Source organism: Danio rerio, chromosome 6, assembly GCF_049306965.1.
Source record: "Danio rerio strain Tuebingen ecotype United States chromosome 6, GRCz12tu, whole genome shotgun sequence".
In the NCBI taxonomy this organism is placed as follows: Eukaryota; Metazoa; Chordata; class Actinopteri; order Cypriniformes; family Danionidae; genus Danio; species Danio rerio.
Window position 1 is genome coordinate 43,317,501 of NC_133181.1, and position 240,000 is coordinate 43,557,500.

Here is a 240,000-nt window from a genome sequence, read left to right on the forward strand (position 1 = left end):
CTTCTTAACATTTTTAATTTGACTAACCTACTTGAAGTCACAGTCAATAGATTTGCACTCAACTTCGTTTTATACAGCATGATGTGTTTAGCCAGTAAAACTCTCCGTCTCTCCCTGTTGGATGCTTGGACTGCCCTCGATTCAGACTTCTCTCTCTGGAATATTATTTTAGTCGGATGATGAATCTAGTCAATCTGGACAGAGCAGTTTTGCTCTGCTCCAATTTTTCCACTTTTCCAGAAAACTGAGGAGCTTTGACATGCACTGAAGTCTCACACAAAGTAAACATGGATATTCTGATTTTGTGATCAAACTAATGGAATACTTGAAATAATACCATCAAAATCAAGCCAAAACCTTCATTCTCTTTCAGAATAAATGTATGCAGTATAATGAAATGTATCACACTGCAATGGTGTAATTCTGTCAGATCTATCCTAAGGATGTTTCTTGGCACTGTTAAGCTTCTCTCTTTAGCAGAGTTGGGCCTGCAAATGTCACTTGTATACTGTTGCAAATTCCTTTCAAAGATGGATTTGACAAAAGACATTATTAATTAATTATAAAAGTAGATGCATTACCACAGAGACAGGTGTAAAACTAACAGCATGTTGCCAACTTTACAATCAGGTGATTCTGTTCTCATTCTATTTAATATTCTCAAACATTTCCAAGTGGCTTTGTTCACTGTAAATAAAACTTCCCATTCTTATTCCCTATCATTTCTCGAAACAACAGATCAAATGATTTATACCAATCACATTCAGTTGCGTTGGGATGAGAAAAAAGATAAGGGCTCAGTAAGAGTGGAAAGTGCTGTAAAAATTCTGAAGAGGTTACCCACAAGAGTGAGCTCATCTCCTGAAAAAGATGGATATACGATATTTTAGATTTCACATTATTTTCTTATGAGGACGCAGCACTATTATAGACACACGCACGCAGCTGTCCTTCAAAATCAACACAAAACATACAAGAGGCTGAAGGGAAAAAGAGATAGGTGAGCACTTCGTTTTGATCTAATTTTATTGTAAAAAGAAGTAAAGGTTGTATAAACATAAGCTCCATTGCTTTATCTTATGCTAAAACATATATTGGTAATAGGGAATACTTAACTGCAACGCTAACCATTTTAAAATGTCAAAAGTAAACCGTATAATAGGATTGGACTCTTTAACTCTGGAATAAATGATAGATCTAGATTATTTGTGAAAACTTTGTTCTACATTTTAAAATAGGTGAAAAACATTACAGTTTCTACATATGTGAAAGAAAAAAGTTCCCAGCAAACAGTTTTGTTTAATAGACGCCTAATAGATATCTAAACGTAGACAGCTTGACTAAAACAAAGGCTAACTTGGGCTGTCAGTGAAAATCTGTCCAATAGATGTCTAAAAATGGTCGTCTTGGCTTAAACAAGAATAAATTTGCCTAAAACTAGACTAGTCGTCAAATAGAGACACTTTATATGTGAAGTCATTCATTTCTGTTTATTTGATGACTAGTCTAGTTTTGGCTTATTCTTAGACACCTATTAGATTTTCACCGACAGCCCAAATTTAGCCTTGTTTTAGGCAAGACGACCATGTTTAGACGTCTATTAGACATCTTTTAAAACAGAAAATGCTAGCTGGGGTGATATTTGCCTACCATTTAAGTTTGTATTGGTCTGACCACTTGCTTTAAAAAATGTCTGAGCATCAGAAGAAATCAATACAAAAAAAAAAAAGTGTAGGCAAACTGCAGGTAACCTTACCATAAAAATCAACCGATCCACAAGCTTTCATTCCCACAGTACACCACACAATATAAGCAATAAAGGGATTTATTTAGCATCATCATCATGATATGGTTTGTAAGATCCATGTGCACCAGCGTGAGGATTTTTATATCAAAACTCAACATGAAAAAATGGTCGTCAGAACACAGTATACATATTTATAAAAAACACTGACAAAATAATCTGTTAAATTATTGGAACACCATTTCCTTTGTGCTCGTGAACATAGATGCGCATTCATCCAATAGACCCGCCCTGATTTAAAGTTAGTTAAAAAGGCAGAAGTAAAATGAGTCTATCCTTTTTAATATGTACAGTACCTGCTCATTAATATTCATGAGCACAAGGGAACGCTGAGGCATATTCAGAATATTGCAAAGTTGTAAGCACTTTACTACTGCTACTACTGCATAATAACGAAGGTATGTGGGATAAGATGAAAAGAGACGGAATGCAAAGAAATTTGCTGAATGTGAAGAAACAAATACTTTAAAAAAATTAGGCAATTAGCAAAAGTTAAAAAAACAGGGCAAAAAAAAAAGGAGTAGAACAGACAACAAATGGAGTACCGTGCCTGTCTGTTAAATCCGTCACTTTGCTCTCAAGTTACAATAATGCAATACTCTGAAATCATTCCTGTGACCCTTCTGGATCCAGCTGTGGTGATGGTCCAGGAATCAAACACACCTTAGCTCCTTCCCCAATGGCCCCAAAGCTCTCCGTAGGTGTTTTACGGTGATAGGGTATTGCAGCCAGCAGAAGGTGTGCTGATCGTTTCTTAAAACTGTTAAGCACCGAAAAGAATGCATAGTGAGGGGTTTGTTGGAGTAACAGTGTTAAATCATGGTGTTAAATCATGTTCAATAGAGACTCACGTTTTTGAGGAACTCCTCTGCAACTATGCGAGCCCTGGCGTTGACTGACAGTTTCATCTCACTGATTTCCTTGTCGATCTCCTCCATGAAATGGATGACAAAGTCCACTAACTTATGCTTGTACATTTGTTCTGTGTGGAAGTTGGTAATGAGGAAACTGATGTCATATCCCTGATAAAAAGAAAGAAGTGTTATTTATATTTGTTAAAATGTTATGCACATGAATATTTCACAACAGAAAGCACACAATTTTAGTATTATGACATGTTTTACATGTGATCTGATTACATGTGATGGATGTTACTGAAAGTATGAGGTCGTCCACTTTCGACGACTTTATAAAAGCATTAGAAAACATGTTTAATTAGATTGCTTTCGTAGTTTCATAAGATGAAGTTAACTGCATTCAAACATTAACAAAAGACATCAAAAGACCTAATTCTTGAACATTAAAGGACATGTTGTTGAAGTGCAGGATTTTAGCTTCAGTTTGAAAGTAAAATTGAAAGTAAAAAAAAACTTGATTAGTGTAAAAACAAACTGCTTAAACCTGATTTAAAAATAAACAACATCTTTGCTTTCTGTATCGTTTGTCATGTTAAAAAAACGTGGTTTAGCTCAAAATAAAAGTGCTTAAACAAGATACAATTAAAAAAAACTTAGCTTTCTGTATCATTTGTAATTTCCATTATCTCCTTTCAGGTTCATATTATTATTTTACAAGCTTATTTTGCAATGTTTTCCATCAAATTTGTAATATTTTATTTTGAAATGATGTGACGAGCAGCACCACACAGTGAGCATAAAAAACATGTAATAAACTAAATACTGGAATACAGGAGGTTGTTAAATATTATTGTTATTCATAACAATAATACCAAGAACAACAAAAGGAAAAATAAAAAGGAAAAACTAAAGCATAAATGAGAGATATACTCATTTTGCAATATTAGCTTCAAAGATCAGATGCCAATACATACACCTGCCACTGACTCTCTACTCAATAAATAAATTAATTAAATCAAGACAGTAATCAAAAGTAGTAAGAAATATTGGCAAAAATGGCACATACATTTGAAGTCAGAATTATTAGCCCCCTGTTTATTTTTCCCCAATTTCTGTTTGATGGAGAGCAGATTTCTTCAACACATTTCTAAATATAATAGTTTTAATAACTCATTTCTAATAACTTTAAAAATAAAATGTATTTTATCTTTGTTATGACGACAGAAAATAATTTTGACTAGATATTTTTTCAAGACTTAAAGGGACATTTAAAGGCTTAACTAGGCAGGTTAGGGTAATTAGGCAAGTTATTGTATAACAATGGTTTGTTCTGTAGACTATAAAATAAAAATTTAGCTTATAGGAGCTACAAACTTTGACCTTAAAATGGTTTTTAAAAAAATGTGTGAAGTAAAACTGAAAATTTCTTGCTTTGTTAAACATCATTTGGACAATATTTTAAAAAATAATTCTGGCTTCAACTGTATGTCTTTCTCATCTAATTGTGTTATGGTCAACTAAAAAACATCTTAATACCAGGTATAAACAGGGAATTAGTTTGCAAATAAATATTTTAGATAAACTGCAAAAGAACAGTTTTTTTTTTTATATATGAATGGAAAAGTGAACAGTATAGTGTTTTGTAAGCTTCTTTACTCTCCTCACCTCCACAGGTTTTCTCCTAAGGATGAAGAAGTTCTCGGCTCTCATCATCATGAAGCGCATAAACTTGTGACACAGGATCTTTTCGATCTCATCAGCCTTCAAGAAGCATCATCCAATCACAGACGGTAAAGACAGAAACAACATCAAACACATGACAGTTTTATGCACATATTTCATTTTACAAAACATCATTGTATTGTGTGGTGTCATATATATTTATTTTGTTTAGCCTTTATAGGTTTATTTGACACAATAGTTACTGTAACCATTGACTTGCATTATATGGATAACCAAGTACCATGCTTTCAATTAATAATGCTCCACTGAAGTCTATAACTAGATCTTACCATAACATTTTTAGGTTGACTGTCCCTTTATTTGAAGTCAAAAGGCCCTCTACAAAGTAACTGTTTAAAGACCAGTCTGTCTTAACCACATTTAGTGAATAGCAAATAGTTAGCGTCAGAGTGAAACCAGCCTCCCTCCCTCATCTCACCATACCACACCACAAGACTTCTCTTTTATACTATTAGTAGCATTTTCAGTATTCTATAATGACATTTGAAGACACAACCATATAGAGGCAAGAGTGAGTGTCTCGAGTAAAACGGCAGCATTTACCTGTTTGACAGCAATGCTGACCCGCACAGAGTTGATGGAACCTTCTATTAGGACCTTTTCTTTATCATTCCTACTGATCACAACAGGCTGAAGCAACAGCTCTTTACTGCTCCTGGTGAGACAATTAAACAAAAACGTTACAGCTACTAAGATAAGATCTTTGAATTTAAGTTAATTACGATAATCATACAATCACATTCCACTTTAATGCATATTGTGATTTTAAAGGGCACCTATTTTACCCCTTTTTTTAAATTTAAGATGAGTCTTTTGTGTCTCCAGAATGTGTCTGTAAGGTTTCAGCTCAAAAAACCCATCAGATGATTTTGTTATAGCTTTCAGAATATTGGATTTTTTGCCCTGAACAACCATGTAGCTGTTTTTGTTGCCTGTGGCTTTAATGCTAGTTCTCCTAGCTCACCGTTCGCGTGTGCCTGTTAAGAGTGTGACTCAATCTTTGCCTCGGCTGTGTCCGATTAACAGTACAGTGACCGACATGAAGGAAGCAGATCTCATGTAACGTTTGTGAGAAATACTACAGTCAAAACTTTCCCAATGATTATTTAATGTATTTGTTGGGGAGGTGTAATGACACGCACTTGGGGTGATAAAGATGGTAAAATCATTGTAATTCATTACATTAAAATGTTTTAAATGTGTAAACCTCATTCTTGATCACATTTGATGATGATTGATAATGACAGTGAGTTGATCAGACCTTTTAACACCAACTGCCTTGCGCACATCCTGTCTTATTGATATGATTTTATGTATTACATGTTAATACGTGGCTGTCAATCAATTCGGTGGGTGGGAAAACCGCACTTCTATCTCACTTGATGTTAGCCTCAAAATAGGAGGGATTTGGATCCTATTTTAACGTCGGGAACGTTAAAAATAGAGACTTATTGTTTTATATTGCCCCAATATGGCTGTGGACACACTTTACCTAGTTTTGTTCAAATAGCTCTCAAAAGATGATTTTCATCACAGGTGCCCTTTAAGTAGCTGACACAATGCACATTCTAGACTTTTTCATCACAAATCACACATTAAAATTATATTTTATTAATATAGTAGTTTGCGACGCGGTGAAGAAGTGGGTAGCATGATCCTCTCACAGCAAGAAGGTGTCTGGTTTGAGCCTCAGCTGGGTCAGTTGGCATTTCCATGTGGAGTTTGCACGTTCTCCCTGTGTTCACGTGGGTTTCCTCCGGGTTCTCCAGTTTCCCCCACAAGTCCAAAGTGGTATAGGAAAATTGGATACGCTAAAATTGACCAGTGTATGTGTGTGAATGAATATGTATGGATGTTTCCCAGTGATGGGTTGCAGCTGGAAGGTCATCCGCTGCGTAAAACATATGTTGGATAAGTTGGCGGTTCATTCCGCTGTGAAAACCCCTGATTAATAAAGGGACTAAGCCGAAAATAAAATAAATGAATGAATGTAGTAGTTGTAGTTTTAATTTGGTAATGTTATTTTATTATTATTATTATTATTATTATTATTATCATTAGCACTATTTGTTTGATTCCCATTTAGCATAGTTTTTTGTAATGTAACAACTGTTTTTTTTAAATGATCTAAATTAATTTTTATTGCACATTAATACTGTATTTTACTTGTGATTAAGCTTTAGGTAAACTGACAGAAGTTCCATTATGCCTCATTTCACCTTAAAAGAGAATCAAAAACTACAAAACGTAAACAAAACAAAAGCCCAGACACTCATGAGTAAAAACATAACCTGAAATTCCCTCAAATTTCTTTAAAAGCCAAAAAAGATCATTTGAACAACTTGAGTTAGTAAATTTAGTTGCAAGTTACCCCATAATGCACTTTCAAAACTAATAATGACCATTAGGCTACAGATAAAACACAAAGCACTTAGATCAGATGTATGCATGCATTTAAATGCATGCAAGAATCAAGTAACTTCACACACAAATATCAAATACTCAAAAAATGCAGTCTTTTTACACATACCGGACTTCAACCTCAGGTTTGTTGTGTCTTTCCACCACCTGTGAGGAGAAGTTCTCCAGACAGAGAGCTGCCTGCAGTGTAGCACGCACCGCATTCAGGTACGGACGCAGAGTCGCCGTCTGACAAAAAGCAAAGCAATATAATCAGTCCTCATGATTATAAATCACATTCAAAACCTATAAGCAGGTAAGCGAGCACATAGCAAACAGCTCACTACTCTGTTCCACACACGCCTGAACCTGCAGGGGAATTCTTGGGATACTGTACTCAAGCCCTCCAAACGATAACAAACCATTATATGGTTCAGTCGGCCTAAAACGCCACAAATCTTTTCATAGACTGCATTTGAAGAAGTCTGTCACTTCCTGAAGTTTAATGCAAGTCATGGAGGAAGTGCAAAAGCTACTGCAAGAAAGATGATGCATTATTAAAGCTGAAGTGACCTTGTTTAGTGTTATGTGGGCTTCCTTTCATTTAGAAATAGCTCACTGTATAAACATGTCATAAGTCTGTATGCATAATTAATATTTTCTATCATGAAGCAATTATGCATCAGAAGTTGCAAAACCGAGCATCTGGGATGAGCAGATATATTGTAGTTTGTGCTGTGCATGCACAAGAGGAAAAAATAACATACGAGTAACCATAACCACTGGACACAAGTCGACCAGATGTGCATTTGTTCATCCATTTAGAGTAAAGGATTTATATAAAGCATGTAAGTTAGAATACATTGATGTTTCATAATAACAGACTGGCTATTAATAACTTGAGATTAAATTGGGTCAAACTGCCAGTTTATCCATAATACACAACTCATAGACTACAAGACGCTGGCAATATTACCACTTCTAAAACGAGACGTGTAAATTCAATATCAGTCTACTCGAAACTGGGGAATATGGGTGGGGATGTTAGCTAGTAATTTAGCGCTACCCGACGATTGAGCAACTTCACATCATCCCACAAATAAATAGCAGCAGAAAGACTGCATCACGACGTTGTTAACGTTTTTACTATAATAAGTGTAAATACAAAAGAAAAGGTTCATATTTTTCGGAAGTGCTGAAAGGAAATCCTACCATTTCTGTGTACCCGCTGGAGCAGAAGACGGAAGTGCTACAAACACCGGGCGACTTCCGCAAGTAACGCCACTCATAGGAAGATACCAACTTTGTCGTAGCGGGGGGCGACGGCAGTACAAATGTAATGCGATTTATTTTTTGGCCTTTTGATTTGGATACTGAAATGTGATTATTTGATTGTTCATCACTCATAATGCATCATTAATATGACACGGAGATCCAGGCTTTAAAATCTGTTTATTGTGCGAAATAGACCTTTGTTCTCATGCAGTTCAGACAACCTAATAGTGATTATAATTCACTTAATACTGAATTTTATTTCATTAATTGTATGAAACAAGTAGTGGCTGCACCTTTTATTTGTTTGTAGATCGTTTTTTTTTCAAGCATCAAAATAAAAGTTCAATTTGTCATTTATTTCTAAATTTACATAGCAAAAAATATAAAATATTTAGAATAAAAATTGTTTTATAATGTAATTGAGGATCAAACAGCATCCCCATTTGTTTATTTTTCTTCGGCTCAGTCCCTTTTTCATCAGGGATCCCCACTGTGGAATGAATCGACTCATTCATCAGCATATATTTTTTTACACAGCAGACTGGTCAACTGGTCCAGCCAGGACTCGAACTAGTGACCTTCCTGCTGTGAGGTGACAGTGCTAATCACTAAGCCACCATGTTGCCAAAACCCCATTAATTTCTTTAAAATATTTATATTTTGTGACCATCCTTCAGTTCACTAGGCTTTAATAATTGTAGTCCTCCGAAATCTAGTACACTTTAGTTTGAGTGCTTATACATGTTTAACAAGTACAGGCCAAAATAACTATTTTGTTTAATTTTTACACAGATATATTATATAGAATGATGGAGGAACATTATTTAATCTGTATTTTATTTTTTTCACAAAATCACATTTATAAATTCACATTGAGCTGGACACCAAAAATTGGAGATGTCTTTAGCTAATGTGCAGTAACGTTCTTCCTATTATTATTTATACATGGGTAGTGTTTTACAACTTAATTTCTGTACTCCACCATTAGATTTGGATATTTAAAAAAAATCACATATTTGACATTTTCCAAGTGTCAGCAGTATATAACCATTTAATTCATCATTATTTCACATTTTGTGTTGTTTTCTAAACTTTGCAGTATCCTCAAAGTTATTAGTTATAAGCTTATCCTGCTTACCAAGGCTGCATTTATTTAATCAAAAATACAGTACAAATTGTAAAATGTTATTGCACTAAAGAATAAAAGTTCAAATGTAGTTTAGAATTTAATTTAATTATTAATTCCAGTGATTTTAAAAAGGAATTTTCTGCTTCTTTACTACAGTCAAATGATCCTCCAGAATTCACTCTAACATAAAGTATTATTGTTGTTTTTTAATATTATTATAATTAATGGTAATAGTAATAGAAGCAATAATGACTGGAGTAATAATCTCATTTGAAACTACACTAACAAAGCAGTCATTAAAAATTTTAGTAAATATATATTTTTAAATGTACATTATGTTTACTTGATGAACAGAATAATTTTCTTAAAAAAAACAAAACATGAAAGTATTTTATTTTTCCGCAAACTCACATTTATAAATTCATGTTGAGCTGAACACCAAAAATTAGCATGCCTTGTCTTTAGCTGATGTGCAGTACTTTATTTTACTTGGAAAGTGTTTTAGTACTTAATTTCTGTACTCCACCAGATTTGGATATATAAAAATCACATACTTGACATTTCCAGGTGTCAACAGTGTGAAAAACAAATCTTTAATTCATCATTAATTCACATTGTTTTTGCCATATAGGTTATTAGTTTGGAGGACAAAATAGTTAAGCAGTTCTGCAACAACTATTAGATCCCAAATCAAACTATATCATATAAAACTGGTAAAACATGGTATTAAAGTTACATTTAATCATAAATCTGAGATAAATAAGCAGGCCAGATATCTGTTTTACATACATAAAGAAGGATCCAAATACACATAAGACATTTAGTATTTCAGTAATATTGTATTTGCAGAAATGTTTTGTAAATGAAATAAGCAAAAACCCTGTTAATGTTAAGTTAAATAGCCTACTATCAGCTGCACTTAGATTGTAGCCAGTAACTATTCTGTTCAGTGCAACAAAACAAATACTAACATGCATTTCAGAAAAGCATCAATGCAGTTTATAAAATGTATATCGACGATACATCAGTCCCCAAATATCAACAAGAATATCAAAAATAAAAATCGTCTGGTTTGTCTGGCTAAGACACTAAATAGGCTATAAAAATATAACTCCTCTTCGTCAGAAAGTCTATTTTGATTTAGTTTTCTTCTTTGCGGCAGCTTTTGGCTTTTTTGCAGCTGTTTTCTTGGGTTTGGCGGTCGCCTTCTTCACACTCGTCTTCTTCGGGGTTTTCTTCTTAACAGGGCTCTTTTTGGCGCTCTTCTTTGCACTCACTTTCTTGGTCACGGCTTTTTTGGAGGTCGGCTTCTCCGTCTTCTTGGTCGCCTTTTTTGACGCAGCTTTCTTTGGCTTTTTCTCAAGTTTCTTCTTATTGAGCTTGAATGACCCGTTGGCTCCGAATCCCTTCACCTGCACGAGCGTGTCGTTGAGCACGAGCGCGCGGATGGAGGCGCGCAGATACATGCGTCCGTTCTTCTGGTCAAACCAGCTCACTTTCTTCGCTTCGTTGTAGATTTTGAAAAGCGACGAGCCGTTTTTCTCTCCCAGAGTACGGATAGCATCAGTTACAAGCTTGCTGTACTTCCCGGGGCCCTTGCTCTTCTTTTTCTTCTTTTTAGCTGGAGAAGCAGCCACGGCAGGTTTAGCTTTTTTCTCCGCTGGAGCAGGGGCTGGGGCGGGCGCTGACTCTTCGACGACAGCAGGCATGATCAAGCTTATGCGTATAAGAGTGTATTTCCCAAGATCAGATCAGGTCAGATATGCGAGCATCATCACGAAGTTTGTATCAACAGATTTAACGGCGGAACGCGGACGTGATTGAGAACAACAACATCGTCAGCGGAGGCACTTGTGGAGTTGTGTTTTCTTTCACGTCTTTTGGAACTGTTTTCTTATTATCTTGACATACTTTACTCTTTCAGATTATTTATATGGAAAGTCCAGACGGTAGTCTTTCCGATGGAGTGCAAAAGTGGTCAAATAAAAGCAACAATGTGGCAAGAGAAAGCAAAGAAAAGACCATGCCCACATAATGTCCAGCGATTTGCGGTAGGGGCACAGACTTTGAGAACGAAATTCTTTTCGTGGACATGCAGACAGTTTGTGCTCTAAATCTGCAATGAAAGTTTAGAAATGACAGATTATGGAATTATATTAATCTGTCGCCGCTAATTCAATCCCTTCGAAATAAAAGCAGTTTCATTTCGTCAAACTAACACATCAAACGCCCTCGCGTGGCTGGGCATTGGCAAGCATTTTTCATTGCATATATCTTGTGTTCCTGATTACTCGCTGTATTTCCTGCCAAGGTGGTACTAAATTTGTGCACAAGGCACGAAATGTGTATTTGTCGTTTTATGCTACAATAAAGTAATCATTCAAGGTTTTTAAATCATTTATTATATCAAAAGTACACTACTATACACCATTTTACTTATATGTCAAAAAAGAGGTAACTTTTCAAAAAATGCTGATGGAACTCCGCCCCCATCGAGGCATGAGCTTTTTACAACTTCAGGGTCTGCCCTACTAAGTTATTTCACTTGAGTTTAAATTTCCTAAGCTGTAAGTCATACCTAGAATTACAATTAAAACAGAAAGCCTTAACCAAATAGCCTGCAAGTTAGATTTTTTTTTATTTTTTATTTTAATAACAAATAGTCCATGACTTAAGATGCACTTGTCTGTCTGTGTCTGTCAATATCGGAGATGCCCAAACTTGGGCCAAAGTTGGTAAACTTTGATTTGGCCCGCCTTCCTATCTGAGAAGATGTGTGAGAAGGTTGGGGGGAATGCCTTTAACAGAGGTCCTCATTTCTAATTTAACATAACCTTTTGTTTATTTCTGTCATTCATTGTTGAGCTACAAAAAAAGCAAACTAATTAAATGTTTGAATTAAATGTTGTGCATATATCAGAGTTTTAAAACTGTAAATGCTGTCGCTCGAAGATAGAGGACAATGCACAAGACATTGACAAGCAAATAAAAAAAAGTTTATTGTAGAATGTAAAAATTATATATTTAATTATTAATATGAATAAAGTATTTTTTAAGTATTGTTTATTTTAAAATCTTAATAAAGTAGGAAACTATATTTATTATTTATGAAAGCAATTCAAGACTCATGGATGTGACATTTGCAGTAAAAACTCTAAACACAAGTTCATAAAGTATATGTTAAGATTATATTAAAACATCTGTTTATATTTTCCAAAACTACTAAACACAGAGGTATTGGAGCAGAAACATATCAATCTGTAAAAGAAATTCTGTGAATTAAGCCACACAACACAAAACAGTCTTCGTTAAGAATGTGACAGATGTTAAGATTAATGAACAATTATTATATTTTTTGTCCTCATAGTTCACTGACAGGTTTAGGATAGTAAATATGCTCACTAATGACAAGTGAGAGATTTTTGAGTGGAGGTGCATTACTTGATTTTAAAATGATTGAAGGAAACACACACTACCTATATGATTATTTATTGAACATCAACGTTGAACAACTGAAAATAAAACACACATTGCCTAAAACAAAGTCACTTTTTTTCTGATAAAAAAGTAATAATAAATAACCTGCACTTTTGGAAACAACATTAACTATTTTTAATGTTTTTCAAATGAAAAGTAGAAAATAAGCTGCATCTCTTCTAAATAAAATAACTCTTGTATATCCTGTAAACATTATTTCAAACACTGCATTTTTTTGCATCTTTTGCAAACAAATATTTTATTGTAAATAATAAATTTAATGTAATAGATAATATGCCGTCTCAAGGCAACTCCCAATCATTGTCAAAGTATGGCTAAACAATGGATCCTAATTGACCAGAGATTAGATGTGGCTGCAAAGGGGCCTCAGAAGAATAAATCAGCCACAGCCTTTAACAGAGCGGGCTCATGTGACACGTAGGGAAAGTAATTTAAGTAAATAAAATCATCCTGAAAAAATGTAACCGATTATAGGTTCTGATTGTCAATTACTTTTCAATTAATCTCCCAGCCCTAGACTTTGGTAAATCAGATAAAGTTGTTTGAAAACACTGACAAAGACAGTTTTAAGTATTTTCAGTACTGTAAAATTCAAGCCTACACAAAAATAAATAAATAAATAAAATTCTGAAGGGTTTCTATTTTTTTACTATTTTGTTGAAAACTTTTTCATTGCAAGGCTCAAATTGGCATGGAATTGCTCATATATAATTTAAGCTTCAAAACGTTTTTTTCAAATGCAATGCTGAATCTCAACGCTATCTTTAGATGATGATAAAAAAATAATTAATGCTTTCATTTTCTCTCTGCTTGATTAGTATGCTATTTATACCAACGCAATCTCATGGCAATTCGTAACTTTTTGATTTAGTGGCTAATTGGTATGAATTCGTACGATCTAATTCGACCAATTTTGTACGATTTGCTTATCACCCAATAACGGTTGGGGTTAGGTGCCACGCCTCCTTTTTAAAATCGTATACATTTTTGTACGATTAAACTTGTACGATTTTGTACGAATTAACCACTAAACTGGCAAAACGTACTGGTTGGGTTTCTTTAAGGAAGTTGCAACTAATACAAAATGCAGCAGCCGGAGTTTCAATAAAATTGAAGAAACGAGAACGTATCACACCAGCATTAATAGAATTACATTGGTTACCAGTGCACCTAAGGATATATTTTAAGATTCTTTTATTAGTTTATAAGGCACTACACAACATCACACCTGCTTACATTTCTGACTGCTTATCAAAATATAATCCAAACCGTTTGCAATTTTTACAATTTCTTTTACAATTTCACTCTGTAAACCTGATGCAATCTTGCGCCACTTCTTTTAGTCACTATGCTCCAAAATCTGGAATTGTCTCCCATTTAAAGTGAAAGAATCCCCCAGCATTCATGCTTTTAAAAAGCGTGTTGAGACACATCTTTTTAAAATTGCGTATGAATACAACAGTTTGTAAAGTGTATGCATTTTGTGTATTTTGTGTAGGTGTATGCATGTACGGTGTGTGCATGCATATGTGAGGACTATTGTGTAGATATATGCATATATGTGTGTACATATGTGCTGTTATCTGAGTATTTGTTATTATGCTGTATTTGTTTATGCATTTTGGATTTTAGTTTATTTTAATTCTTGTTTGTGAAGCGATTTGAGTTGCATGTATAGGAAAAGTGCTAAACAAATAAAATGTGTTATTATTATTATAAAATAAGCAGTCATTTTTGAACAAAGTGAAATATACATTAAAAAGGAAAACTTCCAAGAAACAAAACAAAAGGACATTTTTTAGAAGGACGGGAGGGATATCAGTTCCCTGCTGCCATCACCTAAATGCCATCTTTGGACATTCAGCACTAGATGGCAGCCTCTCTACAGATAACAGTCTGTGTTTTGATTATATGTACATGAAGTTCACGTCATCTAACTTTTGCATTCATAACAAATAGTGAATGAGTGTTATCTTGCAACACCCCAGTGGGCAGTAACAAACTAAAGAACATAAAAGGCCCATAAAAAACAGCTTTTAAGACAAAATGCACAAATGAATTTGAATGAGCCTCTACTTTGCCCAAATGTAACACTTACAAACTGCCCTGAGATTGTGTTGTCATTTAGTCACATAGTGATTCTTGAATCATTCATTACCTTCCTGTGACTGTACAATGCATTCTAGCACATTTACACGTTATAACCACTTCCTGTAGCACACATGCACACAAAAAGCAAACACCTCTCAATAAAATAAGTCTGTTTGAGACAGAGAAAGGTTAAAGGTCAAAGTGTAGCACAGGTCATCCTATTCAAACAAGTTTCCTCCATCCCGGTCCCTGTCTCAGTGTGTATATTAGTGTGTGCAACAGTCTGAATTTAATATGAGTGTTAAAAAAGGAATTCCAAGTTTTTATGACCCTTAACAAACTCAATAAACTTTACACACACACACACACTTCAAAACAGGACACACAAGGAGTGAAGAGGTTGAGCTAAACCCTGATTTTATCTTAGTTTTTGAATGCGCCTGTATGACAGTGTGTGATTATTTGTAGATTCGAGATGGATTTGATGGTGGAAAAACATGCCTTCAGGTAGACGGTGAGTGTTTGTGTGTATAGGTATGAGTGTGCGTTTGTGTGTGTTAGGGGGTGGGTGAACCGGTGCATGTCAGACAGCAAAGAGCCACAGTTATCTAGGAATCTGAGCCAAAAGAGCCTCACAAACAGACGGGAGCGCGCAGGAGAGCGAGAGGGAGGGAAAGAGGAGAGAAGATCAAATAAAAGAGGACAGTAGGACAGGAGACTCGCTGGAGGATAATCTGTAGGACCTGATGACATAGCTACGAATCTGAAGAGAGAAACAACATCAGTGATACAGGAGTTTTCAGGCAGTGTACAGGTGTCTCTATCTCTCTGGACTCTTCTGGTGGCCTGAGCAGCATGTGTGTGCGTGTCGTGCTGGTGTTTTTGCTGGGAGTGTATATGATGTGTGTTCGTGTGTGGTGTCAGAGGGACATTCTGGTGGCCGGACCCCCAAACAGTGCAACGTCAGCCCCCAAAATACATCAGCCACACTCTCAGGACTCGAGGCTCAGAAAGACTCCAGAGAACCGTAAACATGCACAGGTAAGCATTAGCTATAGGAAAACATGATCTCTGAGAGATATTTACGAGTGTATCGCTTAACAATAACATCTTTATCGTTAGTATTAGTTAATGCAGTGGTTCCAAACTGGAGGTAGCAGGACAATGAGTCGCTTGGTGAGTTCCAAGAGTCAAATAAATGTTATTAAACTATTGAAATGACCATATTTTATTCATAACCCACAGAAGAGAAATAGTAACATAAAAAAGCAACAACATAAAGGTATCAGTCGTTTGTTTTATTTGTGTTTACGTTAGATAAAAAACAGCAATAGCGTCAGCTGCAGCAGATTGATTTTATAGCACCAGATTAAACTTTCTGACACCTTTATGACAATAAAATACATTACAAATAAATACAGGCCACAACTGAACTTTGAGGATGATCTCTGAGTGGCGGTCTCCAAAATTAAACCAAGAATAGACTTGTGCTGAAAACATTGTGCCTCGTTAACTGAGGTTAATATTAAATCAATTAATAAATGGCTACATAAACTATAGCCTATGGTTGTTAGACTGTTGCACTTTTTTATGTTGTCAACATGCTCGTGTTCATATAGGTCTATTGTTGTGTGTGCAACATTTGTATATTTATAGCCACCTCTGAGGAATGTGAGGGTCGCTAGTCACTGGCTTTGTTATTTTGGGGGTTGCGGACTGAAATGTTTGGGGACCCCTGAGTTAATCCATTAGCGAATAAAAATGTGCACTGACAATATATATTTTAGATAATTTGTCAAACATTGTTAATTCATGGACAGTTCAACATTAACAGACTCATTTTCTGATTTGATTAGTTTTTACCTAAAATTCTAAATTAAAATTGTCAAAAATGCCACAGGGTTGTCGTTTATTGATCATCTCTTAGCGTATGATAACTAATGATACCCTATTGTAAAATGTCACTCACATTTGGTTTACAACAGATATCATTTATTAATGTTCCTCATGTGCACTATAGTATTACCTAACATTAAAATGTACTTCATAATATTAGTCATATTAATGTAAATTAATAATAATCTCAACATTTACTAATGAACAATTAAAATTCATATACATGCGTTACATAAGCTTCACATGTGAAATACGAAACATGTAATTTCGAAACATTTTCATGTGGGGAAAAAATTTGATCACCTGATGTGTTTTTACTAAATATTTCAAAAACACATTTTATTTGATTTGTTTTCTATGATTTTTCTAAACATACATATTTTTACGTGAGGCAAAGTAAGTATATTTTGTAAACAACACAATCATAAGAGCAAGGCACTCAAAAAAGTAAATAAAATTACAAAGCCTTTATTGACATTGTTAATATTATAAAACATGATGTAAACAAATGCTTTTTAAATATTTCACTTACACTTTGAGTGCCTTGGACTTATGATTTTGCTGTTTACAGTATCTTATCCCTAAACCCTTATCCAAGGAGCAACATCGCATTAAATACTCCTGAAGCACTTTTTGTTTGATTTTAGATTTTAGTATATTTCGGATTTGCTTTTTATTCTTTTTTTTTATTGATATATATATTTAGGCAAAAATGTATTATCTATTTGCATGTTTGTCATATCTCAATAACTCCTATAAGCTTGGTGTTGTGGTGTTAAAACATTTTAAGAAATGAAATTCAGTTTAGGATGTTTAATCCACCCCTGTGTTTAATATCGCCTATTGAATAATTTATGCATTCTCTATTCAACAGCTTGCGTCCACACATACTTTAATTAGCAGAGGTGCTCAAACTTTTCTTATGAAGGGCCAAAAAGCAAACTTGATTGAGGCTAGTGGGCCGAAGGTAAATATAGTTACCATGGGTAATTTCCTAATTTATTTAAAAATAACTAGAAAACATTGCTTTTTATTAACTAATACTGCATAATTATACATTTTATAATGAATTTATTACAGTACAAACAAAAATAATTTCATTTATTATGGAATGGAGTTACACTAGATTTTGCCTTGATTTACTCGCCGATGTCTTCTGCATAGTTTCTATTCGTCAAGTGACAGTATTTACATTTTTAAAAATCAGATTCATTTACAACATTTAATTAAAACATTAAATTCAGTTTGCTTTTTTGTAGCTCAGCAATAAACAAACAACCAAAAAAAAGAAAAGAAAAGTTAATGTCAGATGGGATGGTGAACCAAATGAAAGGTTACAATGGGACAACTTTGGCCCTACTTTGGGCATCTCTGTTATAGAGAATATTCACTACTGAAAATATTACATATGTCAATACTGACATTAATAAAAGGTGTTAGCATATGAAGAACTGGTATACAACTGAGACTGAATAGACATTTCCTTTGTGTTTCATTTGTGTCCCGCAGGTGACTGACACCTCTGAGCGGCTCATCCAGCTGCAGCGCTGTATGCTTCAACATGAATCAGTGGCTATGAGTCGGGGAGATGGATCAGACTCACTGGTCGCCTTTCTGGCTCTAATGGCAGCGGTGCTGACCGAATGTAACCTCCACTGCCATAGTCAAAGACTCCGAGAGATGGCCACCAGACTCGGTCATTAACTAACACAACATACAACCACTTACATTTCCTTTATAAATGATGTGGAACAGGCTAACATTAGATAATTTTTCAATTTGTTTGTCAGACTAACCACTCTTTATCATTTGTTATTTCATTCCTGCTATTCTCTCAATTAAGCTAACACGCTTGGCAAACAGAGGTGCTGTTAGGAATGCAAGAAAATGAACCCGTGACAGTCTCCATCTGACCCTTTCATTACCTTTCTCTAACCTTTGTATAACCTTACAACAAACCCAACAACGCTGAAATAGTCAACAAGCAAATAATTGAATAATTTACTCTTTAAACACGCTATATTGCATTAAAAGCAATCTCTTCCCAACAATTGACCTCTATTTGATTTATGTTTTGGTTCTTTATATCATATTGCTTAGTTGCTATAGCATGTTTGATAAAATTAAATTCAAAGAGGGACTTCCCAAATCAAAAATAATCTCTAGGCCCTGTGGTTGGAAAATAGCTATCAAGTATATTAAAAATAGTTATAACTGTGTGTTCCAAATATCTTCTACATTGTGCTAGAATGCTAAGAGAACATTTCTATTTACATTTATGGATAGAAAATCCAATATGAGTGTTAAAAATATCAATGAACTCTCCTGAGTGTTGCTTTGACTCTCTCTCTTTCTGTCTTAGAAAGTGTGGTGGGCAAAAACGGGGAGAAAGATTTGCTGCTGTTACTGAAGAGTATCACACATTCTAAACCTAATAGCCTCAAACCAAGGACTCCTACAGGTGAGCCACACACACACAGAAAGATAGCCAGGCAGATACACAGAACAAACACCCTGTTAAGACCAGCAGAGTATTTATTGCACAAATGTTCACAGATGGTTTGTTTGCATCTGTACGGCAGTGCCTCCATCTGCAGGGCTTTACCCTCAAGACTGTCATGAAATCTACCAATTAGGAATCAAAGAGAACGGAATCTACACCATACAGCCTGATCCAAAGCAGCCAGCGCTGGAGGTACAAACATCACAGGCAGTGTGGAGAAACACACATATATTCAATATATTACAATAAATCTTTAAAAATATTTAGATTTAAAATGCATTGAAAAAATGATTCAAAGTTGATTTCTTGGATTTACAATCTTTGTTTACTTTAAGTGGTTATAAACTATTTATTTGGGCTTAATTTAAACAAAATAATTCAGTTGAACATTGCTAAATTTGATTTGTTTGTTTAAATTGAACACACATAAACTGTTTTTAACAATTTAGCAGAAATAATTTTTTTCAGTGTGGCAAAGCAAACAGCTACTTTTATTATGATAAACTCCACTGTGATCACTAGACTGAAATTGAACGTAAATCAAATGTGACTTAAAGGCATAGTTCAGCCAAAACTGAAAATTTACTTCTGATTTTCTTTCTTCTGTTGAATACAAAAGAAGATATTTTGAAGAAAGCTAGAAACCTGTAACTATTAAATTCCACCTTATTTGGAAGTCAATGGTTACAGGTTTCTAACATTTTAAAAAATATCTTCTCATGTGTTCACACTCATAAAGGTGAAGAACTATTTGAGGGTAAGCTAATAGTGTGTAAATTTTCAGTTTTGGGTGAACCATCCCTTTAATGGGGATAATTGTATTTTGTTTGTATTGCATTTTTGTCATTATGTGGGCAGTTTGATTTAAAAACAATAAAATAAAGAGAGAGACCTTTCCTGACTTTCAATGTTGCAAAGCATGTAAGATCAAATAATGAGTACACTGTAAAAAAAATATTGTTTCCTATTTTGTGATTCACAAACGTTTTCCGTTTATTTACAGTTGTGAAGTGCATTATGGGAGCTTGATTGCTGCTCTGTTGAATTTCGATGTTGAAAATTGAACTTTACAGTTTAACAAAGTGACTTTTATTTACATTTTAGCAGTTTGAAATAATAAAATCTATAAGAAATTATAGGCGGCACAGTGGCTCAGCGGTTAGCACCGTCGCCTCACAGCAAAAAAGTCACTAGGTCGAGTTTGCACATTTTCCCTGTGTTGGCGTGACTTTCCTCCAGGTGCTCCGGTTTCCCCTACAGTCCAAAGACATGAATTGGATGAACTAAACTGACCATAGTGTATGAGTGAATGTGAGAGTGTATGGGTGTTTCCCAATACTGGGTTGCAGCTAGAAGGGCATCCGCTGTGTTAAACATATGCTGGATAAGTTGGCAGTTCATTTCACTGTGGCGACTCCTGATAAATAAGGGACTAAGCCGAAGAAAAGCTAATGAATGAATAAGAAATTATATATAGAGAAAAAAGTCTGTAAAATAACAGAAATGGTACAGCTAGCCTGCAGCTAGCTCTCTTTAACTCTTAGGGTCGCCCACTGAAGCTAAGCAGGGCTGCGCCCGGTCAGTACTTGGACGGGAGGCCACATGGGAAAGCTAGGTAGCTGCCGGAAGTGGTGTTAGTGAGGTGGTGAGCGCTCAACCTGTTGTCTGTGTGGCTCTTTATGCCCCAGTATAGTGAAGGGGACTCTATACTGCTCACTGAGCACCATCTATCGAATAAGACATTAAACCAGTTGTTAAAAATCCCAGGATGTCCTTTGAAAAAAAAAAAAAAAAAGAGTAGGAGTTTAACCCTGACCTCTATCCATTATGGCCTCCTAACCTTTCCCATATCATTTTCGGCTTCATCTCCTCTCCAGCAATTAGCTGGTGTGTGGTGTAAGGTCCGGCGCAATATGGCTGCCATCGCATCATTCAGGTGGATGCCGCACACTTGTGGTGGGTGAGGTCATGAGGAGATTCCACCCAATGTATAAAGCCCTTTTGAGTGTCCAGAAAAGCGCTATATAAATGTAAGGAATTATTATTACTATTATTATTATTACTATTATTATTATTACAGAAACAGGCTTTTGTACCATAATATACAACACCAATTCAAACAATACATCACTTTAAAATATTAATATTAAAAAAAGTATCTTTTTTTTACTTTTAAAGGTAAAAAGTTGTTGAAAAAAGATCAAGGTACTGTATCAATGTAATCCAAAAGCATAAATACATGAGAAAAAAAAACAAATAAAAACATAAATCACAAAATTCATGGATGGTGCGGCCTCATAGCAAGAAGGTTGTTGGCTGGAGCCTCGGCTGCCCTGTGTACTCCAGTTTCCCCACAATCAAAAGATATGAATTGGATGAAATAAATTGACCAGTGTATGAGTGTGCATGTGAATGTGAGCATGTATGGGTGTAGCTGGAAGGATATCCACTGAATAAATCATATGCTGGATAAGCTGGTGGTTCATTCCGCTGTGGCGGGAAAAGAAAATGAATGAATGAATAAATCACAAAATACGGAAAACTGTTAATTTCCAGATTATTTTTTTACAGTGCAGCCCGACATGATGCAGAAAAAATTTAAGTGTACTTTGTGAGAGATGTGTTGATGATGGTTTGTCCATTTCAGGCTGTGTGTGACATGGTTTCAGCTGGAGGAGGATGGACGGTTTTCCAGCGCCGTTTTGATGGAAAAACTGACTTTAACCGAACCTGGCAAGAGTACCGTGATGGATTTGGCTCCCCGCAGACAGAACACTGGCTAGGGAACGCAGTTCTGTATGCATTAACAGCCAACGGGCAACACACACTCCGCATCACTCTACAAGATTGGCACGAACAGACACGCCATGCTAATTATAACAACTTTAAAGTGGCTGGAGAAAACCAGAGGTATATGCACACATTCATCCAATATCCAGAGTTTCTGTTACAGTATTAAATAGATGTAAATGTGAATTATTTATGAACGCATATGTGATATTTTCTCTTTGAGGTTCCGTCTGACTGCTCGAGAGTACCACGGTGATGCTGGCAATGCATTCAGCTACAGCAAACAGTACAATCATGATGGCAGAGCGTTCAGCACATATGACCGGGATCATGACCGCTACGCTGCTGGTAACTGTGCCCGCTACTATGGTGCAGGCTGGTGGTTTGATTCCTGTTTGGCTGCAAACCTCAATGGACGCTTCTACCATGGTCGTTACAGCGGCATCACAGACGGCATCTACTGGGGCACCTGGTATATACTGACTGAGTATCGCACTGGGGAAAGATATTCATTTAAGAGTGTTGAAATGAAAACGAGACCCAGGCGAAGCTAAGAAAAAAGTCTTTTTTAATGAGAATTTCTTGATATGTTATCAAACTCTTGCACTGCATTTCATCTCAATTGACATATTTTAAACAATCTTGTTTTTCTCAGAGTACACTATCCATTTTTAGTTACACCGTCTGAAAAAAAAAAAAACTGTGGACTTTATCTACCATAAACTGTAAAGAGTGATAGAAGTAAACTGAGAGTAAACCCACTGTAACTCGGAACAGTTAAGTTGACCTAATTTTAATAATTATGCACATAGTTCATTTACTTAATCATTTAAAGGCAACAGGTTTACTCACTTTAATTTACTTTAAAATCAATGGGTATACTCAATTTAAAAGTAAATTAAACTAATAGCTTTTTACAGCGTAGATATACAGTACAGATGCCACATTCAACCACATTAAACACTTACCCATTGAAGTGTCTAATGTGGTTGAATGTGGGACTATCTTGTAATGGTCAACGTCTTTCACTTACAATATTAATGGCTGAGTTTTCCCCGATGGTGCAACATTTAACAGCCTCTAAAATCTCCCAAGACTAATATTTCTGAAGTAATGGGGAAATCATTCATCAGTAGAAATGTCTGAGTTTTTCTATTATACATATTACCTCGGAATAAAACTATATATACAGTATTTTTTTTTGTCATATCAGCTATTGCCTACTTGTTTCTGTTTTCTGTTAGTTTAGCTAAATCACCTTCCAAAGTCACGATATAGATATTCATACTTGCTCTCAATGAGGCTAATAAAAGTACAAGATGTCCCTTTGTGGGTTCTGGACCACTGACAACCTGTTGTAATGTTGTGACCCGTTATTCTAACGGTATAATTTGTGTTATTTTTTTTAAAGACAGTAGCAGCTTCATGAGATGCAAATATACTAATAAAGCATCATGCTGTAAATACAGGAATTTATTTTACCATAAATAAAACATTATTTAAAGTCAGCATGAAATGAAAATCATCTTTAAATGCACTTTTTATGAAGTGATTAGTAATTTACATAAACCCATTGTAACTTTGTAACAGTTGACTTAATTTTTATAATTATGCAAATAGTTATAGAAATACTTATTAATTTGAAGGTAACAGGTTTACTCACTTTTTTTTAAAAGTGGAATCAACTAATCATTTTAAAGTAACGGGTTTGCCAGCACCACATTTTTTACTATGTAATAACTTGACTCTGATAAAACAACAAACTTCTCAATTTAGTCTATGAAAATCCCACCTCTTCATTTAAATCATATTCAAGCTTTCAGTAAACAGATCAGCTTTTCCCCAGTCAGCAGGACAGAACCAAGTAACAGCGCAATATTTTGTATTTATTTGATGATCCACTTCTCTCAGATGTACATCATAAAATGGGAACGGCTTCCTCTATTTGAATACTTTCACTCCTGTCCATTGCTCCAGTCAACCAACTTCCTATAAAGCAAGTGTCAGGTCTTTACATCAGGGTCCTGATCACCCTGTAGCCTTGCAGAGAGGTCAAAGTTCAACAGATCTAGTGAGGCCAATTGATTTCATTGCACTGTCAACGGAACCTCATCTCAACTATTTTACGTAAATCTCTCATTTTTTCATTCATTTTCTTTTCAGCTTAGTCCCTTTATTAATCAGGTGTCACCACAGCAGAACCAACCGCCAACTTATCGAGCATAAGTTTTACACAGCACATGCCAGCGCTTACAGCAACCCAACTCTGGGAAACATTCATACACATTCTCTTACACACATACACTACGGCCAATTTAGCATATTCAATTCATCTATATTGCATGTTGTTGGATTGTGGGGGAAACCAGAGGAAACCCACACAAACAAGGGGAGAACATGCAAACTCCACATAGGAAAGCCAATTGACCCAGCCGGGAATCAAACAAGCGACCTTCTTACTGTGAGGCGATCGTGCTACCCACTGCGCCACTGTGACGCCTCCATACGGTTTTATTTGTTTTTTTTAATTATGACATTTTAAAAAAAAGAAAGCGTGCCCCTAAACTCCACCCCCAAACCCAACCGTCTTTAAGGAGATGAAAAATTCAAACTAAAATGTATGAATGAGATTATACTAATTCATACGAATCAGCCACTAAACCAAAATTTACATCAGATTGTAATCCAAAATTATACACGCCTCTCAAATAAAAGCAATACAAGCTGACCTGAAATAAATGGATATCAAAAGGCTGTTCAAAGGCTTTGGTTTAAATCTGTATGCTCAGCTTGTTTCTACTCATACACTTTCTCTGTTTAGCCCTAAAAATATCCCGTCACCAACACATTCTAACCCATAAATCCTTGTTGCATCTTTGACTAAATAAAATAACAGTAAACTGTGGAGTGGACTCACTGGGTTTGGAGCTGTAAAAGCAAAGGGTATCTTGTAAGCCGTGACAGTCAAGGTGTTGAGATTTTTGTGCAATGGCATCATAGTTAATAAAATATACACAAACAAACTCACATGCACATGACATTCAAAAGATGGACCATGCATCTGAACCCTGTGTGTGTTGCAGAGCGTGAACAGAGAGAGTGGGAATCTGTTGAATCTGCCCCTTTTAACTGTGTTCACAAAGAGATGCCAGTCTGTTCTACACGTTCTCTGTATCTATTAATAATCTTTTCGCCTATGATCTGCTGAATACCAACCAGAGGTGATATTTCACAGACGCTCACTAACATACAGTACACATTCAAACCCACTCATACACACAAAGTCATGTTGTAGTACAGGGATTCTCAACCGGTGGGTCGTGGCTCACTAGTTGGCCTCAGCGATTCTGCAGGTGGTCTGCGAGATAGCTTAAAATTAACTTAAATATTCTATTTTAATTATTAGATTTATCATTAAATATATCATATTAAAATGACCAAAGTAATGACATTTCCCATTTTCTGTGATTGATTACTTCATACTCTGTCTCACTGTTAAATACAGACATAACTGTGGCTTAAACTTCCAACTGCTGCACGCCAACTAGGACTGCATTCTCAGTTGTATAAAGCAACCTGTCACGCAAATGTAAAGGTAACAATGATTAGCGTTATAATAACCAGCCTCCGCATACTTCACATCTATGATGTCAGAGTCGCACAGGTCAGTTGATTCACAAACTATCAATAAGACTAAACAATAAATAAGACATTTATTGAATAAAAGGCTCAAATACTCTGCAATTGTAAAGACTAAAGTAAAGAATTGAGGAGCTTTGAATCTTCGTGCGTTTTAAAAACATTAAATGTATATTATTATGGTGTAGAAAAAAATTGAAGTAGAAGGCAAAATAAATGTTTTGATAACAAATAAAAATTTAAAATAAGCATTTTCTCTAGACGATCAGTTTAGTAGGTAAAGTCAGACAAGTGGGCCTTTAAAAAGTTTTCAGAGAAAAAGGTAGGCATTAAGGCAGCACGGTGGTGCAGTGGGTGGCACAATCACCTCACAGCAAGAAGGTCGATGGTTAGAGCCCCAGCTGGGTCAGCTGGCATTTCTGTGTGGAGTTTGCATGTTCTCCCTGTGTTTGTGTGGGTTTCCTCCAGGTGCTCCGTTTCCCCACAGTACAAAGACATGCGCTATAGGTGAATTAGATTAACTAAATTGGCCGTAGTGTGTATGAGTATTCTGCTGTGGTGACTCCTGATTAATAAAAGGACTAAACCGAAAAGAAAATGAATGAATGAATGAATGAATGAATGAATGAATGAGGTGGGCCTTGAAGAGAAAAAGGTTGAGAGCCCCTGCTATAGTACACTGCAGTTTTCATACATTCAGTTGCATACAAAATATTGGATATATGGGATATCAGAAAACCCTCTATTCTCACTCCATTTTATAAAGCAGAAATAGAGCTCTACTTTGACATATTTTAAATCCTGTAACCTTTTTTCAAGATAAACTGGACCATAAATTACTCTTACTCTGAATAAGCCTTTAATTTTAAAGGTTCCTTTTAATTTATGTATTTTTTTGATGGGAAATCAATTACATGAATCCTTCACCATTCAAAAGTTGCTTTGTATGGCACATGTATGATGTAGGAGTAGCATGAAGCTAAATGTTTGTCAAGAAAAAAGAAATGTTGCGCAAACCATGCAAAATGGCAAATCACCAGTTGTAAAAAGAGTCTACAAACGAAATCGGAGGTATTTTGTAATAACACCTGAATCAACATTGCCATGACATTGGCATTTTTAGAGGATTTCGGTTTGCAAATCAATGCCACATTCATCCACGCAGATCCAGAGCACAACTAAATCAATGTTCTTCCATGCAGTTTTATTGATGCACCACCAAAGGGCCATGCAGTGTAACTTTAAGTTATGACAATGAGGATTTGATGCTTACAATTAACGACACTGGTAAGACAGGCTTCCCTTCTGTGAATTTTTTTGACAGTTCATCTTTTTTATGATTCATGAATGAATAAAAAAAGATCAAAATAACAAAAAACAGAAATATAAACTCTCAATAAAGGCCTCTCGTTTACCATCTAGATCATGGTGAGGCAGAAGCCTGCTCGCCTGTTACCACAGTATCCTGGCTGAGTGCCTGGCTGGTATGATAAGGAGATAATAGGAGTGATGGAGAGAGAGATAAAGAGAGAGGGAGAGGGGGAACTGACAGTCTGCAGGCACCCAGTCCGGAAACCCAAAGCGGGCAACAGTTACCCAGCACATCCCCTTAAAGCTGAAAACATTGTGCACGTATACACTTACTCTCTTACCACACATTTTTGCTTACTGCACAAACTGGAGATAAGCGTTTGTGCGTTGGCCTCCAAGAAACTGTCAAAATCGAGATATTTATGTCATCACAGGCCTTGATTTAGCTGGAAAGTGTCTTAATGTTATGTAATCTATGATAAATGGTAGCTTTTTCATCTTAATAATGTTATATGTAGATGTGTGTTTGCCATTATTCATGTTTAGTCAGGCAGGTAAATTGTAAAGCAGGGCCTGAGGTGTCACTTACTGATGTTCAAGTGAAGTGCCATGATTCTGAATGCCAAGAATGGCCAGGAGATGGCAGCTTTGTGTTAAAAATGATCAAGAAACAGATCTCCAGTGTTTTGATTGAAGCTTGCTAAAGATGCTGATTGCCAGTAGATTCTTAATAAGCCTTGTAAAATTGAAACTAGGGAACTTCACCTAGTATTAACCTAAATTATGAGTAAATAAACAGCCAGAAATCCACGATCTGAGAGGCTAAGGATTTAAGACATCAATCTATGTGATTATTTATCTTATCCCCATCATTTATTAATATACTGTTTTTAGCTTCATTTGTGTTCATATAAATTTAGTTTTTATGTCTTTCTGTCATTATTGCAAAACCAAAACACACTGAAACAGTTATTTAATATGGTACTACACATAACTTCACTCTTGTTTATTGTCATAATCGAAAAAGCTTTAAAATCTACGGGACTTTACCATAGCACAAAAGGTTTTTTAGATTATCAAAATATTCTTTACACTAACTTTTATAATATTAAGTCACTTTTAAGGGCAGTTTACTGAAATAGTCTTTGTGGAGCTAATATATGTATAAAATAAATGGTTCTTCCCATTTATGCCATTACAAAATACCCTACTTTTAAAATAAAAATTGCTAATAATCTTGCAGACTAGCATTCATTTATTTATTTATTTTTATTTATTTATTTATTTATTTATTTGTGTGTATTTTTATTTATGTATTTTTATTTGTGTATTTTATTCATGTATTTTTTTTCATTAATCTATTTATTTATTCATGTATTTATTTATTTATTTATGTATATATGTATTTATTTATGTATGTGTGTATTTTTTTATTTATGTATTTATTTATTCATGTATTTATTTATTCACTTATGTATGTATGTATTTATTCATCTATTTATTTATTTATTTATTTATTTATGTATGTATGTATGTATGTATGTATGTATGTATGTATGTATGTATGTATGTATGTATGTATGTATGTATGTATGTATGTATTTATATATTTATTTATTTATTCATCTATTTATGTGTCTATGTATCTATGTATGTATGTATCTATGTATTTATATATTTATTTATTTATTCATCTATTTATTTATGTATGTATTTATTTATTTATCTATCAATTCATGTATGTATGTACATATTTATTTATTTATTTATTTATTTATGTACATATTAATTTATTAATTAATTTATTTATGTATTTAAATATTTATTTATTACATTTAACCAACAAGATACACATTTTGTCATTTCAAGCAAAACAAAATATCACGTTAAATATTTTTAAATGCTCATGATCGCATGATTTGAACTAGTAACTCCCTGCTATAACTTCAAATCCATCAATAAAAAGATGCTGGACTGGCTAATTTACTTTCAGGCCTCTAAAGAGAACTGCTAAACTTCATGGCATCACACACACACATACACACACAAAGTCCCTCCATCCCTAAAGATTTTACACAGGAAAACGTTAGCAGATTCACAATTAAGGGCTGAGAAATCACGTCTAAAATGTCCTGGCTAAAATCATATCATATCAACTCCAATATGTGTGATGTTGCTCTTCTACACAATAGTGGATCAGTGTCTATAATGTTAGTGTGTGCAACATGAAATGAACTGGTCGAACTGGGAGTGGTTGCACCTAATGACTGTAAGGCGTGAATAAAAGCAAGTGTCCGTTACAGCACCTGTCCATCTGTGTGAAGAGGGATGTGCATGTGTATGACACACACATTGCGGTGCACCAGCGCTCCGTTTCATACCGGAATTCAGCCAGCAGCCCTGTATCCTGATGTGGTGAAAACCAGGCCTGCAAGGCATTCTGGGTATAGGAGGGGGAGATGGGTTATTCACACTACAACATCTTCACACACTTTCACTGACATTCACAAATGGATGCACCAAATTTACACACACACACACACACACACACACACACACACACACACACACACACACACACACACACACACACACACACACACACACACACACACACACACACACACACACACAGATTCCCTCATAATTAGGGTTAATATCAAGACAACAGTTTGCTTTTATGGAGCGAGATCAGTCTCAAAAATAATACATTTACAAACTAAAAATCATTCATGCACAACACAATTCACATTAACAACACTGAATTTTTAAATACACAATTTGTGAATTCACTATTTAAAAGCATGCATTTTTCTGCAAATAAATTGTATTTCTGTTTTTGAATAATGTTTTAAACTTATGAATTGGATGTGTATTTTTCAAAATCGTGTTTTGAACTTACGAATTGGATTTGTGTAGTTTTGAATCGTATTTTAAACTAACGAATTTAATTTGTGCAGTTTTAAAATCATATTTTGAACTTACAAATTCATTCATTCATTTTCTTGTTGGCTTAGTCCCGTTATTAATCTGGGGTCGCCACAGCGGAATGAACCGCCAACTTATCCAGCACGTTTTTTTTAAGCTGCAGATATCCTTCCAGCCGCAACCTCTCCCTGGGAAACATCCACACCCTCATTCATTCACACACTCATACACTACGGACAATTTAGCCTACCAATTCACCTGTACCGCATGTGTTTGGACTGTGGGGGAAACCGGAGCACCCGGAGGAAACCCACGCGAACGCAGGGAGAACATGCAAACTCCACACAGAAACGCCAACTGAGTCGAGCCGAGGTTCGAACCAGCGACCTTCTTGCTGTGATGCAACAGCACTACCTACTGCGCCACTGTGACCCGAACTTACGAATTGTATTTTGTAAATGTAACATTTTTGAGACTGATCTGGCTCCATATGCTTTCAGATATAAACTTCATTCTCATACGGAATTGCCAATAATTCAATAGTAATGTAATTGAAATGTAACTGAATAACATTTCATAATTGAAGTCTTTATTTTGTGATATTTATGTTTAAATATGGTTTCATAAAATATCGACAACATATGTGGTCTTCTAATTAATATCAAAGGGAAAAAACATTAGGTTTGTGTAAAATTCAAAGAACTAAAATGCAGGTCCGCTCTATAAAATACGTACTCATAACTTTCAGTGATAGTTAGCTGATGCCTGGTAACTGTTGTTGGGTGGTTTACTGTATTGTAGTTAAAGTTTGATATTTTCTTCTGGTCATGTGCCCAAGAAAAGGAAAATATGACTGACAGGTTGTTACTGCAGTATGCTGTTAATACTGCCTTCCTGATTCTCTTTTGCGGAGGAAATGAACAGCAATTAAGGAATCTGGGCAGCATTGTTGAGCTCATGCTGTTACACTGAGAGAGAGAGAGAGAGAGAGAAGGGGAGAGAGAAAGAGAGAGAGAGAGAGAGAGAGAGAGTGAGAGAGAGAGAGAGAGAGTGAGAGAGAGAGAGAGGGAGGGAGGGAATAAGAGAAAAAGTTTTAATGTGCCCATCTCTTTTTTTTTAAATTAAATCTTAATATTTGTTTCAAGCATATGCATCACCAGTTCCTTGTTTTATTTAAGGGACCCAGATTGCACAACGACCTGCCATTCCATATAAATGTATACTGGTTAACCTAAAAAAACTTTTTTTTCAATTTAGCTCTTCCATATATTCACGTAGTATATATAAATGAATGTAAAATAAATAGATGAGCAAAGTTTTTTTATTTTAAACATTGTCTAAACTTTGTCAAACAGCTTTAAAGACAAAGGTTAAGATAGGCAAAGTTGCTAGATGTAATTATGCACATTTAAAAATAAAGGTTCCAAAGAGGGAGCGGGGTGGTGGGTCCAAAGAACTATTTTTGATTCCCTAAACCAAAACGTTCAGTACTTATAACTTCATTAACAGTGATTACAATATAAAAGTTCAAATGTCTTGTATTAACTCTAAATACCACCTCAGGGGTTTTCCATTGAGCATTTCAATGAGTGCCCAAAGGTTAAAATGACTTATTTTTCTACAGGGTTAAGAATATTTGAATATTGCAAAGAACCTTTTGGGCTAAAGAACCTTTTGTCCAATGAAATTTTTTTTTTTTTAATGTTAAAGGTGTTTCATGGAACCATTACGAAGACGAATCAAGAATGTTTACTTGTTACTATGAACTTTTTATAAAAGAAAAGTTTACTATTTAAGCTACCATTTGATTTAAGCAAAACCAGAAAAAAAGACAATTCTGAATGGCGATGACAAGCAGTCTTGTGTAAGATACTTAAAAAAACATTATTAAAATTAGATTTAAATTGCATTTCTAATTACTTAAATTAATTAATTACTCAAAGGAATTTAATTATTTGACTCAAAACTAAAAAACGCTGTAAATCTCAACAAATATAAGATAGAATTTAAATTATTTTAATTCTTTAACCCATTATTGGGCGAAGAACTATGGTGCCTGCATTGACATTGATCACAATATACAGTTGAAGTCAGAATTATTAGCCGCCTGAATAAAACATTTTTTTTAATATATATTTCCCAAATGATGTTTAACAGAGCAAGGAAATTTTTACAGTATGTCTGATAATATTTTTTCTTCTGGAGAAAGTCTTATTTGTTTTTAGATATTATTATAATATAGGCAGCCTCGGCTCAGTTGGCGTTTCTGTGTGGAGTTTGCATGTTCTCCCTGCGTTTGCGTGGGTTTCCTCCGTGTGCTCCGGTTTACCCCACAGTCCAGACATGCAGTACAGGTGAATTGGTAGGCTAAATTGTCCTTAGTGTGTGAATGTGTGTGTATGGATGTTTCCCAGAGATGGGTTATGGCTAGAAAGACATCCGCTGCGTAAAAAAAAAACTTGCTGGATAAGTTGGCGGTTCATTCCACTGTGGCGACCCCGGATTAATAAAGGGACTAAGCCGACAAGAAAATGAATGAATTATATAGGCCTATTTACAACGCTCCAATGATTATTTTAATGAGTGCGAAAAGGGTAAAATTTCAGTCAAACATGGCGTTATAAAAACATTTTGATATAAGCATTTTAATAAAAAAGCTGCTGCTCTGGATTGACTTAAACAGATTTGATGAATCTAGGCCTATTTACAGTATTTAAGGAAATATAGGCTACCGCATTACACCTTAAAATGAAGAGTATCGCTTCCTTTACGCTTAAGTAGGATAATTTAATTGCAGTAATATTTACTTTGTAACTAGTTGCAACCAACACTGGTGGCAAGCGATGTGGAGGAATGTCATCTCTCGCTCCCTCTCTCTCTCTCTTTCACTCATCAAAGTGATGGACAGATCTTATGAGAGTCAGGGTAGGTGGTCAGCGGTTTCGTGTTGTCATTGACCGCGCACGAGACGGATCTGCCGAGACAGACAATACGCGCGCGCTGGCCAGAAACTTATTCCCTGAATAATTAAAGCTCAGTAGAAGTCGATGGAGGACGTTGTATTGCTTCGTTTAAGCAAAGGAGAAAAAAAAAATACTCACCTCACCTTGAGCAAATGTTTTGCCACTTTCTCTAGGAGCTACTTTGTCTTTAATCTTATCAACTCCGATCATTTTTTCTCAAGATGCGAGTTCACTGCCAGTGCAATACAATACAATTATTGTCTGAGATAAAGTTCAATAAATGAGTTTGTCTATATGTCGTATAGCATCTTTTAAGTGCTAAACATTTTCAGAATGCCTTAACAATTACTAATATCCATTTAAACAAGCATTATTTTAAGCGAAATGTGAATTAATCAAGCATAAACATGAAACCAATTAATAAATATAGACGCGTGGTGTAAATTAGGTTTCAGGTGTCAAGCTGGAAAAACGGTGAATTCTTATTGGCTGAAGACTCATTTATCCTGCCGGGAGGAGTCTGCCCTCTGCCTCTGCTTCATATACAACTCTTTTGCACGCTGGTTTTGACAGATCTCTCGTGTGACCACCTGTGCCTGTCATCCTGATGCGGATCCCTGTACCTTTTGAACTGTAGGCGTGTGCCATGAAGTTGGAGTGACGAGATAGATAAGGTCGGTAACTGTTCTTGGATTATTTTCAACGCACGTTTTTGTTTGCTTTCCATGATTTTGGTTTCAATCATGATTTAAAGATGTACATTAGTTCACACCAAGACAGCGGTGGTGATCAGCTGTGGTATCTCTAGGTCATCGACGCGTGCATCCACTTAAAAGTGGGGAAGTGATAAAAACCGTATTGCGTTTAAGGAGACACGCGAACTCCTGGTTTCACATATTCTTGTTAGCCTATAGCGTTTACGCAGTCGTATTATATAACTTAATCTAAAGTATTCAAGAGAACAAAACACGCCGGATGAACTTGGAATAACTTGTCAAGCTTTTTAATCGCACAGGAACATCGGCATCCCTGTCCTACTGAAAAGAGAGATGATGGATGCCCCAGCGGAACCCCGGTGGATGATGCATGCTCATCATTCAGCCATGATGGGCACCTCTGATTCGGTGTCTCCTCATGCAGGTCTGGGACATCATAGTTCGGGCTATATGGAGCCAGGTGCCCCATTATTACAACCAGACGAGGTGGATGTATTTCTCAGCCATTTGGACTCTCAGGGAAACCCCTACTATCATACACACGGGTCCCGTGCACGGATGTCTTACAGCCAGACGCATGGTGAGTAGGCCTGCGTGGAGATCTAACCTTTTTGTCAGTGTCGCTTTTTATATTTTAGAAGAATTTTGAATCAACGGATTGTTTTTTTTTTTTTTTTGATTTCCACAATACTAAAAATTGCGCCTGCATTTTTTTACACGATTGTCAGACTTGAAAGCAAATATTTCATCTGCGAGAGAATTTTCTTATATTACTCTTAATAGTAAATGATTAGTATTTATTTAGCCTACAAATAAATAATTATATGGCAGTCTAGTTCTCACCTGGTGTCAATTTCAATGAAAAGATCAGATTATACGCAAATTGTTTTCTCACCGCAATTATTGTGTTAAAATATTACAAATGAAATATACTATTTTACATGTTTTAAACTTTAATACCAATTAGCCTACACTATTATGATATACCGTATATCATACGAACTAACTTGCTTTTTTGGTAAAGGCTAGATTTTTTAAATAAATACATTAATGAAATACAAAATATCGTTCAGAGGTAAAGAAAAACAACCAAAAAATAAATAAATCGGAATTGAGGGTATTAATTTTTAGGTAATGTTCTCTTTTGGTTTCAATCCTATATAGCTATAAAGATTATGCTAGGCCTATTTCAAATGGCATCAAATGTTTCACAGAGAACATTTAATAAAAGTTTAATTACTCCACAGGGCAAAATACCTTTATGATAGATTTTTGATATTTTAGGATTCTTTTTTATTTATTATTTTATTAAATTTTATAGACCAAGACAATTTTCTTTACATGGAAAATAGCCTAAATGTTCTCATAGTACTACACATTCTGGTAAAACAATTCACACAATTGTTCCAAATCAGTCAACTTGTCAATCACTTTTAATTTTTGCGATTTAAAACATTTTTGAGCTTCCTCAGTGGACTGCGTGTAGACAAGCCTATTTATCCAGCCTAGTTTAACATCGTGATTAAACATGCAAAACTGAACTGACTTTGGCAATGCACGTGTAAGACTATAACTTTTTTTCTTTTTGCCAGCACGCCTTACGGGTGGCTCAATGTGTCGACCTCACCTTATCAACACTCACGGTCTTCCTTTACTGGACAACAGCAAATCGACCTTTTCTACAGCTCAGCACCACGGCTCATGGACCGTCAGCCACCTGGGCAAAGCGGTTCTGCATTCAGCAGGCGCCGAATCCTCCAACGGCCTGTACGCAGGCACCGGTGCGCCGGCCTCGGGTCCGATGCCGTGCCTGTCGATGACGCAACACTGCAGCGCACAGCTCTACTGCCTGCCGCCCACCCCGCCCAAAGATGTGTCCCCGGACCCGGCCTGTGCCGCGGTGAGGGATGCCGGGAAGTACCATCTCCATCTAGTCGACGGGATGAAGATGGAGTGCTCCAGTCCAATCCGTAGCAACCCGCATCTGGCGCAAACGACAACCCCTATACCTTCATATCCCGATTACTCAGTAGCCGGAGCGCACGAGTATCCCGCCAGTGTGTTCCACTCCAGAAATCTGCTCGGAAACATGACGACAAAATGCAAAAGTAAAAACCGCGCTTTCTCTGGTGAGTTCAGATTTCATAGCGGAAACTACAAAAGGTAATAATCAGTCCAAAGTTAGCCTTTTATTTTCTATATATTAGCAAGTACTGAATGATGAAGATGTTATACTTTTGAATCAATGCAAAGCATGAGAAGACGCAATGCAATGAATTGCAGTATTTGTAAATGTAATAACATGATAAGCAGGTTTAATTTTGACACCAATATTTAAATAAAAATGCACTAGTTACTAAATAAACTATTAATAATTATAATGACATAAATAGGCTAATTCGCCTATTTAAGTTGTTTTATTTTATTATGGTAACAAACCTACTTTATTTACTGACTTTTTGGGATGTCAAATAATTCAGCTCACACTGTAAAAAATGCAGGGTTCCACACAATTCATTCATGTTGTCCCAACACAAATCTAATAAGTTAACTTTTAACACTTTTAACAAATTTATGTAGATTGAACATAAAACAAATAAGTTGTCCCAATGAAATCTCAATAAAAAAATATTTTGGGTGCAACCAGCTACACAATTCTATCTTGACAATGAATATCAATGTACAAAATTATCAGTTAACACTTGATCTATGAGAGCAACACATTCAAAATAAGGTATTTACCTGTACAGTTGCTTCCTGTGTGCAATTTTTAACCCACCAAAAGATGGCACTTGTAGAAATGACCGAAAGAACTGAAAAGTAAAAGTTTTAATAATCAGTCTGTATTAAATAATGTCAGCACAAATAAGCTGTTTTCTTTACCACCCCCCCTCCCCCCCTCTCTCTCTCTCCTAATGCGCATCGTGTGCCAATAGGACGTGAATGTGTAAATTGTGGAGCTACGTCGACTCCTCTGTGGCGGAGAGATGGCACAGGTCATTATCTGTGTAATGCATGTGGACTCTACCACAAGATGAATGGGCAGAACAGACCTCTCATCAGACCCAAGCGCAGACTGGTATGTCCCACACACCTACACACTTCTGATCCACACCATTACACAGTTCAAGCACAACCAGTAAAAGACACCACTAACAGGAAACTGAAACCTGCTCTAAACAACCTATATTGTGTTCAAGCAGTTATGATCAGTTTATGTAACATTGTTCTGTTGTCTGAGCTATACAGGATCAGCCATACAAAGCCTTTTATAATATGACAGTGCCATTGTCTGTGAATAATGTCTGAACACTACTGACAAAGAAGATGGTTCATGAGGTTTAGACAATAGTAACACATTTAAGGAAAACTGCCATGCATTTCCGAAAAGTATTATGATATCTGTTCACACTGCAAGGACGGAGAGAGAATGTGCACAAAAAAAAGGAAAGAGAGGGACAGAAAAAAAGAGAGAAAAGCACATGTCTGGGTGTGTGTACTGGACCATGGCCCTATTGACGGGTTTAAATAGCAAGTAATGAATTAGAATTCATTAACATGAAGTGTAAACTTGACCAGAAATCAGATACTTCTGCTATTCCTGACTGGCCTATATCATCTTACCTTAATTTGAGTATTCCTCGACTGCAATGTTAAAAACTCAGCTTCTCCAAAGATATTTTCAAGTTGAAAGACATTTTGCCGTGAATATTTTTTCAGCTTTCTATCACCTTTATAGACGTCTGCTGAAATGGTTAGTCACAAAGCAGCAGCACATTCAAAAAGGAAACATAATAAATCTGCTTGAAAGTGACTGTGTTTTGTTTAAGATGGTATTAGCTGTAAATTAGGCTTGAGTCAGTGTGTGACGAGTGCTTCTGCACCAGCTACAGGTCGTATATTTAAAGAGCAGAGACAGCTCGGTCCATTTGTTTCCTTGGCAGGATGTCTGCCCGGTACCGATAACTTTGTGAGACCCGAAAATGCTTCCTTTTGTGGTTGTTTTCTAGCCGTGTTTTCTTCCAGCATGTTGAGTGCCTACTTTACCTGTATAGTTCTGTGAATTTATGGTGCACTTCTGTTTGACCTGAGGAATTTGAGAAACAAGTAATAGATTCTGTCCAGCATGATCCTGCTTCTTTGATCATTTTCTTATTTTTTAATTGAATTCTAAAAAAAGTATTTGTAATTTTTGTTTGTCCATATTTAATTGTTTATGTCAAACTTCATTTTAAGATGTCAATGTTTCATGTACTTACTATAGTAATTACAATTAATTATGCATAATTATATGCAAGTGTCCCTAAAACTAGCCTGCCTTAACACTAACCACATAGTAAGTACATGTAATTATTAATTCATATTACTCAGAAGTCAGTTGAAGAGTTACACTGTAACAATGAGACCTTAAAATAAATTGTAAACTTGTTAATTTAAATAGTTTCTGTATTTATGTTTTCCTTGCCTATTTAAACTATTTATTTAAACATTTTTAATGCTCTTGCTTTGTACACAAAGCTGCATTCAGTTTGTTAGGTTTGCATCTTCTTGAGAAAAGAATACTGTAAAGACTATACAGATATCTTAAGATGTTATTGTATCGGTTAGACAGTTGTGTCATTAAGTTGAGTTGTGCTTTTTTAACAATTAATTACTGGATTGTATACAGTAACAGTAAGTAACAAGGGTTAAGATTAGGTTCAGAGCTAGGTTTAGAGATAATACCTATAGTTATTAAACAATTTATTTATTCATTATAAATACGCATGTGCGAAACAGAACTGTAAAATAAAGTGCTACCACAATTTGCTTCAAGCTTTTAAGATAACATTTTGTGCATCTCTGTGGTGCAGTCTATGTCCAAAAGAACAGGACAGGTTCAAATTTTTCAAAACAGGACATTCCAAACAGGATTTGGAGTCTCAATCTTCATATTATTGTTATGGGGTCTAACCACAGCTCTATTCATTTGTCTTTCAGTAAGGTATAATGCGTAATACGATACTCTGCACAGTAGACAAATCAAAAATATAATGTACTGAAATTAAAGAGGAGTAATATACTGAAAGTTTTAAGAACTGAAAATACATTTTTGTACATGCATGCTATTTTATATTGTACATTTTAGTTCCAATAACCGTCTTGAATTTTATGATTTCATTTATGAATCAGACAAGCAGTTGTAAGTAAATATTTGTATGCTGAAGTGACCAGATTTAGCATTTCTTCAGATTTTTGTTCACAACCCTTACGTTTAGTAATTGATCAATTTCAGATGTTTTGATCTTTGTCTTAATGTGTTTGTATGTTGCAGTCAGCATCTCGACGAGCAGGCACCTGTTGTGCCAACTGCCAGACTGGGACCACCACACTCTGGAGACGCAATGCCAACGGAGAACCCGTCTGCAATGCCTGCGGTCTATACTACAAACTACACAATGTGAGTACATTTGTATGCGCCAACGCCGAATATAAACACAAAATTGCAGATTCAATTTACTCTACTGCACATAAGATGGCAAATTTTTAATAATAAAAATAAAATAGGTCTGTTCACCTAATCACATTTGCGTATGGATTAGAGTCTATGAATATTAAACTGCAAAAAACTATTTAAACATGAAGTCTATGCAAAGTCAGGAAGGTATGTTCTGTCTTCCTGAGATATGATGGCAGTTTTTTTATACTACACATACATTTCTTAAGTATGTGTAATGCTGCTCTAATAGGCACTTCATAAGTATTTTGGCTTTTTAATTAAGAATTCTTATTTTTATATCATGTTTGCCCAGGCACTCAAGCATCTTGACAAACTCCTTTCATAATTAAACATCAGGGCTCAACAATAAGGATTGACCGATGGCCTGGGGCCAGCGTGAGGGATGTTCGGGACAGTAGAGAGAATTGTTACTGGCCCGATCAGGCCAGTGCTGCCATGTCACAAAATTTGAATTTGCCTTTGACTATTTGTCAATTGCGTGCATATATAAAGTTTTAGAATTGAGAAACAATTTGTGCTTTTAAGTCTTTGAATGTTTTGCCTTTTCTATGAAGTCGTAAACCCCATATTGCTTTTTGGTTCCTTTTATCTGATTGGATGTTGTGAGCACATTATTTCTTTACATAACCTGGTAAAAACCGGTAAAGTGAAGAGACGGCAACATCAAATTATGAGGCTAAAAGAAAACGTTGGTTTCTAAAGTTGTGGAATCAGATATTTACATGGGCACAACATGATGAAAAAAATAAAGTGATGTTTTGCATAGTTTTCTGTCACTTTTAGGTCAGCCACCTTTTGTTTTGCAACAAAATACCTGCACATACAACTTTTATTTTACTGCTAAATATTAAAAAAATATATATATTTAAATTCTAGATTTACAGGCATTATTTTTGACACATCATTTAAAATATGTGGCTAAAAATTAGCTATTTTTTATTGAATTCTTTTTAGTGGGGCCAGTGAAAATTTTGGCAGGGCAAGTAAATATCTGAACCAGTGGTCCAATCAGGCCAGTAGAAAATATCCTTAGCTTTGAACCCTGAACGTTGGTTTATCTTGATTAATTTAAGAAATATTGACAAAAAGACATGTAACAATTACAGAGCACTGCAAGAAAGAAAGAAAAAAATGTGGGCACAAAATCATTTGTTTCCTTATTTTAAAAAGAAAAATATGTTATTTTCGTCCCTAGAGGGTACAAATTCACAACAAACAAAAACATAGTTTTAATGACGCCATGGCACCAGTGTGGAATCATGGGAGTTGTCATCTTCATGACATCCTACAGGTTTTCTGAAATCGTTTATGGATGAGTTAAACCATTTGAAACTTATTATCATGGTAATATGAAGCAGAGTAAAGGTGATTGCACATTAAATCCAAAATTTTTATCTGTAATTTTCGCACGTAAAAAATAAATTTGAACTCACGTTGTGTCAGTCGTATTACCACACTCCCTCCGAAACTTTCGTCTGTCATAAAAAAATCTAACCATGTTAGATTATTTCTGCTTTTCGCATCCAAAAAAGCACATTGAGAGCTGTTTTGACATGTCAGAGCCACCGTACAAGCAAAAAGCTAAATACAGAATGTGGTCACTTGAGCTACAGATACTTTTATGACAAACAGTGCATAAAATAAAGACAGAATGTGGCAAACAGTTGAGAATCCCTATGCTTGATTAAGTGACTGGCAGACCTCTGCCCTGCTGCAGATTGGTGTATGTGTGTGTTCATACATTTGACGTACTGCTCATAGCCATTATAACAGAAAGAATGGTCCGCTTTTGGTCCGTTGCTTCGACACGTCAATGCGGCACCCATCTATTATAATGTCTATATGTACTGCCAGTCTCTGTTCAGGATTTGTTCACGTACCAAGATTCCACTAATTTTCTGAACTTCGAGATAATCCAGCTCAGCTCTTTTTTAGTGAGCTAAACTCTCCTTTCTTTCTATGCAGTATTGGATGAACGTAAAGTAATTGGATGAATGTATAGCCTATTCCTCTTTCTGTTTCTACTTTGGAGAAGAGAGAGGAAAACAAAGTATCACTGCTCAAACTGACTCCAAAATGTATTGCATTTTCTTCATTATGGATCAACTAACACGCATCGCATTCAGTGTGCAAGGTTTGTTTACGTGACAAGTTTTTCTCATATGAATACGAAAAAAACACATACGAAAATTTCGAACTTCAGTGTGCAAACACCTTAAGGTTGAAAGCTGTCGAAGCGTGATCGTTGAAGCAATGGCTGATGAGAGATGAGCGTGATGTTGCAGGAAATCAGCAGAGCTTTTATTATGCCACAGTCAACTGCTTCCGGTTGCGATTACATAGGGAAGAAACAGCGCCATTTTATCATATAAATACATTTTAAGGTTCTGCTTTATTGTGTTTTCATGTTTTATATAAATAAAAAATTTAAGGAGGTATGACGTGTTTAGCATTGCAACACAGGACACGGTCCATGTCAATAGTTAAATTGGCTTGTTTCTCTGGGTTTGAACATTCTTCTAAACATAATGTAAGATAATGTTAGCAAAATATATAACTGTTCTAGTGTTTTTTTTTCCATATATATATATATATATATATATATATATATATATATATATATATATATATATATATATATATATATATTCTTTTTTTATACAAAAATCTTACATATTGTACCTTTAAATAAATCATGTGCTTTTATGTGATTATGCATGCCCTTATTCTAGGTAGATTGTCCACACAAAATAATTATTTGCTGTAACTTCTGTCCATGTGTGCATTTTCATAACTCTCTTACCACTTATACAGTCATACACTATACAGTTGAAGTCAGAATTATTCGCCCCCCTTTCTTTTTTCAAATAAATAATGATCCTAAATGATGTTTAACAGAGCAAGGACATTAACACAGTATGTCTGATAATATTTTTTCTTGCGGAGAATGTCTTATTAGTTTTATTTCGGCTAAAATAAAAGCAGTTTTTAATTTTTTTTAAACACCATTTTAAAGGACAAACTTATTAGTTTGATTAGTATGATCATTAGTCATTAGTATAATTATTTTGTGAAAACATTTTTACTTAATAAATAAATCTGGGCACAATCTAAATTTCTTCTTGCAAGTCGTGTGTGCTAAAATCTTGACTTTAATTGCAAAAAAAGTTAACCAAAATTTAAATAGAAAAAAAGATAAACAGAATTTAAAAGTACAAACATTTTACATTTGGCTATTACAACAAATTTTATATACAGACTTTAACTAAGTGAATGATAGAATTTGTTTTTTGTGCTAGTAATAAAAATTGCACTATTGACTAATACTGCGTAAATGGTTTACATTATTTTATTGTGTATATGTGCATTTAGGTGAATCGCCCACTTACTATGAAGAAGGATGGTATTCAGACACGCAACAGGAAGATGTCTGGCAAATCTAAGAAGAGGAGAGGAGAACACTTTCACCAGTTTGACAGTTGTGTGCACGACAAACCATCCTCCTTCAGCCACATGGCTAACATTCACCACCCATTCAATATGACTCCGCAAATACAATTACATCCTGCATTCAGTCACAGCAGCTTAGTCACTGCTATAGGCTGAGAGACACCTGTAGAAGACAACACTTACTGTCTCCATTCTTTGGTTTTACTGTACAGGACATTTCATTAACATTTCAGATGTTTATTATGCAAGGTTCAAAATTTGGTCTCGATTTTAAAAAGATGCACTTTATTTTGTGGATTTATGAAATGTGTTTTAAGCCAACATAGAATCCGATCGCAGTACACCAAGAGTTTTGCTAATTAGGTAATTTTTAATAAATATTTATTCAAGTATAGTCTCAACTTTCATGCGTGATTATGTCATTCATCCGACTGCACTGTTATGGAACTGTGAAGAAGGAAGAAGCCCCATATTTTAACTATAATATAATTTTCAAAACATTTGTAATTGTCTTTAATTTATTTTTCAGATCTCTTATTTTCAAGCTTTATGTCAACTAGTATCAACATCAATAGAAAGTTACACTATCCTTAGTTTCTGTATACACATGTAACACTCAGAAGAAACTTTTTTTAATTGTACATTTATTTTGAAATTTTAGTAAATAAATGATTGTAAAACTGTCTGTTGGATTACATCCCATTGCAGAGATTCTATATAAACAATCCAAGTGATGTTTCAAAGCTGTGTGTGCAAACACAAGAGAAAAGAGCTTATCAGCCTGGTGACCGCACTCAAACACTGAATGAAGAGCAAGACTCTAGAGAGACAGAAGGAAATGGAGAGATGAGAGATGAAAGAGCGCAGACAGTCTTTAGGCTTTGTGTTTGTGAGGCCTTGACAAGACCAGCCTTTTGTCATCATAATCCCTGCTTATATTAAATGTTTATTACAATTTCAGAAGTATGCGAAGCATGTGATTCAAAACAACAGACCTGAACTATAGAGATGTCCCTATTGTATATATTTGATATGATAAAATATGTATTATATATGCCAAAACATAAACCACATATAGGTCGACCGCTATTACAATGTAATAATTATGGCATAAATAGAAAAAATATATATTACACATTTATAATGTATAGATAATAACCAATATTTTATACAAAATGTCTCCAAATATATAATTAGATTTGTTTATGTATTAACTTTATTCAAATACATTTCTATTATTGATAAAATATAAAGTTATGTATTGTAATAATTTATACTTTTTGACATAAATACAATATTTCAACTCAACAGAAAAATTCCTTACAAACAATTAAATGCAAAAAAGTGTTTTGTACATTTTAATTAACTATTTCAAAACAGATTTTTTTTTCTTTTTTTTTAAAGGGCACCAATGATGAAAATCATCTTTTGGAAGCTGTTTGGACAGAATTATGTGTAGGTGTAGTGTGTCCACAGTCATATTGGGGTAATATAAAGACAATAAGCCTCTTTTTTATTTCCTAATGTTAAATTAGGGTCCAAATCCCTCCCATTTTGAGGTGACATAAGAGTGCGGTTTTCCAAACCTACCGAATTGATTGACAGCCGGGTATTAACATGTCTCTGTAGTAATGCATGTAATCATATCAAGACAGGACATGCGCAAAGCAACTGGAGTTAAAAGATCTGTTCAGTTTTCTTTGATTATCAGTCATCATCAAATAAGATCAAGAATGAGTTTTACAAGTTTAAAACGTTCAGTGCATGTTTGTGATAAATTACAGCAATTTTTCAGTCTTTATTACTACTGCCGCAGTACAACTATAAATAAAGATGCTTTAATCCAGGATTGTGGATGTTAAATCAGGTTTATTTTGTATATTAAAATAATGGATTTCCACACAGCAGTGTACATTAACGTGTATCCAGTCACATTTGCAAGCAAAAACAGTGCAAAGTTAAACGCACACGCTGTGTGTGCATATGCATGAACTTTGTAAGAACACAGTGTGTGACTCATCGCAAGGCTTGAATTAACTCCACAACAAATACATCAAATAATCATTGGGAAAGTTCCTACTGTAGTATTTCCCACAAACTTTACGTGAGATCTGCTTCCTTCATGTCTGTCAGTGTGCTGTTTATCTGAACCAGCTGGACTGATTGAGGCACACTCTAATGGCGAGTACAGACTGCATGACTTTGGCCCTGATTTTGACTCGCCGACAGGTTTTGAGAAATTGCTGACAAATGCCTGAAATCACACGCAAATCGGTGTTCGTTCACGCAACCATCACACAATGTAAGCTATCAAAGACGCAATCTGAGAGAATCGCCGATGAGTTGCTGAAAATTGTCAGACATTGGGCATGCTAAATATCTGGAGCTAAGCTATTCAAATCATGCTGTGTGAAATGTGTTCTGATTGAAAATAACATTGACAATTACCTACAGCCAATGAGAGAGCAGCATCCACTTGTATTGGTATAGGCCATAAGGAGGCCTATACCCTCATTTTCAGTTTACCCAAGACCCAAGAAATGAAGGCAAAACTAGTGGAAATTTGGCAGGAGCACCCATGTCTGTTTGACGTGTCATCTGAGTGATATCACAACCAAGTAAAAAAAGAAAGTTGAGGAGAAATTGCTAATTCCTTTCAAAACCCAGGTGAGCAAAATAAGTATGTTTTAAACCCCACTAAAGGCTTCTTTCTTACTATGTAGTTCATAACAAAAGATAAATTACGTGACCTTGCATCGATTCCATGTCATTTCTTCTGTGTTTGTGAGACATAGTTTAGAAAAAGTTTTTGGGGATTCTTCCTATTCTAAAGTCAGTCTGAAACTTCCTGTCGCCGATCCAACCTACAGTGTAAACAGCACCGACAGAATGCTACCCCAGATAGTCATGCAATGTGAAAACATCTGTGGCACGACTATTTTGAAAATCATGCATGCGGAACAGGCATGTGGGAACAGTGGGCGGGTAAAACTAGCATTAAAGGCACAGGTAATAAAAACAGCTACATTGTGTTTAGAGCTGAAAACTCTAATATTCTGAAAGGTCTAATAAATAATCTGATGGGTGTTTGGAGCTGAAACACATTCTGAAGACAAAAAAGACTGATCTTAAATCTTAAAAAAGGGGTAAAATAGGTCAACCTTAAATAAGACTTCTTCAGCCTCATGGTTTCAATTTTCATACTGTGTTTCCATCGCAAGTTTTATATATTTATCTATCTATCTGTTTATATATTTAGCTAGAGTAAATACCCATGGGATTTGAGTTTAAATCTTAAAGAGATTTCATCTCAGATACTTCATTCTTTCATCTGTGTCTTTCTGTATCTCAACCCTCAATCAGAGCACCATGTCTCCTTCCAGAAAGAGCCTGGGTTGCCTATATTCCCCAGTATGGATACCCTAAATCTCCCTGTATTTCTATATGCTACTCTTGCCTAGCTAAAGAACACACAAAACTTTTACAAATAAATCTGGTTCTGTTTTAGTTTCTCATAATGTCGTAGTTCCCAGCCTTTCCATTAACTAACCACGATCAGACTGGAGGTTTAATTCCAGAAGATGGACTTTATTTAACATAAAGCTGAGAAAGCCAATTGCAAATTCCAGAGCAATCTGAAATCTCAGTTCACACTCATACACTACAGACAATTTAGCTAATTCAATTCACCTGTATCGCATGTCTTTGGACTGTGGGGGAAACCGGAGCACCCAGAAAAAACCCACACGAACACATGGAGAACATGCAAACTCCACACAGAAATGCCAACTGACCCAGCCGGGGCTCGAACCAGTGACCTTCTTGCTATGAGGCAATTGTGCTACCCACTGTGCCAACCTTGACTCCCCTCATGATGGTATATTAACTTAATAATATGTCCCTCACTCCTGAATATATCCCTTACTCCTGTCCCTTACTCCTGAATGCTTCTTACAGATATAGCTTCATATGAGCATTTAACAAATATAATTTAGGTTTAATTTTGATTATTTTAATAATCGATTAATCTGTCGGTTATTGTTTCGAATAATCAGATAAAAAACCAGGAAAACCATTTCCAACACTTTATACAAAAAAAGAATTTAAATATTTAGAAAGTGCAAACATGTTGCTCCTTGAACATGCCTGAGCTTTTATGATAATAAAATAAAAAAAACTAACCTAGTAGTTTTGTCCTGTTTTCAATCCAAATATCTAAAAATTATTAAATCAAGATACATACATGACAAATAAATTAAAAAGAAATTATGTCTTATTTTATGAAAAAAAAAACACCTCAAAATTGTGTGAAAAATGTGATTGTTTTTTGTTGTGATTGATTGTTTGCTTAAAACAAGCAAAAATATTTGCCAATGGGGTTGGAATCTTAATGAGATATAATTTCAAGCTGAGGTTTTAAGCATCACTTAATTTTCCCATCCCATTTTCTTCTTTAGAAATCTTAATTTAAGATTTTTTAGGATATTTGGACTTAAAACGAGACAAAATTACTAATAAAGAAATGTCCCCGCATCGCACAACACAAACAATCGATTAAGAAATTCGTTGCCAACTCTTTAAGTAATCATTTTTTATAGATTTAATGTATTCGTTGTTGTAGCCCTAATATAATTGGTGCTATATATATTTAGTTATTTTTCATATTCTGTTATTCGCCAGCATAGCTTTTCATAGTTGCTCTGGCTCATCTGCAGGCTGCTCATACCACAGTTTTAGCCTGGCTCAGTTATTTTCCAATACTTGTGTGACTATCTTTAGGTTACAAGTCTACTGTACACTTTTAGACACAATACTGCATACTTTCAGAGAATACATAATGTTCGTCAATAACTGCTTACACTGTAAAATAATCTGCATTCCACTTCCACACAATTCTTTCATGTTGTATCAACACAAACCGATTAAGTTTGCTTAATTGTTTTAACAAAGACCTCAAGAATTGTGTTGATTCAGTTCATCTTAAATATGTAGTTGGAACAAGTAGCAAAATCGTTTTTTTGAGAGTAAAACAGGGGGAACAAATTAAAATGTACTAAAACTGAAAGCACTTGTAATAATTTCTATTTAATCCCACATACAGTGCATCCGGAAAGTATTCATAGCGCTTCACTTTTTTCACATTTTTTATTTTACAGCCTTATTCCAAAATGGATTAAATTAATTTATTTCCTCAAAATTCTACACACAATACCCCATAACGATAATGCAAAAAAATTTTTTTTTTTAAATTGTTGCAAATTTATAAAAAATAAAATACATGTACCCAAGAATTCACAGTCTTTGCTCAATTCTTTGTTGATGCACCTTTGGCAGCAATTACAGCCTCAAGTGTTTCTGAATATGATGCCACAAGCTTGACACACCGGTCATCTTCCACTTATGAATGATTGCGGCCACTGTGCTAATTAGAACTTACAAAGCAGCAGAAATTTTTCTGTAATCTTCCCCAACCTTGTGGCTCAAGACAATACAATCTCGGAGACAATTCCCTTGTCTTCATGCTTGTTTTTTTGTGCTTTGTCATGCACTGTCAACCCTGGGACCTTGACAGGTGTATGCCTTTTCAAATCATGTCCAATCAACTTATTTACCACAGGTGAACTCCAATGAAGCTGCTTAATGATCTTGTTTTCACATCTTAAGAATGATCAGTGAAAACAGAATTTACCTGAGCTCAGTTTAGAGCTTCACGGCAAAGGCTGTGAATATGTACATCTGATTTTTCAGCTTTTTTATTTTTAATAAATTTGCAATAATTTAAAAAAATCTTTTCTCACATTGTCGTTATAGGGTATTGTGTGTAGAATTTTGAGGAAAAAATTTATTTAATCCATTTTGGAATAAGGCTGTAACAAAAAAATGTGGAAAAAGTGAAGCGCTATCAATACTTTCTGTATTCATGCACTGTACATTGCAACATTGGTGTGCAGATATTTTAAAATCTTAACAACTCCAAACAGAAATGAATATAGCACATTTAAAAAGTACAGTCCCTTAGGATTTTGTATAGGAAGATATATATGTGGCCTAAAATGACTTGATTTTCTGGTGACTCCTTTTAAAACGCATAGCATTACTTCCTTCAATTGTTGCGTATAGCTGTAAAAATACACATTTTTATAGAGGGACTGAGTATAAAATCACTAAGGACATCAGCATATCAAGTTGTTCAGTATGACCTAACAGATGTAGCTGTTTGCAAACATTGGGTCTAAAAACTAGGACACAACAGAACCCTCCCATATAAGTCAGGCCAAGCAGCATTCAGCCCCTTTCAGTCTGTCTTTTCTTTTCTTCTCCTCATCTTCCTGTTCAGCAGGTAAATTAATTCATCCTCTGTCTCGGAACAATCACCTATTTTAAATGACAAACCGACTGTGAGCGTTCAGTTCCCCTCTCGGGACAGCCTGTGTGCTGCGAGAGTGTGTATATGAACTGTATGTGTGTGTTTTATTGCAAGATCTGCTTACTTCTCTTTCCCTTCTCTCTTTTATTTTCCCTGTCCTAGTGGTTTTGTCCATAGAGAAACCTTAGAGGCAGGAAAGTAGGCCGGAGGCAGGAGGGGACTGAGTCTAAATACACTGTTACACATTATTTGGCTCAATAGCAGCAAATGCTGACATATCTGTTGAATCAGGAGTGATTATTATAGAGGCCTTGTAAAAACGAAACTTCTTTGATTGCATTATTAAGTCTCAATTTTCTGTTTATTTTCTATTTTCTTTTAATCTCTTTTTAAATCATTTTTATTTTCTTACGTGTTTCTTTTATTGCCGTTTATGTAAAGCACTTCGAATTATCATTGTGTTTGTATTGTGCTATTAAAATAAACTTGTCTTGCCTAAGAAGTAGGGCTGGGCGATTAATCAAAAAGTAATCGAAATCGACATTAAAATCTGTCTGTTTTTTCCAGGTCAATTTATTCAAATACTTTCCCCACCATGCGTGGAGTCACGTCACCCCACTCTGTTAAGGCTGAATTATACTTATAATATTATGATTTATATATAATTATGATATCATACTTCTGTCAAGGGCACGAGTACAGTCCAGAAAAGCCTTTGCATACCCGCACACCACTCAGAAAATGTACTAAAACGTCGCAAGCTTTGTTATTGGTTGGTTTGCTAGCGGGGTAAGCGGATGCTCTTCCAGCCGCAACCCATCTCTGGGAAACATCCACACACACATACACTACGGACAATTTAGCCTAACCAATTCACCTGTACCGCATCTCTTTGGAATGTGGGGGAAACCGGAGCACCCGGAGGACACCCATGCGAACGCAGGGAGGACATGCAAACTCCACACAGAAACGCCAACAGAGCCAACTTCTTGCTGTAAGGCAACAGCACTACCTACTGCACCACTGCTTCGCCCTCCTTCAGCAATTATACCTGGAATAAATGACTACATCTGCCATAAAATGTATTTACATAATCCTGATCAAATTAATTACACTGAGTCAATGATCACATGTACAAGACTTTTCTGCACAAGACTTTTGGCCAGCGGAGAAATTAAAATGGTCGTGCCCAAATGAGTCTGGTTCCCTCAAGGTTTTTTTTCGTCACTCCCATCAGGTGAAGTTTTTTTTCCCTCTCCAATGTCGCCACTGCCTCGCATGGTTCAGGATTGGTAGAGCTACGCACCGATGAATTTGCTCTTCAGTGTTTGAACTCTCAGTAATGATTAAATCACACTGAACTGAGCTAAACTGAACTGAACTGAACTTAAACACTAAAAACTGAACTACACTGTTCCAGTTACTATGACCATTTATGTGAAGCTGCTTTGACACAATCTACATTGTAAAAGCGCTATACAAATAAAGCTGAATTGAATTGAATGTATGTTTTATAATAATGTATGTAAATTGTATGTCAAGGTCACATACTGAGATTGAAATATATCTTGAAATATTGTATGATTAAACTCAATTGAGTGTTCACAATAAACGCAAAAAAAAAAAAAACAAGCAAACCCAATTGTTTACATGCACATTTTTTAACGTAAATTTTCTTTAAAAATATATACTATTATATAGAGGTTCGTTGAAGTTTTTTTAGATAGATTGTTGGTGATTGGAGACATGGACAGATGAAAATTAAGACTTGGTTAAAAGGATTCAAAAAGGGTCACGAAACACCAAAACACCCTTTTTTTGAGATGCTGATAGACATATATGTTTTCCACGCTGCTAAAAACCCTATTAGGACACATACATTTTGCGTTGTTTCGAGTAAATCTGATCTTACGTCATGGCAATGATATCATTGTGTAAATTCCAGTGTGGAGATTGGATGTCTGTACCGGCTGGTACAAAGTGACGTCATTGAGTTTTAGCATATTTGTGTGTAAACTAACAACAAAGACATGGTTTGAACCAATCACCGCGCTTTATTGTGAACGAGATGTAACTTCATTAACATGCATGATATAACTGCGTGTTCAGAGAGGCACCATGTTGTGTTGCCAACAAGTGTGCCGCAAGCCTGCGTTTGAGTGAAGGTCTCGGCCGTTAGATCGCCCCCTGGGGGCTGGTTGCAGTACAAGTCATAAAGCCCGCCTCCTCCTTGTTAATGAACTAGACTTGAGCCCAAATAAAAAAAATAATTACACTTGCAATAAAATGTCCCGAAAGATGATTCTGGTCGATTAAGGCACTGGTTATTGTGCTGAAATAGGTGCAGATCCTCATTTTTGTAAACAGTTTGTTTTTAGCAGTAATTTAATGCTGGGCGTGTCATCGTGATTGACAGCGGTGATTGACAGTTTCTCAAAGCAGCGCGTCTGAGCTTCGGCAGAAGACTGAAGTGTTATTATTCGATTTCTGTGTTATTTTACCATGACAAAATGAGTTCAGCAGTAAACTACAGTTTCTGACATACATGATCCTGGTGGAACACTGTTTATTCGCTAAGGTCAGGGCTTTTTTCGGGCTTTATTAGTTTGCTGATACACGCCTAACCACCCAGATAGCAAAATACACTCGGGCCAGACAGTCCTTCTGCGCATGTCAAGGCTCCAATTTCAGCAGTCTTTTGCGACAGTTTGTGCCCGTCAAGCAGGCGTTTTGCCCTCAAGGCGTTTAATGGGAAAAGGGGCTGTCGCGTCGTCCATATTTTTTACAGTCATTGGTTGCCAACCATAATTAAAACAAGTGGAAGAAGAAGAAGAATTGTTCGGAGACATGGGTCATCAGTGTTCCGTTTATAAATGTGCCAAAACAAAAGTTTTGTTTTCATTTCCTTCCCTCTTTCGCCGCTGGACACACCCACCTAAACAAAGCTGGACACCAACTTTCCTTACTTTTTCCAAACTAGGTGTGCTGAGACAGGGGGGTTCCATGGCCCTTTGAGAATTACAAGACAATATTTTTGTGAATTTAAGACTTTTTAAGGCCTTAAATGTAGTTGTAGACATTAAGACCCCGCGGAAACCCTTTCATGAGTAGACTGCATTTTACCTACTTTATCCTTACTGTGAAGCTGAAGTATTTTCAAAAAGAATGATGAATCAACATTGCGAGTAACAAATAAACAAAGTCAATGAGAAAGCGTAGATGAATCGCATATAAATAAAGGCATAAAGGGTAGAAAAATGGTTTTAAAAACGAGCAGGGAGAGAGCAGATACAGATTTAAGATAAGCTGGCTGACTGACAAATATTTGTAAAATGTACCGAGAGAAAGTGAAAAAGAAAGAAAGAAAGAAAGAAAGAAAAGAAAGAAAGAAAAAAAGCAATATCTATATTATAAAATCTATTTGATTCTTTAAAGAAACAAAATCTTGTACAATCAAAATCTAGACTCACAAAGGAGGCTTTTCAGTGAGTTGCTATTATGTTTTTATTGTTTTGATTGAAAACGCCCATGAGCTTATGGTTATAATACGACTCACATTGCTACAGTAGACTGAGATGTACTGACAGCTGGCTTATTCCAATATTAGTATATCATCCAGAGAAAATGGGTTTGCATACTTTTGCGTATGCAGATACAGATGTTGCAGATGTGCTGCAACAATTTAGATTTTTATCATGGATTAAATATGAAAAATGATATATTGATATTATCAAACTAATTCAAGCCATTAAACATAACACTTCTTTTTGGACCAGTAATAGAAACATCATGCTCAAAACTCTCCACGCATTCATAAACACTTTCCACATAGAGTTGAAGTCAGAATTATTAGGCCTCATAAATTATTAGCCACCCCTGTATATTTTCCCCCAACTTCTGTTTAACAGAGAGACGATCATTTCAACACATTTCTAAACATAATAGTTTATAAATCATTTCTTTGATCTTTGCCATGATGACTACATAATATTTTACTAGATATTTTTCAAGATTCTAATATTCAGCTTAAAGTGACATTTAAAAGCGTAAATAGATTAATTTGGTTAACTACGCAAGTTAGGTTAAGAGGGCTAATAATATTGACCTTAAAATGATTATAAAAAATTAAAAACATAAAAAAAAAAAATAATAAAACATAAGGCATTCTCCAGAAGAAATAATATTACAGGAGATACCATGAAAAATTCCTTGCTCTGTTGAACATCATTTGGGAAATATTTGACAAAGAAAAATCACAGGAGGGGGAATATATTGTCTTTAACTGTACACTGTTTAACCCTCTTTTTTTTTTACCCATCCCACACTTAAATTCACTGAATTGTTATTTGTTTTGAGGCTGTTTCTAATTGAATAGCTGTAATCTAATAGCTGGCTGTTTATCGTTTAAAGATAAGATGGAGGGTCTGCTAACTTGATTAGTCTCTTCAGTAAGGGATGTGGGAGGCTTTTACCGCCCTGCTAATTGGTCCAACGAGTCGGACAGGGGACGAGCGAAACCCCAACTGTTCAAAACAGAATGACCTCTGTGTCTTCCTTGAGCAATTCATATTGAAGTGTCTGCCACTTGTGTCAACAAATTGATCACAAAACATAAAATGACAGTTTGATGCACTTCTAAACAATCAGACGCAAACCCCACAGGCCAGAGGTCACAATTCCTTCAACACTTATTGCGGCACACAGCTAAAACAAAACCCTGACTTCTGCATTTACCACATTACCTCTAATAAACTGATTTTTAGACTACACACACTGAATGATCTACACATAGGTGGCTCGATGGTTAGCAATGTCGCCTCACAGCAAGAAGGTCGCTGGTTTGAGTCCTGGCTAGGCCAGTTGGCATTTCTGAATGGAGTTTGCATGTTCTCCCTGTGTTCATGTGGGCTTCCCGCACAGTCCAAAGACATGTGCTATGGGTAAAATGGATGAAGTAAATTGCCCGTAGTGTATGAATGTGTGTGAATGTGATAGAGTATGGGTGTTTCCCAGTATGGGTTGCTGCTGAAAGGACATCCGCTGAGTAAAACATATGCTGGAATAGTTGGCGGTTCATTCCACTGTGGCGACCCCTGTTAAAAAAGGGACTAAGCCGAAAAAAAATGAATGAACGATCTACACATAACGCACACATTCCTCAGCAGATAGAGTGACAGTTCTGCTGACAGACAAAAGTGCAGAACAGTAAATAAAGGAGAAAAGAGAAAGCAGGTGTGGGCTTAAGGTTGTACCGACACATAAAGGCCCAAACAATGCAAACGTAAAGAAAAGGCGAGAGAGAACAAAGGGACGAAGCAGATAAAGTGCATTAGATGAAAGGCTAGAAAGTGGGATAATGGACTGGAACAAAGCACCTCTTGAATGAACGTGTTACATGACCTTTATGCTGTAAGAGTGCGTTACTTTATAACTCTGAGGACAACAGACTTCAGCACACAGGGAAACAAGATATATTTGTCCGCAAAAACACTTATAATATTTCAGCCTCAAATCACTTTCGCTGCGGCTTTAAAAAAGACCTACATAAAATCACGATGTGACAGGATTCTCCCACAAATGAACTTTATATCACAGGTCATATCACTCGTAAGTAATATTAAATATGTTCATGCAGATCTGTGAGTGGATATGAAACTCCACTGGTTTACAGTTGCCAGGTTTAATTCTAATAAGCTTAAATCTGGTGCAATTTCTCTGTTAGTGTGGTGTGAACTACAAAGACCAATATACATTCATTCATTCTTTCATTTTTCTTCTACTCAGTCACTTTATTTATCAGAGGTCACCACAGCGAAATAAACCGACAACTTGTCCAGCATGTTTTACACAGCTGCAACCCAGTACTGGGAAACATTCACATACACTCAATCACACACACACACACTAAAGACAATTTAGCTTATTCAATTTACCTATATCGCATGTCTTTGGACCCAGAGAAAACCCCCGCCAACACAGGCAGAACATGCAAACTCCACACAGAACTGCCAACTGACCCAGTGACCTTTTTGCTATGAGGCGACCAATAATCATACACAAGCATATTTGGCCCAACACAAATTGTTTTGAATGTTCTGATTTTAGTTTTGTATCAGTGTGAACGCGAAGCAAACCAAGAACAAAAATACCAACCAAGAGAATCAAACTACACATGCAAACACAGCCTAAAATGGACTAAACTGTTGATTCACCCAGAGAGTTCGGTAAATCCATAAATAGCATGGATGCTAGTTTACATCCAGCTAAAAGCCCAGCTAAAGAAATGATGAGATTAGCACTGATGTCTATAGCGGTTGTCTATTGATTTATAGACAGATTGATGTTTTTTTGCTCAGTCGCACAAGTGATTGATTCTTTGAGATGTAGAAAACAAAACTGATGCATTTTGACAACCGTGTGCCATTACAAATCAAGACTAAACAGGCTATTTTCACTTTCTTTCTGTAAAGTCATGCAAGTATATTTGTTCAAACTGAATGGAGGATATATAATGAATACAGTTTATTAATACATATTTGAAATGTTATCATTATTAGCAGATAATAAGATTAGGAAAACATAGAAACCCAATTTGTGTGTCTAATTTTGGAGACAAATATACACTAAAAAAATCCACATAATTCCTTTATGATGTCCCAAACCAAAGCTATTAAGCTAACTTTGTGTTAAGCTAATTTTGTTGCTTCAACTAATTTTAAATAAGTAATTTGAACAAGCAGCAAAAGTATTTTTTTTATGTAAGGCTTTATATAAACCTAACACAAGCTCTCAAAACGATGTCTTAATTTGAGTATTGAAACATTTATAATAATTTTTTAACATTTGTAAAAGTAGAGTTAGATATTTACTTAACCTAATGTATTTGTGTGCGTGTGGTCCTGGTATACAATACATTGCAGGGACCAGATGTCCATTCTAGTACAGTAATACCAATTACTTTTAACATTCTGGAAACATTTTTGAGGTCCCACTGAGGGAATTATAAATAATACAGAGCTTACAAATAATACAGAGGGGTGTTTTTCTACCTATGTAAAAAAGCTGACTTTTCTGTGAGGGTTAGGGGACAAATTGTACGCTTTTTACAGCACAAAAATTTATTACACAGGCCGTAGCCAGGGCGGGTTCAGGTGGTTCAGAAGGCCCACCCCTCACTGACAATGGTCCAGAATTTGTCTCATTCATTAACTCATTTGTCCTATTTTGACTGCTATGTTATCATAAATAGTGAAAATAACCCATCGAAAAAGGCTTTAAGACCAAGCTGAATCCTTGTTTGACTTCAGTTAATCAGTTTTAGCCAATTCAAACAATTACTTTTCAACAGTCCAACATCCAGCTGTGCAAGAAAACATCTGACATAAGCGAAGTCATCTTTCGCTACTGTATGTTTTTTTAATAGAGACACATTTGACAAGAAACTTTTATTCTCAATCTTGGAGCTTACTTTTGAAAGAAAACATGCCAAATAATAAATTGTGAAGCATTTTTACAAGAGAGGATATAAAAATTGTGAAGCTCTAAATTAATATTTTTATTATGTTTCAGTTTTTTTTTATTTAAATGGCCAAATTCTGACTGAGAAATGTTGAATATGCTGGCCAATTGCATAATAAATAGGCTACAGTTTAAAGTAAATTTAAAACTTTTTTTCTAATGATATATGATGTAATACATTTCTATTTTTAAATCAAATATTTGTCATATTTCTATATTCTAAATATTAAAAATAGTGCTGACAAGTCACCTAAATTCAGTATTTAAATCTCATAATTAAATAGAAAATGAGGCGAATAAATGAAAAAGAGCCACCGCTCTGCTTTCACCAGGCTGGCTACGAGCCTGTTACATCTTTGGGATATCTAGTTTATACAGATGGGCATTATGAAATACATATTCGTGTGTTTACATTTTCTAAACAAAAGCAGACACAACCCAAATATATATTTAAACAAACTTAAAGCCTTTCAATTATGAACTTGCTAGGCCCAATTTCTTTTCTTAGTCTGTGCTCTGTTTGGGTAAACTCTAGATTGGATACAGCTGCGGACACGCACATCAAGTTAGCATCAGTTTTTAATACTGTATAACAAATAATTAATATTTTTACAGTACTGTGATGGTTGGGTTTAGGGTTGAGGTAGGCGTTAATAAAATATAATTTATCTGATTCTTCTATGCCGTTATTAGTCGTCTCTAACGTTAATTTCAGAAGCGAGCATTCAATTATCACTAGCGTTAACCTCTGGCGTTTACTTAGTTGTGCAAGTTAATTTTAGAAAAGTTATAGCTCACCTAAAACTGCACTCTTTGATGTATCCAGATATAACGTCCATGGCACAAATACTGACAGGAAAAGAACATTGAGTTTCCTAAACTTCTTCTTCTTTGGGTTTTACTGGCGGTTGGCAATGGTTTCCTAAACTTGAGGCTAGTTTTATGCAAGTATGTAAGTTTGACACCCAGTGGTTGGACTAGGTATTGCATTCCTGGATCAAAACAGGCAAGCGCAGGTTGCCAGATTGAGGAACAGGAACGAGTCTGACGATTAAGCCTAATGGCTGATTTAAATCTTCAAAATAAAAGCAACGGCGCGCAATACAAGAAATATTTTCCAGATTAAAAAGAGTTTTTGTTCCAACCAACTGCTCGAATTGATATTTTAGACAGTTTTTATTTTTTATTTCTCACATGTAAACCGAAAACTGACACCTCAGGTAAACCTCACATGCTTTATTCAGTGTTAAATCCTTATAAATGTACCTTTGAATGCCATTTTACTTGACATTTATTGACATTTATCGAAAGCAGCAGCAAATAGTTTACTTCAGATCAGGGCCGGAGTGGGACACCTTTTCAGCCCTGGAGTTTCAAGCCTCAGACCGGCCCACCTCAGTTCACGACTGACTATATTAAAATAAGGTCATTTCCAAATCAGTTTCTAATTACACTATCACGTCTTTTTTTTTTTTTTTTTTTGAGAAAACAGCTGCTTTAGAACTTTTAATGTTCAACAACCCTAACAGTATTATATGTCTTAACAATAAAAATGAAAACAATAAGTTACTCTAACGAGGATCGAACCCGGGTCCGCCGCGTGGAAATCTAACGTGCTAACCGCTGGACCACAATAGCTGTGCTTATGAATGAGACACAACTGAGTTTTATAATCATTAAAATAGGTGAAAAGAGAAGAGTTGCGGTAAAATAATGAATAAAAAGGCTGTGGTCAAGTAAATAAATAAATTTAAAAAGTGTGACTGCTGAGAGCAACAGATTCTGCAGCTAGGGACACCGGCCCTCGCGGCCGAAAAACGGACCGGCCCACCGGGAATTCTCCCGGTCCTCCCGATTAGCCAATCCGGGCCTGCTTCAGATCTTGAAAATAAATATTTGAAATTTAACTTTATAACCGACTCGAAACCAACACATATCAGTCATTCAGCATGTACGTTAAAGAGGTTTAATGTGTATTAATTAGAAACCTTACTATTTTGTGAGTGAGTGCATAGTCTGTGCTTCTGAATGAGTCACATAGCAAGTCAAGTCACATAGCATTGTTGGGACACGGGGTAACCTACTAACCTAATGTTTACGCTCCTAATATTTATATTATTTGCTAATTACTAACCTCATGTGGAATTCTGAATCAGCGTCTCATTTCGTAGGCTGCTATACTCTCCACTAGAGGTCACATTTCGGTCACGGGCGCATGCTTTGAGAGCCTTTCTGAATGAATGAATGAAATAGTTGTTTTTCACCAAGGCAACCCAGGTGCTGAAATATAATTGGCTAAACAGGCATTGGGCAGGTTAAAATTACCAAAACAAAGACAGATGAAAAATCTTTCCCGCATGAAAAACCCATTTCCAAAGCAGAACAACTGACATTAGCACTGGCTTTCAGATAAACAAAAATGTTCACTTGTCATGTAAAGGAAAAAAAAAAAAAAAAAAAAGAGTCCTATTAAAATCTGCGTGCTCTACAGGGGAGTCAGTGGTATTGCAGCGTCCACGCAGATGGCAGTAGCCCCGTTGAGGAGGGAGCTTAAAAAGGCCGCAAGGAAACAAGCCATGAGATCAAAGAAAATAATTAAATACGTACACACACAAATGCCACTTGCCCATGCTGATGAAGAGGATAATGTTAATGCTAGTGGTAACTCAAACACCGAGCGTGACTTTACCCTTCGTCGGGCTCATCTCGAGATCAGTACAGGTCCAGGGGTCAGGAAGGAGACAATCTGCAGCTTCTACCTCATGGGAAATCTTATGTTTTTATTTCCTTTTTCTCGATTCCCTTTTCCAGTCCCTCTCTTTCAATTTATGAATTTTAAACAGGCACTCTGAAAGACCTTTCTGATGAAGGACCCTGATTAGAGAGGTTAACGGACTCAAGCTGTCATATCAAAGGCTTTTACATGCATACACTCACACACAAAATAAAAGACTGAGATTCCTATCGGAGTCACTGAAGGGAAAAGGACAGTAAATGCAATCTGTGTGTGTGTGTGTGTGTGTTTAAAGATCTCTAGAGTCAACGACACAAACACTGAACAGGCCGAACATGGCATGAAAGCCATGTTGTGTTAAACACGGAGAGTTCTAGTGCCTGCAGCATTTAACTGAGAGTTCTGTCTCTTTCCTACTGTAAGTAATAAGAAATTTATGGAGCCAGATCAGTCTCAAAAATAACACACTAATAAATTAAGATTCATACATGCACAGCACAATTCACATTGACAAAATCAAATTTTTTAAATACACAATTTGTGAATTCCCGGTCAAAAAGCATAAATATTTTTGGCAAATGAATTGGATTTGTGTATTTTTGAATCGTGTTTTGAACTTAGGAATTTAATTTGTGTGTTTTTGAATTGTGTTTTAAACTTACGAATTGGATTCGTGTGTTTTAAGTCGTGTTTTAAACATACAAATTGGATTTGTGTACTTTTGATTCCTGTTTTGAACTTACAAATTTAATTTGTGTATTTTTGAGTCGTGTTTTAAACTTACGAATTGAATGTGTATTTTTGAGCCGTGTTTAACTTACGAATTGGATTTGTGTATTTTTGAGTCATGTTTAAAACTTACAAATTGGATTAGTGTATTTTGAATTGTGTTTTGAACGTAGAAATTGGATTTGTGTGTTTTTGAATCATGTTTTGAACTTACGAATTGGATGTGTATTTTTGAGTCGTGTTTAAAACTTACGAATTGGATTTGTGTATTTTTGAATCGTGTTTTGAACTTACAAATTTCATTTGTGTATTTTGAATCGTGTTTTAAACTTACAAATTGGATTTGTGTTTTTTAATTGTCTTTTGAACTTAGAAATTGGATTTATGTCTTTTTAAATCGTGCTTTGAATTTACAAATTGGAATTTTGTATTGTGTTTTGAACTTGCGAATTTGATTTGTGTATTTTTGAATATTCTTTTGACTTTAGAAATTAGATTTGTGTTTTTTTTAATCGTGTTTTGAACATACGAAATGGATTTGTTTGTTTTTAAATCGTGTTTTGAATTTACAAAATGGATTACTGTATTTTTGAATCGTGTTTTAAATTTATAAATTGAATTTTGTAAATTGTGAATTCATTCATTATCTTTTCGGCTTAGTCCCTTTATTAATCTGGGGTCGCCACAGCGGAATGAACCGCCAACCTATCCAGCATATGTTTTACGCAGCGGATGCCCTTCCAGCTGCAACCCATCACTGGGAAACATCCAAACACACACATTTACACACAAACACTTATACACTACAGACAATTTAGCCAACCCAATTCACTTGTACCGCATGTCTTTGGACTGTGGGGGAAACTGGAGCACCCGGAGGAAACCCACGCGAACTCAGGGAGAACATGCAAACTCCACACAGAAACGCCAACTGACCCAGCTGAGGCTCGAACCAGCGACCTTTTTGCTGTGAGGCAACAGCACTACCTACTGCACCACTGCGTCGCCTCTAAATTGTGAATTTTGCTTGGTAAATGCATTATTTTTGATACTAATCTGCCTCAATTAAAATTGAACATAAATATTAATGCACAGTAAAACACACAAAGAAGTTTCTCCTTACATAATGAATCAGTCTGTTCCTCTTTTAAATGAAAGAATGATCATATGTTCGCAAAGGTTACAATTATTTGACTAAAATATAGTAACGTTAAATTCTGTATTTAAAAGAAATGCTTTGTACTTAATTATATTTTTTTAATGTCATTTCTTCCTATGGTTGACTGCAATCTTCAGTTATAACTGCAGGCAAAGCTATCATAAACTACACTATTTATTGACAACTACATTTACATTCCTGCAATGATATAATTTTGTGTTCCATAACCAAAATCTGTAAACAAAGTCACAGATGAAGTCAAAGGTTGCATAGAAACCTACAAAACAAAAACAAACAAAAAAACTTTAGAGTCAGTTGGACCAACATATCTTTCAGCGTCAATCACTTGATGACAGCACATTTGCTAGTCAAAGAAAGAGTGCGTAAGAGAATGAGTGCCGTAAGCAGTTATCTATATATGCACCCTTTAAAAAAAGTCCAGTTATTGGCAATTGAAATGAATAACAAATACAGGCTTTGTCCTTACCTGCAGTGTCAGGTACAAACAGGGAAGTATAACACAGATGCCATTTCATATTTAGTACAGCTGTTTTCGTAACTTATATTAAAAATGAATTTGCCTAAAGTTTCCACAAGTTGCCACAACGTAACTGTAAATGATATGCAAATCTGAGAAGCAAATCAAGCAACGATAAGACTTATTTATGTCTTTAAAATGTTATTCTAACATATGTGACTTCAAATGAATATATATTATTTTTTACATTTAGTTTTATGCTTTTTTTTTAGTTTCATGAGTTTTATGCACAAGCAATCCTCCAGTACATGTACAAATGTAAGAGTAAAGAGTGTGGAAACTAGACATTTCACCCATGATTTGTCAAAATAAATATTTGCCTATGCTCTCAATGCTTTCTATGCCCTCAAGCAATTTCCAAACACAGAGAAGCAGAAACACTTTCCCCACACTCTTGTAAACAAAATGTAAATCACAAAATACAGACTTGTCCTCAAGTTGTTTTATTAGCAGGGAACCTTAATCCTGCTCTTTTTTCGGATGATTTTAATGTTCCATATTTGAAGGAGTAACAAAAAATGCTAAATATCATAATTAAACTCCAAAGTTTCCTGCTGCACATCCTAGTTTTAGTAGATTTCAGTCTGAGGGTCAGGACTGTACCATCTTTTTGTGGGGATCATATATATAGCGTTTAAAGTTCAGGTGTATGGTGACTGGCTGAGCATCTGGCTTGGCTTCCTCCAATTTGGGGGATTCATTTTTTGACCCACCCTTTCCCTTCTTCTTAGAGGAAGAGGAGAGAAGCTGCTTGGTTTCTTCTTTCAGTCCCTCTAACAGAAGAGACAGAAAGAACAACCATTTATGAACACGCAACATACAAGGTTACTAGACAGAATGCCTCATGTTTTGGTAAAGCAAATCAACAATTGTGGAAAAATATTATAATTTAGATTGACTTGTATATTTTTGTCAGCTTTTTTCAGCCTTTTTTATTTACAGAAAACCATGCAAAATACTCATATTCAATGGCCATGAAGAGGTGTATGCTGCTGCATTCACTCAATGGCCACTTTATTAGGTACACCTCAATAGTATCGAGTTGCACCCCCTCTTGCCTTCATAACTGCCTAAATCCTTCATGGCATGCATTCAACAAGGTACTGGAAATCTTCTTACTGGTTTTGGCCCATATTGACATGATAGCACCATGCAGCTGCTGCAGATTTGTAAGCTGCACATCCATGATGTGAATCTCCTGTTCCACCACATCCCAAAGGTGCTCTATTGGATTATGTTCTGGTGACTGTGGAGGCCATTTGAGTACAGTGAACTCATTGTCATGTTCAAGAAACCAGCCTGAGATGATTTGCGCTTTATGACATGACAGCTGGAAGTAGCTATCAGAAGATGGGTACACTGTGGTCATAAAGGGATGGACATGGTCAGCAACAATTCTCAGGTAGGCTGTGGTGTTGACATAATGCTCAATTGGTACTAATGGGCCCAAAGTGTGCCAAGAAAATATCCCCCGCACAATTACATCACCACCCCTACCAGCAGCCTAAACTGTTGATACAATGCAGGATGGATCCATGCTTTCATGTTGTTGATGCCAAATTCAGACCCAACCATATAAACATTGCAGCAGAAATTGAGACTCATCAGACCAGGCAAAGTTTTTCCAATCTTATGTTGTCCAATTTTGGTGAGCCTGTGCGAATTGTAGCCTCAGATTCCTATTCTTAGCTGACTGGAGTGGCACCTGGTGTGGTCCTCTGCAGCTGTAGCCCAGCCACCTCAAGGTTCGGTGTGTCTGCATACCTCTGTTGTAACGAGTGATTATTTGAGTTACTGCTGCCTTTCTATCACCTGGAACCAGTCTGGCCATTCTCCTCTGAGCTCTGGCATCAACAAGGCATTTGCGCCCACAGAACTGCCGCTCATGGGATATTTTCTTTTTCTGGCTATTCTCTGTAAACCCTAGAGGTGGTTGTGCGTAAAAATCCCAGTAGATCAGCAGTTTGTGAAATACTCAGACCAGCCTGCCTGGCACCAACAACCATGCCACGTTCATAGTCATTTAAATCACCTGGGAAAGCCATTCTGGTGCTCAGTTTGATCTGCAGCAGATCATCTTGACCATGTCTACATGCCTAAAATTCATGCCCCATTGAGTTGCTGCCATGTGATTGGCTGATTAGAAATTTGCGTTGAGCAGTTGGACAGGTGTACCTAATAAAGTGGCCGGTGAGTATGTGCATGAACAGTACCTACACAAGAGAGCCTTGAGGGTCAGGAAAAGGATGTAATTTTTTTTACATACATTTAAGATACAGTGTGCATTTTTGTTGAGTGTAACTTTATATGGGAGTAGCTTTTGTGCATATGCTGTCTTTGAATGAATGAATGAATGAATATAAATATGTAAGTCACCTGACAAGAAATTTTTGAGGAAGAGAAAAGGGCCCAAGAAAAGTAAGGGAGAATAAAGGAGTGCATTTGTTTTTGCTCACCTGGTATTCGTATTTTGATCTTTCCACTTTGGCCGAATCCACCTTCAATGGACCCTGCTTCCCCTGTTGACAGTGTGACTTTTAAACCCACGAATAGCTGAAGGTTTGTCTCCTTCTTAAACAGGTTTCGACCAATCACAGTATAGTCATCTGTCACCTGATCGAAGATTACAAATACAAAACTGATGAACTGGAGCTAGCATACATGGTGTATTTATAAATACATAATACAATACAAGTTAACAGATTTGTACATAAATAGCAAACGGTAAACAATATATGACACCGAACATAGTGGAATAAATTGTACACATACATTCATTTTTCTTCGGCTTAGTCTCTGATTTATTGGAGAAAGCCACAGCGGAATTAACCACTAACTATTCCAGCATATTTTTTTATGCAGGCCATGCCTTTTCAGCCGCAACTCAGTACTGGGAAACACCCATACACCCACACATTCACACACACTCATACACTATGGCCAATTTATTTAATCTAATTCACTTATAGTGCATGTTTTTGGACTGGTGGGGAAACCCACATGGACACAGGGAGAACATGCAAACCCAAACAGAAATGTCAATTGGTCCAGCCAGGAGTCAAACCAATGACCTTCTTGTTGTGATGCGACAGTGCAAACCACTGAGCCACCATGCCATCTTGTGCATTTGTGTATAATTTGCAAATTACTGCTCGAAGTCTGAATTAATTAAAGTTATATCGTAAAATATTTTATATTATTAAGATATTAAAGCTTCATTTTCAGCAGTTGCTTAGTTTTTGTGTGTGTGTGTGTGTGTGTGTGTGTGTAAACCAAGATCAAATGCTTTTAGGAATTGTTGATTATTTCAATTCAAAATAAAAAATTGTCAACATTATATATTGTTTACTGTCAGTGTTTAGAAGATTTTAAAGTATTTTATAAACAAAAACTTTTAAAAATACATTTTACTGACATTATTGTATATACTGTTAGAACACATGTAGTGTTTATCAATTTATAAACATTAGTAGTCACCCGTTCCACTGCTCCTTCTTTCTGCTTGTCTTTGCTGATTTTGAGCCGAGGCAGTGCTGTCTCCGTGTAGTTTTTGTCCTCAAAGCCTTCCAGAAGCTTTCCGTGAAAAGCGAGCCTGCAAGTGTTACCATGAATATCTGAGTCCAGTCGTGACCCAATCACTAAGCAAAGAGGTGGACATGTGACCGGTCGTTCAAACTCCAGCAAAGCCCACTGCTGTGGTTCCCCTTTCCCACCTTCTGCCTGACTAGTCAAATGTTCATCCAGGTGATGAAACTCCCAGTCAAATGAGAAAGAGTTTGCACTTTGCTCTTGAGATGTGGGCTTAGAGTCTCCGTTTTCATTGGCTGGAAGCACTCGATTGAAAAAGGAGATGCGCGCCATAACAGTTTCATGTCCAACGGTGATGTGAAACTTTGCACGGCTGTTAAGTGCTCCGCGATAGTATTCAATCTTTTGGACGGATATAATAGCGGCATAAAGAGTCTGCAATGAACCTGGTGTGCAAACAACACCTCGTTCTAGCAGTTTTGGGTCAAACTGTGTCACGCACACGCCAACCCGATCTCCCTGCATAGCACTAGCCACCGGTTTGCGAAACATCTGCACAGATTTGACCTTCCGAGTGACCTGAGGAATCAAAAAAGATCAGAAGTAGCTGTCATAACAGCGGTAAATATTTGTTCACCTATTACGGTGTAACATGTGAAAACAGTCAACAATTGAAGGTTTGTACGATTTTTTTTGGTAAAGAAATAGCTTTTTTCATCATAGCTGTGCTTTTAGTTTTCTTAATCCAGTCTTCAATGTCACATAAATCTCTAAAAATCTTGATTCTCAAGAAACATTTTATATCAATGTTGAAAATAGTGTTGTTTAATATCCTCATGAAAAACTATGTATCAAAAGAACTGCATATTTCATTTCATATAAATATTTTGTAACATTATAAATGCCCAAACAGCCCCTTCTGTGTGTTTAAATGTCCAAAGTGACCTTGTACGTAAATTTCTTTCTTTTAAAACAAAGCAAAACCTTTGAACCCCAGTATATGCATCCTAAAGTATAGATATTTGTCATTACCTTTAACGCTGGTATCTCCACATTATCATTAACACTGAGTGACCCTTGCAGGATTGTGCCAGTAATGACCGTTCCCTGGCCACGGATGGAGAAGCAGTGATCTACAGCCATCAAAAGAGAGCCTGACGGATCTCTATGAGGAAGGAACGACTGGGCCTTTAGTAACTAAAAACAAAGACAGAGACACCCTTAAAAATGCAGCCTACCAAAATATCAGACGAAAAGCCCTGAAAATCCTCCACTCCGGCTGGAATAAAATCTGTGCATCAGCAAAATTCCAAAAACGAGCGTACAACATGCAGCGACAGAAAGAAGGAAATCTTCTGTATTGAGTTAGCATCACAAATTTGTCCAAATGTAATTTAATGTGCTATATTTAATTTACATCCTGACTTTTTCACCATATATATATATATATATATATATATATATATATATATATATATATATATATATATATATATATACACATACACATCATAACTTAAGCATTTTCAAATGTAAAAAAAAAACACATTTTAAAAGTGGTCTTTGACTTTTGTATGTTAAGTCTGTGCCGTTGACAACACGTCCACTAACTCACATCTATGAGTTCAGTAATTCCCTGAGGCTCGTCTGTATCTGGGGCCTCTGGACCACCTGGCTTTGCTGCCACAGCAATAATAGGGCAGTCTTTAAATCTGACAAACAAAAAAGAAGTCAAGTCAAATCAATGTTATAACACAATGCTCGATGTTTCAAAGCAGCTTTACAGGAAATATTGTATATTATTTTAACTTTTTTTTGGGGTGTAGTTTATGTTTCTGGGTCAAGTTGGGCTGCAATTTTAACCCTCATTATTAAGCATTATAAAGCATCTAATTCTATTTTGCACTAACTTCCAAGTTAATATATAAGAAGTTTACCCTTTTAGATGTTACATGTTCTGAAATCAGTTCCTTTTGAACTTAAGAATGTATGGAGTACATTACATTAGAAATACATTTAACCTTTTGGAACACACATTTGGAACTATATTTTGTTTTTAAACATTTTTGTTATACATATATAAGATTTGCATGTATGCCTATTAACATATCACTGCACACTAAAAAAATTTTAAAATTATAAATAATTGCAGAAATTGTATATATATATATATATATATATATATATATATATATATATAAACAATTTCTGCAATTATTTATGATATATATATATATATATATATATATATATATATATATATATATATATATATATATATATATATATATATATATATATATATATGTTTTGCTTTATTAAGTTCAACTTAGGTCAGACAGAAAATAACACCGTAATTACAAAAAAAAGTAATATTAATACATGTAAATTTATGTAACATGCCATAAAAATTACGCACTGATAAAATTCACCAAACAAGAAACTATCAGGGAAACATTTCACTAAATTAATTACACAAAATACTATATAAATAACAAGGTAAAATATTACATATATACACAAAAACATACAAACATAACATGAAAATATTAATAATAATAACAATAATAACAATAATAATAATAATAATAATAATAATAATATATTAATAATAATAATAAAACAACAGGAAAAAAATAAATAAATTAGAATAAAATAATAAAATTGTATAAATCATTTAATAGTAAACAAAGCTTAAATAGCTGTTTTTTATTACATTTCTTCAAAAATAAGTAAAGTTTCATAAATTTGTATTTCTTCAAGCAATTTTGAGTTAATTAGCTTTTATTATTATATTATTATAGCTTTTAAATTTTATCAATTTGCATTCAATCCAGTGTCTAAAATTATTTGCAGATTTATTAGAATGATATTTGCAGTAATAACATGGTAAATGCATGATTAAATTTGAAACTGTTTTTATTTTATTTATTAGTTTTCACACTTACATAATGAGAAGTGGTTGATCAAATACAATAGGGTTTTAGTGACATAATGTATGCAACAACCTAATTGTGAAATTTGTAAAGCCTTTGAATGCATCATCAGGGTTAATCGACTTCATTATTATTATTAAGTACTAATTAATTAATTATTGTATGAACATGGTAAAATGTACAATATGTAGACTTTAAAGTTAACAGAGTTTGACAAAGTCTACCTTGTGTTCTCCAGAGTTTTGTGCATTCTCTTGGTCATTTTGTCAATAGCCACTTGTCTTTTGTCGCTAGGCAACAGGTCTGTTTTGTTAAGGATGACGACCATACGAGAGCAGGTGAGCTGACCAATCAAAAGGCACTCTGCTGTTTGTGTTTGCATTCCTTTCACAACGTCAACCACCAACATCATAAGATCAATGATCTGAGCACCTGAAGTAAAAGCACAAGCATCAGATTAAGCATGACACAATAGAGTCACCAAGAAAGCATTACAGCATGAGACAGAAAATAAGAGGAGAGCGGACTATTGACTTTCCTTTCCCTCTTTTTCTCTCCCTCTCTCTGGCACTCATTCTTTCCTGAGAGATCCCCTTTGGGGGGAGAGAGGAAGTCAAGCTGGAGCCCCCTTCCGCCTTAATCAACCACATGTGCCATAAATGCACACATACACACACACACACACACACACACACACACATACACCAATGCTATCAATGCAATTACACTAGACATTCCCACTACAATTGAGTTTGTTTGGTCCCGCAGGTTTCAAAAACCCTCAAGTCATTTTTTCTAATTATCATCCACTTCTTCATACATCCCTCCATGATTATAATACCTATCAGATTGCATACGTAGGAAGGCAACCATGCGAGCTACATTTCTTCAGTATAGTATATCACATGCATTTATTGTTAAAAGGGGACCGGAGTTAATTGATACTGAGAAACGGAGTTAGTCAATAATTATTCTGATCATGATGACAAAAATTGAAATAACTGTAAAAGTGTTCTCATTTTTTGTATAATCTATGCAAATATGTTAAGGTTTCATTGTAACATTACAAATCAGATTTGTCTTGTAATTTGAGAGCTTCTCCTGTATTACATTAGACACATTTTTGATGCTCTTTCTGCTATAAACTGCGGTAATACACTATTTTCAATGCCTTCTATTCCCTCATTTGTTTAAAAAGTTAAATGCATTTTGGTATTAATCTACAATGTTAATATATGGTATTTTAAAAATTAATAGTTATTCAACATTTCATTATATTTGTATTATATTATGTTTTACCTCTACCAATTCAAATTATAAAGCTTTGATTAAAAAAATCTACACATAAAATATCTTACAAAGACACATTGTTTAAAAGCAAGTGTCAACTTATATTTTATAGGAATTTTATGTAAGAGTCTGTTATTCTTTTGATAAATAAAATCACACTGTGGCGACTCCAGATTAATAAAGGGATTAAGCCAAATAGAAAATGAATGAATTAATGAATAATGGATTAATGAATGAATAAGTGAATGAATGAATGAATGAATGAATGAATGAATGAATGAATGAATGAATGAATGAAAATCAAACTGATTTACAAACTATCAGAATTTGGCCTAAACTATATGCCATATAAGTGACAAAATGAACATTAAATTGCACATTTCAGCACAATGTGGGTCTCTTGTTTGCTTCACTATTCTCAATTTTATTTAAAAAGTAAAATAAAGGGAACACATTACACTGAGAAATTGAATAAAGCCAATTCATTTCTGTATATGCTATATGTTTATTTTGTATTTACATCTTTTGCAGCTCAAAAATAATGCAAACCTTTAATTTGAAATTAGGATTAAAGATGTATAATTGCTTGAGCATCTCTGGTTAAACAGTTTGATCAATTGTTCCATTTCGAAACAAGTATTTTTTAATTATGTACTTACATCAATAATAAAGCACTTACATATACCACTTTCCATAAAAAAAATCACATTTATAACTAATTAGTTGGGATACAGTTAACGTCAGGAACAGGCTTAACCCTTTGACTGCAGCTCTATTAAACCGTTGACCATGTTTTTAATATTTAATGACTGTTAAAGTCATTTAAAGAAGGACTGTTTTAAGTAATGGTTTACACACACAGCATCGTTAGTTTACAAAAAAATCTAATAAATATGATCCTGTTGCACTATTACACTTGATTTTGGTGTTACAGTTAAAAAACAAGATTACATGTTAAACGAGAATCTGAAATATTTTATGGCATACTTAAAAAAGGTGATTTAGTATTTAAAAAATATATTATTTGGAATATTTTTTTAAATAAATTGGTCTTACACTTCATATTTTCAGATATTTTATAGTATATGTATTAATTCCGGTACTTTTACCATAAACCGACATATCAACTTTTGGTAGAGGCTGATATTTTATAAATTATGGGATGTGTCGGAAAAAAAAATATGTTGAGTGTGTTAACTAGTGACATTAGGAGTAGGAGATTAGGAGAAATGCAAACCAAACAGTTTTTTTCTTGGTGGGGTAGTTAAAGGGTTAATGTTTGGTAAGGTGTGTTGGGTGAACATTGTAACTACAGATTTCACTCATTCATTTTCTTTTCATCTTAGTCCTGCCAATTTATCCAGCATATGTTTTACGCAGCAGATGGCCTTCCAGCAACCCATCATTGGGAAACATTTACATATTTATAGTGACATTTATTTCAGCTTTAGGTACATGGAGGTGTTTTAGAGTACAAGTTAACACAATAAGTGTATTACATTTAATATTAATATTTCGATTAAATTGTAGTACCTGTTAGTTTGGGAAGAGGGTGAGATTTTTTTCCCTGACAATGTCTGTTCTGTCTTTAGAGTGATTAACATGGCATCTTCAAACGCTGCACACACACCACCTATTGATCAAAAGTGGTACTGCTGCACAGATTATAAAGTGCCCTGACAGGTTACTATTCTGTTGGTTAGTTAATTAAAAACAAGTCAGTACGTAAGTCAGTAACTTCTAGTGCTTTGTGTACGTAGAAGGCGTGAAGTCACACGTCAAAGTGAATTTTATTAGTGTAATTGTTGCTTTACTGAAAAAAATACACCCACTTACCCCCGATGATAGTGCGTATAAGGGAGGCATGTCCTGGACAGTCCACCAATGTGAACTGCAGACTGTCGTATTGTTTTTCCCCGCAGGACTCCCTCAGGTGCTCCGGTAACGGCACCGTGAACGCACTGAAGCCGAGATCCAGCGTTATGCCCCGCTCTTTGGACTGCGGGTTCTTGTCGAAGGCTGCAGTGGATGCGGTGCTGCTCAGCGCCCGGGCGAGAGATGTTTTCCCGCTGTCCACATGGCCGAGGACACCGACGTTAAAGTTCAGTGTTTTGGGAAAATCTGTCATCTCTGGATCAACACCGCGGTTGGGTAACAGAGAGTGAATGCGCAGACTTTGAACTGCTGACAGCGACGCTGCTGGTCAAAACAACCAGCTTGATGTCGTCAGACAACCAACTTACTGTAATTTGATGAATTTTGATAATATCAACTTATTAACTTTGATATCAGAAATAAAAGTGTAAACTAAATTCCTCGGCTCTTACTTCATTCAGCAAAGTTTTCAGAAATTTGACAGTTGCTCTTCCTGCGCTGCCAAAAAACAATCCCTGAGCTGGCAGCATCTCACATCACTGGTTCCGCCTCACGGCATTTTGTTTGAGAAAAGAAACATTCCTCATGAACAAAGTTGTTTATAAATTAGTTTAAAAGTAAAAATAATCTACACCTTGGAAATATTATGTTATCTACACTTCTGAGAGAAACTATTTATGGGAACCCACAGCGTAGATCCTTGTTCCAACACAACATTTCAAATGTAACACACACGAAGAATAGGGGCGGGTTTACAGTGATCAGACCGACAGTTGCAGTGTCCAATGGTCATGCAGAGTTTCCACAAGTTGACCAATCGTTACAAAGAACCACTGAAAAACGTTTTGCGGACGGTACTTCCTCAAATCGCCTTGGTTACCCTCATGGAAACGCGGGTCTCTTGTGTTTGATTTTAACGGCCTCTCGTGAGACAGGCGTGTGGTTGTTTTATTCACGCACAGCGCGTTCGATTAATTATTAAGAAACATGAAGATCGAAGAAGTAAAAAGCACAACCAAGACGCAGCGCATCGCTTCTCATAGCCATGTGAAGGGCCTCGGTCTGGATGAGGCTGGTAATGCTAAACAGTCCGCGTCCGGGCTAGTGGGACAAGAAAGCGCCAGAGAGGTAACACTAGCTAAAGACCAATTTCCGTGTTTATTTCATTAATTAAGAAAAGCAAACATTTTAATTTGATAACCTCGAATGATTTGTATGTAGCTGGCTATATGTGAAGAATAAATACAAAACTTCTAATTCATTTGCTTGTGTCAAGAGCTGGATACAATTGATTGTAAATACGATAAATTCATATACTTTCATAGGCTATATATGAAGAGTTCAGATGCAAAAACCTCTAAGTACCGTCTGAAACTTCCATTAAAGCTGAGCATTTTTATCTCAGCATTCTATATTGATTATTGATGAGTTATTTCTCTTTAAAGATCATTAAATTAACATACTTTTTAATTATTCTTTAATTTGTAATTACTGAACCTACTAACAGGAGCCTGATAAAAATGTTTATTTTAGAAGAACATTTCAGACGGCTTTTAGAAGTTTTTGCATCTGAACTCTTCATATATATATATATATATATATATATATGGAATATTTTAATCACACTTTTTAAACAAAATAATGTTTTCATGTATGTGACATTTTCTGGCCTGTAGTTTAGCCCTGGGCTTTAAAAAAAAAAACTGATCCTGTTACATAAACATCTAGAAAATTCTTGCATATTTGTTAGGCTTGTGGCATCATCACTGAGCTGATTCGTTCCAAAAAGATGGCTGGCAGAGCCATTTTGCTAGCCGGACCGCCTGGAACAGGCAAGGTAAGGGTAGACTGGTTTTATTTACACTGCACTGTATAATTAAAATGGACATTAAAATAGTTTCAGAGCTGTTGTTTAAGATAGTATGTATAGTCTGCCCATTTGATTTCTATCCACCACAGACTGCTCTAGCACTGGCCATGGCACAGGAGTTGGGAAATAAAGTGCCATTCTGTCCTATGGTGGGCAGCGAAGTTTATTCATCAGAAATCAAGAAGACCGAAGTGCTGATGGAGAACTTCAGAAGAGCCATAGGTGAGCTCTCACACCACCATAACCTGTCAAAAAAGGATAGAGGAAAAGTTTTTTTATATATTCGCACATTCAGACTTTCTGCTTAATAATATAATTTCATAAAAGTATTCTTTGCAAATTTTAAATAGTGAAATCATATTAGCAGTCAATGACTATCAAAGTACAGCGTTGTTCAATCAATTACATAGTGCTAATATTGTTTTGAAGTCATCCTTGCATGCTATTTTAGACGCAATATTCAACTTGCCGTGGTAAACAAATATGGGCCATTAATGAAACAAATGTGCAAATCTCAAACATACTTTATCTAAATCAAAAAAGGCTGTTGGCCGTTATCTTGCGTAATGAGTGATTCCTACCATCATTAAATCAATTCAATCAAAACTGCTGATTCAATTAAAAATGAAGCAAGTGACTGTCTTTAATATAAAATCGAGTCTTTGGCTCATTCGATTTGTTTAAAAATAGATTAGTTCTGGAACAATGCATACCATCGTTGCTCTGAAATGTGTAAAATGTTTTGGTATGACCGTTCAGAACTGATTATGTTGACAATTGAAAATAACACAGTATTTTTGTTTTGAAATGTAAACTTACTGTTTTTTGAGCTGTTGATATTTTTGCTTTTTTACTTGAAGTAAAGGGTTTATAGTCCTAGGCTTAACCGCAGTGTTTAGACTGAATATGTATTTGTTTTTATAATGAGCAACATGCATTAATGTCAGCTAGCGTGTCATTAAACAGCAGGACTAAGTGAATATCATTTTATTTTAGATGATATAACACACCCCTACAATAAAGAAGCCATGTAAAATCTGTATTTTCCTTTATGTATTCCTATAGATTTGAGCATGACCTTGTACTGTTCTTCTAGTTGGTTCACAACCCTCAACTCTGAAACCCTCAAGTATGACTCTGAAACAATGTAGACTATGTGATCAAATGAGATATGCATGAATGCACACATTATTACTACGCTGACAGAGATATATGGCATGAACCATTGAAAATACACTTCTGGCTTTTTATTACGTAATGAAATATGTGGTTTTTGTAAAAGTGTATTGGCCAGTAAAACCGAAAAACTATTAAAAGTGTTTATATCAATCTAGTATCTAAAGTTCTGTTTTGTTTTTTGATCGAACAGGTCTGCGTATCAAGGAGACTAAAGAAGTGTATGAAGGAGAGGTCACTGAACTGACTCCTTGTGAGACTGAGAACCCAATGGGAGGCTATGGTAAAACTATCAGTCATGTCATTATTGGTTTGAAGACAGCTAAGGGGACCAAACAGTTGAAGGTAAGGAAGTGCAGGCATGTTGTTATGTTTTTTTTCTGCATGCTTATATTTCGTAGATAAGCTGGATGGAAGCTGATTATGTGGTTGTTTGAAGTCATATCTCATCTCTCCTGCAGCTGGATCCCAGCATCTATGAAAGTCTGCAGAAGGAGAGAGTGGAGGTCGGTGATGTTATCTACATCGAGGCTAACAGTGGGGCAGTCAAGGTATGGACAGATATGCTTCGCTATTCTCTCTCCTGCGGTTCTATAGTTGGCATGTTGAAGTAATCTTTTGTCAGTACAGGTGGGCAGGTAGTCTGGCAGTGGAATAAAGGACGAGATTGTCTCTCGTATTTTTAAAAGAACGTAATACTTTTATTAAGCAAGAATGAATTAAGTGAATTCAAAGAAAAAGAGACTATAATAATGCTACAAAAGATTATATTTCAAATAAATGGAGTTTAAGTTCATTAAAAAAAATCCTAAAAAAAAAAAAAAAAAGATTAGAAGAAAAAATATTAAGCTATAAAATAAATATTTCTTGAGTGCCAAATCAGCATATAAGAATTAATTCTGAAAGTTCATGTGACACTGCGGTAATGATGCTGGAAATTCTCGCCATTACATGAGTAACATATTTTTGAAGGAAAATAAGTTTAAATAAATGCAATTTTAAAATTAGAAACTTTGTAAATACACTGTTCAAATTTGATCCCAGTCAGGGGTGTCTTTTTAGTGACCAATAATTGAACAGTAAAGTCAATATAAATTAGTTTGTTTTGTGTTGGTTTAGACCTGTCTTGGGAAAAAAATATTCTTCTGAAAATCACCAGTAGTTAATGGTAAGTCTTAATACCTGAATTCATGAACCATTTATTAAAATATGTTCAGTATGGCCACTTCAATTAGAAACTACATGAATGCTTTTGTGAATGGACAATTTTAGTTTAGTTATTAGTTACAAAAATAGATTCAGATTTCAAAATCTTCCTGGTAGTTCAAATCAAATCAGGTAGTACTAAAAGCTAACTGTAAATGCAACCCCTTGTTTGTTAACCTATTGTATAATTTTAATATAACATTTGTGTGGTAATTGGGAAAATGTCATTTTTGCTTGTGTGATGTTACTGCATCATAACTATTATATCCTACTGAAGTCATAAAAACAAAATAATAATAATAAAAAATTATATATTTTTTGTTTCCTCAATTAAATGCATTTCAATAGGCTCATAATATAGTAATAATATTAATTGTATTAATTATAATTATTAATCTCACAGCACTAAGCCTGTCACAATATCCATTTTTCTTGTCGTACGATATATTGCACCAAAATACATTGCGATTAGACAATATCATTGTAATTTCAAGACCATTTTATGCCATATACAGGGTTCATACGCTCCTGCAAAACCTGAAAGTCATGGAATTTTGACAAGACATTTACCAGTCCTGGAAAAATAAAAAACCCAAAATGATTTGGACAAATCACGAAAATTAGTTGAACAAATATCTGTGTACTTGAATATTTGAGTTGATATTGGGTAAATTTCAAATACAATCGCGATGTTTATCCTTTCACATGACATTTTCTGTGTGGGGCAAAAAGCAACTTGCAGTTTCAGCTACTTTCTCTAACTACAGAGGTAAGATAATGTGGGTGCTAAAGGCTATTTTGTTCTAATTCAACAAGTCTTGTCAAGACACAAGCCAACATTTCTAATAATTTTCACACAAGATAATTTCTAAAAACTATTTTACAGGTATAAAATTAACAAACTACATAGATCAAATATCAAGGTCAAATATTTTGCTGTAATAAATTTGGACATACATTTTTTCTGATTTACCACATGTACTTAGACATTGCTTGAAACATTAGCTCTTTAATATTTACCTGAAAGTTTTGGAAAAAGTCCTGGATTTTTAGCATTAAAAATGTGTGTGAACCCTGCATATATATATATATATATATATATATATATATATATATATATATATATATATATATATATATATATATATATATATATATATAATGCCAGAATGACAATATAATAGCATCACAATAGAAATCTGTAAGAGTCCAGCAGTGGAGTTTGGTGAAGGTGACGCCCAGGTCAGGTCTCTGACACCTACACTAGAGTAAGAAATGTCACACAATCAGCAAAAATGTTGCTAGAATTGGTTTATAATTATGGGCGATAAACACTGCATCACCAAAATTGATTGAGGTCAGGTCCATGTGTGGGGCGTTAAGTCAATATATTGATTATTGTAATATCTTCTTGGTCTGCAGAGACAGGGACGATGTGACACATTTGCAACAGAGTTTGATTTGGAGGCGGAAGAGTATGTACCGTTACCCAAAGGTGACGTACATAAGAAGAAGGAGATTATTCAGGATGTTACACTTCATGACCTGGATGTTGCTAATGCAAGACCACAGGTATGAGCCCACAAACATTATGCTATTTCTAATGAATCTCCGTAAATCTAATCATTTGGTGTCTTTCAGGGAGGCCAGGATATACTTTCTATGATGGGTCAACTGATGAAACCCAAAAAGACAGAAATCACAGGTAACATGAATGAAGCTGGTTATCCTAACAGGATTTTGTATCGATCTGTGTTTAACTGTCTTTGTGTCTCTGTGTGTACGCAGATAAACTGCGAGGGGAGATCAATAAGGTTGTGAACAAGTACATTGATCAGGGTGTTGCAGAGCTGGTTCCAGGTGTTTTGTTTATTGATGAAGTTCACATGCTGGACATTGAGTGTTTCACCTACCTGCACCGAGCCCTGGAGAGCTCCATCGCCCCCATTGTAGTGTTTGCATCCAATCGAGGAAACTGCTTAATCAGGTGTGTGTTTGATAAAGTGTGTTATTCTATGTAGGTAATAATTATCAACATTCATTAATCCAATAGGGATCTTGAAGGTGAACAGAGTAATGTTTTTAGGTTGATGTATATTTGGTTAATAAATGACTAGTTATATTTTACATTAGCTCAGGTCCATTTATTTTATTAGGTAGAATGTTTTGATTGAATAATGTATTAGGAATTATTGAAATTAACAAACAAAGACTGAATTACTATTAAAATAGGATCAAAACCCAATCAAGTGTTTAAAATATAAATGTAATCTTCAATAAAGACGACTTTTTTTATTTGGAAAAACATGTTTTTTATACTTTTAAAATCAGAAGAATGACTTTAAATTTAATAATAAATGTCTATACTGGCGACGCAGTGGCGCAGTAGGTAGTGCTGTCACCTCACAGCAAGAAGGTCGCTGGGTCGCTGGTTAGAACCTTGGCTTAGTTGGCATTTCTGTGAGGAGATTGCATCTTCTCCCTGCGTTCGCGTAGGTTTCCCCCACAGTCCAAAGACATGCTGCAGGTGAATTGGGTAGGCTAAATTGTCCGTAGTGTATGAGGGTGACAGGCCGGCCGGAATTTGTAAAAAAAAAAAAAAAAAGTCGTTATTATATGGACAAGTCTAAATGGAGGACTTGTTCCAAAGAGCCGACCCCGCAACCATACGGGACTAAGGCCAAAGAAGAAGAATAAATGTCAATACTCTCGATTTCTGTTGAAAACAGAAAAATCAAACCACTTTGGTAAATAAGGCAGGAATGTGTATCGCTCATTGTTTGTTAACAAATGTTTACAATTGGAACTTTTTATTTTACAAATATACTTATGCATGTTCATTATGCATTGATCATCTGAAAAGTTTATTAAAAATATTAGTATAAAGAAAATAAATCAATCCTTCGAAGATTATTTAATTCTGTAACTTGATTGTTTCTAACTACTATGAGATTTTGTTTGAATGAACCCTTACTGGAAAAGAATTAGATTTTTAGTATTGCCATGAGCAGCTATTAGACTTTATATTTCTGTGTGGCTCTGTTTCAGGGGGACAGAGGACATCAGCTCTCCTCACGGAATTCCACTGGATCTACTGGACCGAGTCATGATTATCAGAACAATGCTGTACACTCCTCAAGAAATGAAACAGGTGAACATCAAAGATTTGACAAAACAAGTTCTCAATCAAAGATGCTTTTACATTATAAATAGACAAGGTAGACATTACATTCTGTTGTTTAATGTGCATGTTGATCTTCTAGATCATAAAGATCCGAGCACAGACAGAAGGCCTCAACATCAGCGAAGAGGCATTATCTCACCTTGGAGAGATCGGTACCAAGACAACCCTCAGGTAATATTCATTACTCATAATCAGTTCTTTTATTCTCTGGTTTATATTAATATGAATTAACACTCGCCAGACACTTTATTGGGTACAATCCAAAGTACTGGATTGGACCCTATTTTGCCTTAAAAACTACATTAATTCTCCCTGGCATAGAAGTTGTTGGGATCATTCCTCAAAAATTTTGGTTCTTATTAAAATGGTGGCACAACAGTTTCTGCAGATTTGTAGGCTGCACATCAGTGACTTGAAACTCCTGTTCCAGATCTTTCCTTTTGTGTTGAGATCTGGTGGCTGTGGATGAGATTTAAATGTTGAATGTCATGTTCAAGACACCAGTTTGAGATCATTTGAGCTTTGTGACTTGCTGCATTATCCAGCTGGAAGTAGCCTACTCAAGATGGGTTCACTGTGTTGTTAAGAGATGGACGTGGTCAGCAACAATAATCAGGAAGGCTGTGGTGTTTAAATGATGTTCAATTGGTAGTAACGCATCCAAAGTGTGCCAGGAAATAACACCGACACCATTATAGTAACTGCAGCCTGAACCATTTAAGGATTAGTTCATCCAAAAATCACGTTGAGCCAATCGCCTGACACTGTTGTTCATAACTCAAGTGAAGCTATTCTAGATTAAATCCGAGAGCTTTCTGACCCTCCATAGACAGCAGAGGTCATGAGATGTCCAGAAAAGGAACCAAAAACATTGTCAAAACAGTCCATGTTACTTTGGTGGTTGAACTGTAATCATCTGAAGCTCCAAGGGCAGTTTTGTACACCAAAAAACCTTGGTTCACCAACGTTCTCTCTTCCTTGTCAGGTCGTGCCTTTACTACAGGCAATATGATGTCAGGCAATGAGATTCAGTAGTGCAACACGTAAGCGTTGTACTGCCTGTTGTAAATGTGCTCCCTAAGGTGGGAGTGAGAACATTAGCGTAACAATAATTGCTGTAATCATCTTGAACTATGTCATTTTCCTATGATGTCTGGCATCAAAAGACATTTTTTTGGTCAAATCCTGGAGATAGTTTGTGAAACTTCAACAGATCAGCATTTTCTGAAGTACTCTGATCGGTTTATCTGCCATCAGCAGTCATATCATCTTCAAAGTCACTCAAATGACCAAATGCACCCAATAAAATGTCTAGCGAGTGTATAATTTCTGCAGTTTGTTTATCTAATTTTGGCTAATGTGTCTTATTTTTTGTAAATCCAGATATGCAGTGCAGCTGTTGACCCCTGCCAGTCTGTTGGCACGAGTTCAGGGGAGGGAAGTAGTCGAAAAAGAACACGTGGAAGAAATTAATGAACTCTTCTATGATGCCAAGTCTTCTGCAAAGATTCTACAAGATCAGCACACCAAGTTTATGAAATAACCTCAGCACTGATATCTGATATCTTTAGTTTTAAACCCCATTTTCTTGTCATTCTTAGGTAGAAAAAGTTCTGTTGTCATTGTTTTTTGTGTTTGGTTTTGAAAATAAATCTTTTTAGATAGCAATGTGAATAAAATGGCAAAAAGTTTTTTTTATATTAATACATGACAAGTTTTTAATGTCTTATTAAATGTTTAACATCATTTCAACTAAACCAACAGAATAATTTTCTGTCTGACCAGAAACTTTTAATTGGAAATTAGATAATTTAAAGCACATTTAGTTCGTTTTTTAGGTCATACTTTGACAAAAGACCACTCACTTTATTATCATTAATATTGTATTATTATGCATGTTATTAAGAATAGAATTTAAATAACAATTTTTTTTAGACTTTTTTATTTTTTTATTTTCCTACAGTCTTAATTTGTACCACGTGTTTCAGCAGTATGATCCAGTAAAACAGAATGGTCCTACAGTGTTACTTCCTCTTGGTGGGTTTGTTAAAGGCAGTCTCTGATCCTGAGCGAACGTTGCTGAAGACGGATGGAGCGGCTTTCCCAGCTCGTTCTAAAAGCAGAGACAGAAAGATACTTAAAATACATTTTAATCTCAGTTTCCTTTATGCCCAAACTAAACATGTTTAAATTCAAACCATGTGAATGTTATTTATGGTTACTTTTTTTTTATCCTGATTAGGAAAACCCACTAAACAGTCATTTGGGTTAACAATAGTTTGTTTATATATATATATATATATATATATATATATATATATATATATATATATATATATACACACACACACACATGCATACATACATACACACACACCACACACACGTTTATCAAACACCTTGTCAGGTATATTTTGAACAAGAATTATTAGATGACATATTAAAACACTATTTAGGAATCGCAGTGCAGCCCCAAAAATACTGCCTTTTTAAATCCTTATACTTTCACACTTTCCTTTAAAACAGGTTTTGTCCACTTCCTAACATAAGTGTTTTAAACTTTCAAATATGAAGTTTGAAAAATTTCATATTTTTATAAGTCAAATTAAGTTTTTTTTTTAACGCAAATACAATATTTTGCTGAATAATGATGGAACTCATTTACATAATTTTCTTATTTAATAAAGTAGACACTATTTAATGTTTTCGGTGTTCATAAAATCACATTTGTAAATTAAAGTTTGCATAAAACCTTTGACCCATATACAATTGGGTTAAATTGAAATACATTGTAAAATTTAACAACTAGGGTCTTAATTCAAGATAATAAAAGGTTAGTACAATGTAAGCACATAAGAGGTGATAAACGACGTGATAAACTGTTCTCGTTTGTCCTGCTATATATGGAGTGGAAACACTAAACCAAACACACACACACGCACAATTATTCTTTTCCTCTTGGCACCAAGTCAAAAAACAAGGACTTTAGGACACTTAAAACATCACATAAAACACTGAATTACAGCAGTTTCTGCTGTTGGACTCACCACATTCCTGCATCACCTCAAAAGTCTTGCTCTTCACCTCAGTTCCAGATGCAAGTTTATCTCTGGCTCCAATCAAATCCTCCGTTTTCACCTCAGGCCTCTTCACTTCCTCTTGTTCGCCCAGCTGAAGAGAAATCAAAACAAAATCAATAAATGACAATAAAAATGAGTTTTAGCTCATGTCGGTCTCTCTACTTTCTCTTACTTGAGACATGGTCCTGCAGTCTTGCTGAAGTTTCTGTTTTATACTCGTCCCGTGTGCGTTTATATGCTTTATATCCTCACGCAAACTCGTCCCTTCCCAGAGTCCAATCCCAAATGGGCCATAATTCCTTTGGCCAAAGTGTGAGTCACACGGTTCCTCCTCCCATTTAATCTCAGTCACTGTTGTTGCTGTAGGATAGACACATTGTTGTTTGAAGATGACATCTTCAATTAGTTCCAGCAGCTCAGTAATGAAAACTGTTTTTGGTTTGTGCTGCTGGTGTTTGTTTGTACACTGACTGTTGTGTACGTTGTTTGGATGGTTGCTAAGGGCTTGTTTGTGGACTGTAATTTGTCTCTTACCTATGGCTTTGGAATGACATACTTTATTTGAAGGATGACTTAATATCCAGCCTTTTTTCTTTCAGTGTCAGGGTTTAACCAATTGTCCTCGTATATGGGTCAGTATGGGTAAGGAAGCATCAAAACAATTGAAGTGTAACATAAATACAATTAATTAATACAATTCATTCTATGGTAGTCTTGTTTAATTATTCTCTGAGAAAAATGTAATAATTTGTCTTTTTAACACACAAAATCACCACTGCTCTAATGCTATTTTGAAGCTTTGTTTTGTTTGATCCAAAAGTGATTTTAAATGTCTGAAAACATTTTACATTTTGGTTGTTTTATTTTTATAAATTAGTTTTAATAAATGTGATCATTAACTTAGAAAACAAAACAAAAATGACATTTTACCTAAAACATACCCATATAAATTAAGACACTATGAAAAATGTTAGTCACTTTGATTAAAAAAAACACAACATACTGATCCCCGAGTATACTGCAAGCAAATTAAAGTCAGAAATCAGAACTATCAGAAAAGAAAAACTTTTATTTGTACCCAAAAAATGTTGAATAGTAAATAAAGTATCTGGTATCATCTAAAATATTTTCTAAAACAATGGCAACCAGTACCGTTTGCATTTGTTTTGACCATTTCATTCATACATACCATTTAAACAAAGTCCCCGCTGATTTGCACAGCACATCTAGTAACATCGTAGCACAATGTTATAAAATATTTGGTCAATGTACACCTTTGGTCTCTCAAATAAAGCATCAATGTTTTATTTAAAGAGAATCTTAATGCAATCCTTGCATCAATGGAGGAATGACAGGCACAATAGAACAGTTAGTACAATCTGATGGACCCTGCGATATCTTTGCATAACTTACAACCAAGTTCTATCCTGCGTCTTACCATCTTCAAACTGTCAGCATCTTCTTTAGATGTCATAAGCAAAAACTGCAGGTGGAGAAACTGTATCTTTTAGAGTAAACCTCATTAAAAAACAAACAAAAAATAATAAAGTGTAAGATTTTCTAATCTGCAACATTTGGTGCATCCCTCACATTAGTGTCCACCTCAGTTCAGAGAGGTTTCACTGTCAGCAGCTTTCAAAATAAAAGCTCATGTAAGTTTCTTGTTGTATTTGGGTAACAACTGAGTCTTGACAAACTGCACAAGCCTTGTTTCTGTTAGAAATACTGTGATCACCACAGTCAAGAGACAAACGGCCCCAACAGCTACATGGAAAAGTCTCAGCAGCCAGCCGCCATCACAGCAAAACACGCTCTGAAACACACAAATGCTACAAATCAGAATGAGCTTTTAGATATTATATAAGCATTTGGTTGTTCATCTGCACAACAACAGAGTTTCAGGGAGCTTGAACGTACAAACTTTTGTAAACTGGTTTTGAAGTGCTATTATTTATGATAATAGTGCTCAGCATGATTAAGTACATTTAAATGAATGTTTTTATCCATTTCTCAGTGAATATAGGCTATGTATTTTGGTGCATTTAATTTATTAAACAGAAATATTTATTAAAATAATAACTTAGTCACCGAATACATTTAGAAATGGAAAGATAATACATTAAAATTCATGCAAAATATTGCAAAAAAAAAATACAAACTGCAAGATTTTCAACAAAATTGTATATTTTTTTTAGTTTCTCTTGATTTTTGCTATTTTTGAAAATGTTATTTAATATTTTTCCCTAACTTATACATTTGGGCTTCTAATTTTTGAACCATTATCATAAGTTATTTTGTCAGATTAGCTCCAGATTTGGCTTCAGTGCAGACTAAACTAATGTACAGTATATGCACAAATATAATATTGTAAAGCATCCTATAGAAAATATTCACTTAAATGAGGGATTTGTGGGGGTGTACTCATATATGCTGAGCACTGTACCAAAGCTGGACTTCAGGACACAATTGTGCACTGATCGCACAGTTGTCTTTACAATGTAACAACATCGCTAGCTAAAGGCCTGGAATGCATTTTACAACATTTAGGGCTCTATTTTAACAATCTAGGCACAAAGTCCAAAGCGCAGGGCGCAAAAGCATTAAGGGCGTGTCCCAATCCACTTTTGCTATTTTAAAGATGGAACAATCCGCTCTGCACCGCGGCGCCTGGTCTAACAGGGTTGAGCTTATTCTCTTATTGAGTTATAGGTGTGTTTTGAGTATAAACTAATCAGAGTCTCATCTCCCATTCCCTTTAAGAGTCAGTTGCGTCACGCCATAACGCATTTGCTATTTACATGACGAACTTTGTAAGTGGAAAAACTGAACACTTCACTAGAGAGAAAACAGTTAAACAGAGCATCTATAGCACGAGAATAAGAGATGAGCCTCCTCATTGTTTACTTTCACTTTCACTCTCTTTCGCGGATAGGGAAACGCACATCCATTAGCCTACATAATTCATTTCATTTGTTAAGCGCAAAGATTTGTTTTAAAACCATTTCTAAATTCAGTTCTAATTTCCAGCAAACAAATAAATAAACAATATTAACAAAGTGTGGTCAAAAAACTGAGTTATATCCAAATACACATGCTTTGCCCCATATGGTCTAAAACCTGACAGGTGGACAAATCTAAGCTTGTTTTCAATAAAACAATATAAATCTGTATATAAGAAATACTACTACTACTAATTATAACATTATACAAAAGCTAATTGTCATGAATACACTGAAAAAAGCCCCACGAGATGAAGAAGGCATGAAATCAGTGGTTTTTATATTTATGTAGAGAATAATATATATATAGTTGTATTTTAATCCTTTAATTCTTTTTCATTTGTAAAGATATTTGTGTATTGCTGTACATCCTGTGTGTACTCAGCAATTGGTAAGGGAGGCGCACAACTAACGTGCTCTGCACTGGACTCTAGACCTGCTTTCAGCTGGTCTATTACACAGTCTATTTTAGTTCCTCTAAATAGCAATGCGACAACAACATGCCTTAACGCGCCTCTTATATAGACTGGAACACACATGAGCCTGCAAAGTGGCGCAAATTGATTTGCTATTTAAACAATGTGGCGGAAAATGGGAAAATTATGGTCTGAAAATAGCAACATGTCATAGAAACACATCTTGCGCCTTATTGCTCCGGGTGTATGATAGGACCCTTAGTCTTTTTAAGAATCCATGTGAATAGGGATTAATATCAAACACACAGTTAAAGTAATAATTATTAGCACTCCTGTTTATTTTTCCTCCTATTTCTGTTTAACAGAAAAAAACACATTTCTAATCTTAATAGTTTTAATAACTATTAAATCATGTTATTGATTTTGAAAGAAGCCACCTCTTGATCAGCAAGGTTGCATTTATTTGAATAAATTTAATCAACACAGATTTTTTTGCTCATCATTACTCCAGTCTTCAGTGTTACAAGAAAAATGAAGCATTAGAAATCATATGCTGATTTCACTCTCTGTTATAATCAGTCATTACTTAAGCCGTTATTAATAATGGTACTTTATTTTTTGTGCAAACCATAATACATTTTACATATTTTACTGAATTGTACATATTTTACATTATATACATTATAACATTTCCTTACTGTCAGTTTAATGCCTCCTTCATGAATGAAAGCATTTTTTATTATGCTACTTTTGAATAGTGATATATAACGGTGTTATTATGCACCGCAGCTGTTTTCAACACCAGTAATAATAATGAGAAATATTTCTTGGGCAGAAAATCAGTAGGATTTCTGCAGGGTCTTGTGACACTGAAGCCTGGAGCTTTAAATCATAGAAATAAATAACATTTTAACACAAATTCATATAGAACACGATAAATTTATGCTGAAATTAAGATTTTATTATATTTTTGTACCAAATTAATGCAGCGTCAGTGAGCAGAAGAGGCTTCAGTTAAAAACATTTATAAATTCTAATCTCTAAACATTTGAATGGCAGTGTATACTACATTTTTTAAACATTGTTGTCATGTACACATACTTTAAACAAGTCACAGTGTACCATACCTCAGAGAAAGCTGTGATGACAGCACTCACTCCAAGCGCTACAAGGACAGCAGAATGTGGGCGAAGCCCCCACAGTGGCCTGTGTTCACTTTGCAGGAAGTACTGACGGATGTAAACAATACTGTGTGTGATTCGTAAGGCCATGTTGCAGCAGTTTGCCAAAATGAAGCCAACGCCCCCAAACATCCAGGTTAGCCAATAAGACAGCAGCAGAAAAGAGGCGGACAGGCCCAGCATCACCAGATTATATCTAGAGAGAAAGAGAGACAAAAAGTAGTGTAAAGAAATTATTATAAAAACTGATAATGCTCAAATACATGACTACATGTATCTCAAAAGAAATTAATGAAAGAAATTCTAATATTTAATGTGCAAGAGTTAATTAAATTGACTGATTCACAAAACAGAATCAAGTGATTTTAAAAGAAATTTTTTCCTCAATATTTCGTCATACAACCCTAAAATAAATGCACCCACAATTTTATTACGCAGCTGCTTTCAGCATTATAAGAAATGTTTCTTGACCATCAAATCAGTATATTCAACTTGATTCTAAATGTTCAGAATTATATTTTAGATAAATAAAATTTAAGTAGTTACAATAATATAATATATTTATATATAAAAAATATTAAATAAAAATTAAAAATTACAATATTTCTTATGTGTGAAAATATATACTCTTTTATTAAACGAATTATGGCCTGAATAAGCATAAAAGGCTTCTTTTTAAAAAGTATGGTACTTATATATTGATCCCCAACTTTGAAACAATACTTTATTCATTCATTCATTTTCTTTTCGGCTTAGTCCCTTTATTAATCAGCCACAGCGGAATAAACCGCCAACTTATCCAGCATATGTTTTACGCAGCGAATGCCTTTCTAGCTGCAACCCAACACCAGGAAACACCCACACACTTACATTCACACATGTACACTACGGCCAATTAGCTTACTTAATTCCCCTGTACCACACGTCTTTGGACTGTGGGGGAAACCGGAGCACCTGGAGGAAACAATACTTTATATATAATCATTTTGTTTTTCACCTGTCGACCTCCTCTTTGCTCATGGCAGCAAAAACAAAACACTCCGTCACTCCATTAATGGCTAACAGCAAAACATAACAACTATAGCACCGTAGGAGAGCTGGCCCTGCAAAACACACAAACAAACTATTTGAACTTTTACGGCACACACAAATACAAATACAATTTTATTCTTTTAAACCGAAAATAAAATCTCTAGTGTTTTACCAGCTCCGTTACTCAGAAGCTCGCCGCCGTAGATGTCAAGTGCGAGATGAGAATATGCGTAACCAAAAACTGTGATGATCAGACCAATCAAAAGCACCAGCTTCAAAAGACATTCCAGTACTTCAGCTGCCATGGAAACCTCCTCCTGTGGACCAATCAGCATTTAACAACCATCCAAGCACACATCTGGCCGGTTAAATAAAAGTCAGGCACATAACCAGATACTGACTTGTTTCTGGTGTTGTACATCTCGTCCTCGCTCCAGGACTTTAGCGAAGAACACGTAGAAACTCTCCTCAATGGGCAAGAAAAGAAACCTTGCCACCATTGAGCCCAGATTATTTATTATATCATAAACCCCTGTAAAAAATGTTTTAAATAAAAATAAATGTGCAAAAGTGATGTTATGTTAATAGAAAGCATATTTCAAAGCTACGAATTATTTGTTTTCAAATAAAATGTTACAAAAAAAAAAATCAAATGGTGAAATAACGCTCTATTATGACAAGAATCGGTTAAATGTATCTAAAAATGAAACATTATATATGTTAATAATTTCACATAAAATAAGAAGTGATCATACTCAATTTTATTAGATTCACATTTATTAAAAATGTTACAATTAAACTGTATTTTGGGGCAGTGATCTTTAAATAGAGTATTTAACATGTCATTACATAATTCAGTCACACATTACAATAAGGTTTTGTTTGTTTGTTAATTTGAGTTAATGTATTTAATGACATGAACTAATAATAGGCAACACTTTTACAGCATTTATTAATCAAGTAATTATGGAGTGGGTGTTGAGAGTGATGATCATAAATCACTCATGTGAATGTTTTACAGTTCATACATTCAGTCACTGTTATCTTTTTCTTTGCTTTATTGGTTCAATTCTCTAAGTGTGAAAAATAAGAGTTGTTTGGACAGAATTGTGAACCTGGGAGAAAAATTACAGGGAGAAGACAGATGACTATGGCTCAGTTATACCATAGGCAAGTTTTGGGTAAAGCTCAGAGTATTCTGTCAGATGATATCTTCTCCCTTCTGATGTTCAATACAGAAGTCCTATTAGTAAAACAAAATCGGTTCAAACTTTCATTTATGCCCTCAGCTGTAAAGTTTTAAAATTAGGGTAGATTGTCATGTACAATGTGTTTTTGTGTATTATGTGTGACATGCGTAAAGACTGACTGACTAGCTCAACATTTACTAACGCATTATTCATGCTTGTTAAAGTTAGTTAATGCACTGTGAGTTAACAAACTAACAATGAGTGACTTTATTTTCATGAACTAACATTAAAAAAGACAAATAAATACTGTAATAAATGTATTGTGCATTGTTAGTTCATGTTAGTAAACACATTAACTAATACAACTTTATTGTAAAGTGTAAACAATTACTCTTAATTTAAATATCCTGTGTAAATATTTTGGTATTTAAACTATTGTTACATAAAATTTGATTTCAGTGAGTGTCACAGTTATTCTTTTTTCATTAAAAAAACTGTAAACAGGACATATTTTAAGTGTACAGAAATTAACTTCAATCTTTATTGCACTTTTATTGCTTTGTTGTTTAAAAAAACTATAAAAAAAATATTCACTGTTTGTGTAAATTGATTTTGTGTAAGAGTGTACAAACTCACCCTGGTCTCCAAAATTAAGCACATTCAAAAAAGTCATCACATAACGCTCGCCTGTAAATTAAAATAAGATTTCTGTTTATTAAAAAAATGAAATCCTTGTTGCACATTTTCAATATACTTATAAGAATTACAATTATTAATGCAATATTAACTTGCATTGTAACACTAACAATATACCAAGTATAATAATATAGTTTATTTATACTCCTTGGTAGTTAAATTAATAGTTACACTGTAACAGGGACACCTTAAAATAAAATAAACTACCTGACAAAAGTCTTGTCATCGATCCCAGTTGTAAGAGCAACAAATAATAGCTTGACTTCTAGTTGATCATTTGAAAAGTGGCAGAAGGTCGATTTTTCTGATGAATTATTTGTTGAACTGCATTCCACTCATTACAAATACTGCAGAAGACCTATTGGAACCTGCATGAACCCAAGATTCTTACAGAAATCAGTCAAGTTTGGTGATGGAAAAATCATGATTTGGGGTTACATTCAGTGTGGGGGTGTGTGGGAGATCTGCAGAGATGGCAACATCAACAGCCTGAGGTATCAAGACATTTGTGCTGCCCATTACATTACAAACCACAGGAGAAGGAAATTCTTCAGCAGGATAGCTCTCCTTCTCAAACTTCAGCCTCCACATCAAAGTGAAACAAAGAAGGTCAAGGTGCACCAGGATTGGCCAGCCTAGTCACCAGACTTAAACATTATTGAGATGATGAAGGAGGCATTGAAGATGAAGCCATAGAATCTTGAGGAACTCTGGGAGTCCTGCAAGAACGCTTTCTGTGCCAGTCCAGATGACTTTATAAATAAGTTATTCAAGTCATTGCAGGGATGTTTGAATGCTGCCCTCCAAGCTCATGGGAGTCAAACACAATATTAATTATTTTCCCACTGCACCATGACTTTATATTTTATACTGTACATTATTTCTGTTAAGTGACAAGACTTTTGTCTAAGCAAAGTCAGATCTTACTGTCCTAATTAAATAATTAAAAATCAAGGCACGATAATGAAGGCAAGCGTAATCTAGAGGTCTTTGCCTTTCATTTAAGACAGTTCTGATATCAAATGATCAACTAGAAGTCAAGTTATTATTTGTTATTCCTAAAACTTGGTTGGCGACAAGACTTTTGTCAGGTAGTGTATGCCCACCCCCAAAAATAACATTCAGACAAAACAATTCTGTATAAATGAACACAACAGTCACTTACCTTCAGTAAGTATTTGTTTAAGAAATGACTGTTTGAAAAAGCTCCAGGTTAGTGTGGTCAACTTCCAGTTTAGCAGTGGCTAAAAACAAAAAAAATAAAAAAATAAATATATATATATATATATATATATATATATATATATATATATATATATATATATATATATATATATATATATATATATATATATATATATATGGCGTATTTGTTTCACTCTAGAGTAATTTTATTTTTAAAAAGTCACCTCATGATCCACTTTGGATGGCAGAAGATCTGTCATTCTATAAACAGGGAACGATTTCTTCTCCGCTTCCTCTGATCCAAGGAAATGGATGAAGTAGACCACATAACAAGTCAGCAAAAACCCTGTATAGACACACTGTCAAACGAAAACACGAGATCACAAACAGAAAGGCACTGCAAGCACAGTCTATGTTAAGAGTGGAAACATACAGACCTGGGCTGCAGAGAAGATAAAGAGCCCCCACTGAGGCGCAGACACCACCAACACGACAGTAACAAGACATTTAGCAATCATGGCTAAACTTTCAGCTATCACCTGTGAATGTGCATCATTTGATCAGAAAGTTTCATCCTATTAATTGAACAATGTTTGATATAAAGAGTTAAAGGTGGAGTTTGACACCTTCAGCCGGACGAACATGTGCGCATGTGCAAGAACCCAGAGAGGTTCAGCCAGCAGCTCTGTAAGTGCGGCCACACAGAACAATCCAACAGCAGGAACGTAATGTGGGATAGAGTCCGGATCTGGAGCCTGGAGAACCCACCACCACACACACACCAACAACACACCCCACACACAACCCAGAGGAAATCTGCGAGGAAGGGAAAGAAAAGAAAACAACAACACTGATAGTGAGGCTGGCAGGAAATAAAATGTGGTATAAAATGAATGATTATATGATTAAGTACATAAACAATAGTTGTTTTAACATATTTAAATATTTGCATACACACTCACCAGCGACTTTATTAGGTACACTTTAGTATTACCAGGTTGGACCCACTTTTGCCTTCAGAACTGCCTTAATCCTTCATGGCATAGATTTAACAAGGTGCTGGAAATATTCCTCAGAGATTTGTCCATATTAACATGACAGCATCATGCAGTTACTGCAGATTTATTGGCTGCACATCCATGATGCGAATCTCCCATTCCACCACATCCCAAAGGTGGATTGGATTGGACTGAGATCTAGTGACCGTAAAGGCCATTTGAGGACAGTGAACTCATTGTCATGTTCAAGAAATCACTCTGAGATGATTCGTGTTTTATAACATGGTGTGTTACCCTGCTGGAAGTAGCCATCAGAAGATGGATACACTGTGGTCATAAAGCGATGGACATGGTCAGCAACAATACTCATGTAGGCTGGGGCGGTGACACGATGCTCAGTTGGTACTAATGGGCCCAAAGTGTGCCAAGAAAATATCCCCCACATCATTACTCCACCACCACCAGCCTGAACCGTTGATACAAGGCAGGACTGATGCATGCTTTCACTTTGTTGATGACAATTATTTATTTTTTATAATAATAATGTTTTAGAGGTATTTCATGTTAATTGAGATAAGACAGGTGAGCTTACAGACAGGAAAACATTAGAAGCAGAGAGACAGGTAGGGTTGGCAAAGGACCTTAAGCCGGGAATCGAACTCATCGAAGTCGCCGTGAGCACCATGGTGCTATATGTCGGCGCACTTAACCACTAGGCTATTGGTGCCAACTTGATGAAAAATTCTGACCCTACCATCTAAATGTCGCAGCAGAAATCAAGACTCATCAGACCAGGCAAAGTTTTTTCCAGTATTCTATTGTCCAATTTTGGTAAGACTGTGTAAATTGTAGCCTCGGTTTCCTGTTCTTAGCTGACAGGAGTGGCACCCGGTGTGGTCTTCTGCTGCTGTAGCCCCTCCGCCTCAAGGTTCGATGTGTTGTGTGTTCAGAGATGCTCTCCTGCATACCTTGGTTGTAATGAACAATTATTTGAGTTACTGCTGCCTTTCTATCAGCTGGAACCAGTCTGGCCATTCTCCTCTGACCTCTGGCATCAACAAGGCATTTGTGCCCACAGAACTGCCGCTCACTGGATATTCTCTCTTTTTCGGATCATTCTCTGTAAACCCTAGACATAGTTATGCGTGAAAATCCCAGTAGATCAGCAGTTTCTGAAATACTCAGACTAGCCTGTTTGGCACCAACAACCATGCCACGCTCAAAGTCACCTAAATTACCTTTCTTCCCCATTCTGATGCGTGGTTTGAACTGCAGCAGATCATCTTGATCATGTCTACATGCATTGAGTTGTTGCCATATGATTGCCGGATTATATATTTGCATTAATGAGCAGTTGGACAGGTGTACCTAATAAAGTGGCCGATGAGTGTATATTGCATAATACAGTTCATTCTTTCATTCAGCCTATTCAATATAGTTTAAAAAATACTAATGAGACAACACTGTTAAACAAAGAAATACCCTCACAAATGTGTATATAAAAGGATAATTTTACTAGTTACTTGGAAAAGTAATCAGATTGCATAACTCATGGTAATTAATGTTACTCTTCATTAGTATGTTACCTAATATGTTGCTCTCCATTAGCTCACTCTTCCCAGTGGGTGGGCACTAATGCAGTTTATAGCTAATATCAGTTTCCTTCTGATGCTATAACAATGAATTTGACTTAACAAAGAGAAATAAAAGAACAATACATTTAAAAGAAATGTAAAATAAAGTGTTACTAACGTGAGCCATAGCAGGTTGATGACCTGTCTCCAGTTACGCCCCGCCCCTTCACCGCTTAGACACGCCCTCCGGAACGCCTCTCTCGACAGAAATACCAACGTTGAATAGAGCAGCATCAACCTGTCTCAAAAGCAAACCTCGCAGTTAATGGTCCATTCAAGCCAAAGAGTGAATTGATGTTGTGTAACATAAACTCACCTAACGTTAACTACGCCTATCAGTTCCTTAGACACAAACCGCAACGTAAAAGCGTTCAAGAGAAACGTCAACACTCGAAACATCACCTGCAGCGTAAAATATACCAGTAAAGATGCTTTGTTATTTATGCATAAATGTGTATTCATTTTGTGCTCGGTGGTTAACAATACCTGAAGCAGAACATTATAGGAGGCCAGTGTTGAAGCACTCTTGAGCACATCTTCTGAACCCATCGTGAACTTTTTACCTGAATTTAAATAAACTAACAACAAACTCACTGGGTAACTATAAGCGCTACCTTCGCTTTATCATACACATATTTTTCTATGATATTACACCCCCAACAGTATCTCTCATTTTGGTTTTTAACAACTGTAGTGCAATCTGTCAAACAGAATACACTTCCGTCTCAACATTGACCATGTTTCATAATAAAAGTCACTGGAGTTTCTAAAAAACGTTTTGTAGGAAAATTGACTATTTGCGTTATTTTTTTTACATTTATACAAACGGCTTGCAAAACTCTGCAACGACTGTGTTCAACTTCTAATATTTTAGAACTATATTGGACATTTCTTTTACCTCGATCTAACTCTTAACATGAAGTTTTCTTGTGACTCAACCCGGTGATTTGAATCATTTGGAGTCGAATACAACAAAACGATTCATTCAGTAGGCTACTTGGCTGTTACGGCCATAGACAGTATATAATAGATAACTAGACGCCTCATGGTTAACTTCGATACGTCAACGCGGCCGCCATCTTAATCCGGTAATCAGTGCGCTAGAAACAGACGCACCTGAACAGAGGAGATAAAATAGAATAACACTTAAATGTATTAGATGATTATAATTTTATGGTGTGAAAAACCCCAGTTACCTAGAAGTAAGAAAGCTCATTCTTTTAAGAAAGATTAGTTATCGATAAAATTATCTTCTTTATCAAAAATTGTTCTGGTGTCATCTTTTTTTATGACTGTTTTATGACAGTTAACTATTTTTTTGTTTATTATCCCCCAGGGCTGAAAGTAGTACGTTTGATTAAATAATCCATTGCTTTTCGTTTTAAACATTTCAAGACATTTAAAACATTCTTTTAATAAAAAAAATCTTTAAATTAAAGTAATTGATAAATATTTGACATAATTCATTCTTAATTTCTGCAAGTTTTTATATATTTTTTGTCTGTGCATATGTGTGTTCTTTATTTATTCTCGAGAAGAGTAAAGAACAATAACTTGTTTTCCATCTGTAACTCCACTAGGCAGTACTTTTGAAGAGTCTTCTGGTCATTCAGTCTGGGCGTCAGGTCAGTCTTCTGCGGTCCACAATCAGGTGGTTTGTCTTGGTTGAGCATCTCAGTGGAGGCCTGTTCACTATGAATTAAACTGCGATCTTTTTTTGTTTTTGTTTTCAATTGTTCAGTTTTGGCTTTGATACGGACTGATCTAATCTATATGCACAAATATATTAATATAAAACATCTTGTAGAAAATAATAATTAAAAAAAGAGAGATCTGTGACAGTGTTTTATGCTCAGCACTGTATATATAAATATATGTTTCAGTGTGAGAAGATCAAGTTTGCTTGCATGATTATTGCCAGGTTTTGAAAAGAGATCTGGGCGGTTTTATTATTAATGCATTATTAAAATTAGATTGTTAATATTAGTTAATGCCCTCACAGCTGTGAGTTCACATGAATTAACAATAACACCTAATTTTGATTAACTAACGTCAACAAAAACGAATAAATACTGTAATAAACGTTTTTTTTTTCTTTTACAGTGGAATACTCCAACAGTGTCACTTTAGCAGAGCAGTAGCGGTAATTAACTGAAAACTGCTTACAGTTAATTACTGTACTGTAGTTCTATACTCACAGCATAATGTGTATCTACTGCATACACATGAATCATATATAGTTATGAGTCGTTTTACTCAAATTAAATCAGCGTTCTTAAGCAGTGTTGGGGAAAAAAGTAATGTATTACAATCTGTAGTCACTTAAAAAAACTTAAGTGTTACTTTTTAAGGACAAATGTGAATATATATGTGCTATGTTATTTTATTGTAATTTGCATTTTTTTAAAACTTTTTTTAAAGAGATTAGGTAGATGTAAAATTGTAATTTATTACTTTTTATCCAACACAGTTCTTAAAAAATAGAAAGCAAATCAATTCTTCAGACAAATATTTTTATTGTTTTGGCAGCAAATAAATACAACAGAAAATGTCTAACAAAATAGCAAATATGAATACAATTTTCTATTTACAATGAAACAAGGAGGTTAAAGTAATGAACACATGCAGTGTATAAAGGACCTGGGTGTTGAATAGGGTCGGAACTCCAAGATCTGAGTTTGACACTGATGAAATACAGTGTTGGGGTGGGGATAAGTAACATGAGTAAATGTATATGTAATGTATATACTGAAAGTATATGTAATAAGTTACATAATAATCTTACTTTTCAAAGTAACAAGTAACAAATTACTTAAAAAATAAGTAATAATATTTGAGCTATTTTTAAGTTAAATTAATTTACTTTTAAAAAAAATGAATTGCTGAATTAAAATGAACCCACTAATTTTGACCACACTCACTAATTTTCTACTAGCAGAAACAAACAGAAACCGAGATGGCAGAGCCTTACGTTTCTGCACTGGAAGTATTCTCAGTCTTCTGAACACATGGGGGACAAGTAAAAGGAGATGTTTGTCTCAATGCTCATTTTACTTCACTAACAAGACAAAAAGTACAAAAGCATCAAACACATTGCTTTAAACTGTTGTTACTCTGTATATACTCCATGTAGAGCTCTGAACTCAGCAAGTTCTCAGAAGATAACCTTATCCTAAATTGTTATTATTTGATGTGTTTTAAGGTAAATAAATATTAAACAGCATGTTGTTAATTGCAGAACTCCTCTATTTAAAAAAAGAAGAAAAAAAACTGCAAGACCAAGCCTCAGGCAGCTATAAAAAGTAAAGCAAAGTTGACTCAAAAGTAACATAACGCATCACTTTCCATAAAAAAGTAACCAAGTAATTCAATATTATAATGCATTACTTTCTAAAGTAACTTTCCCTAACACTGATAGTATATAGCAGTGGATGGTGTAAAGCACCCCTTTACACACGGAAAATATTGTAAGCCCCCTCCACATTTAATGATATTATCGCTCATATAAGTTTGCAGTAAGGATGATAAAAATGTTGTTTTCAAACAAACAGTAGGTTTATTACTATATCTAGATAGGTTTATGCATAAATAAAAGCCTAATATATAATATAGAAGCAAACCGTAAGCTTTTAACCTGTAAATTGGCCGTATTAGAAATTCAATGACAAAAATATCAGTATTCACACTGGTGTATAAGAGAATAAATAACATAGACTCTTTATAAATAGACACATAAAGCATCAGAATATTAGAGACAGTAATTGTTGAACAGTAATTTACCATTGATTATTATCAGAGTTACTACCTGTAATGGCTACATAGTGTAAATTACTGTCAGTTATTCTTTGCACTACACAATTTCATACAAATTCTACTCGTTTTACAGTAAAATCCTGTTTCTATTTATTAAAGGAAAACACTGGCTATTTTAGGGTTATTTACTGCATAATCTACAGCAAGGGTTAACAGTGTACAATCTAAATAACTGCCACAGAGAAGACATCTAACAATCTATGCCCACCTCCACCCCCTTCCTCTTGGAAGGGCATCTATATTTCAGAATTTCAGGAAATACCTGACCTCTAACCATCAGTGTCCAGTCATTGCTGAGGTGTGTGATTCCTATATCTGTCTTTACATGCTGCTTTCCAGTATGTAAAAGACAAAGCTCTACATGCTGAACTCCAGCAATGCACAAGATGTTCTCCAGTGTTCTTCAGATAAATCTCCACTGATGCTCTTGTGAGGTTCCTTTTTTTGTCTGTTTTGTGTTCATTACTTGAAAAAGAAACACCTGCCACAGACAAGACATCTAGCTAACTATCTATGCCCACCTCCACCCCCTTCCTCTTGGAAGGACATCTATTTACCATTCGACCAGCCATCCTGTATTCTATCCATTCATCCATCAATCCAAAAAACACCTAACCAGACCATCAGTTTGCAGTCATTGCTGAGGGGTGATTCCCATTTCTCCACATGCCCCAGTCTAATCTGCAAAAGACAAAAACAAGACTAACAGAGCTCTACTGGCTGATCTCCAGCAATAAACAAAGTGTTCTCCAGTGTTCTTCAGAGAAATATTCACTGGTTCCATGCGAGTCTCTTCCTGCTCCTCCACTCCAATCTGCAAATGATGAAGACAGCACCAACAGAGCCCTTTGCTGGCTGAGCTACTAGCAAATTTTAGAAAAATCTCCACTGATGCTCTTGTGACTCTCTATCTTCTCCCTGTGTTGCTTATTACCAACACTGTAAATAAAATCCACAGACATCAATCTAACAATCTATTCCCACCACCACCCCCTTCCTCTTGGAAGGACATCCATCCATACACAAATCCATTTGTTTTTGAAGGACATTCCTGACCATCAGTGTCCAGTCATTGCTGAGGTGTGTGATTCCTATTTCTCTCCACAAGTTAAACTTCAGTCTGTAAAAGACAAAGACACGACTAACAGAGCTCTACATGCTTGCTGAGCTCCAGAACTGCATAGATGTTTTTCAGTTTCCGTCTTTTGCCTGTTGTCTGTCCATTACCTGAAATGGAAACACCTGCCACAAACAGGAGTTTTAGCCCAATTTGATTTCACCCTCTGACATTGGAGATGAAATCTTGTGGAGGACTTCGATCGGTTCTGATTCTCAGCGCAGATCATGGTAATGTGAGCCGTTTAAAGATAGAATCCCACACCTCACGATCAAAACAAACATGTTTGATATACAGAATTTTAAATCGGACTGATCACAGCTGTTCCAACTTATTCCACAACAAAGCCATGAGCTTGGGAGAATCATGTTGCTTTCAATAAATAAATAAATGTTTTTTTTTTTAATAGAATTGAATTTTTTGAGCCAGATTTAAGGTTATTCTTATACCGGTGTGAAGATATTCATAGCACACGTGTAGCGGGGTATGGGTAATATTACTAAAATAATAATAAGTAACAAAAAAAGTGAGTTATTCCATTCGTGTCTGTGACGACGGTCTCCAAGCATCATTAAAGAGAAGAGCTGGGATGAATCGCAGCAGTTTTACAAAGAAAATAAATATAGGTTAATTTATAATAATTTTAAATGATCATTTTTCATTAGCCACGTTAATTTGTGCGCATAAATAATTATTACCCAAATGTGGTTGTTTGCTAGGCACACTTAATTGCCAGTTATCTGCAAAAATAAATAGCTTAAACATTAAAATGTGCTTTTAGAAATTACAAATAGATCTTTTTCTGAGAGGGCATTGTTCAGGATAGGGGTCAGAAAACTATGTACAGTATAAAAAAAAAAAATCAGGCCCGTAAACCCAGAAGTTTTAGTTTTATATGCTATAACAGGTTTGCTTTCAGAGCGGGATAACTGCACACCAGGTTTTACGTTGCATTTAGTAAATTATTATATTTTTTCACAGTATAAAGGCATTGCAACAGGCAACAGTTTAGCTTTTGAACTAAAAAGAACAGCACATCGCGGCATGATGGGACAGATTATAAGCCTATTTTCATTATTGGACATTTGTCTGGACATATTTCGTATAGGTCACCATTTTTTTACGTTACAAGCGCCACTAACAGCTACACAAACAGGAACCTAATGTATTTTGAGTGCATGAGAGTGATTTTGCCGGTAGGAGCAGTTTGTCTAATATTGTTTAAAAATAAATGCTATCTATTGATTAAAAGTGAGTGATGTGCTCCATCAGTCAAGATGCTCCTAATAATATCTTGTAGTGCTGTGGTGCAGGTTTCATATCTTGTAGTGTGCGCATGTATAAGATTTGAGGTAGGCTAATAAATTTGCTGAAGATTCTCCTCATGTGTGTGCTGTAACCTGATTTCATTATCGGTTAGAAAACGACTGTAGTCTGAGCCCGGCTCAAGCCCACCACCATCCTTTTCCTCTTGGACATCTGTTGTCGACAGGTGATACCTGACCGTAAAAGTCTTATCATCGCTGAGATGTGTGATTCCCTAATTTCACCTCTCCACTCTGTAAAAGACAGACAACATCAATAGAGCTCTACCTGGAAGGAAAATACCTGACTATGACTCTGTAAAAACTAATATATACAATTTTAAATGTTTTATAAACTTGATTTGATTCAACCTTAAAATGTAAGGCTGTACCTAATTTATTATGATGCACTTGTCACTTGTGTTTCCCTGTTCCTCCACATGCTCCATGCCAATCTGCCAAAGAGAAAGATGTCAAGTCTTTAATTATTCTTAATACATTTCTTTGGAAATTAACTCAATTGTTTAGTCTGTTCAAGCAGTTCTACCTGTTTGTTGAACTCCAGGTCTTCAAGTATATCTCCACTGTTCCCCTTGAGAGTCTCAGGAGTGTTGCTAGACATAAAGCTCTACTGAGGCACGGGCCCCCCTCAACCGCACCGCAAAATTACTTACCCACATATAAATAGCTGCACTGAGTATTATAATTAAAATTATGATAACATTTCAAATAAATAAATGTATTATTATTATTATAAAAGTATTATTATTATACAAATATTATTATAAAGAACAGAAATCAATCCAATATAAAGACACAACTGGAGTGATATAAGATCTCCTAAAAATCTTTTGCATGAATTTTAATAACATATGAGAATTCTAGATAACACAAATCAAACATGTATAGAATTATTTTCTGTCTGAGACCTGACTGGCTAGATGGCAGAGAAATAATGTTATTAATGTCATCCTACAGCAGCCATGTTTAGTCAAAATATCATCATCATATTACTTAAGCATTAGTTTTGCTGACTTGCAAAACTTAAGGAGTGCTGACTTCACTGCATTAAAAGCTGTTACGCCGGTTTCACAATGTATGAGTGGCGCATATTATTTTCAGCGTGTGTGCTTACTCTGGGAGCAGAAGCAGCTGTGCGTGAAGCGCACAAGAATAGTTTTCTGACAACATGTGTCAGTTAGTTTTCGATTAAACTACGTTGCTTTATTTACTTCTTTGCCCCATTTACTAGGGGATACCCCTGGTGAGTCTCCTGCTCCTGATACTCTTGTGAGTTTCCCTTTTCGGCTTGTTGTGTGTTCATTAGCTACAGTTTAAATAACAACCGCAAAGAAGACATTTATCTAAAAATCTATGCCCACCTCCACCCCCTTCCTCTTGGAAGGACATCTATTTACCATCCGACCAGCCATCCAGCCATTCAATTTTCTATCTATCCATGCATCAATCCATCAATCCAAAAAACACTTAACCAGACCATCAGTTTGCAGTCATCACTGAGGTGGGATTCTTGTTTCTCCACATGCCCCAGTCTAATCTGCAAAAGACAAAAGCAAGACTAACAGAGCTCTACTGGCTGATCTCCAGCAATAAACAAAGTGTTCTCCAGTGTTCTTCAGAGAAATATTCACTTTTGCGCTTCTGTCTGTTGTAGTTCCATTACTTACAAAGTAAATAACTGCCACAGACAAGACATCTATCTAACAATCTATGCCCACCACCACCCCCTTCCTCTAGGAAGGACAACCATGCACCCATCCGTGTGTTTCCCTGTTCCTCCACATGCTCTGTGCCAATCTGTCAAAGAGAAAGATTTCAAGTCTTTAATTAATCTTAAAACCTTTCATTGGAAACTAACTCCTTTGTTCAATCTGTTCAAGCAGTTCTACCTGCTTCCTGAGCTCCAGGTCTCCAAGTATATCTCCACCTTTCTCCTTGTGAGTCTCCTTCTGCTGCTCAACCTTAACCTGCAAAAGACAAAGACGGCTCGCCCAAAACCCTACGTGCTGTTCTCCCCAAATGCACTTATGAGTCTCCCTCTTCTGCCTGCTCTCTCTCCATTACCTAAAAAAGAAAAACCCGACACAGACAAGGCCTAATTACTCCCTATACCAACCACCACTCCTGTATCTTGAAAGATCGTCCATCCATGCACTCAGATTTTTTTTTAAAGAAATTCATGACCATCAATTTCCAGTAGTTGCTGAGGTGTGTGATTCCCTTTTTCTCCATGTGGTCCATTAAAATCTGCAAAATACACTAAAAAGATGTCATGTCATTAATTAATCTCAATGCATTTTTTAAACTAACTCCATTGTTCAGACTGTTCAAGCAGTTCTACCTGCTTCCTGAGCTCCAGGTCTTCAAGTATATCTCCACCGTTCCCCTTGTGAGTTTCCTGCCTCTACTCCACTCCAACCTGGAAAAGACAAAAGCTGTTTCCCAAATGGCACATTATACACTATGAACTTATACGCCATGTACTCATGCACTTACACACTTAATGGTATAGTGTGTGAATGTAGTGTCTTCCCAAATAAAACACTTACTGACAGCACTGACAGAGCCCTACCTACTGTTTTCCAGCATTTCTTAGAGAAATGTCCCACGATGCTCTTGTGAGTCTCATTCTTCTGTCTGCTCTCTCTCCATTACCTGAAAAAGAAAAATCTGACACAGACAAGGCCGAATTACTACCTCTACCAACCACTACTCCATCTTGAAAGGATGTCCATCAATTCACCTGTCCATCTGATTTTTAAAAAATAAATAAATTCCTGACCATCCAGTCTTTGATGAGGTAAGTAATTCCCTTTTTCTCCATGTGGTCCATTAAAATCTGCAAAATACAAGAAGAAAATACCTGAACATGACTTCCTGTCTCAGTAAGACCAGGGCTGCGTCAGAAACCGCATACTTCCATATTATATAGTACGCTAAAATCAGAATGCGAGCTGAGTAGTATGTCCGAATTCATGAAATTCGAAAATCAGAATGTGAGAAGTACCCGGATGACTTACTACTTCTGGCGAGATTCTGAAGTGCGCATCCCATACACGCTGCGCTACCCCATGATGCCCCGCGAGAGAATTCATGAATAGGAGTAAAGCGACGCAACTGACGCAGGTAGGGCACGTGACCATGATAAAATGGCAAATGCAGTATGTCAGAATTCCGAAATCATCACAGCACTATAAAGACTCCACTCACATTTACTCAGTGTTTAGCCTCTTCGCTAGTAAAGAAAGGACTGAACTCCCTATACACCGTCAGTGTTGATTCTTAGGTAGCAGTTTACTTGCATCTTTTTTGTCTTCCATGTCTCTCCTAGTGTGACATCTCCTGGTTCCTGGTCTGTTCTTCGTCCTGTTTGCCATCTGTGGTATCCGTCTCCAGTTTCCAAGCCTGCACAGTCAAATATCCAGTTAATGTTCATGAACTTCTCATCTGCATCAATATACTCACCTGCTTATACTCACCTGCCATCCTTTAAATAGACAGCTTTCATATTACTCCCCTGAATCCCGTCCCTTCTGTGACACTCACTCTGTAAAAATTAAATTGTATAATTTTAGGTGTTTTATAAAGTTGATTTAATCCAACTTTAAAATGTAAGGCTGTAACTAATTTATTACAATTTACTTGTCATTACTGAGGTGTTTCCCTGTTCCTCCACGTGCTTCATGCCAATCTGCCAAAAAGAAAGATGTCAAGTCTTTAATTAATCTTAATACAATATATATTGGAAACTAACTCCATTGTTCAGTCTGTTCAAGCAGTTCTACCTGTTTGTTGAGCTCCAGGTCTCCAAGTATATCTCCACTGTTCCCTTTGAGAGTCTCAGGAGGCACGGGCCCCCCTCAACCGCACCGCAAAATTACTTACCCACATATAAATAGCTACACTGAATATTATAAATTAAAATTATAATATTACAAATAAATAAATTATTATTATAAAAGTATTATTATTATACAAATATTATTATAAATAAAGAACAGAAATTAATCCAATATAAAGACACAACTGGAGTGATATAAGATCTCCTAAAAATCTTTTGCATTAATTTCAATAACGTACAAGAATTCTAGATAACACAAATCAAACATGAATAGAATTATCTTCTGTCTGAGACCTGACTGGCTAGATGGCAGAGAAATAATGTTATTAATGTCATCCTACAGGAGCCATGTTTAGTCAAAATATCATCATCATATTACTTAAACATTATTTTTGCTGGCTTACAAAACTTGCTGAGTGCCAACATAACTGCATTAAAGGCCGATACACCGGTTTAACAATGTATGAGTGACGCATATTATTTTCAGCATGCGTGTTAAACAACCGGGATTTACTCCGTGAACAGAAGCAGCTGTGCGTGAAGCGCACGAGCATGGTTTTCTGCACACATGCGTCAGTTAGTTTTCGATTAAACTACGTTGCTTTATTTACTACTTTGCCCCATTTACTAGGGCATGTGCCCCCGTAAATGGGGTCTAATGATACCCCTGGTGAGTCTCCTGCTCCTGATGCTCTTGAGAGTTTCTCTTTTCGGCTTGTTGTGTGTTCATTAACTACAGTTTATATAACAGCCGCAAAGAAGACATTTATCTAACAATCTATGCCCACCTCCACCCCCTTCCTCTTGGAAGGACATCTATTTAGCATCCAACCAGCCATTCAATTTTCTATCTATCCATGCATCAATCCAAAAAACACCTAACCAGACCGTCAGTTTGCAGTCATCGCTGAGGTGGAATTCTCGTTTCTCCACATGTCTAGTCTAATCTGCAAAAGACAAAAACAAGACTAACAGAGCTCTACTGGCTGATCTCCAGCGATAAACAAAAGCCGCTTTTCCACTATCGTGCTGAATCGTTCTTTAAACAGAACTGTTCCATTCCGTGCCAAACCGGGCCAGACAGCACGGATACGGTTTCATTTTCCACTGTCGTGTTGCGACAAAGCTCTTTAAAACATTACACAAAACGCATCAGTAGTTGCCTTGGTAACGCAATGTAAACAGCTCCTTTTGTTCAATTAAAGTTAAATAAGAGCCGAAACTATTTTTTTTTTCATAAAAGCGAAAGCAACCATGTGACTAAACACTGTTATGCCGCTCTATCAAATAGGGGTGCTAAATATAGGTACATGTGCACCCTTATTTATTTATATGTTGCGCAGCTCTGGCTACATTTTATTTGGAGGGAAAATTACCAAAATGTAACGTGATGATTGAAAATAATTGGAGGGGAAATAAATAATATTTAAAATCTCTGAACATAACAGAAAAATAAACAATGATAAGACAACAATAATAGTGCATTTGTATTAGAGTGGCAGAAATATCATTTTGGACAAGCCTTGTCAAAGGTGAGCGGGCACTTTCACTAATAAAAGCACAGCACATAAATTATTTCATTTTTAACAATTAATTAAATTACACTGCGTTTTTATATCAAAAGTTGATAATGATATAAAAAATACTACATTTTGATGGTAAAATGAAACCAATTAAGCGATGGCTGTTATTTGTTTTACTATTCAAACATTAAATAACGAATAAAAAAACCCCGAAATGAAATAAAAAACGAATATGAAACAACACATATATCGCAGGATTTAAAGCATATAAAGCACTATTATATTTAGCAAAATGCTGCTCTGTTATCTTTTTATTTTGATAATTTTATTTTTATTATTATAATTATTTTTGTGTTCATAATTAACTAACAAGCTGTAGGCGAATTATTGTTTGACGTTTTAGAAAATATTTGCGTATCTATATTAAAGATCACCAAGAACAAAAAAACAAAAACACAGAAACATGTTACATGCCTCATAAATGTCATATAACTTATGTATAACTGAATCATATAATTGCCTATAGCTGAAATGATGAAAATTGCTTATTTTATTTTTATAAAACATTTGTCAAAACGTATTGATATTTTTTGAGCAAAAGCAATACTGACATTTAAGAATCCATATTTATTTAATTCATTCATTCTTTTTTTTATTATTAGTGCAAATGCTATAATATAAATCATACAACAGTACCTTGGACAGTTACAGTGCCGCTCCGTAAAGCTTTCAAGCAAAGTCATTTGGACGGCCGACATTACAACACGACGTCCTTCAGGTGGTCTCGCCGGTATTAACAAGCTGTCCTGGCTTTGAATTAAAAAGTGCAATTATTTCCTCGTTGTTAAAAGAGTCTGCACGTTCGTGTTCCATGGATATAGTGATGTTGTTGTGGAATTTGGACATCGACGATGCAAAGCGTGACTTTATTCGCTTTATTTGATGCGCAGCAGAAAAAAAAGTGAGCAGCGCAAGTCGCTGGCATGTCTCTCCCGGATCAGAGCGAGTTTTGTGCTGTGGAATACAGCGCTGCATGCAATAAACTCACATTCAGGCAGGCGAAGTAGGTCTGTATTCAAGTCAATAAAATAATAACTTTAATGAATAAAATATCTTCGTAAGAATGTGATGAGTTATTCACTTCTCTGCCAGAGACTGCTCAATGGTTTTAAAACCCTTTTCAAACTGTATCGTTTAGACCTGGATCATTATTTTATATTAAATGTACTGTAGTTTATTGAGGATGTCTGATGACTAGCACGCTTCTGCTGAGCCAGCTGTGGTAGCTTAGCAACCGAGTCGCAACGTCAACACACAGAATCTGTCAGCACAGTTCAGCACGGTTGTCTAACCGTGCCGAGAATTCCGGGCCGAGAACGGTTTGTAATCGTGCCGCGCCGTTCCAGGCTCAGTGGAGAAACAATCGTAACCGTACCGAAGTGTTCTTAGAACGGTTTGGCACGATAGTGGAAAAGCAGCTAAAGTGTTCTCCAGTGTTCTTCAGAGAAATATTCACTTTTGCGCTTCTGTCTGTTGTGGTTTCATTACCTACAATGTAAATAACTGCCACAGACAAGACATCTATCTAACAATCTATGCCCACCACCACCCTCTTCCTCTTGGAAGGACATCTATCCATGCAACCATCCATGCGTTTCCCTGTTCCTCCATATGCTCCATGCCAATCTGTCAAAGAGAAAGATGTCAAATCTTTAATTATTCTTAACACATTTCATTGGAAACTAACTGCATTGTTCAGTGTGTTCAGGCAGTTCTACCTGCTTCCTGAGCTCCAGCTCTTCACAGAGCCCTACCTCCAGTTCTCCAACATTTTTAGATAAATGTCCACCGATGCTCTTGTGAGTCTCCCTCTTCTGCCATTAGCTGAAAAAGAAAAAATCTGACACAGACAAGGCCTATCTAACTATCTATACCAGTGGTTCTCAAACTGTTGTACGCGGAGGAATCACCGAATAATACTTAATATTATATGAACACTCAGTTACCCTTTGACACATGTGATAACACAGATGTGATGAGCATTGGCTGTTCCCTGTACTGTATGATCACACCGTTATGATTAATTTGTTTAGTGCATCACGTCATCAGATGCTAAGAATCTAAAAGACTGTGGAGCTCTCAAGCAGATACACGCTACAGAGAAGTGCTTTTGCAGACCAGTCTTGCTGGCATTTCAGTTACTGCAAACTCAGGAATTTCCCCATGCTGCATCATTGTTAACATGTTGACGTGTGTTCGTAGTTGTGTAAAATAATGAGCGTTTTCGATATACACAGTAGCCTAAAGTCATTTGTTTTGAAAATAGCCTAGTTGTGTAGCTTTGGATTATTTTGAACCTCGGATTTAAAAGAATCTGGATGTAATACAAATGGTGCGGGCCGCAGAACATAAACTCGAGCAAACTTGCAATGTTTGAAGCTTGGAGAAACAAAAAAATTTAAGTTAGTCTCTGTGTGCACAGACAGAGCACCCGTGAACCTTAGCCGAGTCGGCCTGGTGATCGGCTGCACAGTTAACACAGAAATCAACGGTTTACTGAAGATATGGACTCAATTCCACCAAATTAGGGAAATGCTGCATAAATTGAATTTATAAATTGAGTATGAACTGGTCAAACAATGTATTTATAATCACTCGCTGAATTTCTGACACACATACTGTAAATGACGAGCTGTAAATAGATCTAATCTCTCATTTAAATTTGTAATTGTGAATCATATATTTAAAACAGTAGTTCATGTTTAGATTTCAAGGGCAGAGCGGGGATAGTTGTAACACTTCCAATCTCTACAACCAGGAACTAGTTACAAATCGGTTGATTCACATCGCACAGGCTCTTTTTGGCCTTTATAGCAAATGAAAATGTATAGTCCCCTGACAGACACAGAGACTACATTTGAGCTAAGAAAGTAATATTTCTTACGTTAATTATTTTTGAGATAGCACAGCCCGATTTGTAGTTAAACTCGTGTCATGTGTGTGGATATATTTAATCCACATTGTTGGTGATAATGTTTTAGCTGTAAGGAGAATAGATTCATGAGTATAAGACGCTGGGTCAGCTGTAACAACAAAACTCTTGCTAGTAACATCAGTGAAATGTCTCCACCAACCCCAAGCAGATTTAAACTGTATTTATCTGATGTAATTTCAATATTCCTGTAGCTCTTGAAAGAAAAAGAAGTTAAAGTAGTTTGAGTTCAGTGTTTGACCTCTGTGGGCTCATGAAGCCTGCACACACAAATAGGGTCCTATCATACACCCGGCGCAATGTGGCACAAGGCGCAATAGTCTTTTGCTAGTTTCAGCTTGGCGCAAGAGTCCATAGGCGTTCTGGTCTAAAAAGGAAGGTGTTCTGAGGCGCACTGCTGGCGCGTTGCTATTTTGAGAAACTAAAATAGATTTTTCATTAGACCAAAACAAACCCGGTCTAAACTCCAGCGCAGAGTTGCGCCTCGCTTACACACTGCTTAATACGCACAAGAGAGCAATAGGCAAATATCTTTACATATGAAAAAATTTCAATATTAAGGATATATATATAGGATATAATAAGAATAGATATAGGATATAAATATAAAGGATTAAAATATTACAAAACATTTTATTTTCTAGCCTACATAGATATGAAAAATCATTGCTTTTATGCCTTCTTAATCTCGTGAGGCTTTTTTAGTTCATTCATAACAATTTGCTTTTGTATAATGTTATTATTATTAGCAGTATTATTTATTATATCCATATTTATATTTGTTTTATTCAAAACAAGCTTAGATTTGCCCACCTGTCAGGTTTTAGATCATATGGGGCACAGCATGTGTTTTAGGATATAACTCAGGTTTTTTAACACATTGTTATTATTGTCCATTTATTTGTTTGCTGGAAATTAGAACTGAATTTAGAAATAGTTTTGAAACGAATATTTGCGCTTAACAAACAATTAATTATTTATAGACTAATAGATGTCTGTGCGTAAAGGTTTCCCTATCCAAGAGCGAAAGTGAAAGTACATCGATTACCTCTTATTCTCACGCAGTAGATGCTCTGTTTAACAGTTTTCTGTTAAAAAAAAACTGTTAACTGTTTGCTAGTGAAATGCTCAGTTTTTCCACTTAGACTTACTTTACGTCATGTAAATAGCAAATGCACTCATGACGCGACGGAGCTGGCTCTTAAAGGGAATGGGAGATGAGACTCTAAATGGTTTATTCTCAAAACACACCTATAACTCATTAAAGGTTCAGGACACCCTGGAGAACTTTTTTTTAATATATTAACAGATTTGTGTGTGTTGAGCATCAGTTAAGACAATGTTAGCACCTGTCAGCTTTAATTGTGAGGAAAACTGGATAATTTTGAGCTTTTGTCAGCTTATTTCAGCTTCCGGGTTTAAAATGATTTTTGGGGCGGGATTTAAAATCAGCGACATAGCGCAGAACTGCAAGTGCAATGATGACGCGTCAGTTTCTCATTATTATTCATAGTGGAGTTTTCTTATCCTATGAGAAGAGCCGGATGCTTAATTATTCATGAGACCTGCCAGAGTCAAGCCCGCGCTGTGAGACACGTCACGGACCCACGGCAGTATTTAGCCGTTCATGAAGTCTTATATGCGTTTGTTTCCATGATCCACGGGGTTTGTTGCAATTCGTTCACATTCAGACACATCACTGTCCAGATTACCAGCAGGGCTAATGGTTAAAATAGACAGGTCAGGAGACCTGGAGCCTCATGTACGAAGACTTGCGTGGAAATCTTACTAAAACATTGCGTACGCACAAAGCTGTAAATGTGCGTACGCAGAAAAAAATTCAGATGTATGAAACACTGCGTACGCCGAATCTCACGCATATTCTTTTGTACATCCGAATAAACGTGAAACTGAGCGCAACATGCACGAGCACAAAACCCCTCCCTGCCTCCTCCCCCGTATGAATATGCTAATGACTATGCTAATGGGAAAACCCAACGAAAAAGCAATGGCAAAAGCAAGCAAAAAGAGAAACTTTGAACAGAATGTGAATTGGAGGTGCTGCTTTCGGAGGTAGACCGGAGAAAAGCAGTGTTATTTGCAAGTTTGTTCTCCGGAATCAACAACAAAAGAAAAAAATAGAGTGGGAGAGTTTAGCTGATGCGGTTAACACAGTTGGGTCTGAACATCGCACTGAGTGCATTAGAGATAGAAATAGTGTGGTTTATATCTGTAAAATGTTGCAGTACCCTTACCAGTCTCAGTGGCGCACCTTGTAAGACGCATGTGATCATGAATAGATCCGTTCGAGCATGAACTCGGCTCGAATCCAGCGTCTGATGAATTCTTTCTTGGTTTTTCCCCCGCTACATATCAGATTTTGCCAACTATTTATCACGAGAAAGACAAGTAGGAATCATCAATAAGTTCATATCAATAAGCATCATATTTTATTTGCACATTTATTGAATGGAAATGTTTCTGATTCACGCATGCAAATTCATCTTCAGATAGTGTCTTTATAGCAATGTGCGTGCGGTAGATCGCTCAGATTACATTGGGAAAACAGGCGACTGCTGCAAATTGTGCATTAATGTTTAGCTGGTCAAATGTATGGTGTGGAAACCTTATATACCTGCTGAACCCGTCTCATACAGCTGCCATTGCAAGGATCAGACACTTTGTAGAGAGGAATTTAACACAACTGCCTCTAGGAGTCGCCAATGGAAATAAAACAGACACGCACAAAAAATGTGCGTACGCCAGCCATAAAGCTGCCGTGAAGCTGCGCACATTCCCACGTTCAGTTCATTGTTAGTAAATCCAAACGTGAGCGATTCTGAGCATGAAACCTGGCGTACGCAAAGTTTTTGTGCGTACGCAGCGTTGATACATGAGGCCCCCGCTCCACTGAGTCTGCTGGATACGGGGATTGAGGGAGAAGTCCTCATTTATAGGGTTTACATGAACACACTTATCTTTATAATGATATAAATTGTGGTTATGTGTATATGAAATTACGAATAACAAATGTAGCAGGGCATAAAATCACTGTTCATTTCTTCGCATTTTAACTTTGTAAACTATAAACTCATGCGTCTCCTCACGGTTTGTCTCATTTTGTGAGCTAGCTTCGTTCGCTCACGTTCTCCCCTGCTGGCCACGCCCACTCCTGCCCGATGCTCGCGGAGCTCCACGCCCATTAATCATGCATTTTTAAAAAAAATTTTTGAAGTAGAGTTTAACCGAAAGTAGTGGGTGTCATGGCCCTTTAAGAAAATAAACTCAACCCTTTTAGACCGTGCGCCACGGCGCAAAGCGCATTTTCCCGTCCTTAAATTAGCAAAAATTAGTTCTGACACACCCTAAAAGCGTTTTCGCCCTGTGTTTTGCGCTCTGCGCATGGACCGTCAAAATAGAGCCCATAGTGTTCAACATTTGAAGCTGATGAACATTAGCACATTTTATTCAGCTTTGTAACACAGACACACACACAAATGATACTGAAAGCTCAATGTTGAATAAAAAGCTTTCAAATCATTTTTTGGTCATAATTCTTATTTTATAAGGTTACATCTAGTTTGAAACTAAAGTGTTCACATTTTCTGTTTGTGCTGAAAAAATAACTTATATGGCATTTAATAGTAGACACTCAAGATCTCAAAGATATATAGAAAAATATGATAGAAGTACAACTATCCCCGGTCTCCCCCATATAGTTTATAAATGATATGAATATAATGTCATATAAATGTATGAGGTTTTGATGAATATAGGCTACTATATGCTATTACTTTACCTATAAGTACAGCATTTTATTTATTTACTTACTTTTTACAAACTGTACCGATTTTAATGAATGCATTTTTATATTAAACATAATCACAGTACAGTATTAATGTTTAAACTATTTATAATGTTTAAAGTGGCAGACATTATTTTAGGAATAAATGTGCCTTGTTTTTAACTGTGCAGAGCTGTAGCTGATTAATTAGGCCTACTACGCTACTATATTTCAGTGCTAGTCATTAGGTGATACTTGGAGAGACAAATTCTTGAAGGTGAAAAAGTTTGAGAACCACTTATCTCTATCAAACACTACCCCTTCATCTTGGAAGGCCGTCCATCTGAGATTCGAGTCATTGCTGAGGTGTGTAATTCCTTTTTCTCCATGTGGTCCATGGATGTCAAGTCATTAATTTATTTTAATAATATTCTTTGGAAACATCATCTACTACTGTCTCCAGTCAGGTTCTGTTCTAACACTAGTAATACTCTACAAGATGACAATCTATAAACTATAAACAAATCACAATCAAAATCTGCAAATGTTGAACAGGCAGACATAAACTACTAATAAATAATACAACAGTAATATGAAATATGTGTTAAAGCTGACAGCATACAAATACATTAAAACAGATCAATTTATCTGATAATATAACAAATCATAATCTGCAAATATTAAACAAGACACCAATATACAAATGAAGCACACAAATAACAATATTGTATATTTCGGTCTTCCAATCTGACAACATAACAAATAGCATTCTAAATAGGCTACTAAAGAAGGTTACAGAATACATAAATTAGAAATATATATACACATATTCAAAATCTTCATACTGACAAGTCGACAATATGCTGTAGCCATCTCCAATTCCAACTAACATTCAGTAAAATCTACAGTCTAACAGAAAAAAATTACGCAGAAAAGCTAAAATAATCATCTGAAACGATACGACAGAGAGAAATACCAAACGTTTAGTGTATTTTACCAAAAGTACTTTGAAACAACCAAATATAATAAGCTAAAATGAGACTTTTAGAAAGATCTTCACATACCGCCGATGTCCTCGATGGTCAGACGCTCACTGCAGCTCACACTGACTGCTGCTCAACGCCATCAACCGCTTTTCGAACGCATTCTTTTTTAACCATAGCAACGTCACCGCGATTTATTTAATCACCTTAAAGGTGCAGTGCGCGATTTCTGTGAGGCACTGTAGAATATTATAATAATTATGTTAATGGAAACTAGATTCTCAGTTTAACTATTTTATTTTGCATACATCTTATTTTTCAGGCATATTATAGTAAATTAATCTGTATCTAAATAAAATATAGTTCGGTTTAAGCCAGCAGAGAGCAATTTGTGTCTCAAAATTTTCTCGGTTATAAAATACAATAAGGCTTATATTTATTATCTGATTATAATTTTATTGTGTGAATACTCCGGTTAGCTGAAAGCTCAAACTTATAATGTACATTTGAGAGTTGCATTCGTTTTTTAACAGTTAAAAACAGTTCATAAAATGTATGTATGTCTGTATGTGTGTGTGTATGTATATATACACACACACACACACACACACACAAACACACATACACGCACACACATACACACACACACATACATACATACATACATATACATATATATATATATATATACACATACACACACAAATATATACACACACACGTGTTTGTGTGTGTGTGTATATATATATATATATATATATATATATATATATATATATATATATATATATATATATATATGGGTCCGGGTAGAGTGATAAGTGAATGTTATACCAAATGTGATTTCAGATCAGAACTTCAGTGCAGACAATAAAGTCACTTATGTAAATTATCATAGTAGCAGTGTAATTACAACAAATGAAAACATATAGGCAGCAATGTTAAAATCACTAAAAACAGTGGGTAAAAATCCTTCTTACCTGTGAAATGTAATTCCCAAAGACGAGGTTTACTTGGCAACAAACCAAACAACCCCAATAAGCAAACAATTCAGGTATATTACTCAATCTCGGCTTTAATATAACCGCGATGCAGGACTGGGTGACCGGATTAAGATGGCGGCGGCATTGACGTACTATCCAGAGTCTCATGAAGCGTCTAGCTATAAATGTCTATGGTAAGGACTATAAACAACCCAGTGAATGATTCAGTCGATTCGATGAAAGGTATCGTTCAGTAACACTACTTTGGAGTAGACATATGCTAGATAAGTGTTAACTATTTTTAATAACAAATGTGTATGTTCTGCTGTCAACAAACATCTCGTTTCGACTTAAATGACTCACTTGGAAAGAGGCGCAATGGTCGCCTCCTCGCCCGAAACGCTGATCTCAGCCGCACAGAAGTGTTTGTGTTCTCGTAAGAAACGTTTATCTCCGTCCTCGTGCCTAGAAGTGACTATTCATATAATAGCCGTGGATCTTGGCGTCAAACCTGCGCTGCTGTACGACAGTAACGGAGCATCTCCAGACCAGCTTCAACTTTACCTCCATTCATTGCAGGAGTCTAGTGTTGTAAGCAATTCACTGCGGATAATGTCCATTAATGACAACACATTCATCATTAACCCTGACATCATGAAGTCTCACCTGGGTGAACTGCTTAAAAGCAAGAGTCTACCCCTGATTGATGTGTGTTCTTCCAGAAAACGCCCAGTCTTGTGTGCATTTGAGAGAAGTGCTGAGGAGATGGTCAGAAGTTTTTTGGAAGTCTTCATGAATGGTCTGGACTTGGTTGTGTTGGAAGAGGAGTTGTATAAAGACTGGAACTTGTGCACTTTTTTTGGGATCTTGTTAGGTTATCCTGCGTCCTATTGGTTTGAACAAACTCAGGGATTTGAGAACTGTCTGTCTATGACACCCCTGGTAGTGTGCACGGTTTGGGTCAGGTGGCAGATACATGAGATAAAGCAGCGCTGTTGTCTTTACTCCTTCAGTGTCCCAGAAGAGCTGTGGTCAGATGTGCAGAGCCATATACAGCGCTGGACTGATCATCTGAGAGAGAGATTCAGCAAACAGACTGTTCTGACTGACATCTGCTTTTCTAGGGACACCGTCACTTTGCCCTCTGTGACTCTTTGAATAAACTTTGTTTAACTGGTATTATTTTGCCAGTGTCACACATTTTAACAATGTATCTTCTGAGAATTGGATTACATAGGGTTTATTTGTGTTGTTAATAAAACATTTTTGACTCCAAGAACACTGTCCAAAACAACATCCTGATATCTAATTTATCTCATAATTTTTATTTATTTATTTGTATTTTTAAAACTGCTTAAACTCATACTAAAATGATAAATATGTGAGACTGTCAGCACAAATACATACTCACCGGCCACTTTATTAGGTACACCTGCCCAACATTAAAGCAGATTTCTAATCAGCCAATCATATGGCAGCAACTCAATGCATTTAGGCATGTAGACATGATCAAGACAATCTGCTGCAGTTCAAACTGAGCATCAGAATGGGGCAGTAAGGTGGTTTAAGTGACTTTGAATGTGGCATGATTGTTGGTGTAAGACGGGCTGGTATGAGTATTTCAGAAACTGCTGATCTACTGGGAGTTTCACGCAGGAAAATCTCTAGGGTTTACAGAGAATGGTCTGAAAAAGAAAATATCCAGTGAGTGGCAGTTGGGCACAGATGCATGTTTCAAAGCGTGAATCATCTCAGACTGGTTTTTTGGACATGACAATGAGTTCACTGTACTCAAATGGCCTCCACAGTCACCAGATCTCAATCCAATAGAGCACTTTTCAGGTGTGGTGGAATGGGAGACTTGCTTCATGGATGTGCAGCTGACAAATCTGCAGCAACTGTGTGATGCTATCATGTCAATATGGACCAAAATCAAAAGGAATATTTTCAGTACCTTATTGAATCCATGCCACGAAGGATTAAGGCAGTTCTGAAGGCTTGTTCTGTACCTAATAAAGTGGCTGTTGAGTGTACATAACAATAATAAGTTGGAAGCAAAAATTGTAAACACATAAAAATGTCCCTTTATGAGTGTAATATATTCATATACACATATCAGAAACAAACAAGTCTTTTAAGGATTAAAAATAAGACAAAAGTGTAATACATTTTGTGTATTGGAATATGTCCTGTATATCCTTTGTTCTGAGTAAAATGTCTTCATTTATGTTCATCTGATGACATATTAAAAGTCTCTATGTAAGGATCATGGTGCAGCCCCAAAATACTAAATCTTGGTTACAAACATTCAAACCACTAGGTTTTACATAATATCTATATAATACTAACATTGTACCTATTTAAATAATAAATATAAGCAGTACAAACACAATTACGTAGCTTTTTAGTTTGAATGTGATTAAGCAGGATTAATCATTTAAATTAAAATTGTCATTTGTATTTATCATGCTTTCTACTAGGGATGCTCCAATCAGAATTTTTGGAGCTGATACAGAGTATTGATTCCTCGTCACGTTGATCGGCTGATACAGAGTACCGATTCTTCAAGCTTTATACAACTTTAACATTGCATAAAGCACAATTTCCCTCTAAGTGTGATAAATGTGGAGATCTCTTCTTTCCTAAGAGAATAAATGAAGGATGTTGCATATAATCCTTTAAAAATGTCTTTTATAAACATTTAGTGTGGACACGTCATGGTCAGAAGCAGCTTTACAGAAAATAATGGATAAAAAAAACGATAAAAACTTTGGTTGGAAAAATGACCAACGATACAATTTGGAAACATTGCAAATGATGGAAGAATAATTCACTGTGCCTCAAAGAAGAAAAAGTTTGGAGTTCATATTTGATACAAAAGAAGTTAAAATGCATCTTCCTCAGCTTGTATGCCTGTAAACAATCATGATTCATGTGATCAGCCAGATTAGCAAATAGCAATTGAGTCATAAAATGTAATAATCGGCCGATACCGATCTGCAGCTGATTGATCAGAGCATCCCTACTTTATACATATGTCAAATAACTTCAGTCAATTTTATTTAATGCAGACATCAAAATGGGACATTTAGACACACTGCATTTGCTTGACTTTACAAAGTCGCAAAGTGTAATTACGTCAAATAAAGTTGAAACCAGAAGTTTACATACACTGTATAAAAAGGCACAAAGCCATTTAAAAAAAGTCAGATGGTAATGTGACTAAACTTTTTCTATTTTAGGTAAGTTAGGATTATCAAATTTGTTTCTGTTATGCTCAATAGCAGAATAATGAGAGATATATTGTTTGAGAAATTGTTTTAACTTTTCTTGAAATTCAAGTTTACATACAATAAGATTATACACCAACAGTTGCTGCTTTGTTTGTATTGTAAAAAATGCTATAATTATCAACACAATTACTTTACCTTTATTTTTATTTGTGTCAGACACAACAAATAATGAATAATTTTATTATGTTCCAGTGCGTTTAAAAAAAAACATCCTGGTTCATTCACTAACATATAAATATTACATAATCATAGTCATTCATCTTTAATGAAACTGTCATTATTACATAAAATCAAAACACATCATCTTCAGATCATTTCAAATATCAACATGATCATCAGTGTTTCCCATATTTATTTATCAGGAGTAATCTTTACATTTCAGAAATATTTTAAATGAGAAAACAGACCTGAACCCACTTCATAAGTAATAAATACATAAAATATTCAACTTTACTCAGTGCAAGTGATGTATTCTGTATCACACTTTAACCTCCAAAATCTTGATCATTTTTAGATTTTTAGAGAGCTGAGGTAGGAATCTGTTATATTATGCAAGCAGCCTAGAACCAAATCAAAATATACTCCAGTAATCTTGAGGATTTAATGTTAATGGCTTGAGTTTGTCAGGACAGTTTAATGGCTGGCAGCACTTCTCCACATCGAGCACTCACCCTGATGTCAGTCAGATGGTCAGCTCGTGTAGCTCCAATATTCACAATGGCTATTGGGAGTTTTCTTTCACTAGCAGCGAGGAGAAATCGGTACCCTGAAAACACCTTAAGAATTGGAAAACAGATGCCTTTACTTTCCCAAAATTGGAAGAGATAAATATCTGCATTATCTAGGTCATAATATATCACGTTATTAACAACTTAAACCTATTTAAACAGACATGAATTTATTAATCTGACTGTGTAACATTTCCATTTTTTTCTTTTCCTTTTAAAATAACATAAAAAGAAAATGACTGGATTTAGGATGCAATTCTCACGTAATTTATGTTATTTCATTCATTTTCTTTTCGGCTTAGTCCCTTTATTCATCAGGGGTCGCCACAGTGGTGCGAACCACCAACTTATCCAGCATATGTTTTACACAGCGGATGCCCTTTCAGCTGCAACCCAGTACTGGAAAACATGTAGACACATAAACTATGACCAATTTAGTTTATTCAATTCACTTATACCGCATGTATTGTGGGGCAAACCGGAGCACTCGGAGGAAACCTACGCAAACATGTCGAGAGCATGCAAACTCCACACAGAAATACTAACTGACCAAGCCAGAATTCGAACCAGCGACCTTGTTGCTGTGAGGCGACAGTGCTAACCACTGAGCCACTGTGTCGCCCTAATTTATGTCACGTCTAATGTTATTTAGGTTTTGATACTCATTAACTAGTTAACTCTAGTCAAACATACCTAAACCAACTACTTTGTATAGCATTTCCCTTTTTTTAAATATATTTCATTTGTGGGCGACAGTGGGTAACACAATCGCCTCACAGCAAGAAGGTCGCTGGTTCGAGCCTTGGCTGGGTCAGTTGGCATTTCTGTTTAGTTTGAAAGCTCAACATGTTCGCGTGGGTTTCCTCCACAGTCTAAAGACATGTGGTATAGGTGAATTGGGTAAGCTAAACTGGCCGTAGTGTATGTGCATGATTGAGTGTGTATGGGTGTTTCCCAGTGATGAGTTGTCCTGTATCCACTTATCATTGGAGGGGGAGGGGTGGGGGGGTGTTTCCACTTTAGAATTATGGCACGTCTGGCTAAAATTGTGGTAAAAGCAAAATCCTTGCTGTCAGGGACTGTCAAAATAGGTCTACGGGATAGTCCAAAGATGGCTAGCAAAGGATCAACGTATAATGATTTTGAGGGCTTTATTGAATGTATTAAAAACACCTGACCAAAAGTCAGCAGGAGAATATTTGCAACGATTACAAGCAGAGCTCCTTTCTGGAAAGAAATTAGCCAACTGAGCATTGGTTAAGTGAGCTCTAAACAATATATTACACTACATCAATCCATGCCTAGCACAAAATGAAGAGGAATGCACCTGGGCTAAAGTGTTCCCACAGATCCTCTGTCATAGTAACTCCCAGATCCCACTCCCACGTTTCTTTAAATGCGACAGTAGGATCAGCATTAATTGAATTTATTTACTGTTAAATGATTATTCCGTTTTAAAAACTAAAGATTAACAATAAATCATTATGTAACACATCCAGTTGAAGTCAGAATTATTAGCCCTCCTCTGAAATTTGTTTTTCAAATATTTCCCAAATGATGCTTAACAGTGCAAGACATTTTTTTTACAGTATTTCCTATAATATTTTTTCTTCTGGAGAAAGTATTATTGGCTTTATTTCAGCTAGAATAAAAGCAGTTTTTAATTAAAAAAAAAAAATTTAAGGTCAATATTATTAGCCCTCTTAAGCAATATTTTTTTCAGACTGTCTACAGAGCAAATCATCATTATACAATGACTTGTCTAATTACTATAACTTGCCTAATTAATCTAGTTAATCTTAGTTTTTAAACGTCACTTTAAGCTGAATACTAGTATCTCGAAAAATATCTTAAAAAATATTATGTACTGTCATCATGGCAGAGATTAAAAAAATCAGTTATTAAAACTATTATGTTTAAATCTTTCTGTTAAACAAAAACTGTAATAAAAATATACTGGGGGGGGGGGCTAATATTTCTGACTTCAACTGTATATTACATCATTACACCAGCAAATAGCAATGAGCACTCCTAATCAAAGTGAAAATGAAACATTACCAACCTGAAGAGAAGATCCAGCAACAAGCACAGCATCAGACTCGGCCAGCTTGTTATGCACAAAGTGAACTGTATTCCGCTTGACCACATCCCCAAAGAAGGTGACCTCGGGTTTGAGAACGCCACCACAAGCGTTGCATGCAGGCACTCTGAAGTTCAGCACCTGCTCCTCCTCCAGAAACACGTCTCCATCTGGAGCCACCGCACATGCAGTCGCTTCCCAGCCGGGGTTCAAGGCTGTGAAACGCTTCTGAAGCTCAGCACGAAGAGTCAGTTCACCACAGTCCAAACACACAACCCTACCAGCAGGAGAAACATCAGTGGACAGACACACAGAGCTCTGACTTTACTCTATAATCATATCAATAATGTTGACAAATTTTGCAATATCAACATCTATAGAATGTGATGCATTGAATCAAGTGAATTAAATCAATATTCAGTCAAGATGAACAATTAAAATTCCATTTAATGTTGCCACTGTTTTATATTCAGGACATGAGAATTAAACCAATGACTCTCTTTTGCAACATTGACACTGTTAAATATAAACCGAATCAACATTGACTTGAGCTCAATATTATTCATTATTAATGAATTTTATAACATTCACACTGAATTAAATCAGCACTGACAGGAGCTGAATAACATTTCACACATTTTTGCATGACTGACTGTTTTGAATCTGAATCGAATGGACTGCATCAACACTGAATCAAACTTCTTTAAGGTTCAAAATTGATGAATTTTGCACCATTAAGATGGTTTTGAATGTAGATTTTGCAAAATTGATACTATAACTGAGTCAACATTCATTTAAATGATGACATTACTGTCTTCTACAGAGCTGTTTTACAGCTATAACTGAAAACTTTAAACAGTAATTGAAGGGACTTTAAAGGGTCAGTTCACCCAAAAATGAAAATTCTGTTATCAATTCATTGCTTTTATGTTGTTCCAATCCCATGAGATCTTCACTTATCTTTAGAACACATGTTAAGATATTTTAGATGAAACATGAGAGCTCTCTAAGACAGCAACAGTTCTGAGACTTTCAAAGTCTAAAAAAATAAAAAATAACATTGATAAAACGGTTTATGCGACTTCAATTATATGAAGTAAAAAAAAAAACAACAACAACATAAAAACGTCTTTGTTTAACTTTGCCTAACATGTCAGATTAAGGTGCATGTTTATAATGGGAATTACGACCCTTGTGTGTTGCGCTGCTAACTCTGTGTGTAAATGCACACCAAGACCTGACAAGAAAAACACAGACAAAGTCATTTTTACAGTTTGTTTGACAAACAAAAGTGCACTTGTATTTTTGTATGATTACAGTCGAACCACTGAATCACACAGAGCGTTTTGACAACATTTTGGTTTCTTTTCTGCACTTTAAACATCTCTGTATTGTTTCTTTTTATGAAGGGTCAGAAAGCTCTAGGATTTCATCTAAATTATCTTCATTTGTGTTATGAGATAGATGGTCTCATGGGACATGAGCATCAGTAATCAATAACAAAATATAAATTCTTGGGTAAACTAACCCTTCAAGCTAAAAAAAAAATAGCACTTTAGTAGTATTTTTAGTAGTAAAAATAATTGTATGGATCATATTTATTGAAGTTGGATTAATTATTCTGTTATTTCCTACTTTACTGTGATAAAGCTATTCATCGAAACAATCAGTACCCAGCAGTGATAGAAAAAGTACAATTACTTGCCCAAATTGTAATGCGAGTAAAAGAATCTGTTGTAAATATTACTTAAAGTATGAGTAAAAAGTAGACCTTAAAGAAGTAAAAGAAGCCCTTAAAAGTACTCAGGAGTAATGATTTTACACTGTGAAAGGCTAATGCGTTTACACGCAATTTGTGTAGGAATGTGTAAACGTAACATTCTGTAGTGCATTTAGTTTTTGTTAAAGGACATCTTCTTGGACACTTTTAATGCTTCCAAATGGTTTGCTGCTTTTATAAAGCGCCCATGTCTTCAGGTAGTTCAGTATGATACGATTTACCTTCTATGTGCGATTTGATTGGACAGAAATTACAAGATTGATTTTTCTACTAAGCCAATTCCTATAGACAGAGAAAAAAGTAGTGACTGCTGGTTGAAGGAAAGAGTGGAGTAAAAGTACTGATACGGCACTAAAAATGTACTCAGGTGAAAGTAAAAGTACACAATTTTAAAACTACTTACTAAATAACAATTCCTGAGAAAAACTACTCAATTACAGTAATCTGAGTTTTTGTAATTTGTTATTTTACACTGTATAAAACTCCACAGAATCAAAGATTGATTTTATCTTTTAACCGTCTTACCTATGGGTAGATCCATGCAGTTCAGTCAGTCTCTGTTGTCCAGCCTTTAAATGCAAGGCATCTACATTCTGAGTCACAAGCCAGTGCAGTTTTCCCTTTTCTTCCCAGTCCCGTAATGCGAGATGTGCTGAGTTAGGCTGGTGCGAAGAAAACTGTGGCCACCCCACATAATTTCGCGCCCAGTACCTCTGCCTGGATTTCTCACTGCGCACAAACTCAGAGTGCTGCATAGGCCGTCTGTTAGTCCGTGCGTACAGTCCCACTCCCTCTGACCTGTAGTCTGGAATACCCGATTCAGTGGAGAGTCCGGCACCGCTTATTACAAACAGACGAGAAGCCTGTGATATAAAGGCCTGGAGCTGTTCCAAAGCACTGGAGTCAAAGGAGCCACTTGCAGGAACAAACTGTTGTACACCAGCTTGTATTGTAGAAGCACATCTTCCCACTGCCACAGGAGGAGGCAGGTATCTGCATGACAACAGCATCTACAGACCTGTTCACTCAGCAGCAGATAAAAGCAAACTACAGTATATTAACATCAAATTAATGTCAGGCAAAATGGTTTGTTAACTATGCAATGAAATTTAGAAAGTGGTTTGTATTGCATATGCCACTGGGCCGATGGAAAACTGTTACTTTATTTTGTTTGCTTGATCTGAATGGACACTTGGTGACTTTTGACAGATTAGATAAGACAATGGACCAATTGATTTGGATGTATTAAAAGGTTATAAAAAGTTATGTGGCAACTTTAAGGTCAAAAACAATCCGACAAGACTGCAAAAATATTATTTGAATTCCAAAATGAATAAAAAAAATGACATGCCACACGTAAAGAGCAACATTTACAATAAAAATATAATCAAGCTTTTACTCTTCTGTAATGTGAAATATTGCTGAAAAAATACAAATACAGCAATAGAAAACATCAGAGTATCGTAGTATTATAAAATATCCTCAAAATTCTAAATAGTAATCAAAATATTACCTAAAGAAAATAAAATGTATTAATTTTTCTGTAATATTTTAAGGCTTCCGTACCTTTTAAATGCAAAGAAGTAATTAACAACAAATGTGTCCCCTTTGCAGCAAAATATCTGACAACTTTTATCAACAATAATTCAATAATACATCATTTGAAGGTTTAAGGAGCAAGGCTTCAAGTTTATGGAATTCACTGCATATTAGGGCTGCACAATATATTGTTTCAGCATCGATGTTGCAGTGTGTGCATCTGCAATAGTCGCATTCAAGATATACAATGTTAAGTCTGGATTGAATAAAAATTATATTAAATTACTGTATTTATATGGAATTTGTACAATTTATGCAAAATAAAATAAAAAAGTTTTATTTAACGTACTTTGAATGTTTGTCTTGTTTTTGGTCCAAAATAAATATCTACCTTTTAAAGCAAAAACAAGATTATTTTACTTCACTGGCAGATAATTTAGCTTAAGTTTGCCTTATTTCTTTAAAAGTTAATCTATCTATATATATATATATATATATATATATATATATATATATATATATATATATTTTTTTTTTTTTTTTTTTTTTTTTTTACTTGATCTAAGTTTTTATATAAATTCTGTAACCCGAATATTGTCAGATTCCCCAGAAAACCAATTCAGCTATTCAAGTATCTTATGTATTCATATTGCAATATTTATGGCAGTAAAATAAAAATGTGCAATATCACATTTCCAATATCATGCAGCCCTACTGTATAGCATTAACTTACTAAACAAGTGATTGTTAAACAATAAGGTGACCTAACGTAAATTACTTCAGGTTTGTAACCTTCACAGGCTGTTTGTACAGAATAAAACTTTTAAAGTAGATGTGATGTTACCAAACTCATTTTATAACGCTTACTTTAATTACATGACATAGAACTTTAGGCTAAGACAACAACATCGACATTGTGCCTCATGTGAATATTTTCATTAACACTTACCTCATGTCTTCAACTAATTAACTTACGTTAATTCAATAACTTACCTGTTTTGATAATATCCTCGAAACCAAGTCTTCTATTTCGTAACCATTAGTACAGTAGCAGCAGCAGCGGTCATCAACTGAACTTCCGTTTTGTCGTTTCACAGTTGCATGTTGGGAAATGTAGTATCGCGAACATGAACTCGTTCTGGCAGGTTGAAACAGCTCCAACGGTGCTCTCTCAGCAGATAAACTCTTAAATATAACTCGTATATATATATAAAATATATATAATCAAATTATATTTTATTGTATGTCATGAGCGATACATAAAATACAAAACATGACCCATGCTGCTTTTTAACAGTCATATATATATATATATATATACATATATATATATATATATATATATATATATATATATATATATATATATATATATATATATATATATATATATATGCTATTTCATCTAGACTGATTAGAATATGCTGCATACATCTTGATTGCAGAACTGTAGGATATCTGTCAAAAAATGTAAACAGTAGTCCTAATTATGAATTTGCACAATTAATAATTCAAATAAAATACTTCTGTCTAATTTTTTAATCAAACATATTTACATATCCAGCAATAATCCTAACATAAAAACAAATGCAAATAAACAACAGGTATGCTGTAGTCATATAACAAAGTTTCCATGTGTTCTTACTGGAGTGTGTGCAGTTGAAGATGCTCTCCGCCTGTGAACAGAACTCATTTCCCAGTATGGTCCGGTAGTCCATGTGACTGGTGTGAACTAGACACTTTGTAACATCTTTAAAAAGCAGGTCACTCTCTCCGTACTGCTGAGACTCAAACAGATGAAACCCAGAATCAGGGCGAGCCTCTGTGGTATCCTATAGTGCAAAACACATCAGTGCTCAGATTCGACAAGACTCACTTATATTTTAGTTCATTGATTTTGATTTGGATGTGCAGACCTGTGACTTCATTAAGAGGTCATAAATGCGAGCGGTAAGAACAGGACGTGTCATAACAATATTTGGAGGGACTGCGCCTAAATTACAGCTCTTCCATTGCGACAAAGGAGCCCGACTGCCATCGCTGCAGAGTAACTCAAAGTCCCAAGTGACCCAACCTTCTGCCCAGCCACTGGTGTTCAGACCTGTACATCAAACACATCACATAAAAAGCTCATTTAAGGAGTTTCAAGGACTAATTTTAAAGCACCATTCATATCTGATCAAGCACCTTTGTCTAATCCCAGCATATGGAGTGGCTTGAAAGTTATTAATGTACTTAACATTTCATCCATTCATTTGTTCGTTTTCCTTCCGCTTAGTCCCTTTATTCATCAGGGGTCGCCATAGCGGAATAACCCTCCAACTTATTCAGCATATGTTTTACACAATGGATGCCCTTCCAGTTGCAAGCCAGTGGAAACACCCAAACACACAAACACTACAGCCAATTTAGTCCAATCAATCACCTATAGGGCATGTCTTTGGACTGTGGGGGAAATCGGAGCACCTGGAGGAAACTCACACCAAAACAGGGAGAACAAGCAAACTCCACACAGCTAACTGACCCAGATGGGACTCGAACCAGTGACCTTCTTGCTGTCGACCTTCTTTACCGTGTCGCCCTACTTAACATTTTACTTACAATTTAAGTGATCTCAGATTTAAATGTAATATCTTTAATTTAAGAAATTCTCAGTTTCTTTCTTCTGTTTTTAACAATTTAGTACAATTGTTGAAATAAAACCAGAAACAAAATTAATTCAGAACCTTTAAGGACCTGTGTTTGTTTTTAAGTACTTTCCAGGCCTTCTATATGTTTGAAATTCAAGTACTTTAAAGTACTTTCAAAAAGAGCAGGAACTCTGGTAAATATGTAAATTCCCAGTTAGTCTAATGAAGTATACAACGTTTTTGTGTTGTGCACTTCTAAAATGACTGCTTTTGTCCTATTCAGAGTTATTCTAAAAGGAGAGACTGGTTGGTTACATGTGGGGGCTCATCTGGGATGGGAGTGAGTAAACAGAGGCCAGCTAGCGAAGTGCTATACAGGCAAACCTCACTTCACTGAACCTGAAAAGGTGCTCTAGAGACAGATGCTAGAGGCACGGACTTTAGCCTCCTTGTTAGAGCAAACAACCTCCATGTGAAGAATCGCTGATTCGACCCTAGTTCAGAATGGGATGGGTGCAGTAGTGACTGGTGTGTTACAAAAGCATATTTAATGAGTTACATATTCTGAATCACAGCATATACAACTCAAATGAGATATTTGAAAAAGAAACAGTAATAAAAATTTTGAAAACTTTATAGTCATAGATGAGAGAAAAAGAGAAAAAGAGATTTGATTGATTTTTTTTTACAAATATCAATACATCCATTCAATCATTTTCTTGTCGGCTTAGTCCCTTTATTAATCCGGGGTCGCAACAGCGGAATGAACCGCCAACTTATCCAGCACATTTTTACGCAGCGTTGGATGCTCTTCCAGCCGCAATCAATCCCTGGGAAACATCCACACACACATTCACACACACACTTATACACTACGGACAATTTAGCCTACCCAATTCACCTGTACCGCATGTCTTTGGACTGTGGGGGAAACCGAGCACCCGGAAAAAACCCACTCGAATGCAGGGAGAACATGCAAACTCCACACAGAAACGCCAACTGAGCCGAGGTTCAAACCAGCGACCTTCTTGCTGTGAGGCAACAGCACTACCTACTGCGCCACTGCATCCCCCATCAATACATTATCTAAATAAAAAGTACTTAAAAATAGAAAAAAAGAGAAGAATATGTATACGGGGGGCGGGGGGGGGGGGGGGGGGTCAAAACACGGAAGATCAAAGGTTTGGAATAATGAAAACTCAAGATGAATTCTTGATTTTAAAAGAATTAAAGAAAACTGCCAATTAAATAATAAAATTGAAGGAGTTAAAATTTAAAACGTTTTCTCTGAACATATTTAAACCTACCAAAAAAAGAAAGAGAGAGAGATTATATCCTACGTTCAATGTTGCTTTCTAGATTGTGGTGCTCCATAAAGGCCACATCTCCAAAACTTTTCCCAGTTGGGTCTCCAACCAGGCACCTGGAGTGAAAGACAATATAAGCCCTGAAGAGCGGTTTGGTTTAAGCAATGTGGCACTACCAATAAAAAATAATCCTATATATTGCTACAATTAACATTTTTAGGCCTATAACTTCTGGCAAAGGGAGTCTCAGTGAAAACTAGCTTTGGGCTAATTTGGGTACATTAACTTTCTTGAGAAAGGTTGTTAGATGTGCACTGTTCCTTCGTAATGAAATAAAAACAGTCAAGTATATGTAGTACAATGTTTTATTTGATCTTCATCGAGTTCAAATCCTCACCTTAATGCACCCATGTTGCCGTAGTAGCGCTCATTATGGTTGTCAGCACAACGTTTCGTGGCAGCTTCCTCAGTTCCACCCATACACACCTTACACAGATTACCCTGACCCCCAGGCAAACAGCCTTTCCAAAACACCTCAGAGTACACTGAGAAAAGAGTGGCTTACATTAAAGAGTGTTGACGTACAAATATATTAAAAAGAGACAAAAATTATTTCTGAAACTCACAACATGTTTTATCTACCAAAACATTCTGCTTCAATCCATGTCTGCTAGCATTTAGACTTTTAAAAATCACATTTTAACACTTGCTGGTGCAAACCTTTGAGACAGCAGCTCTTACACAATTCCAAAACGTTATCAATAGAAGCTTCAAATCACATTCGGTACAGTCTAGTATTCATGGTCAGAATTTCTGCAATGGACATTCAAGCAGTTGTGTAATTCTGTATGCCAAGAGGAAAATAGCATGTAGTACCTTTATTGGGCTCACAGGGAGCGCTGTTGTTGTGTTCTGTGCTAAGTGTGTGTCTTACAGGTAAAACCCAGCCTGCAGGACTGTACATGTGACCGTGGCAGGAGCGTCTGTCGGCCAGACTTCCAAAAAATAAACTCTTGCTTGATCGACGCACAACTGCCACACCGTACACTGGCGGCAATTCTGCAGAGATAAGAATGAACGGTAGTGACGTGGTAATCAAGACGTGCCCTTTATGCTAAGATCATTTTATAATGATTTTCCTTATTACCGTTACTTTCAAAATGGCCTCCACCTCCTGCAGAAGTCTCACATTTCTCTCCTAAATGAACAAGACAAAAGCAAATCCGAGTGAAGTGAGCTTGAAAACATGGGTGAATATGACAGTGGATGCTTTACATACCATAATATTCAGTCACAACAGGGACAAGGCCGCATTTTCCAGCTATAAAAGCATGAGTGGCGTCCAGAGACACGGCATCCACTTCATCCCTCTGTGAAAATTAACAACTGATTCTGTTCTAGTCGCCGACACCCATAGACATATATCTACATGTATATATCTATGGCCGAGACAAACACCAGTGCTGGTATTGTTAATTAAAAGTGAAAAATATTCATTGAAGTATAATAGTAAAATATAAATACTAGCTAAAATACTGATGGAAACAAAAAATGACTTGGAAATTAACTGAAATAAAACAAGTACACGTTTTAAAAAGTCTATTAATAATAGTACAATAATAATAAAAATGATTGTACATTAATCAATAAATAAAATATTTATTTAAACCTAAATCACAATTGCGGGAAAATTGTCTTACTGGACCTTGATCTTCTCAATGCAGTCACTCATAGATGAGGCTTTTACACACACCAGAGGGTCTGATTTTATACTAATAGCCCACTGCTCACATTTCTTCTGTTCGGCGTGACTTATACAGCACCACCTCACCACACTGTCCTCCAGCGAACTACCTAACCACACATATACACACACAGACACAGAACTAATGATTTTTATACTGTACAGGCTGTATATTCTGCTATCTTCCCACAACCCTTCCCCTAAATCAACCCACACAAAAACATTCTGTACTTCTGCATTTTCAACATACTTGATTCTGTATGATTTGAATCTTCCTACACGCCATTGAAAACAATTGCATTTAGTTTGAAATAGCATCAAGTTTTATTTGTTAAATATCGTGGCAGATTTATTTATTACTTGGGTATAACAGAACAGAATGCTTAGATATCACCTTCTATGTTTTTTGTTGTTGTTGAATTTTATTCATGGTTTACTTGTTGCACTATGGGTTGGAGGTTTAAGGCATGTATAAGGGAGTGTATTTGGTGACGATAGTTCTACTGTACTTTGGTGTATGTTGAATTCAACTTGAAAAAGACGTACAGTCTTGTTGTCAATCCCAGTTGTAAGAGCAACAAATAATAACTTGACTTCTAGTTGATTGTTTGGAAAAGTGGCAGAAGGTAGATTTTTCTGATGAATCTGTTGAACTGCATCCCAATCATCACAAATACTGCAGAAGACCTACTGGAACCTGCATGAACCCAAGATTCTCACAGTATCAGTCAAGTTTGGTGAAGAAAAAATCATGGTTTGGGGTTACATTCAGTATGGGGGTGTGCGAGAGATCTGCAGAGATGGCAACATCAACAGCCTGAGGTATCAAGACATTTGTGCTGCCCATTACATTACAAACTACAGGAGAGGGCCATATCTTCAGCAGGATAGGATAGCACTCCTTCTCATGCTTCAGCCTCCACATCAATGTTCCTGAAAGCAAAGAAGGACAAGGCGCTCCAGGATTGGCCAGCCCAGTCACCATACATGAACATTGAGCATGCTTGGGTAAGATGGAGGTGGAGGCAATGAAGATGAATCTAAAGGATCTTGATGAACTCTGGGAGTCCTGCAAGAACACTTTCTTTGCCATTCCAGATGACTTTATTAATAAGTGATTTGAGTCATTGCAGAGATGTATGGATGCAGTCCTCCAAGCTCATGGGAGTCCTACACAATATTAATTATTTTTCCACGGCACCATGACTTTATATTTTATACTGTACATTATTTCTGTTAAGCGACAAGACTTTTTGTCTAAGCAAACTCAGATCTTACCGTCCTAATTAAATAATTAAAAATCAAAGCATGATCATATTTTATTTTGGTAGAATAAGCATAATCTAGAGTCCTTCGCCTTTCATTTAAACCACCAAATGATCAACTAGAAGTCAAGTTATGATTTGTTGTTCCAAAAACTAGGATTGGCGACAACACTTTTGTCAGGTAGTGTATTATTTGTGTGCTGTTTTTATCATCGAGACCAAAAAAATTTTCCTGCAAACTAAAAAAAAAGTACTGGTATTGCTATAATTGTGGGGACATGTGATCCCAACATGATAAATAGCAAGGAAGACACATGTACAAATTAAAGTCTGAGCTTATCATTTACAAGATTAGTCATTACAGAAGCAGTCTTTTACCTTCATGTCCAAGACCCTTGAGCAAGGCCACATAGTCGAGTCCCAGAACCTGGCTCATATCCATATCCTCCATCAGAACAGATAATTTCTCCGTCACATCTCTGAAGAGAAGGTCACTCCCACCAAAGGATGCAGATTCAAACAGCTGGAAACGCCGACGCTCCCTTCCCCTCCAACCAAAAGACATCTTCAAAGGAAACACAGAAAAAGCTATTAAGTGCTTTGCTCATTACATAGTGAAATCTTATCAGTGTTCCAAGCCACAACACCAATAAGATCATTAAAGAACATCTTCAGCAGCTTGAGATCAACTCTAGACTGACAGAGCCACCAGTTTTAATTAAAGTAACAGTTTGTCCAAAAATTTAAGTTCTGATAGTTGTTATTCTCACTTTATTTCTTCTTCAGAACAAAAAGGAAGATGTTTTTGAAATTTGTATACTGTTCAAATAGTGAGGTCAATGGTCTAAATATTCAACATTTTTCTAAATATTGTCTTTTGAAGAAGGAAAAAAAAAAAGAATGAACCTTCTCCTAAATAGTCAGTTGTTTATAAGGTGAATTGTGAGTTGGTTATAAGGTGAATTATAGCTGCAGCAATAAATTTATTAGGATCAACAAAATGTAACTGGAATGTTTCTCTGTGCCACTATCCTTATAGTTTTGACTCTGCTGTTTATGTTTAGAAATATTTTTTAAACATTATTTAATGTTAAAGTTATAGTTATCATACTTGGTGTACATGGTTATGGCGTGGGTTTTCTGATGGATGTCCGCTGCAGGATGGAGTAACACACATCCTTTCTCATGTCCTTATGATTATTAATAAAGTTTCATGTTTAAGAGCCTCGATTAAATGATGACCTTAGTGTTTTCCCACTTCAGAGTAAAACTGGAATAATATGCGTGTGATTGCTTTTTGTGTATGCCAAATGATTTGTTTCCTCAGGAAACTCAGCCAGGTCAGAGGTCATGGAGATCTCTTGAGTGGACCTGGACATTTGAAGAATTGGAAACAACTGTTTCTTGGGTTATTTGCCATTTTCTGTGTTAAATCTTTTAAATTTAATTCCTTTGTATGTAAGCTGCCGGTTTGGATGCAGATAGTACCTTGGGTAAGAAACAGATTGTATTTTGTGTGGATTCTATTCATTTTTGGATAATTTCACAGGTCTGGGGTCAGCTCTGAAGTGGCTGCCTTACCTTTGTATGCTTGAAATATTGATATAGTACACGCACACACAAATCAAAGGCTATTCCAATGAAAAAGGGAAAAAAAGACTTTTTCCCCAGTACCTTAATGGATATCTTATTTATATAATTTTAATAGCTCAATGATTGCCAAACACAAGTTACTTCCTTTTTTACCTTTTCTGAAAAACATAATCTATTGTCACTGTTACATTAATAGTGGTAACATAATTAACAATTTTACACTTTTTAACAAAAAAATTAAACTCGCCAAGATAAATTAGGAACACATTATTGAAATTAAGACTAAAATGCTTTGAAATAAACCACAGTGGTCAGTGATGAAGTCTGTGTTCCTTATGGTATTGTGCAGTTTTTACTTTTTTTAAAGAATTATTTTTAAAGGGTTTCTCACCTTTTATAGGGATAGGATAGTGGAGGACAGACAAGAAACCATTGGGAGCAGAGAGAGGGAAAGGATCAGCATATGACCTCAATCAGGAATCGAACTCGGGTGACCGTGAGCACCATGGTGCTATGTGTCGGCACACTTAACCACCAGGCTGTTGGCGTCGACACTTTTGACTTTTTAAATCAATAGTTGATTAGAACAAAATATTTTAAGAGAAAGCACACGTGCCTTTTGGTGCTACAAATGTTATCGATAAGGAAAAGGCAAACACCAATTTAAAGCTAAAATATACTATAGTACAGTTATAGAATTGATATAATAGATTTGATATTTCATTACAATAAGATTTATTTTTATTTCATTTTTTAATGGGCTTTTTACACAAATAGGTTTTTTAACAAAAAAAGTAAAATAAAATATTTTTTTATCTGTGTTTAAACCAATTAGGTTAAAATACCTGACACAGTTAATGTTGTTATGTAAGACTATAATTGAAGTTTTCAGATTGTAAGCAGAGCGGCCTATGAACTCAATGTGAGTGAGGAAGCTGGCTTCTGCTGATGAAACTGCAAACTATCTTCAGCAAACTTTCTTTTTTAATTGAATCTCTGACTTCGGCTCTTATTCATCTGACAGACTGATCATTTTAATTATTAATAGTGAATTTCAACTTTCAATATAAATCATACCTGGGCAGCAACCAAGAACTTTCGAGCAATTTTCCTTATGTTCATCCGTGTGACCACACCGCCTCCAGGACCTCGTCCAAGATTACACGTCCTAAAGCTGCTGAGCGGAGCCAGAGACCCATCTGTACACAGCAGGCGCAGCTCATCCTTCTCCCTCTCTGATGAGGGAAACAAAGAGTCATATAGAATCTAACCACTAGTGTAAATGCTGTTGTTTGTAGAGCCTGCATATACAATTCTGTAAAAAAAAATGTGAAAGGTGTAACCATCAATGCTGTCCAGAGCTGTGTGATCCACAAAAGCAATATCTCCAGCTCCTGACTGCAAACATCTAAGAAAAACAGAATCACAATGTAAGGCGCTCAAGGCAATTTGGCAGAGACACACCAATACTTGTGAGTGTGTGTGTGTGTGTGTATTTTCACCTGAGTGCTCCTTGGTTGTGATAGAATGGTTCGCTGTGAGACGTCTCACAGTGGAAGTTCTTCTGACGAATGTAAGACCTTTGGCCTTTGCATAAGAAACAAAGGTTTGCTGCCATTGTAGTTGCTCCAGGAACACAGCTAGCATTGAAGAAAGCACTGACCGCTGACAAAACAGTCAAAATGTGAGCACTGGAACACTGCTATACTGTATACATATTTTTGAACTCTTTGTTAGTTTAGATTGGAAGAACATGACAGAATACTTGGTAGGTTTTGATCCAAATTACCAAATGAATGGATATAAATAAACAACAGCCAATAAATGTGGGAAAACACTTCAAATTGACGCCATTCTAGCGCTGCAGGTGATCTTAATTGACATTTATATGTATAATTATATGTTTAATTAGGATGTTTAGGATTATTATCTGCTTCAGAAGAGCTATGAGCAATATTTGCTGGACTGTTATGTTATTTTTAACACTTGTATTTTTCAGCAAAACCAAAAAACAGCTAAATGTATACATTTTTTTCAACATTATGATTGCTGGTTCGAGCCCCGGCTGATTCAGTTAGCATTTCTCTGTGGAGTTTGCATGTTCTCCCTGTGTTGGCGTGGGTTTCCTCTGGTTGCTCCGGTTTCACCCAGTTTAAAGACGCTATAGGTGAATTGGATAAGCTTAACTGGCTGTAGTGTATGTGTGAATGCAGAAGTGTATGAGTGCTTCCCAGTGTTGAGTTGAGGCAGACAGTAGTTCGCTGCGTAAAACATGTGCTGGATAAGTTGGCAGTTCATTCCGCTGTGGCGACCCCTGATTAATAAAGGGACTAAGCCGAAAAGAAAATGAATGAATAATACACTATTATATACACCATAGCTATGTGTTTAAATATATATACTGTACACACCCATTTTATTTAGATTTTAACAACTTAAATTTTTTATTATTCCAGGTAGTTGCCAAGCAAACATTTCTAATAAAATTGTTCATGCTATATCTCAATTTTTTATCTTATAGCAGCTGTTACTAATTGACAAAAACATTTTCTTGTTTAATTTTTTGTATTATTTTGGTTAATACTAGCATTAGTACATTATATGCGATTGGATGTCTTACCCTGACTGATGGGCTCATCCTCAGCCCAGGGCAGAAGGTTTCGAGACAGTAAGTGTCCCAAAGGCAGACTCCAGCCTGCAGTCCAGCGAGCTCCACTGTGACAGCTCCTACTGCCCTGCAGAGAGCGCATGTCTAAAGAACTGTTGTTCCTGACCACAGCAACTGCAAGAATACAGCCACCTGACCGATGGAGGAGAGGAAGATCTTCATGTTAGTGCTGGTCTTAGCATATTAGTTATTCTACAGTTGGACATACAGTTGAAATCAGAATTATTAGCCCCCCTGAATTATTAGCCTCCTGTTCATTTTTCACCCCAATTTCTGTTTAACAGAAAGAAGATTTCTAAGCATAATAGTTTTAATAACTCATTTTTAATAACTGATTTATTTTTATCTTTGCTATGATGACAGTAAATTATATTTTACTTGATATTTTTCAAGAAACTTCTATACTATTAAAGTGACATTTAAAGGTTAACTAGGTTAATTAGGCTGGTTAAGGTAATTAGGCAAGTTATTGTATAACGATGGTTTGTTCTGTAGACTATAAAAAATATAGCTTAATGGGGCTAAAATGGTGTTTAAAAAATTTAAAACTGCTTTTATTTTAGCCGAAATAAAACAAATAAGACTCTCCAGAAGAAAAAATATTATCAGACACACTCTAAACATCATTTGGCAAATATTTAAAAAAGAAAGAAAGAAAAAAAAAACAATTAAAGGGGGGTTTATAATTCTGACTTCAACTGTACATTCCCATTTCATCGAGAAAAAAAAAAACTTCACTAAAAGAAATTCTTTTCAATATCCAGTTGGTTACTAGTATCTTATTATGGGTTGTGATTATAATCTAATTTACAATATTTTCTTATATAATTTTAATAACTCAGTGACTGCTAAACACAACATAGTTCTTTTTTAACTTTCACGAAAATAATTTTAAACTATGTTATGTTAATAATGGTAACATAACTGACAATTTTACACTTCTTAACCAAAAAAAGTCCAACTTTTCACAGTATATTAAAACACATGGCACTTATGAAATTATGATCATAATACTTTTAAACAGCCCACAGTCTGGTCAGTGATAAAGTCTTATGAAATTGTGCAGTTTTGATGTTTTAAATTAATAGCTCAATAGGACAAAAGATTTTCTTAGAAAAAGCAGACATGCCTTTTCGTGCTTTAAATATTATCAGCAAGTCAAAGTAACTTATTCCCTGTATCTTACATAGTTGTGGGAGATTATTACACCAATCTAAAGGCAAAATATACTATGGTCCAGAAATAGAATTGATGTAAAATTTATGGACACTTTAATACAATTTACTTTAATTTAATTTGGTAAAATTATAAAAATGGCCTTTTTACAACAAGACAAAAAGTAAAATCAAATATATTGATTATAATACATGATCATAACAAGAAATCACAAATCACAATATATAATGTAACAATTGGAGATCCATGACAATGAGTGACTAATATTTAAAACTACAAAACTGACAGAAATAATGACCTTGGTCATTAAATGGACCTGCAATAATAAAATGACCAGTGGTGGAAAGAGTACTGCAAAATCCTACTCATGTAAAAGTACCATTACTTCCCCAAAAATGTAGCGCAAGTAGTTAAATATCAGTTATAAATATTACTCAAAAAGTTTGAGTAAAATCCTTTCAGACCGTTCAAAAGTACTCAAGACTAGAGAGTATTGAGTATTACGCTGTGAAAATTTGATTTGTGTGTGTGTTAGGGATGTAACGATATTGTAAAAACCGTCATAACGCAATAGCAATTTCTTTCAATATTACCGTGGTTGTGACTCAATAAAATCATAGGTCTTTTGGTGAAAAGTTTGCTTAGGCGAATGGAGCGTATGGAAGGTAGCGGAAACTACTAATTTTATCAGCCCAGGCGTGGCCATCATCCTTTGCGGTCTGTTGTCTCTACAGATCCAGTAATGCAGAAATGGAGGGTGCTGCTAGTAGTGGCAAAGAAAAAGAGCTAAAAATGGTCGAACCTAAAGCGGGTTTTAAATCACATGTGTGGAAGCATTTCAGTTTCTCTCTGAACAGAAAGAAGAAAAGGTGACAGAAAAAAGGGTATGCAGGCACTGCCAGACTGTGCTGAAATACAAGTCGGGGAATACGACTAACATGATGGGGATTCTTTTAGTCAAGGGGACAGCAGAACACAGCACACTGCTCAGACTGATGAAGACATTGACTTGTACCACCAAGAGACCTCTATCTCCCTCATGGCTTGTCCTTTCGAGTGGTGCTTTTTTTTTTACATGGTTTAATATTTTTTGTTATTAAAATTGAAGATTTAAGTTCCTGTTTGAATGTCATTGATCTGTTCAGTGTTGAGGTAACCTGAACATTCTAGCACTTTTTTTGAGTCTCTTCAATAGTTTTGTTTTTCCTTTAAATAATTCAAAAAATACCGTACCGTGCCATTCATAACGAGGTATTACCGTATCGTGAAATTTTGATACCGTTACTTCTTTAGTGTGTGTGTGTGTGTAAAAGTAACATTCTGTAGTGCATTTAGTGATTATTTAAGGCCATTTGCTGATTTAAGTCATTATTCAGTAAACATCTGTCATCTTCCCATCAGTGACATGCAGTCTAAACAGTCTCTGGGTTATTGTGTGTAAAGATCTTCTTCGACACTTTTAATACTTCCGGAGGGTTTGCTGCATTTATAAAGCGCCCATGTCTTGAGGTTGTTCAGTATGCTGGGATTTATTTTCTATTGATTGAAGTGTAATTTGATAGGACTTGAATCACAAGATTGATTTGTCTACCTTAGCCAATCCCCACAGACAAGCAAAAATAAAGTAGTGACTGCAGGTTAAAGGAAAGTAGTGGAGTAAAAGTACTGATGCAGCATTAAAAATAAGTAACTAAATAGTAGAACTAATAGTAAATTACATTATCTTGGAAACACGTCGCCATTACAGTATTATGAGTATTTATAATTTGTTACTTTTCACCACTGAAAATCACCCACACATGCACAGAGAACAAGGTTTTCAATCATACCATCTCTGTAGATTTCCTTTGCAACTACTGTGAGCCCAAACTGTTTGACAGCAGAATAAACCTCTCCGGCGTCCAGAGTCACCAGGTCAGCTTTATTATCCTGATGAGAAGGGAAATAGAACACTGTGAAAAATGCTGGGTTCCACAAAATTCCTTTAGATTGTCCCAACACAAATCGATTAAGTTAACTAAATTGTTTTTTCAAATTTAAGTGGATTGAACATAAAAAAATAAATAGGTTATTCCCCAAATAAACTTCAAGAAATAAGTCGTTTGAACAAGCATTCAAATATTTATACTGCAGAGGTTCATTTGTGTTAACAGATTTGTTTTTTAGTGTAATCAGTGTCACGTAACCCACCCTTATCTTATTAATGCAGTCTGCGGTGCTGTAAGCTTTCACACATGACAGACGAGCGAACGCAGTGACTGCTGCAGGTGGAAGGACAGCGACAAGAGCTTTGGCCAGTTCTGCACACTTCTTCTGCTCTGCCTCTGATACTGCACACCAGCGCATCTTCTTACCTGGATGTAGATACACAGGCAGATGCTTGCAGAAAAGTGGTTTTCACAAATTAAATGTTTTTAAGGTTTCATGGGGCTTAATGGTGGCTTTCTTTCCCCAACCATACCTAAAAATTGCATTACATTCATGCATCTGGCAGAGGTTTTTTAACTGTTTTAAATGTAAGGTGACTTACATTGCAGTGAAGCTACATTTTATCAGGGTTTCTATGGGAGAATAATTAGTCTCCCAATAAATAAAATAGACAAATCTAAACTAAATGAAAAAAATACAAATAGTTAGTTAATTTGAAATTGTACAATCAATAAATAAATTGCAATCCACAAATACATTAAAAGATTCACTAAAATTAATTAGAAATATCAAATACGCAGAATGCACCAATTAAAACAAAAAGATCATAATACAAATGGATTCAAAACATCGGAAATAATAATAATAATGAAAACCCATCAAAAATACATCAGTTTGCATTTTATACTTGTGGATAATAATTGTTTCCTCTATTATATTGAAAAATAAATAAATAAAATCACAGTTAACAGAAAAAGCTCATGATCAACCTTAATTATTAGACACACTTTCATCATTATGGTAAAACGTAAATAAAACTCTCTTGAATAAGGCTATCATTATAGAAACAACTGGAAGTAAATTAATTTTAAAATATAAGAATAAATAAATTAATCAACAAATAAATAAAGAGTACCAAAAATAAATTAAAGTAACATAAACACAACAGGATCTACCATGTTTCATGGTAGTTAAATGAAATAAATGACAAAATAAACTACTATCAAAATAAAGTGACATAATTTATGAATTTGCCAATTAAAGAGTTAAAATCCTGTAATCTTTTAGTAGTTTTGATCAGAACCGAGGTTGATTAACAGATTTATGCACAAAAAAGAAAGAATTATTTATTCGATGCATTTTTAACTTGGATGTTTTTATCCCTAACATGCCAAAATGGTAGTAAATTTACCCAAATGTGTATCGTTGATTTTTTTTTAATCAAAGCATTTTCTCAAAATGTGTGTTAAAATAAGCTTTGTCACCAAAAATCATTCTGCTATCTGAAACACAGAAATAGTTATGGCCAAATGAAGACACAAATTCACCATTGGGAGTGAATGAAACACCCCCAACAGTACATAAGGGTTAATTACACGTCACAATAAATAAACATAAAACGTACATACGAGCCCTCTTTAGATTACATTATCACGTCATAATACAAATTTCTTAGTTTGTAGTGTCATCAAGCAGCGATCTGGCAAAGTCTAGAAACTTCATTTCCATTAATAACTCCCAAATATGTGTGAAATGAGAAGTATTATGAAACATGTAAAGAAAAGCGTTCAGCTGCATTTCTTAACTGCATCAGTAAACGCGCACTTACCCCAGCTGGTGATGGAGCACAACAGCAGCAAGAGCACAACAATAACACTCACGAGCTTCATCATAGTCCGTCAGAAATCTCTACAGGGAGAAATAAAGCGGTCTACATCGAGTCGTGAATAGAAGTTTCAGCCGGACAGGCATGTCACCTATCGAAGATCTCACCGTCTAGATTCGCGCTAGTGTGAAAAGTGGGAAGCGGGTATTTCCCAAGCGGATAGTTTTTATAATAAATGCGCACATATGGAAAATATTACAGTGGAACTCTTCTGTCACGTGGATTATTCTCGTCCAGGCATCTTTCCGTGCTTAGCGTTTTATGGCATTTTTAGAAAGCGCAATTTGTTCACTTATATTAAAAGCTACCTGACTCACCTGAACGACAAAAATAAACATAACACGATTTGGCGGTAAATCTTCCAACGTCACGCGGACCGAACCAAACTTTATCTTTGATATTCTGGTTACTACAGTTTTTAGGGTATCAAGTTAAGGAAACAAATCCAAAACATCGACATACGTGATTTAATGCTTTATTAAAAATTACATAGGTTACACATTTACAACGTCTTTCAATAAATAGCAAGAAATGCAATAAAGTCAAAACCTTGGCTTTTCCCACTGATACCAAAACAGGATAGGAGGTATAATTGTTTGTGGAATAATAAACTTCAGTTTATTTGTTGTACAATATTGGTTTATATTCCATACTCAGTAGGTAGGTTTGTGGTGCCCTCAGATGGTAGTAGTTGGCTCTGGATAGTGTTAACTCTGGCAGCATGGCGAATCATGGAGGGTTTCTGCTTTTTTATTCTCATAGATAGAGAAGAAATCCGACTCTCTAGCTGCAAAAAAAAAAAAAAGACAGAAGTTAACTAATAGCTACTGTCACACTAGAGCTTAGATTTTATTTAGTATAGACCACACACACAAAATACATTAGACCTCAATATGGGTGCAATACAAGCATAACAATCCAAAATATATCCACATACTAAAATAAACCCAAACACTCACCCTTGTGCCATTTAAGAATCAAGACATTAGATTTAAGTTGTTCCACACACAAACAATTTTTTATATTCATCCATTCATCCACACAGTATAATAAAATTTCTTAAATGTACACAGAAAGCAAGGGTTTGCGCAACCTGTAACATTTATCAAGTGGCACTCCTCACAGCTGGTTTTGAGCATCTTAGATTTATGCTGAAGACTCCTCATAAATTACACGTGTTAAATCTAAACCACAAGTGTCCTCAGTTCAGTGCTGAAAGAACCAAGATTGTGGTCTCTTGCTATTATTTGTTAAAGGTCCCTTGAAGTACCTTAAAACATAGAGCCTTATTCAATTTGTTGGTGTAATGTAAACTAAACCAGGCAGATAGGGTGGAACATACCAAACAGCTCCATCCCCCTTTTTAAAATAACTGGTTTTGTGTATACCTTAGCTAGAGCCATTAAGCTCAGTAAAACTGCATTCATGATAGTTTATTAGGGAAAGAGTAACAGTAATGCTAAGTCTTTTTACTGTTTCTCCATTTTACCAAAATACACTTTATGGTCTGTGCTGACTTGAGTCAATGAACTAAATCAGTTCGTGCACTGTGGTGGTTGGTGTGCCTAACAATAGCACAAATATATGTTAGTTCCAATCATTTATCCCATTGGAAAGCATTTTTACATTCTTTGAATCATTTATCCCACATTTAGTTGGCCTAATGGCTAGGGAGTTGGACTAGTAATACTAAAGGTTGCAGGTTTGATTTCTGATTCTGGCAGGAATTGATAACCTTCTGAGGTGCCCTACAGCAAGGCACCTAACCCCTAATGGAAGCAATGCCTATTGCTCTGGGTGTATGCTCACTGTGTGTGCACTTGGATGGGTCAACCGGTTTCAAGTATGGGTAACCATAGTTGACAATACTCACTTCACGTCATAATGCACTATGTGGGATTCACATAATGAAAATTAATGTGACCAAGTATCTGATTATTTGATCAGCATCTATTAAAGAGATATCAGATTTTCTGTCAAATCAAATGCTCTAGAATCAATGACCAACTAAAGTGCTAAATGATATTATCGAAATTGCTGATCTTCATTGGAAGAACAGAGAGACACACTACATGTTCTGAAGGAATACATTTTCTAACGGTGAGTTTTGTCATTATTTAGGAAAATACTAGCTTCCTCTTTTTGAGGTTATTACTTCTGTTAAACCCAAAAGAAGAAATATTAAAGGATTAAAGGATTTTGGAAACGTTTAGCCATTAATTTCCATAGTATTTGTTTTCTGCTGGGGATGTCAATGGCAACCATTTTCCAACATTCTTCAAAATATCTTCTTTTGAGTTTAATAGAAAAAGAAACTCCTAAAAGGTTGGAACCACTTAAGAGTGAGTAAATTTAAATTTTTGGCTTGAACCATCTCTTTAATGTTAACACATTCATATCCAAAGACAAGTTTTTCATTTTGATATCTTTTTGTGTGCAAGAGGGAAAAATAAAGATATACACATACCTCAGTTAACTCCTTTAAGATGCTGTCTCTTTCATCAGTTTCCCCCTCAGTGCCTGTCGTTTCAAGCCAGTTACCCAAGACCTTTTGAAGCTTGCGCCATGTCCTAAACACAAACACAGGCTGTATTCATTATATCTGGGAAGATCTCTCATTATTAGGGCCAATGTTTTCAAATGGAAATGACACTTTTGTTACATCATAAAAATGGAAATTCAACACATAACTTTCTCTGCAATTTAACAAGTAGAATCTAACATTTTTACTTCATTTGTCTTACAAACTAAGCAGAAACCACTACTCAGTACTCACACCAAAAGCCAAGTTTCCTTTGTTTTTGTTTCAAATAAAAATCCAGTTCATTATAATTATCATGTCAAAAAAACTACAGCTGGAAAGTCAATTCACATTTTCCAAAAAAGAAAAACAGCTTTATCGTAACAATGCATTTTCCAAGTAATGCTTTCAATTTAAGGGAATCTGGAACTTGTGTGGCAGGATTACTTTAACAAAAACAAACCAATAAACCACAAAACCTCAGCAAAGCAGGGGTTGATTTTCTTTTTACGAGCTTTAGTTTATAGTGGATTGGTTTGAAATCTTACTGAATGCTAGATAACAATAATACCAATCCATTATAGATGTCAAAAAGTTGCACTTTTTTTCCAGCTGAAAGCCAGATTTACATACTGTAGCTGTTTTCTGTCTTGCTGGTATCGTTGCATCTCCAGTCTAATATCTAGTAGTTCTTTGGTGAGATTTTCAGTTTGCTCCACATCCACATCCTCTTCTTCATCCTCTGGTATTCTCTCATGTAAACCTAAAGCTCAGACAAATGATAAGTGGAAGTGTTGCTTAAGAAAAACTCACTTCATATTATACAAGTATTATATGCTTTTTTACCGTGTGTTGGGAAAAATCGGGAAGTGAAATGACTGGAATGCAGTAGTGGCCCACCATCTCTCAAGTATTTTTGCTGTAGGAAAGAAAAATGATACATTTGCTCAAAAGGAACGAGGTCTTTAAAGGGGACCTATTGCGCAAAATCACTTTTATAGGGTTTTAAACAGTTGTGGGGCAACAGTGTGTGAATATAGCCAACTTCTAATGGTACAAATGATTTAGTTCTATTTTTCATGATCACACTTCGTGAAAACAGTCTGTAGAAACACTTTGATTGACATGCATGTAATCAGAAGGGTAAAGTCCAGCTCACTGAGTGAGAAGCAGCCATCCGCCATTACGGTTTAAGATCTTCCACTGTGGTGACACATAGGCATTTGTAGCAATATCCAGGGCTGGGAGCCCAATCCCAGTTGAATTTAAAATGACAGTCAACAAAACAACCTAACTTGGATCAAAGCCTAAAAAGGGCGGTTTCAAAAAGTTATAAAAAAAAATTATACCCATGACACTTCCTATGAACATCAGAGACTTAGGTGCCCTTTAAAAATGATTACCTATAAGTTATGTGATACTAAAGTTTCCTAATTTTGTTTTGGAGGACTTTTACAATAGGCTCATATCCAAGGTAAAAAAGCTCTTTAATTTTCTCATGAATTAGAGTATCATCTTTTTCTCACACCGTTTGATTATTACAGGATCTCTAAACCTCTCTTTTCTGAAAACAATTTCTGCTCTGATTAGTCAGTAGGTCCAGTCTGTTGTAATTGGTCTACTATATCAGCTCTAGAGCACTTCTCAGCAATTGCAAACACAGTGATATGAACAGGAATGATGACGGTCATTCATATAGATACAGTTTTATTCTCTGCATATGCTTGCAAGATAGATTTGATTGGTCAGTGAAAATAGAATCTTCTCGGCATGTTGACAACATCAACTAAACTCTTTCTGGTGTCAGCTACAACTACAGTGTTTAAAGGTCAAAGAAGACTTTGTTTCACGGACAGCCAATGAATACTACTATAGGTAGGCAATAGGCATTTATTACAGATGCGTGTAGGTTTAAAAGTCTAATTACTGACAAATCATCACATTCAAAATTGAATTTATGGATTAAAAATTTACTGAATCTTTAAAAATGTATTTTTTTTTAAAAATAAACTCACTACATGAAACATATTATACCATAATAGGTGCACTTTAAAGCAAGAAGAAGAGGAAACTCTGAAATGGTTCTTAAATAAATCAGCAACTAAGCTTTAGAGATCCTTCACCCATTAATGCCATTTTTGGCATCCTTTATCCAATGGAATCATTTACCCCTTGAGCATTTTCCGTCTGTTGAAGACAAAGGAATATATACTGAATAAAACATTGATTTCCACTGTATGTTTTCTTCCTACTATGGAGGTTTTTTCCAACATTCTTCAGATTATCTTTCGTGTTCAACATAAAACTGTAAAACCGCTTAAGTATGCATAAATGGTGAGGAAATGTTAATTTTGGGTTAACTATCCCTTTAACACAAAATACTGGTGAGCAATATTATTTATTCAGGAATCAACTTTCATCGACGATGAAACTAAATCATTAATATCTAAAATAATAGGTGCATAGATAAAATGTAAAAAAATAGAAGTTATCAATGTTCTATAGCTTAAGAATAAATGTTTTCTCACAGCATCACGATTACCTTGCTATGCGCTGTTGAGAGAGTGAATGTGGATGGAGGAAGCAGTATGTCCTGGCTGGTAGTGGCGATACATCCTGGAGAGTCAGGTTTGAGGAGGAGCGTTTTAGGCTGTAGCACCATTGCAGGTGAATTCAGAGGGTTGTGGGTCAAAGGCACTGAGGGCAGTGGTGAAGGAAAGGTAGAAGGGACTGATGGAAATGCAGTCTCTGAAACAAACACCCTCTGACCCCTAGATCACCACGTATAGTAAGTTATAATATGTATGTTTACAGTTGGTATGTGCACAACTGGAGAAACAAAGTATTGGAATTTGACATAAGTTTTGTGAGTGTACCAGACCTGCTGATCTTAAGGTCACGTGACAGATGTTTGGCTGGGGACTCCAGAAGGTCACCTGGTCTCCTTGGTTGTGGTCTAGATGCTCGAACTGACCACCTGTTGAAACAAAAGGGGGATCAGATTTACTCCAGGCACATCAGTTTTTTTAAATTATAATTTAAATAATCTTTATGGCCAGAATATAAGAAGCTTTGTATTGTGGCTAAATAAATGTCAACCATTTTACTAAAATATAAATTAATTGGTAACAATCGAGTTTAAAGACTAACTCTCACTTTTAACTTATTAATACTTATTGACAGGCTGCGAACTATACATTGATGATTGGGGAGTCAAATTTTTCGATAATGTTGGTTTGTGTAAAACATGCTCCAGTCAACCAAATGTATACATTTACCTCAAATATATCTAATTTATTAATCAAACTTACTTAGGTTTTTGTGTTTTGAGTGATAATGACTGTACTCTGGCCTACAGTAACACCTGATTGGCTATTTCAGCAGATGTGCGATTGTCCAAGTCACTTACTTTTGATATCAAACAAACAACGACAAGTTTGCATTCCTGCATCAATAAATGGATAACTATGAAAGATTGCACTTATTATTTTACTGTTTACTTCCATGTGTGAGCAGGTGTCTATTAATATACAAACTATGTGTCTAATTTTAGGTTATATTTAGATACAAAGAACACTTTTATTATACAAGAACAGTGTCTTGTAAACATGTTGTCTATTGGTGCTCTAGATTTGGCCATTTTAGACTGCTGATGTATTTTCTCATGGACTGCTTGGTGCGATTATGGTATGAACCATTGTAGGGGTTAGTAACAGATCACAAATCTCATGTTTTGGATCACACTACGGTTTTTGAGTCAGGGATAGGACCATTTTTCGGATCAGCAAAAAAAAGAAAGAGACAAATATTATTTGCTTTCCATTTTTACAAAATATTACCAAATTACCATTGTTTTAAACAAAAAGGACTTAAAAACTGTAAGTTTAATAAAAAATAAAAATCAAGAAAGAAACGGCTGAAAAAAGGAAAATATTCAATATGATAAATGATCTTTGCTACTGTTGCTGATACAGCTAAATATAGAAATCTACCATCTGTACAACATATCATATTTATTTTCAATTAATGATTCAACAATTCACACATAAAACTTTATGTTTCATTATTGGTGCATCATTTTTTAAAACCTATTCAGTGACAGTTTTGGTGGTCCACCTGTTGGTTAAACAATGTAATTGCTACAACATTCACCAGCGTCAAGTTCCATTAAACTGTGATTTTAATCTTTACCACAAACATCAGTGTTTATATCTGAACTATAAACTTGTACCCCAGTACTTCTGTGTTATTTGCTGTAAATACCAGAAGAAAAGTGTAAAAACTGAATCTCTCTCGATCAAACGCAATTTGAATGCAGCACTTCGAAGGATTAATAAACATATGCAAATCATTATCATTTATGTTACTCGGGTTTGAATTGAGATCCCAATCTTTTAATGTTTAATTGTGCAGCTTTACACTGAATGTGTTAATGCAGGCTAAGCAAACAGTGACGGAAAACACTTTTAATTAATAAACTAAGAAAACATTTAGGTCGCACCACAACTTTTTCCGTCATTATTATATTTTACAGGGAAGCCAAAATGCTTTCATACACGCGATTTGAATGATTCAATTCAGCTTTATTTGTATAGCGCTTTTACAATGTAGGTTGTGTCAAAACAGCTTCACATAAATGGTCATAGTAATTGGAACAGAGTTGTTCAGTTTTTAGTGTTTAAGTTCAGTTCAGTTTAGCTCAGTTCAGTGTGGTTTAAAATCATTACTATGAGTCCAAACACTGAAGAGCAAAGTCATCGATGGGTAGCTCTACCGATCCCAAACCATGCAAGCTAGTGGCGACAGCGGAGAGAAAAAAAAAAAACTTCACCGAAGCGAGAAGAAAAAAAAAAACCTTGAGAGAAACCAGACTCAGTTGGGCACGACCATTTTAATTTCACCTCTGGCCAAAAGTGATGATGATGTGATGATGCGGGAGGCGATCTCTCTGCAATTGTTATAAATGTTAGATTAATCCACAAGTTCAAAACAGTAATTAATCCGTGGGTCTCGTGCATTCCGAACTGTGGGTTGTGAACTGTACGGATCAACCATGATTCATTACACCCCTAATAGGAGTGGCCGAATGTATATTTATAGTATCTTTTATTTTAATGATTGACATTATTATTGATTAAGACACAGGTCAGAGCAAACTATTTCTCATAATTTGAAGGGCTGACCCTACATAAATCTTGTTTTAAAATCCTTCAGGGGTGATCGGGCATTAATTAGTAGGGGAGGGGTGTTTAAACCCAATGTGGATTTATGTATCATCACACTCTACACCCTTTAATCCTATTTTAAACCTAAACTACATTTAACAACTAACAGGTTTAACACCTAACTATTTATAAGCTAGTTAAATACGATTTTAAATACTAACTAGTGTAAGAACACAAAAGTAGATGTTCACTCACATCTGATGAATGACAGAATCTTTCTGCCTCTGCTCTGGTGATTGGATCCTGCCTGGACAGAGGGTGGGCATGGGGTCTCCTGGCAGAAAAAAAGACACACTTTTCTTGGCTTGACTGTCTTTAGACGGTGTAGATTTATCCTTGACAGGTTTGCATAGCGCACGCTGCTTCCATCGAAGAGCGCATCGCCTCACCACCTCCTGAAGCTGACGACAGCTCTGTACAGTATGCAGATTTCTTTTTATTAATACAAAAACATATTCATTAACACTATGGGCTGTAGATTGAACTGCAGAAATAAAAAATAATCAACTAGATAAAAGCACCTGTTCATAGCTGTGCTGGGCAATATTAGTGGAGAAAGCATTCATATGTGCCGTGTGTGTAAGGATGTGTGTGACGCCCTCTCGCAACAGTTCATCTCTATAAAACTGAGCTGCCTCAGTCAAACGCTTCTGTTTCCTCTGACGCTCTGCAATCCAGATCCGCCACATGCAGAACACCTGAAAATATTCGGACCAAACTTTTTATGCAGTTGCAGGAGAGCTGAACTAACAATGATAAGCAGTGAACGATCTGGCATTACCTTGGCCTGTAGGTTGAGGGACCAATGCCAAAGAGCAGTCTCAGTTTGCTCCGCCTCTCGTCTTCTGCTCTGCAGCTGTGCATCAGAAAGATTCAAACACAAAAAATACAATACAGAAACTTCAAAGAAACAGTGCACATTGATCAGAAGTTGCTGCAGTTTGTAAAAATAAGATTATGATGCATTTTGAACTGCTGTAGAATAAGGGACACTATAATCTCAATCAATTATCCATTCAATCGAAGTCTATTTTCGGTCATTCTATGGATCCTTCCTCTCCAAAAAGTTCTATTAATCACTACTTCTTTGAGTTTGCGCATGCTCATGTTGGTATCGGATTTGATAGTATCGAGTCAACGAGTTCTTGGGCGGCCTTTGTCCTACTTCCACTGACCATTCCCAGCATGAATGCGGTCCCGAGTGAATTGCTACGCATGACATGACTAAAATAAGATAATTTCTACTGTAATAATCACACTAATAATCTCTTCACAATAACACAAAATTAAAGCTTGGGCTTTTAATGAAAAATTTGCACTTTTTCAACATGATAAGGGAAATTGTTTCATGTCATATCACTGATTTTAGCATGCACATATGATAGCTGGAATGCTGCATTGACCGTGTCGGTATTCTGTGTCAGAAGTTACGTTTTTTATAATAACCTTAAATGACTGAAGACTAAATAAAAGCTCACCTGTGTCTTCCAGCAGATAAAAAAGTGCTGACAAGTCCTTAATTTGTGAAGTTCAAAGCTTCTTTTCTTCATCACCTTTAAATACAAAATAGAAATATAAACTAAACTGATACTTACTCACTCACTCACTCACTCACTCACTCACTCACTCACTCACTCACTCACTCACTCACTCACTCACTCACTCACTTATATTTTAATTAGTATGGATTCTCAGATCGACTGGGCGAAGATTAATATCAGCCGATAATCACATTGATTCGATCGTTTGTGAGTTTACAAGCAGAGGCAGATGCACATAAAACATACATCCTGTGTATACAAGGAGCAGCTAAAACACGTGAGGAGATGAATGATGTGCTGGGGACCTGAGCGATCAGTGTGCTTGAGTGCAACCTCTGTTTATACAGTTAATTGGCATGACTCGCATAAGTGATGTGTCTGTTGCAACCATTTTATATCCAGTGTTTGGAACTGCTATCTAGTTTTTCATCCAACCATATGACCTCTGTCAGAAACTCGGCGAGTCTTCCACATATTCATACCGGCTCTGTGATGGCTGCGAATTTGTGAAAATAACATATTGATAAGAGTGAATGAAAATGTTATTTATGCATTATAAAGCTTGAAGCATCAGAATCGGTACTTGTTAATGGTCGATCACGATTACAAGGAATCGGTACTCTGTATCGGCTGCAAAAATCCTGATCAGAGCATCCCTAGTAATTAAAGTTATTGTATGATTGTTATATATAAAGACTAATTAAAAAAATGAGTAGTTAAATGATAATAGAGACTGGCACCTGATATATTTTATGATGGTGAATAAAGCTGGTCCAATTGCTGAGAGTTTTCTCCCTCAGTGTTCTGCTGTAATGTCTGTCGGCCCTCTCGCTTGCCAATCTCTCATCCTTCACTTCAATGCTTCGCTCTTTCCATTTTCTCAAAGCCACTTGTATGCGTACTAAAATCAGAAAACCAACCCTTAATCATTTCATCATTACACAGACTAAAGGCACTGATATTTAGAAAACCAAATTACATTTCTCCAGTTGTGTTTGGGCTTGTTTGAGGGCTTCGTTCTTTTTGTGACGGTGAAGGTGTGCAGATACAGTTCTCTGTTGCCATGCAAGAAACACCTAGCAATCAATGAAAATGAAAAAGTAAATAAACTACAAAGATCTAATAACATATAATGTATAACAAGGCTGTGCAATAAGAGAATATATACTGTATGGAAAAAATACAATTACATCATTTCATATTATGCTCTTTATATCGTGGCATCACAAAATAGTGTTTACAAAAATTTCTTTCATAATTTATACGAGCGCAATATTACACGCCATTATGGGAAAGCAGACAAAAATGTGAATAACAGCATAGTGAAAACGTGTTACATATTTCATTAATAATTATTTTAAAATTTTGCATAGTTAATAAAATCTTTATCCTGAAGTTTAAAAAGTGAGAAGTTAATATGATCAGATGAATCAGTAGATTTCTGTTTACATACATTAAAATGTTAAAAAAAAAGAAATGTGGGGAAATATATATATTCATCACTCACTCACACACACCAACAACAACAACAACAACAACAACAACAACAACAACAACAACAACAACAACAAACAGTTCTGTCTGGTTCTTGAATCTGATTGGCTGATAGCGGTGATATATTTAAGTAATATCAGCACCCGTAAAGCCTCTTTACCCTTTGTGTATTACTCTGCCCACATACAACCAGCAAAAAGCAGACACTACAGATCTGGGGCTCTATTTTGACGGTCCATGCGCAGAGCGCAAAACGCAGGGCGCAAACGCTTTCAGGGCGTGTCAGAACGCATTTTTGCTAATTTACGGACAGGAAAATGCACTTTGCGCCAAGGCGCATGGTCTAAAAGGGTTGAGTTTATTTTCTCAATGAGTTATAGGTGTGTTTTGAGAATAAACCAATTAGATTCTCATCTCCCATTCCCTTTAAGAGCCAGCTGCGTCGCGCCATAAGCGCATTCACTATTTACAGGACGCAAAGTAAGTCTAAGTGGAAAAAATGAGCATTTTACTAGCAAACAGTTAACAGTTTTTTTTTTAACAGAAAACTGTTGAGCAGAGCATCTACTGCGTGAGAATGAGAGAAAATGGATCACTTTCACTTTCGCTCTTGGATAGGGAAACCTTTATGCACAGACATCAATTAGTCTATAAATAATTAATTGCTTTTGTTAAGCGCAAATATTCGTTTCAAAACTATTTCTAAATTCAGTTCTAATTTCCAGCAAACGAATAAATGAACAATAATAACAAAGTGTGTTCAAAAACCTGAGTTAAATCCTAAAACACATGCTGTGCCCCATATGGTCTAAAACCTGCAGGTGGGCAAATCTAAGCTTGTTTTTAATAAAACAAATATAAATATGGATATAATAAATAATACTGCTAATAATAATAGTAATAACAACATTACACAAAAGCAAATTGTTATGAATGAACTGAAAAAGCCTCCCGAGATAAAGGCATAAAAGCAGTGATTTTTCATATTTATGTAGGCTAGAAAATAGTATGTTTTGTAATATTTTTAACCTTTATATTTATATCCTATATCTATTCTTATTATATCCTATATATATCCTTAATATTTAATTTTTTTCATATGTAAAGATATTTGCCTATTGCTCTCTTGTGCGTATATATATATTTACTAATTGATTGAATTTTTTGTACTATATCATGATATATATCATTACCAGGATAAGAAATTACTTATGTGATTTGAGATTTGTCATATTGCCCAATCTTAATGTAGAACTCATTTTAAAATTATAATCACCTGGGATACAAGGTGCTTTTGAGACAAACATGTTGCTCTGTTTTCCTTTTCTCTCTCTTCCACCAACTGTAACACGTTTATCCTCCATAAACAGAACATTCTCCTGCATAAACAAAGAATTAAATATACTTAATAAAAAAATTATAATAAAATGTGCAAAAATAAATCTTATTAATACCTGACCAGATGCTGCTCATGCTCCTGGTAACTGTACTCTACCAGTTGGCTGATTGCCTGTGTCTGCAAATGGTATGACTGCATGCATGCATAAAACAATGAAAGTTTATTTTCTAAACTATAAGTTTTGTATATTCAGAAAATAAAATACAATAGAATATTACAACAAATTACAGCAAATAATTAAATACCTTCCAAGCATCAAGAGCATGTTTGAGCAATTTGTTGTGGTAATGTTTCTCCATTTCTGCAATCTTCTCTTTCTTCAGTCTTCTGTGATCAACATACTGTTAAACAATCCGATAGTTACACATCTTACCCTCATATCATTTTAAACCAATAATAACATGTGCACCGTTTTTACTTTTTTTATATAAACATATGAAATGTTAATGAACTGAACTGATGATTTAACAACCAATGTCTGTTTGTTCCCGAGTGAACAGTGTATACCTGATGCCAGTCTGTCATGGCTCTTTTCAGACATCTCTGTTCATGATGACCCTCTGCCTGCTTAAAACGCTTCTGACTAACCAATAAAACAAAACACACACAAAAAAAGCTGAAACGTAATGCAAAATACTATTTAGATGCTCTTCATGAGGTATGATCCATACCTGGTCTGTATGTTTATGAAACGATTTTTCCAGTGGTTCAGGTTCTTCTGTTGCAGAGTGTGTTTGTACAGTGAGTCGGCTACAGCCTGTTTAATTCTCTCCTCTCTGCGCTGAACAGCACCACTGTACCACTTAGACCAGACACGAACATAACACACATGCTCAGCATGCAACACCGCCTATGAGAAATACATTGATTACTTAGTGAGAAAGATGATGTATAAATATTCTGAGAAACATGTACAGTTGAAGTCAGAATTATTCGCCCTCCTGTGAATTATTATTATTTTTTTATTCAAATATTTTCCAAATTATGTTTAACGGAAAAAGAAACTTTTCACAATATTTTTTCTTCTGGAGAAAGTTTATTTGTTTTATTTCAGCTAGAATAAAAGTAGTTTTTAACTTTCAAACCCATTTTAAAGTCAATATTATTAGCCCCCATAAGCAATGTTTTTCGATAGTCTACAGAACAAACAACTGTATTAAAATGACTTGCCTTATTACCATAACTTGCCTAATTATTCAATCTAAGCCTATAAATTTCACTTTAAGATGAATACTAGTATCTTGAAAAATATCTAGTCAATTATTATTTACTGTCAAAATAACAAAGAGAAAATAAATCAGTTATTATAAATGAGTTATTAAAACTGTTGTGTTTAGAAATGTGTTGAAAAAAATCTCTCCATTAAACAAAAACTGGGGAATAAAATATACAGGGGGGGTAATAGTTCAATATTTCTGACCTTAACTATATGTACACTATACATATACAGAGAACTTATTCATTAGCAATAGTATATTTTAATATGCTTACCAAGGCTACAGTTATTACGTTTTGCTTAATCAAAAATACAGTAGCATTGTGAAATATTATTACAGTTAAATATATTGTTAAATATATATACAGTTAAATATATATAGTGTTCTATATTATTCCGTTATTTTATTCAAATGACATTTTGTCCTGTGAAAGCTAAAATCAGTTTTCTAAGTCACTTGATGCTTCAGAAATTCTTTAACATGCGGATTTAGTATATTTTTGAAAATGGTTGTAGTGCTTATTATTTTTGTTAATAAAGAACAGCATGTATTTTAAACAATATAACATGATAAACATCTTTACTGCTCATGTTTCAGAGTTACATTCATCCTTGCTACCCAAAAGGTTAATTTCTTAACAAAACAACAAACAAACAAACAAAATTTGAAAAGGAATGTATAATAATGAATGTGAACTTACAGTTCTTTCAGCAAGTCTCCGATCCCTCCTTGCCTCCAGGTTTCTCCACCAAGTATAAAATACCCAACTAAAGGTCTGCTGCCTATATAGAAAACAAAAACGTGCACATTTTCAGTACAACCCATCACACATGATCATCTACCTGCACATAGCATGCAATCACTGAAACTGACCTATACTGCTGTTCAGCTCGCTCTTTCTGCTCTCGTTTCTCTGTGCGTTGTGCTGTAAACTCCATCCAAGTGTTTACACATTGTGGGAATATACGCTGGGCAAAGCAGGCATCAGCACGTAGTTCCAGTTCCTATGCATATGTAAATAGATACATCGATTGTGTGATAACATTTACTCATTTAGCATTTAAGCTTGTATCTAAAGCAGGGGTCACCAATCACGGTCCTGGAGGGTCGATGTCCCTGCAGGGTTTAGCTCCAACTTGCCTCAACACACCTGCCTGGGTGTTTCAAGTATACCTAGTAAGAGCTTGATGGGCTTGTTCAGGTGTGTTTGATTAGGGTTGGAGCTAAAACCTGCAGGACACCGGCCCTCCAGGAACAAGTTTGGTGACCACTGATCTAAAGTGAGGGTAAAATGAAGCACTTCAAATCAGAGTTAATGCTACAAGTCTAATTTATTTTATATTTATTTTTTGATATTTTTTTTAATTAATTCTTTAAAATTATAACATTGAAATTTTTGGGGATAAAATATTATTTGATAATAAATAAATAATATAATATATAATTTGATATAGTGCAGTCACTAAATGCAAGCAACATATGAAATAAGACAATAAGAACGTCAGAAATTGTGCTGGCTACCTGACATTTTTTGTGCTCTGCAAGACGTTTTTTCCAATGATGAAGGTTAAATCTCAGCACAGAAAATCTGTTGATAAAAAAAAAGCATTTAAAAGTCTCACAGACTAACTTATGTTTATCAATGACCTAATACACAAATAAATACACTATATATGGTTATTATATAGAGATAAATTGCCAACAGTGCACATATTAAACTTATTTATGTGACTAACTTGTGATGGTTTTGTGCAACACTCATCTGGGGCTGCAGACGTCTGTTCTCTTCCCGATCCAAACGCAACTGCCAGACATTCCAGCACATTGCCAGCAACTGAAAAATGTCAATATCCATCTGACTATTCCACTTGGCACAACCACAAGAACATTACTATTATTAATAATTGTTATTAACATGAGGATGTTTCCACTACTGAAATACATAGCACAATGCAGATTTGGAAAATTAGTTACCCACTAGCTTAAGTTATATTTAACTACTATTTTAGCTAATAGAATTAGTCATTTTCATTTTCTTTTTTCCTTTCTTTCTATCTTTCTACCAATATTGTTGCTTTGTCTTTTTAAAATATCTATCTATCTATCTATCTATCTATCTATCTATCTATCTATCTATCTATCTATCTATCTATCTATCTATCTATCTATCTATCTATCTCAGTGGTTCCCAACCTGGGGTCCGCGCCCCCCTTAGGGGGGCGCCAGAGTTCACAAGGGGGGCGCGGGAGAGGATAAGTGTTGAGGTAGAAAAAGGCATAAAAATGCTCCACTATTATATAGGGCTTTGCAGTTAATCAAAAATCCGATTTCGAATTCGGCTTCAAACGATTATAAAATAGCATTAATCGAGATAAATGATTATTGCATCATATACCGCCACTTTCCAGTTGTACACGTGTTGTTGCTCTTAAAAGCGCGAAAGAGCGCGTGCTTACATGTGTGCGCAGAACGCACACGCAGTCAGAAGCATATGCGGCCGGTCAGCATTCGCTCTCATTCACACACTGAGACGAGCAGAGGAGCGCAGACATCTAAAGTCATCTTAACGTGAGCGCTTTAATGGTCAAATAGGTGTCAAAACGCGGTGTTTAGTGATTATTTATATTACCCCTGATTTGTGTTATAAACAAACGAGTTGAGGATCAAAAGACGTGAAAGAGAAACTATTAAAGAGACAGCGCGCTTTAATCCTTCTGTCACCTGTTTTTATCATTTTTAATCAAACAACGAGAAAACCCTCGCTGCTCTTGACTGAAGGACTGCTGTAGCTAAAGTGTTTTTCTTACAGTGAAGATGCTTAAAGCACAGTTTGTTTCATATTTTTATTTTATTGTATTTATTTCTCTTTCCTTTGCAGGGTGGAAAATAACTGTATTTATACACTTGAAGTCAGATTAGCCCTCCTGAACATTAGCAACCCTTTTCCTCCCCAATTTCTGTTTCATGGAAAGATTCTTTTTTTAAACTTATTTCTGAACATGATAGTTTTGATATCCCATTTCTAATTACTGATTTCTTTTATCTTTGCTATGATGACAGCAAATATTATTTTACTAGATATTTTTCAAAATACAAACATATAATTATGTTTGTTATGTTATGTACACATGTAATTAGGCAAGTCATTGTATGACAGTTGTTTCTTCTGCAGACAATCAAAAATATATATTGCTTAAGAGGGCTAATAATATTGACTTTAAATTGGTTTCAAAATATTTAAACCTGCTTTTATTCTAGCTAAAATAAAACAAATAGAAGAAAAAATATTATAGGAAATACTGTTAAAATTCCTTGCTCTGTTAAACATAATTTGGGAAATATTTATAAAAAATAAATCTCAGGAGAGCTAATAATTTTGACTTCAACTGATAATCGTTTTGAATAATCGTGATTACAATTATGACCAAAATAATCGTGATTATGATTTTTCCCAAAATCGGACAGCCCTACTATTATATATGTATTTTTAAGTACCAAAAGAAATCTATAAACACATGCTTAAAATTCCAACATAATAGTAAAAATAATTAAAATAAATAACTTTAAATAATTATTTAAATTTTGCTCACTCACGCAACTTGCTTGTCAACGTGTCGTAAAGGCAAAATCAAAACAAAAATGGCAGACAAATGTAAATGCTGGGATTCTTTAGAGGCGAAGAAAAATATTAGACAGTATGACAAAGCCAACCTAAATTTTGGTTTTATTGAAGGCTAAGACAAGTTAAAACTGATTAATTTATATTTTCTATACATATTATTAAATATTTATATTACACAAACACACACACACACATATATATATATATATACATATATATACATACATACATACATATATATATACACAGTACATATGTGTGTGTGCGCGTGCGTGCCTGTGTATTTATATGGTGGGGGGGCTCCAATGTTTGTATATGTTCATGTGGGGGGGGCCCAGAGAAAAAGGTTGGGAACCACTGATCTATCTATCTATCTATCTATCTATCTATCTATCTATCTATCTATCTATCTATCTATCTATCTATCTATCTATCTATCTATCTATCTATCTATCACATAAAACATATGCATCATTTTATTTTACTATAAAAAACTCATGGTTCAAGCACAGTTTGGTCATGTGTTGTGTTTAGGTTGTGTATTAGTTTTGCTTACATTCTGATGACGATGCTGAACACTAATGTTCTTGTTGAGACGATAAGTCTTACTTTGAGTGACATTTAGCGCAAAGCCTTTGAGTCCCAAATGCTGTGAAGAAATAAAAGACCAACATAAAAACACGAAATAAATCCACTTTTTTAACTAGCATTTGTAAATCGAACGTGCAAAGACTTCCGTTCACTTCCTGTTATTTTCCCTGTACACTTATAGACTGTCATACTGCTTTATAATGCAGGCTGGCATTTACTATAACAATTATAACCACACTTCTTTAAAAACACAAACAGTACTACAATTTCCAAATGGACCCTTTTCACATTTTCCAGTTTCTCAGTAGCAGAAGTCGTCATAGTTATTATTAAAACAAAATCAAGATATTAAAAACTTTAAAGGATTTAAGATGCTGATTACTGATAAACGTGGCATAATAGTTTTGTGAAAAGGGTTCATATAGTTCTAGTTATGGTAGCAGCTAATGAATAGGAATTGCTGCACTGCAAAAATTTTTTACAAATGTATTAATTCCAAAACTTGTTAGAATAACTTAAATGTATTTACTTACCAGAAGATAACGTTGTCTGTGATGCATGGCACTCTTTTCCCTCTTAGCCTTCTGTGAGCATATACTGACATCTATATGAAAGCTTAGAAAAACAACTCATGCTTTCATTGTTTTCATATTACATTTCTTCTTGAAGATTTTAAGTATATACAAAGTCTGTGTTTAACGGTGTAAGCAAAGATACAGTGTCTCCAGTGGGAGAAGACCAGCCGCTGGGAGCCGTGCTGGGCCAGTTTGTCTGCTCTCTGTCCTCTGTCTTTCTCAACACGTCTGGATTGCAGGACTTCAAACCACTGCCACCAAAACCTCTCCAGCACAGAGAGACGCCGCACATCCTGAGCAACAGCTGCAACACAGAAGACAAATCCATGCATAGTTGCAAAATGTTAATAATAAAAATACATATTTTTGACTTGTCAGTTTGCCACTGCTACTAAAGTTTTAAAGGGCACCAATTTTACCCCTTTTACAAGATGTAAAATAAGACTTTGGTGTCTCCAGAATGTGTCTGTAAAGTTTCAGCTCAAAATACCCATCAGATTATTATTATTTATTTATTTTTTTTATTATGAGATATGTTTGTCACGAATATCATTTTGTCAATTCGGTGGGCGGAATGTCGCATTGTGGTGGGCCTAAAATGAGAGGGATTTGGATCCTATTCTAATGTCAAAATAAAAAAAAGACTTATTGTGTTTATATCACCCCAATATGACTGTTGACGACACACAATACATACACACAGTTCTGCCGAAACAACTTTCAAAAGTTCATTATCATCATAGGGACCCTTTAAAACAACATAAACTTCTGTATAAAATAAATATCAGTCAGTAAGTCAGTAAGATAGTAAGATTTTTGTAGGTCTGGTGAGCATTAGAGACATTCAAAAATAATACAATTTTAAAAGTATAAACCTTTACTTTTTTTTTTTTTACAATTCTTTGATTAATATGGTTACAGGTTACAGTGGTTACAGGTTTTCAGCTTTCTTCAAAATATCTTCTTTTGTGTTTAACAGAAGAGAAAAAAATACAAAGAGGTTTGAAACACGTAAAAAGAGAGTGAATAAATGATCGAATTTAAATTGAGTGAAATTTCCTTTCAAAAATAACTTTTAAACAGTAGCTTATATCAAATAAAAAAAATCAAACATCACCTATTTTCTTGTTCTTAGCCTGTCTGTTTTCTGCATGTCTGATCCAACCATGCAGCGTTTGCTTTAACAGTTGAAGACAATAGTGATGATGAGCTTTGGACTCTTTCTCTTTTAGAGCACAGGCATGTTTCATCCGGTCCCTCCAGTGCAGCCATGCCTGAGTGTGAATGACGGTTATATTGGGGATTACTGAAACTAGACATCACAGTCTGTTGCCTTCATACTTGCTCATACTCACTCTGCTCTGTACACTGTGTGCCCAATGTTGCAAGCCAAGATCTTGTTGGTGGTACTCCAATTTTCTGTGCTGTAGTGCCAAGTTCCATACAGTCCAAACCCATCTTTAATAAACCATGCAATCCATAAGTAAAAAAAATCACATTAGTATTTTACTTACTAAATACTATGAATAGGCGTTATAGCAAATGCATATTTATATATTTATATTATATACTGTGCTAAAATGTAAAGGTTAAAGTGTACGCTTACTTTTGCACAGTGAGATTCTTGTGCTGTACTGCTGCCTCTTGCATCCTGCGTTTCATGCGACACATGTCCAGGTAAAGCTCCCAGCTATTCCACACACAGCGCAGCTTGTGCTCCGTCTCTGCAGAACAAATATTCACTTACAGAGATGTTCAACTTTATAAACTAAAATGGCACAATAACAGTCTTTATACCAAAAGTGATCGCAAGCTGTAGTTTCTTCTTTTCTTCCCTCTGGACAGCAACATATTCCTGCAAGGCTTGAAATGTTTTGCTGTACACTGTATACCTACAATGAGCAGAAAATGTATCATGGTTAGGCATGGGCCGGTATAGGATTCTGACGGTATGATAACCTTCTATAATCATTTCATGATTTCTCTGTATTTGGATTACAGCTCTAAAATATATTCTTTTTAAATGTTTGGGGAAAAACTTTTTTCCACTTTGGACGTAAAATACATTTCATTTTGAGAAACGTTTATAATATTTTGGGGCAGTAAACACGTTAGGGTTAATAACTTAACAACTAATAAATAAATCGTTGACTTTTGCTGGCTTAATTCATTTCAAACACACAGATTTCTTTACATATTAAAACAGCCTTTTTGGATATCTTTTCTGCTGAAGAAACTGTTGTACAAAAAAAACAAACAAACAAAAAAAATCTTACAAACACTGTAGGAATGGTATAACAAAACAATTTGGTAGTTTTGAAACCTTGACTTTTCTAAACCACAATATACCTTGAAAATGGTTATCATCCTTTGTCTATTTATGGTTTACACAAAACATCAAGCAGCTGTTTCTGAACACCGAAACAGCTTATTGACTGACTTCTGAAGTCATGCTAAAGACTGAAGAAATGGTTGCTAAATTTTCAGGTTTGGCATAACAGGATAAAAACAATAATATGTTTGAGCTACATTTTAAACTGTAATAATATTTTACAATATTACTGATTTTCTCATCAACCTTTGTGGCAGTAGCAAACTCAACTTACGCATAATGGCAGTCGGCCCTTATATTGAGAGTCCATTCCTTTCTTGAATGCCACCATTCATCTTTCCAAGACCTGAAGACCTTCTTCAGGATGACCTTACAATAATGAGATCTGAAAGAAAGTACAAATTTAATACAGGGTTTCTGCAGGTTTAACCAAGTCAAATTTAGGACCATCTAGAATGAAACTTTAGACTTATATAAGGCTAAATGCTAAGGCTGTTTTATAATGGCCCAGCAATAAAAAAATACTTGTCCTATCAGAAAAACTAATTCTAATTAGTTATTTCTTAGCAACATATTTTAATTATAAAAAAATACTTAAAATGATTACTTATCATTTTAAAAGGTCTGCTTGTCTCAAAACAAGCAGACCTTTATTTTTTTCAACATAACATAAATTAAAACTTTGCTAAACTAAATGTATGTGCAACATAATATTAGCTAGAAATAGAGTTTTGTTAAAAGTTTTATTTATATCTATTGTGTCCATTGTGCATAAACAAAGGACAATTAAGACCCATTTAAAATAACCCTGACCAGTCAGACAATATTTCAATGAATTTAAAACTTTAGGCCTAAAATTTAGTTTCTGTAATTTAAGACATTTTAAGACTCCACTGACAGCCTGTGATAAAATGAATAAAGAGACTCATAAATCACATTAGTAACGTTACTTTACCACTGCAGTAGTGCTTTTTGTACTTATAAAGTATTAATTAAACTCGTCAGACCTGGCTTGTGATGTTGTTTTTCGTCCAAATGTCCTCCTAATCCACAAGAAAAGGAACTTTCGAGCAAGGTGCCTAAAACAATAAAAACAAATGTCAGTTCTTGTCACATTACATCTTAGTTTGCAAATTAAAGATAAAACTCGTGATTTCCCACCGTATCCTCAGCTCTTTAAGTCTACCACCTCGGTTCCAAGTATATCCGACCCGGTAAGTGTTTTTGCGTGTTACTGTCTTCCGTGCCCGGTTCTTTTCAACAGCACACGACAGCTGTTTCCCAGCGTGTGGTCTTGTCGTTTGCATTTTAAACGCTGTAACGTTACTTTAGACACATAACCTTTAGTCCATCGCCGCGCAATCTTCCTGCAGGTAACGTAACCTGAACTATAATTAAAGTAAAGATAAAGTCATTTAAGTTTTCACTTAACGGCTAAGACATGTTGTAGCTCGGTAAATAGGTGTCATCATTCTGACAACTAGTATCAACAACAAAACATAACTGCCGCTCTTCTGAGTTAAAAGAACATTCTTCCGGTAAACAATGTCAAAATAAAAGTTTTTTCAAAGGCCTCATTAAAAATAACAGTTTAAAAATGTAGGTTAAATTATTAAACGTATGTTTAAAAATTCTGTTGTATGATGTAAAAATACAATTTTACTTTTTAAAATGTAATAATTTTATTTCAAAATAATGTGTTATTAATATTAATAGCATTACTATTATTCCTATTATCGATGCAGACTTTATAAAGAGCAATTGATATTTTACTTATGCCTTTGAACATGTATAAAACGTCATGCCTTTGAACATGTATAAAACGCTTTTAACTAAATATAATCTCTTCATAAAAAGCTCTTAGTTTTGCTCAAAATCCTGTAAACCAACCAACAAAAACAAACTCAACCTGAATAAAAAAAACTTAACTGAGCGTGTTAGATCCTGTCACGTGACTACAATTTATAAAGGGTGGCCGCGTTGAATGCCTGAAACATATTCGTGTTCAAAATTCTTTAACGCCTCTTGTAAACAGCGTTGTATAAAATACACACTTCTAACCTCATAATTTCACATTCTGTATTGTAACATTTGAAATCTTCATCAAAAATAAGACCTAGTTTCGTAAAACTTTAGAGAAGGCGTGATTAGAAGCTATATAATCCTTGATTGGGGCCTTTCTCAGAACCAGTCAGAGATCTGAAGAAATTCGCCGCTCTGCGACTGAACAGAGACGAAAGAGAGAGCTCTGAGAAAGTACCCCGAGGTACATTGATGGTAGAAGCCGGAATACAAGCTTTAATTAAGTCGTCGAACCAAAATTTCCGCCCGATTTATTCCTAATATACGTGAGCTTTAATTTACTAGCGCGCTTTAGACCTGCGCTGTTCAGATTTATGAGTGTGGATAAGTTTCCTAGCCCGCTAACCTGGCTCACTAGCCTATAAATAAACAAACAAACACGGCGTTTTTCCATGTTTATCGCTCCCACGAAAAAACCCAAAGGAGAAATAAACCAAAGGTACAATTAAAGTCTGGACAAATAGTCGTTCGTCTGTAAGAACCTAAATAAATCCTCGGCGTCGGCTTGATAAGTGTAGCCAGTTTGCTAATGAGATGCTCCTCTCTGTCAATTAACGATTCCACCTGGAGTGACAAGCGATATCTGAACCCCCTTCAACACCGTCGATAGAGAAACTTTATTTTTATGCAGGAAACTTCATCCGCGTCCTTTCTGAATTCTGGACTGACTCCGGCATTTCTTGTAGTTTGGTATAAGACAGGTAGCCAGAAGCTAGCTAACTGAGGTAACCCGGCGGGGACAGAGAAGGTGCTGTGACACCGTTTCAAATATCAGGTGAGTTGATAAATGTGCTGACCAACACTTATTTTTTAGAATATTTTAGTTATTCATAGATTGAAAGTTTAGATTCGTGCTTTAGCATCTGGCTGGTTAGGCTTTTTGCAGTTTGTTTGCAGTCTGCCTCGTCATTTGCTAATACAGCAGCTTCTCATATTACACACGAGCCAGACATTTACATCATATTAAATCGCTACACCTTATATCCGTCTTAATGGATTCAAGTTCAATTTTATTTGAAGTCTTCGCTGACTGAGGAGTTTTTATACTTGCTAAGATGCTTGTTTGTATAATCACGCTCAGTTACTCACTGGTTTTAATCTAGATAACTTGGTTGTTATAAAGAGGATAGTTCAGTCAGAAATGTTAATTTGCTTTTAATGTCATTAAAATGTAGGAGATTTATTTGTTGTTGAACTGTTTTTTTCTTATTGTAAGTTTTATTTTTTATTTTTTAAATTGTAATGTACCTGTATCTAGAGCTGTGCGATTTTGAGGAAAATATCCAATTGCAATTGTTTTGATATATTGTGATTTAATTTGAGATTTTAATTTTGTAGTCAAGCTTAAGCTCAATCTGCATCAAAGCTCCTTACTGCTAAAATGCAGTGTGTTAGATAAAGAACTCGATAGTTATTAACTTACTCCAACATTTATTCAAATTAGTTTTTAAATATTCAGTAATTAAACTCATTTTTTTCTAGAGTAGGGGTGCCTAAACATTATTCTTATGAACGGCCAAAAATCAAAGTTGATTGAGGCGAATGGGTCGAAGGCAAATATAGGTGGGGTAATTTCATCAATTTTCTTTTTGACTTATTCCCTTTATTAATTTGGAGTCGCCACAGTGTAATGAACCGCCAACTTATCCAGCGTATGTTTACCCAATTCACCTGTACCATAAGTCTTTGGACATGTTGGGGAAACCGGAGCACCCAGATGAAACCCATGCAAACACAGGGAGAACATGCAAACTCCACACAGAAATGCCAACTGACCCAGCCGGGGCTCAAACCAGTGACCTTGCTGTGTGGGTAGACGATTGTGCTACCCACTGTGCTGCCCATAGGGTTATTTACCACGGGTAATTTTCTATTTCATTTAATAATGCTTAAAACTGACTAGAAAACATTGCTTTCAATTAACTAATACAGCATTTAAAAAAAAAAATTTATTACAGTAAAAACAAAACAATGTATAACAAATTTACACTAGTTTATGCCTAGATTTTCCTGCCTATGTCTTCTACATAGTCCTTTATCCGTTGAGTGACAGTATTTACATTTATTTTTTTCATTCTGATTAATTTGCATTTAATTGAAACATTTCATTTCTGTTTGCTTTTTTTTTTGCTCAGCAATATAACAAACCAAAAAAAAGGTTACATCAAATAAAAAATGACGCTCTCTAAAACCGTAAGACGTTCACACCAACCCTCTTCAACATACTTGCTCTCCTCTCAGATGGGATGATAGGCCAAATCAAAGGTTACAATGGGCCAACTTTGGCCCGCGGGGCCAACTTTGGTCAACTCTGCTCTAGAGCAAACAGTAAGCACAAATAAAATTACCTTACCTTTTTGTAAACAAGTTCAACTCAGATTAGGGAAATAATGTATCTTAAACAAATGTTTAAAAAAATATAAAATTTTATAATTCTAAAAATACAGAACACTCAGCATACTAACACGACAGATATAAGACGGATTGAAAGGTTCTGATTGGGCAGAATGAAAGCATGCTCTCTCGATTGGCTAGTAAGACTTTCATACACAGATGGCAGTCACACATTTTCTCTGGGTGGGGGAAATTAAATGAATGCATATATTCCCTATCACTGCCTCTTGCGATTTAGCTAATTGTAACTTTTCAAATTGCGATTCAATTTTGATTAATTGCACAGGCCTACCTGGAACTGTTGTCCCTGGTGATAAATAAAATGCATGTTAGCAGCTTATGATAATTTGAGAGGTAAAAAAAAAAAAACATGATATCAGAACCAGAATAATGATCAACTTGTATAGATTACAAATACAAATTCTTTAAGCTTTATATAACTTAACCATTGCATAAGCACAATTACCCTTCAAGTATGAGTATAACTCCTTACCTAAGATAATAAATTAAGGATTTTGCATACATGCAGCGTTCAGAAGCAACTTTACAAAGAAAAAAAAAAACAAGTCTTGAATTGTAATTATCGGCCGATTCGGATCTCCAACCAATTGATTGGAGCATCCCTAATAGAAATATCACTAAATACTAAAAATATATTTTAATGTTCTACTGGTGAAAAAGTCCCCTTCATATTGAATGGCCTAAGGATGAATAAATAAACCGTATATTGTTTTTTTGGAGTGAATGGGGTATATGCACATAGACTTTACATTTATGTCAGCCTCTCTTTTTATGGTTTTATAACCAAATGGATGCATTTCAAATATAATCAGGTAAATAGATTAAAGCATTACAACATCGCTGCTGTAAAAAGAACCTCATGAAATTGAAAATAGTCACAAATTTTTCACCGGAAGTACATCATTGGCTGGAAAACACTAGCTGTGCATATAACCCATTATACCTTTAAAAGATGTTGTAGTTGTTTAAGATCTTTCCAAATAATGTTGCAGTACATTGATGCAGCAGTTAAACTAACACTACAGTATCTGACAGGTGCCTAGAGCGTCTGGTATTTGGGCTTCTCTTCAGTTTGACCAGCCACCACAGTCATGGAGAAGGACGAAAATGGTGAAAACTTGGTGGACCCAATTAAGGACTCCGTAATGACCTCTGCCTATAGGTATACCAAGGTGAGAACAGTCCTTTAAAGCAACAATCACATGAGGAGCAAATTTGCCCTCGTGTTTTGATGATCTAGTTCAACTTACTTTGATCAGCATTAACTTTCGTAACATTTTACAGTTTAAAATCTACTACGCAATTAAGGATGATGTAATCATGCATGGCTTTGAATTTGGCTTCAATTAAACCAAATTAGAAACCTATTTTCTTTAATGTCTTGTACATGCAAGTGAAAAAGGTGTGATACTGATAAATGCACTGTGGTGACTTGCTTTTCTGCAATCGTTATGTATTAGCTGTTGACAATACAAGTTTTCAAAAGCAAGATTAACCAGCCTAATTTTTTTGAGCCCTACATGCATCCTACAAAACTGTCAGTTTCATTGGCATTATGACTCTGTTACAAGGTTAAAAAAAAAAAATTTATTACAAGAGTACACTGTCATTACTTCAGACATCCTTGTCAATTCAAATGCAACCAGCACAATAAAGCCTGATTTATACTTCTGCGTCAAACACCGGCGTATGCTACGGCGCTGACGCATAGCCCTTCGCCGTGGCCATCGCCGTCACTGACGTGCACCTCTCAAAAAATGTAACTACACGTCGCAACGACGCGTAGCATAAGCTCTGTGATTGGTCGGCTTGGTAGCGCTGACGAGTCTGGGCGGGACCGAGAGGCGCGCGAATGGCGGGACGCCGCGCGAGCGATTGTTTACAAGTGTGGAGTCCCGTGAAGGAGCTCCGGATGGAAAGTTTTGTTTTGTGTTTACCTCATAGTTAAAGTTGTTGCACGTCCGCCGGTTCCTGCCTCAAAATGAGCGAGTTTGAGCCACTTGTACATCCCGGAAGTGTTCAGGAAATGCAAAAAAGTAGCGAAGAAACTTGACACAGAGGAACATTTACACCTCACTGCCAACTAGCGTTTCGGAAGTGTTAATGCAGACCGGCAGAGACAGCGCGCAGAAGTATAAATGCACAGCCACGCGCGTTGCCTGCGCCGTGGGTTACGCCGGTCACCTGACGCAGAAGTATAAATCAGGCTTAAGGGGACCTTGTGGAACCAGGCTCCCAGTATATAACAGATCGAAAGCCCCTTTGAATCGATTAGTTAGTTTTAATTGAAGTTCAGTTGTTTCAGGTTCCTTTTTTATAATTAACTTTATTTCTTTCTATTGTTTTAATTTATTTTAAATGCTGTTATTAGATTTTTTTTCATGACAGTGCTCAAGAAGCTCTGCTGCTTACAAACTATGGGTGGCCAACATATGTTCTTGTCTGAAAATCTGTAACATACTTCTAATTTAAAAAATCGTTTTGTCACCAACAATTTATAATAGGTGGGTTGGCATAAATTTAGTGAAAAATCATTTAGCAACTGTAACTGAGACCTTCCCTTTGCATCTAAAGTGTGAGCATACCGTAGCACTTTCCTTCTCCTTTCAGTGTACTTGACAATTTATAGAGCATGCAGTGGGGGACCTTATCTTCTGAAGGAAAGCAGAAATGATGTAGGCCTTCTCTCTGTGTGAGAATCCACAGGTTTAGAGAATCAAGGAGTCATCGGGCCTTGCTCCCACAGTTTAGTGGGATTGCTTTCATATTTTCACAAACCATATAGCCTTTAAATGAAGCATACTTAAGTTTGGGGCAAGCATCCATTTTAACAAATTCAGATGAATCTTGGTGCATACCAAGCAAGCTAGTGTGAAAGCACACTAAATGTTGCAGTTTTGAAATGTTTTGTTCAGTTTTTCTTAATCTGCTGTGTGTTTTTGCAGGAAGAGCTTATGGAAATCAAAGAATTGCCAATTTCAAATGAGAGGCCAGAATGTCTGTCAGAGAAATATGACAGGTAAACTTTATTTTATTTTCAATTGTTCTAACACCATGTGTGGAACCATCTTCTGGATACTGTTTGCAAAAAGGACATCAGTTGAAAGTTCGGCTACAATCGTCCTATACTGAAACTTGAATCTTTTCATTGGCTTTTTACACGTTTCACACAGCAAGGGCAAGCAGAGCGTGTACGCGTGTGCAGCTTGTATGGAGCGCAGAATCAGCTTGCAGGCATTTGCCTTTCACACCGACTGCATCTGCAGCGCACAGCTCATCGCCAGCTACTACACAGATCAATCTATCTCTGTCTATTCTATCTAGTTACCCATCTATAAACACACTTATAAAAATCATTTTCTTTTTAATATTTCATCTGCACCAAGGCCTGCGACAACTTTCTATGCTGTTTCCTTAACCTGCAACTTTTTATTTGACAAATTTATAGATATCCTGAAGAACTGTATGGTTGTGCTCTGAGGAGTGTCATTTATGTCTTATTAGGTGCACTCTATCAGAAGACTATCGCCTGTGACATGTCATTTTGTTTTTGATTGTCAGGATGTTGTAGGCTTAGTCATAATATGTATACAATGTAGTTATGATATTCATGCATCATCAAACTAGTCTGCAACTTACTAAGCAAAACTCGTACTAAATTGTTTTAAATTATGTTTTGTAGGTCGGGCCCAAATAAATAAGTGTTGCTGTTTAATCATTTAAGTTGATTGAACTTATTACATTTTTATGAATATATAAAATCATTGGATATTATTAATGCATTTATTGGGTAAAATTGCTACTTTCTACTTTCATTCATTGGTCATAATGCACTGTCACTTTAATTGCAGCGCGGCAAAAATAGACCCACCCGCTTGCACTGCTGCTCTAATCTTTTAAGATGGAGACAAAAAAAAAAAAACATGCTCTGCTCACGTTTGTGATGTGAAACGTGCTTTAGCCATTGACATCTTGGGTCTGATCTTTTTACATGGATTACTCCATGAGCTGGATTTGATTATTGATGACTTAATACAATCCAGGATCGTTGCAGAGACTTTAACTGATATCAAAATTCATTAATAAACTTGAATAGGCCTAGGCTACTATAATAAAGAAAATCTGTTTTAAATGTATAGCTAAATAAATTGCCTAATGCTTTTGACACATGAATGTGAAAAGCCTGCAGCCCACAAAAAAAGCCAAAGTTAAATATTAATCAGATGATGTCATTATGCTGCTGTGCCATCAGCCAGTCGTTGTATTGCTGATCATGATTTCAAGGATTGATACATGCAGTGATCTCAGATCAGTTTATGCAGATATTTTGATCTGAATCGCAAACTTGTTTGATCCAAATTAGCCAAAGATCAGATATCAAGATTAAAAGATTCAGGATCTGCCAAATCATCTTGGATCATTTAAGCAAGGTATGAAGAATGGACCCCTAGTGTTATCCTAATCTTACCAGTGGTTCTGGAGCACATAACAAACTGCTCCTCTCAATTAATTGAAAAGAATTCACTTACTGTAGTCATTTGTCTTTTGACTTTACTAAGTATTGTTAAAACGTGGCTTATATTTTGACATCTTAGAATGGCTTTTAAATTATCTGAGGCTTGTATATTATTTTATAATTTTATGCATTAACTGTACTGTCTCCTTCATAGCGATGGCGTCTGGGATCCTGAAAAATGGCATGCTTCACTATATCCCTCTTCAGAGTCCAGTTGTCCTACAGAAGGTTACAAGAAAGACTATGTAGACGATAGGGTGCCACTTAAACGAAGAATTGCAGGTAATTGAACAAATAGCTTCATCAAATCAAATAAGGTGCCATTAAAACCCGTTTGCTGGAGGATGTTTATCTTAAATGATCTTTCTCTTCCTCAGATCCCAGGGAACGTGTAAAAGATGATGATCTAGAGGTGGTTCTAAGTCCGCAACGTCGTAGTTTTGGTGGTGGCTGTCAAGTTGCACAAACCGCCCTCCCTCGCCGACCCACCAGCCCTCTGGAGAACAAAGAAAATGAGTCTCTCCGTTTGGGGGGAGCACGACGCATCGGCAGTGGCCGCATCATGGCATCACGCGTTTTTGAAAGGGATGCACGGGTTGACAAAGAGAGGGAGCGAGACCGAGAGCGTGACTTCAAGGATAAGCGATTTAGGGTATTGTGCTAGAAATTGATGCAGAGGTTCTTATCTATTTCCTGTAGTGTTTGCACAGTGACAATGTTGTTTGCCTTCTACAGAGAGATTTTGGAGACAAAAGAGTGTTCAGTGAGAGGAGAAGAAATGACTCGTATGCAGAAGAGGAGCCAGAGTGGTTCTCTGGTGGACCCACTAGTCAGTCTGAGACCATTGAGCTCATTGGCTTTGATGACAAAATCTTGGAGGATGACAAACGGAGGACCAAACGTTCCAAGAAGAGGCCAGAGTCCGTTAAAGAAGGCATGTGCTGTAGGAAACGGGTCTCAAACAAAAGTGCGATCATCGGTGGGCTTGTATTTATTCAATCTCTTTTTTTCTATAGTTGAATGCAATGGTGGACTTTCAGACGGCCCTGAAGTAGTTCGGGAGTCAGGAGCTGATCAAGAGGTTCCACATGCTGAGCTTCCTGAGCAAACCCCTGGAGATTTTGACTTCAATGAGTTCTTCAATCTTGAAAAGACCATGCCTGGTCTGGCTTCGGTAAGATATGGGGAGCACTGCATGTTTCTATGGGTGATTGGCACAGAATATCTGGGTTGTCTTTAAAGGGAGAAGCAGTACACAGCAAATCACACCTAAGGTTGAGAGACGTTTGAGGTTATTAGGTGCTTTCTGGGGACTTTTAATCACTCTTCTCAGTCCCTGTCCTATAACAGGACTCTCTACTATTCAAGGTTCTCTTATTTTTTACATCTCTTCAGTAGTGTCTCTTTCTGGCTTATGTTCTAATGTGATTCTTTGTAATGGATTATAAATCTTTTGAAGCGCCCACTAAATGAATTGATGTAACAATAGTACTTTATGTACTGATGATTGCAGAATGGTTCAAATGATGATGACATTGCTGTTAGAAATGTGAAATTGTTGGTTTTATGGTTGTATGGCATCAAGCTATTTGTTAAGTTTTGTTCTACTGAAAGCTCAATGAAATGCAAATTTATGCCCATCTGACTCTATAAGGATTGTAATAACTCTGTTGAAACTTTGGGGATGCACATCTTGACTGTACAAAATTAGACTTGCTATTTGGAATTTAAGTGGGATTCTTGTAATTGAACCAATTCTCCACAATGCCCATTTTCACCCCATTGTGCTAAGCAGTCTGCAGACACTCTTCACGTAAGTGTCACTCACTCCCCAAGGCCGTTTCCTGCTTCTATGCTGTAACCGTTTAAACAATTGGTTTCTTTTTTTTCCTCCTCCAGATGATTGAAGATGTTCTTGCTGATGGTCCAGTCATGGCCAGCCGTTTTAGCCGCTGGTTCTCCAGTAACAGAAGTCCCTCTGGCAGCCGCTCCAGCAGTCTACGGTCCACACCACATGAGGAGTTGGAGAGATTGGCAGGTAAATCTTTTCTACTCCAGTCTCTTCACCTAGCTCTGGTTGTAGGTTTTGACTGATATTGAGCTTAGAACTGTTACTGATACCCTCTGTTTTCCTATTTAAACTCCCCATTTAGCATTTTAACTAAATATTTTTGTTAAATGTTAATAATTCCTTTAGGCTTTTTAACCAACTGTTCTACCTAGTCATCTAAATGCCCATTTTTCTGCTAGAGATGCAATAACCGGTTTCACTATTAACCGCGCTTTAATTCGTCATGGTTATTTAATCGTAAAGGCTTCTCAACACCGCGTTTCTGCACAGAACAAAACTGCAGCAACTAAACAAAGTTATGCAAACTGTGTGCTAGTTTGTACACTGAGACTAATAACCATGCACACTGAATTAATTATGACTGAGGCTATTAACTAAGGCAAGCTCGTGAAAGTTCATTATTTTCAATGGAGGGAACGGCTGAAGTTTAAGGACGAAGCAATGAAAAGTATACAGGTTTGCAAACCCATTTAAAGTTACAAGTATTGGTGTCAATGAGAGCAATAATGTGGTGAATATTGATCCACCAGCGGAGATTAATCGAGTGCTTACAGAGAGAGTGCAGAAAGACTCGGAGTGGATTGGCTGTCTAATAGCCCGAATCTCGATGCGTTGCATTCACTGCGTGTTCAGCACAAATGGATGCTAAATGTAAAATCAAACTTAGTAAAGTCGAGCTTCTTCGGCAAAGATCTATACAAAGTTTATACTGAAACTTCGACTCATGACAGAACGGTACTGTGCAGGTGGTCATCGTGAGATTTGCTGCTCTGCGCCACATATATTGGGCCGGCTCTCTTGCTTTTTTCCACAAACACGGAAAAATGAAAACAAGACTGAGCATTTAAAATGACACACCGAAGCTTTTAAAGAGTAGTAGAAGTAAGACTTTTCTTCCTTTCTTTTGTCCTATCCTTCTGGTTATTATAGTGACATGCTTATAAAAACAATAGTACAAAATGTATATTTCTTACTGCAGTGCTTCATTTTTGTTTGATGCAAACCATAGATTTTTTTTCTCAAAGTAACAGCAGGACTTTTTATAGCACATAACTCTCATTCAAGGTAGCATAATAATGTTATTTAATGTTAGTATTATTGTCGTCATCATTATTAATATTTTATAATTATTGTACATTTATTTGAAATTATTGCACAAATATCAATAACAGAATAAGCTAGTTGTTTCTGGTTGTTGTTAGTCCGCATTGATGCTGTTTTAAAATACAATAAATCTGTAATTTGCAGTGGTGCTCATTCGTTTTTGATGGGTGCTCCCTTAAGTTAATGTTAAGCCCTGCATTAGATAAATACATTTTTTAAATTCATTTATTTATTATTCTATCATTTATATACAGTGTAAAAATAGAGAAATGGACTATTGTTTGTTTTTAATGTTATTTTGTGCTGTATTATGTGGTTACTGAGTAGCAATAATTTCATGTGATTTTTCTAAACTAGTGGTGACTTTAAAATGAATGAAAGCATGATAACCATGAAACCATGATTATTTCTCCGACTATAATCGGTTAACCAAAATCTACAATCGTTGCATCCCTATTTTCTACACAAAGGACTGCTATTCTGTTTATCTGTGACTAGACCCGACCATGGGCTAAGTTCTAGTCTTATCAAATGTGGACAAAATTATCAAAGTATTTATTTATTTTTATTTTTTGGTTAAACAACAAACTTGGCTGACTTGGTGCTTACTAATCCAGAGCAGACAAACGTTTGAGGAGACTAAATACATTAAAAGGAAACAAATAGGCAAGGTTGACTTAACAGAAATTCAGCTGAAGTTATTTCTAGAGCATTATGCTTGAATTCAAGGTTTGTCTGTTTTTATTAAGTTGATAAGCAGTGTTAAAGGGAGTAAGGTGAAGCTGCAGGCCTGGAGACCCAACTGCTTGCTCAGACCTGCATGCCCAGACCTGCACTTCTAGACCTATCGTTTTCTCTGACAGTGCTACCTGCTGTTGGGTAGGGTGAAGCAGCAGGTACGGAGACCCAACTGCACGCTCAGACCAGCACTTTATAGCAAGTAGCAACATCAGACACGCCAGTAAGGTTATTGATTGTTAAAGCAATTCCTGAAAATTCAAACAATCATTTCGGTGTTTAAATTGATCAAAATTAGTATATTTATATTCTAAAAAAAAATTATATTATATTAAATTATATTTACAGCTTGCTCCTATTTCGGTTTTATTGTACCTTTTTTGGAACAATTTTCTAGCAATGTTTTCTGGCAAAATAAAAAAACAAAAGCAAAAGTGTTAAAATAAAATATTTAATATATAATGCGATTATTATTTGAAAGATATTTTAGTGCCATGTAGGGCTACAGTACATATTACTGTATTATCGATCTGAAAGGGCTACCAAAGACAGTAACACAATAACACTTTATAAATTATTAATAAGTTCTGTAATGATTACAAAAGTTTTTTGAAAATCAAAATATCAGTTACTCTGCATAGAATTTACAAAATGAGCTCTCTTAGGTTAAAGCTAAAATAATTTGCTTGTGATTTGTGTATTTTTTTGTCCTAGATTGATATTACAATTTAAACAGGGTGGTCTCTGCTAACACTAATACAGTGCACCAAATGCTGCAGATATTTCCACTGTTATTTGCTCAAGAATTGAAAAATCTCCCCAACAATGTAAAGCATTTATTTTATTTGATGTTATTTTCTACGTAAAAACATAATTATTAACTAAATTATTATTTTTCACCATTTTTCTCTGCATTGTTTACAGTTTGATGATTTGTAGGACCTCATGAAAAAGTACAGTTTGTTGTGAGAATTACCCAGAGTACTATAATTTATTGTATGCGAAGAAATTTATTGTATATGAAGATAATATTAATTCCCTCAACTTAATACAAAACAGTGATATGATAAGTGTCTGAAAATAAGTGGAAAAAAACTGATTATCTATTTAAAAATGCAATTAATAAAAATACAACACAATCAATGTAGTATGTTTATTTTATATAATAATGAATTCACTCATAACGTAATGTTTTATAGTAGAAAAATAGTTTGTTGCAATTTTTATAAGCAGCTGAATTCAGGATAGTCGCTCTTTTTAAACAGCAGGTGGCACTGTTAAGGTCTGGAAGTGCAGGTCTAGCTGTCTGAGCGTGCAGGTCTGAAGCCTGGTTTATACTTCTGCGTCAAGTGACCGGCGTAACCCACGGTGCATGCAACGCGTGTAGCTGTGCATTTATACTTCTGCGCGCTGTCTCTGTTGGTCTGCATTAACCCTTCTGAAACGCTAGTTGGCAGTGAGGTGTAAATGTTCCTCTGTGTCGAGTTTCTTCGGTGCTATTTTGCTTTGCCTGAACACTTCCGGGATGTACAAGTGGCTCAAACTCGCTCATTTTGAGGCAGGAACCGGCGGACGTGCAACAACTTTAACTATAAGGTAAACACAAAACAAAACAAAACTTTTCATCCGGAGCTCCTTCACGGAACTCCACAATTGTAAACAATCGCTTCATCAGGCTCGCACCATTCGCGCTGCTCTCGGTCCCGCCCAGACTCGTCAGCGCTACCAAGTCGACCAATCACAGAGCTTGCCCTACGCGTCGTTGCGACGTGTAGTTACATTTTTTTGAGAGGTGCACGTCAGCGACGGCCACGGCGAAGGGCTATGCGTCAGCGCCGTAGCATACGCCGGCGTTTGACGCAGAAGTATAAATCAGCCTTTAGTGTGCGGTTGGGTCGCCGGGCCTGCAGTTTCATAGTGTTGGTTAAAGGTGGCTCAAATGCCTGTTTTACACAAGTTGTTTTTTTTTTCAGGTTCTTGATTAAAATCTATAAAAAAAAACTTTTGATAAATTGATCAAAGGACATAAACACCCTTTTTGCCCTGTCAAATACACCTCAGTTCACAGTGAGCCGTTTTTGCTTATCTCTTTAAATGCTAATGAGTTGCTCCCCCACCCTCTCTGAGGTTGCAGGATTGGGAACTAGCACATGTAAAGAACTTGTTCATTATGTAAAAACGGGCACAAAACTCAAATTGGCCAATAATGGCACAGATGCACTCACAGTTTATAAAAAAAAAATAGCTGCATGTTTTCATTACAACTTGTTGGAGCTGGCAGACAGAAGCATAACCAAATGACAGAATAAAACATGTAATCTGATGTGTATAGGGGTGTGATACCCTCAGGTTTTGATATTAGGTTTGATGCTGAAATACAACACTAGCTATGTCTCCATCCAAAAATGCAAATTACCCTTATGCGCAAAAAACTGGAATGCTGCATAAAAGACTTGCGAATAAAGCAGTGTTTTCATCCAATGAGTCAAAGCGAACAAAATAGTCACTTGATTAACTGGTGCTTAATATCAACAGTAAAGACAGAATTTGCTGTGGTAGAAGTGGCGTGAATCTTTTCTTCATTTAATAGGTGACTTGCGCCTCAGGGCGTACTCGCACTATGCTATCCGAACTGTGCCTTGGCCCGATTCCTGGATTGTTTAAGAAGTGAGTGCTCTGAATTTGGCTCAGGCGCGGTTCAGTTTGCCGGCCCTGGCCCCGTTGGAAGAGGTGTGCCAGAACACGGTTCACTTGGGCTTAGGTGCAGTACGCTTGTAGTTTGGGTGCAAAGTGGGCCTGAGCCCGAAACTGAAGATGAGATGAGACTTTTAATGGACTGTTTCATATGGATTTATTAATCATTCTTACTGTTCAATGAACGCAAACTGTCAAATTATTAACGACGCAAACCCCTCACTGCACGACAGCTGCACCTTTAGCAAACTTCCTAATTCCTGCAGCGCTAGGACTTAGAGTGTCAAAAGTGGCTGATCTGTTCTGCAAAATATTTGACTGCGTGTCACTAAATCTCAAACTGCTAAAACGATATAACTAAAATCTCCACTGTGCTGAGCGCATCATCGATGACGTAAACGTGCTCAGGCGCGAATGCAATGTGAGTGCAGGCCGTCGGGGGAGACGGGAGAGGGGGACAAGCGTGTTTTGGCCCAGTTCAAGGCAATTGTACGTAGTGCGAGTACGCCCTCAAGACAATCCTGACACGCAGTGAACGCAGGGTGCTGTTTAAAGGTGTGAGATGTGGAGCACAGACGCTCTTGATTCTGCTTTATGCCGATATCCAAAATGTGCATAAGTTCATAGAAACGTAGCTACTGTCTCTACTGTATGCTATAAAAAGATCATTATTATTATTTTTATTTATTTTTTATTATTATTATTCATTTTTATTTAAAAAAAAATTCTTAATCATATGGTAAAAAAAACCTGGCAAAAATATGTCCTGCAAACAGTTCAGGGAACACTGATGTAGGCTTTATCCGTGGGCAAACATTCCCTGTTCTAAACGAACAAAAGTGAGCTCAGAAATTACTTTACTTTTTCTACAATTGTTTTCTTTTTGTTCTTTGTTTTTTGAGACCATTAAACATCATTATGCGACTTTGTACGACAAGGTGAGGGTTTTTTATTATTATTTTTTTTTATAAATAAAAGGGGTTTTTCACCTTTAGTTTGGTGGGGACAGTGGCAGTTACAGACAGGAAAGCATTGGGAGCAGAGAGAGGGGAAGGGCCAGCAAAGGACCTTGAGCCGGGAATCGAACTCTGGTCGCTATGAGCAATATGGTGCTATATGTTAGTGCACTGAACCACTAGGCTATTGGCACCGACCAAAGACTGTTTGGCATTTCAACCACATGTTCAGGACGTACAAAGAATCATTATTGCGTTATTGCGTTATCTCATATCCTAGATTCTGAACATAAAATATTAATACAGAAAGTAGAATTTTAAAGAAGTTACAATAAATACAATTACACATATAAGCTAATCTAAATAATAATATAAATTATATTATTATATATACAAATGTTATTGTTATAATAATAATAATAATAATAATAATAATAAGAAGAAGAAGAAGAAGAAGAATATAAAACAAGATTTTTTTTTGTAAACAATACTGTTTCACTTAAGGGCACATGGCAAGGAGTGCAAACCAGAGTTGTGGAGATTCAAAACCGCATATAGTGCAAAAAGTACAATGTGATACAAAACAGTATATAGTGCAAAAAGCCTGTAAATATGATAGTGACTGTCTTAAAAATATTATAACAGGGAGGTAGTATGTGGTAACTAGCAGTCCAATGTTACACAAAGTGACCGATGCAGAGTGTGTGTGTTTGCATGTGCGTTGGAGTCAGCTTGATGTAATTAACATATTTTAGGTCAATCATACCCGATAAGTTCAGTAAGCTGAGTCTTGCAGAAAAAAAACAAGTTCAATATTTCAAGTCATCGTTTGCTTCGGTGCATTTTCTTTTATGATTTTTCATATGATATATTGGTACACCCTTGGATGCCATCCATTGGATCATTTTCCTAAGGCTGTTGTGTGTCAGTCTTTGGTTTTAGTCTTTGCCTAGTTTAAATGCCACCTTTAAGAATAAATAAATGTTAATATAAATGTAGTGGTGTATCTGTGGATCACTATACTGTGGTGTTTGCTGTGATTTGTCAGGTCTCGATCCACATACTGGATCTCTGAATCAGGGTCCGTCTTTGTACTTCACCCCCATCTCTTCAGCGGAACACAAGGAGAAGGTGGACATACTAGAGCTACTGCATAAAGCCAATATTGACCTGAAACCTCTCCTGTCCAGCCTAAATGTTAACAAGGCTCACCTAAAAGAGAGCAGTGAGTACTATCCTGTGTATTTTATATTCTACACTTATATTAACGTTTTTTTAATTATTAATTTTTGTGAATTTTAGTTTTTTTATATTTCATCAATGGAGTGTATATATTTTTTCTTTTAAAATATAATCAAACTGAATCTGTAACGGACTACATTTCTGGCCCCCTAATCAATGATGTGCATTGTAAAATTGCAGTAAATGAATGATATTAAGTTTATCTTGCCTCTTTCAGCGAGTTCAGGTGTGGTGTTGTCTCTAGAGGAAGTGGAGGTGGGTCTGAAAGGACTAAAGGTGCAGCCTGAACCTGCTCCATCATTACCTCAAAGGCAGTCGAGTGGAGGTGGTGGAACTCCTTTCATGGCAGAGCACCTGGAAGAGGCTTTGACAGGAGGAGCCAAGACTACAGCACGACCACGAGACTCTGATATGTCTGCATTTAATAAATTAGTGAACACCATGAAGGCAAGTGGAACTCTGCCCACCCTTCCAAAAGCCAGCGGGACCAATGTAAGTATGCAGCCGGTGGTTGTGTTTGCATGTTTTTGTATCGCTTGCTGCATGCTGTCCAACCTCAGGTAAAGCTGCTTGTGTGAGTCCAACTGTATACTGGGAGTTTCCCTCAGATAATACCCACCTCAAAGTATGTATCATGCAATGTACTATAGTGCTGTTTGCTTGCTAGTTTGGGGTAGTAAATGAGAGTTTATTTTGACTAGTGATGGGCATAAATTTGTGTTTGGCAATTGTGGCTGACTTTTGCATGCATGGCTTGGCATATGTGACTGTTTTGTGACATGCTTGGCTATTTTATTCAAGCAATGTCTGGTACGATCAATGTTTGTGATGTTAACAAAAGGTCTTGATGGACGAATGGTGTACATGCTGTCTTATAATATTCATTTTTGATTGAAATGTAAAGTAATAGTAATAATGTGATTGTAGTTTTTTTTTTTTTTTCTTCACTTCCTCTGCTTTTGTGTTCAGCCACAGCAGCAGTCAGTGGATCCTGTTCTTGTGTCCTTGACTGAGGCACAGGTACCTGCACCTCAGCAAAAAAACATCTTTCAGGTGACCTGTCAAAGTCTTATTTATTTCATTTGACAATGTTTAGTTTGTTCACTTCATTTAATGCTTGCCATGAAATCTGTGAAACCCTATGTACTTATTTTTTTGTTTTATTTTATTTATACATTTTTTTTTCAGTAACTGATAGGGATACTCATAACCGATTCACTGTTAACCGAAAGGGTGCCATATTAATGGTATCTGTTAAACAATAAAAAAATATATATATGTACACACACACACACACACACACACGCACGCACGCACGCACATGTATGCATGCATGCATGCATGCATGCATACACACATACATACACACACACACACACACACACACACACACACACACACACACACACACACACACACACACACACACACACACACACACACACATACACATACACATATATATATATATATATATATATATATATATATATATATATATAGTAACGATAACACTTGAACTATGCCATGAACTATTTATACCTTTGAAAACCCAGCATTTAGTTTATTTCTATACACTAATAGCTTGACTGCTGCCTCTACTGCTGTGATGTTATCACAAAGGCAACAAACAAACAAACAAACAAATGTGACAAACCAACACAAACAGACAATGCATGCTACGGATGAAATGGTATTCTTGAGCAGTGGCTGCTGCTGACTTATAAACATTGCTGGTTTGGGGTCTCATGTCACAAATGAAATGACACTGGTAGGGATTCTTGTCTCACCAATCAATGTGCATACCTCACATTTTAGTAAAGGGTCACTTGCAAGCTCACCTTAGGTGGTACTAAACAAAGTATTAGGTTCGAAACCAAGTGAATAAGACTCTGAAAGTGAGCTTTATCGTACCATGCCGTGGAAAAGCACCGTTTTTTTTCCCAGGATGATTACTGAATTTTAGATGCATCTCCTAAATCTTTCCGAATTCATCCAGTCAGATGAGCATTTTAAAACCCTTTTCATATGCTTCCAGCACTCAGTCAGCATTCAGTGGGTCAAGGTGAAACTACTAGCAGTGTAGTTAAATTGCTTTTTTATTAAAAAATAAATTAATCCTATTTTTGTCTTCTTGCATTATGATGCTGTTCTTGAAGATGTATAGGTGTTAAAGCACGCAAACAAGAGCCTGTGCTATTTTCCTGTGTGTTTTAGGAGTTGTTGGTTACCCCCCATGGCCCTGTTCCTGTACCAGGCCTCATACACCACCGTGCTTCACCCCCACTTTTCCCACAGAGATCACAGATGCAGGACTTTTTCCCAGGCATGTCACCTGCAACCGGTAAGTTAGATGTAAATTATTTTATTCCAATAGAGGGAGGTTCTATGTGGGAGAAAAAAAAAAGCCAAAACCTAAATTGAAGTTTATGGTTTGAATGTAATGCCATGGCTTTTACCCCTCCATTCTTAGGGTTCCATGGTGGTCCGCAAACAGTGTTGGATCAAATTCCAGACTTGCACCGGGCCAGGAATACACAACCGGTAAGATTCAAAGAATATAGATTTAAACTTTTTTTTTTTTTTTTTTTTTTGGTAAGGTTCATTGAAATAAATGGCTGTTAAGTGACTTGCAGCCTAGTAATTTTGTGCATACTCAGAAGTTTTTTTTTATTAGTAGAAGCAGTATAGTGTTTGCTGAACATCCACATTCCCAATGATGTGCTTTTTTCCCTCTAAAAAACAAACATTAAACCGAAATGACAGCATTAAGAGGTTATTGGTTTTAGATTAACTTGAATATTTTTTTTTATTTATTTTTTTTTTAGATGAGAGCTTTGCCAATGGGAGTGGACCAGACCAATCTTGAAGCTTTGTTTCAGCAGGATTTGGCAGTTCTTAATCGCCCACAGTACCAACAAGCCTACAACAAACAGGCTCATGATAAGATGTTTCGTAACAGGTAATTTTGATTATCCAAGATTAAAGCAGGTCACTGGTGTTATAATAGTTCAACTTGTGAACAGAGATGCATTTCAGTACATTTATACGCCTATATTGTAAGATGTTCTATGTAAGTAATGTGCGTGCGTGCTCGTGTGTGTGTGTGTGTGTGTGTGTGTGTGTGTATATATATATATATATATATATATATATATATATATATACTCTTAACTATGCTGTTCATTTTGATGGGGTAAATAATGGCTGTATCCCAAACTGTGTATTGGAAAATCTAAATTTCTTTGCAAGGAATGGATAAAGAATGTTGTTTTTAAGTTAAGGGGATCCTTTTGAAAATGACAATTTAAAATCATTTAACCAGTTAAACCAATATTTTTGCCTCGACAAAAATCAGTTTTAGAGATACTTACAGATTAGACATCTATTAAATAGTACTTATAAGACTGGTAGTCGAGCTCCAGAAGATGACTAGAGTTTATCGGTAATTTTTAGAGCATATAGCAAAGGCCATGAAGTTTCAGTGTAAAAAAAAATGTTAATGAAAAAGATGTGCTGTAGGTTCCGTTCTGTGCTTAAAAGTGTTTGGAGTAAAGATTTAAATGATTCATTTTGCAAAGAAAATTTGCCAAAACTCTAATTTCAAGAAATGTTGGAGTATGCTTAATACAATAAAAAAAATTGTATAGTTTTTATTGGTCTCAGTAGTCTTTTCAGGCTTGGGTAGAAGGACTCTGAATGTTGGAGATGTGAGAGCGAAAAAGGAGATTGAATGCATGCTCTGTGGTCCCTGTATTTTAAAACAGAATTCTGGGTTAAAGTGCACAATTACGTTCAGGATGTTTCTAGATGCTGCTTTTCGTTTTGTCCTAAAATATATGTACTGGAAGACCTGTTCGTGTTGGGGTCTGACGAGAAGATGTTTAAGTGGATTGAAATAAGTATTATGATTGAAAGATAAATTATTAAGAGGGGATGTCGTTCACTAGGTCCAGCATTTCAAGAATGGGTTACAGAATTGGGAAAGGTGGCAGCATATAAAAAATGACACAGATTACTTGATAAATTGGATGCTTTTCAGACAAGATAGGGAAATTATTTGGCATTTTGGAGGATGAATAAGGTCACTGTGGTGAGACGCATGGTGAAAGTATTTATTATTATTATTATTATTGAATTATTTAGTTTATTTATTTTTACTATTATTTTTCTGTATGTGCTTTTTTTTATTTGAGTATTTATCTTTATCTACTGGATTTATGTTAGGAACATCTAATTACTGTAACTGCCGCTTTTGGGGAGTGGAGGGGAAAAGGATGGTGTTGAATGGATGTAAAAATGTGTAAACTGATGGTACTGTTAAATTACTGAAGAAAATAAAAAATTTGAATCATAAAAGATGGAGTAAATAAAGGGCCAGATTAACCGTATATACAGTGTAAAATCAGTTTTGAGCTCTGTATCTCCTATTTTGTAGGCCAACTCGGATGAACCGTTCACCTGTTCCTCACTTACCTGGCCGGACATCACCTGGCAGTACAGTTACAAGTGTCGTAAGTCGAATCTAAAAGATTGTAATTAATAGAGTCTTTTGAACCCATGTCATTCCATAATTATATTTTACAGTGTCTGTTAATCATTAGGTAACCTGTTAGTAATCTGTTGACTAAACATGAAAAATGTAACTTTTTTTTTTTTTTTTTTTTTTTTCCTCCATCTCCAGTTGTCTCCATCCTTCACTCCCACCTCTGTGATCAAAAAAATGTATGAGTCAAAAGAGAAAAGTCGGGATGATCTTGGGAGTAGACCAGGAAGCAAAGAGGAGACTGTGAACTCTCATAACTCACAGGACGGTATGAAACCATGCTCAAGTCTTTCCCTCTCCCATTTTTTTTTTCTTCTTTAACTTGTCTAAACTCTCTTACATGTTTTATAGATGGACCTCCATCTCCCAGTTCCTTCCTGGAAGACGTAGACACCAGTGGTCCTCAGACTGGTGGGGTAAAAGCCTGCTCCACCCCTGTTCCCACTCAAAACCGCCATATCAAAGACCCAGAGCGGCCCAGGCCACCATCGGTAACAGGCCCCCACACTCCCACCATGCTGTCCCCAGGGCCTTCGTCTCCTTTCCCCAGACCCCAGATGTATCCGGTCCCTCTGCTTCCTCACGTCCCCTTGGTCAGACCTCCACCCCAGCTTCACCCCGGTGTGATGCAAAGGATGCTGGCTCAGGGCATCCAGGCTCAACAGCTCGGACCCACATTATTACAAACAGGTTGGTTTTAGTCTCTGAAAGGATTAGAAACTCAAAGCTCTTTACATGATGTGTTCCTATTGCAAATTGAGAATTATTATTATTATTATTATTATCATCATTATCATTTTTTTTCTCTCCCTTAGGCATGTTTCCTCAGGCTGTGGACCTGTCTCAGCTTCAGGGTTTGCCTCCAGCACTTTTAGGACAGCCTCTGTATCCACTTAGTCCTGCTGGACATCCGCTTATGGCCCCCAGAGCTGCAGGAACACACGTGCAGTTAGCAGTCATGCAACAACAGCTACAACAGCAGCAGAGACCCAGTATGTACTACCAACATTTAATATCAATTAACAACATTTAATCAAATTTCAGTGTTTCAAAAGCTAAGTTTTGTCCTGAAAAAGACTCGTGCTTGTGTTTGAGGTCAAAAATGACTGGAAATGGATATAATTGAAATACCAATTTTATCTAGTGGTAACTTTTGGTACTGCCATGCGAATTAAAGGCTGCATTTATTCTAAAACAAGTTGTAATATTTAAAATATTACATTGTAAATTGGTTTTACCTTTAATGTATATTAAATAATGAACGCAAATTTCTAATTAGCCAATCACATGGCAGAAACGCAATGGCATTTAGGCATGTAGAGGATCTACAAGACGATCTGCTGCAGTTCAAACCGAGCATTAGTACGGGGCTGATCTGAGGATTTCAAAAATTGCTGATCTCCTGCAATTTTTTTTTTTTTTTTTTTTTCCACGCACGACCATCTCTTGGGTTTATAGAGTGGTCCAAAAAAGAGAAAATATGCAGTAAGCGGCAGTTCTGTGGGCCCAAGTGTCTTCTTGTTGTCAGAGGAGAATGACCAGAATAGTTTGAGCTGATAGAAAGGCAACCACAACTCAAATAAGCACTCGTTACAGCCGAGGTATGCAGAAAAGCATCTCTGAACGCACAACACCTCAAACCTTTTGGCAAATGGGCTACATCATCATAAGACCACACTAGTTGCCACTCCTGTCAGCTAAGAACAGGAAACTGAAGCTACAGTTTGCAGAAGCTCACCAAAATTGGACTATAGAAGATTGGAAAAATATTGCTTGGTCTGTCTCGATTTCTGCTGTGACATTCGGATGGTGGGGTCAGAATTGGGTGTCAACAACATGAAAGCATGGATCCATCCTGTCTTGAATCAACGGTTCAGGTTGGTAGTGGTGTAATGGTGTGGAGGATGTTTTCTTGGCACAATTTGGGCCCATTAGAAACAACCGAGTATTGTGTCATTGCCACAGTCTACCGGAGTATTGTTGCTGACCATGTCCATCCATTGATGACCACACTATACCCATCTTCTGATGGCAACTTCCAGCAGGATAACACCATGTTATAAAGCTTGAATCATCTCAGACTGGTTTCTTGAACATGACAATGAGTTCACTGTCCTCAAATGTCCTCCACAGTCACCAGAACCCAATCCAACAGAGCACCTTAAAGGTTCAGGACACCCTGGAGAACTTTTTTTTTTTAATATTAACAGATTTGTGTGTGTTGAGCATCAGTTAAGCAAATGTTAGCACCGGTCAGCTTTAATTGTGGGGAAAACTGGATAATTTTGAGCTTTTGTCAGCTAATTTCAGCTTCCGGGTTTAATGATTTTTGGGGCGGGATCAAAATCGGCGACGTAGCGCAGTACTGCAAGTGCAATGATGACGCGTCGGTTTCTCATTATTATTCATAGCGGAGTTTTCTTATCCTATGAGAAGAGCCGGCTGCTTAATTATTCATGAGACCTGCCAGACCTGCCAGTGTCAAGCCCGAGCTGTGAGACATGGACCCACGGCACACAGTATTTAGCCGTTCATAAAGGCTCATATGCGTTTGTTTCCATGATCCACAGGGTTTGTTGCATGGTTTTCCCCTCGATTTTGTCAGGGCCGATCATACAGCAAAGCTGTGTGTGTGCTGCAAGCATTTTTGCCAGGAGAGAAGTACGAGAATTAGAGAATGGCGGATGCTGTCTTTTATCAGGAGTTCGTTCACATTCAGACACATCACTGTAATGCTGTATTTGCCTAAATCCTCCAGATTACCAGCAGGGCTAATGGTTAAAATAGACAGGTTAGGAGACCTGCTGCACTGAGTCTGCTGGATACGGGGATTGAGGGAGAAGTCCTCATTTATAGGGTTTACATTAACACACTTATCTTTATAATGATATAAATTGTGGTTGTGTATATGAAATTACGAATAACAAATGTAGCAGGGCACTGTTCATTTCTTTGCATTTTAACTTTGTAAACTATAAACTCATGTGTCTTCTCATGGTTTGTCTCATTTTGTGAGCTAACTGACAACAACAGTTGTTCGCTCACGCTCGCCTTCTCCCCTGCTGGCTACGCCTACTCCTGCCCGATGCTCGCGGAGCTCCACGCCCATTAATCATGCTTCTTTTGAAAAAATTCTGAAGTAGACTTTAACCGAAAGTGGGGGGGTGTCATGGCCTTTTAAGGATGTGGTGGAACAGGAGATTCGTATCGTGTATGTGCAGCTGACAAATCTGCAATAACTGCGTGATGCTATCATGTCAATATGGACCAAAATCTCTGAGGAATATTTCCAGAACCTTGTTTAATCCACGCCACGAAAAATTAAGGCAGTTCAGAAGGCAAAAGTGCATCCAACCTGGTACTAGTAAGGTGTACCTAATAAAGTGTGCCTAAATGTACAGGATTGTCCAGTGGGTCCACATCTGCACAAACATGCACTTTGAACAATGTTAATAAGTTTCCGTAAAATGTAGCATGTGCAAAAACAGTATTTAAAGTCTCTCTCCACACCACCACTAGTGTGCAGCATTCACTTGGATGATGCTACTGCAGCCACAGGACAACGGGGCTGGTGCACTCACCACACACCAGCTATTGGGAGAGTAGAGACAGTGATGGAGCCAATTTGGTGGATGGGGATGATTGAGAGGCCATTATCGTAAGGGCCGATTGAGGGACTTTGGCCAGAACACTGAGGTTACACCCTTACTCATTACGAGAAGTGCCATGGGATTTTTTTTAATGACCACAGAAGTCAGGACCTTTGTTTAACGTCTCATCCGAAAGACGGCACCCACTGCCAATATAGTGACCCCTTCACTTTACTGGGGCATTAGGACTTACACAGACGACAGGTTGAGCGCCCCATGCTGGCCTCTCTAAAACAACTTCAACAGCAACCCAAAGTTTTCCCATGTGGTCTCCCATCCAGATACTGACCAGGTTCAGCCCTGCTTGTCTTCAGTGAGTAACTGGTCTTGGGCTGCAGGGTGATATGGCTGTGGCAAAAGCAGTTTAAACAGTTCAATGTTTACTATTGTTGAAGCTGAAGAGAGTATCTTTGCACATTTCATTTGTGTGTCTGGGTTTTAACGCCTATTTTCTCTTCAGATCTTCATGTGGCTCCCTCAGGAGGCCCCCAGTCCCAGAGCCACGGTCCCCATCGGACAAACCAGCGGAGAGGTGCAAGTCCCCCTCTGGGCCTGGCCAAGTGGTTTGGTTCAGACATGCTGCAGCAGCCTCTCCCTTCCATGCCTTCCACTAAAGTGATCAGTGTTGATGAGCTCGAGTTCCGCCAGTGATGACAATCCTCTGACCAATCAGCAGGAGTGAAGCAACACAAACCTTCCCTTCCCCATGATCCTCTAGTTGGAGATATGTGAACTTTTTGATTTCTACCATTGTGTACAGATGTCAGAGCCCCGTCTATATTTTTTTTCTTTTCCTGTGCTCTGTCGGAATCCCTTGCAGTTCTGTTTTGTTTATTCTTTAAGAAGGCCTGAAGTTGAGAAGGAAAATGTTTTATTTTTCCTGCCGCTGTCACGATGTAGGATGTTTTGTTCTTCTGGAGATTTCAGATTTTGCAGTAAAGTAAATAATGTATAGGCCTGAATTGTACAGATTATGGGAATTGATTTTCTTTTTCCATCTTGTACAAAGAAGTGACTTTTTTTCTTTTTGGTTTTCCTTCTGTGCTTGTGGGGAAGGTTCTCCTGCTGTTGGGGAACAGAAAACGTGCTCGCTCTTTGTCCAGTCACACAATGTCTGCACAATGTTTTCCATGTAAAGTTGATTATGAATGGGCGGCACTGCTAGTTTGTTGGAAAGGAGATGTTCCCATTTGTAGCAGTTTAATGCATCCCGGATCCAGAGATACAGGCCCTTGAAACTTTTGCTGGAATATTGAAGCCAGAATGTTCTCAAAGAGGGGACACTCTTCCAACCCAAGAAGCAAATGCTAGTTGTGCCTTTGTTTCCTTTTTTTTTTTTTTCCTTTTTCTTTTTCTTTTTTTTTTTTTTTAAAGAGAAAAACCCTCCCATCCTCCTCTAGCCAGTCTTCTTAGTCACTGTATGAGAAGCACTGCTCTGAATCACATTTGTTTTAGGGTGGCAGGGGTTCGCAATTAAGTAATGTGCTATTAATTTAAGAAGCACAAATAGTTAATAAATATAAAAAGCTAAATAAAAAAATCATTCACATAATTGCATTTCTGACTTGTTTATTTTCAAGGTTTTAGTTTGTCTGAATGGGAAAAAAAACACTTCAGATGCCAGAGAAAGAAATTAATAGTTTGTTGCAACCTTCTTTGCCTTTTTTATATACATATTTCATTTCAACAAAATGCTCCATCCTCTGTTCTTCCTTTGAACATTTAGAAAAAATGGCTAATGTCATGATTTTTATGCTGCAATTTGTTTAAGGGTGTCCTTGGTGCTTTAACTTGAGTGCATATTAGTGTTATCCATGCATGTCCAAGCTGTTCTCCCTTCCTTTGCCATTCTTTTGCAGTCTCATGGCCACTTGGCTTGGGTGTTGTTTTCCTATTCAGTGCAATATTGCTTTGTATTTATAGGGCTTTTCACAAACCCAAGGACAACAGATAATGCATTAACCAAGAAAATGTAAAGTTTGAAAAGAATAGTCAAATATAGAAATCAAAAACAGGGACACAATGCTTGCTTTTCTTAATGGGATTAGGGGCTGAACAATACATTGAGCATCAACATTGCAGTGTGTGTATGTGCAATAGTCGCATCACAAGATTGTATAATTAAAGTGTAAAGGATAATGATATTATTAATTTTTTTATCATTTATACAATGATCAGATCACACAATCCTCATCCCCCCACCCCCCTCTGATAAAATCTTGACTTGCGTAGAAATGTGCCAGATTACACGCTCCTTCACGCTCAGTAATCCTGTGATTTCTACGATGAGCATTATTTCCCAAAGCAGCCACAAGTGTTGCTATAAAATTATTTCTCATCTCAACTTCAATTAAAAAAAAAAAAAATCTTATTTCAAAACACAAACACATTTGGGGCACAAACAAATATAATTCATGTATTTTTCTTAGACAAAATATCTTTAAGAAACAAATTTTTTTGTTTGGTATAATTTTTATCTTAAGATTAATGTATCTTTTGTTGGTCGGTTATCTATAAACAAGAATAATGAATGGCATTTGAGGTGAAGCACTTCAAAACAAGCTCGCTATATGCGTCAAAACATCAATTGCCATGAGATTGTGTTGGTTTGTTAAATAAAATTAAAAGTGAAATATTCCCAGTTTCAGAGAAGCCTATAATGAACTGTTGTCACTATTAATTACAAAATTGAATAAGCAGGAAATGCTTTTGCAATGTATTTGCAACACTGAATATTCCCAGATTACCTTGTTGGAAGGATGAGAGACCTCGGAAACTCATTGTGAGAATGGAGATGTCTGCATGTTTGTGCCAGTCTGTCAGATAAAATTGCTTAAAACACTTAAATATTTTAGAAAAGGTAGTTAAAATTAAAAAAAAAAATTACCTGGCTGGCACAATAATGGCAGCACCCGCTGAGATAACCAAGACATTATGTGCTCCTATGCATAGTGTCATCCACATGACAGAACTTGTTGTGAAAAACAAAAAAATGAAACATGCTAGACTTTCAGCAAATGGTGTCGGGAAGGGTCGCAGGCATAGTATTGGTTGTCATGAACTATGCCACATTTCACAAGTAGAAACGATTGAATCTTGTCACGACGCCCAATTGTCGTTTACGAATCCCCATGACACCCTACTTCAAGAAAATAAAACTTTAAAGCAAATGTTTCTCTGACCTAGATAGAATAATTTTTTATTTATTTGTAAATTGGCCATTTTTAACTATGTTACAATCAATTTTTTGCAAGTGCCTAAGTCTCTACCAACTAAAAAATTTCAGAAAACTAAATTTAAAATTTCATCATTTAAATTTAACTCACTTTAAAGTCCCCATGAACCAGAAGCAGTGACTGTTAATTTTGTTCGCATTGTGACAAAGTTCCTAGAGAAACTGAATATTAAATAAGAAAACAGTGTGCGTGGCTTGTTTTTTTTTCTACTGCAAGGTGATTGGATTTAGAAAAGTAGGCATTTTATTCAGAAAGATGGGGAAAAGTGTTTTGGGGAGAGTTATTACAACCTAACAGACACCTCACCATTTCTGTTGTCAAAACTGACAGTTGGAGCGGCATGATTAAAATATGTTAGCCACGCCCATGTGCTTGGAAATATGTGATGTGACAATTTAACTGAAAACAAACAGGAAGTGCATTTTCAGATTTCAATTTTAGATTACAAGGGCAAACTATATGTTTTTTCTCAATGACATGCACATATGAGTTGTTCACCACAAAACTAGCAATGTGAGCTAACAAAATCATATGGTTGGTTTTGATTTCTTGGGGACTTTAAAAAGAAACCATGTGTCCAAACTAGGGTTGCATGGTTTATCGGTACTAAGGTAGTATCATGATACTATGGCTCAAATACTGGCAGTGCCACTGTAGTTTGTAAACGGTAGTATCGTCATTAACGGTCTATCTACAAAAGATAATGTTGCATGTGGAAAAGTCATTAAAATGCTCACACGCTTGTGCAACAATAGACCGTTTCATTTTAATAGTGTGTGGAGCCCTTTAAGGTTGCATGTTTTCTGATGTTTGCTGACATTTCAAATGCACACATGAATCGGTTCCTTTCTGTTCCTGTCAATATGATTTAGTAGCTATAATAACCGCAACAATCTCTTAAAAAGAACGACTCACAAAGTGAAATTTTGAATTACTTTGGATTGTTACCTGATAAGACTGAAAAATTAACAAAACAAACCAAAATACCCAAAATAGCAACAGGAAACAAACAATTTTTGACCACCTTATATAGCCTAATTTTGGGGGAAAATGCTTTTTTTTTGTAACCATTTTCATTTGGTATAATTTGTATCTTTATTTTAATGCAATTTTTTGTTGGTCAGTTATCTACAAAATAAACAAAAATAATGAATAAATTTCAGGTGAAGTGACGTGCAAACAATAATGCTTTTTTCAATAATAAGAGGATTATGAATTAAATTCAGGTAGACCTATTATAACATATAAAAGTATATAGTATATATAGTATTTCTAACAATTTTCTTTATAGTTTGAGTTATGAATTGCAGTATCACAATACTATTTGGTATCGTGATACTTCAGCTGGTATAGTATTGTAAAATGAATTAATGGTATCGCGACAAATCTAGTCCAAACAGGAAATTGAATGTACACAAAAATGTACGGCCACAAAAAAAAACGGCCCTAAGCAACTCCAGCCATGGGGCCCAAGTCCTGAAGTGCACTCTTTCTTCTTAATTATTTTTATTTATTACTGTTTTTTTTTAATGTCATTAAATTTTCTTCTCTACTTTTTATCTTAATGCAAACTATCTTAATTAGCTTTCTTTAAATTCATTTACAGCTAAAAATAAATAAAAATTATTTATAAATTTGACTGCTCTGTGATTGAGGGCGGTGGATATTTTATTTTATGATATTATAATGTCATAACATTACATTATTATAATAATATTGTTTTAATATATATTAATTAATATTTAATTTTAATTTTATTTGTTTAACTCAATACAATATATAATAGAAAACAATGTTATATATAGTTTATTGGTATAATTTACATTTCTAGATATTTATTGGGGGCCTTCAGATGTCATGGGACCCTAAATGGCCGCTTGCCTATTGGTTAAATCCACCCCTGCAATCATCAAATTATTTTATTTAAAAAATAATTAAAAGACTCAAATGTTTTAAAGCACTTCAGGGTGAATAAACTGAGTAAAATTTCATGTTTGGGTTAACTGTCCTTCCTTAAAAGTATTTGTGCATCTGATTGTCAAAGCAGCTAGACACACAGAGCCAATGTGCACCAATTACCTTGCTCTATTGTGTCTTTGTGCTTGATCTGTTCCCTGGCAGTTCAAGACAGCAGCTGTCTGACCGACTATCCAGGCTACAGCGTCCTACGAGAAGAGTCCTCACTGTTCACTTGGATTATATACACGTTTATCGTACGTTTTCCAAGTGCTTACAGTGTCAGAAAGAGAAAAAGAGACGGTCTGCTGTCATGCATTGAGTGTCTGGCGTACATTTGGGGGAGGGGGCTCGCTGAAAAACAAGGATGTGAATTCACAGCAGCGCCGCAAACCAGGAAGACGAACAGCATGCGAGCTGAAAACTTCAATATCGCTGCGTGAATAGCATCTCCGTGTCCTTTATAAACTTGGAAACCTGATTAAACTGCGTGAAAAAAAATTGAAGATATTAAACGCGGACGACACCCCCCTCCCTTTAAGCAAAGGTCAAAGGTTACAGGAAGCTGGGGGGCTGCCATTTTTCCCCCTGCTAACATGTTAGATGCTAAAAAGGCAAGGAGTGGTGGTCGCTGCTGAGCGCTTGTGTTTATTAGGTGTTTGTCATCGGTTTGCCTCTTCTGTCGTATGCGTTAGGCTCGGTTGTTGAATGAAGGCGGCATGGAGAGGACAGAGCAGCCGTGGAATTCCTCCTACACGTACCAGGTGAGCAAACACAGCGCCGAGATGCTACACAACCTCAACGGCCAGAGAAAAGATGGAGGCAGGTTTTGTGATGTTATCTTGCGCGTCGGAGAGGAGAGCTTCCCCGCGCACAAGGCGGTGCTGGCGGCGTGCAGCGAGTATTTCGAGTCGGTGTTCAGCTGTCAGACGGAAGACGACGGCCAGGGCAAGGAGCTGGAGATGCACACGATCAGTCCTAAAGTTTTCCGAGACATCCTGGACTTCGCGTACACCTCCAAGATCGTGGTGCGCCTGGAGTGCTTCCCGGAGCTGATGACCGCGGCGAAGTTTCTACTCATGCGGTCCGTCATCGAGATCTGCCAGGAGGTCATCAAACAGTCCAACGTGCAGATCCTCGTGCCCCCTTCCCGCGGAGGCGAGCACAGCCTGTTCAGGGCCGCGGAGCAGCTGTCATACCCCCTACCCGTGGACATGTCAAACGGGAGCGTGTCCAACGGCGCTGTGTTTACCGACAACAATGACAGCGACAGTGCCGATCCAAGCAACATCTCTCAGCCAGCCGCTCCCGGGGCTCCAACGGCCGATCGCTTAGCGGTTTCACCGTTGGAGTTTTCCAGCGGCCACCTAAACATCGACGGCTTTAAACGAGGAAAACCCAGACCCAAAAAGGAGCCCATAGCGCAGCCGGTCACTTACAACAATAGCACTGGTCAAAACGAAGAAGGGGCCCTTTTCTCCTGTGGGATATGCGGGAAGATGTTTCCAGACGAAGTCCAGTTGAGAAACCACGAGGCGCAGCACGGGACTTTCACCGGTGTCATGAGCAGTGGAATAGAGCTGGTCGTTGTTGACGGCCCGACGATGATCTCTCATCCTGGCCAACAGAGATTTCAGGGAAACGGACTACCTACGGACACCCGTAAACGCGAGAGGACGAGACGACACGTCGCGTGCGACTTGTGCGGCAAGGTTTTCCGAGACGTCTACCACCTCAACCGGCACAAGCTGTCGCACTCCGGCGAGAAACCGTACGCGTGTCCGGTGTGCGGGCTGCGCTTTAAACGCAAAGATAGGATGTCTTACCATGTGAGGTCTCACGACGGCTCCGTGGGTAAGCCCTATGTCTGTCAAAGCTGCGGGAAAGGTTTCTCCAGGTGAGGTTCAGTCAACAATGGAAACCATGGTCAAAATCTTATCATTCATTTATGTTTTTGGTGTTATAGCTGATGGTTTTCGTTGTTTTTGTAGGCCAGACCATCTGAATGGACATATAAAACAGGTGCACACCACAGAGAGACCTCACAAGTGTCAGGTGAGAGATGCTGGCATTTATTTACACATTCTGAGTTTCATTCATTGAACAGAAAAGGTGAATCAGATTCCACACTCATTTTCCAAGGACACAAACTACCCATCATCAAAATGACAAAAAGCAACAATAAAAACTAAAACATAAACAACACAAAAGTGATGGTTTAGTAAGTGCCTCAGTTTTAACGTTTGATTCTGGATCATACAGTCACGCCACATCACAAGGTGGATTCCCTGATAAAAAGGTTGGAATTCAACGACAAATCTTTATTGTTAATCTAGAAAACACAAAGCTCTTTATGATTGAGCATGCTTTATATAATGAAATGTGTTTTCATCCACTGAAACAGCATAAACTACAAGATTTAACTTTGACTTGATATTAAAATGACAAGTTTCAAATTGTAAATCTACTCATGCTGTGGCTAAAACAACACTGGATTTAAGAACACATGCATACCTAAGCAAAAGGCCTGTATCAAATATTTACCTGTCTGACTATGCTTAAATGTTTTTTGTATTTAAACCAGGCCCGGATTGGCTAATCGGGAGGACCGGGAGAATTCCCGGTGGGCCGGTCTGTTTTTTGGCCGCGAGGGCCGGTGTCCCTAGCTGCTTGCACTCTCAGCAGTCACACTTTTTTCTTCTATTTATTTATTTGACCATAGCTTTACTTTTTTTAATCATTATTTTGCCGTAGTGCCGCTCTTTTTATTTATTTTCTCGCAGCCCCGTGAGAAAAATGCAGCCTGCAGGTTAACTAACGTTAATGATGATGATGTAATGCAACTATCGACCCCAAACAGCGGCACCTTAGTGAATATAAGAATTCGAATAAAATGAATAATACACCTGCTCAATGAAAATCAAATGATTCACTACATTAATAAATCTGACATAACTTGATCAGAAATCTAAAAATAGGAGAAAAAGATTGAGCCATCAAAAGAAAGTAGTGCTGTGTCTTGAGGGTGGCAAGCCATTAGTTATTTTTTACTCTCACTGTAATAGCGCCAATGTGGTCCAGTGGTAAGCACAATACATTTCAGTTTCACAGACCTGTGATCGAACCTCCCATAAAAAATCTTTTTTTTTTTTTTTCGATTTTATTGTTAAGACATAAAATACTGTTAGGGCTGTTGAACATTTGAATTTCTAAAGCAGCAGTTTTCTTGAAAAAAACGTGATAGTGCCATTAGTAACTGAATTGGAATCAGTCGTGAACTGAGGTGGGCCGGTCTGGCTTGAAACTCCAGGGCTGAAAATGAGTCCCACTCCGGCCCTGATTTAAACCTTGTTTGCCTATTCTTATTTTGCTACATAACACTTTTTAGTGAATCTGATCTTTTTAATCCCAGTTTGCTTAAGATCCATCTTACAGCACATAAAAGTAAAATATTATTGACATGTTAGTTAATAATGGTTTAAAGTTTAGTATGTGCAATGCAATTAATGCACACTAGTGTGTGACACCAGCAATTAATGGTGTACTTTCACTTAGGCATGGGATGATAACCGTTTTCAAGGTATTCCGCAGTTTGGAAAAGTCAAGGTTTTATAACCGACAAAATTTTCTGCTATACCGCACCTAAGGTGTGTGTAAGATTGTTTCAAATTTATTTTTTTATTTTTTATCTTTTGCATAACAGTATTTCCAGCAGAAAAGATGTCCAAAGATTAGCGTTTAAACAGTAAAAAATCTGTGTTTTTGAAACTAATGATGGCAGCAGATGTCAATGATTTATTTGTTATTTAGTCCAACCTGTTTACTGCTCCAAAATATTTTAAATGTTTCTCAAAGTGAAGTTTATCCATAAACTAATTTCGAGAGGATCAAGTGATTATGATTGAACACGGCTGGTTCTGCATTAGCATGCATGATCCACCAATCAGGCCATTCCTAACCCACTATAAAGAGCCAGGGTTTTTCACTACAGTCATCTTCGATTTGAAGAATCCCCCTTCCACCCCTACCTCTTCACCTTTCCTTCCATAGGGCGGCACGGTGGCCCAGTGGTGAGGACTGTTGCCTCACAGCAAAAAGGTTTCTAGTCTTTTAACAGGCCGGTGGTCGTTTCTGTGCGTAGTTTGCATGTTCTTCCCGTGCTCGCGTGGGTTTTCCCCAGGTCCTCCGGTTTCCTCCCACATTCCAAAAACATGCACAACAAGTGAATTGATCAATCTAAATTCAGAACTACAGTCAATCTCTCACCCTCCAGCATATCTTTTCATAGCATTAAATTTTTAGTCATCAGTTCTTATCAAGGGGGAGTTGTCGAGATCTACCTGAGCTCATGGCTCCCCTCTCGCCCTGCAAACGGGAGGGAGCCCAGGGCTCAAGGACCTTTTGAGCTCAGGGCTCTCTCCCGGGACAGCAATCCTAACTTGCTTTTAATCAATCATCAGCTAAGTGAACTCTTGAAATAAAATACATTGTGTTCAAAGGGGGAAAAAGTTTTAGTTTTTTTTACCCAGACATTTAAAAAGTATTTATTTCAGAGCAGTAATCACAAAACGTGATACTTTTATCCAAGGTTATCATACCGTCATGCTCATGCCTACTCACACTAGGCACGGTTGTTTTGAACCATGCCCAGGTGTGATTAAGGCCACTTTTGAAATGGAACAGTCCTTTAAATGATGCTTTTTTATGTTTTGGAGCTTGACAGCCTCGTTTTTTCGCTAGATTGTCTTATGTGACCAGATGTTGCCATGGTTTCCAAAAAAATGCTAATTTGTATTCAGCGATTTTTACATTGAGTGTACTTCTTTAAATCAACCTTCTGTTTGCAAAAACATTTCATTCAAATGATCTCTCAGAAAAGGCTTATAACCCATATTGTGAAATTTCTCAGATTTGCAACGCGTCCTTCGCAACACGAGATCGCCTGAGGTCGCACCTGGCGTGTCATGAAGATAAGATACCCTGTCAAGTGTGTGGGAAATATCTCCGGGCTGCCTACATGACTGACCACTTGAAAAAACACAGCGAAGGACCTCATAACTACTGTGGAATATGCAACAAAGGTATTGATTAAATATGCATGGAAAATAATTTTATGAAAACACACAGCAGACCAGGATCGGAGTCGGAGCACTCACTCTGGTCCCCCAGGCTCTGGGATTGGTTGGGGAAATTCCAAATTGAACCAAAACAAATGATTACAATTGGCTTAAGATTGGCAATCAAAATTCGGGACATTGCAACCTGCAGAACCTGGAAAAAAAGTAAGTTCAGGCTATGAGAAATGTATTGGCTTTTATATAAAAGCAGAAAAATGAACAAAAGGCTCAGGTTAGTCAAATCTGTACTGAAAAGGTTTTGTGGCTTGTACTTAAGACTTTTAAGCCATTGCATTTTTTCTTATAATTAAGACTGAGTGTTGTTCTGTTTTATTTGTGTTCCCTACCTGTTGTTCCGATGGTCTCAGGTTTTTCTACTGCATCCTACTTAAAGGTGCACGTAAAAACGCACCACAGCTCGTCCATGCTCCCTTCCTCTGCAGCACATCAGTTCCCTGAACCACGCACCAACAGACCACAGACGCACAACGGCGCCCCCTACCACTCAGGACGCCAGTGCGCAGTGGAAGGCAAGCAAGCCTCTCCCCACAGCGTCAAACTGTTGCTCGCTCACTTGCTGTCTTTTTCACTGCTGCTTATCAGATGCTGCATCTGCTTGCAAAAAACTCACCCGCAAACCCAGATTGTAGCGCTGCGCATCAATCATTTATTGCAACTTTAGTTAGCAGGGAATCAGCGATATGTGTGTTGCTTAAAATTTGGCCTTTCTGATGTATTTTGCACCATCTTTCAGGACTTTTCTTTCGGTGGATGAGAAAGGAATGGCTTTTTGCTGAAAGTATGGGTGGTTATTCAGAGATTACACTATAAATTGTGCAAATGTAGCGATACCCTTAATATGATTGCTGGTGTATTGCACATGTAGAGAGTCCTTGTAGTTTAGCAAGCTTCATTTTTTTTGGATGATTATGGCAGCTCCTAGATTTTAATTGAAATGATATAAGTTTCTTCTTAAAGGCTACATTTAAATTCATTCAAAGTATAAGAAAGAAACTCAAAAACAGTTGAAACAAACTGCATTTCCAGAAGTAGTTGCAGCCCTATAAATCAGCTTTGTCTGCTAGTCACTTACATTTCTGCTGACCAATTTAGCATGGCCACGAGTTCCATTCTGTGTGTCGCTTACTATCATCTCCATCAAGTGCTGGCATAATGACAGTGTTCTCTGATCCTTCATTCATGCATGTCCACATATAAGTGCACATGAACACGCAGTGCATAGTCTCTGTGGATTTAATGGACCTTTTTCAAACAATTATTGCCATAAAATCCAGCAGCTTGTGATTGGGAAATTCCTCATTGCACATGATGGGGAACAATATGGTGTCAGCATTTTTTAAAGAGAACTAATGTCCAAGAATTCATCTGATTCTTTAATGTAGGATAAGTGATTGCTAGAATTTAGAAAATTTTTCCTCTTTTTTTCTTTTTTTTTTTTCTTACATTTTTATCAAGCACTTTATTGGTCTTAACTGCTATGTGGATAGAGTGGGATAGAGAGAAAGTCAATTTATTTTGATCGTATGACACAATTCTTGGCAGTTAATATGGATAAAAATCAATGCAGAAATACTTCAGTAAGACGTCATTAACTTTACATCAGTACAGAATCGTTATAACAGTATCACTGAGCTTCAACTGTATCATTGAGCTGCTGGCTTGGCATGTAATGAAAGAAAAAGATTCATTCATTTAAAATGTACTTTTGTCATTTTGGCTTTAAACAAGCAGTCTTCATAATTTCTGATAGTTTCTGAACTGATGTGAAGCTAATGGTCCTCTGACTGTATTGATTTCGAATTACCCCCCTTGGCCTCTCTGTCTTTTCCTTTATCCACTTCCCTTCTTGGGGCGGTTACTGGCGGTGTAGACCTTTGCACCAGTCGCCGACTCCTGGTTACCTTTCCTGAGACAGAGGGGTCTTTTCGGGGGCTATCTGGGCCAGTTCTACCCCAGCCTGTCCCCCCGGGCCTTCAGCCTGAGCTGCTCATGGGCAAGCCAGGTCCGACTCCCTATTTCTGGGAGTGCCGCTCTTCTGGAGCACCGGGGTTTCCACTTCATGGACCTCTTCCAGGTCAGTACGGCTGTTTGGAGTGTGTGCCAAAGTGTCGAGGATGTCTCAATGCTTTAAGTGATAAGCCTGCTGCAAGTATCTCCAAAGTTGCTTTTTATTGACCTTATTCTACAATGTGGAAGTGCGTTTGATTGTTTTTCTGATTGTTTTAGAACTTCAGATTCAGTTGCCAATGGGAGAAATGACTAGGAATAACAAACACCAGAAAAAGGTCAAACTACTTGTTCTACAAACAAGCAAGTTCATGACTATACATAAACTAGAATAATAAAATAGGAAAATGTCCAGTTTGCAGTATGAAACAGCATAACAAGTTTTTACTTCTAAAAATGAAGTGAGGGAGACTGGAAGTCTCAAGCCAAAAAGATTCCATTGGTTGCATCCGCTCGTACGTGAAGAATAAGGTCAATAAGATTTGTAAGTAAACATTGATCTGATTTCAGTTGGTACTCATTCTTATTAATCGCCTCAACTGTGATTAGCTTTTGGTGGTTCTTTGGGCAACCCGTTTTTCATCCGTTTGCCATATCAGCACCACCTTCCGAACCCCTTTGTCTTTAATAGTTCACACTTTGGAAGAGCTGGATTGGGTTTAATTTTAAGGTCTGAAAATTCCCTTTAAAAAAAGGCAGTTTGAGTTGTATTTATTTTGTTCAAAATAGTTGGTTCAATGGCTGGAAATCAAGGGCTTTAATATTAAACATAGATATTCTCATTTAACCCCAAATAGTTTTTTTTGTCAGCCAAAGATTTAAGCCCTAATGTTTTTCATACTCTCATTCATTTACAGCTAATAATAGTTGGAAATACCTTATATGTAAATATGTAATATGCATTTTTCCTCTCAATAACAAAGTAAACATACAACTAATAACAGCAGTGAATAGCAGCGGTTAGAAAAGGCAAGGCAAGGCAAGTTTATTTATATAGCACATTTCATACACAATGGCAATTCAAAGTGCTTTACATAAACAAGAATAAAAGAAACAAGTAAAATAAAAATAAAAACAAATAATAAAAATGCGTAAAAACAAAACAAAACATAAAAACAGGTAAAATGTGATATAAAAAGGAAAGTGTCTTGTAATAATGTTGTTTGCACACACTCTACAGTTGGCTCTCGAGTCAAGAAAAGACACATTATATTAAATTGTATAGCACTTTATTTTAGTAGATTGCATTAAAGCAAGCAGTTTTAAAGTATTAAAGGTGCAGTATGTAAATTTGACTATCATTGGTTGAACTAGGTATTGCACGCCTGGTTCAAAACACAGGCAACACAGGTTGCCATATTGACGACATCAACAGAAGTGTGCAAAGCAATCGAGCCTAAAGGCTGATTTAAGTCGTGTTCTAAATAAAAGCAGCAGCACACGTTAGAAGGAAAATTTCCCATATTAAAACGAGTCTTTGTTCTAACCAACACCTGAAATTTATATTTTATAAACGCCGTCTATTTCTTGCTGCTGAACAACAAGATAAACTGACAATATTCACCCCAGGTATACTTCATTTGCTTTATTCAGTGTTAAATGCTAGTAATGCAAGTTTGCCATTTTACATGACATTTATTGCCATGCTACTGAAAGCAGCAGCAGATAGTTTACCTCATTAAACCTTAGGACTGTGACTCGGTGTAAACCAACACATATCAGTGATTCAGCACGTACATTTAATAATGTTAAAGAGGTTTAATATGTATTAATTCAATTATAAACCTTGCCATTTCATTGGAGTGCAGTAAGTCCAATAATCTGTGCTTCTAAATGACTGTATTTAAATTTCTGTTTCTACTGCAAAACAGCCCAATTGCTTATCACTTCAAATCTTGTCACGTAGCATGTTGTTAGGACACTGGGTTACAATGTAACCTGCTCACCTATTGTTTACATTTTTGATATTTATGTTATTTGCTAATTAATTACCTCAAGTGGAACTCTAAATCTGCGTCTCATTTCGGAGGTCCTCTGCTGCTGTCCTCTTCAGGTCGCATTTCGGTCATGGACTCATACTTTCTGACTGAATGAATGAAATATGCAGTTTTCCAACAAGGCAATTCAGTGTGCTAAAATATAATTGGCTAAACAGGCATTGGGTGGGTTAAAAGAACCAAAACAAAGACAGCCATTCCTGCACATAACGCACATTTTCAAAGCAGAATGACTGACTTTATCATTGATTTTCAGACAAAGACAAAATGTTCTCTTAGCATGTTTCTTAAATAACTGCAAACATATGGTGTTTTAATGCTTTAGAAGAGTGAAAAACTTACATGCAGCACCTTTAAAAACTGAGATCTCAGTGCTGCTTTCAATTGTAATTACATTTCAATTTATACTATAAAACAGCTTTTCAGTGTTTATATTTTTACAGATCTCGACGAACTAAACAAAGATTTACGAGGCTTCCATGTCAAAGAAAGCCCCACCTGAATATTACATAATCACACACAAACCTAATGGTAGTTCATGTTTACCAGTCTTTTTTGGAAAATTTGCTTTGGCAAGCTGTTTGGAACCCCTGACGAATCTTTTGGCCTGATTTTGTTCAAAATTGTCACCCCAGTTTATTCCTTAATTTTGTCGGACTTATATCAGTGCCTTTATGCCACATGCTCTGACGCATCACTGTATAGGTTGTATCATGGAGAACTACTGTTCATGTTCTGGGTAAATTGCATTAACATATATGTGGAGGAAGGCGTACACAAATAATTCAAACCAAGTGAGGGCATTTCATGATTGTTTATTGGCATGGAAAAAGTGTGTATGTTTTGGTGAAGTCTCACAGCTTATTAATGAATAGTTCACCCAAAAATGAAAAATGAAACTGTCATCACATCATCATCATATTATTTTTGAGCTTTTTTATTTTTTATTTATGGAGAAGCATTTTGTCCCAACAATGGATGTCGTAGGAGTCCAGTGATTGTTTTAAGTTTTTCCATATACTCTTTGTACACAAGTTTGAAAAGAGATGAGATCGAGTAAAATAATAATAATATATATTTAAAAAATTAATCTTAAGAACAAAAGGAATTTGGCCTTCGGTTAAGTGCCACTGCTTTATGTTGTGTTCACACCAGATGCGGATGAAGCATCACGCACAAGTGATTTACATTTTAAGTCGATGCAAAATCGTGAATAGACAACCTGCAATGCGATTCACATGAATAGGGTGGCCCGAATGACGCGATTCTTACGAACTAAAGGTTTGATTCGGTTAATGTGTGAGTTGCTCAAGTTGGATAATCTGAACTTCAGCAGACATTCATGAGATTTTTTATTATTATTTTGCAAAAAAGAACATTTAGAAAGATGCAATATGAACAAAGTGGCAAAAAGGGTTACATAAGATTCCAGCAATTTAAACAAGTTTAAATGATTTACACCAAGAAAGAGCAATATAATTGTTAGTCTTTTAAGGAGTTCACATATTAAAAAAAAAATCCTTTCTGAAAATAAAAAAGGGTGTTTCTTTGAATATTTACATTTTATGAATGTAAAATTTAGCCAGAAAAAGCAAAAAAATTCATAATAAATGTATAATGAGAAGGATCTAAGTTCAGAGAGTAACCAAAAATTAGAATTTTTGGGCATATATAAAAGTTTAGAAACAAGAATTTTTCTATGAAATTGGAAGAGTCAACCCAAAACACTTTACAGAAAGTGCACTCCAAAAATAAATTTAGCGTTTCATCATATCGAGTACAAAATGAGCATGTAGGGGAAATATTGTTATTAAATTAAGCTAGTTTGGTATTTATTGGGTAGCAATTATGAATGATGGGCGACGCAGTGGCGCAGTAGTTAGTGCTGTCGCCACACAGCAAGAAGGTTGCTGGTTCGCTGGGTTTCCCCCACAGTCCAAAGACATGCGATACAGGTGAATTAGGTAAGCTAAAAGTGTGTGTGCGTGTGTGCGTGTGTGCGTGCGTGCGTGTGTGTGTGTGCGTGCGCGTGTTTCTCAGAGATGGGTCGCAGCTGGAAGGGCATCCGCTGCGTAAAAAAAGTGCTGGATAAGTTGGCGGTTCATTCCGCTATGGCAACCTCTTTTTAATAAAGGGACTAAGCCGACAAGAAAATTAATTCTGAATGATTTTGATTGAGACTTCGAAAAAAGTCTTTTTATCTTAATAAAGCTGTCAAAGAAGCCAAAACAGCAGGTAAAGAGATCCGAGAACTATTATTACTATCAGTACCGCTGAAAGCCTCCATCATCTAGGTATAGTTTATGGAGGAGTTGATAACCTCACAGAGCTGGATGCGCCTATGAAAAATCTAGTGGACTCAGACACGGTGCTGAATGAATCTACACTGTTTTTCAGCCATTTAGCAACAAAGTTAGAGTCACCAGACAGACAGAAGCCCTGCCCATGACATGAATCCGCATCTATTGTGAAATGAATTTTGAAACGCGAATAAACAAAATGTTCATGCACGCATGCTGCCAAAGTCCTATAAAGGTAAGTCATTTCACTCGGTGGCCATCTTTGAAACGCCTCTCGGGTAGTGTGCTTGGGCATTCTGTTTGAATAAGGAAACGTCAAAATCTCCAAAACTGCTTGCCAAGCTTATGATTGAATTTCATATAAGGAATCCTCAATAAAATCTAACATCAACTGTCTCATTAGTTTAATTTCTAAATGTCAGAATCGCACAAAATCTGCAGAAACTTCTCACCCTGGGCTTTATTTGTATTTATATAGCATCAATGATTGGCTCCTGTACTCAAGGGGGGCTTTATTTGCCATATTGACTTTTACACTTTTCCCCATTCAAAACTGAATGAAGACATGTCTTGCATATTTCATAGTCTTTGATGCGGCTTCTGGTGTGAACACAGCATTAGGGGCTTGACGCACTCAGTGGACAAAGTTCATTATTAAGATATTATTTTTTACCGTAACATTGTGTGCAATAGGATGAAATATATCTCTTTGTTACAGTATTAAAAAGAGCAAATTCAAAAAAAATTGTCAAACTTCAATACAATGAGCCATAAATGTTAATTTTTTTCATGCTTTTGTTATCAAACAAGTTCACACAAGTAGAAATATTAGTTTTATTACTTTATATACTTAACGTGAGGTTCCTTTTCTCTTCCTGTATTTCTCTCTGCCCCCTCCTTCCCTGATGTCCCCTTCCCCACTCTGTGTTTACCTCAGACGGGCAGGAGAATGCTGGGAAATGTCCTCATCAGGATTCTGACGGTTCAGATGCAGTTTTCGGTGACCTTTCCAACGGAATGGATCTCAAGGCTGAACATAAAGTTGAGGGAGAAGAAATGGAGGTGACATCCTTCATCTTCAACGGCCAACCTGATGACGCAGTGACCTCACCAGAGGGCTCCAAAAACATCCCAACAACAGACCAGGAAAAGAAGTTCGCCTGTGGCGAATGCGGTCAGGCTTTCCGCACAAAGTCTTACCTCAACAAGCACCATCACCGTGTCCATAAGAAACGTGCTGCGGCTGCCTCCAGTCTTGGAGACCTCGCCTCACCCTTTTCCCCCCAACAGAATATGTCACTTCTTGAATCCTTTGGCTTTCAGATCGTCCAGTCGGCCTTTGCCTCCTCACTTGTGGACTCTGAGATTGGCAGCAGTGGAATGGGTTTAGGGGAGAAATGACCCTTTTGAGAGGCATAACCAAACTTTTATAACTGCGAGTTTAATCTGTTGTCTCATACTCCTTGACGCCATATGTAGACTACTTTTGTTTTGTTCAATGTTTTTAATTAGTATGATGTTTGTTAATGTTTTGACTTTGCCATCATGAGCTATGTTTCCATCTAAACATAAATCTTATGCGCAGAACTGGAATATAGGCATAAAACATTAACAAATAAAACACCGTTTCCTTCAAATGAGTCTAAGAAGACAACAATCGTCACATTCTGATGAACTGAATGCAAATATTAGAAAGAAAAATGGATTTTTGAAAAATAAATAATTACTTGCGCCTTAGAAGCTGACACACAATGAAGGTGAGGGGTGCAAGACCGCTTTTTGATGGACAGGGATTTTTTTTTTTTTGATGTTTTACAATTTGCAATGTGTCAAATTGCACCCATTCTTATTATCGCATGATCTTTTATAACAAAATCCCCTGACATTTTTGATGCTCATAATGGAATTTATGTAGTAAATGTGTCTCCATTATAGTTTATACAATTTATTTTGGGAAAAAAACTTTTATTTCACTCAGTTATGCGCATATGTTTATGTACATTTTTAAAATGTATGCACATCTTGACATTTCCATCTAGAAATTTCAATTTGATATTTCAAAATCTGCGTGAAAATGGCTGGATGGAAACATAGCTGTTTTGATTCCATTGTGGTGTGAAGCAGCTAATTAGTTTATTCCACATTTGACAAGTCCTCCACCTCTGACATGTATGTTTATTATCACGTGTGTCTGCTTCCGGATTCATGGGTTGAGGATGATGTTTGATGTAAAAGACAAACCAATGCCCTAAATATGTTCCGAATGTATACCTCTAGGTTGTTTTTGTCCAGGCAGTGTCCATGTCCACACATCGAGTACCTCACAGAGAACGTAACATTAAGGAGCATTTCAATTTTAATGCTAAAAACAAGTTTTCACCATCAGAAAACAAAGCTGGAGTCATTAGAACTGTTTTGTAGTCCAATGACTACTGAAGCTGTAGACTACTGATGTAAACGAAGGTCGCTTTATCTCACAATTCTCACTTTTCTCTCAACTGTGGGTTTATATAGCACATTTCAGTTTTCCCCTCATACCACAGAGAAAAAAAATCTAGGTATATGATTAAATCACTCAGTTGCAAGTTAATAAACCTTTCTGGGATTATATTACAATTCCATTTTTTTTTTCAAGATTAAAGATGTAAAAAAATTAAAAGTCCAAAATTTGTAGAAATAAAGTTCTGAGGGGAAATTAAATTTTTCCAACTTGGCTATTGGGAGGTTTAAACTCAGAGTTTTTTTTTTAAGAAAAGATTAATTTTAAGATCTAAACTTGCAGTTCTTGCAAAAAAAAAAGTATGAAATCTATTTTTTTTTTTTTTGAAGATTAAAAGATGTTAAATGTTGAAAAGTCCAAAAATTCAAGGTATAAAGTTCTGAGGGGAAAGGAAAGTTTTCCAGTTTGGCTTTTGTAAGTTTAAAATTAATCATTTTTTTCTGAACATTCGAAGTTTAAACCTCACAATAGCCAAGTTGTAAAACTTTCTTTTTCCTCAGAACTTTATACCTTGACTTTATAACTATGAACACACCTTTTAATCTTGTAAAGAATTAATTCATTCTTGCAACTGCATGTTTTCCAACTTGACTATGGTGAGGTTTAAACTCAGAATTTTCAGAAGAAATTAATAATTTTAAGATCTAAGCTTGAAGTTCTTGCAGAAAAAAGTTTTCTTAGTTGTACTGTTATAATTATATTTGTTTTTATTTTATTTTTTATTTATTTTTTATTAAAGATATGTTAAAAATTTTAAAGTCCAAAAATTCAAGATATAAATTTATGAGGGGAAAGGAAAGTTTTCCATCTTGGCTGTTGTGAGGTTAAAATTCAGAATTTTTTAGCAGAAATGATTAATTTCAAGATCTAAATTTGCAGTTCAAAGGATTAATTAATTTTATTGTTTTTTTTTTTTTAAGATAAAAAGTTGTGTTAAGTTGAAAAGTCCAAAAAGCCAATATATAAAGTTGTGAGGGGAAAGCAAAGTTTTTTTCAACTTGGCTATTGTGAGGTTTACACTACAAATTTTCAGAAGAAATTATACATTTTAAGATCTAAACTTGCAGTTCTTGCTGGAAAAAAAAAATAATTCTGTAGTTTTTTTTATGATTAAAGGATGTGTTAAATGTTGAAAAGTCCAAATTTCTGTTGAAAATTCTGAGTTTAAGATCTAAACATGCTGTTCTTGCAGAAAAAGGTATGAATTAATTATATTGTTTGTTTTTTTTTAGATTAAAAGACGTGTTATGTTGAAAAGTCCAAATATTCAAGATATCAAGTTTAAGGGGAAGGAAAATTTTCCAACTTGGCCGTTATGAGGTTGAAGTTTGAGAAGAAATGATTAATTTTAAGATCTAAACATGCAAGAAAAAAGTATGAATTGTGAGGAAAAAAATTGAAATCATTTTCTTATTTTTGTTACTCTGGAAAAAAACAAGCTTCCATATATGACACAAAACCTACATCACCTACTTCAACATTTTAGTATGAAATACTTTCGTCAGTTATTTAAATGAAATCCTTCAAAACTTAAGGCCAAACGATGGCTGTGATCTCAGTAATATTTTGTGCTTTGTTTGTCTTGGATAGTACTGAAACAGATTGCTTTTGGTCACGAGATGTGTGTCTGTTTTTAACGTCCAACAGGGACCAAATTCAGGTTTCACTGTAAGATATAGCAAGAAGCAAAGAATATATTTTATTAACTTATTGATACCAGTGTCCAAGTCTCCTTTACAAAAAGGTATATATATTGAGTTGTTGCAACATGCTTTTTTTTTCCTTTTTAAATCATGCAGCCGACAGGAGGAGAGCGTGAGTGTGATGACGTGTGTTTGTGTAACACGAGTGTATGCTGCGATCTCTCTGATGTCCTTTATCTCTAGAATGTAATATAAACAGAGGGCTTTGTAATCTTTTCTTTTCTTAAATATACCAGAGTTTTTCTAAGTGGTTCAATACATTCCTGCTTAACTTAAATTCTTGTCACTATACATGACGTATAACATTCATATATATATATATATATAAAGCAAATATGTATATATGTATGGCCAATTATGTTAGTTTTTGTGAACGGGATCCTTGTAAATAGATATTTTTCTGGGCTTTGAATGAACGAATGGACGTTTTTATGCTTTAAATACTTGTTTTAAGTGGATAATGACACATCCACACTTTTGTTGTGTCTTGATTATTATTATGCAAGTAATTGAGTGTGTGTTTGGTGTTAGCCTGTTCCTCTGAATGCAGTGTTAATGCTGGTTATATTTCCCTTTACTTTACCCTGCAGGTTATTTGTATAGTCTCCCATCAACTTATATGTATTTGGAAGGGCAGTTTGTCATTCATGATGGAAGCTGTCAGTGAATTTCCTTTCTGTTAACATGTAAAATCTAAAGCAGGCTGATCTGAGCAGTGGACTATGCCGAGTATGCTCACTTATTTGACTAATCATTGCTAATTTAACATGTTTTAATTGAAATATTATTCTTTTAATAGTAACAATCATCATCTGCCTGGCATCATAGTGTGATCTGAATATTTGCAGCCCTTATTTATTTACCAATTAAAAATGGTTTGATTTTTTTTTCCTATTATTATTATTATTAATGTTATTCTATGTTTGTCTAGTAAGGTGTTCTGGCTTATTACATCACTGGAAACGTTTTTTTTTCTAGCTTATATATTCAATTACTTGTATGTTGCAAAGTGCCTTCCCAGTACTGATTGTGAACAGCGATGGGTAGGAAAAATCTGTCATTTAAAGGACCTATCTTTAAAAAGAACCCATATACAAACAGAGTTGCATTGACACTTTTGTATAAAGACATGCACATAGAGAAGTGTACATTTGTACATGTTTGGTATTCTACCTTTTTTTGTTTGTTTGTTTTCTGACAAAATGTTGTTTCTCTGCAATTTATGTCACGGCGTTGATCAATTTTTGGACATTTGGATATAAGCATACTTTTCTATTGATGTTTGTTTTTGTACACTGTTTTTCGTGTCTCTGTCTATTTGGCACAGAGATGGGTATAAAATAAAACTGTATTTGAGAATTTTCTTCCTGGCGGTCATCACTTCAGAACACACGATGGTGTTATTTCTAGGTGTTTTGTCGTAATAACAAATTGACTTTGGCAACTTTGCCAGCTAAAAAATAGTTTAGCTTCTTAGTAATTCATGCATTAATGATTATGACTGGTGAAACTTCCAGATACAACAGGTTTTACAATATACAAGACAGAATTTCATTACAAGGACAACAATTGTTATAGGGTAACACTTTAAATTTGTAAATATGTGCTTATTAGGGTCATACTTGCAGAAAGACTCGTTTAGTTGGATTAAAAATAGTGAAAATTAACTAGTTAGCGCAGCAGTGTACACCAGGGTTGAAGTTCACTATACAGTAATATTAAGGAATAAATAAACATAAAAAAGTGTGTTTGAACTAAACAGTTTGCTTAAATGATTTGGATTTGATCCAACAAGAGCCAAAAGAACATCTGAAACACTTTGGATTTAATCTCTAAACATCTCCTAAAGTAACCGTTAGAAGCGAGTTTGCGGAATAGTACATGCTAATAGTTGAAAAACCAAAGAAGCACAGAAGTAATTTGGTTTACTCAAATGAAGATCTCAGTTTGTTATATTTTGACATCACTTTCTCTAAATTCTTTAGCTCATTAATGCCCTCTTTTGAAATCATGGTGTCATTACAACAATCTTTTGAAAGTATTTAAATCATTGAGACAGGGAACATTTAAAGTACAAACCACATTGGTAATAAATAACACGTGACATCAGATTTGTAAAGCATTTCCTGTTCAAAAAAATAGATAGAGTTAATTCCATTGAAGAAAAAAATAGCTTTTGCACTTTAAAATTATACACTACAACATCTGATATTTTTAGGTTCAGCTAAATAGGACAAACTGGCTTTTGTCTTTGTAAAAATGGGGCCATTATAATTGGTATAATCGTAATATTAACAAAATTGTTACTGCTCAAATTCAGGATCCAAGCACAGAGAAAAACTGACATGTTGTGCCAGAGCTCTCACATTATGGAAGGCAATCGGGGCCAAAAGTCTCAAAATCAAAATTTCAAAGTGCAGATTTTTAGCTTACAATATTTTTTGTGAGTTCAAAAATCAATTCTTGTAAATAAATCCATAGAATAAATGTTTATATATTGCTTTAGTAATCAAAAAAGAAAGAAAAGAAATTAGCTTCAGTTCTATAATTGTAAAGCTATCTCAGAGCAATTTGTAACTTTTTGATCCAGTATCTAATTCGTATGATCTCATTTGTGCAAATTTAGTACAATTTGCTCATCCGCCAATGACAGCTGTGTTTTGGAGTGTAGTTTGGTGCCACGCCTCCTTTTAGAAATTGTTCATCTTCGTACGACTGAACTTGTATGAATTCATACAAATTATTACAAAACGTTTCCTTGTGAGAAAAAAATAAAGTTATTACGCATATCCGCTCTTCTAAAAACTATTAGTTTGCCATGAGCTAAAATAAACATCTGCCTTTTATTCTGCTTCAGCTGGAAAACATCACGATACAAAAGTTGAAATGAACTTCAGACTCATTCAGACTTTAAATAAAACACATGATGTACATGTCCTATCCATCTAAAAACTTAGCAGGCAATGAAATTGTATTAGAGACTATATTTGTATTAGGGATATATGTTCACATCATTTGTCAGCTTCCATAAGAAACACTGCCTCAACATGGTCAAACTGAGAAACTTGTTGACATTTGCTGCTTTCACGGTCCAACTGAGTTCGCTGTGAAGCAAAACACATATAATTTCATATGTATTTATGAATATTAATAAGTTCAATGGGCCTACTTTATATTATGAGCTTAGTGTTTTCCCTCTTCAGAGTAAAACTGGAATGATACAGTATGATTGTCATTGCTTTTTCTGTATGCCAAATGATTTGATTTCCTCAGGAACTACCAAGCCAGGTCAGAGGTCATGGAGGCTTCTTGAGTGGAACTGGACGTTTGATGCTACTTTGAATTTTGCTGTGTGAAAGAATGAATACTTTTTAATGATTCTGTTATAAGAGAAGCTGTCTCTGTGTACGCCTCCTATATGTTTATTTTACTATTATGATAAGAAGCCTTCTAGAGAATGGAACAGCCTTGAAGTAGATAAGTATTGTGTATGTGTGTGTGTTCTTCATCAGTGGAGACATGAAGATGAGCTGAATTTTATTTCTGATTATCCTGACCACAGAGATATCCTCCTGTTATGTCTGACCTTCATATGCTAAAGTTATCATCGGGAGATATTGTTTGGAATTACGTCAGACAAGTGGAAACATTCTAATCTCTATCTGTGTTCTAACCAATCAGGTTAAACACTTATATGTATGATGCAGTTAGTGGTGCATATTATAGTATATTGTTGTCGTTTTGAGATTGTAAGCAGAGCAGCCTATGAACTCTATGTAAGTGTTGAAGCTGGCATCTGCTGATAAAACTGCAAACTATGTTAAGTAAACTTTCTTTAACTGAATCTCTGACTTCTTTATCTGACAGAGTGATCATTTTTGGGTTACAACCAGGGCTTTACATTAACACCCGCCAATCCACCAAATGTGGGTAGATTTCAGCTTTGGCGAGTGATACAACAGCCGCTCCCACTAGCCACTTTGGCAGGTTGGAAATAATTTTTACATTGTAAGTTAGTTTTCTTAAAGCAGGGTTCGAAAATAAGGATGGCCCAATATGCGTGCAAATGTGATCTTAGAATCGAGAAGCAGCAAGACTGACAAAAATAACTACCTTATGAGAGGATGATTACTCGTGCGGTTACTTGCGCGAAACAACCGTGTGTAGAGGAAGCGCAACTGCTGCGATCGGTTCTCTTTGAATTAGACTAGACAAAAAGCGATGCTCGTGTAAGCAGCAAACCTTTTGTAAGCAGCAGCTTATCTGGGACCTTTAGCCAGGACAGATTACTATGCATTTTTTAGATACATAACAATAGATGTTTTTAAATGTCAATAAGAAGTGCATGTATACAGCTATATATTTGCTTGTTTTGACACATTTAAAATGTGTGGCTAAGAAATAATTATTTCTTTTTAGTGGGGTCAGAGATCAATTTGGTAAATCCTTAATTTTGAGCCCTAAAAAAGTCATAAGAAATAAAAACCTATTGCAATGCAACACAACACAACATCTAAATCAAGTCATTTTAGCATGTCAATGTCACATTTATTAATGCAAAATATATTTTCCAAGCAACAAAATTGTGGCTAGTGAAAATGGCAAGTTGAAAGTAATGTTGGAAATCTACTAGCCACAGTGGCTGGTGATCAAAAAAGTTAATTTCAAGCCCTGGTTACAACTGTTGGTTCCTTGACATCCCAGACACAATCAGATTTTATGTTTTGTTTAAAAACTTTTGGCCCTGATTGCCTTCCATATTACAGTTTGTTAAAATTAGCCAATAAAGCAAGTTTCTTTGCGATATATAAATAAATCACATTTTGTGACTGTTGCAAATAAATTGGCTACACAGTCAAAAATTACATTTGCTTTTTGTTCAAACTATTTATAATTAGCTGAAACAACACAACTCATCATTTTCATAGGGGACAACTAATCGTTTTATGTTCAATCCACTTAAATTCATAAAAAAAAACTTCTTTCTGACCCAACGCAAACGGATTGTGTGGAACCCAACATTTTTTACAATGTAGTTAAAATGTGACAAAAGATGAAATAAAGATTAACACATTGTTGAATATGTATCCGTTATTTGCATGAGATAGCATAAACACTAAAACTTGAACTCATAATAAACACACAAACACACTCATCATAATGTTATGTGTAAATACACAGTCATCTGCACTTCTATTGAAGCATTTTAATCGTCTAACTGTTGGTACTTCCACTGAAGTGTTTACTGGCTTACTTTTGTGCTAAAGTGTTTAATTATTTAAAGTCTAAATTGTTGCTTTACCAAACCAGTAGCACAGTCCACCAGTTTCTTTTGTGTTTTAGAAAAACATATTAAAAAGAATTCAACAAAGTCCTATTTTACGCCATTGTATTCAAGGTTCAAATTACAAACCAATTAAAAATTTGTTCCACAACTCCACAAATAGTCATTTCTGAATCTCAGTTTTTTTTAACAATAATAACAATATACACTACTTGACAAAAGTCAACAAATAATAACTTGACTTCTAGTTGATCATTTGATATCAGAAGTGGCTTATATGAAAGGCAAAAGCCTCTAGATTATGCTTTCTTTTACCAAAATAAAATAAAATATGATCATGCCTTTTAATTATTTAATTAGGACAGTAAGATCTGACTTTACTGACTTCAAATTTTGTCACTTAACAGAATGTACAGTGTAGAAAATAAAGTCATGGTGCAGTTGAAAACTTATTAATATTATGTTTTTGCCAGAGTTCATCAAGATTCTTTGGATTCGTCTTCAATGCCTCCTCCTTCATCTTACCTCAGACATGTTCAATAATGTTTACAACTGGTGACTGGGATGGCCAATCCTGGCCCACCTTGATCTTCTTTGCTTTCAGAAACTTTGATGTGGAGGCTGAAGTATGAGAAGGAGTGCTATCCTGCTAAAGAATTTGTCCCCTTCTGTGGTCTGTAATGTAACAGGCAGCACAAATGTCTTGATACCTCAGGCTGTTGATGTTACCATCCACTCTGCAGATCTCTCGCACACCACTATACTGAATGTAACCCCAAACCATGACTTTTCATACACCAAACTTGACTGATTTCTGTGAGAATCTTGGGTTCATGTGGGTTCCAATAGGTCTTCTGCAGTATTTGTGATGATTGAGATGCTGTTCAACAGATAATTCATCTGAAAAAACCTTCTGCCACTTTTCCAGTTTTCTAGTTATTATTTGTTGTTCTTACAACTGGTTGGAGATACAAGTTTCCATTCATTTAAAACATTATTAGTATGGCCGCAATGTCTGTGTGCATTTGTTTGTGTGTGTAAAATGTCATATTACTCAGGCATTACATAGATATTTCAAGTAGATGGTGAATTATGAGGACATTGCTGATGTCCCCATTTCTCAGAAAGCTTATAAATGACACAGAAGGAGTTTTATTTCTGCTTCAGATATTAAAACTGTACACAGTTTCCTGTGAGGGTTGGGTTAAGGGATAGGGAAGATGTAGAGCAATAAATACAGTTTTTAAGGTATAAAAATTATGGAAACCTATGGAATGTCCCAACAATTCACACAAAAAACCCTGTGCTGTCTGTGTGTGTCAACAAACCTTTTAGGAGTATAGCATTATTTCTTTATAGGGCTCTCATTAAAGTACCCAAACGCTGGAGTGTCACGAGGGGTTATCACCAGAACTTTGAACTGTTATAACTTTAAAAAAGATTTTATTTTTCAGGATATATATTGTAATCAATTTCAGTGAAGTTACCTGATAAAGGGTTAAAGGTTTTATTATATTTTATGACAACTTCAATAAAACATGATGTTCTGGAAATAAAGGTTAACATCTGTATGCCCCTTTAAGACAGAGCACACTTTAAGTGTATTTGCCAATTTGTGCAACTAAATCTTTACAGAATTAGCGACAATAGATTTAGCTCTGTTAATCTGTTCCCAACACCAGCCAGAACTACGTGTTTTCTGTAAACTAAAGCTCTCTGTTACCATAGAAAAGCATCAGGGGTTTAGTTGCTGAGTCACACTGACCTTTAGCAGAAACATTCAGCTGAAATCTAATAACTGCACACCCTCAAAGACAACTTACCTAAGTGTTGTCTAAACTCATCTCCTGTATCAGACGTGCTAACAAAACTGCAGAGATTTAGTTTCTCTCCTGATGACAATCATGATAAAGGGAACCTCTTTTCTTTTGTGTCAGTACAACATGAAGACATTGAGTCATCTTATTAGTTTTTACAAAAATATATGTGGCTTGAATAAAAAAGTCAACATAGGCTCATTCTGAAAACGTAGCTCTGTATACATTTCTGGAGATCATGAATTATGGAGCCAGAGCTACGAATGGCTGCATTTCATCTTTAAAATGAACGCTACGGGGCGATATGGTGCCGTTTCTTTTTCTCGCTTAACAGAATGAATGAATGGCTTTTCCGCTGTTACAAGTTTGCCTGGTAGCTCGACATGTACGTCAGCAGACTTAAGACACAGAGCTGACCACAACAATGGGGTTCGAGTCCAGTAAAGAAAGGTTCCAGAAAGCATGTAAGACATAAAGAAAGACTAAAAAATAAAAAGCAACGTGGTGGTGCAGTAGGTTGTGCTGTCGCCTCACAGCAAGAAGGTCACTGGTTCAAGCTGGAGTTTCTGTGTGGAGTTTGCATGTTCGAGTGGGTTTTTTCCGGGTGGTCCGGTTTCCCTCACAAGTCCAAAGACATGCGGTACAGGTGAATTGGGTAAGCTAAAGTTGTCTGTAGTGTATGTCTCTGAATGAGAGAGTGTGATTTCCCAGTGATGGGTTGCAGCTGGAAGGGCTAAGGGATAAGTTGGCAGTTCATTACGCTGTGGCGACCACAGATTAATAAAGGAACTAGGCTGAAAAGAAATTTTTTTAAAATAATGAATGAATAAAAAATAAAATAAACAAGTAAATTACAGGGTGAGAATGTGGTAAAATTTGAAAACATGGTAAAAATTAGGGGCTTCTTTCTGGATTGCTTTTTAAAACACTATTGGTTGAGTTTAGACAGGGCATAATTTGTGCCGGAGCAAGCCGAATCTTAATCCCAGCAACTCATTTTGCCGATCCCCCTCCTCACACGAACACTCCCCCTCCCTGCTCTTCACTTTCTTTGACGACACCCCAAATCTAAACAATTTTGTCCACGATACCCCCCCCACCCCAGCTGTTCACATTAGTCCGTGACACCCCCCCACTCTTCACTATCGTCCACAAGACAAATCCCCCGCCACCGCTTTTCACTTTCATCTGCAACACCTCTCCTTCCTCTGTTAACATGCCAGATCTATTACCTCGACCTGTTCCGGGACCACGCAATTTACAAATTAAGCAGAGAAATTTGAGAGAAATTTGAGATCTGAAAAGCATACACAGCGCCCACTGTTGGGTTTGCAAAGAAAACGGCAAAAAGATTTACCTCCAGGGGCGTATTTTGCTCTCTCCAGAAATGTATATAGGGGTATGTAATCAGAATGAGCCTGGGTTACAAAAAATTGTCCCAAAAAAAAAAAACTCAAAAATTGGGACATTTCAGCTCATTTCATATAAGTGATTTGAACAAAAAGCAAAGATCATTTGAGTGTGAGATCTACACCATGGTAAGAATAAAAGTAATGCATGATTAATGGATGAATTAAATGTGCAAAGCAAACTGGTCTACCTATGCAGAAAATAATATTTAATCTACAAGTCAAAAAGAGCACAACAGGAGGACAAGGTTTGTCCAAATTCACATACAGTGGAAATCACTACAATTAGAATTTTTTCAATATACAATAGCTTAAACATCGGTATTATCCGTTAATGAATTTTGGATGTAATTTGGATTGTTGTCAATATCATGTGACCTGCCAGTGTCCGTTGTGTTGGTTCACTACCAATTGGCCCCATGGCCCCCATCAAATGCACCCTTCAGAATATCAGCAGAAGAAGTATGTCATTTTGGTATAGTTTTTGAAATTCTGTGAATTCATACTTGGCTCATTTTGTTCACATACTATTTATTTATATTTTTTAAACAGGAAAAGATTAAATAGTAATCGGGCCTGACTCAGAACATAAAAACATACAGACACCCTTACCATCTCATCCATCAACACATGAGAACAGTATAAACAATCACCAAACACACTAAATAAAGAGAAACAGGCTACTATCTCAGTGGCTACAGGGATAGTTGATCATCAGATGACGAGTATGGGATTTTTTTTTAAACAGCTTCTGCGTTGGTATTGTTTATAGATGTTGTTAGATCTCATTCCAGGCTTTCGTGAATACAAAAAAGAAAGATCTCTGTCCATAACAGTTTTTAAAAGCCGGCAATGGCAAACATCTATTTGTTAGACATCTGCACTCTCAGAAATAAAGGTGCGTGAGCTGTCACTGGGGTGGTACCTTTTCAAAAGGTACACATTTGTACCTAAAGGGTCCATACTGGTACCTCAAAGGCTTATAGTACCTACAAATTCTAAGAGGAACACTTTTGTTCTTTTTAGGTACTAACATGTACTTTTGAGGTATTAGTAGGGCCCTTTAGGTACAAATTTGTACCTTTTAAAAAGATCACATACCTCTATTTCTGAGAGTGTAGTGGAATGATCGGTCCTTGTATAATTTTGTACCAAAGCACAAAGCTCTGCTAAGGTAGCCCTATTTAAAATTTGATAGTACAGTTTAATCGCTGTGTTCATAATGTTATTTTGAAATGGTGGAGCATTAGAGAGTGACAGAGCAAAACAATGATGTGTCCATCCAGAAAGTCTATTGTGGATCTTATAGGCCCTATTGTACAGTCTTTGCAGACACAGTAAAGATGTAAACAGTGGGATGAAGACCAATTAATGCCGAGTTCAGACTGCATGATTTTGACTCACCGACAGACTTTGAGAAATTGCCGACAAACGCATGGAATCACACGCAAATCAGTGTTTGTTCACACAACGTAAACTAACAAAGATGCGATCTGAGAGAATCACCGATAAGTCGCTGCCCCCCGTCAGATATTTTGTGTGCTTAATATCTGGAACTGTCTGCGATATAAAATCATGCTGTGTGAAATGTGTTTTTAATTGGAAATAGCATCAGCGATTAGCTACAGCCAATGAGAGAGCAGCATCCTCTAGTATGGGTATCTACAGGCCAGTGGGAGGTTGGGGGTGAAGTTAAAAGAGAAGACAGCTTATTTTCAGTTTATCTGGACCCAAGAAATCAAGGAAAAACGAGTGGAAATTTGGCAGCAGCACCTGTGTCTTTTTGAGAGAAATTGCTAATTCTCTTTAAAAGCAAGGTTACCAAATTAAGTACATTTTCTACCCCACTGAAGGCTTCTTATAAAGTGGTTAATAACAAAAGAAATACTACATGACCTCCCATTTTTTTTTACATATGACTTCTCGCTTGTGTTTGGTTGTGAGGCGTAGTTTGTGGACTAAGACAGCGTTGTTGGCAATTCTCCTAAAGTCATGCAGTGTGAAATCCCCTGTCGCCGATCCATCTTGTAGTGTAAACGCAGCAGTGGCGGAATGCTACCCCAGATAGTCATGCTGTGTGAAAACATCTGCGACATGACTACTTTGAAAATTGTGCAGTATAAACTCGGCATATAGATGTTTCCATAAAAATGCTTTTTTTACCGCGGCTCACCGCATTTTCTGTCACGGCATAGCCATGGTATGCCGTAAAAGTCTCCTTGGAATTCAAATAAATGTGTTCACAGAACATCCATCAGGTGGCGCATTGAACAAAAACAACAAACTATAAGGCAAATGTTTAACCCAGTGGCATCATAACCGTCAGGTTGACCTTTTGTCCATGGGTTGTGATTAAAACACAAAACCCTAAATTTGCTTAGGGTGCTATCAGGATTATCATAGTTTAACCTAAAAATTGGTCAAAGTTTTTTTAAGTGGAAGTTAAAGGTTTAAAATGATTGTACTAAAATATATATTTATTGTTGAGAATATTTAGCAGTCTATAAGGCAGTGGAGTGAAGGATTTCCCCAAGTTTATATTGAGCTTTTGAAGCTTCTAAATCCATTTTCCTGTGTCCACGGTAGTTGAGCTTGTAAAACTCTTTAGTGATCATGGGTAGGGTCTTTCCCTTGGTTTCGGGTAGAACCATGTGAATATATGTAGCAGTCACGAGGCATACAGTGCCAAACGGCACAAAGCAGTACTGTCCTAAACCACTCTGCAAAAACAAAAGCAGAGAAGATTCAGTAGAAGAAAATAAAATATCCAAAAATCCATTAAGCATCAATAGTTTACTTAATAATTAGATGTTAAAGTCTTCATATTATGCTTTTTTAAAAAATATTACTTTACATGTAGTGTGTAACATAGCGATTTATAATCTAAAAGGTCAGTCTGTCAAGTTTTATTTTTGTTTACTGTACAGACAGGTTTTGTTCACTTACTGTACTTTTGAAAATGTAGCTAAAATAAGTATATCTGGTTTTGTAGCGCGCTCACCACAAGGAAAGGGAAGATCATGCCGATGATGAAGAGGTTTAGCCACATTAGAAATCCAGCCGTCATGCAGGCCGCAGGTCGTGCTGTCTGGTTAAAAATCTCAGTCGGAAGGATTACAGACACCCCAGCTACCATATGAAGAAAATAAGCACATTGTTGACAATTCTGGCAAAGCATAGACATGACACTGTGGTACTGGTTAGATTAACATCATACTGTATGTCAGGATTTTGTGATTTACCTGGACCCATGCCAAAGCTGAGAATGTAAGTGAAGATGCAGGTCATGCTCAGGTAAGGCATCCAGGTAACAATATTCTATTGGGAAGAGGAAGCAAAAATGAAATATAACAGGTGTTTGTTTTATCATGACATTTATCCTTCTTTATTGTTTTTATTTTATTTTTTAAACTGACTGAAGTAAAAGCTTAAAATTGTTGTAGAATTTTTTTTTATAAAAATAAAACCTCAAATCAACACTTTTCTATTATTTAAAAAAAAAGATTTTATTAAACGGTCAACGTCAACGTCTGCTTTCATCACTAAAAATTATGAAAAAAAATCTTCTTGAGTACCAAATCAGCATATTATGTTGATTCTTGAAGGATTATATGACACTGAAAGTACCTTGGTAATGTTATAATGTTGTATAAACCTATGTAAAGCTATTGTATACTGGAAATGATGAGAGAAACTAATTTATTTGCAGAAAAATGACAATAGGCCAATTCAAAATATTTTCATATTTACATGAAACTGAGGCTACAATTCACACAGGCTCACCAAAATCGGACAATAGAAGATTGAAAAAACATTGTCTGGTCTAATGAGTCTCGATTTCTGCTGCGGGATTGGGATGTAGGGTCAGAATTTGAGTATTGTTGCTGACCATGTTCATCCCTTTATCACCACAGTGTACCCATCTTTTAATTGCTAATTCCAGCAGGATAACGCGCCATGTCATAAAGCGCAAATCATCTCAGACTGGTTTCTTGAACATGACAATGAGTTCACTGTCCTCAAATGGCCTCAATAGTCACCAGATATCAATCCAATAACGCACAATTGGGATGTGGAGGAACGGGAAATCTGCAGCAACTGTGTGATGCTATCATGTCAAAATGGACCACAATCTCTGAGGAATATTTTCAGTACCTTGTTAAATCTATGCCACGAAGAATTAAGGCAGTTCTAAAGGCCAAAGGGGGTCCACCCCGGTACTAGTAAGGTGTACCTAGTAAAGTGGCTGGTGAGTGTATATATACATGTATATACAGTATGCTTATTTATCACTCAATATTTAAGGTCTGAAATCATATTTATTACAACTGACTAATTGTTATTTTTTGCAAGTATTTACTTTATTTTTTATTAGAAATTTAAAAGGCGAATTATCAATCATTCATGGGAAAAAAACACAAATGAACATTTTACACAAAACACATTCAAAATCCATTGACTTGAGGTTGTCTCTTAAATTTCTTCAAGAGCAGTATATTATTACATTGTGTACTGTTTGACATGATCTTTTTTGAAAATTTTATAATGGTAAATTTTTTTATTCTATTTATTTCTATTTAAATTGTGATTAAAAACAAAAAAAGATGTAATAATACTTCAAAATAAAACATATCTGCTGTATTTTTATTGAATAAATACAGCCTTTGTGCTTATGAGAGACTTCTTTCACAAACATTAAAATATCTGCTGAATGACAGCATAACTTATATCTAAAGTAGCCAGTCATCGTTAACTGAAAATGACTTCTGTTCAGTCCCACATTCAAGAGGACTAAAGTTGGACATTAAGTATCCACTTTGAGGTTAGACATTACCTAGAGAGCACACTGTACAAATGCAGATTATAGTGTCTGAACATGCACACTTTTACATAACCTTCCACTTGCCACATTCTGGCAGGTAAGGGAAAACGGGTTCAAGCAACACTGAGTAATACCAAATACTACAGAATACACAAGACATGTCACTCGTAAAGTTTTGAATGGAAAAAGTGTAATGGTCAATATGGTGAATTAGCGATCGCTCTATAGTCTGATGTTTTTCAGGGGAAAAAGCTCGGAACAGACGTGTGCTTTATTGACAGTTTGGTGGTCAACAAATGCACTGGTTTGTTGGTTTTGTAATTTGTTTGAATAGAACGCGCGGTGCATTCCCTTTTGTCAAATGCACATCACATGACAGCAGCTACTTAAACGCCCCACAGACTTGTAAACAAATAGTTGCTGTCATTTCTGGAGGAAATTTACCATCAAGACCAAGTTGTGGATTACTTCAGAAGAGCGCGATCAGATGATGCATTTATCAGAGGATGATGTGTAACACGGCCATAAACGAGGTTGGTGTCGTGATCTCATTCCTTTCGAGTGCACATTTGAATTTAGTTTTTATATTTAGAAGCAAAACTTATGAGATAATTGTTGCTTAATTTTACTGGTGATTGCAAATATGTAATGTAATCATAAGCTTGGCAAACAGTTTTGGAGAATTTAATGTTTCCCCATTCAGACAGAATGCCCGAGCATACTGCCCGAGAGGCGTTACAAAGATGGCCGCAGAGTGAAATTACTTGCCTTAAAGGAACTTTAATAATACACACCTCAAGTGAAAGAGCCACAGTGAAGACTACAGCCCATCCTGTCATCAGAACATAACCGCCCATCAACATCAGCTTCCTACCCAGCCTTTCTATTAACAGGTTCTGAACACACACACATGCACACACACACACACACACACACACACACACACACACACACACACACACACACACACACACACACACACACACACACACACAGATTTAACGTTCAAGTGTAGCCACGTTATTCAGTAATTATTATTATTATTATTATTAAACAGTAATTATTTTGGTAGCACTTTACAAAAACAGTACAATTACAATGTTCATTAGTGATCATTAATTCATTAATATGTAAATTAAATGTTCATTATAATGAATTAATGATAAGTTATGATGAACCTATACCTTAATGGCTTGTTTTTAGAATTGTTAATTAATGTATTAATTAACACATTGGTATTAAGTAAGTTAAAAGTGCACCTACATTGACCCACATGAACCTGTCATTGTATCATATGACTTTACTTGAAGGGGCACATTTTTATTAACTGATTCTTAACAACTCCTGTGTTTAACATATCGATCACGTTTGACAGGCGAGTGCATGTTTACATAGAAAAACTATAGAAAAGTGTTTATAATGAACAGTTTAAACACAACATTTTATAAGTTAGGAATGAGTAAATGACAATGTGCCCCTCCAAGTAAAGTCATAGCATAATACATTCATAGGTGATGAGTTCATGTTGATCAAGTTACACTTTTAAATAATATTCTTTCTCAGAGAGTGAGTTACATTTAGCTTAAACTAAAGTGTCAATTAATACAATAATTAACAAATATGCACTTGGTGTGTTTTCTTTGGTAAAGTTTAGCTTGCATATTAGTACCCAGCAAACAATTTTGAGTTTAGTAGATGTCTAATACACATCTAAATGTAGACAGCTTGGCTAAACAAGGCTAAACCTCGGATGTCACTGAAAATCTAGCCCAAAACTAGACTAATCGTCAAATAGACAGATTAGACAGACTTTATATGTGTAGTCATTCATTTCTGTTTGTTTGATGACTAGTCTAGTTTTGGCTTATTCTTAGACGTCTATTAGATTTTCACTGACAGCTTAAATTTAGCCTTGTTTTAGCCAAGAAGACTATGTTTAGACGTCTATTAGACATCTATTAGACATCTTTTAAAAACAAAAAAATACTTGCTGGGTATTTAGGTACTGTTATTGTAAAGTGTTACCAATATTTTATAGTCACATTAACCAGGTTACTCCAAATAAATGATCTCAGAAAAATATTTGACTGATCAGGCTAATATTTTGGATGAAATAATTCACTGACACTGTACAAGTGGGTTAAAAGACTGGCTGTGTTAATCTGGGATGGTTACATAATTGATAACAGAAGAACGTAAGACTCACACACAGGATGCAAGCAGTAAATTCACACATCCCGGTGCCGATGGTCACATATTGGATCTGTCCTGCAGATATACCCGCTTCTTGGAAGACATATGATGCATAGAAGTAGATCTGAGGAATATGAAAGAAAAAAGGGGTTTAGAGTTTTTTGAAATGATGAGTTTGCAAAAAAACAAACAAATCAAAACACATCAGGGTTAATGGCTGAAATCCTTCTGAGGCGTTTCGAGTTATGTAAGAAGTTTTGGGTACAAGAAAGATTTACCAAAGCTTTATGCAAGGCAAGTCAATCATTTGCTGTTTTAGTTTCTCAGTGGAAAATTTTTTCTAAGATTCTGTTTTCATCTGAATGATATGTTTTGGTGGGCTGGATGACAGATAGACGAGGGAGATACAATTCTCTATAAACCTGCTGTTTTTGTCTGTTTTGTCAACTTTTAACCAGCTATACAAGGACAGTGGCAGTTGTGTTTAGTACTTCAGTAGTTAAATGTTTAATATGTTTCACACATGCAAATTCTGAAACTGTACATTAAACATTTTTATCCTTAATAATCTGGCAAATTAACTCACTTCTCAGATCACCAGACAACACTGACTCTGAACAGGATGCAGCTTGGTTCATCACTTGTGTGGTCCCCAGACATATTCCTATCATGGTCTGCACTATTTGCAGTGCGTTTCTGTATTTGCATGTGTTGTGAGAATTTATGTGCGAATCTAAATTGATGATGTTTTCTCAATTTGTTTTTCTTCATGTGTTTTCTTAACTTGCAGTGCATTTGAGCTCTCTCAACCACCAAAGATTTCACAGCCTGCAATGACACCTTCAGTTACTCATAAATCATTTAAATATGATCATATAATCATATACTACTAATAATACTAATATATTACACATAATATAATAATGAAACTCAATTGTTTTAGTTAAAAAAATAATATACAGAAACTCCTTATTACAGTTTACACCAGGGGTCACCAATCTTGTTCCTGGAGGGCCGGTGTCCTGCAGGGTTTAGCTCCAACTTGCCTCAACACACCTGCTTGGGTGTTTCAAGTATACCTAAGACCTTGATTAGCTTGTTCAGGTGTGTTTGATTAGGGTTGGAGCTAAAATCTGCAGGACACCGGCCCTCCCGGAACAAGTTTGGTGATCTCTGGTTTACACCAACTGAGAGAATGACAACAAATTGACATCCTTCACTCACCTGACCATTAATCACAATATTTTGTCCTCCTTTGCAGACATTTTTCTTGCTTTTTAAAACCCGTTTACCACTACAGAAGTTGACCGAAATATGATGATCATCAGTCACATGATTCTCTTGATATAATTCTGATATGCTGATTTGTTGCTCAAAAAACATTTAGAAATATTGAAACAGCAGTAACAATTGTGCTGATTATTATTGTTATTATATAAAATCTCATTATGTAGAAAGCATGAAACATTCCATCTGTCCTCTGGATATGATCCCACCTTTTTTCTTTAAACATATTATGAATACAATTGGTCCTGGCCTGCTATTGGTTATCAACAAATAAATTAGTATACAGGCTCCTTCACTAACTGACTTAAATGTGATGTAGTGACACAATATCTCAAATACCCAAACCTCGATCCAGCCTCTTCTGTCACATTTTCGGCCTATTTCTAATCTTCCTTTTATTTTAAAGATCCTTGAGAAAGTTTTTTGACTCATTTACAAACCTATTTGACTTTAAATTTGATCCATGAGACATTTCAAGCTGATTTCAAAGCATTACACAGTACTGAACTTTTTTCTTTGCCTTTAGTACTCCTATGTACAGCACTTTTGTCAACTTTGGTTGCTTTTAAATGTGCTTTGTAAAAAATATATTGTATTGTATTGTAACATTATTGTTAGGATTCTTTGATGAACTGAAAGTTTAAAATATCTCAATAGCATTCCAGCAAATATTAACGTAAAGCCAGCAACATCAGCATTTATTCTTGTGAACTGCTGGGTGTTCTTTCTTTGGTTAATATACAGCTCATGAAGCAAAGCACCGGAGATTAAATTTCCAACACAGGACAGCACAGGACTGGACAAATGCAGGGTCTCACCGAATCATTACCGCACAGCTGCATGGCACTGCTCAAGACGGCCACCGAGATCAGCTGCCAGCGGACGCTGCGGTCAGTCAACAGATCCCACGGCTGCTTGGCACGATCGCTTTTGATTTCATTCTGTTCCTGCAGAAGCTCATCCAGCTCTTCTCTCCGCACCTCACAGCCTCGCAGACGCTTCAGTGCTATGAAAGACATTTTGAAAATAGCAGAATGAGATAAATAAATGTTGTCACAGATTTCTCATGACTCATAATCTTTATTAGTTTCTTAGTTGTACTGCTTTTTGCTGCTCAATTGAAGGACTCGCTTTTACTGCATTGCAAACTTAGACCAGAAGTGGGTAAAGTACATTGGTCAAAGATAAAAGGACTTTTCGAACATCAAAACATTCATGACTATACCATTATACCATAAATCTAATCATTTTGAGAAGACTCTTAAATGTCAGCCAATGTAACAATAGTTAGTATACAAAAAAGTATAGCAAGAATGACATATTGAACTGAAAGACTGTTTAAAGGCCACCGTATGGTCCCAAAATACATATTAATTGTCGTTTTAAGGGGATTTTTCAACCAAAAGTGAAACTTTTCCACTTGTTCCAAAACCTGCTGGAGTTTTATTTCTTCTGTTGAACACAAAGGAAGGTCTATTGAAGAATATTTGAAAAAAATAGACTTCCATAGTATTTTTGTTATCACTATGGATGTCAATGGCGGTTTTTCCCTCAATATTTTCACTGAAGAAAGAAATTCATTCAAGTTTAGAACTACTTGAGCATGAGTAAATTGTGAAGAAAGTTTCATTTTTGGCTGAACTATCTTTATAAATCTTTAGATTTAGCTATATTTTCCTTCAAACCACTCAGTTTGAAAGAAAGAGATCACAATATATATATATATATATATATATATATATATATATATATATATATATATATATATATATATATATTATTATTATTAATTATTTCACCCAGACAGTTACTTTCATAGTAGTTATTTATTAACATTTCATGTTTTCATTGCATTTAAAATCACTTTTGTAAAAGTAATTTACTACATACACCAAATTGGGACTTCTCGTCTTTAACCCCCATTTTTTATTGTGCTTTATACATAGTCAGGTAAAAAGTGTATTTCAATTTTAAAAGAGATTTAATCTAGACAAAAATTTAAGACATCTAACAAGAGAACAAAAATGTACAATCCATCAAACAGATCAGACAGACTTCACATGCTAGCCTGTATGATGACTAGTCTATTTTTGGACTACTGTTAGGTGTCTATTAGCAATGTCTAAATTTAGCTTTGTTTTAGCAAAACGTCTATGTTTGGACGTCTATCAGATGTCTATTGAACACAAAAAATAAAAAATAAATAAAAATACCTGAAAGACAGGCCTCCTTGTCTTTACAGTCAAAAAGGAGGTAACGGGGACTCTCTGGGAACCAGGGCAAGGTGAGGAGCTGGATGAAGCCTGGGATGGCATTACTTGCCAATAAGTACTGCCAATATGGCTCACTACCCAACAACTCTCTGAAACGTACACACATTTTAAAATCATGATAAAGTTGTGTGTACTTCTGTATACAAAATTAAAGTTCCTACCTGTCTCCCAAATCACATTCTCTCTGGAATAGATAATCATTTTACAACCACTAAAAACTACATTCTAAATGATTCTAATGAGTTTATGAAATTGAAAGCAGTCTGGGTGTCCTTCAATAACCGCATTGTCAAATATTTTTTTGGCCTAGGCTTTATTATAGATCTAGTAATTATTTTTCTATATTGTAGTATAAGTATGTAATCACAGCAATAGTGAGTTTGCTAATGTAGCAAGTATTCTAAAATCAATGTAATACCTTGGTAAGTATATTACTTCCAACTCCAAGCACTGAAAATGTCTCACTCTTAAGTTTATAGATGAACACTATTAAGTGTATACTTAACTAGTAACCTATGCGTAAACAACTAGTTTACATCTACACTCACCGGCCACTTTATTAGGTACACCTTAATAGTACCGGGTTGTAACCCTATTTGCCTTCAGATCTGATTTAATCCTTAGTGGCATAGATTCAACAAGGTACTGGAAATTTTTACCCGAGATTTTGGTCTATATTGACATGATAGCATTATGCAGTTGCTGCAGATTTGTCGGCTGCACATCGATGATGCGAATGTCCTTTTCCCCAAAGGTGCTCTATTGGATTGAAATCTGGTGACTGTGGAGGCCATTTGAGTACAGTGTAGAACTCATTGTCATGTTCAAGAAACCAGACTGAGATGATTCGATGTTGACACAATGCTCAATGGGTGCCACTCCAAAGTGTGCCAAGAAAATATCCCTCACATCATTACACCATCACTAGCCGTTGATACAAGGCAGGACGGATTAATGCTATCACGTTGTTGATGCCAAATTCTGACCCTACCATCCAAATGTCGCAGCAGAAATTGAGGCTGATCAGACCAGGAAACGTTTTTCCAATCTTCTATTGTATAATTTTGGTGAGCCTATGACAATTGTAGCCTTGGTTTCCTGTTTTTAGCTGACAAGAGTGGCAGCCGGTGTGGTCTTCTGCTGCTATAGCCCATCTGCTTCAAGGTTGGATGTTTTGCTTTCAGAGATGCTCTTCTGCATACCTCGGTTGTAACGAGTGGTTATTTGAGTCACTGTTGCCTTTCTATCAGCTCGAACCAGCCTGGCCATTCTCCTCTGACATCAACAAGGCATTTGCGCCCAATGAACAGCCGCTCACTGGATATTTGCTCTTTTTCAGTAAACCCTAGAAATTGTTGTGCCTAAAACTCCCAGTAGATCAGCAGTTTCTGAAATACTCAGACCAGCCCCTCTGGCACTAACAACCATGCCACGTTCAAAGTCACTTAAATCACCTTTCCTCCCCATTCTGATTCTTGGTTTGAACTGCAGCAGATTGTCTTGACCCTGTCTACATGCCTAAATGCATTGTGTGTCTGCCAAGTAATTGGCTGATTAGAAATTTGCATCAAGGAGCAGCTGGACAGGTGTACCTAATAAAGTGGCCGGTGAGTGTACGTTTCTCATCTGTAGGTATAAGTGAACTTATAGGTATACTGATAATTTGTTACTAGTTACTGTAGCTCTTCTTTAAAATAGATTAATTAAGCTACTCGGTCTAAAGAGTAAAAACGAAAGCAAGCCAATAATACTTTAAAATATTTGTTCGTATAAAGATATCAAAAGACTGAACACATGCATTCGCCAGTTATCGTACACTTATACTTTCATTCAGTATAAGTTTACTCAAGTATATTTCATAGATGTACATACTAATTCGACTAATTTTTGTGTTTAAAAATTATACTACCAATGATCAGTTTTGTAAATTACACAATATTTAACTGTAATTTGAACCAAATTTTGCTGTAGGACAGTTACACAGTATGTCACTGTGTTTTACAGTTGTATTGTGAAAAAATAATTGCATATTTTTACAGGAAATACAGTAAATACAATACTGTAAATACATATACAGCAAGATAAATGGTGCTGTAAAAAAATGCAGTATAATACGGTAAGTTACTGGCAAACTGCTGCCAGTAAGTTACCATAGATTCTACAGGAAATTGTCAGTGTAGTAATACAAATAACACTCTGAATGTACCTAACAAAGTATTATTAAACAAAACAAACTTAAAATCGCAGGAAGAGTATCTCTTATGAGCCAACAGAACTGCATCAAATATATACATAATTCGTACCTCAAACTGACCACCTGTCCTAAAACCAGTCCAAATGAAGTGAATACAGCAGAGGATAGAGACACGGCTCCTCGTAAGTGCTTTGGTGCACTTTCACCAAAATACATAGGCTGTACATTCATACTGATCCCTGAACAGAAAAAGGAAGAAACATTATCAATATCTCAGTCTTAAAATATTTGGGGTTCATTTATGATGCTATTATGGGCGAAATACATATAAACACAATACCTGCATTAATTCCAACTAAAAATCTTGATATAATAATCATCTCAAATGACTTTGCTGTTCGGCTCAGCAGTGCAAGCAGTGAACTTGATAACAGAAAGACATTGTTAAGCAGCAAAGTCTTCTTCCTTGGAAACAAGAACACAGCAAGGTGAATTATTATTAGCATGAAGCATTGAGGTTTTGTGAACATTGTATATTATTAAAAAGCTGACAAAAGTGACCGTACCTCCCTAAACGTACAGACATTGGACCTGCTATTAGGGCCCCAGTAAGGCCCCCCAATGAAAAAATGGAGACTATAAAGGTCCATATGAGTGTGACTTCATAAACCCCCAATTGTATTCCCCATCGCTCCTGAAATGTCTCATTCACAAAGTTTTGAATAAACTGCAGGAGGGAACACATAACAAAAAACAGGTACTTAACACACTTACTAAACTAAACAAAAAAAAAAGTCCACACAAGGTCAAAGTTTATTGATATTGCAAACTCTTGGGGACCACAATGTGATGGATCAAAAGGTACATATAAACACTCACACACACACACACACACACACACACACACACATGCACACGCACACGTGCACACACACACACACACACACACACACACACACACACACACACACACACACACACAATGAAACATCTACAATATATTATGATATCACTTACAATAGTCGGTGCATTCATTATGGCCAGGTTGTATCCATATTGTAATGTTCCCCCAATCGCTGCAGATGTCACCATTAAAACCAAAGTGTATGAATGACCCTGATAAGATAAATACAATGCATAGTTAAAATGTATTTCTAATTAGCATTAAATCCCCAATTGCACCATAAGATGTGATGCAAATACTTTATTATGCTGCACAAATCAAATGTATTTCACATAAATTACTAAGTGTTCATTGAAATGCCAATAAAAAGAAAGCTAAATTAACTTTACAGAGAAACTTGCAACTTGTTTATTTGAAGGGATAGTTCACCCCTTAAAAATTTCCCTCAAAAATGTTGAGGAAAAATGTATTATTTAAATACCTAATTACTTCAACTTAAACAAAGTAAATTCACAGTACTCATATAGATTTTTTTTTTTAATTCAAATGGTTAGCAATCGGTTTCCTCAAATGGTTTGAGTTGCCTTAATGTATTGTGTTTTACAGCACTCAGTTAATTTGAGTTCTCTTCATTTATTGAGATATTCTGTGCTTAGATTGCTTCGTTTACTTTAATGGATTAAGTTCACAGTACTTATTTGGATTAGTTTTTGAACTTGAATGGTTTGTTGCAATCGGTTTCCTCAAATGGTTTGAGTTACTTTAACTTATTGGGTTTTATAGTGTAAAGTACTAATGCTAAAATACTAGTCAACTATTACAGGTTTCCAATGTTCTTCAAAATTTATTATTTTGTGCTCAACAGAACAAATAAACAAAAACTGATTTGGAACAATTCAAATGTGAGTAAATTGAACAGAATTTTCATTTTTGGGTGAACTACCCCTTAAAGAACAAAATTCAGACTACTGAAATACTTTAGCAATAGGACGTTTGTAACATTTTACCTTCTTCTCCTTTGTTGTCATGTTGTCCTTTCGAATGTGCTGATAATTCCAGAGATTGAAATCCAAAGAAAATAGAGAAAGAAGCTTTGGGTTTATTCTGTTCTCGCCATTACATGAGACATCGCTGTTCTGCGGACGGTGCGTAAAAATAAGTGAGACACGCGTCTCCAAATGTTACAGCCAGTAAGCAATTTCAGTATAGTTTAACCAACAAACCTCTTGACTAAATGAAGTAAAACAATTTTATAATTGATTTTCAGATTTTCTTGAGAGCTCCCGATGAATAAAACGCACTTGCTTGTGTTCATTTAAATGTCCAGGTCCATTTAAATGTAATGAGATCATATAAACTAGTTTAACTCCACCTATTGGAAAATGCCTACAACTGTACTGCAGGTAGCCTACTGTAAAACCATAAAAAGAGTATTTATGCAACATATATTAATGTCTTTAAAAAATAAAAGAAAACAGTTTTAAGCTGGTTTTAGATTCAGTCAGCACTAGGCACTAATAAAGTTATGGAATATTATGGAATGGTAGTAAAATTTGAGATGATATTGAGTTTATCTATTCATTCCACTAGAGGGCAACATAACATTAAAATAATTTTGGACTCATGAAGTTTGCACGTTTTAGAAGGACTAAAGTCGATTTTGGTTTACTTATAAAATAAATTCTGAATCAGCTGTAAGTTTATATTAACTGACCCAAAAACTAGACGAAAACTTTGCCTTTATAAAAATTAGCAAGTCAAAGATAAGAAGAAGTAGAAGAAGAAGTACAAGAAAATAAAAAGCCTGAACTACGGTAAACACAAAATAACCATGGTTTTGCTATACAATGGAATTCGTCGTAGAAATTTGGTAAAAACAAATGATAGTCAATCAGAAAAACAAACAAACAAAAATGAATACAGTTTTGATATATCATATGGATAATTTTCATTCATTCATTTTCTTGTCAGCTTAGTCCCTTTATTAATCTGGGGTCGCCACAGCGGAATGAACCGCCAACTTATCCAGCAAGTTTTTACACAGCGGATGCCCTTCCAGCCGCAACCCATCTCTGGGAAACATGCACACACACACTCATACACTACGGACAATTTAGGCAACTCAATTCACCTGTACCACATGTCTTTGGATTGTGAGGAGGAAACCGGAGCACTAGGAGGAAACCCACGCAAAGGCAGGGAGAACATGCAAACTCCACACAGAAACGCCAACTGAGCCGAAGTTCGAACCAGCGACCCAGCGACCTTCTTGCTGTGAGGCGACAGCACTACCTACTGCACTACTGCCTCACCCTGGATAATTTTCATTCACAGGATTAATATGTTCTTGCCTGTTTGTATTACAAAAAAAATGTCAATCAAATTAGAGAGTTAGAATTAAGATTTGTTTTACTGAGTTAATGTACCATAGACCTGCTTTTATGACTGTCCCAGTAGCCTCTTTATTCCATTACAGTTACAGTACGCGTTATCCTAACTCATTTTGGCCTTCAGTGTAATCCAGTCTAAAATGAAAGAAATACCCGTGTGAGTGGAGTGGAAAAATCATGCCACACCACACATGTAAAGGTAAACTTGACAACAAAAGTTGGCCCACAGTACCCTTTGATTTGGCCCGCACAAGGACAAATTAAGGCAGAGGCAGGTTCTGCTTGACTAGTAATCATCATGGAAATCCACTGTGCTATAAATGTATTATAAAATTATTGCAATAACTTATCATTTTAAATGTTTTACTTATGATTTAAAGTAATTTTTTCTATGTTTTAATCTTATGAAATAATTTAGAAAATTACCCATGGCAACTTTAATATAATATAGGTGGTATATTTACCTTCAACCCATGGCTCTCACGAAAAAGTTTTGGCACCCCTGGAATGTAAAAAAAAAATTGAAGGGTGGTTCATGTGACTAATGTAAAAAAAATCAATATCAAATATGGGTCTAAATATTACTTAAATAAATATGTTCTGTTAAGTTTTTACTTATATGTAATTTTGTTTATGATTGTTAGATTATTAAAAATATATTTATTTAGTTTACTTCCAAATAAATAAATCAATATCAAATATGGGTCTAAATATTACTTAAATAAATATGTTCTGTTAAGTTTTTACTTATATGTATTTTTTATGATTGTTAGATTATTCAAAATATATTTATTTAGTTTACTTCCAAATAAATAAATAAATAAATAAATAAATAAAAAGTGTTAAAACCCTAACGTTAACTGTCCTCCAGCCCAGCAGTGCACTCCTCTTTTAACTCGCGCGCGCGCACGCAAAGCAGAAGGATGTTCAGGGTGTGGAGAGTCCTGCGCTCTGAGTAATCTATAAAGCAGTTCTCTACTTAACCATATTTCACCCCTGTTTTACCATCTTTAACATCATGGTGAATTAGAAATAAATAGTTAGCGTTTCATATGACGTCAACAGAAAGACGACGTTGCTCAAGTTTGACGTCAAGTTCAAAATACCTGGATCGACGCATGGCGTCTTGTGTCGAGTAGGCGACATGGAACTATGAAGAAAGACGTTCAGAGTTTTAATATGGAAATCAGATTTCTGACCAGTGCAACGGACGGTCAGTAATAACTACTACTAGCCAATCTCAGGAAAACGCGCGTGCCTTCATCTTTATTGGCAAAGATAAATGTTTTAATATAAAAGACGACGCTGAGAATCTTTCATCAACAACTCACCCAAACGCCTTATAATGATGTATCGTGCTTTTTGGGATACAATATTCCTTCTCACCGGTGAGTACAAGTGTTTATTGTTGTGTTCTTTTTGATACGTTTTTTAAATTAAAATGTAAGACTTAAGTTTACAAGAGATGCAAAGACCAAAACGATTGTATAGTTTTTTTTTTCATAAATTATTTTTCATGAATGAAATGATTTTACATAAAAACATTGGATTTTTAGGATTTGCCTAAATAAACATGTCTCAATTGAATTTTAACTTATTTAAATTGAGAATAGTGTTGATTCAGAGTTTCAGACGCTGAATATAAAGATGTGAGCTGTGAATTAAGCTTTTAATGATGTGCATAGGATTTTTCCACTGATGATACATTTATATTTTATTATTGATTTATGATTTGACACTAATCTTTAATAATCTTTATTCTAAGTTTTTTTTTTCCTGACAAACCATTCAGTCTCATCATTAGTAGTGAAGAACTTGGATATCCAGTGTGTAATAACTTTGCTTATATTTGACAGATGTCCTGTCAGTCTGAGTAATGCATGCTAGAAGCAGTGGTTTGCTGTCCTTTTTTGTCCAGCAGCTTCTCTGGCTCAATAGTCTTGCACCCTTCATTAACGAGGTTAACTGAGCTTAGTTTAAATATAGAGCCATTCTCTCCTTTATGCCTTTGTTGCTACAGTGAAGGCACGTTCTTAACCCAGCAAGCAGTATTAATGTGAGAAAGTCAAGTTTCAAGTAGTATTTTTCAATCAGCAGGACATCATGCGGGCTGTTGCTTTCTGTCATTTCAAATGTTCAAGTATTTATATTTGGATCATCATGACAAGGCGTTTCTAAACCTGCCTGATGCCCCATAATGTACTTTCTTTCTACTTTCTAAATAACATTCAATGGGAACTTGAGCTCTACTGCAACAATAGACGAGGTCCCATTTTCTCAGAATGCGATTTTGTTACAACAATGATTAAGGAATGGCAGCTGGTAAAGAAAACCATTAGGAGGTGTACGCTTGCAATAATAGGGTTTTCTTACATTAAAGGGCTAGATAACCCAAAATCTTTTTTTGCCCACTTTTTTATTAGACACTTTAATATTAGTTATTTACTTGTTACAAAACATGGCTGGCTGACTTCTGTGGAACATCATGAGAAATGTCTGTTCTTTTGCCCAGAGCTATCAGCTTTCTTCAAAATATCATCAATTTTGTAAAGGGAGAGTTTTCCCAAAAGTTAAAATTGTCATCGTTTACTCATCTTTCACTTGTCTACAAACCTCTTTGAGTTTCTTATTTTCTGTTGAATATAAAAGAAGTAATTTTGAAAAATGTTTGAAAACCGAAACTATTGACTTCCATAGTATGTTTTTTACTATGGAAGTTAATAGTTACAAGTTTCTAAAATTTGTTCTGCAGAAAAGGGTAGCACATGAATGTTTTTTAAGCATAACTCGAGGGTAATAAATAAGTGAGTAAAGTCTCATTTTTGGGTGATTTATCCCTTTAAGAATTCATTCGTTCAGGAATTTTTTTTTTTTTGGGTATTTGATTTATTATTTCATTTTCTGTTTACTTGCTGAAACTGCACCCAGAGTAACATGCCCCCAACAAGTCTTCCATTTGGTAAATGTATCAATATATTATGTGCACTATACTTTCAGCCTGGTGCCTATGTTTTAAATCTTAAAGTGTTCTTGTAACCAGGAAAGCTATTTCCGAGAAGTTTCCAGTGCAATGAAAAATAATGTTTTCTCATTTAACAAGGATTTTCATAAAAGCCCCATGCACATAGAATATAAAGGTGCCTTGAGGTCCCAGACTCCCATCAAACCATTTTAGTAGCACCGCAGTAAATATTAGAGGCTAATCAGAACACTTTAGAAATGGTATAAAACAGATGGAGATGGCCTGCATGTGAATCATTATGCATGACCTTTGCTTAAATAACAGATTTTTACCTCGGTCTTAAAATAAAGACATTTTAATTAAACACAGAATGAATAGCATGTGAGAGAATTAATTGAGAGGCCTTATTAATTGCATATTCAGTAATTTATATATAGAATTAAAACCAAATGTTTGCGTTACATCCCCATCTACTTTTCCTTTACATCATGAAACCTTTTAAATATACTTTACAACTCAACCGATTGGTTTCTGCAGTTTTGCATTAGCATGTTGTTAAGCTAATGACAATAGTAAACATATTTTTGTATTTTTATTGTTGAATTAAGGAAGTTATAATCAGCATTTTCTTGACATCTGCAATTTTTTTTCATTGATCTCATTGCAGTGTTATTCAACAATAATGGTGCAAAAACATCACTCTAAGAAACTTTTAGAACAGTGCAATACATTTTGGGATTTGTGATGTTCTTGCCATTTGGCAGAGATGTAAGCATGAATTGTAAGGGCCGATTTCTATGGTGGTGTCCTACCTGTGCATGCGGAGAGATCCGCATCACAATCCACTTTAATTTATCTTAACCCAGTCCTACTCTGTAGCAGTTCTCAAAATAGTCTTAAGGTCAGAAGTCAGAAACTCCCACTGTTGTTCCATGGCATTTTAATTAATCTCTGAGTCTGAAGCTAGTTGACTTTGAGTAGCTATTTCTCATTTGAGCTAAATGCCTCTCAAGCCTTTTTCTCTCTAGTGTGTGATGCTGTTGCTTCGTGGTTTTGTCATTGCTGTAACCATTATGAATGTGGCATTTTTTGACTTTGTTGGATCCTCGTTTTCACGTTTGGGTAAGTGGTTGTGTTATTTGGGTCGTTTTGAAGACCTCGTCGTAATCTGCTTGCTTGGTTATCGTCAACATTTCTAGTTTCTGTTGAATATACGCATGTTGTGTTTGATTTGTAGGCTCCCTTTTTACGTATGGGCAGGTGCAAGAGAATTCTACCTCAACGACGACTATTGCAACCACGACAACAACTACTACAACAACTACCACCACTACCACCACCAGCACCACGACCACCACTACTACCACACGAGTCAGAAGTATGTGACGCCTCTTCTTTTCTTTATGCTTGGGTTAATTTAGGTTTCGTAGGTATGAAATGCCATGCGTGTTTATGTAACATTTAATGTATTATGCAACATAAAATGGCCGTCTTATGAAAGCGAGCTAGTTTCCTGCATTTCAGAAGCTAAATATTTAAATTAACTTTTTAAACTTTTTATCCCAGTTAACCTTAAAACTGTATTTTGATGTATTTGGAAATGTAAGCTGTGTTTATAGGAAACACTTATTAAAGGAACACTCCACTTTTTTTTTTAATATATTATAGTTTTTTTTTTTTTTTTTTTACAACTTCTCTAAAGTTAAACAGTTGAGTTTTACCATTTTCGAATCCATTCAGCCGATCTCTGGGTCTGGCAAGAGCTATTTTAGCTTAGCTTAGCATAATATATTGAATTCAATTAGACCATTAGCATCTCATTTAAAATGTTTTTGAAAATTTTCCTATTTAAAACTTGATGCTTTTGTAGATGAATCTTATACTGAAATGAAAAGTAGCTATTTTTTAAGTTGATATAGCTAGGAACTATACTCTAATTCTGGTGTAATAATCAAAGAACTTTGCTGCTGTACCATGGCTGCAGCAGGCACATATGCAGTGCCTGAAAGTCGGCAAATTTCTGTGTATTTACGTAAATACATTTCAGGATCTGCACCAAAGTAAATATGTTTTGAATCATCTCACACAAATGTCTCCGATGTTGCACCTTGCAAGCCATATTCCTTGTGAAAGCAGGTATACATGTTGGTTATATTAACAGAAGTTAGCCAATATTTAGGTGCTGTGTAACTAGTGTTGTCACGGTAAAAAAGTTTTAAAAACGTCCATTTCCCGCTAACATTTGAGCGCTGTTGAGCACATACTTGAACACTGCTGATTTTCCATTGTGTCCGCATGCTTAATGACTGTGATTGGCTGTGAAACACAGATACATGGACATTGGAGGAGTTTAAATCCACAAATATCAGCCGATTCATCAGTGGTTCGCTCATATGTCAGCTCAAAAACAGATCAGCTGATTTTAGTGGCTTTAAACAGCTCCAGTGTCTATCTGTGTTTGCACTCTGTAAACAGCAGTTAACCGATTACCTACACAGCCAATCACTGTCATTTCTGTTGAGCATGTGAACACAATGGCAAATCAGCAGTGCTTAATTCACACTACAATCAACTCAAAGCGGCAAAGCGACAATTGCCATTTATTTCAACAGAAAGCGAGTGACTGCTGTTGACCTCCATCTATGCGAGCAACTGTTGGTTTAGAATCCTTCAACTTTATGCAAATGAAGAGCTACTTCCTTGAGCGACAGCCAATAGGAGCACTAGTAGAACTCATGTAATCTTCTCTCAGCTCACTTGGAGGCCGGTTGTATTATCCATGCTGAAGACCTACACAGATCTGTGTTTGCAGATCGACAGGCAGCTACAAAGACGATGCTAGTGTAAATAAGGCATAAGAACGCAATCAACAGCGCCTAAATGTTAGCAGGAAATGGACGTCTTTAAAATTTTTGTACCTATTGGAACCGAAATACAGTATTGTGACAGCACTATGCGTAACATAATTGCACCTCCTGCAGCCATGGTATGGCATCAAAGTTACTTGATTATTTTGCCAGAATGAGAGTATAGTTCCTACTTCCTAGTCTGATGGACCTCTCCAACCAAAATCAATCAAATCAATAAAAAAAATAGCCAAGTCTTCATCTTTTGGTTATTTCTGAATTTTATGAATAATTTATAATACTTTGATGTTGGCTACTGTGCTTAACAATACTGAAAAAGAAATCAGTAGCTACTTCTGTTTCATCATGACTCTTAAGTGCTATAGTGACACCTTGGTTTGGCTGACTTGGTTTGGAATAAGACATAATAATGGTGGACTAGTTCATTTATTGTACAGCAGACAGTTTTCATTCACTGTAAATACCCTTTGTAGACAAAGCTTACCATAATTAGAAAAAGGGATTCTGCCAGTTTAAAAACAAGCCCCTCAGATCATAATGGTAGCCCTGGATGAATCTTACTCTTTCTTGTCTTATACAATGTCTTTACTCTCTTTAGATCAAGTGTGTAGCCTTAGGGTGGATAAAGTCTGAGAAACCGGATGGTCTTGAAATAATAGAATCTAAAGGGCTGTGATCTTCTAGATAATATCAAATCCTCTAATTCCTATTGGAAACCTGGCTGAGAACTTGGGAATTCTTGTCTTCCTTTCATTTCTTTACTTATTTTACCACTAAATTCTTGTCATTTATAAATTTATAATGAACTAAGAGGCAACCGCAATAATGGTCACAAGGCCTTTCAATTTTAGTTCAATTTCAATTAATTGAATGCACATTATTGCATTTAAAATCTATATCAGAACAGTTAAAGAGTTGTGTGTAGTGCAGACATCATATACAAACATAGTTAACCTGCAGTTATATAGTGTATATAGTGTCCTTTCAAAAAAAAGTGATGTACATGTTCCGTGAAGTGTACTGTGCATGTATTGTCCTCAAAGTCCTTGGATGGTTGGCATCATCTTTTTACAGGTCTTGAATCTGATCAAGTGGCTCTAGAGGCCTCGCAAAATCAAAGAACCCAAGCATAGATCTTTAGCAATAACCCAGCTTTTTTTTTTGTTCTTGAAGAATTTATAGCAGCTGCAGTCCACTCTCACTTTGATGACTGTCCCGACTCCCACAGCCACTTCTGTTTTCATGGCACATGTCGTTTTCTCATCCTGGAGGAAACACCTGCATGTGTGTAAGTTCTGAAGTTCTCTTTTTCATGCTGAATCGAAATAATTGGTTGTTTTAAATGCATTGCACTGATTGTGTTTTACCTGACATCTCTTCATTGTTAACAGTATTAATGTTCAAATTGGAGCTTTACTTTCAAATTTGATTAAGTTTCGTGAGTTCACCATGCGTGCTTCCAAACTATGTAGAAATAATGTTTATGTAAGGAGATATGCATGTCTAAATTCATCGTATTGTTAAAATTCTTGGCAAAAGTACTTGGATTACTTATTACTTCTGGCAAGATTCTGAAGAGCACATCCGGTAAACATTTTATTATTTACTAGCAGTTTTGCAGTAGAGTATTTATTTGAGCATTTTCACCGCAGGGCAGAGTTTAAAAAAAAAATCCTCCATTAAAGCTTTATAACTAATAAGTCATGATCCAAACCAACTAACTACTAAACATCTTTAATGAGTTTCAAAACTACAGTACATAAGGTATTTCAAATGGCACAGTCAAAGGAAAAACAAATGGGGGAAAAATAAAGCAATTAATTTAAAGCTGTACCTATAGAAACATTATATTTCAAGTTTAATATATAATATGCATGTGTGTAAAAAATATTTTATAATTAAATACACACATATTGTAAGTGTATAGGATACAGTATGTTACTTGCAGTCCTCTTTTGGAGGGTTTTCGGTAGAGCATTATTGATAGTGTAGTGTTACAATAGTTGAATTGGTGATTATTAAAAAACATGAATAACAAATTAACAACCTCAGAGCTCACAACAAATCTGTCTTTAAAATGTACCTTTTATTATACACCTGCACAATATTGTAAAAATTTAACAATGTGATATTTTATTGTACTGGGACTGTACAATTTCTTATCCCTGAATCCTTTAAAAAGCCTCATAGTCACAAAAAAAAAAAAAAAACACACACATGCAGAGGATAAATTATAATCCAGACTTAACATTGCATATCAGGGCAGCACGATACTAGAAAAAACAGACAATATTTTATTTTTCTACAATATATATTGCGATACTGAATATATAATTTCACCAGATGAAATGAATAGCTGTATTTGGAAACAATTCATAATTTTCTGTATATTGGGGTGATTTCATAAGAGAGTGCATCTACATAAAGTATAATAGACCAATCACAAACATTCAGAAATACAGTAGAGCAATGATACTGTACAAATTAAATATATGGTGCTTCAGGATTTTCTGGAAGTCTAGCAATATTCAGAAAGATACACAAATTTAATAATCAAATGTAAAACACTTTATAGTCTTCATCATATATTCAGTTGAAGTCAGAATTATTACCTCCCCTAAATTATTAACCCCCTTATTTATTTTTTTCCCCTAGTTTCCCTTTAACGGAGAGAAGATTTTTTTCAACACATTTCTAAACATAATAGTTTTAATAACTCATTTCTTGGAACTGATTTATTTTATCTTTGCCATGATGACAGTGAATAGTATTTTACCAGATATTTTTCAAGACACTTCTATACAGCTTAAAGTGACATTTAAAAGGTTAACTAGGTTAATTAGGTTAACTAGGCAGGTTAGGGTAATTAGGCAAGTTATTGTATACCGATGGTTTGTATGTAGACTATCGAAAATAAATACAGCTTAAAGGGGCTAATAATTTTGACCTTAATTTTATTCTAACTGAAATAAAACAAACCAGACTTTCTCCAGATAAAAGAAATAATATCAGATGTACTGTGAAAATTCCCTCGCTCTGATAAACATAATTTGAGAAATATTTAAAAAAGAAAAATAAAATCAAAGGGGGCTAATAATTCTGATTTCAACTGTGTATACCAAAAATACAATTAATCTTTCTTTAAAGTTAGAAATATTATTTCTTATGCCTGAATAGTGACATCACACAAAGGATAAATATTCTGGTAACCTTATGGTTAATCAAGAGTGTTTTCAAT

At 35.8% G+C, this 240,000-nt stretch overlaps 17 protein-coding genes and 3 long non-coding RNA genes across 51 annotated transcripts in view; 8 read left to right on the forward strand and 12 right to left on the reverse strand.

The window, feature by feature from the left end:
• Nucleotides 1-861, reverse strand: part of myhb (myosin, heavy chain b) — a 16,670-nt gene extending 15,809 nt beyond the window's left edge. Inside the window, exons 1-2 of the mRNA XM_001339170.9 lie at nucleotides 845-861; nucleotides 28-155 (exon numbers count right to left, since the gene is read on the reverse strand). The gene's annotated coding sequence lies outside the window, so the exon portion shown is untranslated. The remainder of the gene's footprint in view (nucleotides 1-27; nucleotides 156-844) is intronic.
• Nucleotides 862-1,811: 950 nt separating this feature from the next.
• arpc4 (actin related protein 2/3 complex, subunit 4) lies at nucleotides 1,812-8,037 on the reverse strand. The gene is given in 6 exon segments (NM_205537.1): nucleotides 1,812-2,564; nucleotides 2,656-2,826; nucleotides 4,327-4,422; nucleotides 4,948-5,059; nucleotides 6,935-7,053; nucleotides 8,017-8,037. Coding segments are annotated over 6 exon segments (507 nt in total). The 5' UTR covers nucleotides 8,020-8,037; the 3' UTR covers nucleotides 1,812-2,558.
• Nucleotides 4,335-23,178, forward strand: si:ch211-157b11.8. Of its 3 annotated transcripts, XM_073954393.1 has the most exons (7): nucleotides 4,335-4,451; nucleotides 15,722-15,838; nucleotides 18,203-18,389; nucleotides 19,056-19,154; nucleotides 19,276-19,388; nucleotides 21,844-22,106; nucleotides 22,210-23,178. In XM_073954393.1, the coding sequence occupies exons 3-7, from the start codon at nucleotides 18,245-18,247 to the stop codon at nucleotides 22,538-22,540; spliced, it is 951 nt and encodes a 316-aa protein (XP_073810494.1). In that variant the 5' UTR covers nucleotides 4,335-4,451; nucleotides 15,722-15,838; nucleotides 18,203-18,244; the 3' UTR covers nucleotides 22,541-23,178. The 3 variants fall into 3 exon arrangements, with proteins under 3 accessions (XP_073810494.1, XP_073810495.1, XP_009300879.1); XM_073954394.1 differs by lacking the exon at nucleotides 15,722-15,838; XM_009302604.4 differs by lacking the exon at nucleotides 4,335-4,451 and having other exon boundaries at nucleotides 15,418-15,838.
• Nucleotides 9,669-10,980, reverse strand: h1-10 (H1.10 linker histone). Its single transcript, NM_199276.1, is given in 1 exon segment — nucleotides 9,669-10,980. A coding segment is annotated over 1 exon segment (579 nt). The 5' UTR covers nucleotides 10,918-10,980; the 3' UTR covers nucleotides 9,669-10,338.
• A 10,217-nt stretch (nucleotides 23,179-33,395) lies between the features above and the next one.
• On the forward strand, nucleotides 33,396-43,178 carry gata2b (GATA binding protein 2b). Of its 2 annotated transcripts, none has more exons than XM_073952821.1 (6): nucleotides 33,396-33,501; nucleotides 33,968-34,123; nucleotides 35,136-35,672; nucleotides 36,480-36,622; nucleotides 38,858-38,983; nucleotides 42,416-43,178. In XM_073952821.1, exons 2-6 carry the CDS (start codon nucleotides 33,994-33,996, stop codon nucleotides 42,647-42,649), a joined length of 1,170 nt encoding a protein of 389 aa, XP_073808922.1. In that variant the 5' UTR covers nucleotides 33,396-33,501; nucleotides 33,968-33,993; the 3' UTR covers nucleotides 42,650-43,178. The 2 variants fall into 2 exon arrangements, with proteins under 2 accessions (XP_073808922.1, NP_001002689.2); NM_001002689.2 differs by having other exon boundaries at nucleotides 33,399-33,501; nucleotides 33,843-34,123.
• Nucleotides 43,179-57,405: 14,227 nt separating this feature from the next.
• LOC141386330 (uncharacterized) lies at nucleotides 57,406-59,386 on the forward strand. The gene is made up of 2 exons (XR_012408103.1): nucleotides 57,406-57,598; nucleotides 58,870-59,386. It is a non-coding gene; the product is annotated as an uncharacterized lncRNA (long non-coding RNA).
• A 2,579-nt stretch (nucleotides 59,387-61,965) lies between these two features.
• On the reverse strand, nucleotides 61,966-71,677 carry eefsec (eukaryotic elongation factor, selenocysteine-tRNA-specific). Of its 2 annotated transcripts, none has more exons than XM_073953336.1 (7): nucleotides 70,826-71,677; nucleotides 68,227-68,637; nucleotides 66,682-66,778; nucleotides 66,099-66,263; nucleotides 65,016-65,645; nucleotides 63,995-64,151; nucleotides 61,966-62,311 (listed from the first exon to the last, which is right to left on the reverse strand). In XM_073953336.1, the coding sequence occupies exons 2-7, from the start codon at nucleotides 68,412-68,414 to the stop codon at nucleotides 62,130-62,132; spliced, it is 1,419 nt and encodes a 472-aa protein (XP_073809437.1). In that variant the 5' UTR covers nucleotides 68,415-68,637; nucleotides 70,826-71,677; the 3' UTR covers nucleotides 61,966-62,129. The 2 variants fall into 2 exon arrangements, with proteins under 2 accessions (XP_073809437.1, NP_001032513.2); NM_001037436.2 differs by having other exon boundaries at nucleotides 68,227-68,434; nucleotides 71,129-71,619.
• Nucleotides 71,678-72,007: 330 nt separating this feature from the next.
• Nucleotides 72,008-80,400, forward strand: ruvbl1 (RuvB-like AAA ATPase 1). The gene is made up of 11 exons (NM_173835.4): nucleotides 72,008-72,295; nucleotides 72,918-73,004; nucleotides 73,127-73,259; nucleotides 74,407-74,558; nucleotides 74,675-74,764; nucleotides 76,842-76,991; nucleotides 77,061-77,124; nucleotides 77,208-77,406; nucleotides 78,468-78,570; nucleotides 78,683-78,774; nucleotides 79,987-80,400. Exons 1-11 carry the CDS (start codon nucleotides 72,155-72,157, stop codon nucleotides 80,144-80,146), a joined length of 1,371 nt encoding a protein of 456 aa, NP_776196.3. The 5' UTR covers nucleotides 72,008-72,154; the 3' UTR covers nucleotides 80,147-80,400.
• A 128-nt stretch (nucleotides 80,401-80,528) lies between these two features.
• mustn1a (musculoskeletal, embryonic nuclear protein 1a) lies at nucleotides 80,529-82,141 on the reverse strand. Its single transcript, NM_001326444.1, has 3 exons — nucleotides 81,856-82,141; nucleotides 81,651-81,774; nucleotides 80,529-80,716 (listed from the first exon to the last, which is right to left on the reverse strand). Exons 1-3 carry the CDS (start codon nucleotides 81,862-81,864, stop codon nucleotides 80,628-80,630), a joined length of 222 nt encoding a protein of 73 aa, NP_001313373.1. The 5' UTR covers nucleotides 81,865-82,141; the 3' UTR covers nucleotides 80,529-80,627.
• Nucleotides 82,142-82,732: 591 nt separating this feature from the next.
• Nucleotides 82,733-93,736, reverse strand: rft1 (RFT1 homolog). The gene is made up of 13 exons (XM_683262.10): nucleotides 93,501-93,736; nucleotides 93,331-93,416; nucleotides 93,133-93,252; nucleotides 91,009-91,198; nucleotides 90,820-90,921; nucleotides 90,607-90,741; nucleotides 90,363-90,441; nucleotides 89,138-89,188; nucleotides 87,713-87,843; nucleotides 87,484-87,628; nucleotides 87,277-87,382; nucleotides 86,226-86,475; nucleotides 82,733-83,496 (listed from the first exon to the last, which is right to left on the reverse strand). Exons 1-13 carry the CDS (start codon nucleotides 93,561-93,563, stop codon nucleotides 83,332-83,334), a joined length of 1,623 nt encoding a protein of 540 aa, XP_688354.3. The 5' UTR covers nucleotides 93,564-93,736; the 3' UTR covers nucleotides 82,733-83,331.
• Nucleotides 93,737-96,907: 3,171 nt separating this feature from the next.
• On the reverse strand, nucleotides 96,908-99,983 carry LOC141386329 (uncharacterized). Its single transcript, XR_012408102.1, has 5 exons — nucleotides 99,796-99,983; nucleotides 99,641-99,703; nucleotides 97,850-99,503; nucleotides 97,603-97,766; nucleotides 96,908-97,508 (listed from the first exon to the last, which is right to left on the reverse strand). It is a non-coding gene; the product is annotated as an uncharacterized lncRNA (long non-coding RNA).
• Nucleotides 99,984-101,402: 1,419 nt separating this feature from the next.
• On the reverse strand, nucleotides 101,403-112,504 carry LOC101885030 (uncharacterized). Of its 2 annotated transcripts, XR_012408100.1 has the most exons (8): nucleotides 110,894-112,504; nucleotides 106,412-108,882; nucleotides 106,150-106,319; nucleotides 102,749-102,816; nucleotides 102,013-102,674; nucleotides 101,842-101,939; nucleotides 101,611-101,688; nucleotides 101,403-101,528 (listed from the first exon to the last, which is right to left on the reverse strand). It is a non-coding gene; the product is annotated as an uncharacterized lncRNA (long non-coding RNA). The 2 variants fall into 2 exon arrangements; XR_012408101.1 differs by lacking the exons at nucleotides 106,150-106,319; nucleotides 106,412-108,882; nucleotides 110,894-112,504 and adding an exon at nucleotides 102,912-102,989.
• A 1,102-nt stretch (nucleotides 112,505-113,606) lies between these two features.
• On the forward strand, nucleotides 113,607-114,651 carry zgc:112163. The gene has a single exon (NM_001017723.1). It carries the CDS (start codon nucleotides 113,754-113,756, stop codon nucleotides 114,531-114,533), a length of 780 nt encoding a protein of 259 aa, NP_001017723.1. The 5' UTR covers nucleotides 113,607-113,753; the 3' UTR covers nucleotides 114,534-114,651.
• A 2,143-nt stretch (nucleotides 114,652-116,794) lies between these two features.
• On the reverse strand, nucleotides 116,795-123,867 carry sirt4 (sirtuin 4). Of its 5 annotated transcripts, none has more exon segments than NM_001005988.1 (4): nucleotides 116,795-117,444; nucleotides 119,459-119,753; nucleotides 121,782-122,281; nucleotides 123,789-123,853. In NM_001005988.1, coding segments are annotated over 3 exon segments (933 nt in total). In that variant the 5' UTR covers nucleotides 122,267-122,281; nucleotides 123,789-123,853; the 3' UTR covers nucleotides 116,795-117,291.
• Nucleotides 123,868-124,014: 147 nt separating this feature from the next.
• On the reverse strand, nucleotides 124,015-139,363 carry sxph (saxiphilin). Of its 4 annotated transcripts, NM_001114466.1 has the most exon segments (18): nucleotides 124,015-124,112; nucleotides 124,151-124,253; nucleotides 124,441-124,627; nucleotides 124,712-124,896; nucleotides 126,766-126,848; nucleotides 127,130-127,277; nucleotides 127,609-127,791; nucleotides 127,880-127,930; nucleotides 128,012-128,102; nucleotides 128,438-128,586; nucleotides 130,120-130,306; nucleotides 132,412-132,569; nucleotides 132,678-132,742; nucleotides 132,837-132,999; nucleotides 133,955-134,134; nucleotides 137,008-137,107; nucleotides 137,369-137,532; nucleotides 138,936-139,017. In NM_001114466.1, coding segments are annotated over 17 exon segments (2,202 nt in total). In that variant the 5' UTR covers nucleotides 139,000-139,017; the 3' UTR covers nucleotides 124,015-124,112; nucleotides 124,151-124,209.
• Nucleotides 139,364-139,451: 88 nt separating this feature from the next.
• Nucleotides 139,452-161,003, reverse strand: sfi1 (SFI1 centrin binding protein). The gene is made up of 31 exons (XM_683537.9): nucleotides 160,671-161,003; nucleotides 160,517-160,588; nucleotides 159,784-159,894; nucleotides 158,975-159,069; nucleotides 158,784-158,901; nucleotides 158,533-158,635; nucleotides 158,295-158,451; nucleotides 157,320-157,481; nucleotides 157,136-157,206; nucleotides 156,568-156,660; nucleotides 154,126-154,223; nucleotides 153,911-153,977; nucleotides 153,263-153,393; nucleotides 153,090-153,171; nucleotides 151,844-152,022; nucleotides 151,680-151,755; nucleotides 151,418-151,513; nucleotides 151,228-151,304; nucleotides 151,050-151,152; nucleotides 149,259-149,355; nucleotides 149,020-149,180; nucleotides 148,217-148,291; nucleotides 147,520-147,594; nucleotides 147,260-147,436; nucleotides 146,934-147,151; nucleotides 144,395-144,490; nucleotides 144,056-144,284; nucleotides 142,360-142,432; nucleotides 142,147-142,276; nucleotides 141,460-141,562; nucleotides 139,452-139,779 (listed from the first exon to the last, which is right to left on the reverse strand). The coding sequence occupies exons 1-31, from the start codon at nucleotides 160,814-160,816 to the stop codon at nucleotides 139,633-139,635; spliced, it is 3,618 nt and encodes a 1,205-aa protein (XP_688629.5). The 5' UTR covers nucleotides 160,817-161,003; the 3' UTR covers nucleotides 139,452-139,632.
• A 692-nt stretch (nucleotides 161,004-161,695) lies between these two features.
• On the forward strand, nucleotides 161,696-187,075 carry eif4enif1 (eukaryotic translation initiation factor 4E nuclear import factor 1). 6 transcript variants are annotated; one of them, XM_068221718.2, is made up of 20 exons: nucleotides 161,696-161,775; nucleotides 162,278-162,366; nucleotides 165,042-165,178; nucleotides 166,952-167,025; nucleotides 168,677-168,804; nucleotides 168,900-169,174; nucleotides 169,258-169,456; nucleotides 169,539-169,696; nucleotides 170,422-170,560; nucleotides 177,134-177,310; nucleotides 177,545-177,819; nucleotides 178,297-178,380; nucleotides 179,545-179,671; nucleotides 179,801-179,871; nucleotides 180,156-180,289; nucleotides 181,766-181,841; nucleotides 182,012-182,141; nucleotides 182,225-182,563; nucleotides 182,689-182,865; nucleotides 185,984-187,075. In XM_068221718.2, the coding sequence occupies exons 3-20, from the start codon at nucleotides 165,098-165,100 to the stop codon at nucleotides 186,172-186,174; spliced, it is 2,835 nt and encodes a 944-aa protein (XP_068077819.1). In that variant the 5' UTR covers nucleotides 161,696-161,775; nucleotides 162,278-162,366; nucleotides 165,042-165,097; the 3' UTR covers nucleotides 186,175-187,075.
• A 4,238-nt stretch (nucleotides 187,076-191,313) lies between these two features.
• patz1 (POZ/BTB and AT hook containing zinc finger 1) lies at nucleotides 191,314-203,858 on the forward strand. 3 transcript variants are annotated; one of them, XM_068222027.2, is made up of 6 exons: nucleotides 191,314-192,612; nucleotides 192,707-192,770; nucleotides 195,625-195,796; nucleotides 196,201-196,362; nucleotides 197,724-197,927; nucleotides 203,095-203,858. In XM_068222027.2, exons 1-6 carry the CDS (start codon nucleotides 191,435-191,437, stop codon nucleotides 203,556-203,558), a joined length of 2,244 nt encoding a protein of 747 aa, XP_068078128.1. In that variant the 5' UTR covers nucleotides 191,314-191,434; the 3' UTR covers nucleotides 203,559-203,858. The 3 variants fall into 3 exon arrangements, with proteins under 3 accessions (XP_068078128.1, XP_073810500.1, XP_009300883.1); XM_073954399.1 differs by lacking the exon at nucleotides 203,095-203,858 and adding an exon at nucleotides 198,080-200,909; XM_009302608.5 differs by lacking the exons at nucleotides 196,201-196,362; nucleotides 197,724-197,927.
• Nucleotides 203,859-215,058: 11,200 nt separating this feature from the next.
• On the reverse strand, nucleotides 215,059-230,119 carry slc2a11a (solute carrier family 2 member 11a). 3 transcript variants are annotated; one of them, XR_012408104.1, is made up of 14 exons: nucleotides 229,767-230,103; nucleotides 229,551-229,679; nucleotides 228,657-228,755; nucleotides 228,206-228,366; nucleotides 227,980-228,104; nucleotides 227,749-227,878; nucleotides 225,386-225,534; nucleotides 223,991-224,178; nucleotides 221,899-222,009; nucleotides 220,487-220,588; nucleotides 218,113-218,188; nucleotides 217,872-217,999; nucleotides 215,952-217,590; nucleotides 215,059-215,820 (listed from the first exon to the last, which is right to left on the reverse strand). XR_012408104.1 is itself a non-coding variant. In XM_683764.11 (13 exons), the coding sequence occupies exons 2-13, from the start codon at nucleotides 229,569-229,571 to the stop codon at nucleotides 217,372-217,374; spliced, it is 1,509 nt and encodes a 502-aa protein (XP_688856.2). In that variant the 5' UTR covers nucleotides 229,572-229,679; nucleotides 229,767-230,119; the 3' UTR covers nucleotides 215,059-217,371. The 3 variants fall into 3 exon arrangements, 2 of the variants coding, with proteins under 2 accessions (XP_688856.2, XP_009300884.1); XM_683764.11 differs by having other exon boundaries at nucleotides 215,059-217,590; nucleotides 229,767-230,119; XM_009302609.5 differs by having other exon boundaries at nucleotides 215,059-217,590; nucleotides 229,845-229,924.
• Nucleotides 230,120-231,850: 1,731 nt separating this feature from the next.
• Nucleotides 231,851-240,000, forward strand: part of tgfa (transforming growth factor, alpha) — an 18,664-nt gene continuing 10,514 nt past the window's right edge. For 5 of the 11 annotated variants that reach the window (XR_012407143.1, XR_012407145.1, XM_073952409.1 and 2 more), the window contains exons 1-3: nucleotides 231,851-232,321; nucleotides 235,133-235,273; nucleotides 237,936-238,050. Coding sequence is in view for 7 of the 11 variants with exons in the window: in XM_073952409.1 (XP_073808510.1) it covers nucleotides 232,279-232,321; nucleotides 235,133-235,273; nucleotides 237,936-238,050 (299 nt within the window). In the remaining 4 variants the exon portion in view is untranslated. Of the gene's footprint in view, nucleotides 235,018-235,132; nucleotides 235,274-237,935; nucleotides 238,051-240,000 lie in introns of all 11 variants that reach the window. The other 6 variants (XR_012407142.1, XM_009302531.5, XM_009302530.5 and 3 more) reach the window with 3 other exon arrangements.

Excerpts from the sequence above, each read along its gene's own strand:
- patz1 (XM_068222027.2), top strand. The coding sequence starts at position 191,435 with ATGGAGAGGACAGAGCAGCCGTGGAATTCCTCCTACACGTACCAGGTG. Across the intron at positions 192,771-195,624 it reads AGAGACCTCACAAGTGTCAG|ATTTGCAACGCGTCCTTCGC; the intron begins GTGAGAGATGCT and ends GAAATTTCTCAG. Across the intron at positions 195,797-196,200 it reads CTGTGGAATATGCAACAAAG|GTTTTTCTACTGCATCCTAC; the intron begins GTATTGATTAAA and ends CGATGGTCTCAG.
- eif4enif1 (XM_073952945.1), top strand. The coding sequence starts at position 165,098 with ATGGAGAAGGACGAAAATGGTGAAAACTTGGTGGACCCAATTAAGGAC. Across the intron at positions 180,290-181,765 it reads GATAAGATGTTTCGTAACAG|GCCAACTCGGATGAACCGTT; the intron begins GTAATTTTGATT and ends CCTATTTTGTAG. Across the intron at positions 182,564-182,688 it reads ACCCACATTATTACAAACAG|GCATGTTTCCTCAGGCTGTG; the intron begins GTTGGTTTTAGT and ends TCTCTCCCTTAG.
- ruvbl1 (NM_173835.4), top strand. The coding sequence starts at position 72,155 with ATGAAGATCGAAGAAGTAAAAAGCACAACCAAGACGCAGCGCATCGCT. Across the intron at positions 72,296-72,917 it reads GACAAGAAAGCGCCAGAGAG|GCTTGTGGCATCATCACTGA; the intron begins GTAACACTAGCT and ends CATATTTGTTAG. Across the intron at positions 74,559-74,674 it reads AGGGGACCAAACAGTTGAAG|CTGGATCCCAGCATCTATGA; the intron begins GTAAGGAAGTGC and ends TCTCTCCTGCAG.
- zgc:112163 (NM_001017723.1), top strand. The coding sequence starts at position 113,754 with ATGGTCGCCTCCTCGCCCGAAACGCTGATCTCAGCCGCACAGAAGTGT.
- rft1 (XM_683262.10), bottom strand. The coding sequence starts at position 93,563 with ATGGGTTCAGAAGATGTGCTCAAGAGTGCTTCAACACTGGCCTCCTAT. Across the intron at positions 93,417-93,500 it reads CCTATAATGTTCTGCTTCAG|GTGATGTTTCGAGTGTTGAC; the intron begins GTATTGTTAACC and ends TTTACGCTGCAG. Across the intron at positions 90,742-90,819 it reads TTATCTTCTCTGCAGCCCAG|TGTGTCTATACAGGGTTTTT; the intron begins GTCTGTATGTTT and ends TTCGTTTGACAG.
- slc2a11a (XM_009302609.5), bottom strand. The coding sequence starts at position 229,895 with ATGATCTCATTACATTTAAATGGACCTGGACATTTAAATGAACACAAG. Across the intron at positions 228,367-228,656 it reads TAATGAATGCACCGACTATT|TTTATTCAAAACTTTGTGAA; the intron begins GTAAGTGATATC and ends TCCCTCCTGCAG. Across the intron at positions 222,010-223,990 it reads AGCTGTGCGGTAATGATTCG|ATCTACTTCTATGCATCATA; the intron begins GTGAGACCCTGC and ends CATATTCCTCAG.
- sxph (XM_005166000.6), bottom strand. The coding sequence starts at position 138,999 with ATGATGAAGCTCGTGAGTGTTATTGTTGTGCTCTTGCTGCTGTTGTGC. Across the intron at positions 132,743-132,836 it reads CACAACCAAGGAGCACTCAG|ATGTTTGCAGTCAGGAGCTG; the intron begins GTGAAAATACAC and ends TGTTTTTCTTAG. Across the intron at positions 127,931-128,011 it reads TGTTGTGACTGAATATTATG|GAGAGAAATGTGAGACTTCT; the intron begins GTATGTAAAGCA and ends TTGTTCATTTAG.
- sirt4 (XM_005166068.6), bottom strand. The coding sequence starts at position 122,266 with ATGCTGTTGTCATGCAGATACCTGCCTCCTCCTGTGGCAGTGGGAAGA. Across the intron at positions 119,754-121,781 it reads CTGCATGGATCTACCCATAG|GGTTGTGTGTTTGGACTGTG; the intron begins GTAAGACGGTTA and ends TCCTGCTGGTAG. Across the intron at positions 117,445-119,458 it reads TTGCTGGATCTTCTCTTCAG|GTGTTTTCAGGGTACCGATT; the intron begins GTTGGTAATGTT and ends CCAATTCTTAAG.
- si:ch211-157b11.8 (XM_009302604.4), top strand. The coding sequence starts at position 15,653 with ATGTGTGTGCGTGTCGTGCTGGTGTTTTTGCTGGGAGTGTATATGATG. Across the intron at positions 15,839-18,202 it reads AGAACCGTAAACATGCACAG|GTGACTGACACCTCTGAGCG; the intron begins GTAAGCATTAGC and ends TGTGTCCCGCAG. Across the intron at positions 19,389-21,843 it reads CAAAGCAGCCAGCGCTGGAG|GCTGTGTGTGACATGGTTTC; the intron begins GTACAAACATCA and ends TGTCCATTTCAG.
- gata2b (NM_001002689.2), top strand. The coding sequence starts at position 33,877 with ATGATGGATGCCCCAGCGGAACCCCGGTGGATGATGCATGCTCATCAT. Across the intron at positions 35,673-36,479 it reads TAAAAACCGCGCTTTCTCTG|GACGTGAATGTGTAAATTGT; the intron begins GTGAGTTCAGAT and ends GTGTGCCAATAG. Across the intron at positions 38,984-42,415 it reads TATACTACAAACTACACAAT|GTGAATCGCCCACTTACTAT; the intron begins GTGAGTACATTT and ends ATGTGCATTTAG.
- eefsec (NM_001037436.2), bottom strand. The coding sequence starts at position 71,420 with ATGACAGATTTTCCCAAAACACTGAACTTTAACGTCGGTGTCCTCGGC. Across the intron at positions 65,646-66,098 it reads TGGAGATACCAGCGTTAAAG|GTCACTCGGAAGGTCAAATC; the intron begins GTAATGACAAAT and ends TTGATTCCTCAG. Across the intron at positions 62,312-63,994 it reads GATCAAAATACGAATACCAG|AGGGACTGAAAGAAGAAACC; the intron begins GTGAGCAAAAAC and ends CTCTTCTGTTAG.
- sfi1 (XM_683537.9), bottom strand. The coding sequence starts at position 160,816 with ATGCAAACGACAAGACCACACGCTGGGAAACAGCTGTCGTGTGCTGTT. Across the intron at positions 156,661-157,135 it reads ACAGACAACGTTATCTTCTG|CATTTGGGACTCAAAGGCTT; the intron begins GTAAGTAAATAC and ends ATTTCTTCACAG. Across the intron at positions 148,292-149,019 it reads ACCATCATAAAATATATCAG|GTGATGAAGAAAAGAAGCTT; the intron begins GTGCCAGTCTCT and ends TTGTATTTAAAG.
- mustn1a (NM_001326444.1), bottom strand. Across the intron at positions 80,717-81,650 it reads TGAGGTGATGCAGGAATGTG|AACGAGCTGGGAAAGCCGCT; the intron begins GTGAGTCCAACA and ends CTCTGCTTTTAG.